Source organism: Phycodurus eques, chromosome 2 (genome assembly GCF_024500275.1).
Source record: "Phycodurus eques isolate BA_2022a chromosome 2, UOR_Pequ_1.1, whole genome shotgun sequence".
NCBI lineage: Eukaryota > Metazoa > Chordata > Actinopteri > Syngnathiformes > Syngnathidae > Phycodurus > Phycodurus eques.
Window position 1 is genome coordinate 10814719 of NC_084526.1, and position 223089 is coordinate 11037807.

General features: G+C 40.9%; 8 protein-coding genes and 1 pseudogene across 12 annotated transcripts in view; 5 read left to right on the top strand and 4 right to left on the bottom strand.

Annotated features, from left to right (window-relative positions):
* Positions 1-486: 486 nt before the first annotated feature.
* On the bottom strand, positions 487-6044 carry LOC133396760 (actin, alpha skeletal muscle A). The gene is made up of 7 exons (XM_061666926.1): positions 5841-6044; positions 4429-4562; positions 3275-3599; positions 2905-3066; positions 2505-2696; positions 2238-2419; positions 487-921 (listed from the first exon to the last, which is right to left on the bottom strand). Exons 2-7 carry the CDS (start codon positions 4555-4557, stop codon positions 778-780), a joined length of 1134 nt encoding a protein of 377 aa, XP_061522910.1. The 5' UTR covers positions 4558-4562; positions 5841-6044; the 3' UTR covers positions 487-777.
* Positions 6045-12041: 5997 nt separating this feature from the next.
* On the bottom strand, positions 12042-31808 carry LOC133396753 (ATP-binding cassette sub-family B member 10, mitochondrial-like). Its single transcript, XM_061666913.1, is given in 15 exon segments — positions 12042-13977; positions 14663-14721; positions 14836-14870; positions 15156-15199; positions 16728-16908; positions 16987-17066; positions 17151-17360; positions 22612-22707; positions 22802-22937; positions 23778-23924; positions 24179-24313; positions 28253-28455; positions 29426-29632; positions 30967-31105; positions 31107-31808. Coding segments are annotated over 15 exon segments (2118 nt in total). The 5' UTR covers positions 31359-31808; the 3' UTR covers positions 12042-13783.
* Positions 31809-32166: 358 nt separating this feature from the next.
* On the top strand, positions 32167-61642 carry urb2 (URB2 ribosome biogenesis homolog). Of its 2 annotated transcripts, XM_061666940.1 has the most exons (13): positions 32167-32238; positions 36155-36293; positions 39501-39644; positions 39784-39960; positions 40751-41802; positions 41912-42050; positions 43981-46360; positions 47440-47600; positions 47967-48077; positions 49699-49941; positions 54760-54856; positions 56274-56407; positions 59586-61642. In XM_061666940.1, the coding sequence occupies exons 2-13, from the start codon at positions 36225-36227 to the stop codon at positions 59781-59783; spliced, it is 4905 nt and encodes a 1634-aa protein (XP_061522924.1). In that variant the 5' UTR covers positions 32167-32238; positions 36155-36224; the 3' UTR covers positions 59784-61642. The 2 variants fall into 2 exon arrangements, with proteins under 2 accessions (XP_061522924.1, XP_061522933.1); XM_061666949.1 differs by lacking the exon at positions 36155-36293 and having other exon boundaries at positions 32170-32238.
* Positions 61643-64723: 3081 nt separating this feature from the next.
* On the top strand, positions 64724-148971 carry galnt2 (UDP-N-acetyl-alpha-D-galactosamine:polypeptide N-acetylgalactosaminyltransferase 2). 3 transcript variants are annotated; one of them, XM_061666963.1, is made up of 16 exons: positions 64724-65210; positions 105687-105774; positions 119790-119943; positions 123593-123691; positions 123785-123852; positions 124702-124767; positions 124921-125042; positions 127633-127720; positions 130499-130586; positions 130700-130803; positions 131392-131518; positions 134390-134482; positions 136343-136426; positions 137347-137500; positions 140141-140260; positions 143335-148971. In XM_061666963.1, exons 1-16 carry the CDS (start codon positions 65115-65117, stop codon positions 143488-143490), a joined length of 1707 nt encoding a protein of 568 aa, XP_061522947.1. In that variant the 5' UTR covers positions 64724-65114; the 3' UTR covers positions 143491-148971. The 3 variants fall into 3 exon arrangements, with proteins under 3 accessions (XP_061522947.1, XP_061522956.1, XP_061522965.1); XM_061666972.1 differs by having other exon boundaries at positions 124705-124767; XM_061666981.1 differs by having other exon boundaries at positions 137347-137473; positions 143335-148970.
* On the bottom strand, positions 116332-116450 carry LOC133399426 (5S ribosomal RNA; annotated as a pseudogene).
* A 1411-nt stretch (positions 148972-150382) lies between the features above and the next one.
* Positions 150383-163850, top strand: smyd2a (SET and MYND domain containing 2a). 2 transcript variants are annotated; one of them, XR_009767415.1, is made up of 12 exons: positions 150383-150668; positions 151801-151864; positions 151935-152045; positions 153879-153939; positions 156805-156932; positions 157139-157206; positions 159532-159634; positions 159724-159834; positions 160329-160452; positions 160546-160720; positions 162620-162704; positions 162984-163073. XR_009767415.1 is itself a non-coding variant. In XM_061666994.1 (12 exons), the coding sequence occupies exons 1-12, from the start codon at positions 150496-150498 to the stop codon at positions 163305-163307; spliced, it is 1311 nt and encodes a 436-aa protein (XP_061522978.1). In that variant the 5' UTR covers positions 150383-150495; the 3' UTR covers positions 163308-163850. The 2 variants fall into 2 exon arrangements, 1 of the variants encoding a protein (XP_061522978.1); XM_061666994.1 differs by lacking the exon at positions 162620-162704 and adding an exon at positions 163224-163850 and having other exon boundaries at positions 162984-163092.
* A 3148-nt stretch (positions 163851-166998) lies between these two features.
* Positions 166999-194038, top strand: cenpf (centromere protein F). Its single transcript, XM_061667011.1, has 38 exons — positions 166999-167057; positions 167648-167819; positions 167993-168118; positions 168584-168654; positions 168758-168885; positions 168998-169086; positions 169159-169429; positions 170743-170945; positions 171070-171195; positions 171285-171413; positions 171523-171645; positions 172030-172165; positions 172693-172822; positions 172909-173188; positions 174625-174831; positions 174925-175133; positions 178385-178514; positions 179084-179362; positions 179450-180028; positions 181546-181719; positions 181835-182685; positions 184197-184408; positions 184522-184636; positions 184713-184851; positions 184988-185087; positions 185252-185499; positions 185585-185693; positions 185839-186044; positions 186825-187043; positions 187148-187291; positions 187375-187564; positions 187650-187747; positions 187848-187889; positions 189695-190576; positions 190715-190844; positions 191659-192309; positions 192397-192503; positions 193388-194038. The coding sequence occupies exons 2-38, from the start codon at positions 167658-167660 to the stop codon at positions 193499-193501; spliced, it is 8109 nt and encodes a 2702-aa protein (XP_061522995.1). The 5' UTR covers positions 166999-167057; positions 167648-167657; the 3' UTR covers positions 193502-194038.
* Positions 194039-199909: 5871 nt separating this feature from the next.
* LOC133415402 (potassium channel subfamily K member 2-like) lies at positions 199910-217031 on the bottom strand. Its single transcript, XM_061701438.1, has 9 exons — positions 216781-217031; positions 215190-215296; positions 214987-215099; positions 213757-213847; positions 211764-211881; positions 210406-210566; positions 206042-206228; positions 205827-205966; positions 199910-201264 (listed from the first exon to the last, which is right to left on the bottom strand). Coding segments are annotated over exons 1-9 (1257 nt in total). The 5' UTR covers positions 216782-217031; the 3' UTR covers positions 199910-200925.
* Positions 217032-220339: 3308 nt separating this feature from the next.
* Positions 220340-223089, top strand: part of cgref1 (cell growth regulator with EF-hand domain 1) — a 15318-nt gene continuing 12568 nt past the window's right edge. Inside the window, exon 1 of the mRNA XM_061671002.1 lies at positions 220340-220345. Within this exon, the coding sequence (XP_061526986.1) occupies positions 220340-220345 (6 nt within the window). The remainder of the gene's footprint in view (positions 220346-223089) is intronic.

Consider the following 223089-nt stretch of genomic DNA (forward strand, 5'->3'; position numbering starts at 1 on the left):
TAAAGATGGCCCAGGTCCGCTCACAGTGTCGTGCGGGACTCAAGGTGTCGAGTGTCCGTCATCCAGTCAGAGCCCAAAACGGAGCTGACCCTGCTTCTGCTGTCTGGGCACATTCTTGGCAAGTCAGACTCGGAAGGAAGGACTCGCCTTTCACTGGACCCTGCGACCTGACCGCAGTGGTTGATAGGAATGGAAGAGAGACCCTCTCCTCCTCCCAGCTATGATAGATGACACCCAGTCATCCCCTAATAGACTAATACCTTACATGTTTACAGTTTTTCAACCCTTTTGACCCTTGGTGAATATTTTGCTTGATTTCTAGTGTCCCTCTGTGGTTTTCCCCTTTGGTGACATTGCCATGATAACTATCATTATATTTGCCTTGTCATCTGTTATAAAATAATAAAGCAGGGTCAAAAGTACCAAATAATGGACTTTAATAAATTATTAATATGTATATACACTTACATTCACATGTGTTGGGCAACATGTTTTTGTTGTTATTTTTTTATTAAAGTTTTTTTTGGTTGGATGCATGGTTCAGCGGTGTTTTTTTTCACAGCCTTTCTCCGTACAACACAGGCAACAGACAGCTACAAAATATGCACATTTGTTGAAACAATGCATAGTTAAGGAGGTCAAGGAGCACAGACAGGCAGTCCATTGACAGCAGAGTGTTGCCGTGCCGCAGAGGTTGATTCTCCTGCTTCTCGCCCTCACTCGATTCCCGAAAAGTTGGTGGCAGAGAGGATGGAGAAGCCGGGGCAGACGAGGGACTTAGAAGCACTTCCTGTGGACAATGCTGGGGCCTGCCTCATCATACTCCTGCTTGGAGATCCACATCTGCTGGAAGGTGGACAGAGAAGCCAGGATGGAGCCACCGATCCAGACGGAGTATTTCCTCTCAGGAGGAGCAATGATCTGGGTGAAGGAGAGGGTGGGGGAAAACCAATTAGTAATGGGTCGGCATCAAATGTTCATCACCACCATCCAATTTACGGCACAGAAGTGGTGGGGCCCAAAAGTGAACATTTTTCACAGTGCCACAAATAACTCACTTTTGTACTTCTCAGTAAGCTGTCCTTCTGTACATAAACAATATTCTACAATATACATAATACAATATAAGGGAAGTTATTAATAATGTGTCATTTCTGCCTAAAATTATAAAGAAGACTCTGAGGGACACTAGATTAGGGTCAGTTGAGGCAATTCCCCACTAGAAAGTGTGTTGTTTTTCCTTTGGTAATTGAAAAAAAAAAAAAAAAATTTTTTTTACACTTAATAGGGTTAATTAAATTGTGACATATGTATCCATAAACTTGTCACGGTTGTTTTTGGAATGCAGTAATTGTCTAGTAGAGGGGTGTCAAACTCATTTTTGTCATGGGCCATATTGTAGTTACGGTTTCCCTCAGAGGGTCGTTATGACTGTGAAACCATAAAAATCTTTAATTGCCTCATCATATTTACACACGAAATTTATGAACTACTTTTGGAATCAGAAATCAAGGGTAATGGGTTTTTCAACTATTGCTCATTTTTGGTAACACAAAAATGCTTGCAGTGCCTCAACATTATCATTTATGATATATGGCTATTTTAAATTTCGGTGCAGATTTGAACAAGAATCATGGAAGTTGACACACATGATTTGTCTTCACGGGCCACATAAAATCAAGTGGCGGGCCGGATCTGGCCCCCGGGCCTTGAGTTTGACATCTGTGGTCTAGTACATTGATTCTTGCCTGGCTCCATGTACAACCAGTGGTACGTGGGCTCCCTCTAGTGATATGCGACAGAATCAATGAATTCAAATCAAATACATTTAAAAGATGAAATACAATCAAAAATATTACATTAAAGCTTGTAGCGACACGTACAGTCCGTTTTAACTTAAAAATATATTATTTTTTATGTTTCGTGTAAAGTATTGCCTTTACTTTTCAAGTCTAGTGTATATATGTTTAAGTACAGTTTAGTTGTATTTAATTTTCAAGCACAAAACATTTGCATTTACTCTATAAGAACTGTTTGTTTTAAAATGCTTACAATTATGGAACTATGTGCATTAGTGTACATTTTAATTGAATCCGTATCTAAGTATAGTTTGATTTATTTGCATACATTCAAGCACATTGTCAAATAAGTGTTCAAATAATAATTCATGATTTTCAAAAGAAATGTGTATGTGTGGTTTTCCTGGTATGTCTATCAAGTCGTATTTTATGATGTACCTTGATCTTCATGGTGCTGGGGGCCAGGGCGGTGATCTCCTTCTGCATACGGTCAGCAATACCAGGGTACATGGTGGTACCACCGGACAGCACATTGTTGGCGTACAGGTCCTTACGGATGTCAATGTCGCACTTCATGATGCTGTTGTAGGCGGTCTCGTGGATACCGGCAGACTCCATACCTGTGGCGGTAACGAGAGCAAATGTTAGGACTGAGGAGGGTCTACGCTCGAAGTGGGTAGGGGTGCTTAGCTTGTCAGACCGTACCAATGAAGGAAGGCTGGAAGAGGGTCTCGGGGCAACGGAACCTCTCGTTACCGATGGTGATGACCTGACCGTCGGGGAGCTCGTAGCTCTTCTCCAGGGAGGAGGAGGAGGCAGCCGTAGCCATCTCGTTCTCGAAGTCCAGAGCCACATAGCACAGCTTCTCCTTGATGTCGCGCACGATCTCACGCTCGGCTGTCGAGTGCGCAAAGATGACGAGTTTTGTAGTTATATTTTTATGTTTTTTGTTGTTGTTTTTTTTCGGGGGGGGGGGGGTGGAATAATAACACTTATGAGGCTGTACCACAGCGCCACTGTGTTAATCAGCTATGATTCCCCGAACAATTATTATTATTATTATTATTATTATTATTATTATTATTATTTGTTCATGCTGACTCACCGGTGGTGACGAAAGAGTAGCCACGCTCGGTCAGGATCTTCATCAGGTAGTCGGTCAGATCGCGACCAGCCAAGTCCAGACGCATGATGGCGTGGGGCAGAGCGTAACCCTCGTAGACGGGGACGTTGTGGGTCACACCATCACCAGCATCCAGCACAATACCTAGAAGGAGGAAGAGCGCGTGAACCGTTTCGTAAAATGACGTCACAGAACACGTGCGTAAAAGTCGTGCGTAAAAGCTGTGCGTAAAATGCGCTGATTAACCCAACGCCTTTTTGGTCTACATGTTGCAGTGTAAATTAAACACGTGGATCTGTTAAATAGTAGATTCCTGTGTGTTGCGCGTTATTTACTGTGTCATCAGTCTCACCGGTGGTACGGCCGGAGGCGTAGAGGGACAGCACAGCCTGGATGGCCACATACATGGCGGGGACGTTGAAGGTCTCAAACATGATCTGGGTCATCTTCTCCCTGTTGGCCTTGGGGTTGAGGGGGGCCTCAGTGAGCAGGGTGGGGTGCTCCTCGGGGGCCACTCTCAGCTCGTTGTAGAAGGTGTGGTGCCAGATCTTCTCCATGTCGTCCCAGTTGGTGATGATGCCATGCTCGATGGGGTACTTGAGGGTCAGGATACCTCTCTTGCTCTGAGCCTCGTCGCCGACGTAGGAGTCCTTCTGACCCATACCGACCATGACACCCTGAAGGGGGGGGGGGGGGGGGGGGGTAGAACAATGGGTGAGGAAAACAAACGTCTGCACGGGTAATGGAAGCAGAATGACCTTGCTCTTTAATGGATTCCTCTCCCCTGGTGCGCATGGTGATCATTGCGCAAAGTTGCCAAATAACGACGCAGGTCACCTCACATGGGACTAATTATATCTCAAGGAGGCAAATACCACATCGGTGCAATAAAGGATAATATGACTTTACACCCAGCTGGCCTCACATTACAGTATAAGATACCTCATGCTCCAAAATAAAGGAGACTTTTATGAGATGCACTCATGCATAAAAAGAATGTTGTTACTATAAGGGAAAACTCGATATATTCGTGTTTCGCCAAGATTATTCAATCGGAGAGGAAACGACGATGATAAATATACAGTATATATATATATATATATATATATATATATATATATATAAACGAAATTTCACGTTTTTAAATTTTTTTTTCAAACGAAAATAATTGATTGCTGTACATTACAAGTATTTTTTCATTAAAAGATAAAAATTATGATTTTATATTAAAATAATAATACAGAAAGAGCGACCATGACAGCACACCAGTATTTAATTAGCTTGATTCTGTCATTCCTGATTGGCTTCGACAAGTCACGTGATTATACTTCCTCATCGGGAGGCTTGTCCCCTTCACGTTAATTTCTCTAATCGCCACATTTCCGTAATTAATATTAACATAACATTATTATTAAAACGTGAACTGTGTCCCTCTACATTCTAAACGGTTACCTATCGTTTGTATGTGTGTTTATGGCGGCTGCTAATAGCTCGGGCCGTGCTTACCTGGTGACGGGGGCGGCCCACGATGGAGGGGAACACGGCCCTAGGGGCATCGTCTCCGGCGAAGCCAGCCTTCACCAGGCCGGAGCCGTTGTCGCACACGAGGGCGGTAGTCTCATCGTCGTCACACATGGTGGCTAAAACAATTTCGAGGGCGAAAAATGGTAATTAAGGTAAGTCCTTACACTGAAATACACTCTGGTAATATGTGTGAAAATAATAACAGCCAGGCCTAACTTTATGCGCCAAATTAGTTGAGTTAAATGCTCTAAAGTGCTAAACCACTGTGAAAGCACTATAACACAACCATTTAGCCACTCCAAACTAATCAATATGCATGACGTGAACTTCAATATAGACTCACTAGATGGTTATTACAATGAAATCACATTCACATTCAATCACTGTCTCTGATAATGTGGCAATTTTTTGACATTTGAAGTTTAAAATGTTATATTGCCTAATATTTGGCACTAGATAGACAGATTGCCGATATTGAGTTGAAGCAATATCTTATTTTTTGGCCTTTTGTCTAAGGAAAAACAAGTGTGAATGCGTTTTGATTAAAAAAAAAAAAAAAAACACTAGACACTGTTTAGTTTTTTTTAAAGAAAGATTTAGACAAATACTGTAGCTAAAATTGAGCGAACATGATTGAAATAGAAAATGTACCTTCTATTTCCTAATAACATTTGACACTGGATAGATTGCTGATGTGAAGTAGAACCAATATTATACCATATGTTTGGCTTTTAACAATAAAAAATCAGAGTGTAGATGCATTTAATTAACAAAGACGACTTTTTTTTTTTTAGTTACAGATCGCTAAAACTGTAGGGAAAGTTTACAGTGGTATGTCTAACGCCAACTTTGAATATTACTAAATAGACTAGTTATTTGTCTATTTTCTATACCGCTTATCCTGTTCAGGGTCGCGGGGAGCTGGCGCCTATCCCAGCTGACTTTAAGCGAACTGCAGACTACACCTTGGACTGGTCGCCAGTCAATCAGAGGGTATATACTAATTATGTTAAAACAGCAAAATATATATTGCAAAATCTATGACTACAAGCTTTGCTGCAATTTCATAATGGTTGAATGCACTGATATTGTCTGAATATGATCAACTGTTAAAATAAAACTACAAATGTCGCGCTCGTTATTTAGATCACGGCATTCAGTAATGGTGAGTATAATTAGTTTATTTTGTTTTGACTTTCGGCTTGTCCTATCAGGGGTTACCAGAACAGGATATATAATTATTCTTTCAAAAAGATTCAACATTAAATGACCATTCTATTTCCTTTTCCCTATACTGTTTGCTCCACAGCGGTTCTATCCCAAATGTGTCCCCCAGTGTGGTGTACCCAATCCCGGATGTGTGGCTCCCAGGAGTCCTGCTGTTGGCGGCTTACCTTAGGGGAGTGTCTGCGGCTTGGAGAGAATGACCCAACCAGTGCTGTTGCTGAACCAGCTACAGTCCTCCAAGCTGGCAGGTCAGCTTATATACACAACCTCTGTCATTCACAAAGGTACCCATCCCGGCCCTCTGCCATATTTGGATGCTGCCGGGGCCTGGGGGCTAGCGAGTGGGAGTTGGGCTGGGGGTGTGGAGTCTGTGACGGCCATCCATCAGGTTTCAGGGGTCTCATGAGTGACAGCGCGGCGCGCCCCCAACGACAAAGAGGAGCGCCTGCCATATTTGGAACTGTCGCTTTGACTTCCTGTAGAGGCTCGCGGGCACTCCTCAGGGCCGTATAAGGAGCACACGGACCCATGGGGGTGCTGCTGCTGCTGGTGGGGTGGGGTTTCCAGGGGGAGAAGCCAGTTGCTACCAAGCAGGGTTAGAGACCTACTGCTACTAGGCCTCATGCAGCCTTAAAATGGGAAAATGCTGCCCTCATCTGAACACATTTAGGCCTCAGCCCAGATGACTGGAAGGTCAATCCATTGGGTTAAAAACAACCATGATTGCGGTCATATCAAGTCATTCGCATGATATCAAATACATAAAAATGTTTCAAATTGCACTTATTTGCTTCTGATTACTAGTTACTGCTCTAGACTGCATTGAATACATTTAGTGTATTTTTTGGGTGCTAAAACTCTATAGCTCCTTTATTGTGGACATTTTTTTATTTTAGCACCCTGGTCTGTACAAAATGGTATTTTTTTTTTTTAGCAAATTTTATATTCTTGTAGACTAGTCATTAATTGATAATGCTGCGGTGCGTAACTAATTTTTTGTCAATAGTCCGTGGATGCATGTGTGGACTAATGATATACAATATGCCCTAATGGAAATGTGTGGTCATTAACATGTTCAAATCTTCTATCCTCTATAATAGCCACACGCAGCAACATTAAATCTATCTGAGATTAATTAAATAAATAAGGAAGGGAACATTATCTGTCTCCATCACACGAGCAGTTGCTGCACTCCTCCTTTTGTGTGTGCTTGTGTGTGTGTGTTTCAAGGAAGGCTGGAAAGGAAATACAGTGTGTACATGCAGTGCACATATGTGTGTGTTGGCAGGTGTGAGTGCCGTATGAGGGGCCGTAAGGAGTGAAAGAGAAGTGGCCAAGGAGGTTAAAATAAACTCCAGGGACTTTGGAGGGAGGGTGAGCACAGACAGAAGCAAAATCGGATGAATCAGAATTGGGCTAATAAAGGATGAAAAAAACATATTAAAAAATAAATAAAAGAAAATGTGGCATGGCGTGAAGTGTTTACACATACAATAGATTGGTGGCTATAGAATAGAAAAGACAAGCAGTGAGCAGTTTGTAATGGAGCGGAAATAGTCATCGAATCTCAAATGTCATCAAATGTATGTTTGGAATTTAGTTAGCAGCGTAGTTAGCACAATAGCATCTTTAGCTTGTATATAATAAGAGCTCAAACATTTGTACCTTAACGACCTTGCCATGATACAACCAGAAAATTGATTCTTGGCTGTGGATTGTGTACCCTCAGACGGATTCATTTATTGTGATACCTCGATTTACGAGTGACCTGACTTACAAGTTTTTCCGAAATCTAAGCTGTTGTCCGGATGATTTTTTTATTTTATTTTTTTATGACTTGAGTTGCAAGCAAAAATTTAAGTTAAGAACGCAAGATGGTTTCAGTGACTGTCACAACAAGTGGCAGTTTGGCTGTTAGTGAACAATTCTTTAAAAAAAAAAAAAAAAGGGCCCTAATGCTTTCTTCACACTGTTTATTGCCATTCTCAGTGGAAGTTTACTGTAAAACTAAACATAAAACAGACAGTTACACGTTGTGTATTTAACCAAACCACATAACTTTCTTACAAAAGTCAGCTTGCTTAATGCTAACACAAAATGGAAAAGGCCATACACGGGCTAAGGAAGCTAGCATTGATGTTCTAAACTATTTAAAAAAATCCTGTACATTCCTAGATGTTATTAGTAAATTATAAACCTTTTAACAACTTAAACAGGTTGGTCCAAAAATAGGCTTATTAATACTGGTTAATAATTATGGTTTGGATAATTACCGAGACCTCCAAACAGCTAATTGCAATTAGATAAAAAAAACAGACACGCTTAACTTATTCACTGCCTAGCCTCCCAGTTACAATACATAGTTGGCATCTATAGCTTAAACAAAATGCACAGATCTAAAACGTGAAACAACTGTAAGACAACTTTTGGTCCACCCTCATTAGAACACAAATGATTCAACAACACAAGCAGACTATAACAATACTCGCACAGATATATTCTTTATCTTCTGTGAAGAATGACTAATATTGTAGCTTAGTTTCGATTGTCTTCTGTGTGTCATAAAAAAAACAAAAAACTGTGTAGTATGTCTGGGATATACAGGCCCCTGGTGGCCAACTCTTTACATTCTATTGATTATGCCACATGTACCAACCTCAAGGCTCGCGGGCCAAATCCGGCCCACCACATCATTTTATGTGGTCCACGACAGCAAATCAGGTGCAACTTCCATGATTCTTGTGAAAATCTTCACCAAAACTTCAAGCACTTTTTGCCAAGCCCCTCTTTTCAGTAACTTGAACAATCGCTGAACAAACTGTTATCCTTGAATTCTGATTTCAAAACTAGTTATCAGCTATAAATTTGTTGTGTCTATGTAATAATATTAGGAGGCGATGAAACATTTATATGGTTTAATGACCCTCTGAGAGAAACTGTAACTACAATGTGGCCCGCAATAAAAATGAGTTTGAAACCCCTGGATTATGCTGTTACAATGTTTGTTTACAAACAATACTGTACGGTGCCTTTATTTTACATTAAAAAAAAAAAAAAAAAAAAAACGTTACAAATTTTTACGAAAATTAAAATAATGTAAAACTACTCATCCTGAGCTGTGATTGGCCTTGACCAGGTCAGGGTGTACCCCGCCTCTTGTCCAGTGTCAGCTGGGATAGGCTCCAGCACCCCCGCGACGCTAGTGAAATATAAGCGGTATGGAAAATGGATGGATATTCATCTCGAGTGATGGAGAAGGTGTTTACGAAAGTTGCCCTGTTTGTTGCCAATCTTCTCTGGTTAGTTTCATGACAGTCAAAATGCTTTTAGCTAGCTACACACTATTTGTTACAATCTGCTTGGTAAATATACAGAATACTGATCGAGACTATAAATGCCACTTTTCTAGTTTTGTTTTTGTTTATTTTCTTACGCGCAATACTCAAAGATCCGAGATTTATGTACTTTATGGACACAAAAGGCCTATTTTTCTCAAATATTGTTCACAAATCTGTCTCAAGGTGTCTCAAAGTGCTCTAAGGCAGTTAGAGCACTTTTTCTTTGCGGAGATAATCTATCCACTTTACAGGTGTGGCATATCAAGAAACTGATTAAATTAGGTGGATTATCTCAGCAAAGAAGAATTTATTGAAAACTCTAAACTGTCCATCGGTGTGAATGTGAGTGTGAATGGTTGTTTGTCTGTGCTTTGTGATTGACGGTCCGGGGTGTACCCTGCCTAACGCAGGAAGTCAGCTGAAAAAGGCTGCAGCTCACCAGCGAACCTAATGAGGACAAGCAGTATAGGACATTTTACAGCTATTATTGGTTGAACTCCAGATTGTCTGACTTTTGGCATGATTACTGTTGTAAGGGAAAATACAAGTGGATATGTAGGTAAAAATTAATGGTCAGTTGTTATTGGTGTATTGTTCATTAATATTCCAAGAAAAAAGAAGCATGGAAAAGGGTGGCGTAGGATGGTGAAAAAATGGTCCGAGGATTTTTGGAAAGGAGGACGTGTGCAAATAGGGAGACGTCTCCATCCTCCTCCCACAACACATTCATGGAGAATGTGGGCTGAGCTACTTTAACGCATGGGTCGTGTGCCATTTTTGACAAGCACGCCTGGGAAAGGCCTAAAATGTAAATGGTCAGGCAGTTGTCGGGCCAGCCAGAGGGGCGGGAGGAGGTCAGAAGGGACAAGGGGGAGGAGACACACACCAGGAGGGGTGGAGGGATATGGGGGAGGTAGAAGTGTGTGTGTGTGTGTGTGTGTGTGTGTGTGTGTGTGTGTGTGTGTGTACGTGTTTGCAGCAGGTGTCGGCGGGGAAAAGAAGTGTTGTGTGTCAGTGGATGTGACGATGCCAGCTGATGGACTTATTGGGTGTTTTTGTGAGGTTTGTTAGCCTGTAAATTCACAGGGACACACAGGCAGACAGAGAGAGAGAGTACAAGAGGAGACAAACAGTTGTTGGGGGTACTGGAATTGCGCTCTACTTTTGTAAGCATTTTTACTGCAGTAAGGATGGCATGTAGTAAGGATAGCATGTAGGAGGCAAAACATTCGCCAAGTTAACCGTCATGAGGATTAACAAGCAACACAAACTATATACTGTAAAATTCAAAAATATCTATTTTATTTCAGGCAAGACTTGTTCCAAAGAACCCTTTTTTTTTGTCTTCAGGTGGTTGGAATATTATTGTTAAGACGTAGTTAAACAGCTTTCAAAGTTGTAGTAGACTTGTGCACTTTAGCAATTACCAACCAGGGTGCTGGAGGGAAAAAAAAGGTAAAAAGATCACACGGAGTCAGTTTGTCTGAGTAGGGAGGTTGCTCCAGCACGCAGGAGTATTTTGAGCTGGCGTGTAAAAGCAGCCACAAGTTGTCCTGCCACAACTCTTGCCTCTTCTTGCCCACTAAACGAAGCAAATGTCGCAGGATCTTTGTAGGTGTGCTGGTTGATCATCTGGCTCACTTTGAAGGGAAAAACTCATTGTTTGGATTTGAAATATAACTTTAGTGACACAAGTCCTGGAACCTTTCCTACATACCTCATATGATTGTTTTGTTATTGTGGTTGTTTGCAGTGGTGTACAAGTGCACTGCATTGCACTGAGTGCTCCTAATATCTATCCATCCATTTTCTGTACTGCTTATTTGCTTATTTTGAATACATAACAAAGGAAGAATGCTAAAACAGCTCTGATTATTAAGTGTTATTAAGTGTCCAATGAGTGCATATACTGTATACAGGTGCATCTCAATGAATTTATACCAGAAAAGTTCATTTGAGTAGTTCAATTCAAAAAGTGAAATTTGTATTTTATATAGATTCAATAAACACGAGAAAATACTTTTTAGAAGGGGGATTCCTACCTAATTTCTATTAATAACTAATATATTCACATTTCTTGATTTTTTGGTTGTTGTTTTTTTTTTTGTTCCCTGTAAGCTATGTAATCAGCAAAATTGTCAAAAATAAAACCATGAAATATTTCACGGTGTGTAGTCAATCTATGAGTTTCACTTTTTGAATTGAACTACTGAAATAAAATTGTTTTCCACGATATTCTTTATTGAGCTGCACCTGTATATTTAGTTCTCCAAAGGCTCTATACTCTTTGTATGAAAAAAAATAAAATAGTTCTGACAGTTCCACATTTGTTTTTCAAATTACATGGCTGCCCAGATCAAATGCTGTCTAAAAATATCAGTAATATTGCGAAAATTCTTTAAGTTGCTGTAATAGGTCAGGTTGTATGCAAAGCGCGGCATGGTGGACGACTGCCTCACAGTTCTGAGGGCTGGGGTTCAATCCATGGGTCCGCCTGTGTGGAGTTTGCATGTTCTCCCCGTGCCTGCGTGGATTTTCTCCGGGCACTCCGGTTTCCTCCCACATCTCCAAAACATGCATGGTAGGTTAATTGACAACTCTAAATTGCCCGTAGGTGTGAATGTGTGTACGAATGGTTGTTTGTTTGTATGTGCCCTGCGATTGGCTGGCAACCAGTTCAGGGTGTACCCCGCCTCCTGCCCAATGATAGCTGGGATAGGCTCTAGCACGCCCGCGATCCTAGTGAGGAGAAGCGGCTCAGAAAATGGATGGATGGATGTATGCAAAGCAAAGATGGGGAGCTGCAGCACACTAGAATCCATGAGGGGCTGGCAGACACAAGTTCATCATGTTCACTAGATGACAAACATACAAAACTCACCAGACAAACTTCACATTGACTCGAGTGCAGTACACCCTATGACCAACATTAAGAAGTGCACTGTCAACAGCTAGTGAAAACACAGCGATTTGTATTTATCAAGCTTGGGTTAGAGCAAGAACACCACCAGGTGACGAGCTGGTGCATTGCACACACGTTTCCACCAAAACTGAAAGAGCACTCTAAAAACACACACACACTCAGCAATCAAATCTACACATATTCCACTTTATTCATGTACACAAGACTATAATAATTTAGTAAAACATGATTTAAAATGTAGCATAGATAATTAGAAATCCATGACATACATATGAAAATGTGTCATTTCTATATGTATGTCATGGATTTCTAATACATTTTCAAGCACCGTCAAGGTGAAAGTGAGGCTAATTTTCTGTTGTTAGAACTAAATTTGTAATTTTAAAGTCCATTCATGAATTTTGTGTTATGCCACAATAGATCAATGTCTGACAACTACATAATATAAAATAATAAATATCAACAATGTCCCTCAACTATGCATTTCGTCTAATCTTTGTATGAGAACAAATTTAAATAATGTTGTATTTAAGCAATTTAAGTCCAATTTAGAAAAAGAACGTTTGTCAGGCAAAACCCTTTAAAATAATTACATTCATTTATATTTATACCTCTCTGTACAGTATTGTACATAATCACATCAAACTAGTTAAGATTGAGCATGTGACAACTTTATATTGTCAGTTCTTTCAAACATTTGTTCTTTCACTAGCATGAACACAAGTGTACTGGAATATGAGTTATATGCGATTCATCTAAGATATTTTTTAATGAACAGTAAATTAGTATGGTAACCCTCCCTTGTAGTAGTTATGTGCGCATGTACATGCAAAATATTTAATAAGGAGATTTACTCTTGATTCAAGTTAGTGTATGATTGTCATGGGCTCGGAAGGAGAAACCGGAGAAAATAGCGCATTAAAAATGTAAAAATATATTTTTTTTCCAAAAAGGAATTGTGACAGGATTCTGAATATGATAAAACATGTTTTTATAGTTTTAGAAGTGTTTTTGCACAGTCAGTTTGATGATGCTGACAATTTGACGGTGAAATGGATTGTTTGATCTCGGTGTTTCCATTGCCACACATTTAGTATCCAATCATAACCAGTGTTATTTCAACATACTAGCACAAAGAATCACTCGATAAATTACAACCAGAATGATCATTGTCGTCTGTTCCTAAATAAGTAAGTCACTGTAGCAAAATATCCAACTCTCATTAATTATATCTCAATGCAAATCCAGTTGGCACTTGTGTAATAATATAGAATTATACTAAGAGACAAGCATGTGTTTAGAGGATCAAACGTGGTCATAAAAAAAAAAGTGTTCTTGCATTTTTTTCTCCACTAACACAATATCAATACCACATACTGTATATAGCTGCTTCATTTCAACGGTAAACACTAAAAAGGCTCTCCGTGTGAGCTTCAAGTTAAATCGTCTACCAGAACAGAGAACATAAATACACATCTAGCAGTAATTAATGGCTTACTGTTTGTTTGTCTGTTTGTTTTTTGGTTAGTTTTTGGAAATCATTGATCTGTCTGACATGACATTACATGTAATGTACCTGAATTATACATCCATGTTGACAGTGTTTTAAAACCACAGGTGTCTCCAGTTCGAGAAGCTCCTCTTACCATTTTATTCCTTCGGTGGGGAATAACATTTTATTAAAAGTAGTTAACAGTCAATACTTGTTCAGGTTCTTCACTCAGCCTCGTCGCTTGGTGAAAGGACACCTGCGCCATTATCACAGGCAGCCGGCATGAGGATGATATAGTTCACCCCAGCCATTTATCTCACCTCATTTCATCCTTCTTCGTCAGCCACTTGACGAAAATTAGCTCAGGGCCCGTTTCTGCTCTTCCTGGAGAAAAGCCTGTTTCTCCATCAGTTTCCGGAACAGCCCCTGTCTGTTTCTCAGCAGCTCCGTGTGCTGGCCACATTCGGCGACACGGCGCTGGTCCAGAACTGCGACAGCGTTGGCGTTCTGGATAGTGGAGAGTCGGTGAGCGATAATGACGACCGTCCTCCCTGTTGATGAGAAGGAAATAATGAGAAAGGTGGCATTCAAAGCGAGTTCTAAGACACTGTTTTACATCCTTTATAAAGCCAAGGCACATATTTTACTTTTTAAAAATCTCACTGCACACTACCTAACAAAAATATTGCAAAAAGTATATACAGTGGATATAAAAAAAAAATAATTTACACACCTCTGTTCAAATGCCAGGTTTTTGTGATGTAAAAAATTTGCAACATAAATATCAAAAACGTTTTCCTTCATTAATGTAATCTATAACCTGTTTAACGAATTTTTTTTAGAGGGTTAAGTAAAAATAAACAACTGAGATAATGTATGCACAAGTGTGCAAACCCTCTTATAATTAGAGTTGCTCAAGCCAATAATGTACATGTTGAACGATACTGAGTTATAATGTAATTTCTTAAAATTATCTGATCATTTTGATGGACTACTACATTTGGAGAAAAACTGCACACAACGCTGAAAAGTAACATTATCCCAACGCTAATGCTAACACCACTTGAGGTGTCCAGGCTGGTCCACTCATTATCAATAACTCTAGCAGGAGATCTGGGGTCACTATGGCAACAAAAGAAAGACTAAATTATTGTAAATATAGTTTTGAAAATGTTGTTTTAAGGTCAAATGTCATCCTATTGCTGATTTAAAAGGAAAGCCAGAAATGGGATCCACCTTCCATGAGTCGCTCCAAAGCCTCCTGCACCAGGAACTCGTTCTCGGCATCCAGCGCACTGATGATGGGACGTTATACAACTCATGAACACAGTAAATGCTTAGAGAATAAAAAAGGTCCATTCAAGGTAACTGAATGACATATAATCAATCAAAACAGTCTCTCCTTTTACCTGGTGGCCTCGTCCAAAAGCAGGATTTTAGGATTCTGACGACAGAGAGTATAAGTTGAATGTACAAAGCTTCGACATTCCAGTCATATATGATTACATAAAGCGCTCGTTTAATGCCAGGCGGAACAATTGTGCAACAGATTCATTGCTTGAATGGCCCAGATTTTTGTTTTTTTGTAAATTGTGAGTTAGAAATCTGGGACAATTACAGTCTGACCTAAGCAATAACTAAGCTTTGTCTAATGATCAATTAATGCTTTCATGCAAATTAAAGTTCCTTAACATTGTGATTCGTAGAGCAATTAGGGTGCTTCACTGACCTTAAGAAGAGCTCTTGCAATGGCTATCCTCTGCTTCTGACCACCTGGAACACAACCACACAATCAGAAAATGTATTTATTTATTTATCTAAGAAAAGGGACATTTTCAACAAATGTCAACTACAATGTTCTATTGGCTTATAATGCAGTTTGCGTGTGGGTGAAAGTCCAAAAATGCATGGTTGGAGTTGACAACAGTGGATATTATTTTTCGCATTTCAGTGTGCAGGTGGATGGAAGCAAAATTACATTACTCATCCAGCCATCCACTCATTTTCTATGGAAGATAACCTAGGAAATAGAAAATAATGAGGAAGGTGGCATCCAAAGTGCTCTAATATATGAAACTAAAATTGCAATAAAGTGGCGGGTGGCTTTATTGTTCCTGGGCTCCCTGTACAGTAGTGAGGTTGTACTGTATTTTAATGCCATTGTGCATAAACATGACAAAGACATGGTCAGACAGCAAGTCAAGAATATTATTTTTTTTTACATAGTGGTTGTCCTCAATTGGGTCCTGGTTATGCTGGATTCTTTCCCATGACTTTGGGCAAGAGGTGGGGTACACCCTGGACATACAGTGTAGACAAACAAACATTCACACTCAAATTCACAACTATGGACAATTTAGAGTCTTCAATTAACCTACCAAACAGGTTTTTGGAATGTGGAGGAAAGCCGTAGTACCTGGAGAAAATGTAGGTATGCGCAAAGCAAAGCAAATGTATTTATATAGCGCATTTCATACACAAGGTAATGCAATGTGCTTTACATGATTAAAAGCATTTAAAAACAATGAAAGAAAAACAGCTTATAAACATTTAAAACAAAGAGAAAAATAAAAATACAATTAAAACAGCGTACAGTGCAAGAAATATTTAAAAGTGCAAATGCTCACAAAAGCATGAGGGGAAAAAAAGGAGAGTTTTTAACCTGGACTTCAAAACATTCACACTAGGGGCTGACGTCACTTCTGTTGGCAACTTCTTCCATTTGTGTGCAGCATAACTAAATGCTGCTTCACCATGATTCCTTTGGACTCTGTGCTCCATTATTTGACCTGAGTCTGTAGATCTGAGAGCCCTACTGGGTTTATATACCATTAGCATTTCTTTCATGTATTCAGGACCTAAACCATTTAGTTATTTGTAGACCAGTAGCAGACCTTTAAAATCTATTCTAAAGATGACTGGGAGACTTTAGAATTGGAGTAATATGTTTTGACCTCTTTGTTCTGGTCAGAACCTGAGCTGCATCATTCTGAATGAGATTATTTTGGGGGAGTCCAGTCAGAAGACCATTACAATAGTCAAGTCTTCTTGAAATAAAAGCATGGTTGAGCTTCTTCTGGTCTGCTTGGCACATGTAAGCCTTCACTCTGAATATGTTCTTCAGCTGGTATAAGGCAGTTTTAGTAAATGATTTGATATGACTGTTGAAAGTCTGGTCGGAATCTATCAGTACAAGGAGAAAATGCAAACTCCCTAAGACCAGAGCTGAGATTCGAAACCCAGAACCTCAGAATTGTGAGGCAGATGTCTTAATCACTCCATATGGTCACACGATACTCACCTGACAGCAGCACTCCTTTCTCCCCCACCACAGTGTCAAAGCCTTTAGGAAAATCCTGGATGAAATTATATGCATTGGCTACTCGGGCTGCCCTGTGGATGTCCTCTGTGGTCACGGCATCCGGGTCTGTAGCGCCGTATGCTATGTTGCCGCTAATGGAGCAAGAAAACAGCACCGGCTCCTGAGAGACAAAAGGTGTGAACTTGAGAAACATGACAGCCTTCTCTCGAAAAGCGTGCTTTGAGAATTGTATTTCTACCTGGCTAACAGTTCCAATGTGACTTCTGAGCCAGTAGGGATTCAAGTCCCTGATGTCATGACCGTCCACAGTGATGATGCCTGCAGAAGAGGCGAAGACTGAGCTTACAACCAGCACCTTCTCACTTTAACAGAGGAGAGAGAGACAAAACAAGCAAGTCTTACCTGAGTCACAGTCATACAGCCTGAGTAGCAGCGATACTAGAGTTGATTTTCCAGAACCGCTTGGTCCCACTACAGCCATGATGGTTCCAGCTGGTACCAGAAGATTGAGGTTATGGAAGATTGGAGCATCTTTACGGGTCGGGTAGGCAAAGGAGACGTCATGGAACTCCAAGCGTCCCTTCAGCTGCTCCGGAGAAAGAACTTGACCATCTGGGGAGGACCAAGATTCATGTTTTTTTTTTTTTTTTTTTTCTCCCCCCCCCCCCCCTTGATTTTGCTAATGCTAAATATAATCAATGTACAGTACAGTGTGGTGCCTTGATATACAAGTGACCAGTCTTTCAAGTTTCTGAAGATATGAGCTGTCGTTCGGATGATATTTCATGTTTGGACTTGCAATTAAAAATTCAAGATACAAGCCCCATGTGGTAGCAGTGAATTCAACTCAACTCACTTCAGAAGAAGCAGCCATTTGCCAGATAGTGAACAATTCTTCAAAAAAGGCGTTTCAAGCTGTTTAATGTCCCTATCAGTTAAGGTTTACTGTCAAACCTAACATAAAACAAATTGAATTACACATTGTGCATTTAAAACAACCACACAACTTTGTCTTCTATTTGCTCAATGCTAACACGCAATGAAAAACACCATAGATGGGCTAACGAATAGCATCTGTGTGGCGGTGTTACAAACTTTAAAGCAACAGCTATTTGAACACAAACCGTGTATCAACACAGACAAACCATATAACAAAACAATATTTTCTTTATCCTCTGGGGAAAAAAATATTACTTCAGTTTACTGAGTCACTTAAAGTAGTTGTGAAAGTCTTCTTTGTCTGTCTTTATGACTGTACAGTGTTTCCTCGCCACTTTGCGCTTCCCGTTTTGCAGCTTCAGTGCTTTGCGGGGTTTTCCAAAATATTCCTCAAAAAAAAAAAATCATCAAAAAATACAAATGAAAAAATACGGCCATACCAGCAGCCATATTGCGGAAAGACATGTTGATGCACGAGAGAGGTTTCCCTGCATGCCAAACAAAGAGATGAGTTGACTCATTTGTACATGCCGGTACTGTACTGTACTGTACATAACCACGGGCGCTCATCAAAGGCGCATGATTGGTTCCCCACGCGACATCGACCAAAGAGAGCACGAGTGGATTTATCCCGTGAGCTGATCGGCTGCGCATCATCGCAGCCTCACCCAGCATCTTCCCTTGTGTCTCGCCAGTCTCGTCCACGCTGTTGACTGTCTCGCATACTGTATCTTAGTGTTGTGTTTGTGATAACTTTTTTTGTTTAAGCGATAACCTTTTTTGATTAGTTAAGCCCTTACAATGCCGCCTAAGCGCTGTGCCCCTGCGAAAGCTTCCTCCGGGGGGCGCCCAAGAGGAAGAAGATGATGATGACCATCAGCGAAAAAGTGAAACTTTTAGATATGATCAAAGAGGGCAGAAGTTAAGCATCTGTGGCACGCCATTATGGCGTGAATGAATCTACAGTGCGGTACATCAAGAAAGACGAAGTAAAAATCCGCAAAACTGCTTCAATAAGGAAGCGAAACGTGTGGTAACTCCGCGTAATAAGAGATGGGGTTATGTCCTTGTACAGGGGAATTTTGAAGCAAAAGAAAAAACAAAGTCAACTACCCATCACCGTGTTTTTCTCCAAGGTAAAACCCCAGCTACACCATCAGCGCCTCCAGCAGAAGAGTCTCCGAGTGAACCTAAAGCCTCTACGAGTCAAGAAGGTTTTATAATTAAAGATTTAAGTAAATACGTGTACTGTTGTAATCTTTGTCTCAAATATGTAAAGTATAAATACTGTTTACATATTTTAAACATTCTGGTACCCACATACACGAAAATGCCTGCTGACTTCGCGATTTTTCACCTTTCGCGGGAGGTTCTGGTCCTCATTAACCGCGAAAAACGAGGGATCACAGTATTATATTTCTCCCCGGTGGCCAAGTCGCTCACACCAGAAGCAGTCGCACTGAGTTAATCATGATGCACAAACTGTGAAAATGTTTTACATTATATTTATTACCATATGTTGTATAAAGCAAATATTATGGAGTGCTTTTCCTTACTAAAAATCACATTACAAACATTTTTTAGTTTTTCTGGTGGGGGGGCTGGAACGGATTAATGGCATTTCCTTTAATTTAATGAGTTGAGATTAAACTTGATTCATTTTAATTAATCTTAATTTAATGTTTAATTAAACTTTTATCTCAAGGCAGGCACCGCTGTACAGTATTTAGTTATGCATTTATGAAGTAAAATTAACAACAGTCATAGGTTTATTGTTCATTAAACAGTCCATTGTTGGGGAAGGTTGTAAAGGTTTTATAACAAGTTGTAAAAGACTGTGGGGGTCAAGTATCTGTCTTTGGGCACAATGTGTTTTTTGCAGGATTTAAACGGGTAAACCATTTGAGTCCCAAGCATACGGAATTTGATGACACCAACCCGAGGGCTGCATTTGAGGAAGGCCGTCAATCCAGCGGCGATGACGCCCATCCAGTCTTCTCTTATTGGGCCATTTTTGTTTGGGGGTTGAGTGATTCTCAAAAGGAGGGAGAAAGAATTCATTCTTAACTTCTGCTCAGTCAGACGATGTAGAGATGAACCACTTTGGTTAGGGTTATGTTATGAGACGTTTCTATGTCAACTGCTTCAAAGGTGATTGACACCCTTGTAGACTAGATGACACGCCACTTGACAATGTTTAAACTCTGTGTTCAGTTAAAAAAAAAAAAAAAAAAGTGTCCTGTGTGTTTTTTTCCATGACAAGATTTAGAAGTAAACCCTACCATTAAAAAAAAGCACATCAGGCTTTGTACTATAATAGGAGCAAATGTATAAATCCAGCAGAAGAAACTATCTGCATGGTATAAAACAATCACTGCGTAGCCACTGGGACCTCACTTTGCTTTTCAAATGTTGTCTTGTCTACCTTGCTCTGCTGTTCACATAAATTAAGACTTGAGACAATAGTTACCAATTAAACTACTCTGTTCAACTACCAGGAAGTATCCTATTGTGTCCCATTTTACACTTGAGACTATCTGAGTCCCGGGATGCACATGTACAGATACAGTAATCCTCCGCTATATCACGGTTCTTGCTTTGCCGTCCCACTATATTGCAGATTTTTATTACAGTTTGTTACTTGATTTTTTTTATACTGTTTGTAGAGGTTTGCAAATATTGTACTCAAGTAAGAGTACTGTTACTTTAGATTAATATGAATCAAGTAAAATTACAAAGTAGTCCTCCAAATATTTACTTGAGTAAGAAGGTACTCAGTGAAAAAAAAAGAGTAAATGGTGAGTAACTTCAAATTATTCATTTATTTTTTATTTTTTTTAAATCAGACCATGAACATCAAATAAATAAAAATCAATAATATATGGGAGTCCACACACACCTGCCACCATTTCAATGTTTAAGTGCCCACAAACCAACAACACATGCATTGGGCCCTACAGAAACATTATTTGCTTCATTCACTTAAATGACTGAATGAAGAAGCTGTTTGCTGAACAGACTTATTTTGTGTGTGTGTGTGTGCGTGCGTGAGAGAGAGAATTAAGATTACAGCATGGCACTTGTCCCCAAGAAGCATGTTTTACAGTGATTTAGGACCATAAAATAGACTAAACGCTGTTGTTTTTCGGAGTTTGTAAAGTAAACACTCGCATGGCAGTTTTTTTCGCCCACAAAATTAGTCATTTTGATTGGCCCGTGAAGGCTTTGTGTGCAGTCATGTGACTGCCTTTGTCATGGCCCTGTGTTTTCCAATTGTTTTTCTTTTCAATCTGTTTTTTGGTTCTCTCTGGTTGTGAGTCCCTTTAGCTTCGTATGTCTCTCCATCACATGCTCTGTCATTGCATTAAAAATTTTCGGACCTCTTACCCAGAGTCTCTTTTTTGGGATCTGTCCTTACGGCATTGCCGTCCGTGACAGCCTTGTACCGTCTGATTGGTGAATTGAAGTCAAATGACAATAGTGTTCACGTTGGATTGGCGCAATGCCGACCAATGTGAAAGTCAAAGATGAAGTCTATATGTGTTTAGGCCTCGCACCAAAGCAGATTTTTTAGGACAATATATTTTCCCTAAAACTATCACGACAAACAATAGTATCGTTGATGTTTGTATGCCACTGATATAATGATATTAGAGCATAATAATTCAGGTACATCTTCTTTAAGAACAATACATTTTGTATTCTAATTCTAAGAATATTGAATATTGAGATTATAATGTGGAACAATAAATAAAATATCTACAAATATATTTCAATAAAACAGACTCAGACTCTGTTCACACAAATTACACTTAAACAAATATTAAACATTTGGCACAGAGGTATAAACAGTCATTATGCCTTAACAGATAATATACTGCCAAAAAAGTTTACAGTTGCTTAAGAAAAAGTGCCAAGTAGCAATTTGAATAACAACACAAGTACATCTACTTTTTAAAATTCTGCAGCCTTTCTTTAAATGCTGCTTTGTCAAGATGTTCAATGCCTTCATCTCTTACAATAGTGAGTAACGCTATACTGTTTATAATGTGAGCAGCCATGCACCATATACGCTGTCACGTTGTATTTGCATTGTTTGGGCAAAGAGTTCCATCATTGCAAGCTGATGGAAAATGTCCCACTGTGTTTTTTGTTCCCAGCTGAAGAAATTGGGTGGGATGGTTGAGTTTAAAGTGGATTTAGTCACTTTGAAGTTTTAAGTTGTGTTGTCTTTGTTGCAACTTCAAACAAATTCGACATACCAGCTTGTTGGTGTTAGCGGGATGGTTGTATTATTCCGGCTTGAATCCAAAATGTTCCCACATTGTCGTGGTGACGTTAGACTTTGGAACTAATTCCATTTATGCCGCTGAACTTTCTGTAATAAAGTAGTACAGCTATCTGCTCGGCGTCAGAAAACTTTAGCTTCATGTATGCGAGTGCCCGCATTTCAAAAGCGTGCACATGCATGCAGACACGCACACAGCCAATGGGATGGAGCCCTTCACTTTCTCTGATTGGTTTTGAGACCACGATGGGTTTCATGTGTCTTGTTTCAAGTCGCTGAAATTTTTTTTGCTTCCTCAAATGACTGGCCGTACAGGTGCACCCTTCTGTTTTTTTTTTTTTTTGCCCCACTGTTCAGAATTTGAGCGCATATGCGACCAAATTAGTCGCACTCTAAAGCTCTGTCTCGTCAACAAAATTCATACACCGGATTTCCAGCACCACGCCGGAGTACTTTAAGCCACGGCTCTGCGCCCGAAGACGCAGCTTGATCTTACTTTATGTGTCCCTGCTAATTTTTGTACGTCTCAGACGTGGGAAAGCACATGAAACAAGATTTCTGTGTCCCAGTTATTTGATTTGATTAATTATGGGTTTTATATGACACCGTCTCCCACCTCCGCGTGTGAATACTGACCATTAAGGGGGAACTCTGGTTTTCTGTCCAGCAGCTCCCACAGTCTTGCTCCTGCACCGAAGCCCTTCATCAGCTCCGAGTAGAAAGTACTCAGACCTGCATTTCACCCAGAATCATATACTACATGACTACTTGTAAGAACATGTATAGAGCGCAATGTGCATTACATATAATGTGTAACTTGTGCTACCTGCAATGCTGATGCCGACCCAAAAGGTGTACATGAGGAAAGATGAGAGTTCTCCCACAGTCATGTGCTGGCTTGCCATCAGAAGGCCTCCTTTGTACAACACCGACAGGATCATGATGTTACCACTGAGACCAGTCTGAAACACACACGCACGCACATGCAAACATACACACACACACACACTCACGCACACACGGAGACACACACACACACTTGTTTGATATCCACTGGGAATATGCATCAAAAGCCTTTTGGTGTGAGAAAAAGACATTTACAACAATGTTTATTTCATGAAAAATAAAACATTCAATTTGGATGGAACTATACACACTACAAGATGTTGCTAAAATGCTAAAATTATTGAGGGGTACCAAAACAGTAAAGATATTTCTAAAAAATGCATGTATGATAAATAATACAAACATACGTACGTTATGTTGCATTAGTAAGACTGGCACATAATTCTAATCCATGCTAAGCATTATGATGCTCTGGACTTTGACTTGAAGATGTTTTCCTTAACTTGACCTTAATGGTATAGCCCTGGCATATATAATACTTTATACAGGGCGTCCCTTAAGTCTGGACACATAGGCGTTAGATCGAGTTCACATGAATCTTGCAAAGCACATCAATATTTGCATCACATATGTTGTAAATCATAATGAAGATGTTATTTGGTAATATCTCAATCAAATAAAATGTTGCTGAAAATGGCATTTCTTGAAAATATGCATTTTTGTCTATGTGTCCAGACTTAAGGGATATCCTGTATTTTGCACATTGAGGTGGGATGGAACGAGAGAGTGCGATCACCTCACACATGGGTGGGGATATGTAATCATGTATGGAAAATGAGAGGAAGGATGGACATATTGATGGATGACACTCTGGTACCTTCATGTTAAGAAACTCACATGATTTTGTAGTATTGTAGGTAAAAGAGGACTTAATAATTGTGGATAGGCTTTCTTACCACTCCAAAGAAGATAGCACGTAGCACAGCTTCCCTCCCGGCCAGTTTGAGGACCTGATCCGTTTTCTGCGTATATGTGTTGACTTCAGACAGTTCTTTTCCAAAGGCTCGGACAGTCCGCATGTTGCTGATGCGCTCCTCTGCCAACTGCACATAAACAAAATCTTTAGGACTATTTTTACCCATTTAATTATGTTGTAGCGCATACTGAACAAAAAAGATAATTTGTTATGTGTTGGTTAGGGTTTTATGTGATGTGTTGATGCAACCACTTTGCAATGTTGTTTTGTCACACTCCCTTGCAATATTCCTCTCATTGCCACATATCAAACACTTCCTCAACATGGTCAGAAACGCTTGTGGACTCTAACCAGTGAGATTGCGACGCGTCTATGGTATACCTGTGTGGCTTGGGCCAGTGCATCCTGCGTATGCTTTGAGATGGAGCGAAGATATCGGCCGTAAACCACAGCCACCCCAGCCAAAGGGGGCACTATCAGGAGCATGAAGCTTGCCAGGCTCGGCGAGACGTAGAACTGCAGGAGTGAGGGCAAGAAAGAAAGCAGTGGGAGATGAGTAATTGAACAAAAAAAAATCGACAAATGGCTTTAGTATAGTGGAACCTCCAAGGCAAACGCCCCAAAAGACTCACAATTAAGAGTTCAAAAAACATTGAAATATGCCTCAATAGTTTAAACTATTATCATATGTGATGTCACAAAAGAGTCCAGCAAATCTCGCTTGACGTCATCTCAACGAGCATCTAAAGGATGAACGCCACAACTGGGTTTTTAATTTTCTTTGGATGTTTCAGTGATCCCTCTACAGAAGGGTACCAGTGATGTGAAAGACGTGTGATGATAGCCACAGAAACAGAAATGTACCTTAAGACATAGGAATGGGTCTGATTGCTCTGTACAATATGAGTAAAACAGTTAACAAATAACGAATGTCAATTAAATACTTCTGTCATGGGTGTGTGTTCTGGTTGTTGTCTTCCCGCTGTCTCGTACACACCTGCTCCTGAGAGCATCTTCCCCACCTGTGCCTTGCAGTGCTCTCCCAGAAATGTCTCAAGGATGGTAAATTACATCCTTGTGCTTATCTCTCCAAAAAACTGACCCCAGCTGAGAGAAATTATGACATTGGTGACCGTGAACTGCTGGCAGTCAAGGTGGAGTGGAGGCACTGGCGAGAGGGGGGACATACTCCGTTTTTAGTATGGACAGATCACAAGAACCTGGGATATCTTGAGTCTGCTAAGAGATTAAATGCGAGGCAGGCTCGATGGGCTCTGTTTTTCACTAGATTCAATTTCACGTTATCCTACCGACCTGGTTCTAAAAATGGTAAGCCAGATGCTTTATCACACATTTTCTGCGCAGAGAATTCTTTGTCCGACCCTAAAACCATTTTGCCCAAGTCATGTTTCGTTTCTGCTTTTGTTTGGGACATTGAGACTGCGATAAAGGAGGCTCTGAAGAACACTCTTAGCTCTGAAAATTGCCCTGAAAACAGAAAACAGGCTTTATGTGGTTCCGACCTTAAGGGGAAGAGTCAGGAAGAGCCACTGGGCTCAGCCTAACCGGACTGTATGTCACCCAGGAATTGCCAAGACTCAATCTGTGGTCGAACAGCGCTTTTGGTGGCCCAATGTTAGAAGGGATGTCACCAATTATGTCAATACTTGCCAGGTATGTGCTGCCAACAAGTCCTCTCCTAAACGTCCTTCTGGGGAGTTGCGACCACTGTCAATACCACAACGTCCTTGGTCAGACTTCTCCGTAGACTTTGTGACGGGATTATCGGCCTCGAAAGGAAATACCACCATTCTCACAGTCGTGAACAGGTTCTCTAAAATGGCACACTTCATTGCACTCCCGAAACTCCCCTCAGCTAAAGACACTGCCGAGTTAATGATACACCAGGTATTCAAGTTCCATGGTTTCCCCAAGAATGTGGTATCCGATAGGGGTCCCAATTAATTTCCCAATTTTGGAAAGAGTTTTGCAATCTCATAGGTGCTACCGTCAGTCTGTCATCTGGGTTTCACCCTGAAACCAACGGACAAACCGAGAGGCTGAACCAGGACCTGGAGACTGGGCTCCGATGTCTCGCTTCACAGGAGCCACGATCCTGGTCTCAGAAACTGGTTTGGGTCGAATTCTCTCACAATACCCTCCCCTCTGCATCCACTGGTCTATTGCCTTTTCACATTGTGCATGGTTACCAACCATCTCTATTTCCTGCCATAGCCCCAGAGTCCACAGTTCCAGCGGCATTGACCTTGGTGAGACGCTGCAGGAGGACCTGGGAGCGAGCTCGCCAGATGCTGCTGCGCCAGGGACGGTCCTACAAAACCGCTGCTGACTGTCGGAGGACACGGGCCCCAAACTACAAAGTGGGTCAGCGAGTTTGGCTCTCTACCAAACATATTCCACTCCGGGTGGAGTCCAGGAGCTCGCTCCCAGGTTCGTTGGGCCCTTCCTCATCACAAAGATCATCAACCCTGTCACTGTGAAGCTTAGGTTCCCAAGGTCGATGCGGGTCCACCGTGCTTTTCATGTCAGCCTGCTCAAGCCCGCCCTGGTCCCGCCTTCCGGGGCCCCGCCTCCCCCACGGTTCGTGGATGGGGGCCCTGTCTTCACTGTGCGGCTGCTGTTGTCGTCTCGTCGGAGGGGGAGGGGGTTTCAATATCTGGTGGCCTGGGAGGGCTGCGGGCCTGAGGAACGTTCAAGGGTGCCGTCTGCGTTTATTGTGGATGACACTCTCATTCTGGACTTCTTCGTTGCGCATCCTGGGGCTCTGGGGCCGGCCGTTAAGGGGGACGACGACGTGTGATGATAGCCACAGAAACAGAAATTTACCTTAAGACATAGGAATGGGTCTGATTGCTCTGTACAATATGAGTAAAACAGTTAACAAATAACTAATGTCAATTAAATACTTCTGTCATGGGTGTGTGTTCTGGTTGTTGTCTTCCCCCTGTCTCGTACACACCTGCTCCCTGAGAGCATCTTCCCCACCTGTGACTCGTTTACCCTAATTACCCCATGCATTTAACCTCCTGTCTCATTCTTTCTGGTCGCCAGTTTGTTGTACCTTGTCGTCGCGTTCCAGCATTCCTTGTTTCCACGTCACAGACTCACAGTAAGACTAGACCCTATTCCGATTATCGACCTCACGTTTTCGCCTCACGTTTTTGGATACTTTTGCCTTTTTTTTTGGATTGCCTGCCTGTATACCGACCTCTGCCCGTATATTAAACCTCTCTTTTTGAAACTGTCCATTTGTTTTGGAGTCGTGCATTTTTGGGTCCTATCCTCTGTTCCGTTCATGACACTTCAATGAATTTTAACAAGAAGCTGCGACCGCATATCTACTTATATTATACACAACACTTATTAATTCCAGCCACTAGGTGACAGTATCATTCCGCAAACAGCTTTCTATTCCCTCTAATTAATCATATCTTTGAGTGGGTGAGTAGTTTTACTGTATTCTAGTTTTATTGTGCAGTGGTTATCTCCTCTTTACAGTGAACCCCATCATGGCGCTGGAGCCTTTTACAACCTACTTATAAATCTTTAACTTCAAACGCAACTGTGTGCATATGAAGACTTGTCATCATTCCTTGATGTACTTTAATGTGCGGGAGTAACCATGGGGACAGCCCATGGAAACGAGAGAGACATACTGACAATGACAGTCAAAATGCTAAACCACTATATCTTCCTTTGCTGATTAGACTCACCTACAGTGCTTTCGCAAAATCATTTGTCAAGGAATTGGTTCAACAATAATTATTTTGTAAATAAGCAAAAAATTTATTGTTGTAATAAAAAAAACGGCACTCGTTTTAACAAGAGAGGTGCAGTCACCTTTCAAACAATTTCCTTGTACTGTTAGGAGAATTACTTCAAACCAGTTTCCCAACTAGTAAGAGTTGCATGCAAAAACCTCATTTACTTCCTTGAAGTGCACAAGAACTGAACCGCTGCTCTCAACACACTCTTGTATGTGATCATTTTGTCGTTGCGATTTCCAGGATGCATGTGGCATGTTTAGCAAAGAACAGATGCCAAAATGCCTCCTTGCTAATTCGATTGTGAACTTTAATTTTATTTAACAACACACACTACCAGTGAAAACCTTGGACACAGTTTCTCATTCGATAGCAATAGAAAGCGTGTCAAAACATTTGACTCGAGGTGTATTTTCCATGAAAACGCAAAGGAATCTTGATTTTACAGTCAAAAGAAAGCTTTATTTTTTTATTTTTATTTCTTTAAATATCTTCTTTAGTTTGATATATAAACCTGGATTTTTGTTATGTGTGAATGAAGAATGTGTCAGTTAAACCTTTGTAGAAATGAATACAAGGTTGATGCCATTATAAATGATCAAATGTTTAAGGTGTAGATTTAAAAGACCACTAGGTTTAAATGATCAACCACCTGGAGGGACACACTCACCATCATACTAACACCAGCAGCCGCCTGGGCCAAAGCTCTCAAGCCGTCGGAGAGATTGTCTGTGATGGAGCGGCCGACCACGGCTGTATCTGCAGAAAGGCGATTGATCAGCTCGCCGGTTCTGTTCATGTCGAAAAACGCCACTTCCTGTCTGAGGATGGAGGAGAAGACGGAGGCGCGGAGATTGCGGACAATCTGTTGGCCTGCGGGGAAACGTCAAGGGCCACCAGTCAATTATGGCGGCACCTCCTGAATTCTACCAAAAAGCTCAGGAATAACACGACTCTAATGTCACACAAAACTTTGGAGTTCAACCTGCTGTCATACAAGAACAAGGACCAAAGGATCAACTCTTTACGCATTTGATCCCAAAAAGGATAACGGAAAAGGTGATCAGAAAAGAATGTGAGGTGAAAAGAAGAATAAAGACGGTAATTTTTAAAACATTTTTACAATTAAGAATGTTAAAATGTGACTAAGGTGAATTAAAAGATTTGTTTCTAAATACTTTGTACATGTTTAAAGATGTTTGTGGAAAACGTGCAAAGACTGAGAACTCTGTGGTACTGAATTCTGGAGATAAAACGATAAACAGTTTTTCACCATTTCAGTTTTCTAGATTCCTTTGGGGCGTGGCTAAAACACGAGGATGCACTTGGATGTCTGGCATTCAAATTTGGCATGATTGTTAACAACACTCTTCTCTGTGGTCTGTCAAATTTAGAAATCATATTTACTTTCATTTTACAGGGACTTTAACGTCGTCATTAAATTAAAACAGTGTTTACTCACGAGTTATTAACTTTTTTTATCCACTGACACCATATGAACATTAAATTGAACCACCGCATAATCGTGGTTCGGCATTCACAAATTTGAAGATGGATAATTATTATTTTTTTAACCTATCCTCAGTTATTAGCCGAAAAATTCACTTATCCACGGTTTCTGTGCTCAGGAAATTTTGTTATAACAGTATTTGTTTGGCACCATTTGGTGGCATCTTTGTGCCAAGGAATTCTCGAAGTGAGTTGAGGAACTTCATTTAGACAAAAGTAGTTCTTTGCCAACATCTTTTGGAATCTATAGAAAATTAGCGTACATGTTCCACTGTTAGCTATTCATGACACATAGCTACTCTCTTTTGCCATTGTACCAGTTGCCTTGACTCACCTGAAATCTGCATGAGGTAGACTCTGGCGGCATTGGCAGCCCCACCGCATAAGAACACGCCAGTCAACACGAGGCACAGCGAAGTGAGCGAGGATGCCATGGCCTCCGTGTCTGATCCAGCCGTGGAGATCGTGTCGATCACTCTACCCAGGAGAAACGGTGCTGACATAGTGACAGCGCTGGAGACGGTCAGGAAGCCAACAGCAGCTATGGGCAATTTATGAAAACATTCTCAGTTGATTTGAAACTTATACGGCAACAGCAAAATAAAATTGGATGCTGGTGTCATTAAGATTAATAAACTAATTCAAAAGGTTGGGGACAGCTAATTTGGCACTTAATTTCATCCATCCATGTTTTTATAGGGCTTGTCCTCATTTGGCTCGCGCATGAGCTGAAGCCCATCCATGTAGACTTTTGGTGTGAGGCGGGACACACCCTGGACCAGCAAGAGCTAGCTCATTTTGTGGCTCCGGCATAAGGTCTTGGATCCTCGCGGCATGAGACACATCACTTCCAGCTCCCGGTGGCTCACCGCCTGCTCATCTCGGCACGTCGAGACATATTCGACTTGCTGCCGATTCCACGACATCGTATGTGCTTTGAAACGGCTTGTTGTTTTTTATGTCAATATATAATAACTGTATAACTACAATCATCCAAAATACCTGCTGTTGGCCCATATGATGATACTTTTTTTTTTTTTTACTCTATGTTAGTTAGAATTGATGTTTTTTTTTTTTTTTTTTTTACCTTGGAGTATTGATTGTCTATAAAGTCTCTTTGGCCATGAAGACTTTAAGATCAATTTCATTTTGAAATACGTTTTCTATGAGGATAATTTTCTCAACATAGCATTTGAGAATATTGTTAATTTAGTGTCCAGAGGAATTGTTACTGATTAAGACGACATTGTGTAAGTATTTCTTTATTTAGTATTTATTCCTTATTATGCCGAGAGCCACCAATGGCTCGGAGCAGCTTGGGCATCCGATGTCTAATACTGGCTTTTTCTTTTAAATCTACACCTTTTTTTAAATAGTTATCAATAGACAGTACTGTATATTAATAAGTGCAATCATCCACATCTTAATAAATGTTTCAGTCAAACAAGACATCTTTTCTCATTTTCATGGTCCTTTAATTGCCGCCTCATCGCGGCACTTCTTCAACCGTGGCTCAACTGTTCGTTGCTAACAATGGCCAACAGTTATCAAAACGGAACAGTAAATAGTCATTCATTTACTAGTGTACAGTATACACTTATTTACAATAAGTGCATTTCAGAATCTGTACTTTTTTTTAACTTTTACTGAAGAACAGGAGTTGAGTTCAGTACTACTTTTACCAGTCTTTTTTAATACAACTATGTGTACTTGTACTTAAGTAGTGGAAGTACTTTCCCACCTTTTTATTCAGTCAGTGGAAATAAAATGTAAAGACAACCCTGTACAAATGCCACTTTTTTTGTGATATGAAAAAAAAATGACACCAAGATGGATTACTGTGACCTGTCACCTGCACCATCATCTATCCCTTACCTGTCAGTTTCCATCTCTCCGGGTGAGCAAGTCGTAAAACTCTTCTGATGTCCTCTAGGGGTACGTTGGTCGGTGTTTGGCCGCCTTCGGTGTCAGTCTGGCCCTTCAGCGATCCGGATGTGGACGGTACCGAAGAGCTTGGCAAAGGCAACGGGTGTGCGTGAGGGTGTCCGTGTCTTGGCGGAAGTGTATGAGCGAAGTGAATTGATATCTCTGCGGGAGAGAGCCGACATGACTGACGGGAGAAGGAAGCCGGTCGGCAGCGAGGACCTGGCCGGAGGTCGCTTCCTCTGGGGGTCAGCAGAGACGGCGAGCCACACCGTCCTGGGTTGTGGAGGCTTGTGTAAATGCACGCCATGTGTACACCTCGACATGCGGATTAAAAATCGCATCGTCTCCCGGTTTAAACGAAAAGTGAACAGGAAAAGGTAAATTCCAGAGTGTGTGGAAGAAATACGCCACCCGGTCCAGAAGTCACGTCAGCATAGCCGGTCGAGTTTAGGAGCTGGCTCTCCTCCACATTGTCGAGTTTTTAACCGTTATAGTCCGTCGTTATCTGCTTTTGACAGGCCGTTCACGACGTTTATCTCTTATCGCCGATAGGCTAGCAACACCCCGCCTGTCACTGTCATCTGCTGTTCAGTATTTGTCCACAGTAGGGTCACACCGGGTCATGGAGGCTTAAGGTTAATAACAAATAAAGAACGAAGAACGAATTCAACAAAAACATTCACAAGACAGAGGCGCCGCTCAGTGCAGAAACAGGAAAGGTGACCTCGATTTGTACACTTCAAAACACGACTCCTTCGACGAGACAGGACATTCAATGGCTGCTCATGTAAGCAAACTTTGCCAGGCAAAAGCAAACAAGCCCAAATTAAGATAGCCTCGACGTGCTTTACTTTTCTTTTAACAGAAAATGTATGAGATTATTAATTGATGTATATAGGTACGTTACATACTAAAATCGTCCTTTCCTTATCGGTATATCTTTTTGTTACCCAAATCAAACATCTTACAGATAGATTCAGGATTGATAATGTGGGTATAAAATATGAAGAACACAAAAAATAATGAAGTAATTGCAAGAGGTCTAAAAACGTAATATATAATGATTAATATGGTTTATGACCATTTTTGTCTGGATTATGCAACCAACTCTTGACCATTGTTGTCATCACTTATTCTCGATTGCTTTTGCCTAGTGGACCGGGTGGAAGTTGAAGGGTCAGACAAACGTGAAAACAGGAGACACGTGTGAATTGAGAAATCGTAAGTTGAATGGATTGTTGTATCTTAAATGTGTATAATTGTTCATAAACGCCGATGAGGCAGGGTAACGTTTGTTTGTTTGTATTGCTCACAGATGAAAAGCGGACTTTAGTATTAGCCGAATTGGTCGTTAGCTAGTTGTGCTACATGGCTAGCCGTCACTTAATTCAATACATTTTCTTAACTCGGTGGTCAAACGGTCGCAACTAGAATGACAGGAAGTTTAATACTTCGAGAATGCAGTATTGCAGTATTGAGAATGCAGTATATGAGAATGCAGTATTGTTCATCCAGCTACATTCCGCCTCAAGCTAACACGAACGCCGCACTGCTAACACTCGCCGAACAAGTCAACGAAATTGAAAAAAAAAACACCCGGACTCACCCCTCATTATTCTCGGGGACTTTAACAAAGCTAAACTCAACCACGAACTCCCTAAATACAAGCAGCACATCGACTGTCCTACCAGGGAAAGTAATACTTTAGACAACTGCTACACTACGGTAAAAAACGCATACCGTGCTATTCCTCGTGCAGCCCTGGGCTCGTCTGATCACTGCTTAATTCACTTAATACCGACGTACAGGCAAGAACTTAAATGCGCAAAGCCTACAGTGAAAACAGTGAAAAAGTGGACAAATGAAGCCAAGATGGAACTTCAAAGCTGTTTAGACTGCACAGACTGGAGTGTCTTTGAAAATTCAGCTGGCAGCCTGGATGAATATACGGACACTGTCACATCCTATATCAGTTTCTGTGAAGAGGTTTGTGTACCAACAAAATCTTTTCGCACATTCAACAACAACAAGCCGTGGTTCACTGCTAAACTTAAGCAGTTTCGCCAAGCTAAGGAGGACGCATATCAGAGCGGGGACAGGGCCCTGTATAATCAAGTTAGAAACCAGCTGACTAAAGAAATTAATTAGTCTGCGGATGATGCAGTCTTGCGATCAACTTCTGAAACACCTAACCTATAATTCCATGACAACAAGCTGGCATTTTTTTTATTTTTTGACTGAGTTCGTTGTCACATTTCTGTGGGGCCAATTATGTATGCCAATTATGACCATTGTGCAAGGGGCGCTGAGACTTCAAGGAGTGTATGCGGTTTAAAGTGACGAGTCGTGCGATAATCTGGGACAATATTGGTTGTGCAAATGTTACAGATACTCCTCAAACAGTGTGCAAATGGAGCAGATGCTACTCTGGCATGAGTGGCCAGTGTATGCAAATATTGCAGCATGGCGAGACAACTACAGTGAGTGCACGAGTAATACATAATTGGCCACACAGAAATGTGACAACGAACTCAGTCAAAAAAAAAAAAAAAAAATTGCCAGCTTGTTGTAATGGAATTATAGGTTAGGTGTTTAAGAAGTTGATCGCAAGAGGGAAGAAGCTGTTGGAATGTCTACTAGTTCTAGTTTGCATTGATCGGTGGCGCCTACCTGAGGGAAGGAGCTGGAAGAGCTGGTGACCGGGGTGCGGAGGGTCAGAGAGGATTTTGCACGCCCTTGTCTTAGTTCTGGCAGCGTGCAAGTCCTCAATGGTGGATAGGGGGGTACCGACAATCCTTTCAGCAGTTTTGATTGTCCGTTGCAGTCGGAGTTTGTCCTTTTTTGTAGCAGCACCGAACCAAACTGTGATGGAAGAACACAGGACTGATTCGATGACCGCTGTGTAGAACTGTCTCAGCAGCTCCGGTGGCAGGCCGTGCTTTCTCAGAAGCCGCAGGAAGTACATCCTCTGCTGGGCCTTTTTGAGGACGGAGTTGATGTTAGTCGGCCACTTCAGGTCCTGAGAGATTGTAATTCCCAGGAACTTGAAGGTCTCGACGGTTGACACAAGGCAGCTGGACAACGTGAGGGGCAGCTGTGGCAAAGGATGCCTCCTGAAGTCCACGATCATCTCTACAGTCTTGAGCGTGTTCAGTTCCAGGTTGTGTCGGCCGCACCACAGCTTCAGCCGCTCCACTTCCTGTCGATATGCAGACAGGTCACCGTCCTTGATGAGGCCGATGACAGTGGTGTCATCTGCAAACTTCAGGAGTTTGACAGTCGGGTTCGCTGAGGTGCAGTCGTTCGTGTAGAGAGAGAAGAGCAGCGGAGAGAGGACACAACCTTGGGGCGCCCCAGTGCTGATGCTGCGTGTGGATGAGGTGGCCTCCCCCAGCCTGACCTGCTGTATCCTGCCCGTCAGAAAGCTGTAAATCCACTGGCAGATGGCAGGTGAGACGCTGAGCTGGAGAAGCTTGGATGAAAGGAGTTCAGGGATGATGGTGTTGAACGCTGAGCTGAAGTCCACGAACAGGATCCTCGCGTAGGTCCCTGCACAGTCGAGGTGTTCAAGGATGAAGTGCAGTCCCATGTTGACTGCATCATCCGCAGACCTGTTCGCTTGGTAGGCAAACTGCAGGGGGTCCAGCAGGGGACCTGTGACACTCTTGAGATGGTCCAGCACGAGACGTTCAAAGGACTTCATGACCACAGATGTCAAAGCGACAGGCCTGTAGTCATTCAGACCCGTGATTGCAGGTTTCTTGGGGACTGGAATGATGGTGGAGCGTTTGAAACAGGATGCAACTTCGCACAGTTCCAGAGATCTATTGAAGATCTGAGTGAAGACTGGAGCGAGCTGGTCCGCGCAGACTTTGAGGCAGGATGGGGACACATGGTCCGGGCCTGCCGCTTTGTTAATCTTTTGTTGTTTGAAGATGCGTCTCACATCCTGTTCATGAATGGTTAACGCAGAAGTCAGAGGTGTGACTGTGGTCGCGGGTGCGGCAGGGTGGGTGTGTGGTGTGAAAGTGTCCTTTTCAAATCTGCAGTAGAAGGTATTCAAGTCGTTGGCTAGTGTGCTATTGTTCTCAGCTTGGGGGGGATCGTCGCTTGTAATTAGTCAGCGATTGGAATGCATGCCAGACTGATTTAGAGTCGTTTGCGCTAAACTGTTTTTCCAACATTGCTGCATAGTTTTTTTTGCAATGTTAATTTCTTTAGTCAGGTGGTTTCTAGCTCGATTATACAGGGCCCTGTCCCCGCTCTGATATGCGTCCTCCTTAGCTTGGCGAAACTGCTTAAGTTTAGCAGTGAACCACGGCTTGTTGTTGTTGAATGTGCGAAATGACTTTGTTGGTACACAAACCTCTTCACAGAAACTGATATAGGATGTGACAGTGTCTGTATATTCATCCAGGCTGCCAGCTGAATTTTCAAAGACACTCCAGTCTGTACAGTCTAAACAGCTTTGAAGTTCCATCTTGGCTTCATTTGTCCACTTTTTCACTGTTTTCTCTGTAGGCTTTGCGCATTTAAGTTCTTGCCTGTACGTCGGTATTAAGTGAATTAAGCAGTGATCAGACGAGCCCAGGGCTGCACGAGGAATAGCACGGTATGCGTTTTTTACCTGTAGTGTAGCAGTGGTCTAAAGTATTATTTTCCCTGGTAGGACAGTCGATGTGCTGCTTGTATTTAGGAAGTTCGTGGTTGAGTTTAGCTTTGTTAAAGTCCCCGAGAATAATGAGGGGTGAGTCCGGGTGTTTTTTTTTTCAATTTCGTTGACTTGTTCGGCGAGCGTTAGCAGTGCGGCGTTCGTGTTAGCTTGAGGCGGAATGTATGCTGCAGACAGGATGAACGATGCGAACTCACGTGGCGAGTAGAATGGTTTACAGTTTAAGAATAGCGACTCCAAATGCGGGCTGCACCATTTTTCGTTGATATAGAGGCATATCCCGCCGCCCTTTGTTTTCCCCGATGATTCCCTGTCGCGGTCCGCTCGATGAATGTGGAAACCGGGAAGCATAACGGCGCCATCGGGTACAGCGTCGCAAAGCCAGGTCTCCGTGAAGGCCGCGGAACGTCCGAAGTCTTTACTGGTCTTTAACAGAAGATGAAGCTCGTCCATTTTGTTGGGTAGGGAGCGTACATTCGCGAGGTGGATCGACAGGAACGCCAATCTGTGTCCTCTCTTGCGGAGTTTCACCTGAATGCCGGCCCGTTTCCCTCTGTGGCGCCGCTTCTGTCTCCATGCACCGAAAACCGTGGACGCCGCTCCGGTGAGTAACTCGGGGGAAAAAAACTGAGCGGATTTGCGAAAGTTGGTGACAGAAAGTCCGGAGTAGCCTCCTTGATGGTTAGTAGGTCTTCCCTTGTGTAAGTGAGTCGTGTAAGGTCTCCAAAGACGGACGAAAAACACAAAAACAAAAACAATACTAGAGAGCGCGTTACCGAGGCGACCACACTGGTAGGCGCCATCTTGGTTTTTGGTAGGCGCCATCTTGAAGTCTCAGCGCCCCTTGCACAATGGTCATTGCACTGTTCTATTGCAATATTAGTCATTAGCACTGCTCTAAGTGCTAGAGGACTCTGCATCTTTTTGCACAATTGTTTTTTGTCAATGTCTTTGTCTCCAAAGTGTTCTGTAAATTGACTGTCTGTTGTACTAGACCGGCTCCAACTATCGGAGAACAATTCCTTGTGTGTTTTGGACATACTTGGCAAATAAAGATGATTCTGATTCTGATTCTGAGCTTATGTTTCGGACTTTTGAAATCTAATTTACTATACATGGACATACACTATACCAGTCAAAGGTTTGGACACAGCTGCTACCTAGAAAATGTGTCCAAACCTTTGACCTTTAGTGAATTTACAGTACATCTAATTTTCACGCAAAAGTAAATACATTGTCTAGTGTGATGAAGTTCTTTAGTAATGACCTCAACCTTGGGGGCCCAGTAATGATCGTATATAATTACATAGATACAGTTACTGAAAAAACAAGTAAAAACCTATCAAAGGATGAAGGATTATACATTAGATGCTATTTTTCAAGCTAACTTGTGGCACTTTCCAATTAAATAAATACTGTAGACCTAAAATCACCAACCTTCGGAATTATGTATTGCAGCGGTTGTCAAACTTTTTGCACCAAGTACCACCTCTATTAATACTGAGCTCTCCAAGTACAGTACCACCAACATTAGAATGCAATAGTGTTGGCGCAGTTGGCCCAAGTGTTCATCAAAAACAAGGTAGAGGCCAGAGGCCAGGCTCACCCTCCCTTGAGTCGCCGGCACAGTAACTCCGTACACCAATTGACTAACATGCATGTGATATAGTGTTCATTCACTAAAAAGTACGACAGAAATTATCGACTTTAATTACTTGTGCTAAGATCTCTAATAACAACACAGGTTATACTAACATATCAACTCACAGGTTCTTACAGGTGTTTAGACACTAAAAAAGAATCCCACCGCGCCACTCGTCAGTAACACTTCCTTGTCCTTCTCTGTTATCATTTATCTGGTTCTCTTGGTTTGTTATTGCATGTCTTATCCGGGTGCCCCCCCAATCTACAAATAACTGCTGTAATGTTACTTCTGTTCAAATATCCAGACTGTCTCACTATTATTCTGCTGTGGTTTTCACCCCTAGTCCGCCTGTCCACTCTGTCCCTCTGTCTGTCCCTCCCTAAAACCCTTTTCTGTCCATCTGCATTTTCAATAAACATCAGAATAATTTAAAATTAAAAAATATACAGAGGGAGTATTTCAAACTCCCCTGTTGCACAGCAAAACCGTTCCAGCACAAAGGCATACAGATCCACCATTCTGTATGGCCATGGAGCTGAACAGGACGTAATAAAAAAAACAAAAAAAAAAACGAGGTAGAGGCTTTATTGCGAAAAAGTATATTAAATATAGTATACTTTTGTTTATTGTATATAAACTGTATGGAGGGCTTGTTGAGTCGCCTTAATGATTTTCTTCATATTCGAAAGGTCCTGAGCCCTTTGTGGTGATGGTCCCCTCCCTGAGCCGTCACTGTATCGTGGTGGAGGGGTTTGTGTGTCTCAATGGTCGAAGGAGCTAAGTTGTCTGGGGCTTTATGCCCCTGGCAGTGTCTCCCGTGGTAAACACAGGTCATAGGTAAGGGACCAGACAAAGCAGAGCTCTAAACCCACATTCTGAAGAGTAACAATTTTGGATCACGGTTTCCCTTGCGTCCATCGGGCCCCCCTCTGGAGCCAGACCTGGAGGCCTGGTGGCTGGGCCTGCACCCATGGGGTGTGGCTGGCCACAGCCCAAAGAGGCAACATGGGTCCCCCTTCCCATGGGCTCACCACCTGTGGGAGGGGTCAAGGTGGTCGGGTGTGCAGAGAAATGGGCGGCGCCCAACGGCGGGGACCTTGGCGGTCCAATCCCCGGCTACAGAAGCTGGCTCTAGACGTGGAATGTCACTCCTTTGGCAGGCAAGGAGCCTGAGCTGGTGTGCAAGGTCGAAAGGTTCTGACTAAATAGAGATGGGCTCACGTCGACACACAGTTTGGTCAATGGTACCAGTCTTCTTGATAGGTGCTGGACTCTTTTTCACTATGGAGTTGCCCCCCGGTCAGAGGTGCCGAGCAGCTGTGGGCATACTTCTTGCCGCTTAACTCATTGCTTGTACCTTGGATTTCTCCCCGGTGGACGAGAGGGAAGCCTCCTTCCACCTTTGGGTGAGGGGACTGTTGTTTGTGCCTATGCACCAAACAGCAATTCAGCGTTAATGGGCCTTATGTGGTGGGTCACGTGACCAAATCGCAAAACAGCTTGACGGATTTCCTGTGTGCAGCAATAACTATGATAATTATAGGCAGATGACATGATGGATTGAACCCAAACTTGCTGAAATATTGTTTTCTTTATCGCTGGCATTTTTGGAAAAAAGTTGAATACATTTCTATCATTCAATTTATACATATATGTTTTGGTATACTGTATGTAAACATGAATGAAGGCTAAACATTGGATATGATCATATTTGGTAGTTCTTGAATACATCTTGCGCAAAACCAAAGACATTGTAGACATTGTTTATTATTTCTACAGGTACTTAGTACTGTTCTGCTGCCATCCGGGCCAGTTACTTGAATGCAGAAGTGGGTTGCACATAACCCTTATTCAGTGATTCTTTGCATACCACTAGGGGCAAATTACTGATATATTGCATTTTGGTAACAAAATAAAAAGGATACAGTCTTGCATTGCCGGTTGCTCAAATATCACTTAGTTAAAATGGTAAATGGACTGAACTTATATAGCGCTTTATCTACACTATCACAGTGCCCAAAGCGCTTTACAAAGCCTCACATTCACCCATTCACACACACACGCTATTCATACACCAATGGGCGACTGCTGCCATGCAAGTTTAAAGGTGTAATATGCCAAATTTGCTCACCTGTTGCTCTAATACTTTCCATTCTCCTAATGTAGGTTTCAGAAGCAGCAACAATGGCTGCCATCTACTCTGGCATCCATCTGAAGCTAAAGAGTCCTCAAACTCCATGGGAGGACAAATTAAAGTTAGCGCGTTTTGCCTGGATCTCCTCTCAGTGCTTACTGCCCAACAAGGAACAAGTAGGATTATTTTTTTAGGATTAGGTTTTCTAGCATTTGATAAAGTCTTCCTTCAACTACCCAAATTCAACTCCTTTAACAGATTTTGTGTGCAGTTTCATTTATTCATCATGCCGTACTTGACTTTGTGTTGTAATAGGTCCTGCTGGATTGGTGCACATATGCTCTGACAGGCTGGTATAATAAAAAGGTCGAGTTCACACAAACAGTGTTGGAGGGCTTGTGGAGTTGCCTGGATGCCTTTCTTCACAGTCGGAAGCTCCACACTGCTCTCAAGCAGGGCAAGACGGTCAGCGTGAGGCTCAATATGGCACAGGTGTGTGATTGTAAATTCGATTCTGCCATATTAGACTATTTCTTAAGTTTGCCACACAATTACTCTCAAGTTGATGTACAGTTGTGGTTAAAAGCTTTGTTAGTGACCCCCCCCCCCCCCCCCCCCCCCCCACCCACTCCCATATTTTTACGTTTCAATTAAAAACTGTAAGTGTAAGTTTTTTGACACTGTAGAAAAATGAACGAAAAAACATCAATTTTTACATTCCTGGCCCTAATACTGCACTTCGCTCAGGCATAGCACCCTTTTGGGGAAAGATCATAACAATATAAAAGTAATATGTTTGCGTACATACAGATATTTAATATTCAAACTGATTAACTTTACTGTTTTTAGCAAATAATCATTAACTTAGAATTTTATGGCTGCAACATGTTCCAAAAAAGCTGGGACAGGGTCATGCTTACCACTGTGTTAGAGCACATTTTCTTTTCACAACATTCAATAAACGTTTGGGAACTGAGGACACTAAATGTTGAAGCTTTGTCGGTGGAATTCTTTCCCATTCTCGCTTCATGTACAGTACTTCATGTGTTTAACAGTTCGAGGTCTCCGTTGTCGTATTTTACGCTTCATAATGCGCCACACATTTTCAATGGGAGACAGGTCTGGACTGCAGGCAAGCCAGTCTAGAACCCGCACTCTTTTACTACGAAAAAAATGAACACGTAGCAAAAATCTCTGGTGCGCCCCTGTCTATAGTGTACTTTTAAGAGGTACAAATGACATACGTGTTTTTTTTTTTTTTTTTTTTTTTTTTTGCTTCTAGCTGCTACTCGACCTCCTTGAGGAGTATGCTGGCACCCCCACCAGGCTGTCAGTAGGTGTGTCCACCTTGCTGAGTGTGTGTCAGGGAATCCTCTCATCCTCTGCGCTCTCATCTGTGTTCACCACCAAGTATGAAGTCATGGTCAGTCTCTCAGTTAAGGTCTGCTCCTTCGCCTGCCGTCAACTGCAACAAGCTATGCCCTCGGGATCCCATCATTCTGGACTCATTACAGACACTGCGAGTGAGTGTCTTCACACAATTGAACTGGACTCTCAAACTGAAGTGATCCTTAACCAAGAGTTCAAGGAGAGACCAAAGGAAAACAGCATCACAGCTCATTTGTTTGAGTTGTTGCTTCAGGTTTTAACATCGTATTTATCAGTTCAGCGGCAACAAGCCAATCCAAACAGAGTCTTCACTTTGGTAACCAACCAACTCATCCAGCCATTATTGCTCCTCAGACACATGCTGACATCTGCTGAATATGTTCCTTCCCACACACATCTGCGTCTCCGCCAGCAGCTTTGCAGAGATGTCCGGGTTAGGATAGACTCCATTCTTCAGTTATCACTGTTCTCTGCTGAGCACCTGGCATCCTACAAGGATGAGCTTCTACCTTCCAAAGAGGATTCCGGGAAACGTGGCCCTGGTGGGACAAAAGGCCCCCTCCGGCCAGCCAATGCTGTACTTTGCAAATTAGGTTCTTGTCAACCGCCGCTCATGTACTCAGTAAAGTCGAACACTGTGCCATTGCTTTTTAAGTTCTTTCTACAAAGCTACAGGAAATGTAGAGCAGAAAATGAAGAGGAGCAGAGGATGTTGTGTTTTAAATTCCTCACAAAGTTGGTGCCTGCTTTGGATTTGTCCCCATCCAATGTCCCTTGTACACCAGAAAGCTGGACTCTAGCTCTGCTAGCTGCAGAATCGCTCCTTAGCCAGGCTCTGTCTGCAGATATTTATAACGTGGCAGCAGACAGGATAAGACATGCAGAGGTGCAGCTCAAGTTTTACAAAAGCCTTGCACAAATCCTCTTCAATCAGGCCCAGCCTAGGTAAATCATTGATTTTCAACTCCTATTTAGTGATAAGGATTGAAGATTTGTGTGAAGATATGTGGTGATGAGGTGCTTTAACACATAATATGTATTCTCTGTATTTTAGCATCCCTGCATGGTATCGCTGTTTGAAGGTGCTACTGGGTCTCAACCACATGCTTCTTGAACCAGACTTGGACGAGCTGTTATCTTCAGCCTGGGTTAATGCCGACTGTATGGAAGCACGAGTCCAACGGGCCAGACAGGTCTTGAACTAGTTTTTTTTTTATTATTACGACAGGAATTTAGTACATAACCATTTCCACCAAGCGGTACAAAACAATTCAGTTCGCTACGGTGGGGAGCAGGAAAACCCTCATCAGTCCTGTATTTCTACTGTGGGGTATGTAGCTATGTATCAGCTATGTAAATAGTGTGATGATATAGCAAAAGGGCAAGACAGTGTGTAAGTCACCATATAACAAAGAAACCTACGTGACCGGATATCTTTCCAAAGCACCCAGCTAAGCCACTTGATATTGATATGAGTACTAAACTAATGTAATAGTTATTTTTTCCTCAGACCACTTTAACCCAGGGGCGATAACCATTTCAAACTAATTAGCAGAGCATCCGTTAAGCTAGTGATTTCCAGTGTCCCGTGGGAAGTTATCCAATTTCACTTTACTGGTCTGAAAATTATTTAAGATCTCCATGTCTGCAAGTACATTTGTGAGTAAAGTGAGATAAGCTCATCTTCATATTAGTATACGTACAGTGTGTGTGTGTGTGTGTGTGTGTGTGTGTGTGTGTATATATATATATATATATATATATATATATATATATATATATAAAACATCACACAAAAAACATTGGCGATTGGAGAATATGTATTTGAAATCATGGCTAAACAATAATGAATTAAGAAAATGCCTACCTGATCAACACTAGTCATACATGATAAAACTTGTCTTGAATGCTAATCACCCACCAAAATGTCATGTCAATTGCAAAAAAAAAAATTAATATTTGTGTATGAACTGTATTTTATACTACAACACATTTACATAAATAAAAATAATAACTGTACAAGAAATTCACATTTTAAATAACAGAAGTAGTATTAGGATTTCGGATTAGGAGTGCATACAGCATTCACCATAAAAACAGTTTTATATATGAAAAAACGGTGTAATTGTTTTTTGTTTCTTATTTTTTTCTGAACAATACAACAGGCACCACACCGTTGGAAACATGTTCATAAGGACCTTAGCCACTGGCCACACGCTGTAAAAAATTGGGTTGGCTCAAAGTTAAAAAAGAAAACATGTAACTATTTCCACTGATATTTTGAATGTATTTCAATTCAGCTCGTGTTGAGTACATGCCACTTAGACATATCTAGCTGAGATAAAGTTGCAAACATCTGAGTGCAGTGTAAATTGTTACTTTGTTTTAAGTTGAGCCAGCGCTTCATATTTTCAGCGTGTGTAGTGAGACTCACTCATGACGCGATGCGGTGACGGTGTACACGTCCAACTTCAACTATGAGTCGGAATTTGTAAAGCTTGCGACACGTAAGGCCAGAGTTGTGTGCTCCCAGTGCTTCTCAGCCTTACAAACGAACAACAAAACATGTAACTATACAGGTAGTGTTTTACCCTGAGAAGCAGATAGCATAGGTTACAACTCAGGGTTGTAAGATTCGTCCCCCTTGCCGAGTTGGAGATCAGACTTCAGGTAGGGGGGTGATTATAAAAGTGGGTTGGATGGCTTGAAGTCATGTCATTATGAATCATAGTGGATATCAGTATTATCTGCGGCCTTTTCAGCGGCATCTCCTCGCCTGACGATGCTGGAAGAGGCTTGCTCTCGCCATGGTGAGGGGGCTGGACGCGCACGTGCACTCGCCCATTGGGGGTTCTTAATAAAGCGAAAGTGTTTTTTTCAACCACCATGTCTTATATAGTAAGACTGCGTTAAGGAAGCATTAAAACATGCACTCGCGAAAGTGCGACCACATGAAATGTTTACTCGCACACAGTTAAAAAAAGGGTCGCATATGTGACTATTTTGTTCGCAGTCTTGAGCCCTGTGTTATAACAGGCTGGCACCTCACAGGCGCCTCTTTTAAACTTGAATAATTTAAATGTTTGCCTGTCTAAAGCAAGACTTTTTTTCATTCCCCAACAGCTGATGTTGTGCAGTCTATTCCAGACGTACACCAAGCTCCGTCAACTGCCTCGCTTCTTCTCTGAACTCCTCTCGGTGATCTGTCAGCCATCTCCTAAAAAAGTTCAACACCCTCTGCTCTGTGACTGCGTCTCCGCCTCGCTCAGGACCAGCGTTCTGGACACACCTCCCTCGCAGGGCCTAGAGATTTGCTCCGTAATGCTGGAGAACATGCGAAAATATATTTTACCTGGCCTGGTAAAGGAAGACGGAGAGGCAGAGAAGATGGAGCTCGATGGAGTGAATGGTGAAGAAAAGGGGGATCAGGTGCAAGAAGACACATCAATGAAGCTTTTCTCTCTCAGCCAACTCCTTCACGTTGTTTTATTCAGTCTGAAGACTCTAGACAATGCTTCTCCTCTTCCCTTAGTCCGACAAGGTCAAAGCATGATGGAGGAGCTACAGAAGGTTCTCAACGACCTGCTGCAACTTTTGCCCACAGAAAGCAAGAAAATGAAAGCAGTTATGAGTTCAGGTCACAGAGCAAAGAAGAAAACCAAAAGGAATGTGGACTTGGAAGCCTCTCAAACAGTATCTACATCTCTGTGGGAGCAGAAAACCCGAGAGACAGTTCTTCTGCTCAGATACACTTGGATAGAAGTAGACACACTCTTTCACATCTACTGTAGCAAATACACACCTTTTGACTCCAATGCTGCAGCCTTAACCAGTATAGAGAATCTCCTAAATTTTGAGATAAACTCTGTATGTTTACATCCCTGCAGTTCCATCAGCTTTGTGCATCTCAGGCTGCTCATTTTGCAACAGATTAAGAAAGTACTGTTGGACTCATCCCTGCTTTCAGAACCAAGTACCTTAGAGACCATAAATAGGGCCGTCGGGTTTATTTCAGCTAGCGATGAGCTCCGGGTTTGTTCAGAAGGAGATCAGGTTTGGAACGGGCAGGTGAATAGTGTGGACTCCAGCTCCCACCGTGTCGCACACTGGTATGTTGTCACATCTAATCTACCTTTGCTGGCCCCTTACCTGAGCAGGGAAGACGTGAACTGCATAGCAAATGTTCTGGTCACTTCGCTGCTGAGCAAGCAATCCAGCAGAGGCAAAGATCAACTCTCTGTCTCCTTTATATCCTCAGAGCTTTTCCACAGCTCTGTTCTGGTTGAGTTGCCGCCGCTGTTCTCTGCCACAGTCTCTTCACTCTCGCAGAGGATTTTTGGGGTTCTAACAGCGGCGCAAGCCCCTAATGTTTGTCTGACCCTTGAGCAGTATCAGGAAGCACAAAAGGGTGAGATGGAGCTTTTGTCCTTATTGGTGAAACAGACCATAGTTAAGGATATGATGGTGTCCTCGCAGTCTGGACAAGTGTTTGTACTTTTGAGTGACACCCAAACCAAAGAGCTGATCGACCTACTGCAAATTTTATCAAGCATAAACCCAGATGGTCTAAACTCTGAGGATCTTTCATCCATTTTTCTCCTCCTTACCTTCATGCTTACATCGACCGCTTGTTATTCTGAGGCTCCAGATTCGGCATGTTGTTGTGCAGGATTCCAAGTACAACTTTTCAGGATACTTGCTTGTCTTGTGGAGGGCAAAAACTTCCATGGTGTTCTGAAGATGATTCATGGCAGCACTCTGTTGGAGGCCGTAGTGTCTTCTCTCCTCTGGCACAGCAAGGAAGGACGATTTAGCTCCACCAGCAACTCTGATTGGTGGGATCTGATGAAAGCCATGCAAGACTTCATCGTATATTTGGTCCATTTAATTGTGGTCAGGAACAGCAGCGTGCGCCTCAATCTGGACCAGATTGCCTCATTTCTTACCAGTAAGGACACCACATCAAATCCTGAAGGCTCCATCATGCCTGTTCATCTCCTACTGGCATCGTTGGCCGCCTCTTCCAAGGCGATGACCTCCAACCTGGGAAGGAATAAACAAATGGATCAAACTTTGATCCGGACCCTTGCAAGAACCACATCCTCACTGGGATCAGCTGTGGAGTCAGTTCTGAAGGCTCAGTATGTCAGCGGGCCCGGCGTGCAGCCTGCTTGCTCACTCAGCCCCGCCTATGTGGTCGACACCGTCACGATCATGCTTCGGTGTAAACTGTCCTCCATGACAGTGGGAGACAAGGAAAAAACCACCCTGTGCCATGAGACTCTCTATCAGGGTTTCTGCCATCAGATCCTGAAAGAGATTAACTCTGCTGCCAGACCCGTGGACTTCCTGGTTTCCTCCCTGAATTTCCTGTCAGCGCGCTACATGGCAGTGACAAAAATGAAAGAAAAGGAGGAAGAGGAAGGAAAAGAGAACAAGAGCGTTAAAGAGGTGGATGAGTTGTATGCTCTGATCATTAAAAATGTGCACAAACTTTTGACAGGTAAGTAATCTATTATAATTACTCTCTTATGGAGTTGTACCAATGAATTTATACAGTATATGGACAAATGTAAGTACTAGGATGTGAAAATAAGGAATATTGGGAGCTATGTAGCTATAACAGCTTTCACTCTCCTAGGATGAAATTGCGAATTTTGATAGTGAATATGACTGAATTATTTTACCCTTAGGCAGAGCATATATATATATATATATATATATAGTGAATATTACATTTATTATTAGTTCAAGTGATATTGTTGGTATCAATATCTGAATTTGATATCTGAATTCGCACATTACTATTTTATGTTTTTTATTTAAAAACAAATACAGACGTTAGACATCATTTACTCAGTACTTGAGTATTTCTTTTGTCTGGGTACTTAATCTTATTCAAGTAGTTATTTGGAGGGCCATTTTATTTTTATTTGAGTCATACTATTTTAAAGTAACAGTATTCTTATGCCTTTAATATGGCAGTGATTCCCCATGCTCTTCCACTAGATGGCAAGGTAGATGATTAACCTTTATCCGCGTGTTGCCATTCATAAAATTCATACAATAGAATAATGGCACACAGCACGCACACACTGAGTCACTAAATTTGTAAGAAAATTGAGATGAAATCATTATTATTCCATTCTATATGCTTTTTGTGACATTTTAGTTTGGTAGTGTGCCATGAGATTTTTCTAATATAAAATCTGTGCCTTGGCTCAGTAATGGTTGGGAAATACTGATTTATGGAACTTGCTTTGGGACCAGAAAACAGCCTTTCCCAAACTGCTCCCACAAAGTTAGGAGCATTGATTGAGCAAGATTCAAGGGGACCTAAGGGATGTAGGCTGACATTGATATATTCAATTCATTGATTACAAGGTATTCTCAATACTTTTGCGTTTATATGTTTCATGTATTTTCTCATAGGAATTATACATAAGTTGTTTTATGACTGTTGGTAACATTCTTGACTTACTGTAACCTATTGCTTCAAACACTGATTTACTTAAGCACACTTGGAATTTTAAACTAAATTATTTGATTGTCTTACTGAATTTAGCATATTTCCTCTTATAGCTCCGTGGCTGTCTCCTTCTGACACATGTGAGCTGGAGCCAGCTTTGCAGAAGCTGCTGCACCACCTACTGGAGAACAGCACTCCCTGCCAGTTTAGCATGTTGCTGACTATGATCAAAGATGGGTTAGACACTTGCAAGCTGAGCTCTGGAAACTACAAGGTTTGAGTTGCAGCTCATGTTTTTTCACTGACAGAATGACTGACACTCACTGGTCACAAAATTAGGTACACTTGAACACTGTAATGAGAGTAGTGGGCAAGATAATGATGCTTAATTTTGTTTACCACTGTCAGTTTTGTTTACTACTGTACATGTACGACAGTACATTTATTATTTCGGTTGTAGTTTGCAGTGTTGTCAACCAGCATTGCATCATATTTTTTTCTTGAGTTTTTTCTAATATTTCTGCTCGTATTTTAGGCATCATTCAGTTGTGCAGGTGTGCTTTATATTGTCACAGTTGAGTATATAGTATCAGACAAAAGGCCTGTTGTCTCACTCTGCCATCTATTTGCTCATCTCCAGGAAGTGTTGGCTGTCGTCATCATTGTCAAGCTGCTGTCCTGCTGTCAGTTACCCGAACCTTGCTCTAAAGCTCTGTGGTTCCTTGCACCACAAATTCTGTATGCTATGGTGGTGAGAAAAATGCATACCTAATACACATTCATTAATGGCTTGACTGTTTGGCTTAGTCCATAACATACCAACAGTTGTTATGTAGTGTTTTAAATTACTTTACTTGGATGCAGCGTGTCCAAGAGTATGCTTGTTTTTTTTTTTGTTAATTATTTTGAATGCAGTTAGAGGGAGAAATCAGGGATGACTGAAAGTAATGTGCACAATCAGAATCAGAATCAGAATCATCTTTATTTGCCAAGTATGTCCAAAACACACAAGGAATTTGTCTCCGGTAGTTGGAGCCGCTCTAGTACAACAAACAGTCAATTTACAGAACACTTTGGGGACATAAAGACATTGACAAAAAACAATTGTGCAAAAAGATGCAGAGTCCTCTAGCACTTAGAGCAGTTTGAACGACTAATATTGCAATAGTCCGGTGCAATGACCATTGTGCAAAGGGCGCTGAGACTTCAAGGAGTGTATGCGGTTTAAAGTGACGAGTAGTGCGATCATCTGGGACAATGTCGGTTGTGCAAATGTTACAGATACTCCTCAATCAGTGTGCAAATGGAGCAGATGCTACTCTGGCATGAGTGGCCAGTATATGCAAATAGTGCAACCTCAAACTCAGAGGTTTGAGACGAGCAGAATACATTATCGAGCGAAACTCAAGTGTTCGGTATAGTATTGGAGTTCTTCATTCGTAATCATTCACTGACAGCTTGCCAAAAGAACATGTGACAGCCATTAGGAGTGACTGCAGCCACATGACAATCACACACTCAAGCACCCAGGCACACACACACATACACTCAGGTTGCAATGCTTGGCCTGTGAAATGAAACTTCAGGGTGTTTTCAATCAGTGGAGTGCCGTGAAAAAGTATTGGCACCCTTCTTAAATTCTTATATTTTTGCATAGTTTCCCCACTTTGTTTAAGATCTTCAAACAAATGTTAATATCAGGCAAATATAACCCAAGTGAACTTAAAAGGCTGTTTTTAACTAGTGATTTCATTTATTAAGGAAAAAAAATATATTCAAAGTTAGCTGGCCCTGTGTGAAAAAGTAATGGCCCCCCTAAACTTGGTAACTGGTTGGACCATCCTCAACAGCAACAACTGAATTCAAGCATTTTCTATAACTGCCAATGAGTCTTTCACATCTCTGTGGAGATATTTTGGCCCAATCTTCCTTGCAGAATTGTTTTAATTTAGCAAAAATGTAGAATTTTCCAGCATGAACAGCCTTTTTAAGGTCATCCCACTGCATTTCAATCGGATTCAAGTCTGGACATTGACGAGGGCACTGACTACAGCAGCTCCTTGCGAGTGTTTTCATTTTGTATTTGTGTGTTTGACTGTACGTCCCCTTCCGTAAGCGGCTGAAAGTGTATCAGTAACTATGGCTCTCCTTGCCCACATGCAAGGACTTTACAATCCCTTAATTCTTCCAATTTATTTTTCACTTCACTCAAGAGGTGCCGTGTCTGAAGCTTGTTCATAACGCAAAGCAAAAAATAAAACAAGCGACAGCCCATAACATGAAAAACTTGCAAGTTGGAACACTTGTAAGTCAAGGTACCACTGTGTTGGAGTATTTATGCCATACTACATAATTTTCCAACTTTGTTGCAGTTTCTTGTAAGGTCATCCAGTCATGACGTGGCCTTGACTTTGACCTTCACCGTTCCCACTGTGACAGCGATGACGACGCTGCTGCGCCAGGGTGAGGGTCTCATTGGCAACCCTCATCACGTAGTCTTGGTCCTCGGAGCGCTCCAGGCCGTGCCGCTTGACCACCTGACTGCACTTGTTTACCAGTCAGTGTTCTTGGCTATTCATGAGGCACTTTTTGCCATCATCCAGTGTCATTCACAGGTAAGTATACTCTGTATTCAGGCATGTAAATGTACACACTAATAATAATATGTTAATCATATAATATATAAATATTTACTAGTGTATATATACTTGTGTGTGTGTGTGTGTGTGTGTGTGTGTGTATATATATATATATATATATATATATATAGAGAGAGAGAGAGAGAGAGAGAGAGAGAGAGAGAGAGAGAGAGAGAGAGAGAGAGAGAGAGAGAGAGAGAGAGAGAGAGAGAGAGAGAGAGAGAGAGAGAGAGAGAGAGAGAGAGAGAGAGAGAGAGAGAGAGAGAGAGAGAGAGAGAGAGAGAGAGAGAGAGAGAGAGAGAGAGAGAGAGAGAGAGAGAGAGAGAGAGAGAGAGAGAGAGAGAGAGAGTTAATAATTAAATGTTGCTCTTGTCAGTCCAAACCTTTAGTGTTGTGATTCCCAACCAGGGTGCCATGGGAAATTATCCAATTTCACTTAATTTGTCAGAAAATGATTCTTAAATTACAAATATATATTTGTTCCTCCATCTACAATATGCCAGCGATATAGAGTGACAATTAAACCCTCTTCCATTAGTTGGCAGAAGGTCCAAAAACCTCTGTATCCACCTGTTGCCATTCATACAACAGAATAAATTATGGCTTCCTTCGTTTATATCAGCTTTGTGTTCAATTAAACAGGCCCAGATTTCACACTGTCAATTTGTGAGTAATTTTTGATGAGCTAATTATTATTTCAATATTTATACTTTTTGTGATGTTTTTGTTCTGTGGTGTGCTGTAAGGTTTTTCGAATATAATAGGGTTCCTTGGCTCAATTAAAGTTCAAAAAGTACAAATTGCAGCCCTGTCTTCACAATTCTGAAGAACCCCCAACCGTGTAATTAAATATTCTTTTGAGGCAGAAGTTGAAACACAAACAAATAGGCACAGGGAGATGATCTCACTGACCACAGTCGTTTTTTTTGTTGTTTTTTTACACTTGTCTAAGGAAGACTCCTTCAGAAATTCGTCATTGCATTGAATGATGGGATCCATTTTTATTGGCTCTTGAGGTAGATAACCTATGGAGCCCCATACATGACATGGGGTTAAAAAAAAAAAAGTGCCCAGAATAAGGATAATGTGTGCACAAAATGCTCATTTTTGGCCAGGGAATACTAATTTGTGGCCATGAAATATAAAGTGTGCATGAAATACTAATTTACTAATACTAATCCTCTATAGAAACAGTAAAGTAGACTGTAGAGGCCAGGGATGAAGACAAAAGACAAGGATCGTTTGATTAAATTTTATTTTAGGCTGGGGATGATCAGCTAAGAAATTCTGGAAGCCTGGAATTGTAGGCGATAGACAAGAACTGAATAAGAAAAGACATTTACCGAATAAGAAAAGACATTTACCTTGAAGCAGTGTTTCCCAAAGTTTATAGAGCGAAGGCACCCATTTTCCACGACAAAAAAAAAAAAAAAAAAAAATCTACTACTCCAAACAAGAATGTTACAAAATGTATTAACACTGAAGTAATTATGATCTCGTATGAATTTACTCATAAATTGACTTACTCCGTGTGAAATCTCGGGCTTTCGAATGAAAAGCTGATATACTTTCAGTATGGCATGATTTATTTTGTTGAATCAGAATCATCTTTATTTGCCAAGTATGTCCAAAAAACAAGGAATTTGTCTCCGGTAGTTGGAGCCGCTCTAGTACGACAACAGGCAGTCAATTGACAGAGAACACTTTGGAGACATAAAGACATTGATGAATGAATGGCAACATGAATACACAGATGTATTGTACCTTCTGCCATCAATTGTGAGAGTATTTCATTGTTCTGCCTGTCACGATATGTCACTAGCATCGATAGATGAACAAAGACTTGCCATAAATTCAAATATTAGTCGAAAGCGACACAACTAAATACATAATGCAGTTTTTAAACGTTTTTTATTCAGGGAGAAAAAAAAATCCAAACTTACATGGCACTGTGTGAAAAAGTGATTGCCATCCCGGGAAGGTCAGGCCACGCAGACATAACGAGATTCCAAGTACAGTGCCGTCAATCAGTGGAGTGCTGTGAAAAAGTATTGGGCCCCTTCTCAAATTCTTATATTTTAGCATAGTTTCCTCACTTTAATGTTTAGATCATCAAAAAATGTAAATATCAGACAAATATAACCAAAGTGAACTTAAAATGCTGTTTTTAAAATGTTATTTAATTTATTAAGGGAAAAAAATATATTCAAACTTACCTGGCCCTGTGTGAAAAAGTAATGGCCCCCTAAAACTAAGAACTGGTTGGGCCACCCATGGCAGCAACAACTGCAATCAAGCATTTGCGATAACTTGCAATGAGTCTCTTACAGTACTGTGGAGGAATTTTGGCCCACTCATCTTTGCAGAATTGTTGTAATTCAGCCACATTGGAGGGGTTTTCGGGCATGAACTGCCTTTTTAAGGTCGTGCCACAGCATCTCAATAGGATTCAGGTCTGGACTTTGACGAGGCCACTCCAAAGTCTTCATTTTATTTTTCTTCAGCCATTCAGAGGTGGACTTGCTGTTGTTTCTTGACTCATTGTCATGCTGCAGAACCCAAGTTCGTTTCAGCTTGAGGTCATGAACAAATGGCTGGACATTCTCCTCCAGGATTTTTTGGTAGACAGCAGAATTCATAGTTCCATTTAGAACCTGAAGCAGCAAAACAGCCCCAGACCATCACACTACCACCACCACATTTTACTGTTAGTATGGTGTTCTTTTTCTGAAATGCGGTGTTCCTTTTACGCCACATGTAACGGGAAACACACCTTCCAAAAAGGTCAATTTTTGTCTCGTCTGACAACAGAGTATTTTCCCCAAAAGTCTTGGCGATCATCAAGATGTATTCTGGCAAAATTGAGATGAGCCTTAATGTTCTTTTTGCTCAGCAATCTTTTTTGTCTTGGAACTCTGTCCTGCAGGCAATTTTTACCCAGTTTATTTCTTATGGTGGAGTCATGAACACGAACCTTAACTGAGGCAAGTGAGGCCTGCAGTGGTTTGGATGTTGTTGTGGGGTCTTTTATGACCTCCTGGATGAGTTGTCGCTGCGCTCTTGGGGTTATTTTGGCCGGCCGGCCACTCCTGGGAAGGTTTACCACTGTTCTATGTTTTCGCCATTTGTGCATAATGGCTCTCACTGTGGTTTGCTGGAGTCCCAAAGCTTTAGAAATGGCTTTCTAACCTTTTATACACTGATAGATCTCCATTACTTTTTTTATTTGGTCCTGAATATCTTTAGATCTCGTCATGATGTCTAGCTTTTGAGGATCTTTTGGTCTACTTCACTTTGTCAGGCAGGTCCTATTTAAAAGATTTCTTGATTGAGAACAGATGTGGCAGTATCAGGCCTGGGTGTGGCTCGCAGAATTTAATTGTTTTATGTTTTAACGGGGGGAGGTCGATCACTTTTTTTACATAGTGCCATGTAGATTTGGATTTTTTCTTCTTTAATAATAAAACCTTTTAAAAATTGCGTTTGTGTTTACTTGTTGTCTTTGACTAATATTTACATTTGCTTGATGATATGAATCATTTAATATTGGCATACAGGCACAAAAAAGGAAATCAGGAAGGGGGCAAACACACTTTCACACCACTGTATTAGTAATGAATAAATACTTTTTGGGAAAATTAGGGAAATTGGCCAATTTCCCACGGCACCCTCGGTAATCGGTATTAAACCCACAAATTAGTATTTCGTGCACACAGTAGACCTATTTTGTGGCCACAAATTTGTATTTTGCACACACAATTATACCCGTTTTGTGTCTGCAATTTAGTATTTTGTGCCAAGAAATTAGCATTGTGTGTTCACGTATCTTTATTGTGGCCGAGCAGGGTTACTACACAAAATGGATGGATGAATGTATGCCTGGGCCTCTGCAGCAAACAGTGCAACTGCAGTGAATTAATGCAGGCAAAAACCTGCTAATTGACATCAGATGTTTTTAAAGTGAAAGACTGCAGCGGAGGAGACTATCAGAGAGGGTGGTTGTGGGGGAGGGATTAAACTGTGGCGATGCAGAAAAGGAAGAGAAGATTTGGTGATGCAGAAATGACTCCAAAGTCAGGGTGGAAGCAGGAAGAGGAAGATGTGACTGGAGTCCACAGAGGAGGTTGAGTGGAACAGGAGAGTGAGCTGAAGTGGAGGTGTGGTAGGTCAGCTTGGGGGAGAGGGGTGTGGAGATGTTGGAGTGCTGGCATTTACTGATGGAAACCATTTGAGTTGGTGACATCACCTGTACCCCCCCAAATCTGCTCTCCTCATCTTGTCAGTCCATTTTAGCTTGAAGTGAAGGTACACTAATGTTGCTATTAATTCTATTGGCATGTCTAGCCCCATTAACAGTGCTGTAGTTACTATTCAGTAACTTGCTCAAGGGTATTACAACAGTGCTTGGAACGAAATTGGCAACTGTAAACATGTCTTTGTCTCCATAATAAGTCTTCAACCTACAACCAAGCCAATTCCTTATCGATTCAGTTAAAACCGCCAGTATAAACGTGGATCCAGTTTTCTATGATTGTAGGCAATGTCGGTGAAGCAGCTAATTATATCACATTATATGTAAAGCAGAGGTTCCCAACCTTATCACACTCCCTTGAGTCCTTTTAATGTGGTTTTGCACCTCTAAAAAGTCATATGAAGATCTAGAAGTGAAATATATAAATATATACTACATTTGAGCATTTTTCTATCACTAAACATCCTTGCTTTTAAGTGTCCTTAGTCTTCCTGTCTGACAATTTCAGAAGTACATTTTGTCCTTTCCTTGTGTGCATTCAGGTGATGCTGAACGCCACGCCATCATTCTTGAATGTCTTTTACCGTCTAGTGGCTTCCATCATGCAGGAAGGTCGGCAGAGAGGAGTCAATGACGCAGGTACATTCTTCATATTTCCATTCAATGAAACTGAGCTCAAAATCAGACTTTCACCTCGGCATGAATTTTATTTTAATTTACTTAAGAGAATTGGATATGTGAGGGCTTATTGACTCTCCTCTGTAATATTTAATAGGCTTTATCCTGTGATGCATGTATGTAGTTTTAGTTTTTAAATTTCAACCACAGGTAAAAAAAGAAAAATCCCAGTCGACACCAATGTCTGTCTATTTACAGGTTTCCAAGCTCATGGCAAAACCTAAGAAGGCATTACAACCCCCATTGCTATTATAAAGTTATGTCTGGAAAATAACAACAATGGCAAAAGGGGATCATGTCGTTGTGCATCTTATCATCTTAATGTCGCAGTGCAGTGGTTCTCAAATCTTTTACTACTCCTAAAAAAATATTTGTTATTTAACATTGAAGCAGAGGTTTTATTCCTCTGTTTCTTTATTCCATGTTAAATATTATTGTAAGCCACTGAAACATTATGCACAGTTTAAACATGAACAATGTGCTTAAATATAGGCAAATTAAAAAAGTACTTCAATAATGATTAAATTAGAATTTACTGCACATAAAACTTAAATAAAAATAAATGCTTAAAAACTGAGTTCTTAAATATTAAATGCAAATGTATTGAAAAAAACAATACACTTTTTTTTTTTTTTTTTGCATACCACTAGAGGGAATCTACGTACCACTAGTGTGTGCCTGTACCACACTTTGAGAATCACTGTCTATTAGTGTGAAAGCCCTGACTTTTGTGGCAATATCCTGCTTCACTGAGTACTGCCCAAGGGGCAAAGGGAGATAAATTCTGCATTTTCCGTTGAGACTGAAGTGGAAATTTTGAGGGGTCTTTGTGTAAAAGATACTTTTGTTGTCATTAAAAATAGTAAAAAAAAAAAAAAAAAAAAGCACTAAAAGCTTTTTGAAAATTTGACTAGTCTTTCCTGAATTGAATTCCAAAGTGTCAGTTTTCAGAGACCTAAAGCCCATTTTACATGTGGTTGAAAGGCCAATGCATAAGAAAAATGTTTTAAAAAAATAGAACTATTAAATGTCTCACGCGAATCTTTCAGATAACAGCAGCACACAATGATATATAACAGAAACTAACATTGACAGCTTATGCATTTTTTTTAAAAGACCTAAATTTATAACAACATGTTGAGAAACTAAACATCCCAGAGGAACGTCTGGCTAACCAAGTGTATTTTATTATGATATAGTTTTTTCCACAAACCCATCATTTGCTGCTCTAATTAGCCTTATTTCATCATGACTTTGATTTATGACTATGCTTTGGAGACATTTTACCTTGTTTTATAGCAGCGACGTTCTGACGGTGTATTTGTAGCTAACGCATTGACTCGCAGGTTAATGAATCAATGTCAATGTGTGTTGGCAGGTGGAGAAAGTGAAGTGTATCTGCAGTGCTCCCGACTGGTAGAAAGGATGTACTCGCACATTGCTGCCATCTCTGAGAACTTCACCACACTGTCTCCCTTCATGGTGGCACAATACGTCACAGAGCTGCAAAAGGTACATGCACACATCCACACATTTGTGTGATTTCTGTAATTAATTTTTCCAATATTAGCATTGGAAAATAGCTTTAACAGGTGACAGACATTACACACAGTCATATATAGCCACCAATCCAAAACCATCTGTCAACTGTTTTTATATATATACACACACACAAATGAGGCAGCTGTATCTCAGTGATGTAGCCCTGTTTGGCTCACATTAACTTTCAGCAGTGCTGTAAGATTCCGACGCCAAGAAGAGTCGAGGAAATTTTTCCGTCAGCGCAGTTTTAAATGTTCCCAAATCGAATGGGCTCGGGATTACTCAAGCTCCATGTGCTGGAATTAAGCTTTTGGCTAGATGTTAGTTCAAGGCGGTGAGTCATGTCTGGTTTGTGAACACGGCTCCGCTCCGCTACCAGACTGTATTTAATGCGACGCCTACTTGACTCAGCGTTTTGCAGTAGAATTAACACATTGAGAAGGGGACATAGGAACAGACGGCCAAATGAATGGACAGGCTGACGGAAAAGGTAGGAAGAGAGGTCCGTTTAAGTCATCAAACACTGTGATGTGTGCTGTAAATATGGCTTTTTAAACAGCGAGAAATTCATGCGAGTCCAATGTAATTTAGCCTCGTCTCCATTCTGATTATCAGAGACAGACAAACTTTCCAAGAATATTTGAGCAAAATAGCTAAGCAGATATTGTTTTTTATAAGGAGAGCAGTATTTGAATTAAAAACATATAGCTTCACTCAAAGATGCAATTCGACCCAGTAGTCAAAAACCAAAAATCTTATATCCAGGCAGAGCCCACAGGGTGAGCAAAAGAGAGGAAATCGAACCATACTAAACAATTAAATTAATTAAATCAGTGGTCTTCAAACGTTTTACACCAAGTACCACCTAAAGAAATACCGGTACTTACATCTCCAAGTACCACCATCATGAGTGTTCACCACCAGTGTTCACCAAAAACGAGGTCGAAATATAAGAAGAAAATAAAAAAACTCAACAAATGTATTGCATAAAGACGTTACATAACCATTTTGCCTAAATAAACATGCTGAAAGATCAGAATGCAAATGTAGTGTCCCTAAAAGTAAATTACAACTGAACTGTACTGAACAAATGTACTTTACAGGATTAAAAAAAAAAAAGTGTCACTTTATTATACTATGCATAGGTTGAACATTGAATTCAGGGATTCTTTTGTGTACCATTAGAGGGAGCCCACGTGCCACCAGTGGTACTCGTACCACAACTTGAAAACCACTGAACTAAACAATTGCTTTTGTCCCAGGTAGCGCAGCCAGAAAGTATTTACGCGCTTAACTTTTTCCACATTGGTTATGTTACAGCCTTATTCCATTATGTATTTAAAAAGAAATTCTAAAAATTGTACATGCAACACCCCATAATGACAATGAGGAAAAAAAGTTGAATGTAGCTCTCTTGTCTCTGATGTCTACAGACAATTCCTTTGACTTCACGCTTGGTTTGTGCTCTGACATGCACTGTCAACTGTGGGACCTTATGTAGACTAAGTCTTGATTGACTAAAGATTTTTTTATAGTCGACTATAATGTGATCAAAGTTTAGTTGAGGTTGATTAATTGATGTTGTAATTGATATTTTTTCAGCACAGTATGGTGGTCCCCAAACTTTTTTTGCGCCATGGACTGGTTTTACGTAAAGACATATTTTGACGCACCGGCATAGAAACAAATATAAACAAATGTTTAAAAGTACCTTACACTGAATGTGGTTGTTCTAATTAATGGGAGCCCTGCGCATGTTTTTTTCTTCAACAAACCGACCGTACTCATCTTGTGTTCCATAGCATAGCCTGTTTTAAGACAATACAAGGTAGGCAGGGTTTTATCGGATTTGAGTATATACTTGCTATCGGTCTTATTTTTGGTCAAATATTTCCACATGCTTGTAGCATACTACGGTGGTATCCCATCGTAAAGCGTAAAGTAAAGTGTTGTCATGTTGGTGTGTGTTGAGATATGAGTAAAGTTCTTGTTAACACACAGTTGTCGTCCGTGCATTATTAGACATATTTCGGCAATGAAGATTGCGCTTCACTACGTGCTGCTGCCCTCGTTCCTTACCACCAATCCTATGGTCCCACATGTATAAATGTTTTATGACGAGCGGCGATTGAATAAGCCGAAGCTAGCAAGGCTAGCTGTGGTTCTCATCTCAACAATCTTATTTTTGTATTGTCTGACTCGCACAGATGTATAAAGACTGCTTTGTTAGCTGAACATTTCACTGCTCCATGAAACATTATTGTCCAGAGACGGCAGCAGACGGGTGAGTCCGAAGTCCTCTGTTAATTGGCCAATTAGAAGACAAGATCCCATAAACGTGATTAGTGATTGGTCGACTTCAAGCTTTAAACGTGGATGCGTAGTAGCGAAGGGCCCTAGTGGACTAATCGGTTCAACCCCTACTTTATGTACATTTATAGTGAAATGGCTCCCCCTCAAGAACAAACTGGTATTTAAACACGAGGAAACACATTTAATTGCAGCTTTTAAAGCATTGACGACAGTGTTTTGCTATATAAAGCATTTGATGTTCTGCTATCGACATCTGTCGTCATCACTCCCTTCCTGACGGTTACATTTTTTTCTTTCTTTTTGACATCAGGAGATGTGTTATGCTTGTTCATTTCTCCCTTCAACCACTGGCTTTTTGGGTCAAGGTTTTCTGTTGTGAAATTAATCAACTAGATGTGCATTACAGATGATAGGCATGTCCGCAGTGCGCAGGAACTGGCTGCCGTTTGCGTGGCCCTTTGAGCATGTACACCTACACACAGATAATATGTGCCCCGGTTTATAACATCCTATCATGATATATAAATGTTCTGATAATTTTAGTGTTGTACAAATGTCGTTCAAGCACTGCACATAACTGAAGTGTTATTTTAGTACCGATGCTCATGCATTGCTAACACAACCTGAGCGATGTCCTGGCTGGTCAACCAAAATTATAGACGACTAAAGGAGGCAATCTGCGTTTGCCATGACAACAAAGGCTCTATTCTCAGTACTTACAAACCAGTGTACCATCAAAATTATTTCAAATGTAGTTATTTTAAGGTTAAGGATCATCCTATTTTAAGGCCTTTGTTCTTTTTCTCAATTACAACTCTTGTTCTTGTCTCTCCAGGCTACTTTGCAGCCAGACATCAAGCTGCACCTGACAGAGGGCATCTACCGGATACTTGACCTGTGTATGGAGCAGGATATTAAGTTCTTAACAGCGGGCTTGCAGACTGGAGTCCGTGAGGTGTTTAACGAGCTCTACAGTAACTACACCCACTACCACAAACCCCAGAGACAAGGAGAGGACAAATACACTGTTTGAAATTACACAACAGACTCCAATTTGGGTCCAGGTGACCCTAACATTATGTCATTTAGACTAATGTATTCCACAACAATTTAACAAACTGTCTGACAGGCAATGCCATCCAATAATGTAGGTTTGTTTTTTAATTTCCATGTTTTTACATATTGAAACAGGTGTATAAAGACATAGATGAGTTATCGTTGTTGCTTTTTGGAACTTGTGCTTTGCCATGAGTGCAGTATTATTTACTGCAAATTGTCATTTTCAAACCTTTTCAATTAGATTTTGTGGAAAAAGTATTTTTACTGGACTATATTTCAAGTAGAATTAAAAATAAAAAAAAACGACTTTGCTTATTTGCTAATGGAGTTGTAGCAGTGTTGCAGCTGAAATGAATCAATATGAGGACTCCAATCTTAGTCAACTTGATGAATTGTGTCAGAACCATACCGCTCTTTTTATAACAGCACTTGTTCAAGGATGCATTGATTAAAGCTGAAGCTGGGGTATTTTGTGCTGTAGTGGCACATAAACCGTGAGTGCCAACACCCACGCTGCCAAGCTCATCAAGTTTTTGGATTCCCTGCACAGTTTTGAAAGTAAAAATATTGCAGATGCAGCATGTCTGTGAATAGCTCATAGTTATTCTACATTAATGCTAAACCCGTCAAAAGGATTCCATAGAGATGATCTGTATGACTGAATTGACCTATTAAAACTGATTTGTGTATGTGAGATTACTTTGTGTGTTTGTACTGAGAGGAAAGATAGCTATAAACTGATTAGGCGCTGTCTGCTTTTGGGTTTTTGGAAATGCAAACAAAAGTAGTGATAAACTAGCTGAGGTGCTTATCTGTGAGCTTGGTAAAAAACAACACTGCGACAGCATCAGATCAACATCAGGAAGCCTGGTGGCGGCGGCATGCTTTGAGCTTGTTTTTCCCCTTCAGCCGGAACAGGGGCTGTAGTTAAGTTTGCGAGATTTGGGAGCACTTGCAACTAGCGGTCACTTTTGGCCCAAAACATTCCGACTGCTGGAAGGCTGAAGCCAAAGAGGAATTTCACATTTCAGCACGACAAGGAACAGTTCAACAAAAGAAAGGCTTCACCAGAAGAATGTGAAACCGTTGGAATGGGCCAGTTGGAGCCCAAATCTAAATCCAGTTGAAGATTTGACCCATAACGACCCATAAATTAGAAAAGAAAAACATACTGTTTTAACATGTCGTTAGCCTAATAATATAATTGCCCAAGTCCTTTTTGAATGTTTTCGGAAAAATAAAATAAAAGTCTAGTTGCCTCACTTCAACCTTGAAAGATGACTATTGCCTGGATGACTGAGATTCTACACAGACCTAAAAAAAGAAAAAAAAAAGCTATATTTTAGCAAGCACATTTAAATTTTTTTAAAGTAATATTGCAATAGTAAGTTTGAAATGACTTGGGCAATTATGCTATTAGGCGAATGATGTTCACATTCTGAGTAATGTCCTACAACTCTTCATTTATCAATGCTTTAATGCAACATGGATAAAAGAAAGACATCTAGTGGGGTGCCATAAGTGTAAAGTGTTTTATATCTCAAATGTTTTATATGGCTGCCAGTGGTTACTGGCATGAAATGCTTTGCCTACCCAACAGCTGCTGTTTTATGTCCGTGACAGCACAAATATGATTTAGAGACATTTTAAAGTGGGAAAGCATTATTACAATGTAATATGTCTTGGTAATGTCATTCTTCTTCATGGTCCATGGCCACCTCCAGCTTGTATTTAATTTTTTATTTTTGTTGTTGTTGCTCCTTAAAATGTTACAAATATTTGGCAATTACATTGTTACTAATTATTTCCAGTGTACTGAATGCACAAAATAAAAGAAACACTGACCTTGCACTTTAAATCATTGAGAGATACTGTCAGATCTCGCATTCTTAGCTGGAGACAGTGTCTCAACCTTTCAAGGCATGGAACATTGGAAGTGCACAGGGGATAAGATAACCTTTATTTATCTCACAATTGGGAAATATGCAAAATGTATACCTCCTCCAAGGCATGAGCCATTTGGTGCACTGCCAGGTAGAGAGGGAGTTGAGTGAAAATATGTAATTATACACTACTCACACAAAGTTAGTGATATTCAGCTTTTGGGTGAAATTTCAGGGGGACCCTAAACTGCACTATAACATTTACAGATGAACTTCATTTGACCTTGTCTAAACTTTTTAATGCTTGTCCAACTGTTCAATGTTTCAGTACCATTTGCACAACTCTGTTGTTCTCTAATGGCAAAATTCACAATATGTGTTTGATCCATCAAGATTTTCAATGATGTCCACTTCTGTGCCTTTTTGTGACTTCAGTCTCTCTGTATCGCAGTTGAAATCTGCTGTTGACACTGTCATACTCAAAGCTCAGTGTCCCTCACTACATTTTTAGTTGGATTAGTTTGGATATCTTATTTTTTCTTCCCCAACTCCATATAATTCCCAAGGTAATATGAATTAATTGTCAGGTTTTTAATATTTTGACAAAGAAGGAATTGTCCTTTGTAGTTAAGGGCTATCTTATAGAAGTTTATTTGGTTTCTGTTGTCATTTTTAAAGAAAAGTGACCCTGACAGTGGAACATTGTGTGACTTACCAGCTATCTTTCTTTCATGCTTTCCTCTAGTACAAATAACCAAACAACTGTGTGAAATGTCTCTTGTCTCATTTCTTGTCTTTTTTAACAGTCAAACAGACTCACTCAGGAGAAATCTGACACCTTCATAACGCTTTTTAGGATGTCCTGGTCAGAGGACAGACAGGCAAGTTATTTTTTCCTTCAACCACCTCCACTTTAACTCTTAACTGGGGGTGCGGTTTGTAAAGCGGCTCAAGATTTTGTCACATTTAGCTTTGTTTAAAAAAAAAAAAAAATGGTGTGAATTTTTTGCACAGTTACAATATAATTTTGAGATATATTAAATAGGTGCATACAAATATGAAATGTCACAACTAGGTGTTAAAAGTTTAATTGAAATATTAAACCTAAATGTTAATGTTTTCATTGTGTGCCACATCGTAGTTACGGTGTTGCACGGGGAGAACATGCAAATGCCAAACGGGAAGGCCGGATTCAAACCCGGAACCTCAGAACTGTGAGGTGGCTGTGTGAATCAGTTGTACACTGTGCCGGCTTCAGGAAACTATTCATCCATCCATTTTCTGTACCGCCTATCCTCACTAGGGTCGCGGGCGTGCTGGAGCCTATGCCAGCTATCTAAATGTTTTTAATGAAATAAAAAGATAATCAAGTAACCAGAGATGGGGAACTCGAGTCAAATGACTTGACTCGAGTCGACTCAAGTTGCGACTTCCTTGCCAAAAACTAAAAGGCTTGAGTTTTACTTGAACTACATGACTTGACAAGGCATTTCGTTGAGAGTTGGAAATCTGCATTTTAATTGAGACTGTTAGGCTTTTTTTTCTTCTTTTTTTTTTTTATAAGTGAGAAACGTTTTGGCGGGTCGTTCGCGCCAACCTGGCAACACAATTTGCGTTTTTACGCACTTGCCAGTGCGACGTGCACCTCGCGCGTGAAAGACGACAACGACGACGACGAACTTCATCCTTCACTACAAAACTCACAAAGTAAGCTAATTTAACAGTTTAGCTAGCTGGTCAAACATTGGTCAAACACTAGTTTGGGATAATAATAATAATAATAAATGCTGTGATTGAGAACGTTTTAGTACAGCTAAGTAATATAACTAGTGGTGGGAAGCTTTATAATAATTGTCGGAACCTTTCGTTTCGGTTTGTAGGCACGCAAAAGTCTGCTTTTTTCTCGCTCACTCTAGAGCAGAAAGTAGCTCCTAAAATATAATGGCAACCGCTGAACGCAGAAGTGAAGCGACGTTGTTTGTGTTGTGGAAATTTGAAAAAGAAAAAGAAGTTGCGAAGATGTTTGCGGGCATGACGAAAGAGCTCGAAGATGCCAGGTGCGTTATAGGTCTGTTGTATCGGATCACATTGCATTACGATCACGGCGATAAAAATGTCGTTGACTAAAGTGCGTCCCACTAATACTAAGTAGTAGTACAGTACAAATTTGGAGTAGCTACGTGTGAATATAATTGTTATACTTCTGAACGTGTTTCTTGAAGTGTCACCATTCAAAATGTCATCTGTTGTGTCGGCTCTGTGATAAAGCTGTCTGCACTATGTTTTAAAAATTGAGAGCACAGCCTTTAATCTAATAACAATTGTCAGTTGTCCAGAGTCGGTGTTTCTAACTAAATTAACAAACCCGACTGAGTGATTTAATTACAGGACACAGGAGGAGTGCAGATTTTTACGTCATGTATTATTCCCTTAATTATGAATCTTTTGTTCTCCTTTCGCCCATCTGATTATATTTGACCAATAGAAAACAGTCTTGGCTTTTGCTTAATTGTGTTCTCTTAAGAACCGTAGGAGTTACAAGGATATCAACAAAAAGTACACAGCATAGTTTGTTCAGAAATAAAGTTCCGTTAAATAGAGTTTGAAATACAACTTTAAAAAAAAAATCCGTGCAATAAATTCAAACAATCATAATCTCAGTTGCTGTTCTTTTAACTTTTATAAGGTGTGAATACTTTTTTTTTTTTTTAGTGTTACGATTTATTGGAGAAAAAATGTGAAAAAAACATTTTATTACCACTCTAATATATGTTGCGACTGTATGACTTCTCGATTTGTCGACTCGACTTGCTTGATGTTTTCCCGCAGTGACTTGAGACTTGCACATATGTGACTTACGCCCACCTGCGCAAGTTACCACAAAAAAGTACTTTTACTTCCAGTACTTAAGTACATTTGACGTGAGAACATTAATTTTGTTGATAATACTTCCTGCAATCGATTCCCTCCCATTTAAACCCAGTCATACATGTCTCTAGCGCCTCTAGCGTATCCTCAGAGTACAGCAGACAGCCTGTAGCGCGAACACACCGTCGCTGCTTGGCTCCAAGAGCTCCAACTAAAACGCTCACTGCAACCATTGACTTCAACATTATCTTTTCCACTCGACTTTAGCACGGTTTGCCCTTCGACTCGCTAGCGGCACCGAGCCCTCCTCCACAACTGCGTTATCCGATGTTTGATTGGATTACAGCGGGTTAGCCTTTGCCCTCTAACCTTGGTTGCTGAAATTTGGCTAGCTGCTTCCTGCTCCCCTCCCCGGAGGACCGAGGACCCAGCGGCGAAGCGCCATTCGCGGTTACGACAAACCGGGACGAGCCGCCGCCGTCACCATCACTATCACGAGAAGCCCGAGCAGAGCCACCGAGTACTCGGCAGGCGGAAGAGGCGAGGAGACAACCATGCGGAGGAAATCGAGGATATTGTTATGTTTTGCGGTACTGTGGGTGCTGGGGATAGCCTACTACTTCTACTCGGGGACGTCGTTGGGGCGAAAGGTAAGACTGGGTCCTCTTTTCTTTTTTTCTTTTTTTTTTTTTTTTTTTTTATAAAAACCAACCCATTTTCTTGGGGACAAAGCGGCGATAGAGCGCTGTTACCAGGGTCCCTCTACCCCCTTGAGGCGGTCTGCTATGGCCGCACCGGTGATGTGTTAAGCGAATTGAAGGCCCTGTTAGAATCAATAGATAGATGATCTTTAAGTTGATTATTACAATTTAAGGGGGTGTCAGGGTTCCGGGACTACCCGGTGAACTTGCACCAATCTCCCGTCGGTTGTTCCCCCGTGGCAGTGCTTTGGAGGCACGGTCAGTTACCGGGCGGTGTGTCTTCCTGGGCCGGTGTCTTGATGGGAGGCTGCCGGCCTGGTTCACAGGGCCGGCCGGGGGTGCTTTGCCTGTGGACTGGAGGACGTCAGCACATGAGGAGAGAGCAGGAAGTGAACGTAGCACCGAAAGTCGGCGAGAATGTGATTGAAATTCGAACATATTGTCTCGTGTGGGGACATTGTGGGTTCATTTGGACTCTCTGCTGCTGCGCTTCGGAGATCTATTCGCTCATTGTGCAGCGTGAAGAGCCACGTTTTAACCCGCACTCTCATCTAAAATCACGCTTACACGTTTTTACGTCTGATTTAACTCACATTATTTTAGAGCATGTTTCCCAAACTCATAATTCAGATAATTTAGTATTGGGTTGCTGATTGGCGGATTAAAACGCAGTAATGTTTTATTGATTGTTAAGCAGACCCGCAATTTTTAGGTTTTGGATTGATTTTTTTTTTGTAACATATAGAGTCATGGTCATTTATGTACATTATATGGTGATTCATCGTGTATCCTGTTCAGGGTTAGAGTGAGAGTTAGCCTATCCAAGATGAATTTGGGCGAAAAAACAACTACACTCTGGCGTGATCGTCAGTCAACGTCAGGGCACTATTGGCACCTTACGATTTAGTAAGCGACCACATTTTTTATTTAGGTCTTCTTGATGTCACCGATGGTGTAATAGTTGTACTGCTGTACAGGAACGTGGTTTCACTTCCCTTTTAGTTGATGGCATGATTCTGAGAGTTTCTGGATGATGTGCCCTGTGATTGACTGGTGACTAGTCCAGGGTGTAGTCTGCCTTTTCCTGAAATCAGATGGGATAGGCTGCAGGTCCTGAACAGGATAAGCGGTACAGAAAGTTGGTGGGGAAATGAATGGGTCTATTTGATGTGGAAAAGTTTGGGATACCCAGTTTTACAGTTCAATTAACTGCCCTCTAAACTCACCAACAAGTTAACCCCCCCCCCAAAAAAAATATCACCAAAAACTACTGATTGTGACCTTAACCATGTACCTGTGTACACCATCGCTCTTTGTCACCCATCCTCACGCACATGACCAGGTGGAGGTTGTCATGCAATAACCTAATCTGCTCATTAGGGGCTATTAGAGGTTTTGTACTTGAACCAGTAACCTGCTGACTGCAACTGGGTGACTTGGATGGTCACTTTAATCTTTAAACTGATGCAAACCTATACCGTGACCTAGAACACATTACTATGTTCATGACAATAAAAGGTGAGTCTTCTTCTTTTTATATCATCCCACCTGATGACGCCTTCCTCTTTTACCTGTCAGATGGCAGCTTCATTGTTGCCTCTATTCATTTCACCTACAATATATGGTATACACTAGGTCATAAGACTCCACAAGATAAGCTGCATGACAATCGTTGTTGTGGGTAGCGTCAAATTTACCTTAATTTCTCATGTATAATGCGCACCCCCAAAGTTGAACTCAAAATTCTGGAAAACCCTTAAACCTATGTATAATGCATTTTTACAATGCATGATTTTGCTTCTACCCATATGATCAAAACATGAGGTATTTCTTTTCAAATAATTATTCTGAAGTTAAGCACTTTATTTGAACATGTAATACTTTTTCATTTACCTGTTCTTATTTTTAAATTCACAGCCTTACTTTTATTTAGTAAATGCGAGAGCACACAGTTGTGCTCATATGTTTGATTACCCAGGCAGAATTTGTAAGATTGGTACAATTCTTTAAAGAAAACACGAAGGGCTAGGCGAAACACTTAATTTTATTTTAATGGGATTCAAATTAAACTGTCAAGCATTTCAGAAAAGCATTGTCATTAAACAAAACATAACCAAAACATAACCATAAAGATGGTTGTTGTCCAGTCATATTTATATATATATATATATATATATATATATATATTAAAAAAATGAAGAATATTTCACAAATTCTGCCAGGGTATGTAAATTTATGACCATAACTGTACATACAGGATATGCAGTCCTACCCCTGTCATATTGGAATTAAAGTGTAGGCTACACCTTTTTCATAACCTCTAGGTGGGGGCATATTAGAATGAAAGTGTACACCTTTCTCATAACCTCTAGGTGGCGGTGAGATTGGAATGAGAGTGTACAGCTTTTTCATAACCTCTAGATGGCAGCATACATTTATAAAATGTGAAAGCTTTTTCATTTCCCCCCTATACCTATGTATATTTCGCACTATTGACTTTTGTAATTTTTTGGGGGGGAAAGAATGCGCATTATACACGAGAAATTACGGTACGTGTACTGTATAGTCAACAGCATTTGGAAACCCTGTTAATATTGTAATTATGAAATTTAATCTGTCCAAGCTAAGGATAGACTTAAAAAAAGCTTTAAAATAACATTTTGGACAGTTATATGCTCTCAACTCTGCAAGGGTTTTCTGATGTGAATAAAATGAGACTAATTTTTAAAAAATGTCAACTTTTCAAACAGCACCATTAATTTGACCTTTATAACCTGTACAGCTCAACTGCATAAAAATAGCATTTTGAAAAGTAAAAATAAACAACTTAAAGTGTCTCTGATGGAATAAAGAGAGGTACAAAAGAATTTCCAAGGCATTTCCAAATGAGTTGTACAGAACATAGGTCACATTAGTGGTGGAAAAGGTTTGCAACGATTTAGGTTCTTGGTCTTATGCGTTGTATCACAAAAAGCGAACATTTGAAACTATTTCCACTTTAGCGTGCTTAGGATCCGGTCAAGACACATGTTGTTAATGGAAGGTAAACATCCTTCAGATATCCTTGTGCGTGTGACAACACACGCATACGCACGCCCACATGCAGGTGGTAGGTTTGCATCCTGCTGTCTGTATGAAGTGCTCCGCATGGGTGGTTGTAGGCGCAGCGCTACATTTGTGTGTGTGTGTGTGTGTGTGTGTGTGTGAGAACATCCCGTGTGTATTTCACCTGCATCATGTCTGGTCATATCAGCCTCTATGTGTTTACATCGCTCCAGTCAACCACATTATCCGTTTTACTTTCCCATTAGGTTGATAGCCGTGTGTGTATGCATGTGTTTCATGCTTTTTAAGGAGGTCAAAGTGGCAGCATTGTCTTGTTCAGGCTGATTTGGAGTTTGGATGATGGGCTGCACCTGCCTTATAGGGAAGCATACTGTATTGTTCTCAATCGGCATATACATTTGACTACATTTTGTAAATTGAGCAATTTTAAGGAAACTAACACTCAATGACTTAATCATGGTTTTCTATATCTATATATGTGCCCTGTCGACTCGTCCAGAAAGTAGTCAGCCTTTCACCCAATGTCAGCTGGGATAGGCTCCAGTTCACCGCAACCTGAACAGGATAAGCGCTATAGAAATTGGCTGATGGATAATCAATGCTACTAGTCAGTAGCATTGGCAGTAGCTTTTCTGTTAGGACTTGGGCTCTGTAACCCACATTTATTCAGAAGAGTGGAATTAGATATGCGCTGTAAAATATTACTTGTCTTCCTGTAATAAACTGCCACATATTGGATAGAATGCCAATTGTTGGTTGTCCTCCATTATTGTCCTTTGTTTGATCTGCGGTGTTCGTCGTCTTTGTTGAATTTATTGCCAGGTTACACAGCGTCACGCTGTTATGATGTCACACGGTTTAATGTATCTGACACATCTATCTCAATCCTGCCTATACCACCTGCGGGGAAACACAAGCCAGATCGGTGTTTACCATTCCAACCCGTGCCATGATGAGATAGACTGTACTGTACAAACTTGGCGAATGTCTGTGTTTGTCTTGGTCATCGACTGTCGATGCAGCGATAACTTGATTCTCAGCCTTATTGGCTTCAATGAGGGTGACGACTAAAGGATCCTTGCTTCTAGGCAGTACCCAAAAAAATGCATCTGATTACAAAATCTATACTTTTATCTACATTTTAGGGAATTAAATGACTACAGCGGTTCTTGCTGTCAAAATTCCAAGTAAAACTTTTGAAGTTGGATGTCTATATATAAAAATGCAAAAATATCCCTAATAAGGCAGTGTTATGTTTCACAAAAAGCTTGCAGAACCACAACCTGGACATCTCACAAAGCCCTCTTTGTTGATGCATTGTGGTACACAGGAGATAGTGTTGCAAGCCCTTTTGCAGGATACTGTTCTGAATTCCGCCAACAAGCATGTTTTGCTTTCTGCCAGCTTTTAGGAACATAGCGTCTACTTTCATGCTAATCAGGGCTGTGAGAGGGAAGCTCACCGCCAGAATTGTCGCGAGCCGCGGGAAAAGCCAGCACACTTCATTATTGTCAGCTGTTCAAGCCTAGCTACAAATGTTTGGCAACTGAAGGAAAACTGCTTTTTCCAACCTGAGATGAGGCATCATGAACCTGTCACCTGCATCTCTTTGCAAATACAGCGGAAACACTAAAGTCAAATGCCCCTGAAGTTGTTGTACAAATTTGGAATTAGAATGTGTGTGTGAGTGTTTGTGCTTATACGTGTATATAAGGCTAACAACTCGATAGTTAACGTTAAAATGTTACTTAAAACGATACATATACAGTTACAAAATGTATCACAAGGGTGATAATGTGCCCTGCAACGAATAGTTTTGTATTTATGAATGTAGAATCTTTTCACATAACCCCAATATTGTTATGCTATTTAAGTGAAGAACGACTAAGCAAAAAAATGATGACGTCCACATGCCGTTGAAACAAATTCTAATTTTACACTATTGGCGGCCAAGTCTCAGAGGCTCAAATCAGAATCATCTTTATTTGCCAAGTATGTCTAAAAAACACAAGAAATTTGTCTCTGTTAGTTGGAGTTGCTCGAGTACGACAACAGACAGTCAATTGACAGAGAACACTTTTGAGACATAAAGACATTGAGAAAAACAGTCACTGAGCAATAAAGAAGGCGCAGTACACTCAATAAATGTTTGATAACATTCCTTTTCTGTCTAACTAATTTGCTATAATGTTCACATGCAATATTGCGGTTCACCTATTGCGGATTCAGTGCATTGCAGATTCTTACACACAGGCACACTCAACATGTAGCATCATAAACAAACAGATACGCAACAGTGGGGATTGTTGGTAAATGAAATAAAAGGCTTTTCTTTTGAAGAGTTGTACGCCGAGACTAGTTGTGTTATGCCCTATCACATACTGTCAGGTTTCATCCCGTTCACCTTATCTTACTACAGCTGACTATGGTTTCTCATCTGCACTGTGACTGCTGTGGCAGATTTATTGACATCTCGCCGGGCATCCACAGCAATCACTGCCTGTCCCCTCCTGCTTCGTCGCATTGTCTAAAGAGCATTCCTTTTTGTCCACACTAGCCTAAAACGGGGCCGCCGGGAACATAGTTAAACATATGACATGCATACATTCTCCAGTACTGATATGGCTGTCTTTCAAAAGTGGATCGTCACAGCAGTGAGTTTTGTGCTTAGCCAGTGGTTTGTATTCACTTGATGGTGGTGGTGGCTGAGGCTTCAGAACTCAGTGCACACACTTTCTCCGTGGTGCATAACGCTGGCCAGTCCAAAACTTAAGTGCCAAAAAGTTTAATCTCTTCTGCCTGTATGTTGCTTCTTCCTGCCTGCCTGCTCTAAGTCCTAGAGGACTGTGCATCTTTGCACAATTATCAAAAAAAAAAAAAAAATGTATCGGCATTACCAGATAACTAGCAACCCTTTACTGCTCAGTGACTTTTTTTTTTTTTTTTTTTTTTTGGTCAATGTCTTTATGTCTCAAAAGTGTTCTCTGTCGATCGACTGTCTGTTGTCGTACTAGAGCGGCTCCAACTACCGGAGACAAATTCCTTGTGTGTTTTTTGGACATACTTGGCAAATAAAGATGATTCTGACTGATATGTCTCAGACTCCAACTTTATCGTCACATCTGCTGCCTATCGTAGGCAGTGAGACCTCGCTTGCTTGTTTAAAGCAAACATTGTTCGTAAGAAAGTGGTGTATACGCCCACATGACCATCCTCCTCCTCCATAGTGAAGTATCAGTTCAGATGTTGTCCCTCATGCCAGGCTGGAGTTAGTCACCACGCACACACACACGCACTCACACGTACACACACGTGCAACTTCAGGAGTTTACTATTGCGTGAATGAGAAAAATACCCTAATTTAGCCTGTAAGCACAACCAGTATTGGCAGTTGGCTAAATAGAGCAATCAATAAAATACAGTGATGAAGGTCTTGATAAAGGGGTGGCTGGGTCAGATGACTGAAGTTCTGACAGCCTTAGAATAAAGAAACGGTGAGTATTAGACTGTGGCAGAATGTAGAAAAGTAGATTCCTATTTGCCGTCAATGGCGGTGGTATCACAAAAAAATCCAATACAAAGGAACAAGGGCCCGCCACACACACATGCACAGGCTGAACCCGACTGAACTGTCACGCAGCCTATGAGTGGCTGACCGTCAGCCACTGGTTTTGCTGTGATTCAAAATTTGAGTCGTCAGTGAACGGCGTCGTAACGTTATAGATGTAACAGCCATTCAAAAATGCACATACTTTTGCCCCAAAATAATTTTTTAGAATTTTAAGCGCAAGTCAGATCCAGTTATCTGGCAGCGGCCATGACACAGCCAAGCCGTACCAATACAGTGTATGCAGTTCATGTATAAATATACATCGAAAATGTATCGTCATTGCGATATCAACATGCACAATATACTCTACATATCGAAAAATACTGCTTGAACTATAATGAATTGTACTTCGTGTGCCATGCAGTCACCCTCTGCTTGACAATGTACTTGGCCAATCAGATGGAGCCTTACTGCCATATACTGTATGCCCACCCCGCGTTATTATTGAATGCCATTTGAGTTCTGGGCAGGATACAATAGTTAGTCAGATAAAGCTCTTCTGCCTTGGAAGCAGTAGGACATGGCCTAACTTGATGCAGCAGCCAATCATATACAACTCAAGTGGGATTTATAATACCACACCCACCCCCTATGCCAATATGTCTGCTGGCAGCTGAGACTGTACAGCTAATTAAGATCGAGCTAGTTGGCATCGAAATGTCCGAGGGGAGAGAAACAAACATGAAAATGTGGGCAACAAAGCAAGAACTTATGGCTAAAAAGAACAGCATGTCTCTTTGGAAATGCCGTACTTTTACGGCGCACCGCATTAAAAGGCGCAGTCTCAGTTACGGGGTCTATTTCTGTATTTAACACATACATAAGGCAAACCGTATTATTGGGCGAAGGCATGGTAAAACATACGCTAGCTTAAAACATACGGTAGCATGCATGCACGCTAAAACAATGTTTTTAAAAAGGCAGCGGGAGCAAAACTGAGTTCGATGAATGAAGTATTTAACTATGTACTCACGTTATTTTTTTTATCACTCCTCATCGACAAATCCATCAAAGTCCTCATCTTCTGTATCCGAAATGAACAGCTGGGCAAGTTCTCCATCAAACATGTCGGGTTGCCTCTCGTCATTGTCTGAGTCGGTCTCGTTGCCGTGGGGCTCCTCAGAAATGTACAAGCAGACAGGTTAGCCCAAGCATCCACAATCCATTCACAAATTGTGGCGTAAGACGCCCGGCGCTGCCTCCTAGTCTTAGTAAAGCTGTGTTCGCCATCTGTCATCCATGGCTCCCACGCCGCTCGCAACTTCACTTTGAACGCCCAGTTTACACCGATGTCCAGCGGTTGGAGTTCCTTCGTCAAGCCTCCCGGAATGATGGCAAGCTCCGAGTTATTGCACTTAGTCGAATGGTGACTGTAGAGTCGCTTCTCCCGGCTGTTCTTTGCTCATTAATCCATTGCTCGAGTTGGTCTTCCAACTCGGGCCACCTCGCCTTGTTTCCGCGGAAACTCAGCTTCGTCGTCTTGACTTGGCGAAGCACGTTTCCCTGCTTCCTCCACTTGCGAACCATGGATTCGTTTATCTTGAATTCTCTCGCGGCTGCTCCATTCCCATGTTCCTCCGCGTAACTAATAGCTTGCAGTTTAAACTGTGCTTCATAAGCGTGTCTCTTCGTAGGTGCCATTTTCGGGGGTCCTTAGCCAAACCGATGCACATACCCGAACTATATACCTATGGGGGCGTGTCTTTAGCGTCCTCTGTCACGCGCACCCTTCCCCCTTTACGTCCGCATGCTGTCCTCAGTCACGTCCGCCTTCCTCTATATAAGCAGCGTGTCGGCAGGAAATGCTCCCAGTCAGTCAAGCGGAGCGCTCATTAAAGTCACACAACAACATTTACAGATTTTGGAACTCGGCGCACGCATAAGGCGCGCTGCATTATAAGGCGCCCCGTCCATTTTGGAGAAAATTTAAGACTTTTAAGTGCGCCTTATGGTTGTGAAAATATGGTAGTTTTGGATACAAGAGAGTTGATGTGTTACAAACACAGGTACTATGCAAGGCATGCCCAAAGCTTGTTTCAGCCACTAGAAGAAACATGAGCTTCACTACAACCACAAAAAGTTATATGAAGAGTTCCAAAAATCCAGCGTTAGATAAAAGCAGCACGCAGGCACTCACGCTCGCTCGCGCACACACACACACACACACACACACTGTACAATGTGGATCAACACATGGTTGTTTGTTCTCCTGGAATTTAAGTGTATAGCTGTAAATTGTTCCTCATGCAAGTTTTTTTTTTTTTTTTTTTTGCCAATTGTTATTGTTTTCTGGCTCCAAAAAAGTTTTTCTACATGCGTAAACGGCTCACCCCCCTAAACCTGAAACACCTTCATACTCTTGGTGGGAAGAGAAAAGATGAGACAATTGCAATTGGGTTGAAATTATGTTTACATTCATTTAACATTTGGAATAATTTAGCTTATTTATTTTCAGATTTTTATTTATTTCAGTAGTCCAACTGCCCAGGGACATTTTTGTTTCGAGAAGCAGAACACGTTTTAAGGGGGACATTAAGATGTTCTACTAAAGTGACCAATAAAACCATGTAGTTTGAATTTAAATAAAGTTTAGCCTTTTCCCCCAGTGTCTCTATAAGGTACTCACTGTCTGGGGTCTATGTTGACAGAAGAACATCAACATTGTATATACATGATATATATGTTTTTGTTTATTTACTGTAAGTAATTTTGTCATTGCAATATTCAACAATGTTATCGAATAGCGCATGTTGTCCTGATATCGTGCAGCCTTAATACATATTGTGTTTTACAATAATACTTTACTGTGTTTATAATTTCATATGTACCTGCTGTTGAGAAAGTGGAGAGGTGCTGCTGAGGTGATCAGGGAGCTGTATGCTCCCATCCATTCAGGATCAGTACGTCTCCCCAACATGGGGGCATGCGGGTCAGATTACAGCTGACCCTACTCACCTTGGACACAGACTGTTCAACCATCTCCACACAGGCAGGAGGCTATGGTTCATTCAAAGCAGAACCCCCTCTAGAACCTTATTACTACCATCTATTTTTCATGTTGCACCATTGGATCGAGAAAAATTCCTAGTTGTGAATGTACCTTCACTGGCAGTGGCAATAAAATAAATTCAGATTCTGACCTGTGGTAACAAAGCAAAGCGTGGATAGTCTGTCGCCAAAATACACAGGTGCAGTCAGTGAATGGGGCAATCGATCATTGCTGTATTGTTGCATAATGGTGTTTCAAACATTTTTTACATTTTGGTTGAATTCTGAATTTTACAACTTCTGGACTGTTCGACTTCAGAGATGGCGCTGTATGCTTCTCTGGATCGTGACAACCCATACGGTATTTCTGACCTCTTCTGTCCTTCTTTGTTGGTCGATAGAAGTAGAGCTTGCATATAGCAGCTGCCTTCATGGAGCCAGATTTTATTCTTCTGATAATGTTTTTTTTTTTTTCCAAGGAGACCAGCAGTCTTCTATCTATCTTGTCAGTAATGGTCGAATTCCTCTGAGGGAGAGCACATACTTATGTCGTCCTTCGTTGTGGCAAGAACATTGAAATGATGAAATAAATGACAAGTTTTATTCATTTCATTTCATCACTCGTGTCTCTAGCCTCCACTCACAGCTGGCAGAGTGTGATAACATTTTAACTGAGCTAATGAACTCTTACTGGAGGGTGTATTTAGTGTTGACAGCATAAAACGCACATGGTTGTCTGCTTTAAAAAAAAAAAAAAAAAAAAGGTTTAATGCAATAATCTGCTGAAGGGCAATCAATTGACATTAGCACCAGGTGACAAAGATGAGCTGTGTGCGTGTGTGTGTGTGTGTGTGAGACAAACATTACAACACATAATGATCCACTGGTGCAGTGGGTTGATGAAAAAATTTGGCTTGATCTGTATACAGTATGCATCACACATGCATTAAATCTCTAAACTCAAGCCTGTCTGTCCTGGAACAAAGTGTTTGAGGTTCAATTCAAATAGACATCCATCCAGACATCTTTTTCCTAATCTCACCTGTCTTGCATCCAGGTCACTATTGTATGTTTTATTGCTAACTTTATGCGCCTCCTCATCCTCCAGTGTGGAAGTCTGTGCCGTTCATCATATTTCACTTTTCAGTATCCGTCCACCACGTCACCTCAGTCTTTAAACAGCTCCCATGGTATTAGCTACTGAATAAATGTAGAATACGTTTCAAAATCCTGCCTTCTTTCGAGTCCATGCATAACCTCACCACCCCAAACGTGTTTGCCATTGTACAGATTGTCACTACCTCTCGCACCCTTTGCACCCTCATCTTCTCTGTACCTCCGAAGGGAGCAGAACATTCAGTTGCTGAGCAACACAGACACCAATTCCCTCTTCAAAGCCAAACTCCAAAAATATATGGTCAGAATATCATACTCCTCATTGTCTTGTTTTTACATTGTTTCTTGGGTTCTCAATTTTTACCTTGATTTTACCGTTGGATTGTACGATGTCCTTGTGTGCTCTGAAAATAAATTGCACTATTATACCGTGGAACCGCTGCAATCGACCCTGAGGTCCTGTAGTAGAATTCTGAATTTAACAAATGCTTTTGAGAAATGGAATGGAAATATTTTAACAGTCATCATGCACAATTTATTTACACGCTGTTGTAAATATTTGCTGTGAAGTGAGCAGATTTACATTCGAGGCAGTGAGGCTTAAGTGTCACCTAACGTCATCACTTGTTATCAAAATGAAGGAAGAGTGTTAAGTCTTCTATGCCGTGTTGATCAAGGATGGCCAACTTAAATGATGCCGGGAGCCACAATTTCTTTTGTCCGCACTTCCAGGGGGCCACAGACTGTGCACTTCCTAACCAGATGTATGCCATAAATATGGACAAAATATGTTCATCCAGTATGTCAGCTTGTTTTTTTTCCAATTGAACCAATGTACATCACAGTATCTTAATATATTTCATTCTCAAATGCATGTATAAAACATCCACTCTAACAACAAATGGTTTGAAGCGAACAACAAAATAGCCACATTGTGATCACCCCCCCCCTCAGTGCAAAGGGCTCTCATGCATAAACAATTACCATTAAAAATGGCACAAAACTGCTGAACAGCATACCAACATTAAGTGCAAGAACTCATTTTGTGCATTTTTCCACCAAAATCAACTCACTCAAAGATTTTAATATTATACTATGTTGCTGCATGTCATTCAAAATCCCCGAATTAATAGGCTGGCTCACTCACCTGTATGATACAGTATAGGGGAGGAAAATTTACTCTGCTTTGTTGAAGGAGCCCTGGCAAAAGCCGCTGCGCTTTACTTGCATAGCAAGTTCGCCATCCGTCACATCACAACAACCGCTTGTCCACCACGTGTTTACAACTCTACAGTCGTAAAATATGTCCATGTTTTTGGAGGACACAACTCATGCACTTTAAAGGAACTGTCAACGGTTCTTGTGAAGAAGAAAAAAATCGGTGTACTTTTGTTGCGATCGGACGCTTAGTTCAGCATTGCGGCATGCGATGCTGAACATATTCCGTAATGAGGAGATTAATCATTATCATTTTAAGTTTGTTACTTATAGTTCATTGAATGTGTGTCTTAATTAACTGCCATCTTACATTTATGTTGCACGTTGATAAAATGAAACCGTGACTTGTGCGCTAACAGTCAGTTCTATGGACTGCTAGGCTAAAGTAAGCATTACCTGGCTTCTCACCAGGATATGCCAGCTTGCTCTTCCTGATAATCACGCAATAAATTCTCCTTCTCTGTGTGAAAGAGTCTCCATTTGCTGATGTGGCTGACAGCATCTCAGTATTCTTCTTCTCTAATGGAGAACAACCTGTGGAAGCGCTACGAAACGATGTCTGCCATCTGGCGGTGAACGGTATCATTGCAAATTAAAACTGACCATGCGTTGTAGAGGAAGCCTTTTTTTAATGCGACCTAGGGCCCCAGTTTCCTGTCACTGCTCGAAAGTATCTTTACATATACGTGGCTGACATGGATCCTACCCAGACGATTTGTGAGGCTGGTGAAGTGATATCAGCGTATGAGTACAGATGCACAGTATCGGTGCGTCCCTACAGAACGTATTTTATCCATATTGTACCCCTGGTAACCATAAACTTCTCTATGACAGTGGGTGGAGTCTTTCATACACACTCGTAACAAAGTTAAAAGTCCACAGTAAAGTTAAAGTGCCAGCAAAGAAGAAACTTGTAAAGTCTCTCTCTTACAGCATGTTGAAATTTTTTCCAGAAGCAGACAAGCTGACTCAGCTCGCAGTCTTAAAAAGAGGAAAGAATTATATTGAAACTTTGGCAGGTTTTGCTGATGTTTGATTGATTGGTTCATTTGATGAATTGATGTTAAAAGTCATTGGAAACTAAACAAACCGATCAATCAGCCCACTGCATCCTGCTAGGGTTTGGAATATTGGTGTATTATGTGACTTGATGGATGGAAATGGGATTTTTGTGACATGTTATCCCATTTATTCATCACTCTGATGTTGGACTCTGCAAACCAAAGTATTCCACATTCTGGCAAGACACAAAATTGAGAGATTCTTTCCATTCATCCACGTTAGCATGTTGTCTTTGTTGTCAAAATACAGCTTGAATGGTACATGAATAGCTGTCTCTCGCAAGTTTGGTAGGAGTAAAGCTTGAACTTCACATCACCTTTACACATCCTTCAGGCAGCCACACTCGTGTTTTAGACTGGCAGCTACGGTTGTTAAACCTTGGACTGTGCTTCCCTTTGATAGAAACCTGCATTTAAAGGCACTATAACAAATGTGCCTTTATAACAGAGATCTTTTAAAATTAACTCAATTCAAGCTCAACCACATCAAGCAAACACTAGTTCTGCCAAGTCTGTTTTATATACAGGAGATTATTATTGAAGTTAGACAGAACAGGAACATGCAGGAAAGAGGGCAACAGGGGGTTTAATGATGCATTCAATGTCGATCACTGCAATAAGCTAGTATTTATTTTGTTTGTGAAGAGACAGTTTTACAGGCAGTGAAAAAACCTATTTACAGGTTTTGGTTTTATTACAATTTATGAATCATCATTAGGCCTAAACATTGGTTTGTTCACCTACTGCATTTTGGGTTTATCTTGAACGGTCTTTGGTATACAGTAAAGACTAAAAATGAGTCAACAGAGGGGTCGAATGGCCAAATGGACCTTATTAGATTTAGAAATACAGTATGACACACAACTTGTGATAGACCGATTATCGCGACCTAGCTCTGCTCCTCGTCTTTGGAACTCACTACCACCTGACCTCCGAAACACAGATTTATTAACCCTCTTCAAATCCAAACTCAAGACACACACATTCCAGACTGCCTACTCACGTTAGAATTTTCCACATCATTTGCTATTTAAATTGATATTTTATCTTCTGTTACTTTTATTGTATTGTTTTTTTTTTTTTTTTTTTTTTTTTTTTTTTTTTTTTTTTTTAAACCATGTTTGTACGGTGACCTTGAGTGGCTTGAAAGGTGCCTTTTAAATCAAATTAATTACTACTATATTATTATTATTATTATTTGAAATGGACTATCTGCAATTGCATATGAGGATTTTAGCCTAAGGCATTTGACAAAATTTCCTTGATCCACTATGGGGAAAATTAACAATCAATTAATCAATCATTGCTTTTTAATATAAGCTATAATTGGATGGGAAAATCTCTCTGAATGTTCTCAACTAGTTTCCATACTAGTGTTATTTATTATTGAGCAGAATAGAGGAGTATTGCATAGTTGGTCTTTTTGCATGCAGCCAGCTAACTCATCACACTCCCATTTGTTTAGGCCCACGTCACTCACCAAGCCAGGCTCACACACAAAGTCCCAGATACTACAGTAGAATATGAGGCTCGTGACCCCAAGTTGACAAAATTAGTACCTGCCCCTCAAAAATTGGGGGATGTTGTGAAGAGTAAACCATATATAAGTGGTCTGCGGTTTACGATGATACAGATATACAACATGATGAGGCTACGCTTGGCACTCAATGAACTCATTTGTGCAGTGGTCTAGGAATACATCGTCAGAGTGCTGCTCAGTTAGCACCATACCTGTTTTTCATTCGATTGATTCATATGAATGACTTGGAAGTGTTTTTCTTTGGGGGGCTCCGACCTGCGTACAAATTCGGGTTACGTCGCTGCCACAGTAACGGAATGCTTGTAAACTGAGGAACCCCTGTAGTGCACTGTGGGAAAATTATGGTAAAAACTGCCAATAGTAGAACAGAGGATAACATAAAAATACAGAACCAATTTCCCCAAATGATATTTATAGAGAGGTGGTACATGGGCCAAGGAAGAATCTGTTAAATCTTATCGAATATCTCGATCATTTCGACTATTTCACGACACAATTGCATCAATGTAAGTGTCCACCAACAGACTGTCCAGTTATAATCTCACTGGATCTTTTTGTCTTCCTCCAATAACCAAGAAGTGGCTTACAGATTTGCATGTTAAATAGAATTCTCTGTGGTTGCTCACTGAACAATCTGCTGTTCGTCAGCGTTGTTTTCTGTCTCACCTCTCTGTGTGTGCTTTCCGTTGTCGTCCTTTATTTTAGCAGTGTCTTTGGAGCGCAATGGTTACCACAACCACCCAGCTTGCATGTTAATGACTGACCCAACAGCATTTGAAGAACATGAGTATCCTGACGCCAAGCAGAATGTGCTTATGCCAGTCGGCTTATTCATTATAATGCATGACCACAGTGAGATAAAAATGATGTTTTGGAAAGTGTAATATTGAGACTGAGGTAAACTGGCACAACAGAGGATCTGCATTCTGTTTGGCCTCATGGCTGGGCTGGTTCTGCTTACTGAAATGTCTCGCAGAAGTCTCACACAGTTGCGTACCACACATTAAATCAAACAGACAACAAGGAGCACTTTTATTTGAAAATGTTGGGTTTCATTTTCGTGCTGTGCCTTTTGATTTATATGCCATTTATATTCCTTTTATAGCCAGAGATCTTTGATTCAATACATAATGCTTGTAAATGTATTAAATAACGATCATTTTGGTCACTGTTTTATTAATAGTCATACATGATGATGTTTAGTATTGTACTAACAGCCGAACAGGACAAAAAAAAATTATTGAACTGTAATCTATCAATACATTTATGCTGCCATTCTGTTTCGGTGGTTGGTTGTGCTGACATGACAATCAAGCCACTAGTACCCAGCCATGTTATAGTAGCTCCCAGACAAGCATTCAATGTGGGAACATGAGCTGCTGATGTCATTCATTCTATAGCTGCTTGTCTGCACATAAACATGTATGCAAATCCACATGACTCATACAGAAGGTAATAATGTCAAAAAATATGGAGCTGGTCGCCTCTTTTTAGCTATAGTAAGCCTTTGTGGACCTTGCTTTGAGCACTACGGAACAGTCATGCTGGAACTGAAAAGGGTCTTTCCCAAACTGGTCCAACAAAAAAGTAGCCCGTTTTGTCACTGCCATCATTCTCTATTTTTAATCAAACTGGTCCTCCTTACTGTGGCCAACAACCACATGCTGAGAAGTAAACACAGGAGACCCTCATTCTCCTCCACTGTTGTTTGTCAGCATATCTTGTTCTGACATGCATTTAATGGGCTGCGGTTTCCTGCAGTACTATTTTGAAGTGAAAAACCACCCCAAACTGGGGCGAGTAGAGCTCAGCCAGCAAAAGATGAGTGTTGTAATGAGACCAGTTATTGATATTAATTACATACGATTGACTTTAAATTAAATTTGATAAACTACCACTCTCATTACTAAATCTTTGAACTCATTCACTGGCTTGGATGTTTATATTCGTCAATGAGAATAGAACTGTTTACTACCACCAACATACATAAATGTATTCGCCAAGTGCGTTTTTCAATGGGTAGGTGTGGAAGAGAGTTTCTACCAGATTGTCTGTGAGATTTCAAGTTTGGAAGGCACTGAAATGACTAATGGATCCCTGTAGGTGGCGGTGTAGCAATGCTTTGAATTTGAAATCAGCACAGCTTTTGGGTAGAAGACGAAGATTAAAGGGTGAATCTTTGCTTGTCACATTGAGAGATATGCTGACACAGAACAGAGTATGTATGTGTATGGTATTGATAGTGTATGTGTCGCGGTAGGAGAAAGTGTGTGTCGCGATCATGTAAAAAGATGATCCAGTTCATGGAGTTAATGATGAACGCCATGTTCTAAAAAGCACCTGACATTCAACTCAAAGAGCTAGAAACAATCTGTATCAGTTAACACCTGCAGATCACTCTCTTAGGCTAACCCCTGGAGTCGCTCAGGGATCAATATTAGGCCCCCTTTTATTTAGCCTTTACATCAACGATTTTTCCAGTGTTTGTTCTGAAGCTGAGTGTGTAATGTATGCAGACGACACGGTTTTCTTTGTTCATGGTCGCTCCGAAGATACTGTTGCTGCTAAACTCAGTAATACTGTGTCACAACTTGGTTGCAGGAGTGCTGTCTACAGCTAAACGTTTCTAAAACTGTAGGCATGTATTTCACTAAAACAAATAGAGTATCACCTGACCCCGACATACTTGTTAATGAAGAAAAAAATTCAAATTGTCAGCAAATACAAATATCTTGGGTTAATAATAGATTCACAGCTTTCCTTTAAAGCCCATATTGACAAAGTGTATAAAAATATCAAATTAAACCTCGCAAATTTTCGTGCAATTCGAAATTAAATGTCAACTGAAGTCGCAAAAATGTACTTAGTCACTTTAACTATTGCATAACCAGTTGGTCCCACGCTGGTCAGATTGCAAAAAAAAAAAAAAACCATTGGAAGTTTTGTACAAACAAGTAATTAAAGTGATGGATAAAAACCAAGGCACTATCATCACTGTGCAATTAAAAAAAAAAAGTCTTTTAAACTGGGACAGTCTTCACATATTTGTAGATTTTAATTTTATTCATAAAGGACTGCATGATTTGGCTCCAGCTCTTCTGGCTGAGTTCATCAGCCAAAGAAACAGCTCTGAGCGTGTCACTCGAGGCTCTGTCAGAGGTGACTGTCTCATTCCTCTGCGCAGGAGCACTTTCAGTTAGTCAACCTGGTCAGTGAGGAGCGCTGGTGAGTGGAACTCGGTACCTGAGGAGGTTAAACTGCTTACAACATACAAGGCCTTCACAAAAAAAATGAAAATGTGGTGAGTTAACAGTTTTTGCATAGTTTCCCCACTTTAAGATCATCAAACAAATATAAATATCAGAGAAATATAACCCAAGGGAACTTAAAATGCTGTTTTTAAATTGTGATTTCCTTTATTAAGAAAAAAAAAACTATTACATTTTACCTGCCCCTCTGTGAAAATGTAATGGGCCCCTAAACCTAATAACTGGTTGGGCCATCCTCAACAGCAACAACTGAATTCAAGTGTTTTCTTTCTTTCACATGTCTGTGGAGATATTTTGTCCCACTCTTCCTAACAGAATTGTTTGAATTCAGCAAAAATGGAGAGTTTTCAAGCATGAACGGCTTTTTTACGGTCATGCCGCTGCATTTCAATCGGATTCAAGTCTGGACTTTGACTAGGCCACTCCAAAAACTTCCTTTTGTTTTTTTAAGCCATTCATAAATTGACTTGCTGGTGTGTTTTGAATCGTTATCCTGCTGCAGTAACCAAGTGTGCTTCAGTTTGAGGTCACAAATTAATGGCTGAACATTCTCCTTCAGGATTTTCTGTTAAAATCAGAATTCATGGTTCCATCAATCAGAATCAGAATCATCTTTATTTGCCAAGTATGTCCAAAAACACACAAGGAATTTGTCTCCGGTAGTTGGAGCCGCTCTAGTACGACAACAGATAGTCAATTGACAGAGAACACTTTGGAGACATAAAGACATATATATATATATATTATTATATTATATTTGTCTAAAATTTACTTACATTTGTTTGATGATCTTAACATTAAAATGGGGAAACTATGTCAAAATATAAGAATTTGCGAAGGGGGCCAATACTTTTTCACGGCACTGTATATTGTCACAGAACACAATATTCTATGAGTCTTGAAAGTTCAGTCTAAATGCTCTAAAATATCTGGCAATATGGAGAACTGCTCTGAAAACAGATGACAGTCATGAGTTAATGAGATTTAATGTATGATCAACAAGATCAAGTATAATGTCACATTTAGTTCAAATGTCTTGTTAATTATGTCATTATCACAGGGAAGTGTCAAACCAGTATTGCTTGTAGGCTGCTGATTTGATAAGGGATCAGGACTCATAATTTGATACTATTATCAAATTATGAGTCCTGATCCCTTATGACGTTCCACTGTCTTGTAACCTGAAGCATATTTGTACATACTGCACATAACTCACCAGTGATTACAGTAAAATGAACTTTTGGGGACAGAACGGTTGTATAACACATTTGCCACATGTCTGTATGTACTGTTTCAACATTATATAAACAGAAAATGTACCTCAATCTGCTTAGATCTTTTGAGTCATGCTTAACAGACTTTGTTTCCCATTACTGCTTGTTTAGAATTGACTACAGCTGGTAGGTTCTCCATGCCAGCATTTAAAAAAATAATAATAATAATAAATAAATAAATAATAATACAAATAAATAAGTAAATAAACTGGCGTGACTCATTGGAGTGACCAAAATCACTTCAAAGACATCATGGAAAACCCAGTACTATGGAGACGTTCATGTCCATGAGCAAATGCAAACCCCTGACCACAACTATATAGGTCATAACTCGAAAAAGGAGGAATGCTCCCCTCACAGAGAGTAGCAATTTGTTTCAAAGGGCCTGCGGACCATTAGAGAAAAATCTCCCCTCAACCAAGTTACAGTGGAATAGAGTGTGTAATTAGCCCTCGTTAGATGCCTTACATCTGCTCCTCGCCTGTTGGTGAATTTAATGTATTACAAGCTGGGCTCATGTTGGGAGCCTGGAGTGTTTGCAGGCTGCAGACTAGACCACATCAATCAATCACGACTCACCAAACATCTCACTGACTCCTTCCTTAGTATTGTTGTTTTTATCCGTTTAACAAATTCCCAGCCTTGGTATTCTTGGCAAATAAAGACACACTATCAGAGCTGCCAATTGTTATGGAACATCCATATTTTGTTACGGAAATCACTGAACGCTGACTCGTTACGGCCGTAGCACTGATTGTTCCGGATACTGCGATGTGTGGGGGGTGGGGGGGGGATGAAAAGTTTCATAAATGAATTATATGAAATAAACACTATATTGTTTTAAAAAAGAGAAGGGGTGACGCTCTTTTATTATGCCGCCCCCCCCCCCCCCCCGGCTGCCAAGCCGTGGAGGCGAAAGTTCTTTGATGGTGGCGAATAAGCTACACTTCTTACCATGCTTCTTACTCATATTGTTTACTTTTTCACGAAGGGGCAGCAAGGAGTGGGTAGGAAAAGACGGAAGACCGTAATGTTAATTGATAAGCTATCGTGTCACGAAGTTGTAAAACAGAAATAAGTGGTTGGGTGATACAGTACACTTGTCACATAGGTCTGGCTGGAACCGAATTAGAGCAGAGAGTAACAAAGTTTGAAAAAGGGAGAAAAAAAAATAAATCCAATGAAAATGAGTCTGGAGATATACTGTAAATGTAAAATAATTCACGGCCTCACAAGACTCCCTCTGAACCGGAAATGAATTAATGCGCCATTGGAGATGTCATCTGAGAATGGGGTCAGGTTAGAAGTATATTCTTATTAATAATAAATACTTGTAATACAAGATAACCTTTATTAGTCCCACAATATAGAAATTTCCATTGTTTCAGTAGCAATAGACGATATAGAAAATGTTAGGCTTTACACAATCAGGATTTTTGGGGCCGATCACCTATCAGCGAGTTTAAAAAAAAACGATCACCGATCAAGCCAAGTGTGAAGCGGTTGGAATGAGAATCAGCACCTCCAAATCTGAGACCATGGTCCTCAGTCAGAAAAGGGTGGCGTGCCCTCTAAAGGTCGAGGATGAGATCCTGCCCCAAGTGGAGGAGTTCAAGTATCTTGGGGTCTTGTTCACGAGTGAGGGGAAAAATGGAACGGGAGCTCGACAGGCGGATTGGTGCAGCGTCTGCAGTGATGGGGAATTTGTATTGGTCCATTGTGGTGAAGAAGGAGCTAAGCCGAAAGGCGAAGCTCTCGATTTACCGGTTGATCTACGTTCATACCCTGACCTATGGTCACGAGCTGTGGGTCTCGGATACAAGCGGCCGAAATGAATTTACTCCGCAGATTGACCGGAATCTCCCTCAGAGATAGGGTGAGAAGCTTGGTCATCCGGGAGGATCTCAGAGTAGAGTCGCTGCTCCTCCACATCGAGAGGAGCCAGATGCGGTGGCTAGGGCATCTGATTTGGATGCCTCCCGGACGCCTCCCTGGTGAGGTGTTCCGGGCATGTCCCACCGGGAGGAGACCGCGTGGCCGACCCAGGAGTCGCTGGAGAGACTACGTCTTTCGGCTGGCCTGGGAACGCCTCGGGATTCCCCCGGAAGAGCTGGATGATGTGGCTGGGGAGAGGGAAGTCTGGGCGTCCCTGCTAAAGCTACTGCTACCGCGACCCGACCTCGGATAAGCGGTAGAAAATGGATGGATGGAAGGAAGCCGGAGTACCCGGGGAAAAACCACCCAAGCACGGGGAGAACATACAAACTCCACACAGGAAGGCTGGAGCACAGATTTTAACCCCAAATCTAAAAACAGTGAAGCGGCTGTGCTAGCTAACCACTCGTCTACCATGCCGTGCAACAGAATTCTAAACCATGGTGCCATTGACGACTATATCAGTCGAGTAGCAATGTTAACTGGGAGGGGTGGCAGTTTATGTGTTTTAATTGATTATTATGTCCATCCCTGTAATTAACCACAGTGAACTACTGTGTATTGCTTGTTGAAAACTGAGATGCAATGTTTAACTAAAAACACTGTCAAATTTGCGGCCAACACAGGAACTGAAACCAAACATTTGTAATTTACCGTAATTTGTCATGTATAATGCGCATTCCCCCCCCCCAAAAAAAAATTTCAATAGTGCGCATTATACATCGGTATCAGGGAAAATGAAAACAAATCTATTTAATTTTTTTATTTTATAAATGTATGTCGCCATCTAGCGGTTTATATATATATATATATATATATATATATATATATATATAAAAGCTGTACACTTTCATTCTAATATGCCACTGCCCCTAGAGGTTATGAAAAAGTTGTACACTTTCATTCTAGTTTGCCACCACCTAGAAGTTGTGAAAAAGGTGTAGCCTACACTTTCATTCTAATATGACAGGGGTACGTATGACTGCATATATGTACAATTGTGCTCATAAGTTTACATACCCAGGCAGAATTTGTGAAATATATATATATATATATATATATATATATATATATATATTCTTTTTTTTTTATATAAATACAACTGATGACTGAACAACAACCATAATTAATTTATTTATGGTTATGTTTTGTTTAATTATATTGCTTTTCTGAAATGCTTGACAGTTTAATTTGAATCCCTTTAAAATAAAATTTAATGTTCGCCTGGTCCTTCATGTTTTCTTTAAATAATTGTACACATATTACAAATTCTGCCTGGGTAATCAAACATATGATCACAACTGTGTGTTTTCTCATTTACTAAATAAAAATTGGCTGTGAATTTCAAAATAAATTTAAATAAAAAGAAAGTATTATGTGTTCAAATAAAGTGTTTAACTTCAGAATAATTCTTTGAATAAACTAACAAAATAGAGATAATACATGTTTTGATCATATGGGTAGAAGCAAAATAATGCATTGTAAAAATGCATTATATATGGGTAGAAGTGTTTTCCAAAATTTCTAGGTAAACTTTGGGGGTGCGTATTATACATGGCTGCACATTATACACGAGAAATTACAGTATTAGTTTAAAGAAAAAAAAAAAAAACTCCAGTTACGATCAAATTTTAAAAGGAAACCGGAGCAGGGTAAAGCTGCAACTGACCAATCGGGAACAGTAGGAGGAGCAGGGAGGCGCTGGCGAGGTGGAAGACATGAGTGCTGAATCATCCCAATGTCTGTGAGCCAAGGGAACGCGTAGGCCTGGATGCTGCCGGGCTGGTGGGGGCAGAGTTTTAAAATACCTAACTTGACTATACACACTCTTTCATCAACCACAAGCTTCCTCTCTTTTCTTCACCCTACCACCCCCCTTTTTCCTCTCCACTTTCTTTGATGCTCCCCTCCCTCCTCATCCTCCTCTCAGAGAACAGTAAATGACTGTTGCCTCCTCGACCACACTGCCACTGTGTGATTACACCCACCACAAAAGAATAAGTATATGCTGGGTGTGAGACAATCTGCATGATGAGAGCTCATTACACAAAATTATGGCTAGTGCTGCTAATATAAATGATTAACTAATGCATGTATTTTACATCGAAAAGGGCAAAAGTAAATCTATTGCCAGGCCCCCAGAATCTAGGAGAGGAGTTTTCAGTTTTCAGTCAGTGAGAAGTGTGCTTTTGTCAGTGTTAACGGTGCACTGAGATATTCAGTCTGGGTCAGGTTCTTTTGCATGCGTTTGTTATGTGCGAGCTGCATAAACAGTGTTTGTCAGCCCAGATACAAAATATGTGCATATAACCTTCACATTACTCCTTATTATATGTCAGTTCTAATTAAATTAAACACGCGGACACAGTCCTGATTACTTTAAAATGTCAGCAAACTTCAGACAGGAGATAAAGCAGACTCCAGCTGTTCTTCGCCTGGATCTAGCAGAGCCAAAGGAACATTTCATGACATTACTACAACATAACATACTGTAAGCCTGCTGGCAGGTCAACACTATGATCCTCTGGTTCCACTCCAACATTAAACTGTCTAGTATGCAGTACCACAGATGTGAATTAGATTGATGTAGTTTTGCTGGTTTGTGGAACTAAAAGTAAAAATGAAAATTATATTTCCCTAATGTTTTCTGACAGTCAAACAGTCTTTGGAAACTTTAAGATGTTCTGTGTACAGAGAACTCCTGCATAATTGCGGTTTGGCGCGTGCGGATTCACCTATTGATGGATTTTTCTTCTCTTGTTTTTCCTTTTTTTATTTATTTATTTATTTATTTTTTTTTATTGGGGGACCAACCCTGTAAATGTTTACTGGCGGTTTATCACTGCACATATTCAAGAATATGGGGGGTTTAAATTGTTTTTTTCCCCCCAGTGCAATTACAAATGACGTCAATTATCCATGGATTTTTGTTATTCGCAGTCCAGCCCTGTCCACTGTGCAGTAAACGTACATTTAATGTGTTGAGATAAACATTTGTCTGAACACAAAAACCTATCATAAAAGTCATGGCATGATAGACGCTGCAGATCTATGAACTTTTAATTAGAAAATCCAGCCATCAATTTTCTACTGCTTATCGTGTTTAGGTTCACAGAAAAGCTGGAACTTATCCCAGCTGACTGCAAGAGATGGAGTACACACTGCCAAACTAAACTACAAACTTCAACAAACTTTCACACTCACATTCAAACTAGCGGCTGACATTTTTCAGGATTCCCACCGGGTCCCGTGGATCTCCCGTACATTGCTGGGGTTACATTCGAGAACACCCCCGCTATAAGTTAAATCTGTGATATAGAAACACTCTATTTAAATACATCTTAGGCATGTTTTTATGTTTAAGGTCTTTAAACACACTTAAAACAATACAAACGCATTTAAACACATGATATATCGAGAGAGAGCATGAGCATTGGATAACAATATTGAAAAAACAGGATTAAAAAAACTAATTGAGTAACAATAACAACTGTAATAACACAAAAAAATAAACATAAAAAACTATGATACAGTAGAGCGGGACCGCGAAGCATGAACCACAATATAGCGAGGTACTACTTTAAACAAGCATGCCAGAATGTCTTTTGTAAGCACGATAGATGCTGAGATGTTGGATTATTTAGATGGTTGACACGTACGAGTAAATGTCTTGTAGTTGTGACTGTGAATAGTGCAGAGCTGCCAAACCCACAGAAATTCACTTCCAGAATAATTTGTCTGAACTTCCATATTTTCAAAATTTTGTCAAGAACATTACCGCGGAACAGTTTGATTGAATTGGCTAGTTTATGCATGACAATAGTTTATATTTATATTTTGTTAATGTACTGTAGTTCTCTTGCATGCTATTATACATTTTCTAGACTTTACACTGATCTGATCGGTTTGATAGTATCGGCCGATAATTAGCATTAGCAAACACCTGCGATTGGCTGGCGACCAGTTCAGGGTGTACCCCACCTCTCCCCCGAAGATAGCTGGTATATGCTCCAGCATGTGAATGAATGGAGATCTCTTTGCTGTTTTCTCTTCCCCAGCTTTGCATTCTTCCTCACTTCTAATCTCAAAGTTTTGATGCTCTCTCATGTCCTCACGACAAGGCTTTGTGTTGATCCGATACGCTAAACATAAAAAATGAAGTGTGTGTGTGAGTGATGTCTTGCAGTACTACAACAACAGATGACACACCAATGTCCTGTATTGGATATTCTTTCAAGCACTGTGGACATTATTTGGGCCCTGGCAGCATGAATACTGGTGTCGCTGTTCATTTTGCTGCTTCATGTTCTTGTTTCACAAGAATATGATTCTATATTGTTGTAAATGATTCCAGCTTCATTTAAATTGAGTTTAAACTTTTTTTTTTTTTCTTCATCCAGTTAGTTAAGCAGCAATTAAGAACTTACCACAGTGCAATTGGAAACTAAAAAAAGCAGCACTGGTAAATAGTAAACATCATATCAGTAGAACCTTGTTAAACCTGCCACACAAATTCAACAAAGACAATTGAAACACAGGACAAAAATGGAAGACATCAACAATTTTGTTTTTCTTCCCGATATGTGTTTTTATTCCAAGAAGGTGACAAGCTTTTTTGGGGTATGTTTTTCCCGTTCCATTCCTCTTCACAATTCTCTGCCTGCATTGTGGCAAGCTTCACCCTTTACTGATTCACAGTAGAAATAGGGTTCTCGAAGCAGAACAGTTTATGCATTTAGAGAGAAATTAAGGTGTCACAGCATGTTCACACACACACATAAACTCAAAGTAATATAAATACAAACAGCAAGAAACAAAACTAACAAAAAGCAGCAGTAAGGAATGAAAGATATTTAAATCAAATCTAAGAAAACACTCATTAAATTTGCAGTAGTCTGACTATGCTATGAGTGCAACAATTAGAGGTATGATATTAATATAGTCAAGTAAATAGTATTTGGGACACAGGTACAATCAATATTATGCATATTAACATGTGTAATGTGGATAACATTTATTCCAATTTGTCCAATTTGTTGTTTGTTTTTTTTCTATGTCGCACAATGGAGAATTGCTGTATAAAGGATGAGTGAATGGTATGGAAGTTGACCTAAAATGTGTTTATGGCAGCAGACCTGAATGCTTTTTCTAGAAAAAGAGTTCCACTATTATGATAAAATATATAAACTACAGCTAAAATCAAGTAATGCTGTGAGCTTTAAATAGTTGTTTCCTCCTGCCTCACGAAATTTCATTTCTGGCACAGTTTCAATAGCAAAGAAATAAAAAAATTGGTATGCCCCAGAGAAAGATGTTCTACTCAGTGTACATTTTCTCAACATCATCTCCTCTGTGTTTCTTATTGTTACTGGTAATGTTTGCTAATTTATTTGGGAGTTGATGATTCATATGCTTGATGTCTGGTGCTTTGCCATTTCCCCCACCCCACCCTTCAACTTTAAAGATTGAAGCTAAAGGTCAGTTGCTGCATTTTTTCCCCCGTTTTCTGCACTCTTGTTTTAGACTGACAATTATATGTGTGCCTGTGTGTGTGTGTGTGTGTGTGTGTGTGTGCGTGTGTTTGTGTGATGCAGATGGGTTTTTGGGAAGGAGGCCAGCACACACAATTGTTCCATTGAGCTGTTTTACACCCAGTCTCTCCTGCTGACACAAACACACACACACACACACACACACACACACACACACACATCGTGGTCTAACTTTTTTCAGTGATGACTCGGCTGCAAGTTGACACTGTGGATTTTCCCCTCTGTATTTTTTTTCTTTTTCTTCATAATCTTACTTGAGGTAACACACACCATGAGTTCCTCAGAAGTAAAGCATATGTGAGTGTGTGTTCCTGTTAGAAACAAAGGGACAGAAAAAAATGTCATACACATTTAAAAGTACTGTGGTGGTTTGTATAATAACATCTCCAATTTCAGGGATTGGTGTCTCAGATCTACTGAAGTGCACTCTCCTTTTTGAATGATATCCAACTCAAGATTGCCAAAGTAGCTCAGGTCTTTTCAAAATCTTTGCAGAACTTTTCCAGCTTCTTTTTTTTAACCAATTCCCTTTAAACTTTAAAAATGTATTGTTCCAAGACTGTAAACGCTGTGACCCAAGATGTTTGAGATTAAATGTCATAGCTCACATCTGTCTCATTCTGCAGTATGTTTATTTGTCTGACCACATGTAGTGACGGCTGTCATGGTGCACATATGTTCTTAGCTTGTACAATGGTGGGACTAAAGTTTGAAGACAATCCGTTCAAAGATGCTGGTCAAACTACCACATTTTTGGGATTTGGAAAGCTGTAGGAAATGAAGGTAATCTATTCCAGCAGCACACCTGTACAGCTCCTCAAGCACGGCCATCGGATGCTTCATTCCGCTGAGATTATTGTCTTGGGGGAGCTCCGTGATCCATGGAGTCTGTTACAGTATCTAACTGTACAACTATGCCTATGCACATGTGTAGTAAGTCAAAATGGCAGCAGCCAGCCGTAAGCAAAGAAAATAAATGCGGCTTGCATTGCAGCTCTTTTCAGAATGAAATTGTCTTGACCTATGGGGGCTAGTGAGGTGCACGCAATGAGATGATAAAGAAAGACGTCATGATCGGATATTGTTAATATAACTTTTTTTCACAGATTCTGAAGAATATATGTTTGAGAGTATTTTTATATTGCCTGTTTGTATGTGTTTATTCAGCGTCTGTGTACCAATATTAATTATTCTGAGAGCTATAAGTGCTGCGCGTTCGCTGCTCATTTTCGTTAGCTCGTCAATGATGGTTTTCATTCATTGTGTTAGCTTTGCGCTAGCAATTTTTGTGAACAAAAAAGAAGAAAGAAATGAAGTCTAACGTATTTGAACATTCAATAGGTGTAATTCTTTTGTAATTTGTCTTTAGTTTTACAGTGAACTTCAACTGGAGTGTCAATAAACGACTTTAAGCAAGCAACATTCACTCTTACTCCTGGCTACCATGTTAGCACTTAAGCAACCTGTTGATGTGATCATGTGGGATCTGCATGTAGTCTGGGAGCTGTTGGATAGAAGCTGGTGCGGAACATGGATTGGACTGCTTGTATAAAAGTGGTAAAATTGGAGATTTTAGATGCAGTCCCATCCAATTTTACTTATTTATTTATTTATTTCTCCTGACATCTGACTGCTATCCAATATCAAAGATCGGATCAGGACACTCCTTATTCGAATGTGATAATTCAGATTCGGGATTTGTTTTTTCAAGTAGACATGCGAGTCAATCTGAATGACCACTGATTTGTTTGTCACTCTAGGTGTGATAGTAATGAGCGGAAAAAAATAACTGTGATGTAGAACCAGACTCAGGGTGGTTGTAATAGCAATATTGACTGGGGGGAGAAGAATATTATTCATGATGTTAAACAAGAGGAGATTGGAGGCACAGAGTGGGTAACTTTGCCAGGATGTGGTTGTGTATAAAAGTGAAAAATAAGTGCATTATGGAAAATCAACAAGAAGCCTAAAACAGTGCTTGTCAATAAAGGGGGAAAAAACACTGTTCTAAAATGTACACAATGTTAAATTTGTCACTTATTATTATTATTTTATTTTTTGGGGACAACCTGTGGCCATTAATCTTACAAGATTGTGACGATATACTGCAAGTGAACTATTGGAAATGTGTTTCAAATGCAGTAGAACCTCCAAACACCCTAAAGATCAGACAAATTGGAATTCAATCAAAATTTACTGGGAAAATATGTCTTGGAGATGATGCTGTTAAATCACATGAGGCATCATCTTATTTTGTTCCACTTCAGCAACAAAATAGCTAACATTAAGCCATGGCTAAAACACAAACTGCATGAATCCATCCATATTCGAGTGTATCCGGTGGCATTTGAGTTTACACGCTAGAGCCCAATGATCTTAAAAAACGGGATGCGGTGGTATCGGAATACAAGATTTTATTGCAGTAGTCTGACAATCAATCAATTGTGAAATAGCAAATTTGTCTTGTTGTCTGATTTACGTGTTGTCCTACACCGCCGCCGTTAAAAAAAAAAAATATATATTTTTTTATTAATTTTATTTTTTTTAAATAACTTCATTGGCCGTCAGATATTTACAGTACTACGTCAAAAGACACGCGACAAGGCTAAAAATAAAGTAGCTTTTGGATTCAAATATACTGTGCACGCGGCGACGCGGAGTTAGTCTTTTGCGGAACCGATCAATGACGTCATTGATTGGATCGGCGAATTATGACATTCAAGCCGATCAGCATAAGATGCTAAATATCGGCCGATACCGATCAAATCGGTGTAAAGTCTCATTAAAACTCACCTCATTCATCCTAATATCGTTTAAAAAGTTTGTGAGGGATACTTTGCATGATCGCTGCACCCGTTTTTAGCCTATTAGGAACCTTTTATTTATCATCTGCTATGATGTCATGTATTATGTAAATGTGGAACTATATCACTTTGTAAAGTTTGTTGTATATGTATTAATTTGTTAATATTGTATTTATTTGTATTTGTTTTTATCTTGCTTTGTTTTACAGCGCTAGCTGCAGCTGGGTTGGCATTGCAAATGACAATCTGTTCTCAATTGATTAACCTGGATAAATAAATATAAATAAATAAACTGAATTTGCAAATAATTACAAATGATTCAAACAACATAAGATGGTTGAATCATATAGCTGTTATTATTATTGTATCTTTTTCAGATTTGTGCTTTCACAAACACTGCTTTGGTGATTTATGCAGATTTTCATGAACATGCTTAACTCTTGATTACTGCAGGACACTATACTATTGACTTGCCATATTTCCAACATTAACCACCTGTGATACTGGCTAATACCATTACTGATCCTTACCATTCAAAACTTTGTGTTGTTGACTTTACAGGAAGTCTATCGGATAAATGTGACCCTTGGTCTTGCTCTTGTCAACGTGTGCACTGTGAAGTACAACTTAGATTGGAGGTCATAGGTGACTAAAAGACCACAACTGGAAAATTCACGACTGCAAACTGACTCCATCCAAATGTTTGTGTGTGTGTGAGCTCTCCCCTCCTCTCAGAGTTAATCTGTCATCAAATGTGATCAGATTAGCGGGGTTTATACACTGACCATTAGAGGATGAACACACACACGTTCGTTCATCTACACAGTGTGTGCGTGTAACCTTTTCTAGCACACAAATGTTTCTACGGCCCCACGTGCACATATATAAATATGAGCTGACACTGGCTAAAGCTTTCTCTCTCTCTCTCTCTCTCTCTCTCTCTTTCTCCCCCTCTCTCCCTCTCTCTCTCTCTCACACACACACACACACACACACACACACACATGACGTGATGTTATGGGATTTTAAATTTATCCCATTAGTCAAGCAGCATGTGTGAGAACACCCAGCAAACATCCTTCACTTGGCATGAAATAGAATAGGACTATTAATTACACCTGGTTAAATTATGCTTTCATACGTGGCAAGAGCTACGATTGTGTTACACTTACTACTACTATTGCTTTAGCTGCTGTTAAGCCTTTTAGCTTCTATTTTTCTCTCTCAAGTTCTCAACCCAACAAGTCAAGGCAGATGGCTGAGTGCTGCATTGAGTCTTTCTGAGTTTCTGTTATAGGTTTCTTCCTTAGGGTGCTTTCACACTAGGACCCTTCGGTCCATTTAAACTCGAGTTCGGTTGTCCCCTGTGGTGCTGTGCATTTGTTCAGATCTGACAACGGTATGGTATGATAGTATGGACCTAATAAACGGTCATCTCTTCTTGATGGTCGCTGTGCCATTCCAAATGTGTTTAGTTGTGGTGAGGAGGAGGGAAATGGACTGAGTTTACTGATTCAAATCGGAGTGGTGTGACTTAACAGTTATATCTGTTTTTTTCCTTTGGCAGGGTCTCTTTAATATTCAGTGGAACCTTGATATTAATCCGTTCCAGAAAGTCTGTAAAACTGAATCATACAAAAATCAAAGCAATATTTTCCATAGGAAATCATGTAAATCCAGTTAGTCTGTTCGAGACACACCCAAAAATATAAACAAAAATGTATTTTGATTTTATCGAATATCTGTAATTTTACATTAAATTAATAATGTTAAATATTCATCAATGAACCGGTCCACTTTTTATTTTATTTTAGGCCATATGCACCCATATTGCTCTAGAGTAGCTGTAGCTGCAGCTCATGAAAGCGACTCACCTATTATGAGTACTGTACGTCAACAATGTCACCATGCTCAAGCACACCGGCATGGTGAGTTTAGATAAAATGTGAAACTTTCAAACACTTGCAAGATTTTTTTAATATTTATTTACAATAACCTTGTACTGTCGTGGGCGTTTTTAATTGTTCAGTCCCGACGGTCCGTTTTATCCAGTATCCGTTATAGTCGGGGTTTGTTTTATCGAGGTTCCACTGTATATAACGAGGGAAAAGAGGGAAGCAATTTTCATACTTGGCTACGAATTCTATCGTCATTCTTGCCTTCTTTATCAAATGTCTGGCACTCTGAAATCAAATTGTGTAAAAAATGTTCGAGACGTCGGGGGCTTGTGGGGGTGGTAGGTGGTGTTGGGCCCCTGCGGCCTCATCCGGCTGGCCGACTTAGGGGTGCCTTGTGGGGCCGGTGGACCACCCTGGGTCCCTCTGTGTGAGTGGTGTGGGGTCCTCAGTGCACGCGCAATAATTACGGGCCACTTCTGAAAGTTATTGTGCATGCAAAACTGTGTCAATCCACTTGCATGTGTCCACAGATACTCACCTATGGGACTTATTCGCTTGGTGTGGGGCCACTCACTCATTGCGATAACTAACTAATAATAATAATAATTTACTGTACATAGCCACTCCCACTACACTTCAGTTATACAGCCGGGTCCACTACCTCTGTCCTGCATGCTTTCCCTCCTGTCCTTGTCCTATCCAGCCCTGCCCTATATTGTCCTGTCCTTCACAGGGTGTAGCACTACTCCCCCATACAACGCTCCAATCTAATGTGTCATTGTACTAGGCATATAATGATTTACTTTCCTCATCATTCTTACAGGTAATGTCCTTTCTTTAGTTGTCTTCTCTTCCTATGTTATTTAGTTATCTTTTCAGTGTGTCTCTTTTTTTCTGTCACTCCCCTTTTAAACTTTGTTCTGTCTGGCTGAAATTTTCAATAAAAATCCATCAGAATACAAAGAACCACAGTGGAAGCTTAAAAAACTCACACAGCCAAATAGGACAAAAAATAAAATATTAATAATAAAAAGCTTCCATTGGGGAATACTCCTGATCACACAAATTACAAAATTTATCAGATTAATGTGCATCGATTCTAGGAAATTAATGGCAGAGTCACGTATGTTTCTGTACTAATACTAAGCGCATATATGAAAACTTGGACAATATTTAGCCAAAAACATCCTGGAAAACCGATCAGTATGAAAACTAAGGTATACGAAAACCGAAGTTCCATTGCATATTACAGTAAAACAAAAATGTGGTCTTAAACCTGCTGTATTAAAATGTGTGTTGTGAAGTGGTACATCCATCCATTTTCTGAGCCGCTTCTCCTCACTAGGGTCGCGGGCGTGCTGGAGCCTATCCCAGCTGTCATCGGGCACCCTGAACTGGTTGCCAGCCAATCGCAGGGCACATACAAACAAACAACCATTCGCAGTCACACCTACGGGCAATTTAGAGTCTCCAATTAATGCATGTTTTTGGGATGTGGGAGGAAACCGGAGTGCCCGGAGAAAACCCACGCAGGCACGGGGAGAACATGCAAACTCCACACAGTCGGGGCCGGGGATTGAACCCGGGTCCTCAGAACTGTGAGGCAGACGCTCTAACTAGTCGGCCACGTGCCGCCTGAAGTGGTACAGTATTTTAGCAAATTAATCATGTTTAACTCATCTGAACTTACGACTTCATATAAATTTGATACATTTGATAACCTGTTGCGCTTTCAACTCTTCGACAATGCTGTGCAGCAAGCTGTTTGGCCACACTGTATATTATGTCAGGCTTTGCAAACTTAGTTTGTCGTATCTTTTGGCTTGCCTCAACTGTCGGCCCTGTACGTAAAATATTTCCACATCACAACCTCTGCATCTTTTTTCTTAAAAAGCTGTGGATGAACTCCAAAGTTTGTGGACATTTCTTTCTCCCCCAGCGAACACACACTGGATTAATCTAGTTGCACAAGTATGTACACTCTCTTGTAACTTGGGGTGGGGCTGCACTCAGAATTAACGAATCACATTCCAAACTAATGTTAAGTGAGAGTCGGCACACACCTGCCACCATTTAAAGTGCCTCTGATGAACACCAAACAAATGTAACCACTGTTAACTCATTCACTGCCAGCCGTTTCCTGAGCAGGGAACCCCTAGACTGCCAGGCATTTTTGAGCAATTTCACTGATTTTCCAAGCCACACAGAATATTATGTACTATGACGATGTAGACACCAAAACCACCAAATGAAAGATCAGGCTCTCTTCTTTCATTAGAAAAAAAGGGTTTTCTCTAGCTTATACAGTTCTTTAGTAATCAGCAGTCAAATATAGGCTACTTTCAGCCAAATCTTTTTCTGGAAGAAAAAAACGGAGAAATCAGTCTTTTTGTGATAGCAGACACGTCAAGCAGAACAATGACTTTGACACCAATATTTTTTTTCTTTTGTGAAACTCTCAAACATTTGAACATAAAACAACACTGAGAAAGTACGTTTCACTGAAAAGTAATGTATTTAGAAGTATAACTATGTACAGAATTTACATTAGACAAACATGCATGAACAAATGGGCCTCCCACACTTTTTTCCTCCAAATTCTCCTCCTCTACCGACTGCTCAATAGTCCAGGTTTTTATTACCTTGCGCATAAAACCTAGCAAGGTTTTATCCACATCTTATTTTATTCTTCTGTTGGCATTGAATGGGATCTTGTCTGGTTGTCATTCTCCTTGAAAACCAGTCACTACTACTGCTCAAAGCAGAACCCGTGCAGTTTAGAAATATAACTATTACTATAAAAATAAATTGTTGAAATTACTGTCGTGGGACGTGGAGGAAAAAAGCTTTCAATAAATTGTTTCTCTGCACTGTGTACTGGAATGGGAGTCGAACGTCTGCTTGATGCATAACCAGTAAGTTTAAAAAAAAAAAATGCATATGATTACTAGAGAATACTTTTGATTGATGATGTGTTTTGCAAGTGAGTAGAGTTAATAGTGAAACGTAAAAAATAGACGACACTCTTTGACGACGTGTATGGTGACACTGGAGTCTTATCACCCGCTGACACCTCCACTGAAAATGTTGCCCGGATTCCCAATATTACAACTTTAGGCGTTTGACTAGAGGTGCCACCATATATCTAATGTGTGGCTCTGTAGTCACTGATCGTGAAGTGGTATGGTACACTTGCCTGAGTGCAGGCAGCAGGGGTTAATTTCCCACTTAGTGGCGGTGTGAATGGTTGTCTGTCTCTATATGTGCCCTGACATTGACTGGCGCCCAGTCCAGGGTGTGGTCTGCCTTTCACCCGAAGTCAGCTGAGATCGGCTCCACCTCCCTGTGACCCTGAAAAGGATAATCGGTATAGAAATGGATAGCTATGTTAAGTATATGTTCACTGCAGTGAAAAACGAGGCAAGATTAAATGTGAATCCCTGTTGTTAAAAACACACAGGGCTTTTGTGTATTAGTTCTGATCACATAATTGCAGAACAGATTATTCTTGGTCTAAGTTTCTTGGCAGCTTCTTGTGTTAATTTGAAGCACAGCCCATTTTAAATGATTATTTATTCTGACTTAAGGTTCTAATGATGTGCTAGCATGATTTGAGGGGCTTTCCAACTTGGCTGAATGAGCCCTAAAATGTCCAATGGTTACAAAATTTTGTTTCAGTGTGACATCACGTTTGTTCCACTGACGTTGCCCACTTGGCTATGTGGCAAGGACTCCGTGCGTTAGCTATTAAATACTATTGAAAGCCACACTTGCATGGGTTTGCATTGGATGCTGCCAATAAGCCCAGATGCTGATGCTGTGCTGGGCTTTCTCTTCGGAGGGGGCATTCCCATGAGCAGTTTTAGTTGACACTGTTTTAGTGTGAGTGAGAAGTGAATTACAAGACATGTTGACAGTTTTTTGGTAGGGCTGGATGACTCTCAGAAAGAAGGACATGGGACGTAATAACTGATTGGCTCACGTTTAGATGGGAGGGAAAGCCACTTCGCGGACTTCAGTAGTTGATTTCTGTCATCTTAACAGTCTGTGAAATAATTTACAGAGGTGTCAGAGTCACAATGAAAGATATCAGCACATGTAAATCTGAATGTATTCCAGATGTGACCCTGGATGGCAAAGGATATATCAAATGACGGAATGGTTGTACAGCATTAATTTTCATGGAGAAAATACACTGTATGTACCAAAGTATGGTCACCTACGTCAAGTGGAAAAAAGAAGAAAATACAGTTGGTCTCTCTTTGCAGCTACACACACGTGGACAAAATTGTTGGTACGGCCCTGTTAATGAGAGAAAACCCAACAGTGGTCACAGAAATAAACAAAAGTAATAATAAATAAACATTTTATGAAATTTAACCAATGAAAGTCAGACACTGATTTTGAATTGTGGTTCAACTGAATTATTTAAAAAAATAAAAATAAAAATCATGAAACAGGCCTAGACAAAAATTATAGTACCCACAACTTAATATTTTGTTGTGCAACCTTTTGAGGTAATCACTGCAATCAATCAGTGACACGTCTGCACCTCTCAGCAAATATTTTGGCCTACTCTTCATGAGCACACTGCTCCAGTTGTCTCAGGTTTGAAGGGCACTTTCTCCAGACTGCATGTTTCAGCTCCTTCCACAGATGTTCAATATAATTTAGATCAGGGCTCATACAGTAGAAGGCCACTTAAGAATAGTCCAATGTTTTGCTCTTAGCCATTCATGGGTGTTTTGGATCATTATCCTGTTGCAAGACCCATGACCTGCAACTCAGACCAAGCTTTCTGACTTTGGGCAGCACCTCTCTCTCTCTCTCTAGAATATCTTGTTAGTCTTGAGATTTCATTGTACCATGCACAGATTCAAAACACAACTTGTACCAGATGTAGCAAAGCTGCTCCAGAACATAACAGAGCCTCCTCCATGTTTCACAGTAGGGACAGTGTTCTTTTCTTGATATGCTTAATTTTTGTGTCTGTGAACATCAAGCTGTGCCTTGCCAAAAAGTTCCAGTTTTGTCTCATCTGTCCACAGAATATTCTCCCAGAAGCTTTGTGGCTTGTCAACATGGAGTTAGGCAAGTTCGAGTCTCACTTTATTTATTTTCAACAGTGGTGTCTTCCTTGGTGATCTCCCATGAAGTCCACTTTGCCTCAAACAATGACTGATGGTGCGATCTAACACTGCTGTACCTTGACTTTGGAGTTCATCTTTAATTTCTTTGGAGGTTGTTTTGGGCTCTTTTGTTACCTTTCGTATTATCAATTTCTTCAATTTGTCATCAGTTTTCTTCCCGCGACCATCTCAAGGGAGGTTCGCTACAGTCCAGTGGGATCTTAAATTTCTGAACAATAGACTATATTGCCAAAATTATTCTTTCACCTGCCTTGACTCACCTTTTTAAGTGAGATTCCATTCAAAATCCATATGGTTTAAAGATCAGAGGTCAAAGATGTAAAAAAAAATTCTTGATAACTCTAGAACCCCTTTACAAACCACATCTGCCATTTCGAAGTGATTATATAGCAGATATCCAGCAGTTAAATTGATAAATATGATGCAGAATGCATCTTCTTCTTTTTGCATTCGGCACCTTCCGTTCTTCGGCTCTATCAGGCACTGTGACGTCACACAGGCCAAGCAGCCTGTTCGTTCGGCGTTGTCTGCTATTGTTCCATGCTGTTATTCCCATCCTTGTATATTTGTTGTCGCATGATTTAGTGATTTCACGATGGTTTATTATGTGGCATTTAGTTGTACAAATGGTTCAGGCAGTGGTAAGAGGTTTTTTTGGCTTTCCAAGTGAAAAAGGTTTACGTGACCAGTGGTTAGGGAAACTCAATCGACGGGAAAAAGCGTGGTCAGCTAAGTGTGCATAGCAAGCATTCCAAACTCTGTTCTGATCACTTTGAACCGGCCTGTTTTAAGAAAGACTTAGCAGAAAGCATTGGATACAGAGGTGGAGGCTGAAATCAGCTGCGGTGCCAACGATTTTTCCTACGGCCATCGGGACCTCAACCGCCAGCAAGAGAACTAAATCTTCCAGCCGCGACGATGCGGCGCAGTCAAGAGGTGTTGATTTCCTTGTAGATATAGTGGGTACGGAAACTATTCAGACCCCCTTAAATTTGTCACTCTTTATTATATTGGAGCCATTTGCTAAAATCATTTATTTTTTTCCTCATTAATGTACACACAGCACCCCATATTGACAGAAAACACTCATGTATTTAATTTAAAAATGTATTGCTGTGACACTCATGTATTTAATTCGGGTGCTGTCCATTTCTTCTGATCATCCTTGAGATGGTTCTACACCTTCATTCGAGTCCAGCTGTGTTTGATTATTCTGATTGGACCTGATTAGGAAAGCCCTACACCTGTCTGTATAAGACCTTAAGGCTCACAGTGCATGTCAGAGCAAATGAGAATCATGAGGTCAAAGGAACTGCCTGAAGAGCTCAGAGACAGAATTGTTGCAAGGCACAGATCTGGATAAGGTTAAAAAAAATGCAGCTGCACTTAAGGTTACTAAGAGTACAGCGGCCTCCATAATCTTTAAATGGAAGATGTTTGAGACCACCAGAACCCTTCCTAGAGCTGGCCGTCCGGCCAAACTGAGCAATCGGGGGAGAAGAGCCTTGGTGAGAGAGGGAAAGAAGAACCCAAAGATCACTGTGGCTCAGCTCCAGAGATGCAGTCAGGAGATGGGAGACAGTTCTAGAAAGTCAACCATCACTGTCGCCCTCCACCAGTTGGCCCGACGGAATCTTCTCCTCAGTGCAAGGCACATGAAAGCCTGCATGGAGTTTGCTTAAAAAAAAAAAAAACACCTGAAGCACTCCAAGATGGTGAGAAATCTGATTATCTGGTCTGATGAGACCAAGGTGAAACTTTTTGGCCTTAATTCTAAGCGGTATGTGTGGAGAACTACTACGAAAGCCACACTGTTGTAACACGTGCAGAATGTGGTTTGGCATTGTCTTGCTGAAATAAGCAGGGGCGTCCATGAAAAAGATGTTGCTTGGATGGCAGCATATGTTTCTCCAAAACCTGTATGTACCTTTCACCATTAATGGTGCCTTCACAGATGTGTAAGTTACCCATGCCATTGGCACTAACACAGCCCCATACCATCACAGATGCTGGCTTTTGAACTTTGCGTCCATAACAGTCCGGATGGATTCTTTTCCTCTTTGGCCTGTAGGACACGACGTCCACAATTTCCCAAAATAATTTGAAATGTGGACTTGTCGGACCACAGAACACTTTTCCACTTTGCATCAGTCCATCTTAGATGAGCTCGGGCCCAGAGAAGCCGGCGGCGTTTCTGGGTGTTTCTTGATAAATGACTTTTGCTTTGCATAGTAGAGTTTCAAGTTGCACTTACGGATGTAGCACCGAACTGTATTTACTGACATTGGTTTTCTGAAGTGTTCCTGAGCCCATGTGGTGATATGCTTTACACATTGTCGGTTTTTGCTGCAGTGCCGCCTGAGGGATCGATGGTCACAGGCATTCAATGTTGGTTTTCCACCTTGCCGGTTAAATGCAGCTCCAAATTCTCTGAACCTTTTGATGATATTATGGACCGTAGATGATGAAATCCCTGAATTCCTTAAACTGTTCGACTATTTTGTCACGCACATGTTCGCAAAGAGGTGAACCTCGCCCCATCTTTGCTTGTGAATGACTGAGCAATTCAGGGAAGCTCCTATTATACCCAAATCATGGCACCCACCTGTTCCCAATTAGCCTGTTCACCTGTGGGATGTTCCAAACAGGTGTTTGATGAGCATTCCTCAACTTTCTCAGTCTTTCTTGCCACCTGTCCCAACTTTTTTGGAACATGTTGCAGCCATAAAATTCTAAGTTAATGATTATTTGCTAAAAACAATAAAGTTTATCAGTTTGAACATCTTTGTAGTGTATTCAATTAAGTATAGGTTGAACATGATTTCCAAATCATTGTATTCTGTTTTTATTTATGGTTAACACAAGGTCTCAACTTCATTGGAAGTGGGGTTGTATTTCTTTTATGTTTTGTTTTGGTTGACCGTAAACTTCAACTTGGAGTTGAAATACACAACTTTAAGACTCTTTTTAGAATTGTTGACTATCTGCCAAACTGCTGCTTGTTGTAAAGTGAGTTTATTTGAGTTCACTGCCACCATACAATGCTTCTATCTCCAATTTTTGCTGGTCAAAGTCTAAGCAGAAAATCAGCAGAATGGCTGCTCGTATCTTGAACACGGGACACTCGTCATGGCAACACAATCACAGTTTGAAATCTTTCTTTAAAATGTGTCATGTAAAAATAATCATCCATCCATCCATTTTCTGTGCCAAAAAAGATGAGCTCTGTTTTCTGGCCTGCTGACAGTCAATAATTTGCTCATTGTCAAATCTAATAAAGTTGTAGTTTATATCCTTCAACAGAACTATTCCCACAAAGATTAATGCACACAATTGTCCAAAATGTCTCAAAAAATAAATAAGAGGAGAGTGCTCCCTTACTGCGAACTGTCTGAAAATGACGGATGAAAAAGGAATTAATAGCTTTGACTGTTTCTGATGGATTAGTCTTGTAAATGTCTCTCGATCCCCATCCTGGAGACAATTGAACATTAAATATCAACAGACATAAAGGACATAAACATAACCACAAAATGAAGAAATTCCATAAAGTGAATGAAATCTTTTCAGTTTCAGATACTTGTCTCCTGTTGTATCTGGCATATTTACCTTGTTTGTCTTGTCTTTTATCAGCAGATCTTTGTTAAAGAGCTTTGGGATTGGAAAAGCTATCACAAATCAAAAGGATACGCGATGATTACAGTCAAATATTTTTTATTACACAGAAAAGCGTGAAACTCAACAGGTTACCAAAAGACGACTTCTGAACAAATTGTTGCATGCAGTTCCCTGACATCTAGACTTTTAATAGCCTCGCCTTACATTACATTGATACACAATGCACAATAGCAACATGTTTTCTGGGCTTCTTCCTTTCTAGACTTTCTGTTCAAAAACATTTTAATTCGATAAATTGTGTTCAAAGTGTTTGTTTTATCTTGCAGGATGACTGGGACTCAAGTGACTCCTCCGGCCGAAACAAAGCTCAGAACTCTGACGACAAGACTCACGGTCTGGAGGTTCTGCCGCCCGGTAAGAATCTCACTCATTATGCATCACAATTATGCTGATTTAATGATGGTGGAAATACAAGTACAAAGAGAGGATTACTACAAATTCACAGTCTTACATGACCACAGTGTATTGTTCGATTATTCTTGTGACTATGGCTGCACAATTAATAAAATTTTAATTGTGTTGGCGATTTTGGCTACCACGATTAAATGAGATTGATCGTTGGCACTGTTGCATATGAATCGTGCTTCATTTGCAGCATTGCCCACAACCTAATCAGCCAGCCAGCAGGGGGCGACATATGGTTAAGGCTTCATTAAGCGCCGGCACCGCGCTCTGGAGCCAACTTAAAAATAAAAGTCTTAAACGGCATTGAGGTGATTGAAAAGTAACTCCATATTTTAAAATACGTATTTATTCATATGTTGTAATATTTAAAAAAATATATATAATTTTGGTGTATGAGTGGCCAGCCAGAAGTCCTGACTTAACAGCCTGTGACTTTTTTCTGTGGGGTTGGTTAAAGGAGCAAGTCTATTCTACCAAACCAACGACTTTGGAAGAACTTGAACGGCGAATACGAGAGTTCCTTGTGAAATCAGTTAATGCGGTTCTGGGGCAGCTTGAGAAACTGGTGGCTAATGCTGGCGCCCATGTCAAATTTTAAATAAAACTCCATGGAATACACTTTCTTCTCATGTTCATTTCTTGTAAAAAATATAGTTCAGAAATACAAATTACAAGTACTTAAAAATAGGGAGTTACTTTTTAATCACCCTGTGTATATATAGTTTTTATTTATTTATTTTTTTTGTCCTGTTCGGCTTTTAGGTCAAGCAGAATGGAAAATCCATATCCCTTTCATGCCGGAACAGTTTTACTGTGTCACAGTAGAGTTTTTAAGCTTCCGCTGTGGTATTATATTTGAGGTTTATTGAGAATCAGACTTGATCAGTCGAACAGAACAAAGTTTCTAGGAGAGAGAAACAAAGACAAAAGACAAAGCACTAATTGTAAACAGGATGAGAGAAAGTACAGGGATATTCTGGATGAAAACCTTATCCAGAGTGCTCAGGACCTCAGACTGGGCCGAAGGTTCACCTTCCAACAAGACAATGACGCTAAGCACACAGCTAAAATAACGAAAGAGTGGCTTCAGAACAACTCCATGACTGTTCTTAAATGGCCCACCCAGAGCCTTGACTTAAACCCAATTGAGCATCTCTGGAGAGACCTGAAAATGGCTGTCCACCAACATTCACCATCCAACCTGACAGAACTGGAGAGGTGAAATCAAGGTGTGAAAAACTTGTTGCATCATTCCCAAAAAGACTCATGGCTGTATTAGCTCAAAAGGGTGATTCTATTAAATACAGAGCAAAGGGTCTGAATACTTATGGCTGTGTGATATTTCAGTGTTTCTTTTTGAATAAATCTGCAAAACTTTCAACAATTGTTTTTTTTATGTCAATATATGGGGTGCTGTGTGTAAATTAATGAGGAAAAGAAATTAACTTAAATTATTCTAGCAAATGGCTGCAATATAACAAAGTGAAAAATTTGAGGGGGTCTGTAAACTTTCTGTACTCACTGTATGTGTGTGTGTACGTACACACCACTAATTGTTCCTCAGATTTTCCTTTTCCCATTTCACAGCCCTGATGATGACAATATTGATCAAAATAATTGTGATTATTATTTTGGTCATAATCGTGCAGCCCTTCTTGTCACAGTATATTTTAAGGTTGTGTGTCATCTGAACAGCAACATAAGATTGCCAGGATCCAGGGAAAGTAACGGGCTAACAACACAAAACATACAAACACAACATTCCAGTGCTCCATAAATTGGTGTAATTATTAGTAGACTTGTATGGATCACAGTGCTAATGGTACAGATAACATTTAAGCATAGCAATCACAACAGAAAATGTTATGTCTTATATAGATTCTAGTGGCTCAGCATAATCATATGCCAACTGATTCCACTATTTTTCTCATTTCCAAATATTATCACACGCACTTCAGTCTGCAGATAACCTCTCCATGGGGAGATTACTACCTCCTGCAATTTTCTCATTCATCTTGTCCAGACTCCAGACACCTTTTTTTAAAGAATTGTTTTTACTACAATCCAAAAAGTTCACCAGTGTAACATGTTGTACAGTAAGTGCAGGCATCCAGGAAGTGTCCTGTTGTCTTTAAAAGAATCCTTGAGTGACATTTCTTTGACTCAAACTGAGGATAGCCAGCTGGCTTTGTTTCAAGCACAGTGTGGGCCCTCAGGTTACATCATGAAGGTCATGGGGGGTCCTAAATTTGCCAATGTGCCTAAACGTTTCAGCCGTTAGATAACAGTCCTCTCCCCAAGATAATTTGCTGCCATTATGTCCATACTAATAGACTATATACACTATGAATGAATATAACAATTAAAAAAACAAGAACACTCACTTTTAAAAAGTCCCTCCACAATATTCTCAACAGAGGCTGTAGCGCATAAATTCAGCAACTTGACTGGCACGTAGCCGTATTTTCTTTCGTAGTAAAATCAGGCTACAAGGGGTGGGGGGTCTGCTCTATCCATCTACATCCAGTCGTTGGGGGTTGTAGTGGTTGTTTTACCAAAGAAACTGAAAGACAGATGCATTCCAGCTGTGTCTAGAAAGTATATGTACCTCCAAGTGTTTTCACAAAGCAAAGCATTTCCTGGTCTTTTAATGTGGTCAAGTATTCAAAGGGTTCTAGATCAGTGTTACATGTTTCCCAGCCTCTTTGACCTTGATAAATTTTACCAACTAGAAACAGAAAAGACACTCCCATGCACTCGGCAGTGTGATGGTTTGAAATTACATTGCAACATGTCCACAAACCCAACTCTGCATCTCCACCCACTGTTTCCAGAAACAACATCCGAATCCAAAAGCAGAGCAGATTAAAAAGCCATAGCTGAGCGACTTGTCATGCAGCTCTTGTCCGGAGCCTTGCTCGGAACCGTCGCCCCTCCCTCCCACACAGTCCCTGTGACTCATGAAAAGCTGAAGTGCTTGCATCTGATTGATCCATGAGTGGAAATGTAGCCCAATTTGACTGCAGAAGTGGGGGGCATTTTAACTTTAGTTACTTTATTTATCACCGTGACAGTTCAGCATAACACTACCACTAATATTCCCCAAGATCTTTTAAGTACGAGAGGGAAAGTGGACAGAGGTGGAATAAAATGTGTTACAAAGTATAAGTAAAAAAAAAAAAAAAAACAATTGGAAATCATAGAGCGCAATTAGCATGTGTAGGTGATCTTAGTGACCATTTACCACCCTTTTTAAAAATCAAAGGGTGGAACGTAATAGATTTTGAGTTCAAATAAATTACTTTAAATTGAAAATTCGAACAGCTTTCAAACAAATGCTTGGCGATGGAGTCCCCTGCTGCTTTTAAAAATTACATTCTGCCTTTTATCGACTCCACATGGATTTATTAAGTCACTAGCAATTGCCTTAAGTAAAGCACAAACAATTTTCTGTGTTTCTCAGTCAACCATCTCGACAAACAAACAACAAAAATAACCAATATGATTTTTCATGTTGCCGTTTTTTGTTTCACCGTAAATTTAGACAATATTTTTAATTTGCAATTGTTGAACTGATATAGTCACACTTTTAGTAACCTAACATTGAAAAGACAAATATTGAGCTCATCTTTTTCTGGGAGTGAATCTAAAGACACGTGTGCACAAAATGGTTTGCTGAAAGGGGGTGGATTGAGTGGGTTGGGGGTTCCAATGGATTCCTTTGGAATGGTTACACAGGAGAGTCCTGTCTGCCATGCACCATCAGTATGACAACACCACAGCATCGTGGGATTTCCAGAAAATACCGCAGCCAACACAAACAGACAGTCAGAAGAGGCGAAGGGTGGAAAGAGCTCAGTGAGCAAGAGGCCACAGGAAAGAAGTGCAGACTGTTCAAACTGTCCATTATTCACCAGTGGAAAAAGTCCAAACATGCAAACCACAAGCCAGGTCCATAGGGGATGCCCTCGAAAAGATGGCCTCAGAGAGTTTTTTTCTTCTTCATTTCACATGAATCCGAAATCCGGTGGTTGAGGCTGTGGACATTTAATCAAGTAGCTCTGAAAGAGGCTCTGTAGATGCAGTATATTAAGTACATTACAGTTCAGTACGCCATAATTCAGTTTAAAACAATAAAACCTTATCTGGCTCGTGTTTGCACGAGGGTATGTAGTTGGGATGGTAACAAACAATGAACAAAGAGAAGGAACAGTTAATGTATTCATTTGGTGCCTTTTACCTTCAAGCTACTCAAGTTCCGTTTATAATTTCATGCATTCACACGTTGCCATGGACGGATGGTAAGTCATTCGCACAATGAAGACACTGGTATTTTGCCATCTTACTCTTGATTAGGCTTTACACGATCAGGAATTTTGGGGCTGATCACCGATCAGCAAGTTTAAAATAAATAAAAAAAAAAAAACGATAACCGATCACCGATCCGATCACAAGATGGAGCAATGTATCCATCTATCCATCCATCCATTTTCTGTATAGCTTATCCTCACAAGGGTTGCGGGCGTGTTGGAGCCTGTCCCAGCTCAAATTATTCTCTAGCATTTTAGACAAAAGTTAAAACACCAATGACCTCTAGGGGGCATTCAAGGATTGGCCACTGTCAAATAAACATTACATGACAGAAATAATGGGTGCTAACTTTCTGTAGTTAAATTACTTTATTGCAATTAAATTACTTTAATAAATACTGTTAATGACATGGTTACTCTAACTTTCTCACTGTCCCAGCTATATTGTTGTCCAGAGTTCAAGTCCGTTTGACCTTCGTTTGTTTTTGTTTTTTTTCCCCTCCACGCTGCGTTGCTTGAACGCAGCATGCTCCTCGTGTACATTCTTCAAGTGCTCGATCAAATTTGTTGTTGAAGCATTTAGATGACGTTCCCCACGACGTACTTCAGTTGTGCACAGACTGCAAATAACTTGCGTGTTGTTTGTCTGAGACGCAGCAAAATAATCCCACACCGACAATGTGTTTTTTCACTGACAAGATTGAAAAAAATTTATTGGCCGTCAGATAGTTACAGTACTGAGCAACAAGACACGTGACAAGGCTAAAAATAAACTAGCATTTGGATTCATACGCGACGAAGACGCGGAGTTAAATGTCTTGTCCGGAGCCGATCGATGACGTCCCACAGGTGAACAGGCTAACTGGGAACAGGTGGGTGCCATGGTTGGGTATAAAAGGAGCTTCCCTGAATTGCTCAGTCATTCACAGGGAAAGAAGGGGGCGAGATTCACCTCTTTGTGAACAAGTGCGTGAGAAATAGTCAAACAGTTTAAGGACAATGTTCCTCAACGTACAATTGCAAGGAATTTAGGGATTTCATCATCTACGGTCCATAATATCATCAAAAACCGACATCAATGTGTAAAGGATATCACCACATGGGCTCAGGAACACTATAGAAAACCATCCATCCATCCATCCATTTTCTTTTACCGTTTATCCTCACTCGGGTCGCGGGCTGCTGGACCCTATCCCAGCTATCTTCGGGCGGGATTTTAATCACAATGGAAACAAAGCTTCCTTCTTATATATCCTTCTTAATTATACTCTGCAGTCACCTTTGCCTTTTGTGTAGCTTTTAACAGTTCAGGTCTCTCAATACTCCCGTGCTTGCGCGGCCGTCAACGCCCGCATTGCATCACGTGACCGACGCATAGTGCCACACGGCCCCTCTGCGTCACTTGACACGCACACGGCAAAAATTGTTGCTGCGCCTAGAATGCCGCGGCGATCATCTCTCGTGATTAGTCCGTTTTAGTCACATGCTGTGATGACGTACTCACCGTTCCTCTCGGTTCCACATACCACCTACGCCGCCGCCTTCTTGATCGATTTTGCAGCATAATTAAACGTATCACTGGTCATCAAGGTCCATTTGTTCTAGCAGACACTGTTCCACGGTCGCCATTGTTGTTGCTTTGTTCCTTGTTACGGTAAAGTAAAGTAAAAACGGCTACCGGAAATGGTCAAAAAATGCAGAGGAAACTCCACCCTGTGGCGTCCTAGCCAATACCAGCCGTAGCGACACCCCCGACCGGATAACTGCAGCACATTTTCAAAACACCACCCATGGTCTGCGCTCGGGTATACAGGCAAACTGCGCACGGGATAGCCACAGTGCCGTCAGCGCGGTTGATGCCCGCGCCAGTATAAAGAAGCCTTAAGGTTCAGTCATTGTATGTAGTGCCTCATTCTTGTCACAGTGCACACAGCTAATAGCAGCAACTGCCACTTGCCATATTGTGGTAACACAAACCCAAATATGGCACTGGACTTGCCCACTTTTGGTGACAGTTTAACTTTGGCGGAGGCCTGCAGTCAACGGAGTTCAATTCTAGTTTAATAATGGAAACACATAAAATGTCATCAATGTGAATAATGGAGGGTATGTAGAACTTTGTGTTCTAATTTTCTTGGTATGTGACCAAGAAGTGCTCTCTATTGCAGTGTTTCCCAACCACTGTGTGGAGGCAGAACAGTGTGCCATTAAAGGTCATCAGGTGTGCCTACCTTTCAGGGAAAAAAAAAACAAAAACATCGTTCAAGTTGGTATTATACCTCATATATTATCATATACTGTTGCACGCCAACATCAACACAACACCACACCAAAACCATGTTCAATTGCAAATTTAATATGCCAAAGAAACCGCAGTAATTTATTGCTGTCATTGGTTAAAATGGTAGAATACGTTGCCAGGCACGAATCGTCTACATCAAAGTCTGCAGTCATTCCTACCCACCGACCAGTCATAAAGCGTTCAATAAATCACAAAAGTACACCACTGTGGTTACCAAACTTCCTTTTCAAAGGTCTCACAGCCATGATAAAACTCACTAACGGATGAGTTTAATCGGTGAATAATTAATCTGCATGCACTTACCTTCATGGCTGACCAGTTCCTTCTGCACTGAAGCAATTACAACAATAAATATTTAACAAAACAGGCTTACTCAAACGTATGTAACGTAACTATTTTCAATCTAGACTTTGAATCTTGAGTTGACAAAATGCCGCACTGCTCCCGCTAAGTGAGGGAAGGGGTGTAGTTTGACAACGCCTCTCAAGACAGTTGAGCATTCAAGAGAGTTAGATCTGTTCTCAAGCTATTTTGAAGAATTTTATTTCATTAATCAGGCTTAAAAATATCAGTCGACATGTGGACAGACCAATAGTATTGATTAGTGAACAAATATGAAATTGGCTGTATTTGGACATACGTGGTTCTGCCCCACAAGAACGATATCTTTGTTCATCTGTCTGTGCCACCAATGTATAGTGACCCGAAAAACAATTACATGCTCTTGGACAAGATGGAAGAAGGTACAATTCATTAATTACAATTAACACCTCTTGCTATTCATGCAACTAAATAATGAATGGCTACCTGCGAGTATATCAGCTTTGAGTTACTAAACGGGTCCAGATTTTGCACTTCAATTTGTGAGTAAATTGAGACAATATTATCATGACTTTAGTGGACTGTATATACCTTTTGTGACATTTTTGTTTGGTGATGTGCTGACCCAAACTGTACCTACCGCTTGGTGGAAACAGGAGATAAAAAAATACATCTATCCAGGTGGAGATAAAGATGGAATAAACTGAAAATATTTGAGAAAAGAAAATAATTCATCTTTTGAAAAATTAATGACTGGCTGCCATGGAGCCCCGACCGATATCAACAAGGACATCACGCTGCCATGTCTCAAAGGCGTCGCTTTCTTCACAGGCGAGCTAATTAACATGCAAAACACATTCACACACTGTCAAGCCAGACGCATGCACGTTTCGGTTGTCACCTCTCATCCTCGTCAGGCTTCCCTTCTCTGTCTGTCATTGCATGCGCTCACCTCCGCTGACAGATAGTTATTATCTCATGCTGCCATACGCTTAACACAAGTCATTACCATTGCAATGGCATCCAACTAATTAACTGTGGCCTTGTTAGAGTGTGTCTCAGTAGTAATGATTAACTGGGAAATCAAGGGATTTTCTCTGTTTAGCAGTCTTGGTAACTAGGGCAACGTCCTTTTGATTGTTTGCAGGTTTCTCAGCTCACACTTTATTGGACAATGTTGTTGGTTTTTTTCCCCATTTTATAAGTAGGAAATATTTCACGGTAGCTCAGCAGCTTTCTTCCCAGACAGCTGTAAAGTGTACTTGCACCAACACTACTGCCTGCATTTGATACTCCAACTGACGTATAATCCCCATTCTAGCCAAGACACATTTGTATAGGTTCAGACTCTTTGAAGGCTTTAATGACTTCGGAAATGTTAAATTTATTGGACATGTGTTTTTCTACAAAGTAGGATTTAGAATTACTCTGACTTTAAAAGTCAGACATAGTTTTTTTTCCTTTACAAATGAACCTCAGAAAACTCAGAACGACTGTTTCCAGTCTTGCTTCCATGTTATTGTTATATTAGGAGGAATAAAGTTGTTCTTCAAGCCATCAACTACAACCCCAATTCCAATGAAGTTGGGACGTTCTGTTAAACATAAATAAAAAGAGAATACAATGATTTGCAAATCATGTTCAACCTATATTTAATTGAATACACTACAAAGACAAGATATTTAATGTTCAAACTGATAAACTTTATTGTTTTTAGCAAATAATCATTAACTTAGAATTTTATGGCTGCAACACGTTCCAAAGAAGCTGGGACAGGTGTAAAAAAAGACTGAGAAAGTTGAGGAATGCTCATCAAACACCCGTTTGGAACATTCCACAGGTGAACAGGCTAATTGGGAACAGGTGGGTGCCATTATTGGGTATAAAAGGAGGTTCCCTGAATTGCTCAGTCATTCACAGGGTAAGATGGGGCGAGATTCACCTCTTTGTGAACAAGTGCGTGAGAAATAGCGAAGACCATCCATCCATCCATTTTATTTTACCGCTTATCCTCACTAGGGTCGCAGGCTGCTGGACCCTATCCCAGCTATCTTCAGGCGGGAGGTGGAGTATACCCTGAACTGGTCGCCAGCCAATCGTAGGGCACATAGAAACAAACAACCGTTTCCGCTCACATTCACACCTAAGGGCAATTCAGAGTTTCCAATCAACCTACCATGCATGTTTTTGGGATGTGAGAGGAAACTGGAGTGCTCGGAGAAAACCCATGCAGGCATGGGGAAAACATGCAAACTCCACACAGGCGGTGCCGGGATTTGAACCCCGGTCCTCAGAACTGTGACTCAGGTGTGCTAACCAATCGTCCTCCGTGTACTGTGTAAAGGGTATCACCACATGGGCTCAGGAACACTTCAGAAAACCAATGTCAGTTAATACAATTCGGCGCTACATTCGTAAGTGAAACTTGAAACTCAACTATGCAAAGCAAAAGACATTTAACAACAACACCCAGAAACGCCACCGGCTTCTCTAGGCCAGAGCTCATCTAAGATGGACTGATACAAAGTGGAAAAGTGTTCTGTGGTCCGACAAGTCCACATTTCAAATTATTTTTGGAAATTGTGGATTTCGTGTCCTACGGGCCAAAGAGGAAAAGAACCATCCGGACTGTTATGGAGGCAAAGTTCAAAAGCCAGCATCTGTGATGGTATGTGGCTGTGTTAGTGCCAATGGCATGGGTAACTTACATATCTGTGAAGGCACCATTAATGCTGAAAGGTACATACAGGTTTTGGAGAAACATATGCTGCCATCCAAGCAACATCTTTTTCATGGACGCCCCTGCTTATTTCAGCAAGACAATGCCAAACCACATTCTGCACAGTGTGGCTTCGTAGTAAAAGAGCGCGGGTACTAGACTGGCCTGCTTGCAGTCCAGACCTGTCTCCCATTGAAAATGTGTGACGCATTATGAACCGTAAAATACGACAACAGAGACTCCGGACTGTTGAACAGCTGAAGCTGTAACTCAAGCAAGAATGGGAAAGAATTCCACCTACAAAGCTTCAACAATTAGTGTCCTCAGTTCCCAAACGTTTATTGAATGTTGTTAAAAGAAAAGGTGATGTAACACAGTGGTAAACATGACCCTGTCCCAGCTTTTTTGGAACGTGTTGCAGCCATAAAATTCTAAGTTAATGATTATTTGCTAAAAATAAGGTTTATCAGTTTGAACGTTAAATATTGTGTCTTTGTAATGTCCATCCATCCATTTTCTGAGCCGCTTCTCCTCACTAGGGTCGCGGGCGTGCCGGAGCCTATCCCAGCTGTAATCGGGCAGGAGGCAGGGTACACCCTGAACTGGTTGCCAGCCAATTGCAGGGCACATACAAACAAACAACCATTCGCACTCACAGTCACACCTACGGGCAATTTAGAGTCTCCAATTAATGCATGTTTTTAGGATGTGGGAGGAAACCGGAGTGCCCGGAGAAAACCCACGCAGGCACAGGGAGAACATGCAAACTCCACACAGGTGGGGCTGGGGATTGAACCCAGGTCCTCAGAACTGTGAGGCTGACGCTCTAACCAGTCGTCCACCGTGCCGCCTAAAGCTTACAGCACCTGGTATTCCCAGGCTGTCTCCCATCCAAGTACTAACCAGGCCCGCCCCTGCTTAGCTTCCGAGATCAGACAAGATCGGGCGTTCTCAGGGTAGTTTGGCCGTGAGCCTCTTTGTAATGTATTCAATTAAATATAGGTTGAACACGATTTGCAAATCATTGTATTCTGTTTTTATTTGTTTAACACAACGTCCCAACTTTAACTTTTTTTGGGCTGTACATCTAAAACAACCATGACTTTTTTACCTTATGTTGGGGCTTGACGAATATGGAAACAATTAATAATCACGATTATTTTGACTGACGTTGAAATCACGATTAGTAAACATGATTATTTAGATTATTTGTGCATTAATTGAATGAAATCCTTTCCTGTTCACGAAGCTGAATTCGTTGTGTGATGGTGCTTTAATTGAAATGTGGGTGCAATCTATGGCTCCAACTATACGTTTGGGGAAACCCTTGTTTTATTTCATCTTGTTGGTGATGTCTGCATGGGAACTGAATGTAAATTGGGGCCAGGAAAATAATTACATCCAACACTGCTGACATGATTCAGCTTAGTGTTGGTTGCAAAATGTCACATATGTCTCCAGTCTCCCGCTAAAATGTCCCAGTGGCCACAAATCCCAAGGACAACAGATGATGGATGTGTACTCGGGTGGCTGGTGGCCCTCTTAGTCCGGTCTATTTGTAGTTTCAGTGTTCTACCACAAGTCCTGTCCCTGCAACTGAAAAACACCCCCACAGCATGATCCTGCCACCACCATGCTTCACTGTTGGGACTGTATTGGACAGTTGATGAGCAGTGCCTGGTTTTCTCCACACATACCGCTTAGAATTAAGGCCAAAAAGTTCCACCTTGGTCTTATCACGCCAGAGAATCTTATTTCTCACCATCTTGGAGTCCTTCAGGTGTTTTTTTTTGTTTTAAGCAAACTCCATGCAGGCTTTCATGTGCCTTGTGCTGAGGAGAGGCTTCCGTCAGGCCACTCTGCCATAAAGTCCCAACTGGTGGAGGGCTACAGTGATGGTTGACTTTCTAGAACTTTCTCCCATCTCCCGACTGCATCTCTGGAGCTGAGCCACAGTGATCTTTGGGTTCTTCTTTCCCTCTCTCACCAAGGCTCTTCTCCCCCGATTGCTCAGTTTGGCCGGGGGGCCAGCTCTGGGAAGGGTTCTGGTCATCTCAAACATCTTCCATTTAAGGATTATGGAGGCCGCTGTACTCTTAGGAACCTTAAGTGCAGCTGATTTTTTTTTTGTAACCTTAGCCAGATCTGTACCTTGCAACAATTCTGTCTCTGAGCTCTTCAGGCAGTTCCTTTGACCTCATGATTCTCATTTGCTCTGACATGCACTGTGAACATTAAGGTCTTATACAGACAGGTGTGGGGCTTTCCTAATCAAGTCCAATCAGAATAGTCAAACACAGCTGGACTCGAATGAAGGTGTAGAACCATCTCAAGGATGATCAGAAGAAATGGACAGCACCCGAATTAAATACATGAGTGTCACAGCAAAGGGTCTGAATACTTCTGGCTGTGTGATATTTCAGTTTTTCTTTTTTAATCAATCTGCAAAAAAATTTAAAAAATGTCTGTCAATATTGGGTGCTGTGTGTACATTAATGAGGAAAAAATGAACTTCAATTATTTTAGCAAATGGCTGCAATATAATAAAGAGTGAAAAATTTAAGGGGGTCTGAATAGTTTCTGTACCCACTGTACATACAAGGAAATTTTCACCTCTTGACTGCGCCGCTTCGTCGCGGCTGGGAGATTTAGTTCTCTTGCTGGCGGTTGAGGTCCCGATGGCCGTAGGAAAAATCGTTGGCACCGCAGCTGATTTCAGCCTCTAGCTCTGTATCCAATGCTTTCAGCTAAGTCTTTCTTAAAACAGGCCGGTTCAAAGTGATCAGAACAGAGTTTGGAATGCTTGCTATGCACCCTTAGCTGACCACGCTTTTTCCCGTCGATTGAGTTTCCCTAACCACTGGTCACGTAATACTTTTTCACTTGAAAAGCCAAAAAAAACTCTTGCCACTACCTGAACCATTTGTACAACTAAATGCCATACGATAAACCATCGTGCAATCGCTAAATCATGCGACAACAAATATACAAGGACGGGAACAACAGCATGGAACAACGCCGAGTGAACAGGCTGCTTGGCTCGTGTGATGTCACAGTGCCTGATAGAGCCGAAGAACGGAAGGTGCTGGATGCAAAAAGCAGAAGACGCATTCTGCATCATATTTATCCATTTAACTGCTGGATATCTGCTATACAATCACTTCGCAATGGCAGATTTGGTTTGTAAAGGGGTTCTCGAGTTATCAAGAAACATTTTAAAATCTTTGTCCTCTGATCTTTAAACCATACGGATTTTGAATGGAATCTCACTTAAAAACACTTGAAATAATTATTTTGGCAATGTAGTCTATTGTTCAGATATTTAAGATCCCGCTGGACTGTAGCGAACCTCCCTTGAGATGGTCGCGGGAAGAAATCTGATGACAAATTGAAGAAATGGACAATACAAAAGGTAACAAATGAGCCCAAAACAACCACCAAAGAAATTAAAGATGAACTCCAAAGTCAAGGTACATCAGTGTTCGATCGCACCATCAGTCATTGTTTGAGGCAAAGTGGACTTCATGGGAGATGACCAAGGAAGACACCACTGTTGAAAATAAATCATAAAGCGAGACTCGAACTTGCCTAACTCCATGTTGACAAGCCACAAAGCTTCTGGGAGAATGTTCTATGGACGAGACAAAACTGGAACGTTTTGGCAAGGCACAGCTTGATGTTCACAGACAAAAAAATGAAGCATATCAAGAAAAGAACACTGTCCCTACTATGAAACATGGAGGAGGCTCTGTTATGTTCTGGAGCAGCTTTGCTACATCTGGTAGCAAAGCTGCCACATCAGGTTGTGTCTTGAATCTGTGCAAGGTACAATGAAATCTCAAGACTAACAAGGTATTCTAGAGAAACAATATATACAGTAAATACAGTACAATAAAGTTTATCAGTTTGAACATTAAAAATATTGTCTTTGTAGTGTATTCAATTAAATATAGGCTGAACATGATTTGCAAATCATTGTAATCTGTTTTTATTTATGTTTAACAAAACGTCCCAACTTCATTGGAATTGGGGTTTTAGTTGAGACTGAATCAACAATGCCTCTGCTGGTTGTTGCTTAGTCGTGTGCTCCATTTATTCTCCACTGTGTCAAGACATGTTTAATCAACAATAATTGTACACAATGGCCAGAATTCTCAACGATCAATCAACCAGTTACTTTGGCCATACCTGTTTCTGAACAACAACTATTAGCTGTGAACCAACATTGTAAATGGTCTTTGTAAAGTGCCAATAAATCAGAGCAGTTTGCCAATTTGCCTATTGCATAATGTTTGTGTTTGTCTGTGTTTAGGTAAGGTCCGTTGGCAGGACTTCGACCAGGATCTGTATGTTGGAGCAACAGTGGTTCGACCAGGTCAGGACCCATATGCCAGAAACAAGTTCAATCAGGTGGAGAGTGATAAACTCCGTATGGACAGAGCTGTGCCCGATACCAGACATGACCAGTGCGTATTGTCACTGATGAATACACACAGATCTAATGTTTTGTTAAGCCACTGCATTTCATCTCTGAACACTTTTTATGTGTAAGTAGAGTGTGGAAGTCTTTGTGCATGTCTGTTTGACTAATTTGTTCTACAACGATAAGATCTAATGGAAACACCCTCTATTGTAATGGTTGGTCAAATGACATCAGGAAGTCGCAACAGAGCCCAGACACGCTCTACAATGACCACTCCTTCCACCTGTGATCTCAAATGAAAGGATACAAATATTATAGGGTGGACTCATTTAAATTGAATTTTATTCATAAAGAACCGATTAACAACACCGGTTTTAGGCATTTTTCATATGGAGCATGTTTAGGACCACACTCTATAAATTTAAGTGAACCAAAGTTACACGTCAGCAGCACTTTGTCAACAACGGTAGAGAAAATCATACATCCTTCTGTTTTCTGGACTTTTTCAGCTCGTCCATCCATTTTCTACTGCTTATCCTGTTCAGGGTCTCGGATGAACTGGAGCCTTTCCTTAGCTGATTTTATACCCTGGATTGGTTTGCAGTCAATCCCATGGCACATATACAGTGAATATATAATATTTCACACTGCTATTTTGAATGTTTCATAATCCCTTCCACCTTGTCTAAAACACCATGTCCAACTCAAGAGATATTGCTCCAAAGCATGATACTTCCACCACCGTGCTTCACTGTAGGTACAGAATGTTTTTGTTTTGGTGATGAGCTGTGTAGTTTGTGCCATACATTGGTTTTGGAATTATGGCCAAAAGGTCCAATCTTGCTTTCATCGGGCCATATCAAAATCTAATTTGGAAAACTGTGTTACAATTCAGTGACACCAAGGTTGAACTTTTTGGTCATAATTTCAAAAGGTATGTTTGGCACAAACTCAACACTTCTCGTCACCAAAAGAACACCATACCTACAGTGACGCATGGTGGTGGCAGCAACATGCATTGGGGCTTCATTTCTCCAGCTGTAACTGGGGGCTTAGACAAGGTGGAAGTAATTGTGAACTGCTCCAAGAACCAGTCAGTGTTAGCACAACATTTTTAGGTTTCTGCTAGAAAGCACAGACAAATCAGGAAAAGTCAGGAAGAGCCTTACTAGAACATATTAACTTTATTTTGGGTTAGTCAGTGGCACTTGAAATGGGAGCAGGTGTGTGCTGACTCATTTAACATGTTTGGATGTGATTGGTTCATTCTTAACAGCCAAATCCCTATTATAAGGGGGTGTGCACACGTGTGCAACCACATTATTTCAGTTGTTTATTTTTACTGCCTCTTTCAAAAGTATTACAACAAAAGGCTGAAATATGTGCCAGCAGGAATTTAATTTAAATGTTATATTTGAATTTGAATCTAAACTTGAATAATTGCATTAAAAAACTGAATTTGTATTGTTTAATTTGAAACCTTTCATTTAAAAACAAAATCTGTATAGTATAATTTGAAATTGAATTTATTAGTTTGCAACTGAAGTCCAATAAATTTAAAAGTGAAGGTAAGATTTTATCCGAAATGAAAATTCAAATGATATATATTCACATTCAATTTGATCATTTTAGATTCAGTTCGACACATTCAATTTCAAATGAGCTGTAACAGACATCAGTGGACTGTCGGAATAGCAATCACTTGACGATGCACAGATCTCCTCTTCGGCCAATCAGCGCCTTCATTTTTGAGCACTTGACATAGGGACCCTTTGGAAAGTCAAATCTTCTAACCAGCTACAGTACTTTAACCTTCATACCACCTTTCCTTAACCTTTGTGGAATGCATCATTACGGTCAGAAAAAGATATGCCTTAGGCTTTACTGACAACTAGGGGTAGAAACAGCACTCAGCACATACCGATATAGACAACATTGTTTCAAATGAATTTAGGGGTTTAAAAAAATGAATTGTTATTCACGTGTAGAAATTTAAATATAAATTATTAAATTCAGTTCCTGCTGGCACATATTTCAGCCCATTTACAACATTTGTTCAATTGAGTTGTAAGGGTTATAGGTCACCTTGACACATTTACTGCCATTGACGGCTTTAGAAGTCTTAGCATTCAAACAGGGATGTGTAGACTTTTTATATCCACTGTAGACAGGCAACCATTCACGCTCACATTTACACCTGACAATGTGGAGTATTCAGCTAACCGAATACCCATTTTGGGGGGATTGTAGGAGAAAACCGTAGTGACTGGAGAAAGCCCACACAAGCATGAGGAGAACATGCAAATTCCGCACAGAGGCTGACATTGTAACCCTTTTTAAAAAAAATAAATAAAAAAGGTAACCACATATACCACAATTTGTATGTACAGTATTAAATGGAGCGTAAATCTTTTAGTGAGGAATTGACCACTACCAGTCATTATCGTTCGTAGGTCTTCTCTCGAAGTGCCATTGTCGTCTCAAATTAAACACGCCTATGTGCTTTCTTTGTTTCCTGGCCTTGCTTCAGTTTGCTCTAAAGACAGATGCTAGTTGTGCTTCTTACCTTTAAATACATCATTTTTTTCACATTCCTTCTGTTGTCGAATTGAAGACAAAATCCATTTGGTTGGATCGCTCTCCTTGAAGTCATCCCATTACAGCAACAGGATTAGCATCTGTTTTATTGCTTCTCTGCCTTGCCATCCCATTGTGCTTCATTTGTTAACATTTTCCTAGTGATGCTGATCTTGCTTTTATAGCTCATTAGACACACACTATGTGCTTTCTATGTTTGCTGCCAACACTCCCACTATTTATCAGTTTTTATTTTTGCCCTTTCAGTCCGGCTACACAAACACACACTGTGAAGAGTGTTTTCAGAGTGACAGCGGGCATGCCTCACTGATGCACTGACCTAACGTGGCCAACTAAAGCCATTAGGCTCCTAAAAAAAGCTCAGATGTGTCTCCTATTGATTTTGCAATGATTTGTCAGTTTGCCTAGCATGCCGGCGCTCTTGACTGTGAGAGGGTGAAAAGAGGATGCCAGGGTCTCCCCAGGCCAGAGATTCATTTATATTTTCAACACACAATCACAAGAAGTTATAGGTTTCTTATAAATGACTCATACCTAAATAGTATTTTCTGGCTGTATTGTGATTGAGGGGATGTTAATTTTAGATTTAGTAACATATTGACTCGTTTGAAGCCAGTGATGCTGTGACACAGATGGAAAAGGCACAAGGGATCACACACACGCGCACACAAAATCCATTTACGGCACCTTCGCTTTCAATACTGTTCACCCACATCAAACGCTGTGTGGTGTGTATGGCAGATTTTCAATTGGATGTTTGTAGTGGTAGGGTCAGACGTAATGAGAGGTGTTTGCTAATGAGGTCATGGTCCTCTATTTTTTTCTGTCTTGTCGCTCCTCCTCAGTGTCTCATGTTCCTGACTGCAATTCAGATGTGTCTCTGCTGAAACCCAGTCAATTCCAGCTCCAGTAGAGCATATCTGTTGTTCGTTCACCTTTGTTTTAATGTGCACTGAACTCTATTAGTTTTGTCCAATGACACATTCCCCCTTTGTTATTACTTTAAAGGAAGGGGGAATGTTTGCGTCCATGTATTTGTCACATTGTATGTACTGCGTGTGTGTGTGTGTGTGTGTGTGTGTGTGTGTGTGTAGTTGCAGACATAAGCAATGGAAGTCAGACCTGCCAGCTTCGAGCGTGGTCATCACCTTCCACAATGAAGCACGCTCCGCTCTGCTGCGCACCATTGTCAGGTACAAAAATGCTTTTTGTTAGTGTTCCATGTGAACATATGTATTGACATCTAAATGTTTTATTTAGTCCTTCCCACTTTCTTCTTGCTTCAGCGTCTTGAAGAAAAGTCCAGCTCACTTGGTCAAAGAGATCATCTTGGTTGATGACTACAGTGATAATCGTGAGTATTGCTTACAAGCACGAGGCACACAAAAAATGGGCATAACAATATTTATTGATTAATTGATTCTGGGTGTATAAATGGAATTCATTACCATGATAACTAGGGGCGGAGTTAGGGATTATCTACTTGATGCAAGCTCAAACTGCGAAGTACACAAACATGGTAAAGGTTTTCGCTTGTGGAAGCAGCAATTCAAAACAACACTTTTCTACACTGTGTGCCGCTTATCAGAAGCTAACAATAATGGCAAACACTAATCTGCGCTAACACTGGAGCACCACTTACTTTTTGGCTTTGACACGCGGTTGGACTCCGGCCATCGCTTGAAACTGGTAGATCTTCTCCCCAGCCTAGCTGGTAAGTAATGGGCGGAGAAACTTGGTGTGCTCACAGATGCATTTTATTATTATTATTTTTACCGTTGGTTTCCAAGCAACTAAAAAGTAAAATTTGTCCTCTCTAATGATGAGCTTTGTTGAACATGTGGAAACGTTGTCTTTTCTGGTGTCGTGTTCCACTGGTGTGCACTACTTGGCTGCAACTTGCAGAAGCACTAATGAGTTAGTATCAACTAACTCAACTCGAACAACATGACCTCAGCTATGGGAAGTTGCGCTACATCCATGCAAACCTCTCAGTACGACACTGGCATTGAAACTAATATAGAACATTAAGAGCTTCTCCCATCCCATTGACACAAATATTTAAAAGATTTAATAATTGAAAAAGTGCTTAATTTTCCCCATAACTGCTATATGATTCTTGCCAAATGCCCATCCTGACACAAAAACAAAAAAATTACTCTGATTCCAGTGTGTGAAAGAACTTTTTGTGGATTTGTTGCAGCAGAGGATGGAGCGCTGCTGGGCAAGATCGAGAAAGTCCGCGTGCTGCGAAACGACCGCAGAGAAGGTAATTAAAGGAAGAGAAGAACATTTTCATTTTTTAATCTCAGGACAAACCTCTGGGTGCTGTTCTTGCTTTGATATCTACGGCTCGGGATAGAGACGTTCTGTTCTGGAGAAGTGTTGTGCATGAGGTTTCTGTAACCAAAGCTTCTTTTAGGACTGATGCGCTCGAGGGTTCGTGGTGCAGATGCTGCCACGGCGCCCGTCCTCACCTTCTTAGACTCCCACTGTGAATGTAATGACCACTGGCTTGAGCCGCTCCTGGAGAGAGTAGCTGAGGTGCGTGTGTACAAACTCACTCATCAACCATTATTTGTACATGCCTTGTAGTCCTGTGTTCAACAGGAAGTCCACACTGAAACAAAGGAAACTGGGCAGTTGGTCTTTGAAGCACCAGGGAGAGTCCTTGTTTAAGTACCCTTGAGTAAAGATGCTGCGCTCCCAATTACTCCTCATACTGTGTCATTGATGTGTAAATGAGATATTTACTGCATTTAAAAACTTCAGCTGGGCCAATCAGGGAGGCCATTTGAAAACCCGCTAGAAACCCCCAAAATATAGAAATGACCATCGGGTCTTATTGCACGTGTGTATTTTTTGTTAACGTTTCCACTGTATCTATGATCAAAAGACTCTTTCATTTGGTACATCTCCACTTCAAGTTTGGTAGGTTGGTTGGTTTCTTTTTTTTATTTGGTGTTTGCAACAGAACTTAAGATCTAATTTTGGATGTAGTTATGACATTTGTTTCATTGTTATTCAAAAGCCTCTTAAGAGTTTCATTTGAGATGACCTTGTAATGATTGTTTTTGTGAACATCTTGGAACATGAACATATTCAGTATCATTAACAACAAAGGATGATTAGGGGGATACTTGTGTGTGGTTAGCTACAGCCATGCATTTATTTTTATTTTTTGATAACTAAAACTTATTGAGTAATATTTCACCCCTCTCCTTCTGGTAACCAAATATTAGAAACTGAGCTCAGTATGATGCAGTAATGTTCTTCTTACTGTTCTCAATGCAAACTTAAACCCAAATAATAACGACATTAAATGAATAACTCCATGGTAGTGTTCATCAAAACTAAACATTATAGTTATTTTGTTTATTCCCACCGCACACTGAGTGACGCAAAACTTGAATCGCAGGTGAACAGTGTCTCAATGTCACAGATGTAACTGAATTACATGAGTGGAGTCAATGAATGGGGCTGTCATTGCCAACAGCCTGTGAACTATCAATATTGTCTCTTCTTCTCGCCCTTTTCCTCTCTTTGTATATTATAGTACAGCTACACCTGCCAGGGAAATCCGCCTTTTCCTTGACCTTTGTGCCATGTTCTTTGTTGTTCAATAAAATATGTGGCACCTGAAAAGTTTTCAGATCAGAACACCGCAGGATCACAGTTTTTTCGTTGCAGCAAGTTGGTATGTGTGGGAGGGACAGTCGCCAGATATGCACATGTGGAGTTGTTAGTCACCAACTGTAATTTGATTGCGATGGTCCAGTTCATTCTCATTTGGCCGTGTCGCTCGGTGTGCAGCAGGCCTAAACATGAAGACAATAATGTTCAGTTTTGATTAACACTATCAGGGAGGTATTCATTTGGCAATTTTCATTATTGTGGTTGTCGTTTAATATAGCTCTATTATTGTGTGTATTGACTGTGTAGAATGTCTGTACATAAATGCTCTATTTTAAGAGTAGAAACTGAATTTGGCCTTGAGGGACTAAAATTATTGTTTTTAATTTATATTCTATTAAGACTGTTAAGACATTTGCAAGTGGTGTTTAAGACATTTCTTGTCTTCTTGGGTGCAAAATCCTATCTTTTGGCCTAGTTTCAGACAGCTGTCTTCACTTTTAAGAAAAATACACTATCGTTGCCACCAAACGCCCTCAAAATGTCACTTACACACTGGAATAATTTCAGGGTGAAAGTTTTTTTGTTTTCTTGCTGCCTTTCAGTATTTTAAAAATATGCAGCATCACACTGCTGCTAATTGCTTCGTCATGTAGCATGTCCTTATTTATTTCGGCAGAAAGTTTATCTATCCTTTTTCACACAAGGAGATTCGATGTCCATCATGCATCCATGGAGCCATCTGTCTGGCACTCAGCGTCACACACATCCCAAAAACATGCATGGTAGGTTAATTGACAACTCTAAATTGCCCATAGGTTTGAATGTGAGTGCGAATGGTTCTTTGTTTGTATGTGCCCTGCGATTGGCTGGCAACCAGGTCAGGGTGTACCCCGCCTCCTGCCCAATGATAGATGGGATAGGCTCCAGCACACCCGCAACCCTAGTGAGGAGAAGCGGCTCAGAAAATGGATGGATGGATAGATTAGACCCTGTTTTGTCTTCCAAGTTGGAAAGGAATGGAGGCTACTTTAAAGCAATTTTCTATCCATGAGTTTACCGATTGGCTTTATTTGCTTAGTTTGACCTAATTTCTATAATCAGTTTATTAATTGGTGTGATTTATTTATCAATTTTAGATGGCAGACCATATTGAGGAAATTAGATTTTCCATATAGATATCAATTGTTTTAACAATTTAACATGAAACATTCTGTTCTAAATTCTAAGTTAATGATTATTTGCTAAAAACAATAAAGTTTGGCAGTTTGAGCATTAAATATATTGTCTTTGTAGTGTGTTCAATTAAATATAGGTTAAACATGATTTGCAAATCATTGTATTCTGTTTTTATTTATGTTTAACACAACGTCCCAACTTCTTTGGAATTGGGTTTGTATGTACAACTGGTGTATTAATGATTGCTGAATCCGTCGTAGTCTTTGCTGTATGAATGCTACCATCCATCTGGACAGAAAGTTTCCTGTCTCCCTTTTTCCAGGATAAGACCAGAGTGGTTTCTCCCATAATTGATGTCATCAACATGGACAACTTCCAGTATGTAGGAGCTTCGGCTGATCTCAAAGGAGGTACAGTGCACGATTAGAGAGGGGCGAGTGAGCGTGACCTCAACGAGGCAGCATGCGATGCTTTCGATGTAAAGTGTACTTTCCGGTAGGGATGCACGATAACTAGTTTTTTTCCACCAATACCAATAACTTGCTGCTTCTCCAAGCCGATACTCATAACTGATATAATTGTTTTTTTTTCAATGGCCTGTGTGGAGTTTGCATGTTCTCCCCGTCCGTGCCTGCATGGGTTTTCTCCGGGCACTCCGGTTTCCTCCCACATCCCAAAAACATGCATGGTAGCTTAATTGAAGACTCCAAATTGCCCGAAGGTGTGAATGTGAGTGTGAATGGTTGTTTGTTTATATGTGCCCTGCAATTGGCTGGCAACCAGTTCAGGGTGTACCCCGCCTCCTGCCCGATGATAGCTGGGATAGCCTGCAACACTCCTGCGACCCTTGTGAGGATAAGGGGCTCAGAAAATGGATGGATGGATATCTAGGGCCTTCAAAGATTTACAGGCCAGGGACCCCCAAACTGATGGAAAGCTGGAGCAGGGACCCCCTACTTATATACAGTCGATTGTATATTATCCTTTTTTATATCCATCCATCCATCCATTTTCTGAGCCGCTTCTCCTCACTAGGGTCGCGGGCGTGCTGGAGCCTATCCCAGCTGTCATCGGGCAGGAGGCGGGGTACACCCTGAACTGGTTGCCACCCAATCGCAGGGCACATACAAACAAACAAGCATTCGCACTCACAGTCACACCTACGGGCAATTTAGAGTCTCCAATTCATGCATGTTTTTGGGATGTGGGAAGAAACCGGAGTGCCCGGAGAAAACCCACGCAGGCACGGGGAGAACATGCAAACTCCACACAGGCGGGACCGGGGATTGAACCCTGGTCCTCAGAACTGTGAGGCTGACGCTCTAACCAGTCGGCCACCGTGCCGCCCTTTTTTATATCAAACTGGTATATCATAGAATGCCTTTTTATTCATATCAAATATAATTTAAATAGTATTATGCTAGTGTAATATTTATCATACGTAAATAACATACTATGTAATGTAATATGAGAATAAAACAATGCCTTTTTATTGTCACTATGCACAAGTACAATGAAATTGAGATGAGATGCAATGTGTAAGTGTACTTATTGTACAATCAATACTATAGTATTGATAACTCAGTGAACTTTTTATTTTTCTCAAACTTGAATAATACACAGGTTCATATATTCATGGTTTTTCTTTATTTTAAACAATACAAAAACGGGCGATCATTCATGTTAATGTTTATTTAAATATATGTGAATTTGTGGCTGGTGAAGAGTGCCGAGGGAAGTGTTGGTGCTGCTCGAGCAAGCTGGCAGATGCGCGTGGTGGATTCGTGCTCGCACATTTCCCTGCCGCACGAAGAAGGGCCTTTGCATGTTTTGATGTTAATTTCATTTGTAGATTTTCAAATTAATTGTCCAGTGAGCTGAAGTTGTAAAGGAAGATTCATAAGAGCAGCATTTGCAGGGGTTAGCTGTTGTGACCTTAGCTGTTGTCGGCTTGTGATGCTAACGTAGCGCGCTGCTTCGTAGGCCACTGTGTCTTACAGCGAGCGTCATTGTTACGAACTCAAAGTCACTGGATGGTCGTAATTTCACCAACTGCTGGTGATCATAAGATAATTTACTGTAGATATTCACTATTTTAGGCGGCACGGTGGACGACTGGTTAGAGCGTCTGCCTCACAGTTCTGCGGTCCAGGGTTCAATCCCCGGCCCCGCCTGTGTGGAATTTGCATGTTCTCCCCGTGCCTACGTGGGTTTTCTCTGGGCACTCCGGTTTCCTCCCACATCCCAAAAACATGCATGGTAGGTTAATTGACAACTTTAACTTGCCCATAGGTGTGAATGTGAGTGCAAATGGTTGTTTGTTTATATGTGCCCTGCGATTGGCTGGCAACCAGTTCAGGGTGTATCCCGCCTCCTGCCCAATGATAGCTGTGATAGGCTCCAGCACGCCCGCGACCCTAGTGAGGAGAAGCGGCTCAGAAAATGGATGGATGGATATTGACTATTTTTGGTGGCGTAGGCGAAGAATTCTGGTCATGAAATCCATGACTGTGCAATGCAACAGGCTGGCGAGTGGCGACCGGTGCGGAGCCGGATGATATTGGAATGATACGGCTCTTCTAATCGGTCCAGTTTTTTTGTTATCGGACCAATGAGTGTGATGTCATTTTTCCGCAATATCGAGCCGATAGTTATCAGTCCAATAGTTTTCGTGCATCCCTATCCTCCAGCATTTTCAGCTGCTGCTGTACAAAATTGTGTTGTACAAAAACTCTAAAGTGTTGTTCGGCACACACTTCTCTCAAATGTTTCTGTTGACTAATCAAACATAAGAACTGGAATGCTGTGCTTTCTCACTAAAACATTATGATCAAATAATGTACAGTGGTGCCTCGAGATAAGTAAGGCGACTTGTGATATACGAGCCGTCGTTTGGATGGTTTTGACTTGACTTGTGAGCATAAATTCAAGATACGAACGCTGTATGGTGGCAGTGAAATAAGTCAACTCCCTTCACAAGAAGTAGCAGTTTGGCAGATGGAGAACAATTCTTCTGAAAAGAGGCCTCACGCTGTTTATTGCCACTCCCAGTTGAAGTTTACTGTCAAACTAAACTAAACAAAGAGAATTACATGTTGTGTATTTAAAGCAACCAAAATTAAACTTCAATCTCAAGGCACCACTGTACACTCAACCTACAACTTAAGTAATGCAAAATGCCTGTGCAGGTTTCGACTGGAATTTGGTGTTTAAATGGGATTACATGACTCTTGACCAGAGACGAGCAAGACAGAGCAACCCCATCGCCCCCATAAAGTAAGACACACACACAGCACAAAACAGCTCACCAACAAAACACTTACCTAGTACATAACATTGAATACAAACTAGTAAGATTTCCTTTTTTCTCTGACCTACCCCCCACACAGGACTCCCATGATAGCAGGAGGTCTGTTTGTCATGGATAAGGAATACTTTGAGCTTTTGGGGAAATATGACATGATGATGGATGTTTGGGGAGGAGAAAACCTGGGTGAGTGCAGCTAATGCTAATGTCAATAATAATAGAGTATAAGTGCGGCATCAAGTCAACAGACTAATGACTCTTGTTAAAACCTTTTGTCTGGTTTATAGGACAGAGTTATTTTACAAATGCATTGCATACAATATGGGCAAAAGTATTGGTACCTCTGTCCATTATCACTTATAGGAAGTGAAAACATCATATGGGATTGGTCCCCGCCTTTGCAGCTGTAAAAGCCTCTACTCTTCTGGGGAAACTTTCTACTGTTTGGAGTTTGGCCTGGCTCACTCTCTGTGTTGTACAGTAGTTCATCCCAACACATAATGCCATAAAGTATTTCTCTCTCTTAATTTTGTTCAAATTAAATTGGGAATTTGTCTCCAGCACGCAGCTGTCAGACAGATGCATTCTCCTTTGATGGGATTTTTAATGAAGCAAGATTGCCAATTCACACAGTTGTTTTATCACGTATTCAAATGCATAGAATGTTGGCGAGAGAACCTTACAGTGCCACCATGCTGAAGACATTTTTCAGGTGCTGTTAGCTCATGTAATAATCCAATGTTTGTTTTTGGGCCCATCTGTGTTGCGTTTCAGAGATCTCATTTCGTGTGTGGCAATGCGGCGGAAGTCTGGAAATCATCCCGTGCAGCCGAGTCGGACATGTCTTCAGGAAACAACATCCCTATACCTTCCCTGGTGGCAGCGGCACTGTCTTTGCAAGGTGGCATGCACACACACACACACACACACAAGACCTCAAACTACCAATTATGGCGTCTCGCTTTAATGACCTTCATTACGACTTTTTAGGCAGTCAACATCGTAGCGTTGGGGAGTGATTTCATTAGCCGTCAATGTTTGGCTGCTGAAGACTAACATTCAATTCCACTCTTAATATCCAACAGTAACATATTCACACACCCTACATTAGTTAGTCATTAACATTTTCTCCTCTCATTAGATGAGTGCATTGAATTGTCCAGGCGGTGCAGCGTCCCTGTGTTGCATACTTGAAGATGTGCAAAGTGAGACATTTATTCGTTTGTTTTCCGTTCAGTGGGTCGGAAACTGTGGGACTACAAGTCACCTGAGCCAGAGAACTGATTCTTACATTCTGTACTGTGAACTTCAACACCTCCAGGAGGCAATACGTGTTCCAGGATCTAATTGTCTACATTCCTACTTGTCATACATGTGTAAACATCATTTAACCACTGCATTAGTAAAAAGAACTTTCTCCCTAATCAAGTCTTTCTTAGTTCTCTGACAGTCTATCACAGTATCTGTCATGGGGACGGGGCTGCTGTTTACCAGGGACACCAGTATGTTGCCTCCCGGCCTATCTTGTTCTGAAAAGACTCCCTTTGTCATTGTTTGTCAAGGCTTTCTAGAGGTGAAACATTTTGGAGCACATTTGTTGCCCTGGCAGAGTTGAATAAAGTTCCATTGGCCCTCCTCGGTGCGGCTCCAATGTTGGCGCCACCGCGAAGGGGCACATGTATACCGCCACTCCAAAAATGTTTGATAATATTTAATTTAATAGTAAAATATCCTGTGATTAATAGACACACTGCATAGTGTTCTCTCTCTCTCTTTCTCTCTCGCTCTCTGTCTGTCTGTCTGTCTTTCCGTCTGTGTCACCCTCAGTCACTCTCTCATTACACAAATTAAACACAGGGCATTAGAAGAGTTTTAGGAGGTGACTGTGAGATGCCGGGAAATACAATTCTTCCCATCACACAGCGGACCCCGTCCAAGTTGTGTTGGACCATATTACGTGCTGTCAGGTTGAGTTGCGTGCACTCCGTTTCACCAGGGCCGACTCTGTTTCTCATCAGCACCGTGACTGGCATGGAAAATGTTTTAACTATTTAAACATCTCGACGGGCATCCTCAACAATAAAGGCCTGTCACGTTTCCCCTTCCCGTTCCCCCACATTGTCTCACGACCATCCCGATTTGTTGGCGTTTTCGGCGGTAACATATTGTGAACGTAGCTTCTTCTCTTCGTACCCAATGTTGAGAGTGCTGATTCTTTTGGAGTAAGTGTTGTGAAAAATATTTTTAAAAAGTGCAAAAGTTATGCCAAGGTTCATTTTATGATACTCGCTTATGAAGTTCGCTGAAGATCCATGCAACAATTAACTTGTGTGACATCATCAATGCCGGGAATACATTGTTTGGAAAAAGTGTCTCAAAATGCCTAAGATAAAGCAAATAATTAATCCTTTGAGCCTCATTGAATTGAGTTTGTATGTTAAGATGCTGTCTTGTATGGTGTCATGCATGATGGTGGATTGAATTCTGAAGTTTGGTCACTTAGGTTAGAGTGCACTAGCTTGCAAATTGTCTCTTTTTTTATCTTACTTTTTAACTCATTGGGGCTATCCTTGATGATGTTTCCAGCTGCTGCTGAACATCACTCGATGAGTCATGCAGCAGCACGACATGCCAAAATAAAAGATGCAAGCATTGGGGATGGTCATGAAAAATGGCAGAGTGTATGGTGTATATCAGTTATCCCAATATGCACAGCAGCTGCTTATCACTGATGAAAAGGCTAGACACTCTCTTCATTTCTGCTGGTGGCCACCCTAGGGAGCCACGAGACAGTCCCAGCTGATGGCATTATGCTTCTTCTCCCGGTCGCTCCCATGTCGTGCGTTTGTGCTGGCATGTTGCAATCGGGGAGATCATAAGCAAGAAATGCAGTTTACATCGTGTCTTCTGCTGGGTTGCAAGTGGGTTAAGAAGAACACGTTCAGATATCATCTTTAGAAAGAAACACTTTATGCATGAAGATATTCTCAAATGAACTCATCCTGTTGAAATATTTAACCACATCTGGTGTTGTCCCTCCAGATGTAGAGAATTCTGATATGCATTCACTCTGGACATTTTAGAAAAATGTCAGATGGAAGCATTGAGGTCATTCTTATAAGCTTTGTATTGGTATAGCATAACTGTACCTGATCTAGATGCAACATTAGGAACACCTGCACAATCTGCCTATGATAAATTCCTTCTAATAATGCTAGGTTTTGGTGGTATTAATTTAAGAATGTTTATTATTGTGCTTTTAGTTTGCACCACTGTACTGGTATGCAAACCACATTTCCCCTCAACTTGTATTACCTTAGTGCCCTTTAAAAATCTTTATCAGCAATGTGTAAGTATCTAATCAGAATTCATAGCGACACTAGGATATATAAATAATGGAGGTTTTTTTTTTATTTTTTTATTTTTTATTTTTTTTTATATACCCTCTCTAAGCAGTTACTGTATAGCTTCATGAGATGTATACTAGACTTGGACTTTTAGACCATAGTCCAGCTGACTCAGGGTTTAACAGCTGTCTGTGACATCATTAGAAAAGAATGTAAATATAGCAAAATAGCTCCGGGCTCCGTGTCAATGCTTTGCTTTGCCTGGCAACCCACACTGAGAGTAGTAACTAGAGAAATAAGCACAACGACCCCACTTGACTGTACAAACAGGGGAATTCTGCCCTTCAATAGCTGTGAAGATAAAAACTGATATCACACGAACACTTTTCACCTACTCTCCCTTCCGTTCCTTCTCTCCATCCCAGGAACACCAGGAGAGCTGCTGAGGTGTGGATGGACGAGTTTAAAAACTTCTACTACGCCGCCGTTCCCTCGGCGAGAAATGTGCCGTATGGAAAGTAAGGGCCGTTCTTCTAAACATTCTTGTGTTGTTTACCACACCACATGGCATAACCTTTTTAAACCGGATAAATAATTGGCACCAGTAATTTTCCACATTTGTGTGACGGCCAAATGCCTGATTTGGACCGATCACAAGACTAACTACCACATGATTTGATGTGCTCTTGTGAAGTATACTAATTTTATTTCAAAGCCTAATGAAAAGGATAGATGGATATGTGAACAGTTTTTAGGTGCAAGCTTTGAGTTTTTTACTACAATGCCATCTTTGTCATCTTGCTTGTTCATGCAGGCGATAATAATGCTGGTGAAAATGTCACTGTGTGGCTGTAATAGGCTAGCCATTACATGTTGCTTGGGTAGACCAAAAACTTCCAAAACTAAGGGCGCCCCCTTCAGCCTTAGTTTGTAGGTTGCATTAGGGTTGAGATTTTTTTCCATTTCATGTTTGTATGCAATGGCAGCACAGTGGACTAGGGATTAGCATGTCTGCCTCACATTTCTGAGGTTCTGGTTTTTAATCACTGCTCTGACCTTCCTGTGTGTACTTTTGCATGTTCTCCCTGTGCTCACTTGGGGTTTCTTTGGGTACTCCGGCTTCCCTCCCACATTCCAAAAACATCATTCTTACAGTAGGTTAATTGAGGACTATAAATTGTCTCTTGGTTTAAGTGTAATGGTTGTTTGTCAGTATGTGATTTGCCAATGATTGCTGCCTGCTTCTCGCCCATAGTAAGCATGGATAGGTTCCTGCTCACCCATGGCCCTAATGAGGACAACAAGGAATATAAAAAATGGATGGATGGATCTCTTTGTATGCAAATTGCTGTCTACAATATTTGATACATCAATGAGGATTAAATGTTAGTTGAAATCAGTGCAAATTATCAACATTTTAATGATCCTTAAATTTTTTTTTACATTTTTTGTATTTTTTCCAACTGTAATAACATTACATTTGTATGTCCATCCATCAATTCATTTTCTATACTGCTTATCCCCACTAAGGTTGCAGGTGACCTGGAGCCTTTCTCAGCTGACCATGGGTAAGAGGCAGGGTACACCCTGGACTGGTCGCCATCTTAACGCAGGGCATATGTAGGCAAACAACCATTCACTCTCACAATCACATCTAAGGACAAATCTGAGTCTTCAATCAACCCATCATCCATGTTTTTGGAATGAAGGATGACATGCAAACCCCACACAGGAAGGCTGGAGCCCAGATTCAAACTCCCAACCTCAAAACTGTCAGATGGATGTGCTAACCACTCGGCTGCCTTGCCAGTTACTGTACATTTGTGTGTAATTTCTAACTAGTTTATAAAATAATAAACTGAAATGTTTATATTTAAAAACTATCTGTCAAATCTTAAGTCCAAGTACGTTTGTAATGTCTGATACTTGTTCCCCCCAAAAAAACACTTCCACGGTATTATTACATTTTATTGTCTGAGATCCAAAATAAATTCTGTATCTGAATTTGATCTGATTTAAGATCCTAAATTGTAACCATTCACATTAACTCAATGCTTCAGTAGCACATATGTTAAAACATTGTCTTTCTCTCTCCCAGTGATTGTTACTTACCAAACACTTTGTTTCGCTTAATTGGATTTGTGGCCCATGTTTTGTGCTTATTTGCACAACAAACGCCCTCTTACAGAGACTTTAGATGGATGAAATATTTTGTGATGTTTTAGAAACATTGTTGTCGTATCTCCCAGTTTATGCTCATTTCCTCTGCTGCAGTCACGCTGTGGACCTCTCTAGCCCTTCTCATCACTTTCATTTAATCTGTTTTCACCATGAGTGACAAGCCTCTCATACTTTCTGTCCCTGGTTGTCCCCCTCAGTATCCAGAGTCGTTTGGATATGAAGAAGCGCTTAGCCTGTAAGCCCTTTAAATGGTACCTGGAGAATGTCTACCCTGAGCTGCGGTAAGATGTCTTCATTTCACATGCATGACTGTGTGCTACGGCAGCACAAAATGGTTTGCATTTAATAACTGCACAGTGTTGTCCAACTATACCGCAGTTCATCGTTTGCACTTCCAGTATATCGTGGATTTGTAAGCTGTCGTTTTTTTATGGGTTTTACAGTATACAGGGTTTGGATCTGGATGTCTGCCCTAAGTGTACCACCACATTGTGCCACAACATGCCCAGCAGCATCAAACTACAGTAATATTCATTGTTCCCACAGAGTAGAGAGAATATGGCTATGAGGATTTTTTAATGTTCTGTTTGCATGTGTTGGTTATCCAATGTGTGTTAAAGTAACAGTAGTTTATAGGTTTATAATTTCCGTAACAGCTATGCTAATTTCTGTTAGCTCGTCTTTGGTGTTGCACATTTTATGTTACCATTAAGCTAGGGGACTCATATTATCATATCATATCAGTATCGGTCTTGAAAAGCAGGAAGTTAACGGTATCAGCTTAAAGAAAATATATAGTCCATCCCTATTATAATGTTTTATGCTTCAGTTTTACAGTAAAAATCAACTGGGAGTGGTAAACCGCTTAAAGCGAGCACGCTTTTCCTCTTGGAGAACAAGCAAGAGAGTGAGAACAGGCGCAAAGTAATACTTTAGAAAGTGTGTTTTAATATATATAAGTATGTTTTAATTGTGTTTGAAGTGTGTGCAAGAGGTCCAACTATTAAAACAAAATGTTTTATATAGTCTATATCGCAGATTTTCACCTATAGCGGGCGGTCTGGAACGTATCCCTCGCGATAAACAGGGATTTACTGTCGAGCTGCTTAAAAGTATTTCTGTCATGCGGTTAATGAAGGAAAATTATTTATGATCATACTGTACATATTTAAAAGCCATTTAAATGTTTGTGTGTGATTAGCGTACCAGACCACCAGGACATCGCCTTCGGAGCCTTACAGCAGGGAGGAAACTGCCTTGACACACTGGGACATTTTGCTGATGGTGTGGTGGGCGTTTACGAGTGCCACAATGCCGGCGGAAACCAGGTAGCGTTACCACGGCAACACACGCAGGTCAGCATGTCTAAACTTACACTTTAGACTTACCTGGGGAGATAAACGGTAGCACTGGCACTTAGAGGATAGCGGGTATGTTTACATAAATCTGAATAAAGTCACACTTAATCATCCCTTTGCTGCAATAAATGTCAACATAATTTAATGTTCTTGCTTTTTTTAGCCAGCAGTAAATTGAGCATGCCCGTTCCACAGCTTATTAGCCTCTGCAATCTTTAGGTGTCGTTCACATGTAAAATAAATGTTGTAGTGTGTTCATCTTCTTTTTCCTAAAACAAAGGTCGTACTAGAGAAAACTAGGAAATATAGACAATATAGACTTTGCCACATGACATGCAGCATCATTCAATTCTTGTCCAACACACTGTTCTTATAGCTAAGAAATGTATTGACAAAGTGACCGTTGTGGGTGTTTTTAGATTTATGTTTACTGACCGCAACATTAAAGGGGAAAGAAACATAAACATTTTGGGGGCACACACCCACACTGATTAAGCACAAGATAATAAAATACAACAACACCAAGCTCCTTCTAATTTGTATTTAATTCATCTTAATTTCTGAAGTGCAGTTTACTTGCATTGCAGCACCCAAGAAGCAGACGAGATTACAAATAGTGGTGCCTTAAGGTCCGAGTGACTCAACTTATGGGTTGTTCAAGATACGAGTTGTTATTCGGCCGATGTTTTGCTTTGACTTGCGAGTACAAATTTGAGCTAATAGGGCTGCATGGTGGCAATGAACTCAAATCACTTCACAACAAACAGCAGTTTGGCAGATAGTGAACAATTCTTCAAAAAAGAGGCTTCTAGCTGTGTAATGCCACTCCCAGTTTAATTTTACCGTCAAATTAAACAAAACCAAGAAAATTACGTTGTCTTTTTTTAAACAACCACATGGCTTTGGCTTAAGTTTGCTTATCTTAATGCTAACAAACAATGCAAAACGCCATAGACGGAGTAACTAATAGCATTAGTGTTGCAGTGTTATAACCCTTTGACCAATTGATATTTGAACACAAACTGTGGTGCAACACATGTAGTTTGATAATATAACAATACTCACAGTCAAAAATTCTTTATCCTCTGTGAAGAATGACTAGTATTACTTCAGCTTACTGAGGAGCTGAAACGTGTCCGTGTATATCGGTATGTGTGTATTATACTGTCCCCTGGTGCCAAAGGCGTGCACGGCAGAATGAGCAGCTCAATGTCCCTTGAATTGAAGGAAAAAATGTCAAAAACTTAAATTGTTTACATTTTATTAAGTCATGACTATGTTTTTATAAAGTACACTATTATAGAGTGCTATTTCTGTCATTAAAAACACAAACGTTTGCTGTTTTTATTTTTTAATTAAAAAAACTGAATGAAACACACTTTGACTTGGCTCTTATCTCAAGGCAACACTGTATTGCGTACAAAATCAGACTGAATGATCCTGTCAGAAATGCATTGGTTAATGAATTCTATCCATCCATCCATCCATTTTCAACACCGCTTATCCTGGTTAGGGTCGCGGGGCGCTGGAGCTTCTTGAATTATTTAACAATAATTTTATTATTTTGTTTATAGTTTGCAGTGATATAGAACAGCGTGGTTTCTAGTGTTTTGTCACTCTCCTGAAGCTAAATCAGGTAACCAATGATGACGATACCACGCTCAGTATCCAGCCATCTATTTTGCGTACCGCTTATCCTCACTAGGGTCGCAGGTGTGCTGGGCTCTGGGCGAGAGACGGGGCACACCCTGTACTGGTCGCCAGCCACTCGCAGGGCACATATAAACAAACAACCTTTCGCACTCACTTTCACACCTACGGGCAATTTAGAGTCTTCAATTAAACTACGATGCATGTTTTTGGAATGTGGAAGGAAGTACCCGGAGAAAACCCACGCAGGTACAGGGAGAAAATGCAAACTCCATACAGGGGAGGCCGGATTTGAACCCGGGTCCTCAGAACTGTGAGGCAGATGTGCTAACCAGTCCGTCACCGTGCTGCCCCACGCTCAGTATGATGCAGTGCAATTCTACACCACCACAAACTACAACGACTGTAATAGGAGAGTCAACTGCTCTAATTAAACAGCTCCCACACATCCACTCCACCCATTCATTATGCCACTTAAATTTTAAGGACGTAAAATATGGACCATTTTGCACACTTGAAACCTATTTATGGCATTTTTATTCATAGCTTATTGCATTTTACACTTTATTTGGAAGCCTGCGGCTTCATGACATGCTTTGATGATAATTAAGACGCCTATTTTTCTCTTCTTTTTAAACATGTTGTTAAATTAATACCGTACCTCTCTGACGGAGGTATTATCTTGAGGTGGATTTTCTTGTAACTCCTGGATCTCATTAGCTTGTGAAAATTGCCCGTGAGCAGAGAGAGGATTAGAATATAATGCAATACTGACTCAACTTTAGTGCTATTATTCTATGAGGGGTTTGCAATGCCTTGAATTCGGAATTTAACTTGGCAATGGCAGCACCGACATTCACTAGAATGAAAACGTCATTTTTCATTGTGTTGAGTATGAATAAAATTATATGAACCTGTTCTGTATTAAAGATTATTTGACCACATTTAAAGGTGTATGTTGTTGTGATTGTACTTTTTTTGCTCAAGGAATGGGCCCTGACTAAGGATAAGTCAGTCAAACACATGGATTTGTGTCTGACTGTGGTGGAGAGAACGGCCGGCTCCCTCATCAAACTGCAGGGCTGTCGAGACAATGACACCAGACAGGTATACTGACACAACAGTACTACTACACAACCAAATTAACATCCAAGAGGAGCACAAACCACTACGGATGGGCAACTGATTAATTGATGCTTAAGAATTGTGTTGAACTAGCGGTGGTGCCATTGAGTCAGTCACAATTGTTTTCTTGTTACAGAGGTGTTAAGTGAGAGGTGAAGTCCAAAATTATAAATACCCTGGCCTAATATTGAGTTAATCGCTAGTACAAACACGGCGGGGCTCCGTACAAGATATTTTTTAATGTTCAATTAAAAAAATTGACCAATAAATTTCCAGGTTAATTTACAATTAGTTCAGTCCTCATTATCAAGCTTTTTAGATTTTGACATGAGACCATTAGGACACCTAAAAAGTGATCAACTGTCCTTTTCCTCATTAAAATACACATTACAACAATTTCTTGATTTTTGTGGGGAAGACTGGAACAGAAATTAGGGCTGGGTAAAGATATAGATTCAGCAATGCATTGCAATTTGATATTGATTCAGCAAATCTGGCCTTACCTCCTGGCCACTGTGATGCACTGTGCGTGTTGTAGCGTATATTAGTCAAATAAAAGTCTAATTAATTTAGGAGAAAAGAATCAGCCGGAAGCGACGCTTGCGTTACTTCCGGTTTACCGTCATTTCAAGTTTAATTGTTAAAATCAAACTAATATGTCTCGTAAAGGGGCACCACGTCTCTTTTTATGGGATAAAATTTAGGGAACGTGACGAGAAACGTTTTTATCAGTCTCGTAATCTGAAGGTTGCTACAGTTTATGAAATTTTGAGTTCTAGATGACAGAGGTTTACTTAAATTCAGAACACACACATAATACAATCCAGTGGAATTTTATAGTTTATTTAATGACATCTACAAAAAAGAGAAAATAACACTAATAATGGTAAAAAGAAGGAAAATAGGCATACGAAAATGGAAATAGAGCATCGTGTGTTGGACTACAGTTGGAAACGTGAGCGTTTACTACGTCTCCGGACGGGAGAGAGAGAGAACAAAGTTGAGATTTTGTCTGAAGCTAATCATTTCCCCGAAATTATTAGGCACTAATGTTGTCGTCTGGCAAACGTTTTGCCACGTCTACTCACGACCGTAGGCTCAAGCTGGTGGGTGGTAGTGTCTCTCTCTCTGGAAGTGGCTCAGGAACCAAGGCAACAGATTTGGTTGCAGAAGAAAAATATGGAGAAAAATCAAACAAAAAGGAAAGAGGCGGAAGAAGACAAAATTGTTGTGCGTCACGCCTTCTTGGGAGAACCGGACCGTCTCTCTTCCTGCCTTTTTCCTTGTGTGGCTCGCTGGCAATTTCAGAGCAATCCCGCTTGGCTGGAAGCGTACCTGGTACCTTCGTAGTAGCTGCTCTGATTGCCTAGCGGTGGCCCACGGTTAGGCTGGGAAGCCAAGTCAACCTCTATCCCGGCTTTTGCGGTTACCCAGCCGTGTGCCCGAATAAAGAAAGGGCCAAAAGGCACACAGCCATCCTGGCTGGCGAGCTGCCAGCAAGACAAGAGGAGAGAAAAACACAAGAGAGAGCAAAACACACGCGCGCCAGTGTTAAGTACCCCAGGGGCGTGTCGAAGAGGGATGGAGAAGACCACACCCATCAGCTTGAATCTTGTCTACAAATTTGATAAAATGGGTTTAAAATCATATATTAATATAAAATAACCTCAACTTGGTACTCTCTTTACTCACAGGTCAAGCGCATGGAATATGTTTATACTTTAGTTTTGGCAACTCAACTGCTTATAATTCAAATCACATTTCATGCTGCTGGGAGTCAAATCTAGACAAACAATTCTCAAAATCTCACGATTGCGTTTGTAAAGTTGACACACTGACACAGACATCAAGGCATACATTTGGAAAATTTCTGCAGAGTTTGTGAAATGTCAAAACAGACATTTAACCTTGGTTAAACATCAAATGAGAGTCCGCCCGGTTCGCCTGCAGTTCCTCTCGACACCAGCGGGTGTCGCCTTGTCCCAGCAATTGTTCCTATTCACAGACGGTGGTTCGGTGGAAACATCTGGCCTGTGATGCTTGGGAGTTCAGACTTCGAGGGTAGATGTTAATTAGTTTAGGGCCCACGAGGCGTCTTCCTTGGGGGTAGTCTCACAGTAGGGCGGTTTCAAAGGGTGCAGTTTATCAAACCGTGGGGAACCACTGTGTCACCTCCGTTTGCGGGGAGCATGTCCGCTAAACTGTGGTTTCCGTTATATGGACCGAAGCCAAACACAATGGCTACTCAAGCAAACAGCTCCAGCAGCGTATAAGCAAGCGACTTCTACTTTTAAATGTGACGTTTGGGGTCATTTTGGATTCCCCTGTAAATCTGGAACACAGAAATGGACAAAATGCACTCCAACCACGATATGCAATTCTGACACGAAAACGGAAATAAACATGTCTACATGCACTTTACCTTTTTAGTGTTTACATACAACCGCCATATTTTTTACTTTTGTACTCCATATATGCAAAAAAGTTATGTGCAAAGTTTTATTTTCAGATGTGGTTGCTTAAAAAAATGGGACGTGACATATTTTTACATCAAAAATAAATATTTACCCATTTTCACAATGTACTCAATAATAATATTTGTGTAACAATAATAATAATAATAATTTGTGTATTTTTACTTCTAACTGAATCAATATCAGAACATTTAAACCAATATTGAATCGCAACCTTAAGAAGCGAAATTGAAGCGAATCGTAAGGTTCTTAACGATGCCCAGCCCTAGAACAGATTGTCATTTACATTCATTTTAATGGAAAAAGATGTTTTGGGATGCACTCATATCTCTCATATCTCAAGGCACCACTGCAATGTTCCAAAAACATTCTTCTTAGATTAATTAAAGACTCTAAATTGTCCTTAAGTGTGAATGTGAATGGGTTTTTTTTGTCTATATGTGCCCTGCGATTGTCTGGCGACCAGTCAAGGGTGTACCCTATCTCTCGCCCAAAGTCAGCTGAGATAGGCCCGACCACACCCATAACATGTAGTCAAATGGCCATTAATTTTGTGCTGTCTTTGCCTTGTTATATGAGCAGAAGTGGGAGCAGATTGAGTCCAACTCGAAGCTCCGTCACGTGGGGAGTAACCTGTGTCTGGACAGCCGCAGTGCCCGCATGGGCGGTCTCACTGTGGAAGGGTGCAGCCCCAACCTGAGCCAGCAGTGGAAGTTCACCCTGAATTTACAATCCTAGGGGACAACAGACATCATGCTCTGCTAAGAACATTACGCACCGACTGACTTTAAGAAGTAGAAGCTGTCAACTGGAGGAGAAAGACAAACATGATGGATTAATGGGTCCATCTTGCTCCTCCGCAGGCTTCTGAGGTCATTTCAACACCACCACTCCCCCCCTCCAACATACAGACTGGCGGAGGGCCTTGTAGAACTTAAACAGGAAAGTGACAATATTTAGTGGGAGGACCAGTGCTGGTGACGCTGATGAGGGGGATAAAAGTGATGAAGGCGGCTTTCCATCCAAATACCACATACCTCAGTGTTTTTCTCATTGACGGTCCGGGAGGCAAAATAACGTGGGAATTCTTTGAGTCGTTTTCTTGAATCTTGGTAAAATTGAACTCTTTTGTGTTTTTATTTTGTAATTATTTTCTTTTGAATATTTTAATTCCTGTTAATTAGCGGAGGTTTGAAGGAGGGTTTTTGTTTTTTGTTTGGTTTGTTTTTAAGAACTTTTCCAAAACAAAAATGAGCCTTTCCGAACCGAGCCAGAACTGTTGAATTGGAGGAAAACAACTTTTGAGTTGTTTTTCCCCCTTGTGTTGAATCTCATCGGTTTACAGGATCGGCAGAGATGAGGTGGAGAAAAATAACATTTTCTACTAATCTTTATCCCCCCCACAAAAGTTGAAGCGGAGATTTCCCACACCAGGCAGCGAAGCTCTGGGGGAATTCTCGGAGAACATAGAGTACCACATTGAGGAGTTGTGCTCTCTCCTCAGGCTGTAGCACTGGCTGCTGCACTTTAGCATTCTTCTTTTTGTCTTTAAAGCGACAACACACACCACAAAGCTCTTAGCAGCCATTTTTTTGTTTGTTTGTGTACTTATTTCTCTCTTAAGCAAATTGAAAAAAACCTGCAAGGACAATGAACTCTAGAAGATTGATGTCTTTTCTTTACTCTTGCTGCTTTTCAGCTACTCCCTTGGGAGTGCCTCAGTTTTATACAACTTCTGTTTGCTTTGTGATTTTATTTTGCTCAGCACATTGAACTGAATTTGTGTTATTTACTGTTGCAGCGGTTTCTCTCTAGAGGTAACAGGAATAAATAGTGGAACTTCTATTATCACCACCAACTCCTATTAATTTCTCTGTTATACTGTAGCGCTGATGTGAAGCACCACACTTGGTAGCATGTGTTTGTGCAATTTATTTATTGTATCCCACTGTGGGCACTCATTCGGAGTCACATCCACCGCTCCATACAGTACATATTAAGGGAAAGGAACACAGGTTATGTTATTTGGATCGTGTTCAGATTGTGCATGTTTGCCACAGAACTGTCGTTCTCAAGATGGTACAAACATTGAATTTCATTTTTGATTACATAATGACATAGTTATTCAGTGTCATTCAAAAGAATGTTAAGATTTATTTGGCCTGAATGTAATTTTTTTTTAGCAATTTTTTGTGCTAGATATTATTGCTGTCCAATGACATCTGAAAGGATTCAATTAAGAACACAAACAACGTTGGCAAGAAAAGCAAACACAACTATAATATACTGTATGTGTGTTTAAGGTTTTCCAATTTTTTTGTGGACTTGTCCAGAACATCTTCAACTGAACGTGGCCATTTGTGTTCCTCTCAACTTGTAACAATGTATAACGAGTTTCCGCAAAGCACACCATGTCATCAGTGTATTTAATTTTTACATTTAAATATTGTATTGTTAAAGGGAAGATTTTGCAATTTATCAGGAAAAAAAATCACTTTGAGTCATATTTGTTCAAACTAATTAGGACTTTACGGGAGTACATTATAAATGTAATCTATGAACAAATAAGCAGTCTCTGGCTGCATCCTGTGCTTCTTATTTAATATATAAGAAATCACCGCTCCTGAGGAAAAACAACCAATCAGAGACAAGCCGTGACCTTTGAGATGTCACTCATTTGTCACTCGCTCATGGGCATACTACGCAAACATCCTCACGCTGACTTGTGACTTTGTTAACCCAGAAAAACACCATATTCCTAATTGTAACCCTAAATGTTAGGTTTAAAGTTTTTGCGGGTATGTGCCCGCGATGTGTGCGCCGACGGGTGTGTAACAAACGATTGACACCGAAGTCGCACCTCCTGTCTCTGATTAGTTGTTTTTCCTCATGAACTGTGGTTTCTTGTTAGACACAAAATAGGACCAGAAATTATTCATAGATCTTATTTATCATGTACTACTGTCAAGTCATAATGACTGTTTTGCCAAATATGTCCAAAAAAATACAAACTCTATTTAATTAATAATTGATTTAGCCTCGTGATTTTGTGCTGCACACATCTGATGCAGTTCACCAGGAAATATTGCCTTGTCAATCATCTGTCAAATCATGACAGTTGCTTCATAAAACAAAAGTGATCTCACCGTGTGTCTCCAATACAAAATGGAGGAGGTGTGGTCGACTGTGAAGGGTCGTTGCACTGTTGGATGGAGATGCTCATTGTAAACATAAAACATGTTTTTATTGGTTATAAAGCTTTACACTTAGTGCATGCAGGAGAACACGTTTGAATCTCATGTAAAAATCATAAAGTGGACTTTCGAGGTTGTCCTTGGACAGCAATGCTAGCATATCAAACAATTGAATGACGATCGGGGGGAAACATTGTGGTCTTCTATGATCATGCATTTCTAGTTCTTACTCAGCATTTTTGGGGAGTGTTATGCAACAAAGGATTTGGTAGCACAGGCAAAACATATCTGACCTATACTGAAGACTTAAATATGGGGAATAAATATTATTTTTTTTAATGAATTCATTCTAACACAGTCCATATTAACTGTTAATGATCAATTAAGGAATTCAAGAAAAAAAGCTTTTCCCCATACTAGAGAGAAACTGCAGCCTATATCTATATCTATATATATATATATATATATTATTTTTTTTAATATTCAATTTTTTTCCAGCTTTCCCTCCACCTCTTCTCATGGTATTTAAAGTGTTTTTTTTTATTTTTTATTTTTTATTTTTTTCTTTCTTTCTTTCCTTCTTCTACTGTATGTCTATGCCTTTGTCTTAAACCCAAGTTGAGGTGACCATGCTGACACTGCAGCTGCTTGCAGAGCCTATCCTGCCACTTGATAGGCTTCTGTGCTGGGCTGCCAGCACCCATGGGTGCCGGGGCAGGTACAGAACGGGACTGGCTCGGTTGTGAGGAGAGCTTTGTTACCACGGTGACTGTACTGTACTCAGATGGCCCCAATGTGCGTGAGTTAGGAGGTTTAACTTTTTTTTTGGGGGGGGGGGGGTCCATTGTGGTTGGAAAATGCAAAAGAAAGTTACATTAGTATTATTTTATCTGAATATTTGTATCTTTAGAATGTTTTAGAACATCAGTCAGCATTTTAGATTAACAAACAAAGTTTGATCAAGTATGAGCAACACTCAAAAGAAGTCACTCTGTTCATAATTGTCATGGCAACCACCCGCTCAATATAGTGGAAATTCTACAATAAAAATTATTAGTAGTTTTAGTATTTATCATGCTGCCATGTTTTTAGCATTGTGCAGATTTCCTCAAATCACATTTGTTAGGCATTGTATAGATTTGTCCTTCCTGAAGAAGAGAAAATGTTTCTATGGTGTACAGGTCTCTCTCCTGCCACACAATAGCAACTAGAGGTTCTAAAAATGACGTTTTCTGTGCTAAAAAGAAAAGATCCCTTCATGTTGGGGAACCTGCAGCCCGTGGGCCTAGGAAAGCCCACAAGAGGATTTGATCCGTTCCCTCGTGCAATTCTAAAAACAAATAAAAGCGCAGAGAAACAGCCCAATTGCCCACTGAATGCTATGATTCATTAAAAAAAATTGTTTGATTGCTTTAAAATCAGTGTGGCTTTCAAACCTGAAATCGTCCCTCACAAGAAAAAAGTTCTTACCCATGTACTGGTACTAAACCGATGATGCACCACCAAAGACTTTCAGGTTTCATTATTAAAAGCTGTTGCTTTTATGATCTGTTGCCGGCACATATCTGAGTTACCAAGGCAACAGTCTGCTATCTTTATAAACCAGAACCGTTTAACCCAATGCCATTTTTCATTTTCAACAAATGATTAAGTATCCCAACCCAATCCCATTGATTGGCTGATTAAATGTTTACATCTTTAGCACATCGTGCCAAAGTTTCTTCCTGTTTTTTTCTGTATGAGTCTGAATGAATGAAACAGTATAACAGGATGAGTTTTCCACAGGGTATGAACCTCTCAGCTTCCTGATTTAATGTCTTAACATTTGTGACAAAAACATCCAAAGCACGCATCATAGTTTTAAAGTGATGAGTGACTGAATGCAATTGAGTGAACATGAGAAAGGAGGTGCAAAAATAAATTTTCGGGTTCAGTTATGTCATATTTATTTCCCTAATTATAGTTAATCCTAATTATTAGATTAGCATCCATTTTAGTTTACCAGCCCTTCGATAGTAAAGTATTACCTGGGTAATAATGACTTAAGGATATGAACTTTATGCTTGAAGCTGTGTTGTCCCGTTTGTAAAAGTGTATATTTTTGTAAATACTTACATCCTAATGTGTGTACATTATGTACATATATGAACAGTGTACCCAGCCCCAGATTGCTAAAAGGTTTTGTTTTTGTCACACTCTACAGTGCTTCTAACTGTTCCCACTTTTATAGACATTGCAAACTTTGAATGAAGAGAAATGATTAACTTAAATAAATGCATTTATATACAAAGATTTAACAGAGTATTTTGGTATGCTTGCCTGTTATAATAGTGTTAATGGTCCCTTTTGCATGAATCAATAACAGACTTATTTTACTTACACCCTCCTTGTGCCTTCCATGTTTTATAACACCAAAATATTTCATAATAATGTATCCCATTTCCATAAAGTCAAATGTTAATTCTGGATGCGTCCCAAATTGTTGAAATTCCACTGATTTGCAGACTTATACCCTGCTTAAAAATACATATTCATATTGGATGCAATGTTATTTTTGTATTGATTTAGCTTGTTAACCAAATCTAGTCTCAAGTACAATATTCCGAGTGTTCTAATGTTATCTGTGGAGTCCAGCAGGGATCGGCACTCTGCCTTTTACTGTTCAGGATTTATATATGCTGCTACTTGGAGATATTCAACTATGACATTAACTTTCACTGTTAGTGATACTCAACTGTAAATGCCTTAAGAACTAACCAACCGAGACAATTGCTGTCATCTGGAGGCATGTCTTTGTGAGATTAAAAAATGGATGTCTTGTAACTTGCTTCTTAACCTTGAGAAAGCAGCGATGCTGCTTATTGGTCCTTCCAGACACATGCACCTGTTTAAGGACATCAGTCTGTGTTTTGACAGACGTACCGATACCCAAAGTGAATCGGGAAAAAAAATCTGTGAGTTATATTTGACAAAACTTCTCCCCATTAAACAATATATTAGGATCAGTTCGAACTGCATTTTCCTCTTTGCGATTTGGCCCATTCTTTCCATGAGTGAAGCAGAGTTCGTGCATTTGTTACATTTTTGCCTTGACTATTATAATGTGTGGCTTTCTAGTCTTCTCATGTCTAGTAAACAAAGTCTGCAGTTAGTACAAAATTACTCCTATATTGGCCATGGTGCACTGGCTCCCAGACTGGTCCACCTGAGATGTGATATTTAGGCTTTGCTACTTTCCCATAAGATATTACATGGCTTAGCACCTTCCTATCTTGCTGACTTAGTGGTACCTTATGCGCCATCCTGAGCCTATGCTCACAACATGCTGGTCTTTTAGTGACTGCGTGAGCTAAAAAGAAATCCGCAAGATTTCGAGCATTCACCATTCGTGCCCCATACGTTGGAGTGCGCCATCTATGGAAATTAGAACAGCTACAGTACCTATGAATTTAAAAAAAAAAAAATCTCAACTGATTTCTACACTCTTGTATTTGATTAAACAACACCTGGTCTGCAACTATTCTGTCACCCTGCCTCACCCCCAGACGTTTGGATGTTGACCATTTCTCTTCTATCCTCGAGAGGGGGCAAAGTGGGGATGAGCGAAGTGAGGCTGTTGCTGTTGCTTTGGAGGATTCGACTGGAACAGGACCTGAGGAGGACAACAATTGATTAATAAATCACAATTCATGAATTATCAGTAATACAATAAAATTACCATGAATTTATTATGAAAAATATTTCAACAATTTAGCTAAAATTGCTCAGTTAAACTATATTAATTCTATACAAAAATATATAATGGATTCGTTTGCCTAATTAATGTTGATCATCGTAAATAATATTAATATTTGAAAAATATTTTTTTTAATTTCATGAAATGTTTGTTTTCAATTGAATAATAAATACAATAAAAATAACATGAATCATTGTATTATTAAAATACACAATTTCACACACATTGTAACTACTGTATTATATTATTATTATTGTTTTAAGTCGTCAAAAAAATAACCTGGCCCTTCTGTCTGTTTTAAATCAGAATCAGAATCATCTTTATTTGCCAAGTATGTCCAAAACACACAAGGAATTTGTCTCCGGTAGTTGGAGCCGCTCTAGTACAACAAACAGTCAATTTACAGAACACTTTGGGGACATAAAGACATTGACAAAAAAAAAAAAAAAAAAAGATCAAATGTGCCCCCTTTACACAAAGATTTGCCCGCCCTTGAATCTGAGTATATTGAGATCTGCATTAGAACGTGTTTTTATACATGACTTTATAATAATGAACTTCATAATTTTATGAACGCAGTAATCAGAACCATAACAAGTGGACACCCCCCCCCGGTGGGTGCAGTTTTGACTTTTAAAGCGGCTGTACCTGTATTGTCATCTGTCCACCAGGGGGAGATAAAAACAGCAGCGGGGCACGTATAGCGCTGTAGAAGAAGAAGGATCGCTCTTCGCGAAAAGCCTGAAACTGATCCCAGTAAAGTCAGTAGGAGCGTAGAAGAGCACATTCGTATACACATTACACAAGCGAACCATGAAGAACGAAGGCATAGACGGGACGGAGCGGTTCCTTAGCCCGGACAGGGGCCGGGGTCTCCGTGCGTTGAGGCACTTCGCGGTGGGAGAGCTGGTGTTCGCCTGCCCAGCTTACTCGTACGTGCTGACCGAGACCGAGAGAGGAGCGCACTGCGACCACTGTTTCACCAGGTTAACACACCGCTAGCTACCCTCCCTAATCTTTTTATCCCCCCCTTTAATTAAACCTGTCGTTTAAAGTTAGCCACGTATTCATTCCGACGCGTAGGCTAGTTTAGCTTTTAGCTCTGGGTGCCCAGTTAGCTAAGGTTAATAGGTTGGTGGTGTGTATTACCTCACTATATGACACTGCAGGTAATAATGATTCCGTAATAATGATGGATAAATAACACAATAGAGTACATCTATTTTCCATCAGTCCTTTTGGAGACGTTCACTCACCCAAGCGCACGCAGGGTTTGTAATAAACTCCATTTATTCAATCACAAACTGACCCGACCTACACAACCTCGCATGAATCATCAGGCCGAAATTAATCTTTAAATGGACACTTGTCTTATCTTGCTTATTTCACTTCTTCCAACTTAGACAGGCGTCATGTGGTCCTCAAATAATTTTTTTCCACAACAGACATGTTTCTATATAGAATAAAGGAGTTAAAGTTGAACATTGAAATTGGTTAGTTTATACGCATCTCTTTAAAATTTGAGCTCATTTGAGCAGGAATTGGCTATATTAGGCTACAAAATTTTGTCAAATCCTTTGGAACACCGTGTACATTTTCTCCAAATAACAAAGTGAACATTTTTTGCTGAAAAACTTCCTTACGGGTGTGAAACATAATCCAAGGGTATGTTTCAGGTGTTCTCAGAAGTAAGAGAAGGGAAAACAAGAGCCAAATTCATTTCAAGTTTATTGTCTTGTAACTAAATCCTCCCACTCTGCCTCTCACAAATGCATGTCGTCCCCATGCTGCATGAAGGTTTGTGGAGCAGTGAAAGGTTAGGGTGCTAAATATAGACGTCCATGTGTCCCGGTCGTGAAGGAGAAGAGAAGGCCAGGGGAGCATGTGTTGTACATTTGCTTCACTCTATTCAGTTGAAATACTAAATACTAAAAAGAACCCCCTCAGAGCAGAGATGCAAAGGAAAAGGTTTTGAAGGGAGTTTGTGTGTTCGTTATTCAATAAAATACATACACAATGTCAACTTAGTTCTACACTGTCTAAAAACGATAGTTCTGTGAGTAAACTCTCACACACAGACCTCCTCCTCACATCAATAATGTGTTGTATTGATTACAGGAAAGAAGACCTTTTTAAATGTGGGAAATGTAAACAGGCCTACTATTGCAACATTGACTGTCAGGTAATGTGTAGTAGATATATTTGAATGTGACAATTTCTGGGTTACTTATTGTGTTTATGTATGCACGCAGAGAGGGGATTGGCCCATGCATAAGCTGGAGTGTGTTGCCATGTGTTCCTATGGAGAAAATTGGTGTCCCTCAGAGACTGTCAGATTGGTAGCCAGAATCATCATGAAACAGGTAAATTGAAAAGTAGCTGCTTAGCACCATGCATGTTGAAATAACAATTTGTCTTTTTTAGCTGAGGACGGAAAGATAGAAATCTATATAGATTGACAGGTAGATGGATATTTCATTGGGCCCCTGAGGGAATAGCTACAAAGTGTTACAGATGTTCAAACTTTCAAACTAGAATATATACATTTATAGGGACACTTCCTCAACGTCCCATCATTTTTTCAATTCAACCCTAATCCAAAATATGGCTCAGAATTGTGAGAAGTCTTCTTTTTCTTTGGCTTTCTTTTTGCAATTTCCTCACTGTGCTATCATAGTGTACTAGTGACGGCAAAATAAGAAAATTGTGACGATGACAATACAACTGGAAGTGGAACCATTGTAACGTAGAAAAGAGGTCTCTTTCCTGGGTGCTCGTTGCAATATGCCTAAAGCAACAATGACACTGGGCAGTAGAGGTGCAACAATTAGTTGATTAATCGACAATCAATCGATTATCAAGTTAATTGCCAGCTATTTCAATCACTTAATTGTTTAGAGCTATTGTTTAATTTAACATTGTCGATAAAATAATCGAATCTAAAAATAGTCGATGGTGACAGACCTACTGGGCACTTCTGAATAGTCTTTGTCCACTCATCTTTATGGTTTCTTTGTACAATAAGGCTTAATCAACACGACTGTGGGTCTTCTATTTACAACGAAGTAATTTGTACAGTGAAAACAGCATGGATAAAATGGAGGAAAACATTATTAATGCAGTGTCTAACAAATGCCCTACCGTGACATGGTAAAGAAGACACAGCGATAGATTTATTTATTTATTTAGCATTTTTAACAATGCAAATGTTATCTTTAAGTATATTATAGCCACACATGCTTCAGTTGTATCATCACCTCCTCCTCCTCCACCTCCTCTTACTTACAGTATATGTAAAGCCAGGGCTTTCCATTCTAACAGTGGCAAATGCATATTGCCAAGCTGCAGCCTACTTTACGTCCAAACCAGTGGGAAAAGGCACCAGCCTACTTCCTGTTAGGTCGCTTAGCAACCAGCGCCAAATATGGGCACCCTTGGGCTGGGTCCCCGTTGTCCCTCGACCGTCCTCTGTCCTACCCCGCAGTGTGTAAGTGCCTCAAGTCGGAACACGCCGTGGTCTATCCCTAAACTACACTGTACGCTACGCTGTAGTGAAGTCATAATTAAAATAAATATTTGTATGAAAAGGCAAGTCTAGCTCATGAATAATAACCAGGTCAAATGAAAAAAGGTAAATACAGCGGTAACTGCACTTACCTTCTTATGCTGCATGATGTCGTGTTATTACACCACTGCGCAAACTTTGCCAAACTTATCACCAGGTTCTTGTCATGAAAGTTAAACTTGACTATACTGTAATATGTCTACATTTGACTGTTAGTTGTAGTTAACATCTTTTTGCACTATTACAGCTCTTAATGTTAAAATGTTTTCTACAAAATTGCCTGTAAAGTTAATAGAGGTTTTATAATGTCCTTGGAACAGAAGATTTCTTTTTCCATTATTTCATATGGGAAATAGTTTTTGACCTAGATAGATTGACGGATTGTGTTGGACCTAAATTGAAGGCTTCTCTATAGTTGTTGTCATTCAAGTCTCAGTGAAAGCCAACATGCCTGCAGTCTGTATTGCTGCTCTTCAGCTGTGCTTGCCAGCAGCTGCATGTCATTTGAAATGTTTTGAAAAACGAGTTCACATCAAAACTGTTTTCTTGCAACAAAGATGGTTATTTATAGTAGTAGTAATAGTTATTAATAGTATTCCCTTTTGTTTTTTAATTCATGTCACGTTTGCAGAAAGTCACAACAGAGCGCACGCCGTCAGAAAGACTACTAATGCTCAAAGAGTTTGAAGCACGTAAGTATGGATGCCGTGTGTCTGAATATATTGAGACATGTCATGACCGACTAGAGTACAGACCGCTACCAAAGCCCGCTTTTGACACATGAACCATCACTATGCAAAGGTTCATCAAAATCATGTTTTGTAACGAACCAACCAACAAATAGAGATCACACACCTCTAGCCCTTGCACTTTTGCGCTCAGCGTTAATAGTGTCGGTACTTAAATTAAAATATTACATATATCTCTTCAGAACCTAGAGTCCCCTCCAAAAGTATTGGAATTGCAAGGTCAATTCCTTTGTTTTTGTTGTATACTGAAGACATTTGGGTTTCAGATCAAAAGATGCATATGAGACAAAAGTTCCGAATTCCAGCTTTTATTTCATGATATTTACATCTAGATGTCTTAAACAACTCAGGACAGAGCACCTTTTGTTTGAACCAATCCACTTTTCAAGTGAGCAAAAGTATTGGAACAGACATTAAATTAATTTAAAGTGGATAACATTTAATATTTGGTGGCATAATCCTTACTTGCAATAACTGCATCAAGCCTGTGACCCATTGACTTCACCAGACAGTTTCGCATTCTTCATTAAAAATGCTTTTCCAGGCCTTTACTGCAGCCTCTTTCAGTTCTTGTTTGTTTCTGGGGGTTTCTCCCTTCAGTCTCCTCTACAGGAGGTAAAATGCATGATCTATTTGGTAAAGGTCCAGTGATTGACTTGGCCAGTCTAAGACCTTCCGGTTTTCCCCCCTGATGAAGTCCTTTGTTGTATTGGCAGTGTTTTGGTTCATTGTCTTGTTGCATGATGAAGCTTCTCCTGATTACTTTGGATGCATTTTTCTGAAAATTGCCAGACAAAATGGTTTTGTAGACTTCAGAGTTCATTATGCTGCTACCATCAAAGTTACATCATCAATAAAGACTAGTTCCAGACGCAGCTATGCAAGCCCCAGCCATGACATTACCTCTACCAGATGAGCTTCTATGTTTTGTATCACAGGCAGATCCTTTCTTTCTCCATACTTTGGCCTTTCCATCACTTTGGTAGAGGTTAATATTGGTCTCATCAGTCCATAACACTTTGTTCCAAACACTTTTGTGGCTCATATCTGTACTTCTTTGCAAAATCGAATCTGGCCTTCTCTGCGATTGGCTGGCGACCATTTCATGGTGTACCTTGCCTCTCGCCCGAAGATAGCTGGGATAGGCTCCAGCACTTCCGAGACCCTAGTGAGGATAAGCGGTACAGAAAATGGATGTATGGATAAATCTGGCTTTCCGATTATTTTTGCTGATGAGTGGTTTTCATCTTTCTGGTATAGCCTGTATATTTCTTCTCTCAAAGTCTTCTTCGAACAGTGGATTGTGATACCTTCAGCCCTACCCTGTGGAGGTTGGCAGTGATGTCACTGACTGTTGTCTTAGAGTATTTCTTCACATCTCTCACAATATCATCAACTGCTGTTCATACACTTGGCTGACCTATTCAATGTCTATTACTCAGTGAGTGCACCAGTAGTTTCTTTTTGAAGACATACCAAATTGTTGTACTGGCTACGCCCAATGTTTGTGAAATAGCTCTGATCGATTTTCCTTCTTTTGTCGGCTTCAAAATGGTTTGCTTTTCTCCCATAAACCGCTCTCTGGTCTTCATGTTTGCGTATCATCAAATGCAGTTTTCACAGGTGAAACCCAAAGCCAAAAACGAGCACTATCTAATGTTTAAGAAATTAATCTAAAAGGCAACACCTGAGCAACTAGAAACACCCATTAGTCAGATGTTTCAATACTTTTGCTCACTTGAAAAGAAGAAGAATCACCTTTTATTGTCGTGAACATGCATCCATGCACACGAAATTTGTTCTCTGCATTTAACCCATCACAGTGAACACGTACACATGTCAGTGGAACACACTGGAGCAGCGGGCAGCTGAAGCGCCCAGGGAGCATTTCGGGGTATCAGTGTTTTGCTCAAGGACACCACAGCCGTGAGTCCGCGGGATGTTGGCGGATGGTCCAGTCGGGGTCTTGAACCTAGGTCCTCCACGGTGGTAGGCGATGATCTTAACCATTGGGCCACGGCTGCCCAAGTGGGTGTATTAAAACAAAAGGTGCTCTGTCCTGAGTTGTTAACACATCTAGATGTAAATACCATGTAATAAAAGCTGGAATTCTGAACTTGTGTCTCATTCATCTTTTGATCTGAATTGCAAATGTCTTCAGTATACAACAAAAACAAAGGAATTGACCTTGCCGTTCCAATACTTTTGGAGGGGACTGTATGTAAATTCAGCCAGAGCATAGAATTACTTCCTCCAATAGCTTAAGTGTTCTTTGTTCCAGCTACAAGCAATATTAGTTACATAGTGAATTGTGTTAGCAGTGCGTCTATTCTAGACTCTGCTGTAGCCTTGGGTTCTCCTTCTCTCGCTTTCTTTCACTCCAAATGTGCAGCACACTGGGACTTAAATCCCAAGGCTCCTACTGGTGTAATTTCAAGTTCTCCGCAAAACATTACTCACACTGTGCCCTTGAGCGAGGTAATCAGTGTGGGTGTAATTGAACAGGCAGCCACAGGAAAGATTTTTTTTCTGTAGAAAGGTGTTCACAGTGTAAATAAAGTTTTGACTTGCTTATTTTTGGTTGCTCCATTTGGTGCGTCTGTTTCTCTCTCTCTCTCTCTCTCTCTCTCTCTCTCTCTCTCTCTCTCTCTCTCTCTCTCTCTCTCTCTCGCTTTCGCTCTCTCTATGGTTAGTGCTATTATACGGAGTGTATGTGTGTATTGTTGTGATGTAGTTGATGTGTGTCAATAACCGAAATTAAAAAAAAAAGAATCCATCCCTTGTCTAGTTGGTTTATTTCTTGACCAGATTTAGACAAAATGGACAGCCAGAAGGACGAAATAAACCAGACAGACATCGCTGCTCTGCACCACTTCTACACCAAACACATCAGCAACATCCCGGATGACCAGGCTCTCACTGAGCTCTTTGCACAGGTTTTTTGCCTCATTTACTCATGCATACACTATATTGTATCCAATGTTGCATTTGCAAATGAATGAGTGTTAAAATTACCCAACAGAGACTAGATTTTTTTTTTTTTGTCTGGCTGGCCTCAAGTAATGTTACGAGAGCCCTTATGTTGGTTGTACTTACGGCTGCTGTTCTATCTCCTCCTGTTGCTCTTACTTTGTGTGTGCAGGTTAATTGCAATGGTTTCACAATAGAGGATGAGGAACTCTCACATTTGGGATCAGCAGTTTTTCCTGAGTAAGTAGAACAATATCATCCTCCAACCAGAGTTAATGCTACATTATTTTGACAACCAATTTTATCTTTACTCTTCCAGAATTATGCCTTTAAACACATCTTCGGGGCATATTATATGTTTTGTCTGGCCATTACCTAGCCTAGTTTAAAAGAAGATGAAGCACTAACAAGTAATTTGTCTGACGCTTACATTCGATACATGCATATCACACACCAAAATAAATTGCCAAAGTACTTAAGCAAAGAGGACACGTGCAAATAAAAATTATACAATGCAGGAACTTCTGTCATGTGTTCGTATGCATATGTTCATTGAATTTAATTTGAACCTCTGAATCTTTAAACATATTTTTCACAACTTGCCATCTTCAATAAACAAATCACTTGTCTTTGAGGTGCCATTTCATTATCATGTCGTGACCGTCTCTGCATGTTTTGTCAAGTCTGGGTGAATTTGACTGTTTTACGTTTGGCACCAGTACTTGACAACAACAAAAATGACAAAGGGATGTTTGCTCTAACATACACAATATTGCCAAAAGTATTCGCTCACCTGCCTTGACTCACATATGAACTTTAGTGACATCCCATTCCTAATCCATAGAGTTAAATATGATGTCGGTCCGGCCTTTGCAACTATAACAGCTTCAATTCTTCTGGGAAGGCTGTCCACAAGGTTTAAGAATGTGTTTAGGAGAATTTTTTATCATTCTTCCAGAACCGCATTTGTGAGGTCAGACACTGATGTTGGGCGAGAAGGCCTGGTTCTCAGTCTTCCATCTAATTAATCCAAAAGGTGTTTTATTGGGTTGAGGTTAGGACTCTGCAGGCCAGTCAAATTAATCTACAGCAGACTGTGTCATCCATGTCTTTATGGACCTTGCATTGTGCACTGGTGCAAAGTCATGTTGGAAGAGGAAGAGTCCAAACTGTTCTCACAAAGTTGGGAGCATGGAATTATCCAAAATTTCTTGGTATGCTGAAGCATTCAGATTTCCTTTTGATGGAACTAAGGGGCCAAGCCTAGCTTCTGAAAAGCAACCCCACACCATAATCCCCCCTCCACCAAACTTGACACTTGGCACAATGCAGTCAGACAAAAACCGTTCTCCTGGTAACTGCCAAATCCAGACTCAACTATCAGATTGCCAAATGGAGAAGCTTGATTTGTTACTCCAAAGAACACGTCTCCACTGCTCCAGAGTCCAGTGGCGGCGTGCTTTACCCCACTGCATCTGACTCTTTGCATTGCACTTGGAGATGTATGGCTTGGATGCAGCTGCTCGGCCATGGAAACCTTTCCCATGTCGCTCTCTACGCACTGTTCCTGCGGTAATCTGAAGGCCACATGACAGTTGGAGTTCTGTAGTGATTGGCTCAGCAGAAAGTTGGTAACCTCTTCACACAATGCGCATCAGCATCCGCTGACCCCGCTCCGTCAGTTTACGTGGCCTACCGCTTCGTGGCTGAGTTGCTTTCGTTCCCAAACGCTTTCACTTCTTATAATACAGCTGACAGTCAACTGTGGAGTATTTAGGAGCGAGGAAATTTCACGACTAGACTTGTTGCACCGATAGCATCCTATCACAGTTCCATGCTGGAATTCACTGAGCTCCTGAGAGCGAGCCATTCTTTCACAAGAATGTTTATAAAACCAGTCTGCATGCCGAGGTGCTTTATTTTATATACCTGTAGCCATTGAAGTGATTGGAACACCTGAGTCTGATTATTTGGATGGGTGAGCGAATATTTTTTGCAATAAAGTGTATAACAGTATTCATGCAGTGTTTTACAGCATTTCTCATGACACAGTCTGTCAGTGTCTGAATATTGCAGGTTTCACCAAACAAAAAAATGTTAGAAATTAGGATTGAAAAAAATCCAATAATCATATTTCAGACTGGATATTTTAACAGTTCATATTTTTTTTATGTAAATGTAAATTTAGGCAGCACGCTGTATTAGAGGCTAGTGTGTCTGCCACACATTTCGGCTTTCGACTCTTGACTCGGGTTCGCCCTGTGCTTGTGTTGGTTTTCTCTGGGTACTCAGGCTTCCTCCCACATTCCATCAACATGCATGTTGGATTAATTGAAGACTTTAAATTGTCCATTGGTGCAAATGTGAGTGTGAATGGATGTTTGTCTTCATGTGCCCTGCCATTGGCCAGCATCCAGCACTTGCAACCCTAATGCAAGTGCTATTAAATGAATGGATGGTGGAATGTTCAGGGCTTACATCTAGGTATGCTGTGCCATATTAAATCAAGTTGATATTCCTTCCCTGACCATTCTCCACTCAATGTAATAATTTGATTCCTTCCAGTGTAGCACTGATGAACCATAGCTGCAGTCCAAATGTCATTGTGACCTACAAAGGCACAGTCGCAGAAGTAAGAGCAGTGAAGGAAATCAGCCCTGGAGAGGAGGTGTGCATCTGCACACGCGCACACTTGATTACATCTATTCCTTATACAGTTCAGTTCAGGGTTAACCACTGTGTGTTTTCTTTCCTTAGGTCTTTAACAGTTACATTGACTTGCTCTACCCCACAGAAGACCGCAAAGAACGGTTGTTAGATTCCTACTTTTTCACTTGCCAGTGTACAGAGTGCACCACCAAGTCAAAGGTATTGGCATCTGCCACATGCGCACACGTGCACACAGTGGATAATTTAAAAAAAATAAAAAATAAACCGCGCGCACAGTGGATAATTTAACAAAAAAAACAACCAGCCCTCAGTGTAATTATTTTTATACCACAAAAACTTAGCATTTGAACAGGGGGTGTGTAGAGTTTTTATATACATTGTAAATGGGGAACTTCGAACGGGCCCTCATTCACGTATACTAAAACAACATGCTGAATAACTGATGTTTTATATACTTAAAGACAAGTTTTTGGCACTAATTAATAATGAAGGCTACATGAGCAATTTAATTATTTACCTAAGCGTTTTTTATGTGAAATTATTGTGCCATTACACAATTTGAAATAAGGTGATGACTGAAGAATGTGTTTGATTGCTCAAAGCACTTCATCCTTTCTTCTTTGTATTAGGAAGCAGAGCCTATGCCAAAATATTATGTTTCTCTCTCTCGCTCGCTCGCTCGCTTTCTGTAGGACAAAGAAAAGATGGAAATCCGGAACCTGAGCTCCAGAGGACCTGAGCCAGAGGAAATCCTAGCTATGGTTCGATATGCCAAGAATGTAATTGAGGAATTCAGAAGAGCTAAACATTACAAGAATATCCTTTTCCCTCATCCTCACATTTTCCATTTTTATTCTTAAATAAGTCAGGTGCCTTCACTTGTTTGTTGACTCCTTGACTCTCTTGCATGCCCGAGCGAGCTGCTTGAGATGTGTGAACTGAGCCAGGAGAAGATGGGCACCATATTTGGAGACACTAACGTCTACATGCTGCACATGATGTATCAGGCCATGGGCGTCTGTCTCTACATGCAGGACTGGGACGGAGCCATGAGCTACGGAGAGAAGATCATAAAGCCATACAGGTATAACCACTTTAAGGTATTATTAATGTCCCTACTTTATTGTGTTCTTTCACATTTGATGTACTTGCCCCAACAAATTCTGAGATCCAATAGACGAGGTGTATCAGAAATGCTGCCTTTATAAAGATAATAAATGTTTATTAATGTTTTTGTAGTTTGCAGTGGTATAGATCTGCACTGCATCATACTGAGAGCTGTTTCTAATGTTGTTTCGTTAATTAGCGACGAGAGAGACAAAAGGGGCTAAGTTCCACAATGGTAAAAGGCACTCAGCAGAGCTCACATCTTGATCAAGACCAAACTAACTTGAAATGTTGGATAATCGCCAAACATGTCCACATCCTACATTGGACAAAATGTTCGTCAGTACGATCTACAGTATGCATTATTGCAGTGATTCCCAATCTCTTTGCCGCAGCACATTAGTGTGTTGCGAGAAATCATTAGGTGTGAAAGACATGTATTTACGACAAAAATGTGTCTTTGTTCATCTACTGCATGTCAGTGACATATAGTGATAGGTAGAACAATGAAATGGTCATCCACTGGATGCAGAAGGTACAATTAACCTGTGTTCTTCCTTGGCCTGTACCATACTGCAGGGCTGGGCGATTACAGGGGGGGATCATTATTTTGATTATTGACATCACCATCAATAATCATGATTATTCATTGATTTCAAAACTTCGTATTAATTCAACTACCAAAACTCAACTTTAAATATAACTTAAAAGAACGAGAAAATACATTACTAACAAGGAGTAGTACACTATAATGCCGAAAGTATTCGCTCACCTGCCTTGAGTCACATATGATTTTAAGTGATATCCCATTATACATCCATATGGTTTAATATGATGTTGCAGCTATAACTGCTTCAACTATTGTGGGAGGGTTGTAAAAATGGTTTAAGAGTGAGTTTATGGGAATTTTTGCATATTCTTCCAGGATCATATTTGTGAGGTAACACACTGATATTGGATGAGAAGGCCTGGCTCATTGTCCACTTAAAATCAACCCAAAGATGTTTTGTCAGGTTGAGGGCAGGGCTCTGTGCAGGCCAGTCAAGTTCATCCACACCAAATTCTTTCATCCATGTCTTTATGGACCTTGCTTTATGCACTGGTACACAGACATGTTGAAACAGGAAGAGGTAGTCCGCTAACTGTGTGACTATGCAAAATCTCTTAGTATGCTGAAGCATTCAAAGTTATTTTCACTGGCGCTCAGGTGCTAATATTTTGGACATTTTGTGGTAACAGTTTGGAAATAGCCCCTTCCTGTTCCAACATGACTGTGCATCAGTGTAGAAATCAAGTTTCATAAAAACATGGAGAGAATTTGATGAGGATGAACTTGACGGGCCTGCACAATCCTGACCTCAACCCTATAGAACACTTTTGAATAAATTGGAGCAGAGACGGAGAGCCAGGCCTTCTCGTCCAACATCAGAGTGTAACCTATAGTGTATATTAAAATAACAGCAATAAGTAACAGTAAAGAAAATAAAAACCTGCCGGCTTTTCCCACTGTGCACACCTTGGCCTCTTTGGACAGTGTGGTGCATGCATGCAGATACACACATTAAGATAAAAAGAGAAGAAGAAGAAAGTCGCACTCGAACTTTAGTAATATAACTTGTTTTTCGCAGATTAGGAAGAATATATGCCTGTGAGTATTGTTATATTTCCTGTCTGTATGTGTTACTACAGCGTTTGCGTGTGAATATTTGTTATTCGAAAGTAAATCCCTCCCGTCACTTCTAATGCTAATTTTAGCTAGTCCGTCAATAGGGTTTTGTATTGAGTGTAAGCATTAAGCTGGTGATGTTTCTAAAACTGTGCTGTATTTAACTATGCAATGGGTGTGATTATTTTTGTTGTGTGTGTACTTTTACAGTAAACTAATGGGGTGTCAATAAACATCTTAAAGCACGCTCAGCCAGGGCAGAATAACGTGTCACAGCTTGCCGCAAGCAACGGAGGTGCGTTCAGGGTGCTTTTACAACGCAGGAACTTGCATACACACACTGTGCTGGATTAATCGTTATTCTTTGACTATAATGTTTTTGATTGTGAGAAGTCAAAATCACGATTAAATTTTGAGTATTCGCCCAGCCCTACCATAATGTAGTTGTGCTTATTAGCAAACGGGTAGTAAAATCCCCTCTTGACAGTGTCAATTAAAACTAAGCATGCATGAAGCATGTGCAGGTGTATCTAATGAAGTGGCCATTGATGTTACAACATCGCTCTCGCTGCAGTGTGCACTACCCGGCCTACTCTCTCAATGTGGCGTCCATGTATCTGAAGCTGGGCCGCCTGTATTTGGGGCTGGAGAAGAAGACACAAGGAGTCAAAGCGCTGAAGAAGGTATTTTAACATATATTTATTTATGTTCAATACATGCAGAGGAGTTAGATATGAACGCTCCAGAGCGGCTAAGGTTGTGAAAATTTAGCTTGATAAAGCAACCCGTCAATGTCACTTTATCTTGTATGCAGGCGCTCGCCGTCATGGAGGTGGCCCATGGGAAAGATCACCATTATGTTGCAGAAGTCGAAAGGGAAATTGAGGAACAAAAATAAAAAGAAAAGGCCATCAAGAAATAAGGAGATGAAAGCACACACCCTGACTGCATGGCATGTGTCGTTTTTTTCTATTGTCTTTCATCCGCCTCTAATGGAAGGATTTTCTATCATCTCTTCAAAGTTTGGCTGAAATGACGACAAGCACCTTCATCAGCTGTCTTTTCACTGGCATGCTTAAAATGAGAAGCGTTTCAAAAGGTTTGTTTTTTGGTCTGTTACGGGACATTTCTTTGTCTCAAATTCAAAATCATAATGAGAGGATTTTGACTTTGCCTTTACAAGAGGCATTTTGGATCGAAACACGCTTCTTGTCTTGACTGAACTTTATGCACTGCAGATTTTTCTTGTGAGTGAAATCATTGGCTGAAACATGTTCAAACTGCAGCAGATATGTGAATCTGTTAATTATCAGACTGATCACACATCATCAGGGGCTCTGTAGCAACAGAAGAGAAAATGCAAACAACTGTTCCTATGCCACTAAGTGATTGGCTTGTGTCTGTCATGTTTGACTGAAGTTAAAAAGAAAGACGCATGTTTTTTATGTGTTCGTGTGTATATGTATATATATATATGTGTATATATATATATATATATATATATGTGTGTATATATATATGTCTGTATATATATATATATATATATATATATATATATATATATATACACACACACACACATATATATATGTATAATTATTGACCAAAATCACAGTGAGCTATAATGAATTGTCTGTTTTGAGGGGACATTCACCAAGCACAACTTTTGGTACACCTGCACTACGTGATGACAGGAAACACTTCCCGGGATGTATTGTTAAATTAATACCTCTTGGAGCATCCATCCATTTTCTGAGCCGCTTCTCCTCACTAGGGTCGCGGGCGTGCTGGAGCCTATCCCAGCTATCATCGGGCAGGAGGCGGGGTACACCCCGAACTGGTTGCCAGCCAATCGCAGGGCACATACAAACAAACAACCATTCGCACTCACAGTCACACCTACGGGCAATTTAGCGTCTCCAATTAATGCATGTTATTGGGATGTGGGAGGAAACCGGAGTGCCCAGAGAAAACCACGCAGGCACGGGGAGAACATGCAAACTCCACACAGAACTGTGAGGCTGACGCTCTAACCAGTCGCCCACCGTGCCGCCATCTCTTGGAACATGTCAATCAAAACTGAGCTTATTCTTTGTAGTTAGAATTTCTGATACTGTTTTTGGATTTGTGCCTAATGAAGTGTCTCTTGAGGCAATATTTACAGTAATTTAGATATGTAAAGGTATATGCTGACCTCAGGCCAGCAAAACTAGCTGTTTTGGCTAGTTTGTCAAGGCACACTGCACAGTTTTTTCTCTCCCCCTCTTCTCTTCTCCCCCTCCCTCTAAATATTTATGAAGCCAAACATTCAACCAGGATGTCATTTTCTTATAGTCAGATATCCTTTGCATGCATTTTAACATTTGAATCGTAAATAATGGACTGCATCAATTCCTTAATGTTTGCACTCTTCCAAGATAAACAATTCATAAAATTGTGAATATAATAGAACTATTGGCTAGGAATGGAAGCTTATAGTTGAATTTAACTTTGAATGAGTGCTTTTGCGAATCGTTTTGTGATAATTTTTCCGGACCTGATATTATGTGACAAAGAATATTTCACTTATTTCTACAAGGCTTTAAAACGCAGGATTTATTTTGCCATCAAATGTTGCTAAAACAAGGTGATGTCATTTTTGACACGAGATTTTTTGATGGATATTTTCTTCATGCACTGCCAGCATGTATATGTAGCCTTTCCATTTTTTCTCTTACAATTATGGGTCCAGCTTAACTGTTGTCAAGAGGTGTAACAATCAAAAGCAACTTCTGCACACAGGTGACATCAACTCTCTGGTCTGTAAAGATATGTCATGATATGAGGTGCCTGTCCTGTTGCTAAGCAGAAATCACATTCAAGGGCTGTCAGTCACTAAGGAACATTGAGATAAATGCTCCTCGTTTCTAGTCATGTCTTAAAAAAAGACTAAACGTGTGGCATACAAATTAACCCATCCCAATCAATACAGTATACTTTCTGCATGAACAAAATTATGTTGATTTCATTTGTCAGACATAAATGTATAGTATTGTGGAATGCACACATACAAAACCTCTTTCTGTACTGTCAGTGAATTCCAATAAACAGCAGTATGGCACTCATTTATAATCAAGAGTGTTTATTTGGGAGAAATAAGTCAGCAGTTGTCATCTTACACCTAGCAACGTACCTATTAAAATAGCCATAAGTGGCGCAGGATACAGTTCCCTTTGTTTTTAGTAGGCTACTTGAGAGCTGTAACGATGGTCCGATATTAAACATAGAAAAACGAATGGTTATTTGATTTTCATTTTAAAATAGAAAAAACTAAATTTAAATACAGCTTGATTTTGTTGTTGTTCTTGTCTGGAACGAGTAAATTAAAGTAGAACAGCGGTTTGATTTTCAATTTTTATTTCTAAAACAAAAATAGAATATGGTCTGGATTGGCGGAAGTTTTCACCGACAAGAACAGTGCTATACTGGCCAGTAGAGGGCGAGAGCGTGGTACCTACACATGCCAACCGTCAGAAAACGCGAAAGGAGGAGGAGGGAGCGCAATTAATGAGATTTGTAGGCTGTAGGTGTGGGAGGGAGAAAAGTCAAATGAAGACAATATAATATTCCATCTCCATCGCAGAAGTGCTTATTGCGTACCACTAATTAGATTTTTCCCACAACTGTAGGCTATTAATTCAGCCCCACATTCTTCTTCTATCTTTTCCAACGGTTGGCATGTGTAGGTACTACGCTGTCGCCCTCTCCTGGACAGAATGAGCATTGTTCTTGTCGGTAACAACTTCATGCAATTCAAATGAAAATTGTAAATCAAACCATTATTCAAGTTTTCCTTACTTGTTCCAGAATAAATAAATAAATAAAATCAAGCTGTATTTGAATTTGGGGTTTTCTATTTTAAAACGCAAATCAAATAACCTGTCGTTTTTAAATTTTAGATATTGTTCTCCAAAAGTTATATCCAATTATCAAAAGAGAGACGGACCGCGGACGCCATTGAAAATTTTGAAAATAACCTTTTAAATTAAACTTAACATTTTCAACTTATAATACAGGAATTTTTCTACCAGAGTCAAGGTTTCTGTCACGAATTTCCCAATGATTTACAGTGATTTCTGGGCAAAACTTTGCGACATGAAAAGTGGCATAACATCTTGAATCCTTATCATATTCAAAGAAACTAGGGCTCATTTTATTTGTGTATCACTCCTCGATCCATGTCTATTTTGACATAAAAGTATTTTGAAAATTTTAGTAACATCCAAGGTCGGGTCGCGGAGGGAGCAGCTCAAGCAGGGAACCCCAGACTTCCCTCTTCCCAGCCCACTTAGTCCGGCTCTTCCGGGGGATTCCGAGGCGTTTCCAGGTCAGACTTTGTATGTTATAAATAGAATACATTTTAAAAAACTGAAATTTAAAAAAAAAACTATTTCAAACGATGCAGTGAGCATCCTGATGTTGATTATTGTGTGCACATAAAACGCCTTGCCACATGGCGGCACTGCCACGGCAAGTGACAGAGGTCGTTCAATAAACGTCACGAGCTCTAGCCAATGAGCGTCGATTTAGATGAAATCCTGTTTGTTTCTGTACAATTTGAATTTTCAACGAGTCGTCAACAATCGTTGTAGAGAACCATCGCGCCAAAGTAAGTTTTTTTTATTTCCATCAGGAAGAATTCCTCGTAGTGTATACATAGTTAAACCCGTTACCTAAGGTTTCACTGTGTACATTTTTTTTTCTGGGGTGAAGCTGACAATTATACTAGTTTAACGACAGATTAATGCTAAAGCTAACAGAAAGATACTTAGTACGTTAGATCCCTTTTAAAGCTTGTAGTTAGTATGTTAGTTAGCATTTAATTTAAATGTTCTTAGTCTCAAAATCGTTCTTACCCACCCACCTCACCCCAAAAACAACAACAAAAAAACACTTACCCGCCTTCATCGGACACTAACGTTGGTTTACAAAAAAAAAACTATCACAGTATTTCAGATAAACATGGTGCCATCGTCCACTTGACCCAAATAATAATAATAAAAAAAATAATAATACCACAGCCACTCTGACTCTCCCAAAAATGTGTAGTTTTCTCAGAAATGTATATGCTGTAAAAACTGCAACTAACAAACTAAAACCACACACTTCATGTCGGTTTGGTAACTGCGTGTCCCCATACTTTTGTCCATATATCATATGTTCTTACTCTAACCCAACTTGTGTTGGCTGTTTCGTCAGGTGAGTGACAATGAGCTGGGCGGTGGAGGAGTGGAAGGATGGACTTCCGGGAAAGGCCCTGCAGAAGATCCGGGAGATGGAAGTCCAGCTGGACAAAGTGAAAAAGGAGAGAACTCAAAAGCAGTTCCAGATTGACTCTCTGGAGGCAGCCCTACAGAAGCAGAAACAAAAGGTCAGTGGTCAAGAAGGTATCGCAGCTGGATTCTAAACTGTGACAATTGAAACCATGTTATTTTTCTGGGTGAAATTAGAGTTGCATGGCTGCACCTAAAAGGAAAACTGCATTGAAGGGGCATGGGGAAATCAAATTATAAACTGTATAGTATTTGTTGTTTTGTTTTGCAGGTGGACAGTGAACGCAATGAGACATCTGCTTTGAAAAGAGAGAACCAGTCTTTAGTAGAGTCATGTGACTCTGTAGAGAAAGCTCGCCACAAGGTTGTACATGATCTGGGGATCAAAGAGCAGCAGGTAAGTTTAAAAAAAAAAAATATATATATATATATATATATATATATATATATATATATATATATATATCGGGTGGAGAATTATACCATATTCCACTGTCATAAAGGAGTAAGTTCAAGTTTTATGATACTCGTTGAGTTATTAAGAGAGAATTTTCATAGCACTGGCAATCAGAAATGTATACCGATACATCATTATTATGAACTGTTGAATCGTGAATGTGTGTAAATATTTTAATATGAATCCAATATTGAAATGTCCTCCTTTCTTGGGTTTGTTCAATCATCTATCCAGATATGTTAGATTTATACATTTAAATACATTTTACTATAGTATTGTTTGGGAAAACACAATTCATCAGTGAGAAATTGATAGTGTATGGGCAAATTCAGCCAAATGTCAATGGGGCACATCTAAAATCAAAATGGAACTGTAAATTATGTGAACTGCTTTGTTTTAATAAAGGTGACATATTTGGAGGGGCAGCTTAACACTTGTAGGAAGACTATAGAGCGACTGGAGCAGGAGCTAAAGAAGTGAGTTGTGCTTTTGTACAAATTTTGATTCAAGCGAAGCTATGGTGAATGGGCAGCATTCATCAATTAACATCAAATACTATATTCATCTGTTGTCTTTCAGGTATAAAACTGAACTGGATCGTTCTCAACCTGCTGGCTCTTCCTCCTCGTTATCATCCTCGGAGCTGCAGCCATTTGTTACACCCCAGAAGAGTTTCCCCACTCCAGTTTCAGTTTACAGACCGCAAGGTATCACACTGCTGTAAACTTGCCCTTCCTAACCTTTTAAGTTATAATATATATTATTGTACCTGTAAGAACATGTCAAAAATTTGACATACAACCTGTATATTTGCTACAGATAAACTAGAAGACCTTCAAGAGAAATACAACCAGGAAGCAGAAGAAAGAAAAAGGCTAGAAAATGAACTAAAAGTCCTGCAGGTCAAAGTGAGTATGTCAGTCATGGTCACTGAGTGTCTTGTCTTCCAAGTAAATTTTGCTAAACAGTCTCTTTTGCAGCTCTTGAGTCAGTCGTCAGTAAGCGTGAGCCACAAAGACATGGCTGGTCGCCAAGGTGGATCCTCTATATTCCCATGGCAACAGCAAGATCAGGCCCACGCACGCCAGTCTCAGGAAGTTAAGGAAACGCCTCTGAAGAGGCGGGGCACGTCCCTCTGGGATGCCCATGAGGACACGCCCATCAAACCCAGCCAGCGGATGAGCTCTACCAGAACAGCACCGAGTCCCGGTGGATCCCAACAGATGGAGCAACTGAAAATCCTAAATCAAGGTACTGTTTGTACTCATAGTATATGCACTCACAAACCACAATAGGTACACCTCTATAATCTTATTACTGTCCATCAGATACAACAATTATATTTTTGTTACTTTCATAGTTACATGACCGCAGCAAAATATTAAAAAAATATTTTCTTTTGATTCACTCCTTAGATCAGTGGTTCCTAACCTTTTTTGTCTTGTGTACCCCCTGAACAATTTTGTCATACAATGAGTACTCCCTCGCTCATATGTGTTGATGATTCTCCAAAAGCAGAACCTAATGCAACTGATTATTGAATGAACATTTTTGAATGGTTTTTTGAACCTTTCTGCATGAGCCAAACAGTCGGTGTTTGTTATAACAAGTAAAATGGAAAAAAGAGGACAAATTAAGGTTTACACATGCACACGTATGATACATGACAATACGTAACGTCATCGTGGATAAACATGTTTTATTCCTGGTGATAGGTTTAGCAGTGGTAATACGGTGTTTAAATAGTCAAGCAGTGAGTAATTTGTGATGGGATAGTCATAGTGAAATGTTTACTTACAAGTACAGGCTGCTGGGCTAGCTCGCCACGCTAGCTCCCCCATAGCCGAAGTCAGCAGCAGTCCATTACATTAAAGCCAATTTTTTTTCTTTGTCATTATTTATTAATTAATTGTTTTAGGCCAAATGCACACACATTACTGTACAGTCCAATATTTATGTTTTGTAATATTTTTTGTGGCCTAAAACACCCAGTACAGTACAAGGTTATTGTAAATTATTATAAAGAAATCTTGAAAATGTTTAAAAGTTTCACATTTTATCCACACCGCGAGGAATTAGTGTGCTTGCTAGTTCGAAAGCAACGGCTTGACAAAAAAAAACCCTGTTACTTTACCAAAAACCGGCACGTTGCAGACTCCAGAGACTTGTTTGTATTCCTCAGCGCTAACACCACGGCAGTGCCGCTCTATGTACAACAGACAATAAATAGAGCCATCCTCACATGGCCGCCACTTTTAAGCCCCACATTCAACATGGCCGCAATGTAGGCATGTGCGGCTTGTCTTTTGGAGTTGGATTTAGTCATATTGTATATCTGACTGTGACCCGGAAATGCTTCAGTCCCATTCTCTGCCTGCATTGCGCCACAGCGCTAGGCAATTCTGGAACTAACAGACTTTGTCAATGACATTTGACGAGTTTTTGGCTACTTCTCTAAATTGAAGTCTTTGGTGAGTTGTAACTGTGTTGAGTTATTGTGTTGGACCTAGAATGTATCTTTTCAGACAGATTGTATGATTGATGGAATTTCTTCATCGTTTCAGAGCTTCGTGGGCGTGTGTCAGAGCTGGAGAGGAGCATGTCCAGTCACGAGAGAGAGCTTAGTAGTCAGGCCTCCAAACTGCAGGACCTGCAAGTCCAACTGACCCAGGCCCGCAAAGACCTGAATGAACGGGACCGAGACTTGGCCAAGACAAGCCATGAGCTGCGTCAGACCACTGACAGACATCAGCAGCTTGAGGTCAAGGTAAGACATGATTTCCTGTCTTTCAACTAGTTTATTTCTTTTTAGTTTATTACACCGTCTAGAAGAGGAAAGTGTGGAACCTTGTGGGAAAGGTCCCTTAAAGGGTGTTGCTTCTTTTTCTTAGTGTTCTTCAGTAGAGCAGAAGCTGAAGCAAGTTACAGAGGAGATGAGCTGTCAGAGACACAATGCTGAGAGCTGCAAACGAGCACTGGAACAGAAAGTCAAGGACCAGGAGAGAGACAGCCAGAAGGTACGACAAGACAGAGCCGTACCACTTCTAACTTCTTTTTAATCTGATAAAATTAAAACATAACACCTGATCGATTTCATTGTGTGTAGGAGCAAGCTCAGCTGCAAAGATCTAATCAGGCTTTGGAGCAACAGATGGAGCAGACCAGAACTAAGTTAACACAAGAGATCCAACAGTCCAAAAAAGACAACAATATACTGCAGACTGATTTGGAGAAGGTAACACTGTTTTACTTTTACCATGAGTTGCTTTATTATAAAATTCAAGTTCTGGCAAGGTTAAAGTGGAATATTACTGAATGCTTATCTCCTCTTGTTGTGTTTCTAGATGTGTTCTCAGAAGTGTCAGCTTGACAGGGAGGTGGAGGAGCAGAAACAGAAGCTGCTGCGTTCACATCAGAGCCTCCAGGCCAGCCAGACCAAAGAGGAGGACCTCCGCAAGAAACTCGAGGTGACTTTAACTTGCATCTTTCATTTTTGAATTGCCTGACATTTGAGATTTCTAGTGGTTGATTCTATTATCACCTGCTTTCTATTCCAAACTGGTGATTTACCAGTACAAATCTATGATTTGCTTTCACTGAAAGAAGCACTTATATCATTAGTATCTGGAATTAAATTTAATGCAATCTTTTTAATTAGTCATTGTGTTTTTGCTTGGTGGAGGTAGATAACTGGTTTCATAACTAATTGGTAAATGCAATATGCTAAAGCTACTTCCCCCGCGACCCCACCTCGGATAAGCGGTAGAAAATGGATGGATGGATGGAATATGAACATACCTTTTAATAACCTGTGTACTGAGTTTAATGTATGTTTCTCTTTCTGACTCCAGGAGCATCAGCGAGAGAAGAACAGTACTTCTGTCCAGCTGGACCAGAGCAACAGACGCCTGTCACAACTAGAGGATGAGAAGAAGACCATGGACCAGACTCTCAAACGCACCCAAGGCCTCCTGGATGACCTCAAAGGTAATATTTTAATGGTAGCATTAGCGCACGCAAAGCTCAGTTTCTTTCATCTGACCCACCAAGCATTTACATTATTCCGTCCTGTAATATTTGTAGTATTCATTTAGTTTTGTCCTAAAATTAGTTAATTACAATGTATTTATTCTTTTTTTATTTGTAATTGTTTAATAATAGACTAATACAAATTGTATTACATTGATTCAGTTATTATAATTCATTAATTATAAATAATTGCAATAATGACATGCAAAATAATTATTTTATTAAATATTATTTTAGCGTAAAACAAATAAAAGTATATATTTGTATATATTATTAGTTTATTATTTAAGATAAACTATTTCACGTACCCGTGCACACTTTGACTTTTTTGTCTTACCTCATCTCCAAATTACCTGGCCCGTCTGCCTGTTTTAAAAAAATCAAATGTGGTCCTTGGTCACAAAATGTTGTCCACTCCTGCATTGGAGGTTAGCCAGCTCATTTAAAAAAAAATTAAACACCTCTCATGCCATTTTATTCCTCAGGAAAATGTGAACGTCAACATGAAGAGCTGAAGAGACTTCAGTGCAAACTGGAGCAGCAGTCTCAAGCTTCGACGCTGGAACTTGAAAACCTAAAGAAGACTCTGTCTGACGCAGAGACAAAAAATGAATGGTAGACATTGGGGGAAGAAAAGAACTGTCCACTCTTACTCCTTGATTTGATGAAAGCCAATTAACCTTGTTACAATCACACTGTAGGTCCCAGAAGGAAATACAGAAGCAAAAGCAAGATGCAGAGCAGCTGAGCAACAAGTTGACAGAGGCTGTGAAAGAGAGTCAAGAGCTGAAGAAAAGTCTTGGTGCGAGTCTTGATGAGTGCAAGCAGCTGACACAAAAGCATCAAGTTCTGCTGGAGTGGAAGAACGAGAAAAATACCATCATCAGCGATGTAGAGGCCACACAGAAGGAACTCACTGACAAAATCAGTGTGTTGGACAAAAGTCTGTGTTCACAGAATGAGGCTAACGAAGAACTGCAGGTAAGTGCAGCAGCTCCAGTAATAGTCCTACAACAGAATACATACAGTATATGTACTGCCCTCCCAATGTGTTGCGCTTCCAAGCGTTAACAATGATGAAACAGTCAGCCAAACTCCTTTTCATGAGCCAAGAAGGATGAGCGTCCTTAACTTCCACACAACAGTCAATTGTAGTGAAATTATAACAGACAAGTGGATAGAGAAGGAAAGAAAGATGTCATGACGACAAATCCCACGAGATTACAATCTACATTTAGCAACGGAGCTAATGTCCCAGCAGCATTTTGCGCCACCATGTTCGTATTTTACCCGCATACATCGCCACATGTAATTGAACGTCACACATACAGTGGGTATGGAAAGTATTCAGACCCCCTTAAAATTTTCACTCTTAGCAGCCATTTGCTAAAATCATTTAACTTCATTTTTTCCTCATTAGTGTACACACAGCACCCCATATTGACAGAAAAAAACTAATTGTTGAAAGTTTTGCCGATTTATTAAAAAAGAAAAACTGAAATATCACACAGCCATAAGTATTCAGAGCCTTTGCTATGACACTCATATATTTAACTCAAGTGCTGTCCATTTTTTCTAATCATCCTTGAGATGGTTCTACACCTTCATTGGAGTCCAGCTGTGTTTGATTACACTGATTGGATTTGATTAGGAAAGCCACACACCTGTCGATAGAAGACCTTACAGCTCACAGTGCATGTCAGAGCAAATGAGAATCATGAGGTCAAAGGAACTGCCTGAAGAGCTCAGAGACAGAATTTTGGCAAGGCACAGATCTGGCCAAGGTTACAAAAACATTTATGCTGCACTTAAGGTTCTGAAGAGCACAGTGCAGCACATAATCCTTAAATGGAAGACGTTTGGGACGACCAAAACCCAGAGAGCGGTAAAGAAGAACCCAAAGATCACTGTGGCTAAGCCCCGGAGATGCAGTCGGGCGATGGGAGAAACTTCTAGAAAGTCAACCATCACTGCAGCACTATTTTTAATAAATCTGCAAAAATGTCAACAATTATTTCTTTTTTTCTGTCAATGTGGGGTTCTGTGAGTAGATTGAGGGGAAGAAATGAAAACTTAAATGATTTTAGAAAATGGCTGCAATATAACAAAGAGTGAAAAAATGAAGGGGGTCTGAATACTTTCCGTACTCACTGTATGTCACATTAACACAAACATTATGCAAACGTCTTAGTCATTGTGTTCTGAAGGGACCGCATGAACCTATGAAGACACGAGAACATGCCGCATGAGTAACGATCCTACTGTCAATGTCTACATTCCGTAGGCTACTTCCTGTTTCTCCTTTTCAGCGTCTTTTATGCTTGGTACTTTCAAAGAGGCAGCAAAATAAAGTGCCTATCAGTAACTGACACGAAACAGCGTTAAACTCCACCCAAATGATTCATCCTGCATTGTAGAAGCATCTTAGGTGTGCAGAGGAGAACCAGGCCAGGATGTCGACACAAATTGACAGCCTAAAGGGAGAACTCCTCATCAAGAGTACAGAGCTGGAGGAGAAGGAGCATCAGTACAAGGATCTCCAGACTAAATCCTCTGAGGCTGTACAGAAACACACAAAGGATCTGGAAAATGTTGGTGCACAGGTGACCCAGCTTGAAATACAGGTGAATTACTATGGTTATTCCTAGTTTATTCTGTAAACTTCCAGCTGAAACACCATGCTGTTTGGCTGGCCACTAATCCTTCGATCTGTATAGGTCAGAGATCTTCAGTCGCAGCTGGAAAAGGAAATTGCCCGAGCAGAGGAGGCTGAGAGGAGCATCACTCAGCTGCAAGATGAGCAGCGAGCAGCCTCCGACCTGGCGCACTCCAAAGAACAAGTGATTGAACTCGGCCTAGCTGAAATATGCCAGCTGAGAGACACCCTTGCTCAGGCCACTGCAGAGCACGAAGAGAGAAATTTAAGGTGAGACGTTTATTTGCTGCTCTTTGTTATCGCTGCCTTCCAATTAGTCTTACTCTATTTCTGCATCAAGAAGCCTCCTCTCTAATAGACACTGTGCCTCAGAGAATTGAGTTAAACAATTTTTTTTTTTCCGCCTTCGAGATCAAATATATAGTAAAGTAGCCTGTAATTACATATAATACACTGAAATAGTAGTAAATGTTGCAGTAGACTGGAAGGATTGGTAGTCCACTACAACACACACCACATGCAGCCCAGACATGGCGTTGTGCAAACTCCTTTTGTAGTTTATGGCAGGTGGGGAAGGATTGTTAGCTATGAGCTGTAAATACAGAATACATGATCAATTGTAATATTATTTAAATAATGAAGTATAAGCAGGGATGCGCATGGGCACTGAAAATATTAAAAGTACACCCAGTTGGTGTGTTAGTGCGCTTTTGTGCACCAAGCATTTTGCAGTCTTTTTTATTTTTTATTTTTTGCACAGCAGAAGACGGGCGATTTTAGTAGTGTTGTGTTCCGCGGGAACGCCTTCAAATGAAAGAGAAGGAATCTTGAGTGAATGTACTGAATGGAACCACTTCCTTTCTCTGTTTATTTGAGCTCAGCTACGAGCCTGTGGTGCATAAGAACCTTCCCCGCAAACGTCACCGTTCGTTGAGCGGCGACGGTGCCTGAGTTATGTGTATAGGAAGCAAACAAAGCATTTTTGCTGCACGGCAGCTACAACCCTCCCATTATAACATTTTTTTACGTGAAACCGGAACGTGGTGCAAAAAGGAGTGGGGACCGTTGTTTTAAAGAAGTGCGCCAAATCAGCTGATTGCACGGTCCCATGCTGAAAGTAAGTGTCTACTGAATCCTCTGCTGGCTCGCTGGCGGTCAGTAGCAGCGGTAGCTTGAGTGGCGTGATGTGTGAGACCCCTCGATGGCGCGAACCCAAACCGCACCGTCATCTTCCTCCTCATCATTATTGATACTTGCAGAGTAGGCTGGCACAACCACAGTTCTCCCCCATTTGGCACGAATTAGAAATGAAGAACATTAAAATAAAAACTGTGTATCTATAAGTACAGGTATGCAGCACAGTATCCTAGAAAGAATGCAAAATATGAAAGAATAACAGTGTCTAAATGAAAGTCTATTGCTACAGGTATATATGCACAAGTTGTTTACCAGCTGTGAACTGGCTCAGACTAAGACTAATTAAACATAAAGCACACGCAATAAAACCGAAAAGTAAAAAAAAAATAAAAAATCACAAACAGTTATAAGGTCAACGTCTGGTGCTCATTTAAAAATGCCTTTTACAATTACAGGCCTCCTCGCTGTTAAATGCCTAATTGCTTGCTACCATCAGTTGAGCAAATAAACGCCTCTGAACACTAATTATTAATTAACCCTCAGGCTTTGAAAAAAAAAGAATCTGTAATTAAAAATTTTTTTTGTTCTTTCAAATAACAGGTTTTTTTTCTTTTTTTTGCACAATTTGCAGGTTGTAAAACAACCTCAAAATATGTTTTTATTCATTGTCGTTACTGTGTACCACATTTTTTCTTTTTCAAGCTGATACAATAATACAGTGTTTCTCCAGTCAGCAGAGGTAGCTTCCACTTAACTTAAAATGGAATTCTTCTCCATGGTCAGCAGAGTGCAAAATTATTTTTCTTTATTTTTCTATTTTTTTAAATTTAAATTCAGTAATAACGGGCGTCAATTATCGCTATTTGCGGTTGGCCCAGTCCCTATCCCCTGCGAACAGCAGGGGTCCACCGTAATCCTAATTGTTTTGATTGATATTGAAATCACAATTAATAAACATGATTGTTAATTGATTTTAAAACTTAGCATTTATTCAACTACCAAAACTTAACTTTAAATATGACTTAATAGAACAATAAGAAAATAAATAGTAACAAGTAAAATAGTCATATATTAACATAATAGCAAGAAGAATAGAAACAATAAATAAAACAAAATACCTGCTGTTCCTGCTGTGCAGGCCTTGGCCTCTTAGGCCAGTGTGGTGCATGCATGCAGATACACACATTAAGATAAAAGACTAGAACACAGGTGCCAAACTGGTAGCCCGGGGGCCAGATCCGGCCCGCCATATCATTTTATGTGGCCCCCGAGAGTGTGCATCGACTGCGTTTCTTGCTAAAATACCAAAATTGCAAATTGACTTCACTTTTAAAAATATTGCGCTATTGCAAGCATTTTTTGTGACCATCGCCACTTTTAAAATAAAATTGATTATACTGTACTTGAACAAACTGTTTTTACTGGCTTCTGATTTCACAAGTAATTATCCATTCATTTGCGTATATGTAATAATCTGAGACAATCATATGGGTTTGCAGCCATAACGGCCCTCTGAGTGGAATCCATTAACTGCGATTTGACCCGCGACAAAAATGAGTTTGACACCCCTGGACTAGAAGAAGAAAGTTGCGATCGAACTTGATAAATAGAAGTCGTATTTCACAGATTAAGAAGAATACAGTATATGCCTGTGAGTATTATGTGTGTCTTTATGTAGTAACACGGTTGTGTGTGAATATTCGTTATTCAAAGGTAAATCCCTCCCCTCACTTATAATTCTGTTAGCTAGCCAATCAATAAATTTTCCATTGAGTGTTAGCATTAAGTTGGCGATGATTCTCAAACAAAGTGTGTGTTGTATTTAACCATGCAATGTGTGTAATTGCTGTTGTTGTGCATTTAGTTTTACGCAAAAGGGGTGTCAATAAACATCTTAAAGCATGCTCTGGGAGGGCAAAATAACATGCATCACGGGTTGCCACAAGCAACGCAGGTGCTTTTACAACGGAGGAACTTACATGCACACACCGCACCATTCAGTACATTAATCGTTATTCATCGGTTATAATGTTTTTATGATCGTGAGAAGCCAAAATCAAAATCACAATTAAATTTCGATGAATCGCCCAGCCCTACTACTACTGTAGTTATGAAAATCCTGCTTACTAACAAAGCTCCGCTCTTGCATGAATGTGCATTCTGTTATCGCTCAAGGGTAGAAAGCGACTGGAATGTATCAACGAATGTGTCATCCTTGAGCACAAATGAGGTTATCACTGTAAATTGACTATTATGTTATCTATTACATTTTGATTATACTATGTGAGAGTTTTGTGTTTATTGATTGTGAGTCACTGGAGTCATTATAACCCTAAAATAAAATAAACGATATGTTTGTAACATGGTTCATCTTTTGCACCCAGATTATCAGAGGAGAAAGCAGCTGTGTTGAGAAAATGTGAGGAAAGCATTGCAGTGAAGGCAGAGGAGACGACGCAAATCAAGTTACAGTTGGAGGAAACTCAGCAAGAGCTCCTACTCACCAAAAAACAGGTGTGTTTTGTAGTGGTCAGACTCCATAGGCACCATAAAACCCCATTCGTTATTTGTTTTGAGAGTAACGAATGACTATGACCATCAATCAGCCGCCCTCTCCAGTGATGGCTTGTTTTCCGCTTCCGTTGTGGCGCTTCCATGTTATCCGTCCAGCTCATTGGAGAGCCAGGCTAAACGCAAGCCTCCATCAAAGCAGAGCTCGTTTTAATTTATTTATTTATCCCGCCCCCCCAAACCCCCCCCCCCCCCCCCCCCCCCCCCCCCCTACAAATAATTATTTATGGAGATCGTGGTGAAGCTACAATGCGTTCATGCACAGAAGCGAATGGTAGCAGCCTTAGGCAGCATTGCAGCGCTTATATGAATAAAGTAAGAATTATTTTATTCTTTGACTCGTTTTCATTCAAATGGGAAAATTAAGATTTGGGATTAGTTTTTTTTTTTTTTCATGGGGATTTGCAAATTAATCCAAATCACCCCTGATTCATTCATAGATCTAGAATTTTGGAATAAGAGCTATAATAGTGTTTTGACTTTCACTACACTTCGTGTTTTGCTCGTTTCAGATCAGCTCCATGGATCAGTTGCTGAAAGCTCAGGAGCAGTTTGGAGCAGAGCTGCAGAAACAAAGTAAGGAGATGTCAGAGCGCGAGGAGGAACACAAAAGGATAGATGCGGAAAAGGTGCAAAAACTGCAACAGCTTGAGGAGGAGCTGAGGGAGGTGTGTGCCCAAGTAACAGAGAAAGAGAGGCTGCTCGGAGAAGACCGGGCTCGGCTTTTGTCTCTGGAGAAACAAAATGAAGACCTGGAAAAAGCTTCTCAAAAGAGGGTGAAAGAAACGGAGGTACAGTCTTATCACATGTAGATTTAAAAAATAAACAGTCTTATCATTAGTCAATTTGCTAATAAATGTAATATCTCTCTTGTGAAGTTCCTCAAAGATACACATGCTGAGAAGGTAAACAAGCTGCAGGAGCAAATATCTTCTTTAGAGGAGCATGTATCTGCAAGCAAAGATGCAGCTGAGAAACTCCCACTTTTAAAAAGTGAACTTGAGGTGGTCAACCGCTCACATGCCGACCTCAAAATGCACCTGGATGCTCTTGAAAGGAGTCTCTCCTCCATGACTGAAGTCAAGACCAACTTGGAGAACACACTGACTGAGAGAGTAAATCTGGGTTCTGCTTTGGAAAAAGAAGCTGCAGAGCTCAGACAGAAGGTGAGCCAACTATCTGAGAGTCAGGCTTTGGAGGTCCAAAGTTTCCTCAGCAAGGAAAAGAGCCTCCGAGAACGGTGTGAAGCTGCAGAGAATGCCACCGAAGCCGAGTTGAGTAACGTCCGAACACGAGTGAAGACCATGAAGGCAACTCTGTCTGCAGCCTCGCAAGGTTTGGAGGAAAGAGACGCCAGCATAAAGAGTCTGAAGGAGAAGCTGAACTGTGCAGAAGTAGAACATGCCAAGACTACTGAGGTCCTGAAAGAGAAGATGGTTGCCATGAACAAAATCAAGGTTTGGTTCTTTTTTTCTTTTCTTTTTCCTATTTTATATTCACAATGAATACAACAGAATTATTTTATGTGATGCATAAATAAAATATATTAATTGAACAATTTTAGTATAAACTGGTAAATTAATCGCCCGGCATTGCCTCCCAGTCTTAGTTGCACTTGGTTTTTCACAGCGGTTGTGAGATGGGCGTGCATGGAGTCACAGATCAACAGGGACAGTGACTTGCGGAAAAAAAACACCCGGTCTCTTTACGTACACCTCACTCATCCACTCTCTCATTTTCTCCTCGTCCATCCAACCCTTTTGATTGGCTTTAACAATGACTTCAGCTGGAAACCTTTCTTTAGGCAGCGTCTTCCTCTTAAAAATCACCACAGGTGGCAGTTTCTGTCCATTACCATGGCAACCAAGCACAACTGTAAAAGCCGACTTCTCGTGCCCCGTTGTGCATATCGCTACCGTGGTGGTCCCCTTCTTCTCTACAGTGTGGTTCACCGGGATGTTGAAAGTGAGCGGCACCTCGTCCATGTTGGCGATGCGGTTGGGCTGGCTGTATTTGTCGGCAATCTTTTTACTGCAGAAGGAGCGGAAGATGGCCAGATTTTCCTTGTAATCCGCCGGACGTTGCTGCGCCATGGTAGTCTAGATGGCGCCGTTTCATAAAACGAAAGCACCTCCTTGAAAATGTTGGTTTTTCATTTCTTCTACAAGCGTTATTGCCCTCAGTCGAATGGTGACTGTAGAGACGCTTCTCCTGGCTGTTCTTTGCTCATTAATCCATTGCTCGAGTTGGTCTTCCAACTCGGGCCACCTCACCTTGTTTCCCCGGAAACTCTGCTTCATCTTCTTGACTCGGCGAAGCTCGTTTTCCTGCTTCCTCCACTTGCGAACCATGCATTTGTTGATCTTGAATTCTCTTGCGGCTGCTCGATTCCCATGTTCCTCCGCGTAACTCACAGCTTGCAGTTTAAACTGTGCTTCGTAAGCATGTCTCTTCCTAGGTGCTATTTTCGGGGGTCCTTAGCCAAACCGATGTTGTTTTGCACAATGCACACCCCGGCGCTATATACCTAATGGGGTCGTGCCTTTAGCGTCCTCCTTCACGCGCACCCTTCCCCCTTTATGTCCGCATGCTGTACTCGATCACGTCCGCCTTTCCTCTACATAAGCAGCGTGTCGGCAGGAAATGCTCCCAGTCAGTCAAGCGGCGCGCTCATCACACAACATTTATAGATTTTGGAACTCGGTGCACACATAAGGCGCGCCGGATTATAAGGCGCCCCGTCCATTTTGGAGAAAATTTAAGACTTTTAAGTGCGCCTTACGGTCGTGAAAATACGGTACTTTCCCACCTCTGAACTTAGTTTACTGAAAAGATAAAAAAAACTAAACACCACACATTATGATTCTGTAAATTACAACCATATTAATAAATATTGTTGATTACCTCTCGGGCGGTTCAAAAGTATTTTAAATATTTTTTATTTTTTATTTTTTTTAATCTTTTTTCCATAAAGGTGCAGCTTGAGATGCTTCAGATGGACCTGGAAGACAACGAGACAACTGTCAACTGTTATGAAAATCAAATGGAGACTCTGAACGAAACCATCCAGTCACTGGAATCTGCGTTAGCTCAGAAACAAAGCCAGATGTCGGACATGGTGGTCCGACTAGAGGACAGCAAAGCCCAGGTAGGCATGTAGAGATATTGGTCATTTTGCCTGTGACCTGTGATAATTCCTTTCCTGTGCCAACTGGTTAACAATTACAAACAAAACTTTGGGATCAAAATGCTAATTTCCATAGGTCTCCGTTTTGGAAGCACGGTTGGAGGAGGTCCAGTCTCAGAACTCCATGCTGGAGACAAAGTATGTTACAGCCAGAGAGGAAGTGTTGGAGAGGAGTTGTGAGATAACTCGCCTGGAGGGGGACACTGTCAAATGCAGTCAGTTAGAAGAGGAAGTTGCCACTTTGATGGCTAAAGTTGCTACTCTCAACCAGATAATCAAAGACAAAGATGATGATGACAAAGTGTCACTTCAGGAGAAAAATAACTTCGAGGCAACTCTGAAACAATTAGTCAATGACAAACAGCAATTACAAACTGACATGAGCGAGGTGACTGTTCAGAAGCAGAAGTTGGAAAGCAGGCTTGACGTGTTAGCTGAGGAGAACAAACACCTGCAGATCAATGTGAAAGTTTTAACTGAGGAGAAGCAGCAAGCGGAAGCACTGACAAAACAAGTGACCGCGGGTCAAGAAAACATAGAGTCAACAGTGAAGCAGCTCACTGAAGAGAGAGTCCAGCTCCTCACCACTCTTGATCTTCTCAGTAAACAGGAATCTCATATTGAGGCTCAACTCGGTGAGCTGGCAAAAAAGCTGAATCAAGCAGTGGAGGACAAACTTCAGCTGGAAGAAACCAATAATCAGCTGATGGAAAAGAACATGGCTCTGCAGTGCTGTGAAGTCCAGCTAATGGAGGAGAAGCGGCGATCCCAAGCGAGCGTAAAAATGCGTGACAATGAGGTGGCTTCTCTGCGAGAGGAGAAGGAACGCATCCAAAACCTCCTTCAGTCTTCTGAACTGGAGTGTCACAGGATGAAGAATCAGCTTGAGATGACAGAAAAGAGAATGGAGGAAGAGAAAAGAGCAAGGTACAATGACTATTACGGTTTTCCTCTTCTATATCGTGATTCGTTTAACTATCCATCCATCCATCCATTTTCTGAGCCGCTTATCCTCACTAGGGTCGCGGGTGTGCTGGAGCCTATCCCAGCTGTCATCGGGCAGGAGGCGGGGTACACCCTGAACTGGTTGCCAACCAATCGCAGGGCACATACAAACAAACAACCATTCGCACTCACAGTCACACCTACGGGCAATTTAGAGTCTCCAATTTATGCATATTTTTGGGATGTGGGAGGAAACCGGAGTGCCCGGAGAAAACCCACGCAGGCACGGGGAGAACATGCAAACTCCACACAGTCCTGAGGACCCGGGGATTGAACCCGGGTCCTCAGAACTGTGAGGCTGACGCTCTAACCAGTTGGCCACCGTGCCGCCTTCGTTTAACTACCGTAATTGAATTCTAACAGTTTAATAGCGCGGCACGGTGGTCGACTGGTTAGCACATCAAAAACATGCATGGTAGGTTGATTGAAGACTCTAAATTGCCCATATGTGTGAGTATGAATGGTTGTTTGGAGAAAACAGAAAGCTTTTAAGTTACCGTTAAATTCGATTAGCATTACTTTCAACAAATAATAATATACATGCTGTACGGTGAAATAGTGGTTAGCACATCTGCTTCACAGTTCTTAGGTTCTGGATTCAAAGGTTCTCCCCATGCTTGCGTGGGTTTACTCCAGCTTCCTCAAACGCACCAAAAACATGTTCGCCGTGTTTAGTTCATTGAATTCTCTAAATTCTCTTTCGATTTGAATGTGAGCGTAAATGCTTGTCTGTACATTATGTGCCCTGCGATTGGCTGGCCAGTTCAGGGTGTACCCTGCACGCCCGCGACCCTAGTGAGGATAAGTGGTACAGAAAATGGATGGATGGACCGTTTAATAGCTGATTGCACCACCACTCCGTTGTAGACATTTTTTAAGAGGGTGGGCCTGTTGTTGTTTTTTTTTCTCCCATTCATTTTCTGTAGAACAAAGCAAAAGAAAAATACACTGAGCACACTCACACAGGAGCTGCTGTCAGCCATAGGTCATGCCCAGAAACTCACATCCAGACTCACTATCACCCGCCAACCCATCAGGCCCCGCCTCTTCAAGGCACATATCTAACACACACGCACTACAATGTCTGCAGTAGTTTCTAAACATTTTATGTTTGCTGATAGCTTGGATAGGCTCCAGCAGGCCCGCGACCCGAGTGAGGAGAAGCGGCTCAGAAAATGGATGGATGGATGGATGGATATTATTTTTGTGTTCAAACATTTATGTTTAAAAAGTGTCTTTTATAAAGTATGAATGTGTTTAAAGAATGTAGAAGGGGTGATAACTATCTTAAAAAACAAAACATGGCAAAATCTTAGCTAATGCAGGTGTGTCTGGATTCTGGAATGTATCCCCCACTATAAATGGGGGTTCACTGTATCACTGTTTCTGTTGATGTGCTGTTAAATGACTGGTGCAACTTGATTGTGTCTCAGGAACCAGCAGTTTGAAACGGAGCAGGGTGAACTGAATCAGAAGTTGTCGTGCTTACAACAAGAGCTGAGCGTGTTCAAGCACCAGTATGACTTGCTGCTGGAACAGGTCGGCCAGCAGCACCTCCTCATAGAGCAGCTCTCAAAACTCCAGGACCAACAGAGCCCCCAAGAAAAGTTGAGTTCCACAGAGCCTGAAAATGCAGCCATCAGTGGTGAGCGCAGACTTTAATTACTGTGACTTGTAAATGATAATCTCAGAAGGGGTCTTTGTTTGAACATTGGTGTCTGCTCTTTGAGACTGATTTATCTGTAATGGTGATTCCAGCAGAGGCAATAATCCACATTCATGCTGAACCCATTGTGGAACCTGCATTAGACTCTTCGGCAGTAAATGAGTCCAAATTGGAGAAATTCTCAATCCAACCTGATGAGGCCCCCAGGTATGGTGACAATTCACCTTGTCACAAATGCACAATTATTGGGAGAAATACAGCTTATCTTCCTCGAATCTTGCAGTGAAACAGAACCTGTCCTCAAGACGGAAGTAATCGAACCAGAGATAATCGAGGAACACATGGAGGAAGATAGAGATGCATGTGTCGAAGATGGACATGAAATGCAGGAAATTAAAAAGCAGCTATTTGGTCATGATGAGGTATGACATAATTGTTTTGTTGAGTTTTCCTTCGACCAGGTTGCTCATAAATTATTATTTTTAGTGCTTTCACCGAATATGATGTGCTGGAATAAACAAACTGACTTTGGGTGTGAATTTTTTAACTTTCTTGCAGGTTCCTGAGGAGAACCTTCCCTGGGGCGTCCTTGAAAATGAAGCTGAACCGGCACTATGCTCCTCCTCTGCAGAGGAGACTAGGGAGCTACACTCTACCAGTGAGTAACGGAACACACACATTGGCTGCCTACATTTTCTGGACATAACATTACGTTCACTGCATGTTTTCACTAGCATCATATAAGAATTTCTCACTTTACAGATTATTCCACTTGTATATCCAAATGTCGAATAATGTATGTGTTGACATTCTGTCTTGCAGAGACAGAGCTTTTGCAGTTACAAAATGACCACGAAGAACTCTCAAATCGGGAAGAGGAAATCCGTTCCCTGCTCTCAGAGATTGACCTGCTCACCTCCGACCTTGCACTGAGGAAGGAGCTGACCTCAGACCTCCAAGTGCAAGTTCAAAACTTGGAGCAGAAAGTTGATGCAGCAGAAGAAGCAGCGCGTTGTGCAGCAAATAAGATGGACAATGTTCTGAAGGAGAAGAATAGCCTCTTTGATCAGGTAGGTTAGAGACTCATATATTCCTAGTGTACAAATAGCATTTGTTTATTAAATTGTGATGCCAATGCTGTGTGTTTGAATGTAGTTGTCTCAGCTGTCAGAGGCCAGGGAAACATTAACACTGCAGCTCCAAACAGCTAAATGCCAGCTAACTGATGTTATGGAGATGGTGGAGGGACTAGAAATGGCTAAAGGTAAATATGCAGATCAATTATGAGTGTAAATGCATGTGAAATTGTAACATTGCCAGTTATTCGTAGTTCTATAACTCATTAACAAGCATCTACATTCTATATTATAAACAGCGATTGAGTTAGAGGTTTCATTTTTGCTGTGTAGGCGGGTGGGACGATAAATTCCTTCAGCAGGAGAGCGAGCTGAAGAGGGTTCGCTCAGAGAAAGCCAACCTGGAGCATCACATCCTTGGCATGGAGTGTGAGCTGGAGGCCCTGCAGGAGGAGCGGAGCAAGCTGGGGGATGAGCTGGAAACTCAAAGGAGGATGTGCTTGGGCTTGGAGCAGCAGATAGAAACGCTCTCCGCTGAGGTGAGCACTCATTCACAGTTCAAATGTCAACATGCAAGATATTTACATCAGCCCAAATCATTACAATGAACTCCTGCATATTCACTGTTCGGCATTAGCAAATTTACCTAATTGAGATTTGTTTTTGTTTTGTTTTGGGGGGGTTATCCTTTTATTCACTGATAAACTCACCTATTCACTTTTGTTGTGCAAAAGCAATAAGTTTTACTTTGGTACCATCTTGTGGCATATTGTTACCAGGGAACCACATTGAAGTAAGTTGAGTAACTTCATGTAGTTCTTTTCTGCCACCTCGTGGCATCTTGGTGCCAAGGAACTATGTTAGAGTGAAGGAGCTTCATGTAGTGATTTGCTGTCATCTTGTGGCACCTATAGGCAATATTTGCTGCAAGGCTCGGTCCGTATCCCCTGCGAATCGTGGGGGTCCACTGTACTGAAGTGTCTATCTTTTTGCATAAAATTCTTTTTTGTATACACAAGGAAACGCTGGCCTTTCGGAGGGGGTTACTTTCCAAAAATTGCTGTGAAAATTTACGAATACCGCATGTCCCCGTAAAATGTGTTTTATGTGGTTTCAGACTAAAATTTGGCACATTCTTGACAAAAACACATGAATAACTGTGTATTGTGACGTGAACCCATTTTAAAGTCAGTGTTATTCAGTCAGTCAGCCACGCAATATGACGCAGTCACAGGAAGCCAAGGCAGCATAGGTTTACTGTGTTTAATACAATTCTTGTACAGTGGATGTGTATACCGAATGTTATTTTTCCTCTCCAGACAATCCACCTGAGATCTGAGTTGGTTTCCTGCACTGAGGAACGAGAGGAGCTGAGCCAGACTGCAGGCCAGTGGCGAGAGAAGGTACACGGGCTAGAGAAGTCCAACTGTGATACCAGGTCTTTAATTTCCATCCTGGAGGAGGACATCAGAGCAGGGAAGAGGGAGAATGAAGCCCTGCAAGTCAACATGGACAAAATGAAGACAGAGAGCCAATGGGTACACACTTGACTATTGTTTTTTTAATAAGCAAGTTCTAATCACAACGAATGTCTTATTCTCCTCCTCACACTTTGACAATAATAGCTGTTTTCTGTCTCAAGCTGTTGGAGCAGATGAACGTGTTGGAGGAAGCCATGTCTCAGCAGAGTGGAGAGAAGGAACAACTGATTGGGCAGCTTGACAAAATTAAAGATGATAACACAACTGCTAATCAAAACACAGAGACCTTGTTCAGCAAAATCCAGGTGAATAAGAAGAGCGATGAAAGCATGTCAGTAAATATAGGCTTTTAATGTTTCTGTAATTCCACCACTGTTCCTTTGCCCAGGCTTTGGAGGGAGAAGTGCGACAGCTCACGCAGTCTTTGGAGTCTTCTCTACTGGAAAAGGGAGAAATCGCCTCTCGTCTGAACTCCACACAGGAGGAAGTCCAGCAGATGCGGAGCGGCATTGAAAAGCTCCGCGTTCGCATCGAATCTGACGAGAGGAAGAAGAAGCAGATGGGTGAACTCCTCAAAGGTAACTTACTCGCATCTTTTGCAGCACCGTCACGTTTCTCAGTCTTGTTAGTGGCCTGACCGGGACTGTGTGTGTGTGTCGGTAGCTGCTCAGAGGAAGTCTGACTCACTGCAAGACCGAATTGATGCTCTGCAGCGAGAGAAGGAAGATGTAGAGCAAGACCTTGAGGAAGCTGTCCTTCAGGTACACGCAAACATTTATACTTCTCTGACCTTAAATGCTTCAAGACAAACAATGAGACAGACCATTGTAACACTACTCTGTGATTTGCAATCTGATACAGGCTGAGACCACAAAATCTGAGCTGGAGGAGGAAAGGACAATGGTACATTCATTTGAACCTGTTTGATTCTGATGTACTGTTTACTGGACAAAGCAACATACACTCATCATCACCCACATCATATACCTCATACAATCTAATGAGATCTTATACAATAATGGTATTTATATATTAGGGGGAAAAACTTAGAAAGCAATTAGAATTAGAATCTATCTTTGTCATTGGACAGTGTACAACGAAAGCCTCAAGTACATGCAAGTAAATGCACCGTTTTATTGACACTGGGAGAGACGTTTTATGTAGTATTGTTTTATGTTTGTTATTGAAGGCCTCTTGGAATCACGATGTTAGTAGTCCTCTGGCAGGTTCATTACCTTTTGGGAGACCTTAACATGCCCAAAAACCCACCATGTATCCCTGTAAAAATATCTGCATTTTAGGGGTCCGGAACACGACGCCCCAAAAACGCACTCGATAGTGCCCTCTAAAACGTTACCAAAAACCAACCCCCAACACCAGTTTCTCGAATCTATACACATTTGGTGGTCACTGTCTATCATAACAAGATGCACAAAAAAGTCTCGAGGACCAATGCCTGGAATTGAACAGGAAGTCTGCCTTATTGGTTTGAAGCAGCCATTTTGGCCAAATTCCAGGGCTCCCGGACTCCCACTAGGGAATTCACCCAAATGATCCCCGATCTGAAGCAGCTATCCTAGAAAGGTGGGCCATGCAAAATTGCGTAGGTTTTTAGCCTCTGCTATTTAAAGTGGGGAGAGCATGGTGTGAAAATGTCAATATCATTTATGAGGATTGGAGGTGCGAGTGCCCCAATCATCGCTACTTGCAGCTTTAATTGTGGTTGTATGATCCATTGCAGGGAAACTGTACATCCAACCATTTTCATACCGCTTATACTCACTAGGGTCGCGGGCCTCTTTGGGCAAGAGGCAGGGTACACTCTGAACTGGCCAGCCTATTGCAGGGCACATATAAACAAACAACCACTCACACTCACACCTACGGGCAATTTAGAGTCTTCAATTAACCTACCATGCATGTTTTGGGGATGTGGGAGGAAACCCAAGCAGGCACGGGGAGAACATGCAAACTCCACACAGTGGAGGCCGGATTTGAACCAGAGTCCTTAGAACTGTGAGGCGGATGTGCTAACCAGTTGGTCACCGTGCCGCTGCACTTATACACTCCTGCAAATACATCAGTCAGTATTTTGCATTGAGAGTCATTAAGTCTTGCTTTGGATCTGATTAAAACCTGGTGGCTGCTAGGTAGGGTTTTAGAGAGTGTTTTGGCCGTTTTCAAATTGTTGAGAATGTTTAAAATTGTAATTGCACGCAGCACTTCCGCGTTCACCGTAAGGTCGGCATGTTAACACATAGTGACAACATGGGAAACGTCAAAACTAAAAAAAAATGAGTAGCTGCATGTCTCTTCCTCGTCTTTAAAAAATCAAAGACTTTTTGATGCCCTTTCGACCTCAAAGTACTTGCACTACTTTTGAATATACCTATTGCACAACCTCACCCCAGGTTATCATACATTTAACGACAGAGGTTATTTTTCATTCAGATGCCGTCTCACTCTCTTGCAACATATTGATTGCAGAAACTATTATTGAAGCTGATCTTTTCACAGCAAATACTTAACGCATTGCTTTGCAAAAGGTCCACTGTATCTTCAAATGACGTGTAATTTAAGGGGGATGACATAATAGCGGTTTGTGCATAAAATGCAAATGAAGTTTTGTTCATTTTCATCATGGTTCAAATTATTCCTAATTTCTGTTCTTTTGTTCCTGATTGGGTTTTATTTTGTCTGGCCCCCAGGTGGAGGAAGAGAAGAGAGGTCTTAACGAGGAGTTCTTGAAGCTTTCTGCCACTCTGGACAACCTGAGATCCGAGAAGGAGCAACTGGAGCGAGAGCTGCAAACGAAAAGAGTAGAGCTGGTGGAGCTGAAGGCTGCTAAGGAGGAGCTGGAGCGAGGGCTGGAGAGGGCAGAGATAGATCGTAGAGAAGAGCAGGAACGGCACAGGTGCAGCGTGGAGGAGTTAGAGAGGGGGGTGAGGGCGCAAGCAGAGAAGCGAGTGGACAACCTCCAAGCGCAGCTTGAAGCATCTCATCAGCGAGAGCTGTCCTTTCAAGAAAATAGTGCAGAAATGCAGAGGGAGCGACAGAGAATGAAGAGCCTCCTGGAGAAGCTGGAGGAAGAGAAACAACAGCTTCAGAACTTGCTGGAGAAGTGGAAGATGGATGGAGAGCAGTGGGAAGGGCAGAAAAAGAATCTGATGACTCACATTGAGAGTTTGGAGGAAGACGTTTTAAAAGCCAGAGATGCAGATGACAAGGAACAGCTAGAAGGAGAAAACAAACGACTTCTAGAAGAAAAAGAGAGACTAAAGCAGGAGAACGAGACTGTCCGTTCTACCGAGGAGAAGCAAACTGTACTAAAGCAGGAGAGAGATAGAACAGAGGAGGACAGACAGAGGCTGGAGGGGGAGACAAAGAAGCTTCAGACATCATTGTCGTTGCTGGAAGAAGAGAAGAACAGTTTGTCCTCTGCTCTTTCTCTGCTGGCACAAGAGAATCAGAGAACTGAAGAAGAGAAGGTGAAAATGTCACAGGAGCAACAGAGCCTTCAGTCCACAGTTGCCTCCTTGGAGGAGAAGCTGGAAACTCAGCAGCTCTCGGTCTCAAAGCTCAATGAGCAGGTATGCACACCTAACATATGGAATAGATGGACGGATAATAATGCACTTTTGTGCGAAGCAAAATATAGACTATACGATAGACTTAATCGGTGGTTTGAATTCCTTCATCAATCCCTGTATCTCCTTGTTTCCGTCCAGGTGTCTGAGCTGTCGTCTCGTGTCGCTCGCGTGTCCAAGGAGAGAGACGCCGCCTCCAGCAAGTTGACCCTTTGGATGAAGACTTGCAAACAGCTGGAGCAAGAGAAGCAGCTCATACTGAGTGGCTCAGGTTTGTTCACCTGACGCTGCTCGTACATACAATGTCCTCCTCCGTTCTGGCTCATATTTAAGTACTGTACAGTTAATCCCTTTTCGATGTGGGGGTTACATTCCAGACCCAGCTGTAATATGTGAAAATCTGCAAAACCATGTGAAAAAGATATGCATTACATTTTTACCCCTCCTACTTATTAAAACACATTTTTATTTTAACTCGGAAAAATTGTAAGCATAACATGTATAGAAAATACTCAACAGTATTGATCAGTACTGTGTGCTGTGAAGACCCCTAGATGGCAGTAATGTCCAAGATATGGCGTTCTATAGCTGGTTATGTTGACATGGAAATAAAGTGTTTTCAACACAATGGCCCTGTAACGTTGTCCTACCGAAAGAACCTTCAAAACCTTTATCTTCTAAAACCCAAAAACCTTCAAAGATGAAGGACGAAATTAGTTGGAAGCCCTGCACTTGATTCTTCAACGAGCCGCTCCCATCTTGGGGTAAAAACTAGCTTGTGAGCATACTTGTGTTGTTTTTGTTTGTTTGCACATCACACGAGCATTTTGATAGAGCCACAAACTGATGTGCCTGATTTTCAAAATAATTTTTTTCTCACGCTGATGAGCAATAAAATAATGTTTCATTCAGTCCCTTTGTGCGGCCCGGTACCAAATGTCTCATGGACCGGTACCAGTTGGGGACCCCAGCTGTACAGTATTAACGATCGCTATTATCCGCAGATTGCTGCGACAAATGCGGTCCACACAAAAAAATCCGCCATGTAGTACATTTTAAACATGGACCTGCGTTTTTTCCACCAGATGGACTGCACAGTGAGGCGGCGCAGGTGGAGGATACACAACTGCAGATTCAAGCCGAGGAGAGGAAAAAGGTGGTGGAGGAGCTGAAGTCGTCCCTTAAAGAGGCGAGAGCGGAGTGTGAGGAAAGAGGCAAAGAGGTGGAGGAGCGCAAGGCTGCCCTGGAATCCCGAAGCAGAGCTCTGGAGGAGGTGAAAGGTGAAGTTAAAGAATTGGAACAGCTTTTGGAGGAGAAGACAAAGGAGGTGGACGACACCATGAACAAATACTGCAGCTTGATGTTGGAGGTGCACAAGTTGGAGGAGGCCAACGAGATGCTGACGACGAGGCTGGAGTACTTAACGGCGAGCAAACCCTCCAACAAAGACAGCATAATTCACTCCGGCGCCGCTGACGGCCGCAGACGCTCAGCAAGGTCCTCTACCAAAGGTCTGGATGACAAAACCGAGAACACGCCTCCTTCTACTCCTCAGAGGTTACCGCAGGGCAATGGAAAGAGGGGTCACAAACACGTGAATAACAAGGACAGTGCTCAGGAAGCTCTTCACAACCTCACTAAGAAGATCAGAGCCAACGCTGTGACCACGCCACAACCAAGAAATGAGCAGGAGGATGAATTCAGGCCTGAGGGACTTCCAGAGTTGGTACAGAGAGGTATGGATGCCCAGCTGCCATTTTGTTTTTAAATCATTATGCACTATAACGTGTAGATGTGGCGGAGTCATTATTTGTTTCTGTCAGGCTTTGCTGACATCCCCCTGGGGGAGGCCAGCCCCTTCATCATGAGGAGAACCACTGTGAAGCGCTGCAGCCCTCGACTGGCTGCCAGACACACGTCAGACAATAAGGTGAGCAATAACTCTCTCTCTCTCTCTCTCTCTCTCTCTCTCTCTCTCTCTCTCTCTCTCTCTCTCTCTCTCTATATATATATATATAGATATATAGATATATATATATATATATAGATATATATATATATATATATATATATATATATAGATAGATAGATATTTTTTTTTTTTTTTTCTCTCTATGATAAAAGAAAAGAGTCTAGTGGAAGTCACAGAGTTAATCGTGCTGAACATTTCCAAAGACATTTGGACACTTTTGACCGGAGGCCCATGCTTCCAAGCCCCAAATATTATTCTGTGGTTGCCGTGCCTGACCTGTACAACTCTACATGGGACAAGACAGACAGCTGGAGGGGCGTCCGCCTCATCTAACAGATGTGGGCCAGCCGGCCCATGCAGTTTGCGTTTGAGTCAAGTTTACTTAAATAGCCCCAAAAGAGTCAAAGGGCTTCACGGGTCCACAGTTCACAAAAATCAACGATATCTTCTGGTCTAGACCCCCCCATCCGGACAAGGGGAACCCCCCCACCCCCCCAAAAAATAAATTTCTTTGGGGGAAAAAGGAGGAAACTTTGAGGATGGATCACCGATGGAGGGATCCCCCTTCCAGGATGATCGGGCTACAAAGGATGTTGAGTGGGCAACATTAATCACATGAAATAATGCTACACAACATTAGTTTAAACAGCAAGAGAGTCCATTTCAGCCAAGTTCTCCTTTCTAGCTCATCACCTCAACTGAAGATCATGCTACGTCCTAATGTTTCTCTCAAACATGTCCACCCTGTGCTTTCTTTAATGTATTTGCTCTTCCTTGTCATATTGATTTTCTCTCTCTCTCTCTCTCTCTCTCTCTCTCTCTCTCTCTCTCTCGTCCAACAGGTGTTGTTCCCTTTACTCCAGCAGAGTCCTTCCTCTACTGACAATTTCGAGGAAGCCGCCGCTCCTCATTCAGAGGAGTCGCCGGAACAAGACGACAACTGTCATGTTCAGTGAGCAAAACAGTTGACATTTACAGTAATTACACTCCACTTTTTTAGCACAATTTAGTTTTTCATTTCAATCTTAACAGTTAGCATGCACCAGTTCTTCATTTTATTTTTGAGTGTTTCATTTATAGGTCATATGGAAGCAGCACTATGGACAAAGAAACCTCCACAGTGTTAGAATACGTCGGTACTTGCACGCCGCTGTTAATTTAGTTGTTTTGCTCACTTTCACATTGTTACACTGTCATGTGCTGTGTATATTTCATTGTCAACTCGATTGTGATCTCAGCCTGTGCTCCTTCTTTGCACAGCCGAGATGATATTTCCCATTAATTCTTTGTACCGGCACCTACGTTCCTTCTAACGGCAGCTACCTTTTAATGTCCTTTTCTGTGCTTGGACTGCTTCACCTTTTATTGACAATTATAGCCTGGTAACATCTGAATGTGTTTCTCTTATCGCAGATGAACTCTCTAGCATATTTGTATTTAAACTATATTCGAAATATGCTTATTGTTAATGTTTAGGTGTATGAGGTTAGTGATCATTGTAAATACTTTTTTTTTTTTTTTTTTTTTTTAAATTAAACTTGTTCCAACAAGCTTGTACTATGTATGGTCTCTCTGTCTCGAGCAAATCCTTCCAGGTGAATCAAGATTTGATGATGATAATGTTTTAGCATGACAAATTGGGAACGGGAATCTGGTGGCATGATTCTATATGAGTCACCACAATGCACACAGACACACAAAGTCACCACCTGAGCAAACAGTTCAGCCTCAATGTGTGACACATTCAGTACTTCAGTCGAGCATTTTGTCAAGCATAATTTTTTCCCGATTCTTTATCCTTGCGGTGTTAGCAACTCGTTAAACCACAGAACAGCACTTTTCCACTTTGAGTCCTTCCATCTCAGATGAGCTCGGACACACAGAAGCTGGCGGCGTTTCTGTTTGCTGTTGATATATGGCTTTCGCTTTTGCACGGTAGAGTTTTAGCTCGCATTTGTAGATGTCGGGACGAACTGTGTGAACTGACAATGGTTTTCTGAACCCACGTGGTAATATCCTTCACACCACAAGTGTAAAATCCGGCCTGCCACATCATTCTATGTGGCCCGCGAAAGAAAATCATGTGCATCATCTTACATGATTCTTACTAAAGTCTGTGCCAAAATAAAAAGTTAAAGCTTTGCAAGCATTTTTTGTTTGTTAGCGAAGCCCTTTTCACAGTAACTGAATCAACTATTATCCTTGACTTCTTTCTGATTTCAAAGTTAGTTATCCAATTGTTTTGTGTACATGTAGTAATAATATGAAGAGATGATTAAACTTTTATATGGTTTCATCGTCATAACGGCCCCCCTGAGGGAAATCGCAACTAAAATGTGGCCAGTGACAAAAATTAGTTTGACACCGTTCCTTTACACAATGATGTTGGTTTTTATTGCAATGCCACCTGAGGGACCAAAGGTCATTCAATGTTGTTTTGCGGCCTTGCCGTTTCTCCGGATTCTGTGAATCTTTTGATGTTGTGATGGACCCCAGATGATGAAATCCCTAAATTCCTTGCAATTGTACATTGAGAAACGTTCTTAAACGGTTGAACTATTCCTCACGCAGTTATATACTGTACATTTGAAAAACTAATGATGCAAATCCTAATGATAGTGGGCATAATAATAACAATAGTCATGCTATTGATAATAACAACAAGTATGTAGATAAATATAATGGGACACTGGCCCATAATTGCCCACCTGCCACGCTGGCCGCACAAACGGCATGCGTCGTCACATGTCTCACCTCCTCACTCCATGTTTGCATTTACAGGTGTGCAGTATGTTTTTATTTTACTAGCTGTGTATATCTGAGTGAACGTGAGAGGCACTAAAGCGTTTTGTTTTATTTATTTACTCATGTGTTTTCTGATTACAAGGGGGAAATGCTCAAAGATCATCCACAATTATCGGCATGTGTGTAATTGAGAGATGCCGAGTTTTTTTCATGTGGGCGCAGCTTCAAGATGCAATCGGGCGGCTGCTGATCAATACCCATTGATCTTCTCTGCTTCTAGACAATAAGGTTATCGATGTGTCAGCTGAGGTCAGCGTGACCTCCTGACCGCTTTACGCCAACGTCGGCAACAATCAGAAAGCACCTGAGAGCAGTGCATTGTGGGTTATGGGAACGGAGAGCCGGATGAGCCAGTCACACACACACTTCAGAGCGGATACTGTTGACGGAAGCCGTTGTGCCAGAATCAACTGTGGCCCGGCACACGGGAAAAGCGGGGCCATGTTATGACTGGCGCCGACCTTCGAACGTGTGTTTGTGTACACGTGTGTGTGCGTGTCTGCGGACTGGACGGACGGAGTGATCGACTGTCCGACCCCTGAGCTGTATGCATGATTTGAGCCATTCTCTGCCCGGCAACACTGTGTAAGCAGCAGCCAGTGTCAGGAAGTGACACCAGGCCACGGAGAGAACACTTGATCTCCTGCTAGGATATTTGATTTACTTTAAAACAACACCGTCACAACGCTACTGTTTGAGTGTGACCTATTTTGGCCCAATTTAATAATTTCACACTTTTGTTGGTCTTCATTTTGTCCTGTTTAATGTCCATCACAAAATGAGTCCCCTGTTCTGCAATCACAGGAGACATAAAACAGCGTTTCCCAACCGTTACTGAGCCAAGGAGGACATTTTACTTCAGAAAAATCTCATGGCGCGCTACTGTACAAAAAGTAAGGGAACCTGCAGCAAATAGTGAAAATCCGCAAGTAATTGATGCCCCGACTAAAACAGTACTTTTACAGGGCTTAGTTTTAGTTTCAGTACTTTTACAGGGCTTAGTTTTAGTTTTAGTTTTTTTTCATGGAATAACAGGGGATCGGTTCCAAAAAGAATTGTGAATTGGCCGATAAATGGCTTCTGCTCTCTCCTCAGCTCCAGTTACCTGAGCACGTTTAAGAAAAAAAAAAAACCAAAAACTTGTCATTTTTGTCAAGTCTCAAGAGATTTTCTGAGGTCTTCAGTAACGGCAATACATGCCGACCTTAACATTATTAACTCATATTGACTGGGAGATGTCCTCATGGCGGCAAACAATTACACATGCATCAATTGAGCCATTCTTGCTCACCGTACTCCAGGCTTCTTTCTTTCTTTGTTTCTTTGTTTCTTTCTTTCTTTGAGTCACAGTAAAGAGCTGACTCTGCATTTAGTGATCCCAAAATAGAAAGAAAGTCATGAAAGAGGCTAGAGAAAAGCCTCTGGATGTTTTACATCATCTGATTTCCGGAATTATTATGTTTGCAAACATTTAACTTGCCTGAGGGGACGTCCCATTGAAAGACTTGTGATGGACAGGGACAAAGAGCTGCATAATCTTTGCTAGGATCTAAATATTGCTGCCTGCAATGCGACCTGCAGGATTTCTTTAATTCATTTCAAGTTGAGTTTGAAATCTGATTTAAAAGCCAAATGATCGTCTTGAAAGTGGAGATCGAAAAGTATCTTGCGTGTAAAATTGAGAAGAATCGACTGAATTATCTTACATCTTAAACAAAATCACAGATCACCTGGACTAATAAAAACACAATATTTAAACTTTGCTGATATCAGTGTCAGGGATGACAGTACACATGACAACAGCTGAACTCGAGTATATTTTCTGCTCATGTAGCGTACAAAAAACAATATTTAAACTCTAAAAGACATTCATCTGGTTTTCATCAGTAGTAGAAATATACTAAAAACAAACAAAAATCTAAACATGCAATGTAGAAAAATTGTAGAATGCCATTGTAAAATGTAGAGAAAAAAAAATCATAAAATAGACAAAAAGCAGATTGGGCACATGTGGCAGAAAAACAAGAGCATTGGCATTGGTTTCATTTTTGCACTGCAAAAGAAGCAGGCTAGCAAAAAAAGAAATAATAATAATAATAATAATAATAAAGAGAAATGCAATAAGTCACCAACAAACATGTTATTAAACTGGGTTATTAAATAAACAATACTTTTTAAACTCTGCAAATAGTCTTAACCATTCATACAGCTTTAGTTTTCATTCCGATTCTTTTTTCTGACAGATGGATCAGTCTAAAGATGAAACATAAATACAACTATCACCTTTCACTTTTGGTCATGTGCCTAAGTGTGAGAGTACATTTTAGCACCATAGTCCATCATAACTCAACGTGTACTAAGGAGTATTAGGGCAAATACGTGTAAATACAGTATGGATACATATATGAATAAGAAAACACTTCAGGAATACAGTTATATTGTGTTAAAAAATTATAATCATGAAAATGAAAGTTCTAGTATTTTGTGGGGAAAAAAATGGAAATAAAGTTGTAGTTTCGCAAGAATAAAATTATTTTTTTGGGAAGAACAAAACATTTGTATATAAATAAAATCTGAATATCTAATATCTATTAGAATGAAACTCCCAACTGAATTAAAATTGTTGTGGTATTACGTGAAACATGTCACAACAACAACAAAAAGAAACACACATAATATGCTCATAATATTATGAGCATCAACATTCACACACCATTTTTCTGGTCAATTTCCAACTTTGAACATTTTCTGTTGGCCCCTAATACTCCTGTGCAGTTGTAAACAAAATCAATGATAATAATAAACATGTTGGTTTCTTATACATAGGAAGGCATTCCACAGGCATACTTGTGTACATGAGTAAAATGACTGCTTGTAGTGTAGCATTGCACAATGAGAATACTGTAGTACATTAAACTGTAAATCAGAGCTTTAATAATAATGCTAATAACGGGATGGACTGCATAGCCGCGCAAACTGTAGCATGTCGCTACGTGCTAATGCTGTAAAATCAAAGTGCATTTTAGACTGCAGGCGGAGGAGGCGGCCTCCTGTTTGTGTGTCTTTAAGCAGTAGTCGTACATGAGCTCAGAATGATTGAAGTCTGGTGTGGGGAGGTCCTCGAAGCAAGAAAACGACAAATTTTGAACATTTGTGGGTTCGATGTTTTTCGGGCTTTTCCTGACATTTTTACAATTGTACGTCGTCCGGATCTGAGGTTCCCCAGCCCCTGATTTAAGAGCTTATAATCAGAATTGATGCAAACACTGCATATTCGACACACATCATCCTCTTGTGACAAAGTAGGAGTGGAATCGTTAAAGGTCGATTAGAATCTAGTAAATTCCAACATTCGCAGGAAAATACATTCCATTTTCCATATTCACACACATGAAAAAGTACAATATGTCAGTCTGGAATCATGTACTGAAGAGTGATGGATGAACATAAACGTTTAGGAGTAGTTTGTGAACAGATAAATCATTAGTTATGTTAGTTTTTAATTAGTTTTAATGTTAAGATACAATTATTATTTTTTTTGATTTGATTTTTTTTTTTTTTTTTTTTTTTTTTTTTTAGCCAGAGCGCTGACCTAAATCCACCTGAGAATGTGTGGGCTTATGTTTAAAGAAGAGTGAGCTAACATAACAATATCAAATCAAGTTGTGCCATGTTAATTGTTTGAGCAGACCTTGGGAAACTTTTTTTTTTTTTTTTTTAACCCTGCATTGGGGTCCTTAGACCCAAAAAGTTTGAGAACCCTGTTCTAATCAAGCATACAACATTAGATGAAAAAAGATCTGAATAATATTGGCTGTTTTTTTCCATGAGGAAAAAAAAACAAACTCATGTTTTAACAGGCTTGTGTCCACCTTCCACATTCACTGTAATGAAGCTCTGATGAAGTGACTCAGAGGGGCAATAGAAAGATAACATGGCTAACTTTTTTTTGGTGATTCGCACTTAAAGGTCAACCTCTCAGGCTTGTGTGCTTGACATTTCGGCAAAATGAACGCCTTTAAGGCACCGTGACGCTTGAATTAAACCGCCCGTGCTGTTTTGATGAGTACCAGTCACAGGTTTGGCCATGGAAACAAAATTCAGAAGCGTTCCACCTTGTTATTCTCAACCGGCGAGCACATCCAAAGCTACGTCTTTATGATCAAGCTACATTATTATGGTGGCCTTACAGACGTTAGTGACAATAAAACCCATAGAAGAAGCATAAACAAAACTATCAAAAGTACTTTTTAGCTTATTGCAGTGTCCCCCCCAAAAACTCAACAATCTCCACATTATTCCAGGTATTTAACGTCATCTTTCCGTTTATAAATTAGCAGCAGCTGTTAACTATACAGTGGTTCTCAAACTGGAGTCCCCGGACCCCCGAGGACCCCCAAGCGTCCACAAAAGAATAGGTAGTAAACGATGCCTCATTATTTAGAAAGGTGCATACCTACACATGGGGGCCAGTGCGCCAATAAAACAAACCATTACCATTATCTTCAGGCCAATTAAAAACTGATTTAATTGTGACGTATCATCACGTAAATCGGATATCCCTGCATGAATAGTCTTTTTTTTTTATTTTGGGGGGAAAAAGGTGCATTACTACAGAAATCAAGTCAATTTTTCCTCAGTCAAAAGACACATTTTCCAGAATAAGTTATAGTCGAGGTTTCCATCATTTGCCGTGCACTTGCGGGCACACTAGTGGGGACACCCCCGCGGTCTTGCAGTATAGCTTCGGTTTCAAGAACCTTGCTGACACTATAGTGGAATAGCCACCTCTGGAAAATAGAGAATGCCCATCCTTCGTTTGCCAACAACTGGGCATAAGACCAGCAAACAGAAGGAACGTGAAGGGACCTCAGGCAGCCGAGAGGATTCAGAAAGGGATTGGGCCATGAAACTGCAAATAAGCGGGGGATTAAAAAGCGAACAAGCAGGGGTTTCTCTCAAGAATTTGCAAATGCCAAAACCAGAAATACGCGAGGGTCCAATGTATTCTGACTTTTTGGGTAAAATCCATCTTTATTCTATGGCTTTTTCTTTCAAAAATATGAATTTGTTATTGTAAAGATCACAACTTTTTTTCCCTACAAAAATAGGCCGCTTTTTCAATCTTATGGCATTTAGGGGTAGTCTACACATGCTAGTTGTTTAATTGGTGTTAGTAACAATACGATAATCATAATGTCATTTTAAAAAATATGTTTCTTATTGTAATATTCCAACTTTTTTTAGCCCCCCCAAATGCGCACCTTTTCAATCCTTCTGGCATTTAAGGGTACATGCGGTAGTTGTGTTTCATTGGCGTGTGGATTATAAGGGGGTCACAGGAGTCAAATAGTTTGAGAACTAAGGAACATGTTTGAATGAACTGTTCAAATACGGCAGTTAGAGGCAGATTTGCGAGTGCTTGGATATTGAGCAGATGCTCCCATTGTCGATTGACACCTCAGCTCCCAGAACTCGTCCAAAAAAACCTGGAATTCTGTACGGAGGACGACGACATCCGCCATCATTAGGAGAGCCGCGGTGTTTTCGAGCGGGACATAATACAAAGTGTCTTTCACTTAATGTGTTCGACGACGGCCATTTCGCCTCTTTCCAGGTCCAGACCGTTCATAAACAAGCCGCAGTTCCGGGTCAGCTGTGAGGTCAGCCCGGGTAGCCCCGCCTCCTTGTCGCTCTTCTCCCGCTCCTCGCTGTGATTGGCTGACACCGTCCTCCGGGGAAGCGCGAATTCGGGGGCGGGGCTGAAACCGAGCTCGGACGACAGTTTGCGTTTAATGGAAGCGGCCCGCTGGAACTTGTCGTAGATTTCGACGCTCACTCGTCGCCGTGTTTCCTTCAACTCAGCTGACACGTTGGCGGTCCACTCGGCTGCGTGGGCGCGAATCTCTCCCACCTGTGGAGAAGATAGCTGCCGTCAGAGGTTCAAAAAGGTCGCAAGGCTACGTTCACACTTATAGGCTACGTCCGTCCGTCCGTCCGTCCGTCCGTCCCCCCCCCCCCCCGTCCCTCCCCAATATTCCTTACTGTTTAGAACCTGGAGACCGCGGCCACCCAAGGACCTTATGAGTAGCCTGCAATCTCAGATTCAGGAGGAGCAGTGTGGTTTTCGTCCTGGCCGTGGAACCGTGGACCAGCTCTACACCCTCGGCAGGGTCCTCGAGGGTGCATGGGAGTTCGCCCAACCAGTCTACATGTGTTTTGTGGACTTGGAGAAGGCGTTCGACCGTGTCCCTCGGGTGCTTCAGGAGTATGGGGTACCGAACCCCCTGATACGGGCTGTTCGATCCCTGTACGACCGGAGTCAGAGTTTGGTCCGCGTTGCCGGCAGTAAGTCGGACTCGTTCCCGGTGAGGGTTGGACTCCGCCAAGGCTGCACTTTGTCGCCGACTCTGTTCATAACTTTTATGGACAGAATTTCCAGGCGCAGCCGAGGCGTAGAGGGGGTCCGGTTTGGTGGCCTCAGTATTGCATCTCTGCTTTTTGCTGATGATGTGGTTCTGTTGGCTTCATCAAGCCGTGAGCTCCAACTCTCACTGGAGCAGTTCGCAGCCGAGTGTGAAGCGGCTGGGATGAGAATCAGCACCTCCAAATCTGAGACCATGGTCCTCAGTCGGAAAAGGGTGGCGTGCCCTCTCCAGGTCGGGGTTGGGATCCTGCCCCAAGTGGAGGAGTTCAAGTATCTTGGGGTCTTGTTCACGAGTGAGGGAAGAATGGAACGGGAGATCGACAGACGGATCGGTGCAGCGTCTGCAGTGATGCGGACTTTGTATCGGTCCGTTGTGGTAAAGAAGGAGCTAAGCCGAAAGGCGAAGCTCTCAATTTACCGGTCGATCTACGTTCCTACCCTCACCGATGGTCACGAGCTGTGGGTCGTGACCGAAAGAACGCGAACCCGGATACAAGCGGCCGAAATGAGTTTCCTCCGCAGGGTGTCCGGGCTCTCCCTTAGAGAGAGGGTGAGAAGCTCGGTCATCCGGCAGGATCTCAGAGTAGAGCCGCTGCTCCTCCGCATCGAGAGGAGCCAGATGAGGTGGCTCGGGCATCTGATTCGGATGCCTCCCGGACGCCTCCCCGGTGAGGTGTTCCGGGCACGTCCCACCGGGAGGAGACCCCGGGGACGACCCAGGACACGCTGGAGAGACTACGTCTCTCGGCTGGCCTGGGAACGCCGCGGGATCCCCCCGGAAGAGCTGGATGAAGTGGCTGGGGAGAGGGAAGTCTGGGCGTCGCTGCTAAAGCTACTGCCCCCGTGACCCGACCTCGGATAAGCGGTAGAAAATGGATGGATGGATGTTTAGAAAGTAACTCCGTAACTTAAATGTGTTTTAATAAAAAAAAATAAAAAAAAAACGTTAGCTAGCTTTGAAATACATGTTGAAGCTGCAGGGGGCGCTATAAACTCTAATTGCGAGGCCAGTTTAGCCAATCAGAAGCCTGAAAAAATACAATATACATTATATAAAGATTCTCGTGAATGCTTTAATAAATCCAGCACGGCGGGCGGCGCCCGTGTGCGCCAGGGGTGGGTTAAACCGGTGTTGGTCATTTCGTATACCGGCGCCGCCCGGCGGATCCGAAAGCGGGCGGGCCGTGCCACTATTGGTGTGTTTGCAGCCAACTTAAATCACCGCCAATCAAAGCGGCTTCTCTCATTCCCTTTAAATGTGCTGCAATCAACCGAAGGTCTCGATGGAGACATCTCTATGCAGAAGCGGACGATGTATAATCGCAGCGATCCGTGCGTGAGTGGAGCGTTGTCACTGCTCGTGGCCGGTGTGACAGCAGACAATGTGAGCGGGTACCCATATTAAATGCAGAATGAGCGGGTGATAACTGCTGGCAACTTAAATATGTACGCGCAATCAGTATCTTTCTCTCTGTGCCCCGATCAAATTCACCAAAATCGTGTGAGACAAGTGGACTACCTTTCGCCAGGTTTTAGGCGTGGTCCGAGCAGGCATAAATTTAGACGGACTTTCGGCCACCAAATTGTCACTGCACCAGGCGCATGCCCAAGGACACACCCTCGGTGCGCCGGAACGCCCAGCTTGGCGTCTGCTAAATTGCAAATCAGGATACGCCAGCATTTGCGCTCCACCGCAGATGTGCTGTCTACGAAAATAGATCCCGAAAACTTGGCGTGTCAATCAATCCCAGCTGACTTTGGGCAAGAAACATGGTACATGCCGGATCGAAGAGCTTTTTTTTAAATATACTTTTAATACACTATGTATTTTATTTTCGCTAAATAACTTCAGTTCTGGCGGCACGGTGGACGACTGGTTCGCACAGCTGCCTCGCATTACGGGGATCAAATCCCGGCCCCGCCTGTGCGGAGTTTGCATGTTCTCCCCCGTGCCTGCGTGGGTTTTCTCCTGGCACTCCGGTTTTCCTCCCGCATCCCAAAAACATGCATGGTAGGTAAATTGAAGACTCCAAATTGTGTGACTGTGAGTGCGAATGGTTGGTTGTTTGTATGTGCCCCGCGATTGGCTGGCGACCAGTTCTGGGTGTACCCCGCCTCTCGGCTCCAGCGCGCGCGCCCGCCCACACCCTAGTGAGTACGGAAGATGAATGAATGAATGAACTTCAGTTCTGCCAAACTACATCCACTGTAAATTGGGATTTATGGTGAAACAAGACAACTGTAATTAGTCCCTTAGCTGCCATTTTGACTCCTGTGAAAAAAGTCTCTCTCCTCTGGAGAAAAGCGTGCTTGTTTGCATAAATTGTGTTATATTTAGAGCACCAATGAGTCAAGATGCATGTCCTGGCGAGGCTATGGTCACGCTTTATGCAATCTCTCTCTGGAGAGACTCACACTAACAACCTGCGAGTGTGTTTGGTTTGCGTAAAGTCAATTGGATCAGAGAACAGTTTCGTCATTGAAACCAAGTTAAGAGGGTGACAAAAGCCTATGAGAGGGCATGGCACCGTGGTTGGAGATGAACAAGAGCTCATTTACTTGTCACTGCACTGAGACGACTGTGTATTATATAATACAGTACATTAAGGTTGGGCAAAGTATGGCCTGCGGGTGACATACCCACAGTGTGTTCTTCAAGCCATCCCACCCAGCATTTATATTCGGGGAGTCCTGTAACACGGCTGAAACTGTCGCGCCATGTGCGGGGTTCCCGTCACTCGTTTGCTGCCACTCAAAATTTGAACCTCTGGTGCACGGCGTCACAGCGTCACATGTAACAGCCAAACAAAAATGCACGTGAGCCTCCGCATAAGAAAAAAAAACAAAGAAAACATTTTCGGGTACTAAGCATTCGATCGATCGTCGCCAAAATATCCATGCACGCTCCGCCTCGTTTCCCCTTTGTGGCAATCCACTTCTTTGACAAATGCGCCACGCTTTTGTGGTTCAGTAAAAAAAACAATACAGTACAGCAACTATAGTATGTGCAGCCTCACAACCTGATCCAAGGCCGCATATTGGTCGCTCGATCGCTTGGTGCGCGGCAAAGAGTTGCCAACTATAGTTTGAGTGATGGTCCACTTCAGGCACGTTCAGCCGCGTTGCTCGCTGTGCGCTGGTCCTAATATTTGCGCAGTTTTTTTTTTTCTACAGTTCTTGAATGAAAATTTGGATTGATTCATTTGTATCTATCACATAATTAGTTCATTGATGTATTGTACGTTTGAGTACAATTAAATGGATTTAACTTAATTGATTATCAAATAACATAAATAACATGAAACGATGTTTCTATTTTCCTGATTTTGCTATCAAAATAGTATTTTAAGTATGAAGTAGCTTAGAAAAAGTATTTTCCGTTATTTGTTTTGAACGAAATCTACGAATGTCTTTTAACAATTGAAAAATCAAATGTGAGCACAAAACGTTTGTCTTGCTCTGCTGTATGAAATGGACAGTATATTATTTGATTAGTCGAATGATATCCAATACAAAATGAGCGTGCGAGGTTTTCATTCAGCAATAGCTTATTATTGTGGTTGCGGCCAGCATACAGCAACCCTGCATCGTACCAGTTTATTATATGATATATGAGCTATTTCTAATGTTTTGTTTTACTTGACTGGACCTAATGATAGCCATCGAAGTTAGTGCCAGTGGGCGTATATTTTCCATCCATCCATCGATTCTCATTAAGGTCGCAGGCGAGCTCGAGCCGATTTCAGTTGGCTTCTGTTGAGAGGCGGCGTACACCCCGAACCGGTCGCCAGCCAATCGCAGGGCACATACTGTACAGACAAGCATTCACGCCCACATTCCAACCGATAAGACGATTTAGAGACTTCAATGAACAGAACACGCCGAACATGTTTGAGGAAGCCGGAGTAAACCCACGCAAGCGTGGCGAGAAAACTTTGAATCCAGAACCTAAGAACTGCGAAGCAGATGTGCTAACCACTATCGCGCCGTACTGCATGTATATTATTATTTGTTGAATGTAATTTAACGGTAACTTAAAAGCAGCAAACCTCTTCTTTGGTCCTTCTAGAAATGACTCTTAACCAGTCTCCAATCATGCTGAGGATGGCGGCAAAGTAGGCCAGTCCCACCAGAATCCAGAACCACACAACGGGTTTGTAGTAGTCCAAGTACTCGATTTCTGAGCCTCCTGGAAGAGGTAGAGGTAGAAGCAAGTTACAAACGCCCTTTTTGGTATGCTTTCTTTGAACTAGTGTAGTCTTACCCGCAACAAAGTCCCCGAAGCCGATGGTGGTCAAAGTGATGACCACAAAGTAGAGCGACTCCAACGCCGACCAGCCCTCGATGTGTTGGAAGATGGCTGCTGGGAGCGCCACAAACAGCAAGCAGCCGAAGAGCACAAACAGCAGCGTAGATATGACCCGGATCTTGGTCTGACTGATGTTCCAGTGCTGCGCGGACCACGCACGGGGTGAGCACACGTTACAGAACACGGGACGCCTGCTTCTAATGCAGGGGTGGGAAAACTAGAAAGTGTGCACTCCACTCTGTTCTCCCGCTTACATTGTCCACGCTGAGAAACATGTGACCGTTGTCGATTTAAAAAGAATCAAGGCAACACAGATTTGATCGACTTGAATTTTCATTCAAAACTGTTCATTAAATTCAGTAAATTGAAACAAAACCATTCAATACAAAATAACAAAATCACTGGTGGAAATATGTAGGATTTACTAATAATAGAGCAAATGTTCAGTAAATCCAAATCAATTTTACAGCGAAAACTGACTCATATTTACTCGTTGAAAAAAAGTAATTTAGATGTACCAAATATCTGAGTGATATAATATAGATTTACTAAATACTGGTGGAATTCATCTAGATTTACTAATGATCGAGATATACATTGGTTTAACACCATTCCTTATTTTTTTCACTTTGTTCACTTTCCGGAAAAAAAAATAGACAGTAATTACATTTTAGAAGACGCAAATGACAAATCATTTAAACTTGATTAGTCCAACATAATAATGTACTCAACTGCACACAGGCATTTCTTTCATCTATAAATTACTGATGTTCATTTCCTAAATATGAATTTAGCCCAGTCACATTTGTAGAGTGCAAAGCCAAGAGTCTTGTAATATTTACATTAATTTAGCAATTGTATCTTAAATTTTGCAAATTAAAAGCAATAATCTGAAATAATTTATTTCATTATGTGAAATAATACAACAAAAATATTAGCAAAACAAACAATTTTACGTCAACAATTTTAAAACTGTCCTGAATAATTGGACAATTCATTAGGTTTTAAACAGAATCAAGTATGAATACTAAATCAATAATGGGCCTGAATTAATATTGAATGAAATGTTGAAAATGTTTCCTTTTTTAAAGATAATAGTGCTCAGTTTCTCTGAAAATGTTTGGAGAAGTATTCATTTAACAATATTGTAGTTCATTATTGTTGTTATGGTGTCATTTGCAGTCGTGTATAATTGCCCATCATACTGATGGGCGTTTCCAATCCTTTGGTGTCTTATTGAGCGGAGTCAAAAGATTAGAAACAGCTGTCAGTATGATGCGAACCACATTAATATTCATATTAAGTGTCAATTAAAATGAAGCTTTGGCATTGTTGTTGTTGTTCTAAGGAGCTATTCGATCCTATCACAGCGTTCAAGTGCTTAATATTGTGACTGCACACTGATTTGTGAATAAATGTCCATCAAACACACCCAGTTTTAGTTTCAATAACAAACTGCATATCCGCGCCTACTACAGTTCCAAACGCAGGAACGGACATGACACAATATTACATCACAAAGGACCCTCTTGGGAGCACTCGTGACTGTGGTCCAAAACAATCTGTCCTGAAAGCCATTATGCTTTTAGGTGGCTGACATAAAGAACTTTTGTCCTGGTCCGCAGCCGTCGTCATCATCATATTTCTCTCAGACTCCCTCTGGACCTCTTAATCATTCAGAACAAAACTGTTGGCTGAACAGCTGAGATTTGCAGTGGGGGGTAAGGGACCAGCCCAACTCTTGATTGATTCATTGATTAGGAGGTTTGTCCCAAGTACGGACAGGCATCTAAGAAATAGCCAGACTCATTTTTGGGGTCGGCGGAATTCAACTTTCAATGATCAGTTATTATTCAATGTTTACTTATGTCGGTGTGTCTTGCCCTTAAAATGCATACTCAATGACTGAGTGCATAAATATAACACAACCCCAAAAACTCTTGGAGCTCATCAACCTGCTGCTGGTTGGCGCACTCGGCCTTTCAACCCTGTAGCGTGGGTTCGTGCTTCGGGCTGCACCGCCGTCACAATGACGCATGCATTCCAAGATGCAACCCCAATTCCAATGAAGTTGGGACGTTGTGTTAAACATAAATACAAACAGAATCCAACGATTTGCAAATCATGTTCAACCTATATTTCATTGAATACACGACAAAGACAAGATGTTTCATGTTCAAACTGATCAACTTGATTGTTTTTAGCAAATAATCATTCACTTAGAATTTTATGGCTGCAAGACGTTCCAAAGAAGCTGGGACAGCTGGCAAAAAAAACGGAGAAAGTTGAGGAATGCTCATCAAACACCCGTTTGGAACATCCCGCAGGTGAACCGGCTCATTGGGAACAGGTGGGTGCCAGGATTGGAGCTTCCCTGAATTGCTCCGTCATTCACAGGCAAAGATGGGGCGAGGTTCACCTCTTTGTGAGAAAATAGGCGAACAGTTTAAGAACAATGTTCCTCAACGTACAATTGCAAGGAATTTGGGGATTTCATCATCTACGGTCCATAATATCATCAAAAGGTTCAGAGAATCCGGAGAAGTCACTGCATGTAAGCGGCGAGGCCGAAAACCAGCATTGAATGCCCGTGACCGTCGATCCCTCAGGCGGCGCCGCATCAAAAACCGACATCAACGTGTAAAGGATATCGCCACACGGGCTCAGGAACACTTCAGAAAACCAATGTCAGCAAATACATTTCGGCGCTACGTCCGTAAGTGCAACCAACTTGAAACTCTACTATGCAAAGCAAAAGCCATTCATCACCAACACCCGGAAACGCCGCCGGCTTCTCTGGGCCCGAGCTCATCGAAGATGGACTGATGCAAAGTGGAAAAGTGTTCTGTAGGTCCCACGAGTCCACAATTCAAATTGTTTTGGGAAAGAATGGGAAAGAATTCCACCTACAAAGCTTCAACAATTAGTGTCCGCTTGTTCCCAAACGTTTATTGAATGTTGTTCAAGGAAAAGGTGATGTAACGCAGTGGGAAACATGACCCTGTCCCTGTTGCAGCCATAACATTCTAAGTCAATGATTATTTGCTAAAAACAATAAAGTTGATCAGTTTGAACATTAAATATCTTGTCTTTGGAATGTATTCAATGAAATATAGGTTGAACATGATTTGCAAATCATTGAATATATGAAACATAACCACTCATGCTTACATGTTTAAAGTGCCTTTCAAGAGCAGCTTATTAAGAAAGTGAGGAGGAATATGTTCTAGGCATGTTCAAAATGTTATGCCTTAGCACTCATTTCTTCTTTTTGGGAAAGTGCAGCATCAATAGTTTGCCTTGTTTGGGGGAAATGAATGATTCAGAACAAAGCAACTGTAACAGCTATAAAGTCTGAATTCTGCAATACATTTTTTTACGACGCAAAAGATGAGAGTAAATTGCCGTTAATGTCATGTCATTTAAAGGAAAAATACGATATTGGGATTCGGCATAGAATATATCATTGTCACATTTAGTCCATATCGCACTGTACTAAAGTATGCAGAAACATATGAAATATCTCTTATATTTGTGAATTTTATTCAGAAAATTTGGGGAAGTGATAGCTGATTCCCTGAATGAGCTGAATATTTCGAAATGGGAATAGGTAAATGTGCAAGATAGCTCTTGCATTTGTGAATTTGTATTGTGAAAATGTTGGAATTTGGAAAAAGTGATAAGTAGTCCCCGAGATGTTCTGAGTGGGCTGAATATTTGGACGTTGGACTGGTTCAGAAATGTGGAAGGAGGCGAATATTTCAAATGTAAAGTGTGGCGTGTTGGGAATTTTGGGAACGTGGAAAATGTGTGCTGAACGAGCTGAGCAGTTTGAATTTGGGATGGGAAAGATGGGAAACTTTTTGCTCGATGCTCTCATTCCCTTGATTTGTGTGTGTGTGCGCGCAAAATGCAGAATTCCGGGAAGACTATGGCACAAGTTTAAAAGGGAAAAGTAATTCCTCACGTGTCCTGAATTTTTGCGAAACATTTGAAGTGGTCTGAAGCAGCAGACAAATGTAGAAGCGTGCCAGTAAAGTGCCGCGTATTATCATCAAAACAACCTTTTTGGGGTTTGTTTTGGGGGGGGGGGGGGGGGGGGGTGCAGACCGAAATGCCGCATGTGTGAACGCTCTTCAGCATTGACACAAATATCAGGCAGGTTGCCTGTCTTGTAACTAAAAGGTCTTATCGTGACAGGATTGCTGTCCCGAGTGCTTTTGTGTCAATTATTAAACACACCTTTTACACGTGTTGGACTGTATGCGTATGCGTGCGTGTGTGTGTGTGCGTGCGTGCGTGTGTTCACCTGCACTCACCACAAACATCTTCTCCACTCTGGCGATGATTTTCCCAAAGATGGTGCCCAGCTGGTCGCCCACGCCGGCCAGGAGGAAGCCGAACAGAGGGATGCCCAGCAGAGCGTAGACGATGCAGAAGATTCTCCCGCCTTCCGTGTGAGGGGAGATGTTGCCGAAACCTGCGCCCGAGACGGGAGAACGCGCTCAGCGACGTATTCGCCTGTTACCTGCGCTACTTGACTTTTTTGACTTTTTACTTTTTGGGAGACGGACTTCTCTGAAGCGCTCTGAACGTTCCCACAGCGGCTGGCATGTTGTTCTTTTTTTGAAACGGCGTTTCAACATTTAGTCAGTGTCCTTGATATCCAGCTTCAGGTCCATGTACTAGTAAGCGCTTTGTCCTCACTAATAAGGCAATTCAGTGCACTAGTAGAAAGACTGTGTCGTACTAGGAATCTTCCCCCCCCCCCCCCCGCCGTTGTGTGACATTTCTGCACACTAGCAGGACAACTTTGGAATCATAGTAGGACAATTAAAAACTGATATCTGTGCATTACTCGTACGTTGTTAATGAAGTAGTGGGATTTTATAATGTCACTTCGCCCTTCTGGTAGCACCAAAATGCCCAGTAGTAGTTTTACCTCACTAGTAGATGTAGTCCTCTTAGTATGCCAGCGTTATCCGACTCGTCAGGCCAAAGAGTGTACTAGTCCTTGGGCCTTAAGATGGATATCAAGGATATTGAATAAAGTGCTTTATTGAAAGTCATTTGAGCATTCATCGATCCACTAGTATGCCAAATTTGACCTGATTGCTCAAACTGCTCGTAGGCCAGAATGGTCCATGTACTAGTATGGCCCAGGCAGACTTGATGGCTGTATGCTGATGCGTTTAAATGACCTCTAACAACAAAAGCAGAGGAACAGACTCAATAATGGAGCAACGTGCACAATAGAAGCAAACATTGCTTGTACTTGTAATGTCGTAATTGCATTGAAATTGGCTGCCGCAAACAAATTCTCCAAAAAACAAACAAAACGAGTCAAAGAATGGGAGTAAAAGAATGTAGCACACACACACGCACACACACGCACAGCACAGTTCAATACTTTTAACTGCTATCAAGATAGATGGCAATCTGTGTACAGTATTACTCGTAATGCATTTTAAGCAGTAAAGACAAAAACAAACATGGATAGATAATATTTGCGAGCGTGTTATGCAAGAAGATTTAATACTGCGAGACGTCGAGGATGTTAGTTTTGTCATCGATCCGACATCTGCTTCCTGCAAGTAATCAAACTAGTGCACAGTGGCGCTCTCATGACCATATGTTGACCACACAGTTACTCTTTGCGCGTGTGCTTGTGTCCTACCAATGGTTGTGATGACAGTGCCGGCAAAAAAGAAGGCGGAGCTGAGGTCCCACAGGCTGCTGGGATTGGTGAGCGTTCCCGCGGGGTTCACTCCCGAGCGAATGGCCGACACGACTTGCTGGAGCGAGAAGGAGAGGCAGAAAACACTTCACTGGGAACGCTACGGTGGAAAGGTAGATGTAAATAATATGAGAAAACAATGGACCTCCTCATTGGAAAAGTAAGGGCGTGAATAAAGTTGTACGATGTCAAATTCAAGCAAAACTTCGCAGGTGGAAACGCCGTCAGGCATGATGTCACGCAATACTTAAGGTCAACGAGCATCTAAGATTAAGGCCATTTTTTGCTTCTTCCTCAACTTTTTTTTTTTTTTTTTTTTTGACGCCACCGCAGAAATGTACCAGCGTTGACAAAAAAATGGAAATCAATCAAATGCGGTCATAACAATAGAACTGGAAAGTGGACTTATTATGACGCAGGAAGGCGGTCGTCTACTACGACATAACCACACCACATACTTATTGTTTTGAAATTGTATTGTACAGTGGTTAACTTCTTTTTACACTCGTGAGACAATCGAGAATGTGAAAACGCACGAAGATGACTCAGCTTAAGAAAGCCTCCCATGCCACTTCCTTAAAAACTACGCTTCTGTTACATCTCATATAAGTGTGAGTCATTTTTATTTTATTTTAGGTTTAGGTACAGTTTAACACACGGGAGGGATTCTGTTTATTTCTATCACGGTATTTCCAATGGGGAAAATTATTGGAAATAGAAAAAAGTGGAACATAATGTGTTCAACCTTAGGCGACTGAATTGGGCAATGATGGGGGGGGGGGGAACAAAAAAAACCAGTTGCTGACTCGCACCCGCACACCTGGCGATTGACCATCACGCCAATAACCAACTCGCTGCAATGGAAACAATGCGAACCCCGATGTTCTTATCAGGGAATACCGTTTGGAGATACCAACATGCCGCAAATGTCGAGCAAGCCAAGAATGCCCTTGCTGCTGTCGCTTTATTCTCATCATCCAAAGAGAGGAAACGAGGGAAGAAATAAAGGATAAGATGTGGATATTTGAGAAGCTCTTGGCAGGGATCTCACTCTTCATTGATTTTATTTTGCATCTATTATATTTCTTTGATGGATTTTCTGTTTTGTCGACAGAGACTCTCCACGCTTCGCTTTGTAGCCACAGCTACATATGAAATGACATTTATAGTGAAGCTCTATTGTCAAACAATATATGTATACTGTGTATGCCGTATTGGTACAGCTTAGCAGCAGCCGGCTAGACCTCACGTCACACCCAGGAAAGAGAACTTTTGCTGTGATACGACATCTCGTTTTTCATTGGCTGTTAGACCTGCGACGTTGCGACGCTGTTAATCTGTGGTTCAAATTTTCGAATCGCAGCCAAACTGCCGGCTGACGCTCGGGCCGCTCAGAAAACCCGTCGTCGAAACCCCGCACACTTCGTGACAGTTCAGCCAGTGTGCAGCAGGCCTGAAAGTAAACACACGGCTGCAGCGGCAACACACATGCACATACTGTCTTTACAGTGGAACCTTGAGTTACAAATTGAATTTGTTCCGTGACTCTGTTCTCAAACTGAAACGTTCACAAACTGAGGTAATGTTTCCCATTGAAATGAATGGAAATCCAATTAATCCGTTACAGCCGTTGCATGTTATTTTCACCTTATTTTGATCGTTGTGTAGTTTAAAAAAAACAAAAAACTGTGCAATATAGAAATAGGAGAAAACACAATTCCTGATGATGAAATAACAGTGGGTTTGCTGTGTCTTAGCCTTTTTGGGTACAGTGATTTTTACTGTTATGGTTACTGCTAGCCCAAAGAGCCTTTCGTCGCCTTGTTTAAACCAAAAATAGTATGTAACCGTAAAACCGTTCTGTGGTGCCGTCGAAACCGAGGTTCCACTGTACTGCAGATTGTGTACATCTACACAAATGTACATACTTTACCTTAACTAGATCCTCCAGCTGACTGTAGTTGACGCAGGAGTGTTTGGCCAGAAAATCCAACTTCTGATTGAAGATGGCCAAGCGTTGAGCACTGATGGAGAAAGACGTTTGCCACCACTGTTCACCTCATTCATTTGCATCGAAAAAAATCCAATTAAAAAAAAAAAAATCCAATCCAATTAAAATCCAATTATATTTAGCCATGTTTAGTTGCTGCAGGGACATGCGGTTTATTCTGCCCAACGTCCGACTCATGATGTACAAGGTGCCTGAGTTGAAATGTCAATATCTGAAACGACTTAAACTTTCAGGGATAGTTGTTTATGAAACAGCAGGGACGACTACAACTACACAGTGATTGAAAAGTAGCTCCCTATTTTAAAATACCGATCAATTATTTCTTCATTGTAATTTTTTTCTGTCTTTTTTCGGGGCGCTTTTGTCTTTAATCGTATGCGAATTTAAGAACTGATACAGCGTGGTATGACTTTGGACTAGATTGTAGTTCTTTTCATTTCATTCCATGAGTGCCAAAAGCTACCATCCTTCCATTTTCTGAACTGCTTACGACAATAAATACATAATTTAGGAGTATCTTTGAAGTAGGACTTGCTTTTCGGACATTTCAACAGTAGAAGCAAAAATAAAGTTGTCTGTCTGAGTCAAGATGATTTTGCGCTAGCTGGGAGCAAAAGTCATGTCAGTATTTGTTCATTTTCAATCGCCCCTTTTTCAGCAAAAGCCCAGCCCGTTTAGGGGAAAGGTTCCTGCGGCTCATGTGGGTTGGATTTCCACCTGCTGGGGGTCATTTATCCAAATGAGACTGATGAAGTATGGGGGAGTGGTAAAAGAAAGTGCTAGAATGAAGCGCTGCAGCTGTGTCCAACCAATCGGCGGTCGTCACCGCGGCTCGCCCCTCAGAAGTTCCGGGGCCTTCCAGAAAGAGCACAGTGGCAAGGAGGAACTAAATCGGACGCTCCGGGAACATTTTTAACCGAGCGCTTTTGAGTGGAAGTGCAGCGGATATTTCATAACACCAGGGTAAAGAGGAAAGTTCCTGAAAAAGTAAAATCGTGTCCAACTGTACTGCACTATACTGTTTGTTTATTTTATTTAGCTCTGGGAGTAGGCCAAAAGTTCAGTTTTACAGCACAGTAAAAAACCTATTGTTGAATTAAAATGAGTTATTCCAATTTTTTGGGGATACAGCTCCTACATTGTTGTTTTTACCTTTCGTGAGGCTGTTCCAGGGACCTGAAGACGGCCGCTCCCATCACCAGGTAGAGGACCACCAAAAGAAAGATGGCGGTCACCGTCTTCCTTTTCATCACCGTGGCAACCACCTGCAACACTTCAACTGGTCAGTCAGCCAACACGTGCGTTGGAAAGAAGGTTACGATTGAAAGCGCGTTGATTATTTAGCCGCTTCGCACCTCGCTCTCCTCTCGTGGGGTCAGCGTGACGGACTTGGTGGAGAAGGAGAGGCGGGGCTTGTTGTTGTGAGTGGCCGTTTTGGGGTCCAGTAAGTCTGGAGCTGCCACTGTCAGACGGGATGTGGGGGGGGAGGGGGGGGGGAAAGATTGCTTGGAATTGTGTTTGCCCACACTGTCTCACTTCACTCTCACTTGCTGCGGCCATTTAGTTGTTAATTTTAGAAGTCTTTATAAATAAATCACAAACAAGGTTTTGAAATGGCCTTTCAGTCCTAACACAAGCAAACATGAATGGCGCTCCTGCCTCTTGCAGCAAGATTAGAATAAGTGTACAGTATAGTGAAAGTGCATGCACATCAAAACACAATCATCTTTTAGAGGAGCTAAATGTACCAACAAAACTCACCAAGTACCAATGTCATGACCAACATTAAAATACAGCGGCATAGCAGACCCAGGTGTTCATCATATAGGATTTTATTCCTAAGCAGTATATTTAATATAATTGTAAGCCACTGCAACATGATGCGCAGTTGGAACATTAAAATGGTACCTAAATAAAGGAAGTTAAAAAACGACTTCAGGATTCAGTCAAATTATATTGCACGTACTTTAAATACAAATGACATGTAAATACACGCTTGAATACAAAGAATTCGTGAAAGCTCAATGCACATTTGTTGCACTGTACTTAAAAGTTGAATACAACTGAAGTGTGTTTAAAAAATGTACGTACTGGATTAAAAAACAGTGTAAGACAATGTAACATTATGTACATTTTGAACATTGAAGCCAATGATTTTTGTTTTCATGGACCGCTAGAGGGAGCCAGCGTACCACTAGCAGTTCGCATGCCACAATTTGAGACTACACCATCCATCAATTTCCAGTAACAGCTTTTTGTTGCCTTTTCACACACAGTCAACAATTAAAGTTAATAATTCATATGTACTGTTATTAGCAGGTCACATACCAAAACATGATGTTTTACTTAAATAAAAAAAACACACACACAATTGGTTGATTTCAAACAAGGCTTCAGTTTTGTCACTACGCAGCCTTAAAACAATTGGCCATCTTCACTACATAAATCCCTTTTCTGAAGTCCACCATAATTCAGTGGTGGAAAAAAAGAAAAAAAGAATGTCTGAGTGTAAGAAGATAGGCTGCCATCAAGTTGATGCTTTGAAAAGTACAAATGTTGTTGCACTAGTCTATATATATATATATATATATATATATATATATATATATATATTTTTTTTTTTTTTTTAAACAGACATTCATACACTGCACATTAGGCACACATGTGCAATCTAATGACACAAAATCCAAGAAATGTATTAAAAATGTAACATTTCATTACAAATGACTCTGTCAAAGAGGTATTATTTAATGATGTATTATTGCGATTAAAATGATACCAACACTACATGACACAGAGTTTTGTTTTTTGAATATATATATTTTTTAACTAATAGTGGTGATCGTAGGACGCTTACCCTTCTAATGGAAAATAAGAATTGATCCCGTCGTATCGAAAGTGAAGCCCGATGCAAAGAAGTTGTTCGAAAGTGGTGCCGGTACTCACTTCTGAATGAAGCCTATCCAATGCCCTCTGCTCTCCTCTTCTCCTCATCCGAGGCCCTCACTGCGTTTGGGGGAATCTTTCCTCCTCTCGGGCTCTCCTCCCTGTAATACTGAAGCGCCTCTTGTCCTCCTCCTCTCTTCTCCGCCTCTGAACACCTCTCCTCAGCTGAGGCCGAGGCAGCGGCAGAGTGGATGGAGGAGCTCCACGTGTGCCGCGCTAGTGTGTTGTTTTGCTCTCCGGCATGCACGCTGCTTCACTGTGCTCCCTGAGTGAATATGAGGGATGGGATCAAACAGAGGGAGGAGTAAGAGGTGGACAGAGATGGGTGGAGAAACACAAACACACACATGCGCACACGCACACATTTTCTAATGTGAATAAAATATCTGCCATTTCATTGGCAGATATTTTCTGCCTGGTGGGTTTTCTCCGGGCGCTCCGGTTTCCTCCCACATCCCAAATTGCCTGTAGGTGTGAACAGTTGTTTGTTTGTATGTGCTGGCGACCAATTCAGGGTGCACCCCGCCTCCCGCCCGAAGATAGCCGGGAGAGGCCCCGGCGCGCCCGCGACCCGCGTGAGGATAAGCGGCACGGAAAATGGATGAATGATTACAGCTAGATTAAAGAACTACGCGTTTAAATGTATTTGACCGCTGTGCACAGCCAAAACGAGACGGCATAAAAATGTTTAACACTACAAGAACCACCAGACGTATCAGACCTCTGAGTCTGAACCAGCACACAGACTTCGGTGAGTCTCCTTTAAAACAGAACATGAAATTGGATACATAAAGAAATCGATCACTGCAAACGCACACACGTCACAATGCGTTACATCAAATTAAAAGAATTGTCGTTAAATCTGTCGGGCCATATCCAATAAAATTTGAAATAGGCCACTAGTTAAATAGGCCTGGTTTATTTTGCGGGATGCCGTTTGAGAAAACGACAATTAAATATATTGTTGTATCGAGGACGCCGACGCTGGAATCCCCGCAATGCTGCGCGGCTTTGTGTAAATGGTTGACTTATTGATTGACTTTATTGTTGATGATGGATGCTAATCATTCTGTAGTAGTAGTAATAGACATTAGGTGTGTTCATCCACCCCGTTTATTCTTTTATTGTTCGCTAACTGGTGCGCCTTGACTTTCGTCTCGTGATTAATGACCCGCCTCGATGTTGCTCGCTTGTGCAGTCCAGTGGGTAATGCTTGTCATTGCCCTTTGAAGTCCAGAATATGTAAACCAAAGTGCCTTTAGTGCCCGCCACATCATTTTATGTGGCCCGCGAAAGCAAATTATGCTCATCAACTTCCGGCATTTTTGCTCAAATCTGTACCCAAATTCCAAAATGTCATAATAATAAACAATAATGTTGAGATATTGCATTTTTCTGTCGCCAAACCCTTCTTCTACAGTAACTTAAACAATACTTGAACAAACTATTATCCTTGTCTTCTGATTTCAAAACTACTTATCCCTCAATTTGTTGTGTAATAGTAATAACGCGTTTTGGTTATGATTAAACATTTATATGGTTTCACTGTTCTAACGGCCCTCTGAGGGGAATCATGACTACAATGCGGCCCGAGACAAAAAAAAGAGCTTGACACCCCTGTTCTACAGGGTGCAGGCCTGCTGCAAAATACTTCCGTGATTGCTTTTTGTGATGCCAAGGATGATTTCTACGTTAATTACAAAATCTATCTATCTATCTATCTATCTATCTATCTATCTATCTATCTATCTATCTATCTATCTATCTATCTATCTATCTATCTATCTGTCTATCTGTCTATCTGTCTATCTGTCTATCTATCTATCTATCTATCTATCTGTCTATCTATCTGTCTATCTGTCTATCTGTCTATCTATCTATCTATCTATCTATCTATCTATCTATCTATCTATCTATCTATCTATCTATCTGTCTATCTATCTGTCTATCTGTCTATCTGTCTATCTATATATCTGTCTATCTGTCAATCTGTCTATCTCTCTATCTATCTATCTGTCTATCTGTCTATCTATCTATCTATCTATCTATCTATCTATCTGTCTATCTGTCTATCTGTCTATCTATCTATCTATCTATCTATCTATCTATCTATCTATCTATCTATCTGTCTATCTGTCTATCTGTCTATCTGTCTATTTATCTATCTATCTATCTATCTATCTGTCTATCTGTCTATCTGTCTATCTGTCTATCTATCTATCTATCTATCTATCTATCTATCTATCTATCTATCTATCTGTCTATCTATCTGTCTATCTGTCTATCTGTCTATCTATATATCTGTCTATCTGTCAATCTGTCTATCTCTCTATCTATCTATCTGTCTATCTGTCTATCTATCTATCTATCTATCTATCTATCTATCTATCTATCTGTCTATCTGTCTATCTGTCTATCTATCTATCTATCTATCTATCTATCTATCTATCTATCTATCTATCTATCTGTCTATCTGTCTATCTGTCTATCTGTCTATTTATCTATCTATCTATCTATCTATCTGTCTATCTGTCTATCTGTCTATCTGTCTATCTATCTATCTATCTATCTATCTATCTATCTATCTATCTATCTATCCTATCTATCTATCTATCTATCTATCTGTCTATCTGTCTATCTATCTATCTATCTATCTATCTATCTATCTATCTATCTATCTATCCTATCTATCTATCTATCTATCTGTCTATCTGTCTATCTATCTATCTATCTATCTATCTATCTATCTGTCTATCTATCTATCTATCTATCTATCTGTCTATCTATCATTTTCCAAAGCTCTCAGTATGATGCAGGGCAGTTGCACGCCACAATAAGATATACACACACACACATATTGCAAAATGACTACCTCCCTGGCAGCGTCAATCAAAACTGAGAATTATGTGTAAAGGCAGAATTTCTTATACATGTCTTGTATTGAGCTTTTTCCGTGATGTTTGGCATCCATTTGAGATGTGACTAAAATGCGTGTGGTGTGGTTTGCCGAGCTGGCACTGCCCTCCTTTTGATTGGCATCCCTGTTGGCTCTCCGACACTCTGCTGGTGTGTCTACTGCCGATGAGAAATTAATAGCAGTTTAAATCTTCATGCTTCCACCTGCTGGCTCCCACACACACACAAACATTAATTACACGCCCATTTGTTCTGCTAAAGATAGACGAGTGTGTGTGTGTGTGTCACAGTTAGTTCCACACTCATTGATGTGCGTTTCTCCAACGTGTGTGTTGTGCTTGCGATGCAACACAGAAAAGTGTGCATTCCGTAACATGGGCTATTTCCCGAAGGAATCACTTTTAGCTTATGAGACATTCAATAATACTTGCCCCTCCACAATGCCAGTAAGTATTTAGCGCACAATATAGAGGTACAAATAAATGCATGGTTGATATACACGTGCATTCTTCATAATGGCCAGAAGAGGGAGACTATAATGGATTGTCAGGTTGTATGCAAGTCTGTGAGGAAAATGATACGAATTGATTTAATATCTCAATAAATATATTTTCATCCATTTTTGATACATCTTATCCTCACTATGCAGGTGAGCGGGAGCCTACCAGAGCAGAATTTGGAAGAAGAGGCTGGGTGCAGTCTGGACTGGTCACTAGTCAATTGCAGTGGATATTAAATTTAAAAAAAAAAAAAGTCGACACACCGCTATTCAAATACCAGGTTCATGGGATTTAAAAATTTTTTTTTAATAATGATGAAATGAACTTTTGCCACCATTAATGTGCTCTATAACCAGTACAAGTCAATTGAAATACAATCTTTTTGAGATGTGGAAGTAAAAATAAACACCGAAGATCATTTGGTTACATAAGTGTGCACACCCTCTTATACATGGGGAGGTGGCTGTTTCCAGATTCACATTCAAACTCGTGTGAAATGGAAGTCAGCACACACCTGCCACAATTTAAAGTGCCTCTAATGAACCCCAAATAAAGTTCCGATGTTATAGAAGGCTTTTCCTGACTTTTTTGTAGTTGTATCTTGTGGCACACGCCATAGCACGAAGACAGATCCAACAGCATCAGAGGGATCTCATTGTTAAAACGCGTCAGCCAGGAGAAGGCTTCGTTATTTTACATCACAAAAACCTGCCGGTTGAACAGGGGTGTGTAAACTTTTTATAGCCACTGTATTTATATGCATCTGAATTCACTAACAATTATACTAAATCTTCCATCCTAATGTAGAGTATACTCCTAATTTAGTGGGTCTTTTTCCGCTTTTTGTCATGACAGGAGCCAGACCAGTTGATCCAAATAAATGAATAAGATATGTAAAATACCGAATATCATGCCACATAGAGCATAAACCATCAAGGAATCCTATAACTCCTTATTGCGGAAGTGGCCATTGATGAAATGAAATGGCTTCTATTTTAATTTGATAGGGTGCAACTGTGTTTCTATCCATTTGCAATCAATCAGTACTACACTACTCACAAAAAGTTAGGAATATCGAGCTTTCGTTGGCCACTCTTGTCTCAAACACGCGGCTACATGCTGTGCTCAGGTGGTCTTATACACTTGGAATAAGTGTCCATAAATACCTGTGGACTAATAACCGTTGGAGGCTGGGTCAAAACGTCCTGGCGGCATGCTGGGCTGCAATTAGTCGCCCATGATGAAGCGGAACTGCCCTCTCGGTGTGTGTTGTACAAGAAGTGCACTCATGTTGCCAGAGTGCAAGAGAAACATCCTCTCTGTGGCAATCGTGCACTGTTTTGTGTGTGCGCACGTGTGTGTGTGTGTGTGTGTGTGTTATTGTACTATAACACAATTAGTGCTTCCTGGCTGTCCAGTTGTAATGACCAGAAACTCATAATAATAGGCTTGTGGAATGTGACGGTAACTAGTTCAAACAAACTCAAGTGTATGGAAATGCCTGGCATTTTTGTGTACGTGTGTATGTGTGCGCGCGCGCATATTGTCCATCTTCTTCATGCCAATCTGGAACTGGATCAAACTGGACCAAATACACCGGCATTATCATTCACATTTACATTTTTGTCACATTATCGGTCGATTTGTGTTAATATTTCTCATCCGAGATAGATAGATTGTGAAGAGAAAAAACATTGCGTTCTGACAGTTTATTCATCGAATGTTACAAACTTCACGTACTGTACATTGAATAGTATGAATAGTATTTCATTTCTTATAAGGAAGGACTCACTTGAGGGGCTCGCCTCAAGGTTCAGAACCCCCGATATAAAGCGAAAATAACTGTATATAGAAACAAAAATGTAAAAAAAATAAAATAAATCGTGGCCATATTTCAAAACGTTGACCTGACTGAGCCAAACAAATGTATTTGGATTCGGCACATCAAAATTGCCATAAATCAGCAAAAACATCTTCGACAATAAAGTTGTTGTTGACCCGTGTTGTTTATCATTCTTAAGTGGTTGAATACTGAGTTGCCACAACATTAGGTACTTCTTTACAAGATTCAGTACAGTAGTGTTAAACTTGAGTAACATACAGTGGCAAAAAAAAAAAAAAAAAATCTACCCACCCCTGTTCGATGCCAGGTTTTTGTGATGTAAAAAATGAGACCTGGATAAATCATTTCACCTTTTTTCACACCATTCATGTGACTTATAACCTGTACAACTCAAAAGAAAATCTCCAAAACACAAAAGAAACTCTCCCAAATACATGTGGGAAATATGTTATGTCTGATGAAACCAGCGTTGAACATTTAGGCCATAATTCCAAAATGTACGTTTGGCGCAAACACAACATGGTGGTGGCAGGATCATGCTTGAGGGTTGTTTTTATTCAGCTGCAACGGGAAGGCAGGAATTATGAACAGTTCTAAATACCAGTCAGTGCTAGCACGAAACCTTCAGGCTTCTGCTAGAACATCTGAACTTTATTTGAGATTAGGAGGCACTTTAAATGGTGGCAGGTGTGTGCTGACTCCCATTTAACATGAGTTGAAATGTGACTGGGTCATTCTGAACACAGCCACATCTGGGTTGTAAGAGGGTGTGCACACTTTGGCAACCACATAATTTTAGTTGTTTATTTTTACTACCCCTCTTGAACAGTCACATTAATGGTGAAAACAAGTGCTGAAATGATTTATCTTGGTCTCATTTTTATATTAAAAACCAAAAACAGCTGAGATGTAAACAGGGGTGAGTAGACGATTATCCACTGTATTAGAAAAATATAACAGGAGAATAAAAGAAAAGAAAAATCTGCGCACAACCAAACAAAAATGTCACCAAAAGTATATACAGAAATGAATATTTCATCTCAGTTTACT

Coding starts and splice junctions, on each gene's coding strand:
- LOC133396760 (XM_061666926.1), bottom strand. CDS start 4,557: ATGTGTGACGACGATGAGACTACCGCCCTCGTGTGCGACAACGGCTCC. Junction 3,600..4,428: donor TGGGCCGCCCCCGTCACCAG/GTAAGCACGGCC, acceptor CCCCCCCTTCAG/GGTGTCATGGTCGGTATGGG. Junction 922..2,237: donor CCAGCACCATGAAGATCAAG/GTACATCATAAA, acceptor TCCTTCACCCAG/ATCATTGCTCCTCCTGAGAG.
- urb2 (XM_061666940.1), top strand. CDS start 36,225: ATGCCGGCCCGTTTCCCTCTGTGGCGCCGCTTCTGTCTCCATGCACCG. Junction 36,294..39,500: donor AAACCGTGGACGCCGCTCCG/GTGAGTAACTCG, acceptor CTCCTAATGTAG/GTTTCAGAAGCAGCAACAAT. Junction 54,857..56,273: donor GAGAGGAGTCAATGACGCAG/GTACATTCTTCA, acceptor GTGTGTTGGCAG/GTGGAGAAAGTGAAGTGTAT.
- galnt2 (XM_061666963.1), top strand. CDS start 65,115: ATGCGGAGGAAATCGAGGATATTGTTATGTTTTGCGGTACTGTGGGTG. Junction 136,427..137,346: donor AATGTCTACCCTGAGCTGCG/GTAAGATGTCTT, acceptor GTGTGTGATTAG/CGTACCAGACCACCAGGACA. Junction 140,261..143,334: donor GAGACAATGACACCAGACAG/GTATACTGACAC, acceptor TTATATGAGCAG/AAGTGGGAGCAGATTGAGTC.
- smyd2a (XM_061666994.1), top strand. CDS start 150,496: ATGAAGAACGAAGGCATAGACGGGACGGAGCGGTTCCTTAGCCCGGAC. Junction 153,940..156,804: donor GCTCAAAGAGTTTGAAGCAC/GTAAGTATGGAT, acceptor TTTCTTGACCAG/ATTTAGACAAAATGGACAGC. Junction 163,093..163,223: donor GAGTCAAAGCGCTGAAGAAG/GTATTTTAACAT, acceptor TCTTGTATGCAG/GCGCTCGCCGTCATGGAGGT.
- cenpf (XM_061667011.1), top strand. CDS start 167,658: ATGAGCTGGGCGGTGGAGGAGTGGAAGGATGGACTTCCGGGAAAGGCC. Junction 181,720..181,834: donor TAGAGGACAGCAAAGCCCAG/GTAGGCATGTAG, acceptor TAATTTCCATAG/GTCTCCGTTTTGGAAGCACG. Junction 187,748..187,847: donor TTGAGGAAGCTGTCCTTCAG/GTACACGCAAAC, acceptor AATCTGATACAG/GCTGAGACCACAAAATCTGA.
- LOC133415402 (XM_061701438.1), bottom strand. Junction 210,567..211,763: donor CACTGTCATCACAACCATTG/GTAGGACACAAG, acceptor TCTCGGGCGCAG/GTTTCGGCAACATCTCCCCT. Junction 205,967..206,041: donor CTTCGGGGACTTTGTTGCGG/GTAAGACTACAC, acceptor TACCTCTTCCAG/GAGGCTCAGAAATCGAGTAC.